General features: G+C 43.1%; 11 protein-coding genes, 2 long non-coding RNA genes and 1 pseudogene across 13 annotated transcripts; 9 read left to right on the forward strand and 5 right to left on the reverse strand.

The window, feature by feature from the left end:
- The first annotated feature begins 12,480 nt into the window (after nt 1-12,480).
- LOC146662945 (uncharacterized) lies at nt 12,481-13,773 on the forward strand. Its single transcript, XR_014912967.1, has 3 exons — nt 12,481-12,866; nt 12,953-13,070; nt 13,202-13,773. It is a non-coding gene; the product is annotated as an uncharacterized LOC146662945 (long non-coding RNA).
- Nucleotides 13,774-18,942: 5,169 nt separating this feature from the next.
- Nucleotides 18,943-32,820, forward strand: LOC146662946 (uncharacterized). Its single transcript, XM_085417343.1, has 11 exons — nt 18,943-19,033; nt 22,334-22,503; nt 22,586-22,840; nt 22,943-23,030; nt 23,114-23,319; nt 23,644-23,748; nt 23,864-23,974; nt 24,103-24,228; nt 31,246-31,387; nt 31,479-31,532; nt 31,613-32,820. Exons 2-11 carry the CDS (start codon nt 22,444-22,446, stop codon nt 32,755-32,757), a joined length of 2,292 nt encoding a protein of 763 aa, XP_085273469.1. The 5' UTR covers nt 18,943-19,033; nt 22,334-22,443; the 3' UTR covers nt 32,758-32,820.
- A 4,046-nt stretch (nt 32,821-36,866) lies between these two features.
- On the forward strand, nt 36,867-214,775 carry LOC146662947 (uncharacterized). Its single transcript, XR_014912975.1, has 4 exons — nt 36,867-37,524; nt 93,231-93,405; nt 158,626-158,800; nt 214,603-214,775. It is a non-coding gene; the product is annotated as an uncharacterized LOC146662947 (long non-coding RNA).
- LOC146662948 (uncharacterized) lies at nt 59,296-86,944 on the reverse strand. Its single transcript, XM_085415528.1, has 3 exons — nt 85,847-86,944; nt 60,791-61,059; nt 59,296-60,167 (listed from the first exon to the last, which is right to left on the reverse strand). The coding sequence occupies exons 1-3, from the start codon at nt 86,706-86,708 to the stop codon at nt 60,099-60,101; spliced, it is 1,200 nt and encodes a 399-aa protein (XP_085271654.1). The 5' UTR covers nt 86,709-86,944; the 3' UTR covers nt 59,296-60,098.
- LOC146662949 (uncharacterized) lies at nt 65,312-79,918 on the forward strand. The gene is made up of 16 exons (XM_085417316.1): nt 65,312-65,344; nt 68,191-68,259; nt 68,375-68,485; nt 68,615-68,740; nt 69,606-69,728; nt 72,020-72,961; nt 73,062-73,113; nt 74,300-74,474; nt 74,568-74,791; nt 74,887-74,958; nt 78,274-78,443; nt 78,526-78,780; nt 78,883-78,970; nt 79,054-79,259; nt 79,584-79,688; nt 79,823-79,918. Exons 1-16 carry the CDS (start codon nt 65,312-65,314, stop codon nt 79,916-79,918), a joined length of 2,847 nt encoding a protein of 948 aa, XP_085273442.1.
- On the forward strand, nt 79,766-88,701 carry LOC146662950 (uncharacterized). The gene is made up of 4 exons (XM_085415527.1): nt 79,766-80,168; nt 87,184-87,325; nt 87,417-87,470; nt 87,551-88,701. The coding sequence occupies exons 1-4, from the start codon at nt 80,043-80,045 to the stop codon at nt 88,636-88,638; spliced, it is 1,410 nt and encodes a 469-aa protein (XP_085271653.1). The 5' UTR covers nt 79,766-80,042; the 3' UTR covers nt 88,639-88,701.
- LOC146662951 (uncharacterized) lies at nt 124,752-152,339 on the reverse strand. The gene is made up of 3 exons (XM_085415530.1): nt 151,242-152,339; nt 126,247-126,515; nt 124,752-125,623 (listed from the first exon to the last, which is right to left on the reverse strand). The coding sequence occupies exons 1-3, from the start codon at nt 152,101-152,103 to the stop codon at nt 125,555-125,557; spliced, it is 1,200 nt and encodes a 399-aa protein (XP_085271656.1). The 5' UTR covers nt 152,104-152,339; the 3' UTR covers nt 124,752-125,554.
- Nucleotides 130,773-145,313, forward strand: LOC146662952 (uncharacterized). The gene is made up of 16 exons (XM_085417318.1): nt 130,773-130,805; nt 133,652-133,720; nt 133,836-133,946; nt 134,076-134,201; nt 135,067-135,189; nt 137,481-138,365; nt 138,466-138,517; nt 139,704-139,878; nt 139,972-140,195; nt 140,291-140,362; nt 143,669-143,838; nt 143,921-144,175; nt 144,278-144,365; nt 144,449-144,654; nt 144,979-145,083; nt 145,218-145,313. The coding sequence occupies exons 1-16, from the start codon at nt 130,773-130,775 to the stop codon at nt 145,311-145,313; spliced, it is 2,790 nt and encodes a 929-aa protein (XP_085273444.1).
- On the forward strand, nt 145,161-154,096 carry LOC146662953 (uncharacterized). The gene is made up of 4 exons (XM_085415529.1): nt 145,161-145,563; nt 152,579-152,720; nt 152,812-152,865; nt 152,946-154,096. The coding sequence occupies exons 1-4, from the start codon at nt 145,438-145,440 to the stop codon at nt 154,031-154,033; spliced, it is 1,410 nt and encodes a 469-aa protein (XP_085271655.1). The 5' UTR covers nt 145,161-145,437; the 3' UTR covers nt 154,034-154,096.
- On the reverse strand, nt 180,605-208,259 carry LOC146662954 (uncharacterized). The gene is made up of 3 exons (XM_085415539.1): nt 207,162-208,259; nt 182,100-182,368; nt 180,605-181,476 (listed from the first exon to the last, which is right to left on the reverse strand). Exons 1-3 carry the CDS (start codon nt 208,021-208,023, stop codon nt 181,408-181,410), a joined length of 1,200 nt encoding a protein of 399 aa, XP_085271665.1. The 5' UTR covers nt 208,024-208,259; the 3' UTR covers nt 180,605-181,407.
- Nucleotides 186,621-201,222, forward strand: LOC146662955 (uncharacterized). Its single transcript, XM_085417319.1, has 16 exons — nt 186,621-186,653; nt 189,500-189,568; nt 189,684-189,794; nt 189,924-190,049; nt 190,915-191,037; nt 193,329-194,270; nt 194,371-194,422; nt 195,609-195,783; nt 195,877-196,100; nt 196,196-196,267; nt 199,578-199,747; nt 199,830-200,084; nt 200,187-200,274; nt 200,358-200,563; nt 200,888-200,992; nt 201,127-201,222. The coding sequence occupies exons 1-16, from the start codon at nt 186,621-186,623 to the stop codon at nt 201,220-201,222; spliced, it is 2,847 nt and encodes a 948-aa protein (XP_085273445.1).
- LOC146662956 (uncharacterized) lies at nt 201,070-210,073 on the forward strand. Its single transcript, XM_085415536.1, has 4 exons — nt 201,070-201,472; nt 208,499-208,640; nt 208,732-208,785; nt 208,866-210,073. The coding sequence occupies exons 1-4, from the start codon at nt 201,347-201,349 to the stop codon at nt 210,008-210,010; spliced, it is 1,467 nt and encodes a 488-aa protein (XP_085271662.1). The 5' UTR covers nt 201,070-201,346; the 3' UTR covers nt 210,011-210,073.
- A 14,799-nt stretch (nt 214,776-229,574) lies between the features above and the next one.
- LOC146662957 (piwi-like protein 1) lies at nt 229,575-237,381 on the reverse strand. Its single transcript, XM_085415535.1, has 12 exons — nt 236,695-237,381; nt 236,254-236,371; nt 235,774-235,888; nt 235,507-235,694; nt 235,275-235,347; nt 234,835-235,035; nt 234,380-234,483; nt 234,079-234,149; nt 233,841-233,994; nt 233,428-233,553; nt 233,156-233,303; nt 229,575-230,774 (listed from the first exon to the last, which is right to left on the reverse strand). The coding sequence occupies exons 1-12, from the start codon at nt 236,969-236,971 to the stop codon at nt 230,658-230,660; spliced, it is 1,692 nt and encodes a 563-aa protein (XP_085271661.1). The 5' UTR covers nt 236,972-237,381; the 3' UTR covers nt 229,575-230,657.
- An 11,008-nt stretch (nt 237,382-248,389) lies between these two features.
- LOC146662958 (uncharacterized) lies at nt 248,390-252,188 on the reverse strand (annotated as a pseudogene).
- Nucleotides 252,189-254,642: the final 2,454 nt, after the last annotated feature.

Consider the following 254,642-nt stretch of genomic DNA (forward strand, 5'->3'; position numbering starts at 1 on the left):
GTTATTGTGGAATAGATTAAAGCAATCCTAGATTGCTTTAGAATTAGAATGTTAAAATTAGTAATTTATTTTGGCACTAACCAGAAACACAGTAACAATGTGTGCAGCAGGAACAGATGCACTTCTATGTTTAGGATTCCCACCAGGTGAAGCACTGAAAATATTATTTAAATATGTATATGTATTTTCAACTGGTGTTATTTTGTGGTCTCATTCCCCAAGCAATTTGTTGCCTTATATTGTCCCCAACACTCACTGCTGCTTCTGCAAAGTCAGAGTGCTAAGTGCTGTCTACTACAGGTAACTCCACTTCAAAAAACCTGAACATTCCCTTTAGCTTACTATTTTAATTGGGGGGGGGGGGGGGGAGACTAAGGAAGCACTTACTGACCAGATGGGGAAAAAAAAGGCTGCACTGTTAAGAGAACTTAACCACCCAGTCTATTGAATATTCACATTCATTCCTTCATGTTACTGTTAACTACACCCGTGTTTTTATGAACTGTTAGGGTGGAAAACCTAAAACGTGTAGGGCAGAGTGCCTTGAGGACCAAGGTTGGAAAACACTGACCTACACCACATCCATCACCCACATAGAGCTTGCGAGAATGCTGTAAAATTCACTGCAAAAGTCTGGATAGCTGTGATAACCAAGTGGCAGCTTTAGTACACATCCACATGTGTGGGATTGTGGTCTGTGGAGGAAATCTGTAGTTTCTATTAACTCAATTAGTATGGCTTTATCCAACAGATTGGATCCTGTACAGAACTGCAGGAAAAGCTGAAGATAATTGAAATCAATTTCTCCAATGTACCTTTTCAGGTAACGAGAAACTGTTGACTGGGCAGCTGTCATCTCCTCTGGAAAGTCTAGAAGCTCCTTCACTGTTTTTACAGTTGGTTTTTTTTCTTCAATGAAATGATGCAGTCCTTCTGGTGGGAGTAAACCAGCTACAGAACCCACAATGGGACACCAGCACTTGATTACAAACATTGGGGCCTCAATAAGTACTTTTTGTCCTATCTGTGCCAAAACAGGGAGCAGTGTGTCCTTGGTAGGGACCTGCTTGCACTCATGTGCATCAAGTACTTCCAGCAATTCATCTGTATCCACTGAATTGAAGTCATCCAAAGCCTTCAGGAGAACAGATCGCTCTTCTTGTGAGACATACAAAAGAAAGGAATCTTTTAAACTACTGGTTGTCGAGCTGTATCTCCTCCAGAAAGGGTATTGCAAGCTTCACTGGGAAGTAACCAGCTTGTTTCCACCCTACAACAAACATTCTAGCTATAGCCTGCCATTCTTCACACTGAAAGTCATGCCGGATGAATGGCACTGATCAAATCAGTAAGACAATGACCTCTTCTAACAGTCAGTATTACGGGACAAGATCGTGGTTCAGGGGGTGCTTGGTCAGGAATATTGGCCTCTCCTGTCAGCCCCGGTGAGAGAGACAATGTGTGATGAGGTGGATCAGACTCTTTTTCTGTAAACAGTGTTTCAGGGTTTAGTTCAACCACACTAATATCCACCCTGTTATCCCCACTAATAATAACAACTGCAACAGAATCTTCACTTTCACCTACATTTGGCAGACCATCCCATGGTAATGTGTCATTCAGTTCCAAATATCCACTTATGGAAGCTCCATCATTATTTACAAAGTGGTTTGATGGTTCTTAATTTATGTTTTCCACCAACAGATCATCAGCGGCCCGATTATGTTCATTGTCAGTGAGATCTACCACAGAGGGCTGGGTTATTGCATGATCGGCATGTGAGTGAAGTTGGCCCCCCCACCTTCTTCAAATCCAACAAAAGTGGTATCAAACGTTTGTGCTACGTTTGTGCATGCTGCAAAAGTTTATTTTTTGCCGTTTTCATTTTAAAGATATTCAAGAAAAATTTCTAGCGGTCATCAGAGGTCAACCAGCCCCCCACATTAATGGAATCAAAAAAAAACTGGCGTCAAAAGTTTGTGCTACGTTTGTGCTGGTTTGTGCTGCTAAAATTGTCGTTTGTGCTGCCTCTGTTTTAAAGATATTAATGAAAATGCAAACGTCAAAAGGTCAACCAGCCCCCCACATCACCCAAATCAAACAAAAGTTGATGTCACAGGTTTGTGCTATGTTTGTGCTGGTTTGTGCTGCAAAAAATTTTGTTTGTGGCGCTATTATTTTAAAGATAAAGAGGCGGGGTACATCCTGGACAGGTTGCCAGTCTGTCACAGGGCCAACACACAGGGACAGACAACCATTCGCACTCACATTCACACCTATGGGCAATTCGGATTAACCAATTAACCTATCACCACAAGCTGCATGTCTTTGGAGAGAACCCACGCAAACACGGGGAGAACCTGCAAACTCCACACAGAAAGACCCTGGCGTGATGGTGGAATTGAACTCAGGACCTTCTTGCTGTGCAGCAACAGTGCTAACCACCGTGCTGCCGTAATAATAACATTAAATAACATTTATGAAGAAATTTAAAGGGGCATGCCAGTAGGTGCGTATCAGTTTATAATTAGATAAGGTGTTTTGAGCCAATAAGCTGGTTGTGGATCACTGACTACCATGTTTCTTAACATTACCTTACTCCATCTAGTGTGCTACCAGCAGGGTTTATGCTAAAATGCTAATGGTTGTTAAAACATTAACCTAATAATATGTGAACTGTAGCTTTTAAGTCAAATGGTAATATTAACAAAAGTGCTGTCATTTGTATGTGGGCTGTCATGAGCAAGTTGTATAAAATTAACATACACAGGACAGGAGTGCACTTCAGTGATTCAGCAAATCTGAACTCAAAGGCTCCAAACAGCCTGAAGAACTGTAAATCTTAGGTAACTGTCAATGTTACCTGAAAGGGCCGATTTATATTTTTTGCAAGAGTCAAACTTCTGTAGCCATGGTCACAAAAGGCTATTAAATGAGTGGGCTATTAAACATGTGTGGGATTGACACAGACACAGATTTATCTCAACAGTGCACGGATTTATCTACAAGTATTTTGATGATGAGCTATGAACATTGACTACATTCATTTTTATACCGATCAAATGAATTTTGAACTAGATCTTGTTAAGGATAAACTGGTACAACTCTGCCAAAAAAACCAAACATAGCGACCTGTGTTTGGTTTGTGATCACCAGGGGGTGCTATCATACACATTCTTCTTCTGAGAGAAAAAAAACAAGAGTTGAAGAAAACATGTGCTAGCTATCTTATTTGCATTTTTAAGCTAGATTCCATGACCAACAGCAATCATCAACACTTCAATTCACTATGTCAAAACAGTGTATAAAAGTAAGTAATTTTATGTCCACTTAAAGATGTAGAATTAAAGTTATAATCAAATTATAGCAGTAATATATCACATTTTTAATTTTTGCTTGACAGATGCCAAAGAAATCAGTGGTGGACAAAATTGCAGTATTTGAAGTCCTTCGTGCTTCTAAAGAAGCAGTCATAAAAAATGGAAAAGTTTCAACTCCAAGTGATGACATATGGCAAAATCTATGCAAACAACTTGGTGAAAAGATGACACCAAAAGCTCTTTACACTTTTGTTAAATTAAACAGACACAATGTATGGGCTGCTCTGGATTACAGTGATGAAGAGAGACTGACTGACACAGACAGTAGTGACAATGATAATGATTTTGAACAAAGCAGCTCTCCTTTTCAAAACAAAGACTGCAAGACTTTCAATGTGGAGCTCCCATTTGAACAGTGGATACATATGATTCCACATAAAGTCACATACAAAAAGAATACTTTCAAGAAAAGGGAATACACAATTTTGAAACCAGGTACATGGACTCATGTTGTAAACCAGGGAATCTGGAAAGAGGTTACAAGTACATGCACCATTACTTTTAAACGAGCCAAGGTGTACCCCAGAACTGTATCTTGTTTTATTAAATCAGAGGCTTTTGCAAAGAGTGTAGTGGCCAGCTGTACATTACATGTGAAAAGGAACCTGAAAATCACTGCCCAATGGTGCTGAAGTGTGTAATGGCAAACACAGATGAATCCATGCACACTGGCTTTTCTAGGAGAGCCGTGTCCAGAAGTCTGAGGGCACAAGTAAAAAAAGAACTTTGTGAAGGCAGACTGCAGCCCCATGTGTGGAGAGCATCAGAGACAGAAAAGCTGATGGACTTTGGTGATCCAGAGCCAAGCCATCTACCAAATTTGACAACTCTGCGCAAAGCCAAACATGAACAAAATCAACTAGAAGTTGCTCATAAAAACCCAATACTGTCTCTCCACTCATTAAAATACAGTTCCCCTCACAATGGAAGCATTTGGGACATTGGATTAGACAAGTTCTTCTGTCACTACTGGAGTCAAACTCAAATGCTGATGTACAAGATTGAAAAGCACCCCATAGTTGCCTTTGATGCGACTGGCTCAGTTGTAAAAAAGCTTCTCAGGCCTAATGGTTTGTCTGGAAATATCTTCCTGTATCAAGGTGTGTTAACAGGAAGGGACAACTCTCACGTCCCAATGGTGCAAATGTTGTCAGAGAGACATGATGTCCAGGCAATCACAAGATGGTTATCGGAAGTAGGCCGTGAAGTAGTCGTGCACCAGCTGAATGTGCGGAGATCTAAGTCTAGTACGTATATAATACACATCTATACCTCTACCTACTTTAATGACATGATGTTAATAATAAAGTGTCTAAGGTATTGTGCTTACATTTTTTTTTAGAAAGACTTGTCAAAGCAGAAAAACATGCTTTGTTCATTGATGAGGCTCCCCAGAAGATTGCTGCCGCACTGGGTATGGATCACTGCAATGATCACAATGACACTGAATGTTCATTTTACTTAAGAGGGATTATACAGACTTCAGATCTGGGTTAAGACAAAGCCCCTACAGATCTTTACATCACAGTGACCCACACACTGAAACTGAGCTTATGTCTTTTCTGTCTAATGTCCAGTTTAAATTTAAGAATAATGTGCAGCTTGGTCAATGTAATGCACATGAAGCCAGAGCTAAAACACATCACCATTGCAGTGAAATATGTGCAGCTCTGCCTTAAGATGGAGCCCTGTACATTTTGATCTTGTTATTTCTGGGATGATTGTAAAGATAATTTTCATTATTATGGCTAGAATAAAGTGTAAGAGGTATTTGCACTTACAAAGAATAAGACTTTTACTTTTATTGTTTCATAAAAGGTGTCCACAATTTAAACTTTAATTGCAGGAAATTTAATTAAATAAGAATAAGGAAAATAAAATAATCACAAAACAATAATCAGATTACTTAAACTCTACTTATCTAACTAAGATGCTCTAAGCTAATGCTAAGTGTGTTCTTTTCTTTGGTGAGGAGAGGTTGGAGGAAGGATGTAAATCAAAATCCTTCTAAATTAACCGCCTAACACAGCAACAATGAGCAGACAAAAAGGAATGAATTCACAGGTTGGACAGGTTTTCAACTGTGAACCTCTTCGATCCAATCTTTTGGGCTGCTCATCTTGCAGAAGACAAAAAAGAAAAACACAAAATCTCTTCTTCACCTCACCTGTTCACCCCCCCCCCCCCTTCTCCTACTGGACGTCATATCTTCCCACACCTTATCTATCAATGTGTAGCTTTTAAAATTGTGAATGCTTCATTACATTTTCATTGTTATTCTTAACATAGAGAATTCATATTCAATCACTTCATGTTTCATTCAGTTTATGTGATTCTACTTCAGTTAGATTTGTCTTTAGGACATTTTCACAAGAACATCCATTGTAACTTAATCCCTTTCCAATTCGAATGCTTTAAAACTCAGTTAATTACCATTTATTTCTCTAGTTATTTTATGATTTAATGAAAACATACATTTTGTTTGTCAGATATTCTTTGAGATTATTAGCTCCACTGTGTCACATTATACACAACACACAGAAACACACACACCAAGGTCAGACACTCTGTGAGGCCTGTTATTAGAATCACTGTTATTCTACAGGGAGTGCAGAATCATTAGGCAAATGAGTATTTTGTCTACATCATCCTCTTCATGCATGTTGTCTTACTCCAAGCTGTATAGGCTCGAAAGCCTACTACCAATTAAGCATATTAGGTGATGTGCATCTCTGTAATGAGAAGGGGTGTGGTCTAATGACATCAACACCCTATATCAGGTGTACATAATTATTAGGCAACGTCCTTTCCTTTGGCAAAATGGATCAAAAGAAGGACTTGACAGGCTCAGAAAAGTCAAGAATAGTGAGATATCTTGCAGAGGGATGCAGCAGTCTCAAAATTGCAAAGCTTCTGAAGCGTGATCATCGAACAATCAAGCGTTTCATTCAAAATAGTCAACAGGGTTGCAAGAAGCGTGTGGAAAAACCAAGGCACAAAATAACTGCCCATGAACTGAGAAAAGTCAAGCGTGCAGCTGCCAAGATGCCACTTGCCACCAGTTTGGCCATATTTCAGAGCTGCAACATCACTGGAGTGCCCAAAAGCGCAAGGTGTGCAGTACTCAGAGACATGGCCAAGGTAAGAAAGGCTGAAAGACGACCACCACTGAACAAGACACACAAGCTGAAACGTCAAGGCTGGGCCAAGAAATATCTCAAGACTGGTTTTTCTAAGGTTTTATGGACTGATGAAATGAAAGTGAGTCTTGATGGGCCAGATGGATGGGCCCGTGGCTAGATTGGTAAAGGGCAGAGAGCTCCAGTCCGACTCAGACGCCAGCAAGGTGGAGGTGGAGTACTGGTTTGGGCTGGTATCATCAAAGATGAGCTTGAGGGGCCTTTTCGGGTTGAGGATGGAGTCAAGCTCAACTCCCAGTCCTACTGCCAGTTTCTGGAAGACACCTTCTTCAAGCAGTGGTACAGGAAGAAGTCTGCATCCTTCAAGAAAAACATGATTTTCATGCAGGACAATGCTCCATCACACGCGTCCAAGTACTCCACAGCGTGGCTGGCAAGAAAGGGTATAAAAGAAGAAAAACTAATGACATGGCCACCTTGTTCACCTGATCTGAACCCCATTGAGAACCTGTGGTCCATCATCAAATGTGAGATTTACAAGGAGGGAAAACAGTACACCTCTCTGAACAGTGTCTGGGAGGCTGTGGTTGCTGCTGCACGCAATGTTGATGGTGAACAGATCAAAACACTGACAGAATCCATGGATGGCAGGTTTTTGAGTGTCCTTGCAAAGAAAGGTGGCTATATTGGTCGCTGATTTGTTTTTGTTTTGTTTTTGAATGTCAGAAATGTATATTTGTGAATGTGGAGATGTTATATTGGTGTCACTGGTAAAAATAAATAATTGAAATGGGTATATATTTGTTTTTTGTTAAGTTGCCTAATAATTATGCACAGTAATAGTCACCTGCACACACAGATATCCCCCTAAAATAGCTAAAACTAAAAACAAACTAAAAACTACTTCCAAAAACATTCAGCTTTGATATTAATGAATTTTTTGGGTTCATTGAGAACATGTTTGTTGTTCAATAATAAAATTATTCCTCAAAAATACAACTTGCCTAATAATTCTGCACTCCCTGTATTCTCAGATTCATTACACTGGTTAACTTACACATTTTCTTTCCTTTGTTTCATTTATTTTCAACATGCCAGAAACTGAGCATAACTAACCCTCAGTAAAACAAGTTACAAGTTATGGTATCTGGAACAGATTTACATTCAATATTTAGAGTTATATTTTGGACGCACAGACGCGCGCGCGCGCGCACACACACACACACACACACACACACACACACTCAGCCATTATAACAGCCATTTCTACTACTCAAACACATTTGCATTTGTTATCTATATGTAGAGGCGGCACGGGGCGTGAGACTTTTATCTCTTTCTATCTTCTATCTTAAGACACATTACAGGGTTTTGTAATTGGAAACTGGGTTTTTTGTATGGTTGGTCTGGAAAATTTGTTTGATACTTTGTGGTGCTTGCATGGTCCTTGAGACATGGTGCTTGTAAAATCCCTCTATAATCTGCACAAGGGACTGGACATGTAAATGCAGTGTATGTGTTAGCATAGCATATTAATACATGTAGTGTTCTCTTTGTGTTTTTACAGATGACCTCGAGAAGCAACCCCAGAGCAGAACAATATTGAAATTGTTTTTTGGACTGTTGGGCGGATATATTATTGCCATAACTGGTCACCGAAAGGGAGTGATCATCAACATGACTACTGAGGAGGTTGAAATGGCAGAAAAAGCTAAGCAGGGTGCCCGCATCATCCGTGTATGTACTAAAACGATATAAATCTAAGTATACATAGACATTTTTTTATTCAGCTGAATAAACATGTCTTTTCATGTATTAGGTTAAACAGCACAAAACTCAAAGATATCATGGGCAAGCAGCTGTCCCCCTGTACAAGAATGAGTATACCTGGTTGCAGCGTTACAATCATATCAGAGAGTATGTTGAAGGCGGTTCGGAGGCACCGACTTTTTTCCACAGTTCTAGTGGAGGTGTTCTTCATAGACTACCGGTATTTTTCAAGGCAGCCTGGGAGATGATGAATCTGGGGATTGCCCCCACCTTCAACATGCTACGTTCCTCCTGTAGCACTTACAGCGGGGAAAATAAGTATTTGACACATCAGCATTTTTATCAGTAAGGGGATTTCCAAGTGGACCATTGACACAACATTTCCACCAGATGTTGCCATCAAGCCAAATATTGACGTCATACAAACAAATCAGAACATATAAGTATACAAGTTAAACCACAATAAATAAAGTGAAATGACACAGGGAATAAGTATTGAATACATGGAGATAACAAGGGGCAAAATGACATAGAAAGCCAGGAGATCACCTGAAATCTGTCAGTATTGATAGAGAAATCCTGTCCCCTATCAGTACTAATTGATATCAGCTGCTTTAGTCCTAATTGATGGCCTATAAAGGCTCCTCATTACCCAGAAGGCACACAGGAAAGACTTCATGATGGGTAAAAGCAAAGAACTCTCTCAAGATCTTCGTAATCTTATCGTTGAAAAGCATTTTGATGGGAATGGTTATAGGTGCATTTCCAGAATGCTGAATGTTCCTGTGAGCACTGTGGGGGCCATTATCCGGAAATGGAAAGTGCATCAGTTCACCATAAACCTGCCACGATCAGGTGCTCCACGCAAGATCCCTGTCCGAGGAGTCCAAAGAATAATCAGGAGGGTTCTCCAAGAGCCAAGAACCACTCGGACAGAACTTCAGGAAGACCTTGCATCAGCAGGTACTGTTGTTTCAAAGAAAACTATAAGCAATGCACTGAACCGCCATGGCATCCATGCACGCTCACCACGCAAGACTCCATTGCTGAACAAAAAGCATGTCAAGGCTCGGTTAAAATTTGCGCAACAGCATTTGGAGAAGCCTGTGGATTATTGGACGACTATAGTATGGTCAGATGAAAGCAAAATTGAACTTTTTGGCAGTCATTCTACACACCATGTTTGGAGAAGAAATGGCACTGCTCACCACCCCAAGAACACCATACCAACAGTCAAGTTTGGGGGTGGAAGCATCATGGTTTGGGGCTGCTTTTCAGCAAGGGGTACTGGCAGACTTCATATTATTGAAGGCAGGATGAATGGAGAGATGTACCGGGACATTCTGGATAAAAATCTGCTGCCATCTACCAGGAAGCTAAAAATGAAAAGAGGGTGGACATTTCAGCAAGACAATGATCCCAAACACAAGGCCAAGGAAACAATGAAGTGGTTTCAAAGAAAGAAAATCAAGTTGCTTGAATGGCCCAGTCAATCACCTGACCTAAATCCCATAGAAAATCTATGGAGAGAACTGAAGATTAAAGTTCATAAAAGAGGCCCAAGGAACCTTCAAGATTTAAAGACCGTTTGTGTGGAAGAATGGGCCAGAATCACTCCTGAGCAATGCAGACGACTGGTCTATCCATACAAGAGGCGTCTAGAAGCTGTAATCACCAACAAAGGCTTTTCTACAAAGTATTGAATAAAGTGTGTTCAATACTTATTCCCTGTGTCATTTCACTTTATTTATTATGGTTTAACTTGTATACTTATATGTTCTGATTTGATTGTATGACTTCAATATTTGGCTTGATGGCAACATCTGGTGGAAATGTTGTGTCAATAGTCCACTTGGAAATCCCCTTACTGATAAAAATGCTGATGTGTCAAATACTTATTTTCCCCGCTGTATGTGAGAAAACTTTTCATTTTTATTTTTTGACACACAATGAAGTAGGTTAAAGTGTCATGGGTTTTATTCATGTGGTTTCTTTTTAAAACATTATTCTTTCAGGCCAAGCGACAGTTGGGACGTAAATCTTACGACAGAGTGGCAACATTTATGTGCCATGATGCCATCACAGCCAAAAGATTTTATCAAGGTTATTTAAATAAGCTAAAGTGAAGTCATATATTTATCTATACACTTACATTTATTCATATTTAGTAATATTGCTTTGCACAGCTGAGGACCCTGCAGAGGACACACTCCAGAGCCGAGCACTGACCACCAATGCAATTGCAACATATGCAGCAAATAAAAGGAAAAGGAGAGAGGACAGAGGATCTGTGCAGGACGAGGACAGTGAAGGATCTGACAAGGAAGAGCAGCAGTCATCAGGAACAGAGGAGCTTTTAGACAGAACGCTCTTCCAGTGTAGCAGTAACAAGGTATGTGTGCCCTGATTCCCTTGGTAAGAGTTTTGATTGGTTGCACTTCTTTCATATATAATCATTTACTCCATCATGAACAAAACATATTTAATTTGTACCATAAACAGATGGTGAGCCCAGGTCAGGGTGAGGTTGCCTGTAGTGCCGGAGCCACAATAAGAGAAACTAAACAGGATTTGAAAAAGGGGGTGGAGCATCTACAAAAAGTGACATACCAGTTGCGCAAGAGAAAAGTATGTAATGTATGTTCTTGTGCTTGTTTTTAGTGTTTTCACTGATTACTAATCTTTTACCTTTTTACTTTTACTTTTCTAAAATCAGATGGTGGTCTTTTACAAAAATGATAGGACAGATGTGGGGAAACTCACACAAGAAGACAATCCAGAAGAGGAGGAGGAGGATGAAGCGAGGGAATGGGTTCCTAAGGTGGGCAGGAAAAATCCAGCAGAGTTTCTTCTCCTGCAGTTAAAGATGTAAGTGTTTTGTTTCCACACATCCATGAAAAATGAGTAAAATATATATTTTTCTGTTCTAATAACAGTCTGTGAGCTCATCTGAAGATGATGGGACAGATGACTGGAAACCCACACAGGATGAATCTGAAGGCTATTCAGAAGAGGAGGAAGAACAAGAACGTAAAAGGATTCCTAAGGTAGCCATGAAAAACAAAACTGGGTGTCCTGTGCCACAAAGAGATGTGAAATTCATCCTCAGTTTCAGTGCTTCCACAATCAATCCATCAAAAATGACCAAACATATTGTTGTCTTCTCTGAAAACAGATGGTGGCAGCATCTGAAGAGGATGGGACACATGATAGCAGACCCACACAAGATGAATCTAAAGATGATTCAAAGCAGAATTCTGCTCATTGAACTCTTTTCAGCAGAATTCTGCTCATTCAACTCTTTTCAGCAAAATTTTCAGTTTTTTCTGCTGTTTTCAGAAAAAAACATTTTTCAGCAAAATTCTGCTGATTGAACTCTTTTCAGAAGAAATTTTACTGATTGAACTCTTTTCAGCAAAATATTCAGAGTTTTCACCTCTTTTCTGCCCAAATTCTGCTTATTCACCTCTTCTGAAACATTTTCAGCCTTTCCACCTCTTATCAGCACAATTCTAAGCCTCTTCTGCTCATTTCAGCACAATTGTCAGTCTCTCCACCTCTTCTTTGAGAGAATGACTGTGGCGCAGTGAGATGAGAACCTCCCTTGAGTACCAGAAGGGCCAGGTTCGAATCCCACTCGGGCAATATTTTTTTTGTTTTTTTTTTTTTTTTTTCAACTTTTTCAGCTTTTTTCAGCAGACATCCTCACCGTAAAGGCATCCACACAGCATTTTCGCAGGAAATGCAAATTTTTCTAGTTGCACCTTAGAACACACATGCATCAACACTACAATGAGTTTGTTAGTGGGGCAATCAGAAACGGGCAGTTAGTTCACCAGTAGTGTAGACAGTCAGGGGTAAGAAAACAGCAGGGTCCATCCGGGCAGAAACCTCTCTCTCCCTCTCCTTTCAGAGCGTCCATCGGCTTCTAAACATATTAAAACACTTGAGCTACAATACCAAATGCTATCACATAACGATTTAGCATTAGCATGCTTTGACTGAAAATCACAGAGCTAAACATACAGCATGGCATCACACCACATAATGCGGTAAGCTGCGCTAATTAGCAAGCCGCTAGTTAGCATCACATATCACGCCATTTTACCACTATAACGAATAGTTACAGTACAAATGTCAAGGCACACAGTCTCATTTACCTCTTGCAGATCACAAATAAGTAATATCAGGTAGTGATGGGACGTTCTGTATCGAGGCTTCGGAGCGTGTGTCGAGTAATGGAGGGGGCGTTTCCGCGAAGCGCGTATCGAGGCTTGCTTCATTTATGGGAGGAGCTGAAAATGATGACGTCCGAAGCCTCGCTGCCCGGCTGTACCACGTGACTGGTTCATGAAGTGGTTCGAACTTTGCCGCGAGATATGACAGCGATATAAACCCCTCAGACTTCATTCAAAATGTGGGTGTTTGATGGAGAGTTGCGGTTAGAGAGAGTTTGGAGACAGTTTGGAGGTTTATGAGAGTGAGGAGAGAAAGTCAGGAGAGAATGGAGCCAGCTAAGAAGAGGAGGATGTCCTCCCCTGTGTGGGAACATTTTGATTTTATTCCTCCCAACAAGGTATGTAAATTTCTACAGAAGACGTATTGTCATGATACTGATGGTGCAATACAATTTATGTTGAGCTGTCTTGACTTTTGTACAAGGTGAAGTGTTTGCTATGTGCCAGGGAGCTGGGATATAACAACAACACCTCATCCATGCTTAGGCACTACAGAGCTTTGCATGAGAATAAGAGGAACACCGATTGTGGAGCAAGACCAGGTGAGCCATCAAATGCAATGATAATATAGCATGCAGTAATGTTACTAAATAATATAACAATATTATACAACTGTTATAAGTTACGTGTGTGATATTTATATTTGTGCTTTGTCTTTATTGTCTTTCCTCAGAGAACAATCTCAAATAGATGAAGACCTGGTCAGCATGGTGATTGAGGACTCCCAGCCATTTAGCATTGTGGAGGACAAAGGATTCAAAAGATTTGTTAAATCATTAAATCCCAGCTATGTTCTCCCCACTAAAAAGGTCGTAAAAGCAGTGAAAATTTAGTTTTTACAGAATAAAATGTGAACAGGCAGGACTGAGGCTCAAAGCCTCAGTGTGTAGCTGTCCATACCTCAACGTTACAAAAGCACAACTACTGTCCACACCCCAACCACACCTCACCTCACAGTAAATGATCATTTCCATTTCAAGCATTTCCAAATAATCATTTTCCATACTGCCACTATAAATATACACAGTATACTGCCATCACTACAATATACATGTTTTACACACTCCTTTTGTTGTTGACATTTACAGGCTGTGTGCAAAATGCCACACTCTTCAAATTCATGCCAGCTATTATTTTTACGTCCAGTAGGTGTCCTGCTAGAGCAAATGAAGCTTCATGAAGCTTCGCGTTGGGGTGAACCAATTGGATGAAAAGCTTCAGTGCTTCATGGGGCTTCATCTGCCCATCACTAATATCAGGACCACGGGTAGTCGACCTCAATGATACACTTAGATGCAAAATCCACACCACGTTTGCCTTACGACATCTCTCTCTTCGGACTTAGCTTCTGTGTCCGCTCCCACAGATTCACACAAACTTACCACTCGTCCCGCCCCCATAGCAGAAAAGAATGACATTGACTGGCTCGTCAGCACAACAACCAATGACAATACAATATTGAGATAACTGACATTAGATGGGTAAATAAGCTTAGGTTACACCCCAACATATTTATTGTGCACAGAAAATAACTCTAAATCATGAAACCCTTTTAATTATTGGACTCTTAACTGTAAATGAAATACATTTGTACCAAAGCATATGATTTTTAAACCTTTTATCAACTATTTATATTTTAACCAGTTTTTATAACAGTAGACTTTTTTTTCTTTATACTGCAAGCCCGAATAATTGCAGACAGGGATGCATATAGTTTTGTTATTGTGGAATAGATTAAAGCAATCCTAGATTGCTTTAGAATTAGAATGTTAAAATTAGTAATTTATTTTGGCACTAACCAGAAACACAGTAACAATGTGTGCAGCAGGAACAGATGCACTTCTATGTTTAGGATTCCCACCAGGTGAAGCACTGAAAATATTATTTAAATATGTATATGTATTTTCAACTGGTGTTATTTTGTGGTCTCATTCCCCAAGCAATTTGTTGCCTTATATTGTCCCCAACACTCACTGCTGCTTCTGCAAAGTCAGAGTGCTAAGTGCTGTCTACTACAGGTAACTCCACTTCAAAAAACCTGAACATTCCCTTTAGCTTACTATTTTAATTGGGGGGGGGAGACTAAGGAAGCACTTACTGACCAGATGGGGAAAAAAAAGGCTGCACTGTTAAGAGAACTTAACCACCCAGTCTATTGAATATTCACATTCATTCCTTCATGTTACTGTTAACTACACCCGTGTTTTTATGAACTGTTAGGGTGGAAAACCTAAAACGTGTAGGGCAGAGTGCCTTGAGGACCAAGGTTGGAAAACACTGACCTACACCACATCCATCACCCACATAGAGCTTGCGAGAATGCTGTAAAATTCACTGCAAAAGTCTGGATAGCTGTGATAACCAAGTGGCAGCTTTAGTACACATCCACATGTGTGGGATTGTGGTCTGTGGAGGAAATCTGTAGTTTCTATTAACTCAATTAGTATGGCTTTATCCAACAGATTGGATCCTGTACAGAACTGCAGGAAAAGCTGAAGATAATTGAAATCAATTTCTCCAATGTACCTTTTCAGGTAACGAGAAACTGTTGACTGGGCAGCTGTCATCTCCTCTGGAAAGTCTAGAAGCTCCTTCACTGTTTTTACAGTTGGTTTTTTTTCTTCAATGAAATGATGCAGTCCTTCTGGTGGGAGTAAACCAGCTACAGAACCCACAATGGGACGCCAGCACTTGATTACAAACATTGGGGCCTCAATAAGTACTTTTTGTCCTATCTGTGCCAAAACAGGGAGCAGTGTGTCCTTGGTAGGGACCTGCTTGCACTCATGTGCATCAAGTACTTCCAGCAATTCATCTGTATCCACTGAATTGAAGTCATCCAAAGCCTTCAGGAGAACAGATCGCTCTTCTTGTGAGACATACAAAAGAAAGGAATCTTTTAAACTACTGGTTGTCGAGCTGTATCTCCTCCAGAAAGGGTATTGCAAGCTTCACTGGGAAGTAACCAGCTTGTTTCCACCCTACAACAAACATTCTAGCTATAGCCTGCCATTCTTCACACTGAAAGTCATGCCGGATGAATGGCACTGATCAAATCAGTAAGACAATGACCTCTTCTAACAGTCAGTATTACGGGACAAGATCGTGGTTCAGGGGGTGCTTGGTCAGGAATATTGGCCTCTCCTGTCAGCCCCGGTGAGAGAGACAATGTGTGATGAGGTGGATCAGACTCTTTTTCTGTAAACAGTGTTTCAGGGTTTAGTTCAACCACACTAATATCCACCCTGTTATCCCCACTAATAATAACAACTGCAACAGAATCTTCACTTTCACCTACATTTGGCAGACCATCCCATGGTAATGTGTCATTCAGTTCCAAATATCCACTTATGGAAGCTCCATCATTATTTACAAAGTGGTTTGATGGTTCTTAATTTATGTTTTCCACCAACAGATCATCAGCGGCCCGATTATGTTCATTGTCAGTGAGATCTACCACAGAGGGCTGGGTTATTGCATGATCGGCATGTGAGTGAAGTTGGCCCCCCCACCTTCTTCAAATCCAACAAAAGTGGTATCAAACGTTTGTGCTACGTTTGTGCATGCTGCAAAAGTTTATTTTTTGCCGTTTTCATTTTAAAGATATTCAAGAAAAATTTCTAGCGGTCATCAGAGGTCAACCAGCCCCCCACATTAATGGAATCAAAAAAAAACTGGCGTCAAAAGTTTGTGCTACGTTTGTGCTGGTTTGTGCTGCTAAAATTGTCGTTTGTGCTGCCTCTGTTTTAAAGATATTAATGAAAATGCAAACGTCAAAAGGTCAACCAGCCCCCCACATCACCCAAATCAAACAAAAGTTGATGTCACAGGTTTGTGCTATGTTTGTGCTGGTTTGTGCTGCAAAAAATTTTGTTTGTGGCGCTATTATTTTAAAGATAAAGAGGCGGGGTACATCCTGGACAGGTTGCCAGTCTGTCACAGGGCCAACACACAGGGACAGACAACCATTCGCACTCACATTCACACCTATGGGCAATTCGGATTAACCAATTAACCTATCACCACAAGCTGCATGTCTTTGGAGAGAACCCACGCAAACACGGGGAGAACCTGCAAACTCCACACAGAAAGACCCTGGCGTGATGGTGGAATTGAACTCAGGACCTTCTTGCTGTGCAGCAACAGTGCTAACCACCGTGCTGCCGTAATAATAACATTAAATAACATTTATGAAGAAATTTAAAGGGGCATGCCAGTAGGTGCGTATCAGTTTATAATTAGATAAGGTGTTTTGAGCCAATAAGCTGGTTGTGGATCACTGACTACCATGTTTCTTAACATTACCTTACTCCATCTAGTGTGCTACCAGCAGGGTTTATGCTAAAATGCTAATGGTTGTTAAAACATTAACCTAATAATATGTGAACTGTAGCTTTTAAGTCAAATGGTAATATTAACAAAAGTGCTGTCATTTGTATGTGGGCTGTCATGAGCAAGTTGTATAAAATTAACATACACAGGACAGGAGTGCACTTCAGTGATTCAGCAAATCTGAACTCAAAGGCTCCAAACAGCCTGAAGAACTGTAAATCTTAGGTAACTGTCAATGTTACCTGAAAGGGCCGATTTATATTTTTTGCAAGAGTCAAACTTCTGTAGCCATGGTCACAAAAGGCTATTAAATGAGTGGGCTATTAAACATGTGTGGGATTGACACAGACACAGATTTATCTCAACAGTGCACGGATTTATCTACAAGTATTTTGATGATGAGCTATGAACATTGACTACATTCATTTTTATACCGATCAAATGAATTTTGAACTAGATCTTGTTAAGGATAAACTGGTACAACTCTGCCAAAAAAACCAAACATAGCGACCTGTGTTTGGTTTGTGATCACCAGGGGGTGCTATCATACACATTCTTCTTCTGAGAGAAAAAAAACAAGAGTTGAAGAAAACATGTGCTAGCTATCTTATTTGCATTTTTAAGCTAGATTCCATGACCAACAGCAATCATCAACACTTCAATTCACTATGTCAAAACAGTGTATAAAAGTAAGTAATTTTATGTCCACTTAAAGATGTAGAATTAAAGTTATAATCAAATTATAGCAGTAATATATCACATTTTTAATTTTTGCTTGACAGATGCCAAAGAAATCAGTGGTGGACAAAATTGCAGTATTTGAAGTCCTTCGTGCTTCTAAAGAAGCAGTCATAAAAAATGGAAAAGTTTCAACTCCAAGTGATGACATATGGCAAAATCTATGCAAACAACTTGGTGAAAAGATGACACCAAAAGCTCTTTACACTTTTGTTAAATTAAACAGACACAATGTATGGGCTGCTCTGGATTACAGTGATGAAGAGAGACTGACTGACACAGACAGTAGTGACAATGATAATGATTTTGAACAAAGCAGCTCTCCTTTTCAAAACAAAGACTGCAAGACTTTCAATGTGGAGCTCCCATTTGAACAGTGGATACATATGATTCCACATAAAGTCACATACAAAAAGAATACTTTCAAGAAAAGGGAATACACAATTTTGAAACCAGGTACATGGACTCATGTTGTAAACCAGGGAATCTGGAAAGAGGTTACAAGTACATGCACCATTACTTTTAAACGAGCCAAGGTGTACCCCAGAACTGTATCTTGTTTTATTAAATCAGAGGCTTTTGCAAAGAGTGTAGTGGCCAGCTGTACATTACATGTGAAAAGGAACCTGAAAATCACTGCCCAATGGTGCTGAAGTGTGTAATGGCAAACACAGATGAATCCATGCACACTGGCTTTTCTAGGAGAGCCGTGTCCAGAAGTCTGAGGGCACAAGTAAAAAAAGAACTTTGTGAAGGCAGACTGCAGCCCCATGTGTGGAGAGCATCAGAGACAGAAAAGCTGATGGACTTTGGTGATCCAGAGCCAAGCCATCTACCAAATTTGACAACTCTGCGCAAAGCCAAACATGAACAAAATCAACTAGAAGTTGCTCATAAAAACCCAATACTGTCTCTCCACTCATTAAAATACAGTTCCCCTCACAATGGAAGCATTTGGGACATTGGATTAGACAAGTTCTTCTGTCACTACTGGAGTCAAACTCAAATGCTGATGTACAAGATTGAAAAGCACCCCATAGTTGCCTTTGATGCGACTGGCTCAGTTGTAAAAAAGCTTCTCAGGCCTAATGGTTTGTCTGGAAATATCTTCCTGTATCAAAGTGTGTTAACAGGAAGGGACAACTCTCACGTCCCAATGGTGCAAATGTTGTCAGAGAGACATGATGTCCAGGCAATCACAAGATGGTTATCGGAAGTAGGCCGTGAAGTAGTCGTGCACCAGCTGAATGTGCGGAGATCTAAGTCTAGTACGTATATAATACACATCTATACCTCTACCTACTTTAATGACATGATGTTAATAATAAAGTGTCTAAGGTATTGTGCTTACATTTTTTTTTAGAAAGACTTGTCAAAGCAGAAAAACATGCTTTGTTCATTGATGAGGCTCCCCAGAAGATTGCTGCCGCACTGGGTATGGATCACTGCAATGATCACAATGACACTGAATGTTCATTTTACTTAAGAGGGATTATACAGACTTCAGATCTGGGTTAAGACAAAGCCCCTACAGATCTTTACATCACAGTGACCCACACACTGAAACTGAGCTTATGTCTTTTCTGTCTAATGTCCAGTTTAAATTTAAGAATAATGTGCAGCTTGGTCAATGTAATGCACATGAAGCCAGAGCTAAAACACATCACCATTGCAGTGAAATATGTGCAGCTCTGCCTTAAGATGGAGCCCTGTACATTTTGATCTTGTTATTTCTGGGATGATTGTAAAGATAATTTTCATTATTATGGCTAGAATAAAGTGTAAGAGGTATTTGCACTTACAAAGAATAAGACTTTTACTTTTATTGTTTCATAAAAGGTGTCCACAATTTAAACTTTAATTGCAGGAAATTTAATTAAATAAGAATAAGGAAAATAAAATAATCACAAAACAATAATCAGATTACTTAAACTCTACTTATCTAACTAAGATGCTCTAAGCTAATGCTAAGTGTGTTCTTTTCTTTGGTGAGGAGAGGTTGGAGGAAGGATGTAAATCAAAATCCTTCTAAATTAACCGCCTAACACAGCAACAATGAGCAGACAAAAAGGAATGAATTCACAGGTTGGACAGGTTTTCAACTGTGAACCTCTTCGATCCAATCTTTTGGGCTGCTCATCTTGCAGAAGACAAAAAAGAAAAACACAAAATCTCTTCTTCACCTCACCTGTTCACCCCCCCCCCCCCCCCCCCCCCCCCCCCCTTCTCCTACTGGACGTCATATCTTCCCACACCTTATCTATCAATGTGTAGCTTTTAAAATTGTGAATGCTTCATTACATTTTCATTGTTATTCTTAACATAGAGCATTCATATTCAATCACTTCATGTTTCATTCAGTTTATGTGATTCTACTTCAGTTAGATTTGTCTTTAGGACATTTTCACAAGAACATCCATTGTAACTTAATCCCTTTCCAATTCGAATGCTTTAAAACTCAGTTAATTACCATTTATTTCTCTAGTTATTTTATGATTTAATGAAAACATACATTTTGTTTGTCAGATATTCTTTGAGATTATTAGCTCCACTGTGTCACATTATACACAACACACAGAAACACACACACCAAGGTCAGACACTCTGTGAGGCCTGTTATTAGAATCACTGTTATTCTACAGGGAGTGCAGAATCATTAGGCAAATGAGTATTTTGTCTACATCATCCTCTTCATGCATGTTGTCTTACTCCAAGCTGTATAGGCTCGAAAGCCTACTACCAATTAAGCATATTAGGTGATGTGCATCTCTGTAATGAGAAGGGGTGTGGTCTAATGACATCAACACCCTATATCAGGTGTACATAATTATTAGGCAACGTCCTTTCCTTTGGCAAAATGGATCAAAAGAAGGACTTGACAGGCTCAGAAAAGTCAAGAATAGTGAGATATCTTGCAGAGGGATGCAGCAGTCTCAAAATTGCAAAGCTTCTGAAGCGTGATCATCGAACAATCAAGCGTTTCATTCAAAATAGTCAACAGGGTTGCAAGAAGCGTGTGGAAAAACCAAGGCACAAAATAACTGCCCATGAACTGAGAAAAGTCAAGCGTGCAGCTGCCAAGATGCCACTTGCCACCAGTTTGGCCATATTTCAGAGCTGCAACATCACTGGAGTGCCCAAAAGCGCAAGGTGTGCAGTACTCAGAGACATGGCCAAGGTAAGAAAGGCTGAAAGACGACCACCACTGAACAAGACACACAAGCTGAAACGTCAAGGCTGGGCCAAGAAATATCTCAAGACTGGTTTTTCTAAGGTTTTATGGACTGATGAAATGAAAGTGAGTCTTGATGGGCCAGATGGATGGGCCCGTGGCTAGATTGGTAAAGGGCAGAGAGCTCCAGTCCGACTCAGACGCCAGCAAGGTGGAGGTGGAGTACTGGTTTGGGCTGGTATCATCAAAGATGAGCTTGAGGGGCCTTTTCGGGTTGAGGATGGAGTCAAGCTCAACTCCCAGTCCTACTGCCAGTTTCTGGAAGACACCTTCTTCAAGCAGTGGTACAGGAAGAAGTCTGCATCCTTCAAGAAAAACATGATTTTCATGCAGGACAATGCTCCATCACACGCGTCCAAGTACTCCACAGCGTGGCTGGCAAGAAAGGGTATAAAAGAAGAAAAACTAATGACATGGCCACCTTGTTCACCTGATCTGAACCCCATTGAGAACCTGTGGTCCATCATCAAATGTGAGATTTACAAGGAGGGAAAACAGTACACCTCTCTGAACAGTGTCTGGGAGGCTGTGGTTGCTGCTGCACGCAATGTTGATGGTGAACAGATCAAAACACTGACAGAATCCATGGATGGCAGGCTTTTGAGTGTCCTTGCAAAGAAAGGTGGCTATGTTGGTCGCTGATTTGTTTTTGTTTTGTTTTTGAATGTCAGAAATGTATATTTGTGAATGTGGAGATGTTATATTGGTGTCACTGGTAAAAATAAATAATTGAAATGGGTATATATTTGTTTTTTGTTAAGTTGCCTAATAATTATGCACAGTAATAGTCACCTGCAGACACAGATATCCCCCTAAAATAGCTAAAACTAAAAACTACTTCCAAAAACATTCAGCTTTGATATTAATGAGTTTTTTGGGTTCATTGAGAACATGTTTGTTGTTCAATAATAAAATTAGTCCTCAAAAATACAACTTGCCTAATAATTCTGCACTCCCTGTATTCTCAGATTCATTACACTGGTTAACTTACACATTTTCTTTCCTTTGTTTCATTTATTTTCAACATGCCAGAAACTGAGCATAACTAACCCTCAGTAAAACAAGTTACAAGTTATGGTATCTGGAACAGATTTACATTCAATATTTAGAGTTATATTTTGGACACACACACACACACACACACACACACACACACACACACACACACACACACACACACTCAGCCATTATAACAGCCATTTCTACTACTCAAACACATTTGCATTTGTTATCTATATGTAGAGGCGGCAAGGGGCGTGAGACTTTTATCTCTTTCTATCTTCTATCTTAAGACACATTACAGGGTTTTGTAATTGGAAACTGGGTTTTTTGTATGGTTGGTCTGGAAAATTTGTTTGATACTTTGTGGTACTTGCATGGTCCTTGAGACATGGTGCTTGTAAAATCCCTCTATAATCTGCACAAGGGACTGGACATGTAAATGCAGTGTATGTGTTAGCATAGCATATTAATACATGTAGTGTTCTCTTTGTGTTTTTACAGATGACCTCGAGAAGCAACCCCAGAGCAGAACAATATTGAAATTGTTTTTTGGACTGTTGGGCGGATATATTATTGCCATAACTGGTCACCGAAAGGGAGTGATCATCAACATGACTACTGAGGAGGTTGAAATGGCAGAAAAAGCTAAGCAGGGTGCCCGCATCATCCGTGTATGTACTAAAACGATATAAATCTAAGTATACATAGACATTTTTTTATTCAGCTGAATAAAAATGTATTTTCATGTATTAGGTTAAACAGCACAAAACTCAAAGATATCATGGGCAAGCAGCTGTCCCCCTGTACAAGAATGAGTATACCTGGTTGCAGCGTTACAATCATATCAGAGAGTATGTTGAAGGCGGTTCGGAGGCACCGACTTTTTTCCACAGTTCTAGTGGAGGTGTTCTTCATAGACTACCGGTATTTTTCAAGGCAGCCTGGGAGATGATGAATCTGGGGATTGCCCCCACCTTCAACATGCTACGTTCCTCCTGTAGCACTTATGTGAGAAAACTTTTCATTTTTATTTTTTGACACACAATGAAGTAGGTTAAAGTGTCATGGGTTTTATTCATGTGGTTTCTTTTTAAAACATTATTCTTTCAGGCCAAGCGACAGTTGGGACGTAAATCTTACGACAGAGTGGCAACATTTATGTGCCATGATGCCATCACAGCCAAAAGATTTTATCAAGGTTATTTAAATAAGCTAAAGTGAAGTCATATATTTATCTATACACTTACATTTATTCATATTTAGTAATATTGCTTTGCACAGCTGAGGACCCTGCAGAGGACACACTCCAGAGCCGAGCACTGACCACCAATGCAATTGCAACATATGCAGCAAATAAAAGGAAAAGGAGAGAGGACAGAGGATCTGTGCAGGACGAGGACAGTGAAGGATCTGACAAGGAAGAGCAGCAGTCATCAGGAACAGAGGAGCTTTTAGACAGAACGCTCTTCCAGTGTAGCAGTAACAAGGTATGTGTGCCCTGATTCCCTTGGTAAGAGTTTTGATTGGTTGCACTTCTTTCATATATAATCATTTACTCCATCATGAACAAAACATATTTAATTTGTACCATAAACAGATGGTGAGCCCAGGTCAGGGTGAGGTTGCCTGTAGTGCCGGAGCCACAATAAGAGAAACTAAACAGGATTTGAAAAAGGGGGTGGAGCATCTACAAAAAGTGACATACCAGTTGCGCAAGAGAAAAGTATGTAATGTATGTTCTTGTGCTTGTTTTTAGTGTTTTCACTGATTACTAATCTTTTACCTTTTTACTTTTACTTTTCTAAAATCAGATGGTGGTCTTTTACAAAAATGATAGGACAGATGTGGGGAAACTCACACAAGAAGACAATCCAGAAGAGGAGGAGGAGGATGAAGCGAGGGAATGGGTTCCTAAGGTGGGCAGGAAAAATCCAGCAGAGTTTCTTCTCCTGCAGTTAAAGATGTAAGTGTTTTGTTTCCACACATCCATGAAAAATGAGTAAAATATATATTTTTCTGTTCTAATAACAGTCTGTGAGCTCATCTGAAGATGATGGGACAGATGACTGGAAACCCACACAGGATGAATCTGAAGGCTATTCAGAAGAGGAGGAAGAACAAGAACGTAAAAGGATTCCTAAGGTAGCCATGAAAAACAAAACTGGGTGTCCTGTGCCACAAAGAGATGTGAAATTCATCCTCAGTTTCAGTGCTTCCACAATCAATCCATCAAAAATGACCAAACATATTGTTGTCTTCTCTGAAAACAGATGGTGGCAGCATCTGAAGAGGATGGGACACATGATAGCAGACCCACACAAGATGAATCTAAAGATGATTCAAAGGATGAAGCAGAACATTTGGGACAAATGATTCACAAAGTGGCCATGGAAAAGGTAAAATTTGTCCTCTGTTTCAGTGCATTCAACAAAATATGTCTTTGTATTCTTCTGCGTCAGATGGTCAGCTCATATGAAATATGCAAGGAGTAAAGGTATTGAAGGTACATGAGTTTAAATACCTGGAGTCAAGCATCCAAAGCAACAAGCAGTGCAAAAGGCCAGGCAGGGGATGGCAGGGCTCAAGATGCTAAGATTTTGTTTGGGAGTGACCAGAATGGAGAAGATTAGAAATGAGTGCATCAGAGAGACAGCTCATGTTGAGCGGTTTGGAGACAAAGTTAGAGAGGCAAAGCTGACATGATTTGGACATATGTAGAAGAGGCATAGTGAATATATTGTTCCATATGGAGTTGCCAGGCAGGAGGGAAAGAGCAAGCCCTTAGAGGGAGTTCAAGGATATAGTGATGGAGGATATAGATAGGGTTGGTATGAACGAGGAGGCGGCTATGGATAGAATAAGATGGAGGCAGATGATCCACTGTAGTGACCCCTAAAGGGAGGAGCCAGAAGAAGAAGAAGAACTCAGCTTATTCGAAGAGGATGGAACATGATGGGAAACCTCCACCAGATAAATTCAAAGACAATTCAGAAAAGATGTGTTTGAGGAAGAGGTGAGTTAGCTGCAGTCCATTTTAGTGAGGTCATGAGGAGGAGTAGAAAGCTGCAGTAAATCTAATGATCGTGCTCGTGTATGTATAATACCAGCAGTGAGTTCTGAGGACTTGGACGGTCCAAAAACTATTTGCTAACAAATCAGCACAGGCACTTATAGTGGTGCACTATTACAAAATGCTTTTACTCACAAATAGGGGGCTAAAGTTCATTCCTTGCAGTTTGATTTGTTTCTAAAACAATCAATACCAACATGAAACTGGTTTATAATTTTTTTCTTGTTCTTGCATTTCTTTTTTTTTTTTTTTTATTAAAGTTTTTGCATCGACTTTTACAAAAGATAAATTGAACAATATGCCGTTTTCTTTTTAAAGAACATAAAGCAATATAAAACATACATTCCCACCTCATGATTATAGCAGTACCAGTGGGTGTACAAACAGAAAAAGGAAAAAGTCCAATCTAATAATACTAGTAACAAACCCAAGGGTACAAGACAACAGTTCCTGAGTGTACAAAGGAGATGTGGAGAGTATCCAGAACCCACACCCCCACACAGACACATAAAAACCAAAACACACAAAAAAAAAAAAAAAAAAAAAAAAAAAAAAACCACAGATGATAAGTGGTCAGCTTAGTGATAGGGATAAGTCAATTCTGTTAGAGAAAACAAAATATGTATAAAGTAGTTAAATAAATACTAGGGCGCAGGCACAATAGAATCCATATACTTAAACTTAGGCCTCTTACTTAAACATAAGATAAGAAAAAAATAAAATATGATAGAGTCTGAGCTGGCTAATTGGGAGCATTGCGAGACCGCAAAGTCTGAACATGGTCAAAAAAGGGTTGCCAGGTCTTAAAAAATTTGGCCGTAGACCCGCGTAGGGTGAATTTAATCTTTTCGAGTTTGCTAAAGTGCAAAACGTCTCTGATCCAGATTTCCCAGGATGGGACGGAAGGGGACTTCCAACATAACAATATTCTGCGTCTTGCCAATAAGGTGAAAAATGCTACCAGATCCGCTTGAGGCGTCGGCAAGGCAACTGAATCAGGAAGAACCCCAAACAAAGCAGTTAAGGGCACAGGTTGGAGGGTTAGCTGGGTGATCTTAGATAAAATCAAGAAAATATTAATCCAGTATTGTTTGAGGGATGAACATGACCAAAACATATGCATTAAAGAGGCAGGTGTTTGATGACAACGGTCGCAATCAGGGCTAAGATTGGGGTATATTTGAGCTAGTCTGGCCTTAGTCCAATGTATACGGTGCAGAATCTTACATTGAATCAGCCCGTGTTTGGCACAGAATGAGGAGCCATGGACCCGGTAAAGAATTTTATCCCAAGAGTCATCCTGAATCACACACCCCAGATCCTGCTCCCATGCCAATTTAATAGCCGAGATTGAAGAATTGCCAAAGGAGCATATTCTCCCATACAAACAGGAGATCAGGCCCTGTAATGAAGGGGGAGGCGATAGAAGGTTATCAAAGTCATGATAAGAAGGTCTAGATGGAAACTGAGAGGATTTCTCCTTAACAAAACTCCGGATTTGTAAATAGCGAAAAAAGTGACTTTTTGGAAGGCCAAATTTCAATGAGAGCTGTTCAAAGGAGGCAAATGTATTCTGAATGTACAGATCAGAAAAAGACCTAATACCCAAAGAGGCCCACAAATAAAAAGCACCATCAGCTAACGAAGGCTGAAAAGAGGGATTTTTCACAATGGGTGATTGAAGGGGAAAAAAGGTCAACTTAAAGTAACGACGAAATTGATACCATATTTTCAAGGTAACTTTGACAATAGAGTTATTATAAGAACCTGCACTCGGAGGCTGCTTTTGGGCATAAATCAGGGCTGGTAAAGAGGCTGAGACACAGGAAGAAGTCTCCAAACTGAGCCAGGCCGGGGCATTATTCGTGTCCTCCCCCTGTAGCCAATACCTGAGAATACGAATATTACATGCCCAATAATAGAACATAAAGTTTGGTAAAGCCATCCCCCCCATCTTTTTCGGTCTTTGAAGATATGTCTTGCGTATTCTGGGGTTTTTTTTGTTCCAGATGAACCCAGATAGAATCTTGTCTAATTTAACAAAAAAGGAAATTGGAATAAATACAGGGACACACTGAAAAAGAAAAGAAAATCTGGGGAGGATATTCATTTTAATTGTATTTATGCGCCCTGCTACAGACAGATGGAGTAGAGACCATCTGTCCAAATCCTGCCTAACTTTCTCCACAAGTGGGTCGAAATTAAGCTTGAAAAGAGCATGAAAATGACTTGTAATTTTAACCCCTAAATATGTGAAGTTGTCTGATACAACTCGAAAAGGCAGTGCTGTGCACTGATATTTCTGTGCAGCAGCATTCAGGGGAAACAGTTCGCTATTAGCAAGATTCAGTTTATAGCCAGAAATAAGGCTAAACTGTTCAAGTATTGAAAGTACCAAAGGGAATGAGGATGCTGGCTCTGAGATATAAAGAAGCAAGTCATCTGCATATAAGGAGACTCTTTGTTCTATACCATTTCTAAAAACCCCGGTGATACCTGGGTTTGATCTTAGCGATATGGCTAGGGGCTCAATTACGATTGCAAATAGCAATGGCGACATAGGACAGCCCTGCCTAGTCCCCCTAAACAGGGGAAAGAAGTCAGAGCATGTGCCATTTGTTTTGACAGCGGCAAGCGGGGAAGTATAAAGAAGTTTCAACCAGGAGATGAATATTTTACCAAAGCCGAATTTATCTAAAACATAAAAGAGGTATCCCCACTCTACCCTGTCAAAAGCCTTCTCAGCATCTAAACTGATCCCAAACTCAGGGCTGTTGGAGTCTGAGGGATTGTAAAGGACATTAAACAAACGTCTAAGGTTAGAGAAGGCGTATCTCCCTTTAATAAAGCCTGTTTGGTCCAGATTGATTAGAGATGGTAAGACTGCTTCTACACGCCTCGCTAGAAGTTTAGCAAGGATTTTATAATCCACATTTAACAAAGAAATGGGACGGTATGAGCCACATTGTAGTGGATCCTTATCCTTTTTTAGGATCAGGGATATAGATGCCTGCAGTAGAGAGGGTGGGAGGGATCCAACTTCCAGTGAGTGCTTATACATATTTATCATGAGCGGAGCCAGTTTAGGCATGAATTTACGATAGAACTCAACCGGAAACCCGTCCTGTCCGGGACACTTAGAACACTGCAGTTTGCTGATAGCTTGCATGATCTCTTCTACAGTTACTGGTCCCTCCAGCTGGAGGCTGTGTGTCTGATCGATTGATGGGAGCTTAAGATGATTGAAAAATGAGTCCAAAGCCTCCGTACTAAATGCACACTCAGACGCATAGAGAGATGAATAAAAGTCTCGAAATTGGTCATTAATTATTCTAGGATCCATAGAGACACCACTTAATGTCTGAATCCGAGGAATGGAGTGTGCAGCTGCTGCACTACGGAGCTGATGAGAGAGCAGTTTACTGGCCTTATCCCCATATTCATACTGGGAGTACTGACATTTCAGCAACATCTCTTCAGCCCGAGCAGAGGACAGGTGATCAAACTCAGTCTGCAAAGACAGCCTATCATTATAGACCTCTGGTGCCGGGCAAACGGCATACAACTCGTCTAATTGCGATATGCGTATTATGAGCTCGGACAATTTTGCTTTCCTTTGGTTTGCCTCAAAACCAGCATAAGATATAATATGTCCCCTGATAAAAGCCTTAAATGTTTCCCACAAAATAGAGGGTGATATTCCGGGTGTAGTATTTGTCTCTATAAATAAGTCTATCTTGGAATTCAGAAATGTGGTGAACTTATCGTCTGACAGCGAGCGTGTATTCAAACGCCATGGAGCTGGCGGAGAACATTGGCCCACTGCCAAATCTAGAGTCAACGGAGCATGATCTGAAATGACAATAGCACTATGAGAGCAAGAGCGAATCTGTGAAGTAAGTCGACTGTCCAGTAGGAAGTAATCAATACGAGTGTATGTATGATGAACAGGGGAGAAAAAGGTGTATTCTCTACGTGTAGGGTTGAGGAAACGCCAGGCATCAATAACAGAGAATTCTTTAAGGAACGTATTAATAATTTTGGAAGAGTTGGATTGCCTACCAGGCTTATTTGAGGATCGATCCAGCGGCCCGAGCCAGCAATTAAAATCGCCACCAAGAACCAAATAGTGGGAAGAGAAATCAGAAATTTTAGTGAAAAGAATACTAAGAAAATTTGGATCGTCCCAATTGGGAGCATAAACATTGGCAAAAATAAATTTAGTGTTCCAAATACTACCACTCACAATAATGAATCTACCATTCTGGTCCGCTATAACCTTAGAAGAAACAAATGGCACTGATTTGTGTATTAAAATAGCAGCACCACGAACTTTGGAATTAAATGTAGAGTGATAGAGTTGACCCACCCACCCCTTGCGAAGTCTAAAATGATCTGAAATTTTTAGGTGTGTTTCTTGTAAGAACACAACCTGGGCGCCCAAAAATTGCAAATGATGAAGGACCTTGCTCCTTTTAATAGGTTGGTTCAGGCCTTTACAATTCCAGCTACAGAACTTAAATGAGTAATCTGCTTGTTGATTATTAATATTTAATTGCGGTGCCATATTAAAACATAGGTTGAGAAAAGCCACAGCTGACCAATGAAAAACACGCAAAAAACAAAATCAGTGTACAGAACAGTACAACATAAAAACAAAAAACACCCAAACTTCCCCCTAAATGCTGAAGCATCTTCCCTAACAAGATGCGCGCACCCCTCGCTAAACACACCCCTGAGCACTTCCTCCCAACCATTCGAAGTCCCAGTTGAGTTTAAGCTCCGTGCATTACAAGGCAAAGACAAATCAAGGATTATATGAGAGTATATTAGAACGAGACACATCCTAAAAAAAAAAAAAAAAAAAAAAAAAAAATTATTTCAAAGAAATTAAGCAAGATGGACATATCAGCCCATGGACTAAGACACTTATGTACCCTGAGAGGCTGGGCCCCCCAGGATCTTATTGGCAAAGTCCGTGGCAGACGCAGGATCAGTAAACTTACGTATAACTCCATCTGGAAGTGTCACCCTCAGTTCCGCAGGGTAGAACAGGCAGAACTTGATCCCAGGACAGGAATGCAGAAGGCGCTTGACACCAGTAAACTGTGAACGCTTTTTAGCCACTGCAGGTGTAAAGTCTGGAAAAATGGAAATCCTTCTGCCCTGGTAAAGTAGAGGAGAATTTGCCCCTGCAAGACGTAGCAGCTGTTCCTTGACATGGAAGTAATGGACTCTAATGAGAAGTGGGCGAGGAGGCGTTCCCTCTCTGGGCTTTGACCCAAGGGACCTGTGAACCCGATCTAACAAGGGTGCTTCATTCAGTTTCAGAAGATCTTGCAGGAGATGGGAAATAAACTCCCTAGGGTTGGAAGACTCCAAACCCTCGGGGATGCCAACAAGGCGAATATTGTTACGCCTTGATCTTCCTTCTAGATCCTCACATTTAGCTTGGAGTTGTCTGACCTCCTCCGTTAGGACCTTTACAGCAGATTGAAGAGAAGTCAGGTCGTCACTGCAGGTTGTAGCTGAAAGCTCCAAATCTTTAATGGTAGTCCCTTGAGCATTAACGGTGGCCTGTAGGGTGGTTATAGCAGCTTTAAACTCAGCCTTCACAGATGATATTTCTGACCGCAGTGTATGGGTAACCGTGTCAATCTTGCATTCAAGCTTGTCGCAGATGTCCCGTTTCAGAGCCTCCAATGCTCTGGTAAATGTGGCTTCACCGAGCGGTGCGCCCGCACCCTGCTCGTAGCTGCTCTCTGTGATAGCCGCGTCACGTTGGGATTCGCGGCCCAGCTCCGGGCTCTGAGAACCACCCGCGCCGGCTTGACCCCGTTTTCGACGGTGCTCCCTCTTATCTGCCATTGTACAAAAAGAAAAATGAAGAGCAAATGGTGAGGCTTTTAGTGGGAGAACTTGATTGCCCGGACGCAACTGCTACGGTCACCACAGCCAACCAGGAAAGAAGCTCCTACGGCCTTTCCCAGAAGTTGTCAAAAGTAGGTTTCCCGACCTCAGAGAGTGAAAAAATAAAAAAAATAAATAAACGAGCGGATGCTCGGCGGCAAGAACGGTTATTTAGAGCCTACAGGGCTGATATAGTAAATGCGGATGCGTCTTAAACCAATATTTTTGTCATTGCTTTGCGGAGCCCCGGGAGACACGTCTTCACACCATAGTCTTCTTGCATTTCTGTGTGTTATATGTACAGGACAGAGAAACGGCGATGAGCTCATTACGATTACAGCACCAAATTCCAGTTGTTACATAACAAATCTGAACATTACATCTAGATGAGCTAAAGTAACCTTGTTTTTCTTTGTCAATCATCATTTTTCAGATGCAGCAGGCCTATGTAAGCCAAGACAAAGCAATGACTGTGAATAAGAGTTCAGAAAAAAGGGTGATTCACCAAACCAGATGCTTGAAGAGGCTCACTTTTCATCAATCAACTCTCTTTGAAGACACCATACCCAGATCTGGTAACTGGAAACCAGCAGCTGTAGTAAAAATACACAAGTTCAAAGAACTTTAAGGTGAAGTGGTATTTATTTATTTCTCATTTGGTCTTAGATAACAACAAGAAAGACCAAAGTGGAATGTCATCTGCAGCAATAATAACCTCAGGTAAATATTAACATTATATTGCACAATATGAACAATGTTAAGTTAATGAGTAAGTAAATGATTATTTTCTTAAAATAAAGAACAACTGGAGGAGAAAGAGATACAAGAAGAGTCTCTGGAGAAGATGAAGAGTGAAGACAAAGTAGGAGAGAGAAAAGAAAAAGTACAGCAGGAGCCTCTTAAGAAGATGAAGAGTGAAGCCAAAGTAAGAGAGAGAAAAGAAAAAGTACAGCAGGAGCCTCTGAAGAAGATGAAGAGTGAAGCCAAAGTAAGAGAGAGAAAAGAAAAAGTGCAGCAGGAACCTCTGGAGAAGATGAAGAGTGAAGCCAAAGTAAGAGAGAGAAAAGAAAAAGTGCAGCAGGAGCCTCTGGAGAAGATGAGGAGTGAAGCCAAAGTAGGAAAGAGAAAAGAAAAAGTGCAGCAGGAGCCTCTGGAGAAGATGAGCGGCAAAAGGAAAAGGAAGGAAGAAAAGATACAGGCAGAGCCTCTGGAGAAGATGAAGAGTGAAGCCAAAGTAGGAAAGAGAAAAGAAAAAGTGCAGCAGGAGCCTCTGGAGAAGATGAGCGGCAAAAGGCAAAGGAAGGAAGAAAAGATACAGGCAGAGCCTCTGGAGAAGATGAAGAGTGAAGCCAAAGTAAGAGAGAGAAAAGAAAAAGTACAGCAGGAGCCTCTGGAGAAGATGAGCGGCAAAAGGAAAAGGAAGGAAGAAAAGATACAGGCAGAGCCTCTGGAGAAGATGAAGAGTGAAGCCAAAGTAGAAAAGAGAAAAGAAAAAGTACAGCAGGAGCCTCTGGAGAAGATGAGCGGCAAAAGGAAAAGGAAGGAAGAAAAGATACAGGCAGAGCCTCTGGAGAAGATGAAGAGTGAAGCCAAAGTAGGAAAGATAAAAGAAAAAGTGCAGCAGGAGCCTCTGGAGAAGATGGGCGGCAAAAGGAAAAGGAAGGAAGAAAAGATACAGGCAGAGCCTCTGGAGAAGATGAGCGGCAAAAGGCAAAGGAAGGAAGAAAAGATACAGGCAGAGCCTCTGGAGAAGATGAAGAGTGAAGCCAAAGTAGGAAAGAGAAAAGAAAAAGTGCAGCAGGAACCTCTGGAGAAGATGAAGAGTGAAGCCAAAGTAAGAGAGAGAAAAGAAAAAGTACAGCAGGAGCCTCTGGAGAAGATGAAGAGTGAAGGGGGAAAAAGGACTCTGAAAATAAGGTGCAATTTATTCCATTGCTCCCAGTAAGCCCAAGAAATGCCTTATTTGAGGGCTTTTGCATTGTATTTGTTTTTGAAGATCCCACTTTTTTATTACATAAAAGAGTTGTTAATAAAAAGTGATCATCTAATACTGTGTCCAATGAGTTACTGTCACGTTTATTTTCTGGAATCACAAGTGCTCTCAGACTTGACATTATATATTTCCACCATATGTGAGATCAGTCAAATTAAGAAAGGAGACATGCTTCTTGAAGAAGTAAAAGTCCAAGCTTAAGACATATTTTCAGTATGTAAATGTTGAAGTTTTGGGGTATGTTGTACTATACAGTCAAACCATTTGATGCCATTTGGTCCTATATCTACACAAATTTCAGTTGTAAAATCACAAGGCTAATAAGTTCACATAAACTTCATAACTTAATCAGAATGTACATAGATGTCCTACCACTGGGGGAAAGACCAAGCACCACAATCTACCACATTTTCTGAACCACTTGCTCTCATCCACATAGGGAGCCGCATTGAACTTGTTAATCTAACAAAAGAAAAAGTGACCTCAATTTTGCAGCGGTTTGCAGATTTGTTCTCCCACCTGCCCGACTTTAAATGGTAAATGGCCTGCATTTGTATAGCGCTTTTCTAGTCCTTAAGGACCCCAAAGTACTTTACACTACATTCAGTCATTCACACACTGGCAATGGCAAGCTACATTGCAGCCACAGCTGCCCTGGGGGGCACTGACAGAGGCGAGGCTGCCGGCCACAGGCGCCACCGGGCCCTCTGACCACCACCAGTAGGCAAACATGGGGTTAGTATCTTGCCCAAGTATATTTGGCATGCAGCCAGGAGGCAGCCTGGGATCGAACCACCGACCTTCTGATTAGTGGCTGACCTGCTCTGCCACCTGAGCTACAGCCACCCCAGAAACTTACTTTGCTCAAAGAGCGCTATTTTGAAACACAGCCTGGGGTGATAATGCACTCATAGCCTGACTCGAGCACAACAGGCAAATTGTTCAGAAGAAAATGGGCAAAATGTTGAAACTGGGAGTGATAGAAGAGTAACACATTGTGTAGTGTTTCCTCACTTGTAGGGAACAAAGATCCTATGGAACGCCAGGACTGCCATAATGAATTAATTAAATACACCATTAAATAATTAATTAAATGTGGCAATAATTAATTAAAATCAGAAATAATTAATTACATAAATATTTACGACACATGTAATTAATTAATTATTGACACATTTAATTAATTATTTATTTATTTCACTTGGGTTTTTCTCCACATCACTTGCTGCTTCACCATCTGTAGCTGTAGCGCCACTGTCACCTCATCCGCCTGCAGTCACCCTTCTGCCATCTTCTTCACCGGCTGCTATGTCGCCACCTGGACCTGCCCTGCGTGAGCAGGAGCTCGGCGAGCCGGAGGAGCCCGCGAGGCAGCAAGAGGAGCAGGAGCACCTCAGCGAGCAGGAGCCGGAGCTGGAGCTCAGCGGGCAGGAGCTCGGAGAGCGGGAGAAGCCCGCGCCGCCAGCTGCGCAGCTCAGCGAGCCGGAGCAGCTCAGCGAGCCACCAGCTGAGGAGCCAGCGCCGCTGCAGCTCAGTGAGCCGGAGCAGTGTGTTTGTGTAGATGAAACTACAGGGTTATTTGCTGTGCAGAGAACTGGCCATGGGTTCTCTGTGCCAGTTCACGTTCAGAGGAAAACATGGGGGATGTCTCACAATATCAGATGTGAGCTGGAGGAATGTCAGCAATACCAGTTGCTGGCCCAGCGGAGCGGACTAGGCTTCAGTTTATGTGAGCACCTTCGCTCACTAGATTACTGCCGAGAAACTGTAAAGGAGGTTTTTCTTCAAGAGCACATCGTGATGGAAATGGTGGACCTTAAATTTTTTGGAGAGGCCAAAGCTGCTACATGCATAAAGAGACAGAAAGCTGCCCAGATGGCATATGCTCCACTTTGTGTGAGGGTGGATTTTGGTGGATCCTCAACACAGATCTGTTTGTCTGTATTTGAGCCGGAAATACACAGTTTCTGCCGTCTTGGCAGAATATTTGTGACTTATAATGCTCTGAGGAACACCTGGCATTGTGCTTGTGCAAAGCCTCGAATATCATGTCCTCATAAAAACATAGCTAAATGGCATCTCTTCCAGACACAGAGAGACATCTTCAAATCAACTGTACCACTATCATCAGGCACCCCATCACAGATGACTCAGGAGAGTTCTTCCTTTGAGGACAATGCCGCAGAATTCAACTTGTCCCAGAGCTGAAAGGCTGGCTGAACAGTCAAGTTGTTGAACAGTTCTTTGCAAACATGAGGAAAAGCAATTACTTTTTAAGTAATATGAGTCCATCCACACATGTGTTTTTGATGAGAAATATAACTCATCATTATAACACTGTCACCAACAAGAAACTTCTGGAGAGGCAGCTACGACATGGTCGACTTGGAAAGATCAATATCTCATTGTCAGCACTGGGTCAAGCTGTTGTAGGTAAGTATATGCATTGTCTTATGACCAGAACGCTACCACACAAATACAAATCTTTTTTACACACACACAAATTCTTTTTACACATACAAAACTGATTTACAAGTACAAAATATTTATGACCACATTTTGACCCCTTGGATTTGTTCCTATCTGTGTGTGTATATTCTTTTCTTTGTGTACCTAGCCCCAAAGGTGTGCAATAAACCCAGAGAAACCACAGAAACAGTGTTGAACCCAGCACCTTCAATGTCTGGTGACACTGGTAAAATTTCTTATTTTGAATAGTGATTGTCATATATAGGTGAAATAATAATCTTGCATTCATTATCTTGTTGTAGTTGAGGGCTCATAAACGAATTTGTTACATGCTGTTTCAAATGAATTTCCTTCTATAAATAGTGCTCATTTTTCTTGCATTTGTATGCATTTAATATGCATTCTATGTAGTGTTTTGTCTGAAACCTGTTAAAAGCCCTATAGGACCTCAGGAAAGAGTTGACAACAAGAAAGCCAATACAGGGAGTGCAGAATTATTAGGCAAATGAGTATTTTGTCCACATCATCCTCTTCATGCATGTTGTCTTACTCCAAGCTGTATAGGCTCGAAAGCCTACTACCAATTAAGCATATTAGGTGATGTGCATCTCTGTAATGAGAAGGGGTGTGGTCTAATGACATCAACACCCTATATCAGCTGTGCATAATTATTAGGCAACGTCCTTTCCTTTGGCAAAATGGGTCAAAAGAAGGACTTGACAGGCTCAGAAAAGTCAAAAATAGTGAGATATCTTGCAGAGGGATGCAGCAGTCTCAAAATTGCAAAGCTTCTGAAGCGTGATCATCGAACAATCAAGCGTTTCATTCAAAATAGTCAACAGGGTCGCAAGAAGCGTGTGGAAAAACCAAGGCGCAACATAACTGCCCATGAACTGAGAAAAGTCAAGCGTGCAGCTGCCAAGATGCCACTTGCCACCAGTTTGGCCATATTTCAGAGCTGCAACATCACTGGAGTGCCCAAAAGCGCAAGGTGTGCAATACTCAGAGACATGGCCAAGGTAAGAAAGGCTGAAAGACGACCACCACTGAACAAGACACACAAGCTGAAACGTCAAGACTGGGCCAAGAAATATCTCAAGACTGATTTTTCTAAGGTTTTATGGACTGATGAAATGAGAGTGAGTCTTGATGGGCCAGATGGATGGGCCCGTGGCTGGATTGGTAAAGGGCAGAGAGCTCCAGTCCGACTCAGACGCCAGTGTTACAGGTACCGGGTGGCAGCACCTGTAGACAGCTATATATGTGTCCTGTAAACAGGAAAGAAATGATCAGACAGAGAGACGTGGCTTGCCGTTTCCTGAATACTCCGCCATTATGAGAAAACAGCGCGGAACATGCGCTTCAGGCTGCTAACAACAGGCCAAACCATGGTCTCACACTGCCACCTATTGGTATAAAAATGAAGCGTCCGCTACAAACATCCCAGGGTAGTTACCAAGTTTCCTGTTACAATTACTGTAGTTATTTAGGGCATTTCCAAATGGAAATATCACTTACATTGAAAGTGAAATTACTTAAATTAATTCACATAAATGTGATCACACATTAGTGGGTATCACACACTCCCTGACAAAAACAAAATGGCTCCCAACATTCACAAAATCATGACATTTTTAACTTTTGCTTCTCAAATTCTTATTAACTCTAATCAGTCCAAGAACTAGTTATGAAACAAGCAGTGGGGGTGGTGTGTATGCAGATGGGTTCAGTGATGCGTGATACTGGTATGGTGAGTATGGTATTGGGGTGCAGTACATTGGTGACTGTGACATACACACGGGCGGCACAATTGCCAATGGTGGGTATGGAAATACAGTGTATGATGGTATGGTTGTGGCAGGTAACTGTGGTGCTGTGCGTTCCCCAACTAGATTAACTGCCGCATGTGACTGCACTGAGGGTTTACCCAGTGATTCATAAGTCAGAAACTGTCGTGGCTTCCTGTGACGGGTAGCTCTTCTAATGTCCGTACAAGTATGTCCCGGTGGTTGAACCTGTACGTTAGACTGCAAATGAGTTTCACACTCCTCACCAGACCCTCTGGATTCAGATAGGTTGTCACTACCCACTTCCATTTCTTCCATCTCCTCTCTCAGAGAACATGGCAGGTGTGAGCATTCTCTCCCAGTTTCCTCTTCGAATTGTTCAATGCTGACGGATGGTGAATGCTCAGGCATAGTCAGTATGTCTTCCATCGTCTGCACAGGTGAATGTCCATTTTTTGTGTTTGTTGTCACTCTAATAGGTTCTTTGGTCTGGTATGACTGAGATGCAGGGTGTTGCTCATGGTCCAGGTTCTTTCTCACAGTCCTTTCAACAGGTGCTCTTAGCCAGTACCCCAAGCAATCACTCTCAGAACCGCTGTCAGAGATATCCCACATGTCTGTTTGTCTTTGTGCATCTGCCGATCTTTCCATCCTTCGTCTGTTGCGTGTTGTCTTTCCAATTGCAGGCTTTGCCAGGGGGGGAGTGACTTGAACAGGTAAGTCATTTACAAGTAACAGTAGATTGCGATGCAATGTTCGGGTTCTTTTTGGGTCTCCAGCTTCAGGATGGACTACGTAAACTGGGCTATCTGCTAGCTGCTCTTTTACTATATAAATAGTCCTCTCCCAATATGATCTCAACTTGCCAGGTCCTCCCTGCTCACTGAGGTTTCTGACCAGAACTCTGTCTCCTGGCTGAAGCATGACTCCTTTTGCCTTTTTATCATATGTTATTTTGCCTCTTGCACTAGACTTCTTGCTATTTTCACTAGCAATCCGATAAGCTTCCGACATTCGTTCGGCCCATTTCTTGGCATATCCTGTAGGTGAGTATGTTTCATTTTCCCCCTTCAATCCAAACAGCAGATCGACTGGTAGATGCGGGTGTCGTCCATAGAGGAGATAGAATGGTGAGTAGCCGGTGGACTCATGTCGAGTACAGTTGTACGCATGTACAAGATGTGGGAGGTGGTCTTTCCACTGTACTTTTTCCTTTTCTGTTAATGTTCTCAACATTTGGAGTATTGTCCTGTTGAGACGTTCTGAAGGGTTACTTTGAGGATGGTAAGGTGATGTTCTGGAATGTCCGACACCAGATAATTTCTGTAGTGTCCTGAACAGTTCATTCTCAAATTCACGACCCTGGTCGTGATGTAGTTTGGATGGGTATCCAAATCTGGGTATGAAATCCTGGAAAATCCGTTCAGCAGCTGTTTTCCCACTCTTGTTCCTTGTGGGGTATGCTTGAGCAAATCTAGTGAAATGGTCAATTACCACGAGAATATACTCATACCCTCCACGGCTGGCTTCCAAATGCAAAAAGTCAATACACACCAGTTCTAAAGGGTAGTCCGATCTTATACTACCCATGGGAGCCCTGACGTGTGTTACTGGTTTCTTGGACATGATACAGGGACACTTCTGGGTCACATAGGCTTCAATGTCCTTAGCCATAAAGGGCCAATAGAATCTGTCCCTTGCGAGATGTAGCACTCGGTCTGTCCCAACATGACCCATCGTGTCATGTAAATGTCTTAATGCTAAAGTCCTGTACTTGGCAGGAAGCACTAATTGTCTTCTGTCACTGGTACATCTATACAAGAGGTCATTTTCAAGATGTAACTTACCCCACTCATGGAGGAGTTTATGGGCAGTTCCTCTTACCATCTTGCGTATTTCATCTGTCAGTTTTGCTCCATCTAGTTTCAGCTTGAGGATTTGGCCAATGGCTGGATCCTCTCTTTGAGCTTTAACCAGATCATCATGGCTGATGCTCAGCGAGTTGATATGAGGCTGCTGATGGGGGTCCAGAGAAGAGATATTGAGCATGGCTACTGTTGGGGGAAAACTCTGTAAAAGACCCAGGAGAAATAAAGACACAATGAGACAAGATCACTTTTTATGCTTTAACGTGCACACGGGTAAGCTGTTCAGAACAACTCACACCGTGTACAGAGGCTTGGCACTTTTTATAGGAAAGACAGTGAGAACAGGATAAGAAAATACAAAACAGATAAAATAAACAACTCCATATGTGGCGCTAGTCTCGTCAGCAGAGAGCTGGGAGAAAGCTGTGAGAGATAAAACAATCTAAAACAATATGTCCCAAAACAGTATGTCTTTGCTGAGAAAGTCTAAAAGGATAATTCTAAACTAATCTAACCATAGACGAAGGGCATCCAAACAATGCTTTGTACATTTAAAAGAAGGTAAAGAAACAATCATTTTTCCTGTAACAGCTACCCAAGCAACATCTTTCTGTCTGGCCACCTGGCTTCCATCCCAGACTGCCTGCACTGCCTCATCTGGAAATCCCTCTGTGCAAGCAGTTTCATATTTCTCTATATCCAAGGGGAGACGCGAAAGAGTGTCTGCGTCTACATTTGACTTTCCTGGCCTGTATCTGATGTCGAACCGGAAATCCGAGAGCTCTCCAACCCACCTATGTCCCACTGCGTTTAACTTTGCGGTACTCATTACATAGGTTAGGGGGTTGTTATCTGTATAAACTGTGAAGTGTGGGGCATAGTACAGGTAGTCACGGAATTTTTCACATACAGCCCATTTCAACGCAAGGAACTCTAATTTTCCACTATGCAGGTGGTAGTTGCGTTCTGCTTGTGTCAGAGTCCTAGATCCATAGCCAATTACTCTCAATTTCCCATGTTGACGCTGATACAGGACAGCTCCTAAGCCCTGGTCAGATGCATCTGTATGCAATGTGAAAGGCAGGCTAAAATCGGGATATGTCAGAACAGGGGGGTTGGTGAGGAGGGTCGCCAACTGTTCTAACGCTCTCTGGTGTTTCAGGGTCCACTCAACGTGCTCTCGAGAGGACAGCTGTGGGTGTTTGCTGTTTCTCACAGATTTCGGACACTGAGTTTTGCCTGGCTTGGTCTGAAGGAGTTCATAGATTGGTTTAGCTATTCGGGAAAAATCCTGGATATACGAGCGGTAGTAGCTTAGAAAGCCTGCCAGCTTCCTCACATCACCAACTGTTTGAGGTGTCTTAGATGTCAGGGTTTTGACAGCCTCCAGGTCTGCCGGGTCTATTTTGACTCCTTCAGCAGACACAAGCCGACCCACATATCGGACTTCTTGTTTGAAGAGGTCACATTTCTCCGGCCTCAATTTTACTCCATGTTCTTGGAGTGCCTGGAGAACCTTGCGGAGGGTCTCAACTAGAGATGGCACGATACCACTTTTTTATGTCCGATACCGATATCATAAATTTGGATATCTGCCGATACCGATATGAATCCGATATAGTGTTTTTTAATCAACAAAACTGTTTTTTTTAAATATCTTGCTGCATTTTGTATAAGTTCATACTCAAGTTTAAAACAACAACTACACTAAAGCTATTCTGTTATACCTGTATGCAAAAAAAAATATTTCATAGTTCAGCAATACTGATCAATCTAATAAACTTAAACCTACACCATCCTCCCTATTCTGGTATTTTAAAGAGTACTTAGCAGAAATATTAAGCAACCTAACTAATAGGGTTCCAACTCCCAGCAACAACAAAAATAAATAAATAAAAAATAGGGAACCACCCCTCATGCTCCACCTCATGATGCTTAATCGACGTAATCAACCTTACTTTGATGCAGTGTGAAATAAAATGCACAGAAATCAATTATTTTTCAAGAAATATTAAATAGATTCAACATCTTTCTTCAACAAAATTGCAGACTGCACAGATGGTACCTTCCCAAAGGAAAAAGTACTATAGCTTACTAGGGTATATATATATTAGACTTAATAGTCACTATATACAGTAATTGACTTCTATTCCTTTTACATCAAATTAAAACTTTGGGTGTCAGATAATTATTTATTAAAAGCTAGACATTTTAAATGAGAATAAGAAAGAAAAGTATGTCTTTGTGCCCCTTTTCCCTGTTAATGCCCTATCGGCCCCCCTGGCTAAACTTTGCTAGATCCGCCCCTGCACAGTTACCAGCGTCAGCTACGTAGAAAAAGATCCTGGTGTAGAAAGTAATATTAAATACATTCTAACAACAGCTTATCAAGCTTAAACGTGCTGCTGTTGTTCAGCCGCTGGTTTCCTCTTTCTGGTGCAAAGTGGGCCAAAAACAAACCAGAGAGACGGACTCACGACAGAAAAGCCGATCAGCTGATCATTAAGCAGTTTCATGATTAAAGTAGCAGCAAGAAGAGGCAGTCGCTTGTTAAGCTTAACGCGGGAATGCTTTACAAACATTCAGAGATGGACTTACACACTTGCTGTACTTCTCTCGGGGATAACTTTGTCGGAGGTTGCTAGCTAAGCTCCAAATGCTATCCAGACCACCGACAGGTCCCGCATGCCACAGCCGCTCTATCACATGAGACATACTGCTCCGACGTGCTAACGTTCTGAGGTGAGTTACGGCGTGTTGCAAGTTTTGTGAGGTGCTTTCGTGATATTTAATGGATCGGATTACATTTTTTATTTTTCTCCGATATCCGATCCAGTAATTTAGGTCAGTATCGGACCGATACGGATACGTAATATCGGATCGGTCCATCTCTAGTCTCAACATGGTCGTCAAATGTTTTTGCATAGCAAAGTACATCGTCGAGGTATGGGACGCAACATTCATCTCTAAGAGAGCCAAGCATCTCTTCCATGCGCCGCTGAAAAGCAGCTGGGGCATTTGTGAGACCAAATGGGATGCGAACCCATTCATAAAGACCCCATGGTGTTACGAAGGCAGTGAGGTGGCGAGAGCCCTCAGCTACAAAGCCCTGGTGGTAAGCTTTTCCTTGGTCTAAGATGCTAAACCACGAGTACCCACCCAGAGTATCAATCAGATCCTGTATCCTGGGCAGTGGGTGTCGATCGGGAACAGTCTTTTTGTTCAGAAGGCGATAGTCTATGCATAAGCGTAAACTGCCATCTTTCTTTCTGACACAGACGACTGGGGCGGCGTACGGGGACTGAGACTTTACTATCCAGCCTTTTACCAAAAGTTCTTGTATGTACTCTTTAACCTCTTTAAAAAGTGGCTTAGGGATGGATGAGTAGGTTTTCCACAGGAAGGCCACCGCGCAGTTGGCTGCATGAAGAAAACAATACGTCAGGGAAACGGGAGCCGGTCCCTGTCACGGGACAAACCGTGTCCCACGCTCCGTCCCAATCTGACCTATGTAGTACTAGTGAGACTGTTGCTGTAAGTTTGGCAAAATGTGACGCTGACACCAAACATAATGTAGTGCCAACCCAGAGACAGAATAACCAAGAAAATAAATCTGCTATACTTCTTGGCAGTTCAACCAACAGTAAAAGTGAAAAATTAGCCAAACTAATTGGAAAAAAAGCTCTCACCCAGTGCCATCTAAATGGTTTAGCAGTTAGTGCTTTGTTGGACACGGGAGCTCAAGTGAGCATGATTGAAAGAGAGTGATAAATAAATATCTACCAGATACACCTGTAAGGTCACTTGATGAAGTCATTGATACTGAAGAAGAGTTAAAAGTCCGTGCTGTGAATGGTGACACTCTCCCATTTGATGGCTGGGTGCCAATCACAGTTAATTTGAGAGGGAATGAAGACCCTAATTTGTCAATAACTGTGCCTTTTCTTGTAAGCAGTTTTGTTTTGGAGAGACCGCTGCTGGGTTTCAATGTGATGGAGGAACTTGTGCAGGAACAACCAGGACGGTTCATGCCAACTCTCGTCACCCTGCTTTGCAATGCCATGTCAATACCAACAAAAAAGGCAGAGCTCCTGGTAAACCTCATCAAGGCTGATGAAGCCCCTGCACAATGTGGACGTCTGCGGACTGGCAGGTATGACACCCTCATTCCAGCGGGTCAGGTGATTTGGGTTAAGTGTCCAGTCTCACCTGCCATGAACCTGTCCGAATCTGTTTTCCTCTTTGAGCCTGATGTGGGCATGTACTGCTTAATTTTCTTAGAGAGCTCTTCGTAACTGAAGAGTATTTTTTGCAGTTCTATATCACGTTGGGAAACAGCAGTAGAGCTGGTATTCTGGGTCACACTGTCAGTTACTTCTGTACCACTATTATGACCATCTTCTAAAAACATTGCATTAGTTGGACTCACTTCAACACTGACATCATGAGGCTGAGCATTTGGACATAGATCACATGAATCATTACCAGTGGCAGCCTGTATCTGCAAATCAGAAACATGACCCTGGGTAACAGCATCAACAACATCTTTCAGTGACAATAAGTGTGACATGCCCTGATCTTCTGACTCTAATAAAGCCTTACTGCACATGAAACCACTGATGTACTCGAAGCAACTGTCTTCATCCCCTGACTTAAGGCAAGACTGATCCACTCCTGGCACTGGACCCAGAGATTTGGCAATCTGGAACAGTTCATCAGCAGAGAGGGCGAGAAGGTCTTTCTTGATGGCCCACACCAAGCTCCTCCTCTCACCTTCCGCTATGGTTGCTTCCCTATCCCTTGCAGTGGGTCACACAATGTCAGCTTTCGTACAGTTTTTGCCTTGATGGGCGATGGTCCGAGCACCAAGCAGCACCAAGCAGTCCTTATTTGTCTTTTTCCTTACTTCTTGTCCATTGTGCTAGTTGTGACACATGGCCAATGCATTTCCTGCACAATTAGTAGCATCTATTCTCCATCAGGCAGCAGCAGGAGGTGTCGGTAACAACCAGCAGACTGGAGTTGTTGGTGTTTTCTTGCCACTCTTGGCCCAAAGTACCGGTATTACTGGATCAGCTCCCAGCCTCAAAGGCAGGACTGATCCCGGACGAGCCCCCAGAAAACTGTTACAGGTACCGGGTGGCAGCACCTGTAGACAGCTATATATGTGTCCTGTAAACAGGAAAGAAATGATCAGACAGAGAGACTTGGCTTGCCGTTTCCTGAATACTCCGCCATTATGAGAAAACAGCGCGGACCATGCGCTTCAGGCTGCTAACAACAGGCCAAACCATGGTCTCACACTGCCACCTATTGGTATAAAAATGAAGCGTCCGCTACAAACATCCCAGGGTAGTTACCAAGTTTCCTGTTACAATTACTGTAGTTATTTAGGGCATTTCCAAATGGAAATATCACTTACATTGAAAGTGAAATTACTTAAATTAATTCACATAAATGTGATCACACATTAGTGGGTATCACACCAGCAAGGTGGAGGTGGAGTACTGGTTTGGGCTGGTATCATCAAAGATGAGCTTGTGGGGCCTTTTCGGGTTGAGGATGGAGTCAAGCTCAACTCCCAGTCCTACTGCCAGTTTCTGGAAGACACCATCTTCAAGCAGTGGTACAGGAAGAAGTCTGCATCCTTCAAGAAAAACATGATTTTCATGCAGGACAATGCTCCATCACACGCGTCCAAGTACTCCACAGCGTGGCTGGCAAGAAAGGGTATAAAAGAAGAAAAACTAATGACATGGCCACCTTGTTCACCTGATCTGAACCCCATTGAGAACCTGTGGTCCATCATCAAATGTGAGATTTACAAGGAGGGAAAACAGTACACCTCTCTGAACAGTGTCTGGGAGGCTGTGGTTGCTGCTGCACGCAATGTTGATGGTGAACAGATCAAAACACTGACAGAATCCATGGATGGCAGGCTTTTGAGTGTCCTTGCAAAGAAAGGTGGCTATATTGGTCGCTGATTTGTTTATGTTTTGTTTTTGAATGTCAGAAATGTGTATTTGTGAATGTGGAAATGTTATATTGGTTTCACTGGTAAAAATAAATAATTGAAATGGGTATATATTTGTTTTTTGTTAAGTTGCCTAATAATTATGCACAGTAATAGTCACCTGCACACACAGATATCCCCCTAAAATAGCTAAAACTAAAAACAAACTAAAAACTACTTCCAAAAACATTCAGCTTTGATATTAATGAGTTTTTTGGGTTCATTGAGAACATGGTTGTTGTTCAATAATAAAATTAGTCCTCAAAAATACAACTTGCCTAATAATTCTGCACTCCCTATAGAAGGTCAACAGATGCAACTTTTCCTGACGTGTGTGGACCACCGTGCGAAGCTCTGACAAAGCCTGAGAACATTTTGGCCAGCCGTTCATCATGGTGTATGTTGTAGCTTGTAGCTTGTATGTTAAAGTTTTCAGATGTCGCAAAGTGCAACTTTTAGTGCTTATCTGATTTTGTCATCCACAGTCTATGACAACTCTGTTTTTTTAGCTCAACTATGTTCTGGACATCAGCAGACCCAAAGATGAGCTGATTGTTGAAACGTCTTCTGGATGCCTCACGCGGTCAGGACCCAGTCGCCATCCTATATGGACCCGGACCTATAGTTAACAAAATATTAAATTATATTTAATTTTGACCGGCGATTCAATTTTAAGCGGTAACGTTACATTGTATTAGACCAGGGAACATACAAACCAATGGTGTGCGAGTTAAGCCACCCACGTGACACTACTTAGCCAATCACATCTGCGCATTCAAGGCGATCGCAACGCTGAGTGCAGACACAGACAGACAGAGGAAAGAGACGGTGAGAGGCGAATGACAAGCGAGACGATTAACGATACAGTGAGACAAGATGTGAGTGGGAGTCACAAGAGGTAAAACAACCATGGCGCTTTCAAAAAAGAGAAAAGTAGACATTGAAAATAGAACTTTCAAGACTGAATGGACCGACAGGTATGTAATAACGACAGGAGAGGTCTCAGTGTCTCACTCCAACTTTATTAACTGACTCTCAGAACTTCACATATAGTAAGCGCCAAAATCTCCACCCCAACACTTCCCTTCAACTTGGGTGTGAGTGGAGCCACCTGGTGGTCCGCCACACATACCCCCCCCCCCCCCCCCCTGAACACACAGTTAGGTCTCTATTCAGTCCAGGACCCTGGGTCTAAGCAAACGACCCAAACGACTGAACCTGGGAGGGAGAGAACAGGCAGAGGAAGGTCCATCCTGTGAACGAGGCTGGTGAAGGCGAGCAGGAAAGGCAGGAGGAGGCTCAAACGCCGGTGGTCCGGGGGTAGTCCTGGGGGGAAAACCAGAGTCTGTCAACCCCATCGAAGGAGGACGGCCACGGCGAGGGGCCTGGGCCGGCACTACATTACTGTCCGGAAGAACATGTGCAGGTTTAAGTCTGTCAACACACACAGTCTCCCTTCGACCCCCAAAATCCAAAACAAAATGTTTCTGGCCCGGTTCAATAACCCTGAATGGGCCGTCATACAGCGGCCGCAGCATTGTCCTGTGGGCATCGTGCCTGACAAAAACAAACTTAGCAGTCTCTAAAGTCTTTGGAACAAAGGTGTCAGGCACGCAATGGCGCACCGGACCAGGAACCCGAAGCGAGTGCAAACGCGGGTTGAGAGATAGCACCGATGGATCGAAGCAGGGAGGAGGATTTTCGGGCAAGAATTCTCCAGGCATGCGGAGGGGCTGACCAAACACTAGCTCAGCTGGGGAAGCTCCTTAACCGCAGAGCGCAGCCCAAGCAAAACCCACGGGAGGCGGTCAACCCAATTGCCATCCTTTAAGGAGGTGTGAAAAGCAGCCTTAAGCGACCGGTGTAACCGTTCACACATCCCATTAGCTTGCGGGTTGTATGCGGTTGTGCGGTGGACTTTAGCCCCCAGTCCATCAGCCATGGCCAACCAAAGCTCGGAAATGAACTGGGGGCCTCTGTCTGACGCAATGTCCGCGGGTGGGCCAAAACACGAGACCCAGGTTGACAAAAACACCTTGGCCACCACTTCTGCGGTAGTGGACGCCAGGGGGACCGCCTCCGGCCACCTGGTGGTCCGGTCAACAACAGTCAAAAGGTGCGTAAAACCTTGTGACTGCGGCAGAGGACCCACCAGATCAACATACACATGATCGAAACGTTTGCCGGGTATGAAGAACGGCTCCAGGGGTGCCTTGGTGTGTTTATGAACCTTCGCGCGCTGGCAGGGAATGCACGCCGACGCCCATTCCTTAACAGATTTGCAAAGGCCTGGCCAAACAAATTTAGAGCTGACCAGTTTAACAGAGGCCCGGACCCCTGGATGAGAGAGAGCATGTACCGAGTCAAAAACTTGACGACGCCAGGAAGCGGGAACCACTGGGCGAAGGCGGCCGGTGGAAACGTCACAGACGAGGAGGGGACCACCGTCCTGCATGGTTCTGTCCTCTAGTATGAGGCCCGTCTGGGTGGATTTAAGCGCGAGGATGTCACCGCTCTGATCGGCAGCCATGGCGGAGTAGTCTATGCCGAGAAAGACGGGAGAAACCAGCGCACGGGACAAACAGTCAGCCACATGATTGGGTTTACCAGCCACGTGCCGAATGTCCGTGGTAAACTCAGAAATGGCTGCCAACTGGCGCTGCTGGCGTGCACTCCATGGATCAGAAACCTTGGACATGGCAAACGTCAAGGGTTTCTGGTCCACGTATGCGGTAAAGTGACGATCCTCGAGAAAAAAACGGAAATGACGAGTCGCCAGGTGGAGCGCCAGTAGCTCCCTGTCAAAAACGCTGTAATTGCGTTCGCTGTCACGTAGCGTACGGCTGAAAAAGGCGAGCGGTTGCCAGACACCCAAGATTCGCTGTTCCAGCACCGCACCCACCGCTATGTCCGACGCATCGGTGGTCAACGCAATCGGCGCTGAGGGGGATGGGTGGGCCAGAAGGGCAGCATCAGCTAACGCTGACTTAGCATCAGAAAACGCTTGGATTCTTTCCGGAAACCAGTCAACGGAGTCATTAGCTTTCTTACCTTTTAACGCGCCATAAAGGGGCTTCAGCAGATGTGCCGCTCTGGGGAGAAAACGGTTGTAAAAATTCACCATCCCCAAAAATTCCTGCAGTGCCTTAACATTCGTGGGATGCGGAAATTCCGAAACAGCTTGGACGTTGTCAGGCAACGGAACCGCGCCCTCGGCGGAAACACGGTGCCCAAGGAAATCGAGAACGGGCAACCCAAACTGGCATTTAGACGGATTAATAATCAGTCCATGCTCCGCCAAACGCTGAAAAACCTGACGCAGATGGAACATGTGCTGCTCCTTCGAGCTGCTGGCCACCAGTATATCATCAAGATATACAAAAACAAAGGGCAGCCCGCGCAAGACCGAGTCCATCAACCGCTGGAAGGTTTGGGTGGCACCTTTCAGGCCAAACGGCATGCGCAGAAACTCGAAAAGGCCGAAAGGTGTAATTACGGCGGTTTTGGGGACATCCTCCCCGCGCCCGGGAACCTGGTGATATCCCCGTACCAAATCGATCTTCGAAAAAACCGAGGTCCCCGCAAGATGGGCGGAAAAATCTTGGATGTGGGGAATGGGATAACGATCGTTCTCTGTGACATTATTAAGACGGCGGAAATCCCCACAAGGTCGCCACCGACCATCAGATTTAGGCACCATGTGTAACGGAGAAGCCCAGGCACTGTTCGAATGCTGCACGATGCCCAGGCGCTCCATGGTGGCAAATTCTTCCCGAGCGACAGCCAGTTTGGCAGGGTTGAGGCGGCGCGCGCGCGCGCGCGCGAACACCAGGGGCCCTACTGTAGTTATGTAATGCTCCACCCATGCTTCGTCACCGTGCTCGAGAAAGTGGGGACAGTGAGTGAGGGAAACTCAGAAAGCAAACACTGAAAAACGTCACCCAAATCTACTGAGTTAGCATGTACCACGGGCTGAGCACCCTGAGTCAAACAGGTAATGAGGAAAATAACACAGCATCAATTAAACATCTGTTAGCAACATCAACCAGCAGTCCGTGAGCACAAAGAAAATCAGCGCCTATTATAGCAGCAACAACAAAGTTCCACTGAAAGTCACGGTCATGAAAGCAAACAGTCACCAACCTTTCACCGAAAGGTTTTGATGGGAGAGCCATTATCCGCTGTTAGCAATGGCCCGCAGCCCTCAGCTAGCCTGTCCGAGCCAGCCGGGGGAAGAAGGCTCTTCTGTGAGCCGGAGTCCACCAGGAAACGCCTCCCCGAGCATGAGCCCTCTAAGAAAAGCAGCCTTTCCTTGCCAGCGGTCGCGGCTGCTACAGAGCGCTGACATGCCCGTTTCCCTGGGTCTGGAAACTGCAAGGCGGGAGACAGCGCCGTGCCTTCGCTCCAAAACGCTGGTGATAAAAACAAAGCCCTTTTCCGCGGTGCCGCTGTGCAGCGATTCCGGCCACCGTGGACGACTCGTCCACGGTGGCCGGAATGCTCCCGGAATGCTCCGGAATGCTCCCTCCGACTCGGAGGGCCCCTGGGGCATCGGTGAGGGGGCGGGGGAAAACGCTGGTGAGTTCTGAACAATCGCCTGGACGCCGAAAGTCCTGGTAGCCAGGAGGATGCGATCCGCCTCTTCCGCAAGGGAGCGGTAATCCTTCGTGGCCAATAGCGGGGAGTTGGCAAGGCCAGCGCGCATTGGAGCCGGCAGCTGTCGGAGAAAGAGGTGGGTGAAGAGAAATCCTCCGTCATCCGCGCCCAGCAAGGACAGCATGCTCTCCATGAGCTCGAGAGCGGTGCCGTCGCCCAGGCCCGTGAGGGAAAGGAGTTTCTCGGCCCGCTCAGCATCAGAGAGGGAGTAACGCCGCAGCAGCAGCGCCTTGAGGGCGGCATACTTGCCTTGGGCTGGGGAGTCCCGGACGAGAGTCATCACGCGGCGGGTTGACAGCGGGTCAAGTGAGGCCACCACATGGTGGTATTTAGTATCGTCGGCTGAAACTCCACGAAGAGCAAACTGAGCTTCTACGTGCACGAACCATGAAGGAGGATCGTGAAGCCAAAAATCCGGCAATTTAAGCGCCACAGCAAACGCAGCCATCGGCGGAGGTGAAAGTCCGGCGGTCCGATGCTTCCAGGCCGGAGCTGGCTTCGTCGTCGAGCCTTAGCATGTTCGCTACAGGGGTCACCAATGTGGAGGTATGTAATAACGACAGGAGAGGTCTCAGTGTCTCACTCCAACTTTATTAACTGACTCTCAGAACTTCACATATAGTAAGTGCCAAAATCTCCACCCCAACACTTCCCTTCAACTTGGGTGTGAGTGGAGCCACCTGGTGGTCCGCCACAATATGTTCATTCTTCCGGCCGCAAGCAGCAAACCAGTGTGTCTCATATGTTCAGAAACCGTGGCACTGATTAAAAGTGGCAATGTCAAACGCCACTATGAGACAAAGCACAAAGCTTTTGAACAATTATACCCACCCCAGTCTGAACTCAGGTCCCAGAAAATTAGCAGTCTCAGAGCCCAATATGATCAATCCACAAGGATCTTAACCAGTTCTTTCACCGCCCAACAACATGCTCATGAATGTTCCCTCAGAGTTGCTTGGATTTTAGGTCAACACAAAAAGCCCTTTGCAGATGCAGGTGTTGTCAAAGAGTGCATGAGTGCAGTAGCAGAAACATTACTTGAGGGTAAACAAAAAGAAGAGCTTTGTGACAAAATAAAGCAACTACCTATGTCAGCATCAACAGCCCGGCGGCGGGGTCTGTATATTCTCGATTACCGCTGTCGAGAAATAAAACAAACTTTTAAAAATCTGCTCCGGGTCGGGAGGGGCGGTATAACACACTTGGATTACTCCGTCACATCCTGTTATTCAAAAAATGGCGGATAATGCAACATATTGTTTACCTTCGGTTTTAAAACTTATTTCTCCGCAGTTCTCCCGGTATGCGGAGACGAAAATAACGTCGTCTTCTTGTTCTTCTTTTCCCCGCGGCGGCAGTGGAGGTTCTGCGGGTAGTATGGCGTCTAATTCGGCACGGAAAACGGCCGGATTTATGCTGCTACTCTCCGCACTATCGATAGCTTCTGTAAGTATCAGATTTTTTGATAAAACAAGTCTATCTAAACTTATTTAAAAAAATGATATATACTTATTTAATCGTACCGTAGTCCACTTGCGTGAAATCATTGATGTAGAAATCTAAAAGAAAGTAATCAAATTATTGACATCTCTGTTGATATATAATTTAAAGTCGTAAAGAAAAAAAAAAACAAAACAACTTACCGGGGTGAGGTACGAACAGATCTGGCGAGATGGCCCTGGCGCTCTGATCGGCGGCGTTGTTTGAACGGGATGCTGACATAATATTCACGGATTCTTCCTCGCGATTGGTAGAACTTTCATAGTAGGGGCCGAGCAGATATCGGCTCTTTTGACTCCCCTCCCGTTTCTTCTCTCATTTTATCCTCGTCTAGCGAGGCATCTGTTTTTTCGCATCTTTCTCTTGACAATATTGTCAGTTAGAGAGGGTTTTTTTTTTTTTTCCTCATCCTTCGGGTCTCTCTCTCTCTCTGTGTGTGTGTGTGTGTGTGTGTGTGTGTGTGTGTGTGTGCAGTCGGGAGAGTTGAGGTATCCAATTTCCTTTTTTTGAATACCTTCTTGTGAGGGCTGTCTGTTTTCCGCATTCTGCAACGGTAAAATACGACTTAGAGGCGGATATTTGTTTTACCTTATGGGCAACAGTTGTTCTTGTTCGCCTCCTGTTGACAAAACTCGCCTCATGGTTTAAACTTGACTCTGAGAAAAAAAACTCTTTCCCACAGAGGGGGTGCTTTAATAAACTTATTCGAATATGAGCTTTTTTCCACTAAGGCTTATTTTAGGGGAGGAGATGTACGAAATTATTTACCGGGTTACAAGCAATGATAATATCGGCTGTTGACTCCTCAGTGTCATCATTTTCTGTCTATTGAGAAAACCCATTGTAAAAGTAGCTAAAAGTAATGAAGAAAAAAACTCTACCAAGGAGCAGGCTGCGCAAAACCTACCTCATATAGATGTTTTAATAATAATAATAATATTTTTTTTGGGGGGCGCAATATAGGTTATAAGCATTGAGAAAAAACTGATATCTGCTGTCTCATTCCTCCTTGACCCGCGGGGTGTGTGTGTGTGTGTGTGTGTGTGTGTGTGTGTGTGTAACAAGATCGCCTGTCACGGCAATTATGGTTTGTTTTTCAGTCACTTGTAAAAGGGACTATCAAAAGGAAAAGTAGTATTCACTAAGGGATATTTATTCATTTTTACACATACGAGGTAGGCAGCCTGTAGGTTACAAACGGATAGAAAGTTCTTCTTTTCATCACAAGCTATGGTGTATCTTAAAGGTTTTTTACTGCGTCTGTATTATAGGAAAATAAAATACTATTGAAAGAAACGGTTCTCTACAGGCAATAAGAAGTCACTCTTTTTTCCCATTACACGCGCCGGTGCAGCTTAAGAAAGTAAAATTACATCCGCTATTGTAAAAAAAAAAAAAAAAAAAAAAAAAAATACAGAGAAAATTGACAAAATATTGAAACAGAATTCAAACTATGAGTTTGTGGAAAACTAACTGCCGCTCTGTCTCTCTATACAGCACAGAATCAGCTGCTGCATCACCGCTCTGCTTTTATTCCGCTCCCATGCTGCAGACCCTCCCTCCCTCTAAAAACTTTTTTCTTTTTTTTCCAACAACAGGTTTCCCCTCCCTTCTCCGGATGCCGGGGGTTTCCCACCCCTCCCTTCTCCGGATGCAATTCGTCACGCTTATTACACACTTCCGGGGGGAGGTCAAAAGGTCATGATTAGGGCCATCAATCAAATCGATTAAATTTTGTCACATACTGTAGGGAGTATCTCTCTGGCAATTTATAATCAAACAGTTTAAGCTTTCCCCATGGTGTCTTGAAGACCATATTGTTTAAAAGTCTGCAACTGTGTGCTAGCTTTATGATAAGAATTATCAGCCTATATTGATGGTTACAAATTATTGTGTGGGTGTGCATGTGCAATCTTTTATATAAAAAAAAACAAACAAAATTTGATATTTTGTAATGTAATATTGGACTGACTTGCTTTGAAATGCCAGGAATTACAAACTCAGATTTATTGATTAATTGAATGCAGAAAGTGAGAGACAGCATCTAGGTCTAAATCTTGTGCTGCAAATGATGACAATAAAAGTCTCAAATATAACAAAACCAAAGATTATAGATACTCAACAAATACAGACTTTTCCCATCACTTAAACCCAAACAGATCCTCAAAGTATAACTGATTGCATTCAATTTGCCTCCAAAACAACAACAACAACTAAGCTCAAACAACAAAAATGAGTAAATAAGATTTCCTATGCAAACTGGGCCTTTTTATCTTTAAAGGTAGAAAAGCTGGTCATCCAGTTTCATATTGGGCTCTTTGTGGATGCTCTGACCCACAAGGAAAGCCAACTTGTGGGCGTACTGGCAGGGAGCAGGCACTCTGATGATCCCCTAAAGCACAAAGAAAAACAATCAGGCATGACCAACACAATGCCAAAGTCAGTGACATTTACACAGTCGGGGAAAATTATTTGATCCTGCTGAATTTATACGTTTGCTCACTTACACAGAAATGAAGTCTAATTTTTAATGGCAGTTTTATTTTAACAAATATAGAAAAAAAAACATTATATCAGAGTTATGAATGGATTCACATGTCACTGAGTGAAAAAAGTATTTGATACACAAGTAAAACACAAGTGGGTACTTTGTGAAGGAACTCTTGGCCAGTACAGCCGTATAGTCTGTCACCAGGTTTGCACACATCTCTGGAGTGATTTTGGCCCGGTCCTTTTTACAGAAACTAAGTCCTTTAGGTTTCTCAGTTGCCACTTGGGAACTCAAAGCTTAAGCTCCCTCCACAGGTTTTCTATACAATTGAGGTCTGGAAACTGACTAGACCACTCAATGACCTTAATGTACTACTTCTTTGGCCGGTATGTTTTAGGTCATCATCATGCTGGAAGACTGATTTGGACTAGGGCTGCCACGATTAGTCGACTATCAAAATCGTCGACGACTAATTTAATAGTTGATGTGTCGTTTGAAGCTTTGTAAGATCCCAAAAGACGCAGGAATAAGTAGTAGTATTTAAGGGTGTAATAACGGACTGAAGCAGAAGATGGCAGCAGTGCATGTACAAGGATGCCAGCTGCCGTTAAACCTTGAAGAAGAGGAAGCCTTGTCCCAGAATTCGTAGCGCAGCCCTGCTCAGTTTCCAACAATGGCGGCAGCTAGTTAATTTTAATGTTACCCTTATTATTCTTTCTGGGTCACAAAATAAACGTTTAACATATTTTCAGGCGAGAATGTAGCTGTGTAAACTTCAAATATCTGCTCAGTTTATCCGTGTATTTCCGTGGTGCTGATGCTGCGCTGAGCAAAAACCTCCTGAAGCTTTTGAAGTGTGAAAAATCAGGGTGAAAAAATGCAGCAAAGACCTGACACAGGACCTGAGAGATGCATCTGGGCTTGCAGTTGATCCATATACTGCTTACTGAAGCCACATCAGAAATGGTGTCATTGTGAGGGTGGCTGTCAAAAAATTACTGTTAAGGAAGAGAAATTGGAAGAAAATGTTATGGTATGCCAAATGACACAATAACCAGACTGAAAATCCCTGTGAGCCCTGTTGCAACAGTGCTTATTGAGTCATAGTTTGACAGAGAATAAACAAAAACAGCCAACATCCACATAAAACTCTTGGATTACTTAAAGAATTGACCTGAAAGCTTGCCTGATACATAGATTTCTTGGAATATAAAGGTCATCTTACTGAATATTGATATACAAGATAAGGGGTATATAGTCTCAATGACACGGTCATCTTTGTATTGCATTATACTGAGTTGTTTCTCCTCATAAGCTGTTTCACAGATGAGCCATTAAAGGAAAAGCCACCACATATCTCTAAACGGCTCACACAACATAATCAGAGTGATATTCTTTTAACCAAATTAACCCGCAGTGTTATTTTTAGTGTCTTGTATTTGATCATTATTTCTGCAAGTTTTAGTTCACACTTACATCCTGTCAATGTTGTCTTTTTAAAACCTTTCTGAGACACACACAACAGTTTTAAAAAATTCTTTGGCAGTATAATAATCATAATGTAAAGGGGAAGTCTGATAAACATGTGTGCGTGCATGTTTGTATGTATTCCAGCAGGTTTGGCTGGATCCATTTCCAGTCGCAGCCATGTGCCCTTGTGCCCCAGGCTGTGCTCCGGCTCATCAGCCTACATTCTTGCTCTCAGGCTAGGCTTTGTAACATTGGGGACCAGCCGCATCCTACTTCTGAAAATGTCTGCCAGTGCCGGTGATTACCTGACAGTAAACACATGCACACAACTTTTATTTTTCACATCTGGATAAATAGATTTAAAAAACAGTGTTAATTTTTCTGGCGTGCATTACAGTGATGTGTTGGCAGCTTGCTCAGTACGTGTCTTCACATTTTGTTCTGTTTGCAGAAAACAAGTATGACTTCCTCCCAGCATCTGTAAATCTGCTTGCCGAGGCTCTTCTGGTCATGTCAGTCAGGGTCATAGTCCAAGGTAAACTTTGATAGCATACTGCTGTTCTCATTTGAAGTCATGCTGTTGTCTAAAAATTGTTTGCCTCATTCTGATGTCTTTTCAAAAAAAGGTTGCCATGGTTACACAGGCATGAGGCACATCGCCATTCTGAAGCTGGTTGGCACACAGTTGCCAGATATGGGCGGAGTCTTGGAGCTCTATCCTATCAATGGTAAGAATTTTTAATACAAAATAGTGAACAGATATATTTTCTGAAAGCTAAGGTCTCTACTTTTTTGGTATCTGAGTTCAGTGTGATAAGTTTAGAGGAAGAGGAAAATGTCGATGTGCTACATCTATTGTGAAATTCACTCTTTAATAGGTTGTTCCTAACCTGATCCTCTGGTCCATCCAGGGAGTGCTACCGTGGAGCGTGAAGGGCTCTCAGCTACCCTCGTGAAGGACATGAGAAACTACTTCCAAATCAGCCCAGAATACTTCTCCATGCTGCTGGTGGGGAAGGACGGCAATGTTAAGTGCTGGTACCCCTCACCCATGTGGTCCATGGCCATTATCTATGACCTGGTAGACTCTATGCAGCAGGGCCGTGCAGAGAGGTTTAAAGGGGCGGGTGCTCAAAGTTAAAAAGGGGCACATTGAACCAGGCTGAATAACAACAACACACATTCATCAAGAATCTAATATGGGAAGGGCAGGGCTGTGTTGATCTGAGACTGTAGACATTAAAAAGTCCAGAGGAGAGATGGTAGCTGATTAAACAAGTGTCATGAGATAATAACAAAATGCAAAGATTGGTGACAGCGCTTGGAACCATAAGGCAACAAAAAACTGTGAGAAATCATTTAGGCTCTGCCTGTGAATCACTCTTCCTTCTTCTTCCTTCCATCATTTCATATATCACTCTCCACTTGCTATGTGAGAACAAGGCACAACTTGCTATTGCAATAAACTATAATCTAATCATCCACACCTAACAACTCTTGCACTTAATCTATAATAAAATGATGACAGAAAAATGTTATAGCACTGCCTTTAGTAGCTTCACACAGCTCCTGCTGTTTCCTCCTCATGTCCTTCTTCAGAATACTGTATATACTATGGGCATCATGGTGCTGATCCAGAATCCTTACATTATTATTTATTACTAGAGTTACAATAATAAAGCAATGAGGAGGGGGAAGTAATAAATATGAAATAATGTCATTATGATGATTCCATTTGTTTCACTATCCACTCTGTGCAGGGCAAAGCTTATTACATGTTTAAACTGTAGAGATACAATAATTTTACTGCTGTAAAATCCAACTTTTGTCTTATTTAAAATATAAATCTAATATAATCTGCTTCTTAATGTATGTTCTTTAAAATACAGCGTGTGTTTTTAATATATTATAATTATAATAATGCATAATTATGTGGACATGCATATTAAATTGTTTTTTAGTGAAATATAATCCCTCCAGAAAGGCAGGAAAAGCCCGGAAACTTACTTTAAAACTAAATATGTTCCCTAAAACGGTGACAGAGCTACAGACCCATGACAGCCTTACACAGGTAGCCAGCAGCTGTGACCAGCACTACATGTGCAGTTAATAAAAGGACAGGTAATGTTTGTCGCGCTGTTGCACACACAGCACGCTCGTTTGTTTCAGTTCGTCAGTTGCAACAAGACAGCTTACCAACGTGTACGTAATAAATCAAAAATCAAATCAAATCAAATCACTTTTATTGTCACATCACATGTGCAGGTACACTGGTAAAGCACATGTGAGTGAAATTCTTGTGTGCGAGCTTCACAAGCAACAGAGTTGTGCAAAATACAATAATGTAAACAAGCAAAATACAAGAATGGCTACATCTGAAACTAATAAATATATGTACAATATATAATAGTATATGCATTTCGTATAATAGTATATGCATTTAAGCTAATAAGCTAATACTCCTGTGTGCTACACACTACAGTGCACGCTGTACACCTACTTACTGGTTGTGTCGCATCAGTCTGTGTCTCTGAGTTAACTTGTGTTTCTCCTACAGCTCCGGACCGCTAAAAATGCGCGTGCTCTTTGTGAGCTCGTTCCCGGCTCGTAACCAGCGCGTTCTGCCGTCAAGGGCGATCATTGGTTAAATGTGATCATGTGACTGATGCAAGCCAGATCCTTTTATTTAGCAAAACTGTGATTAATAGTTAAATATTATTGTTGAGGGGCACAGACAGGACTCCGCACACACACATTAAAAAAAATATATATATATATTTTTTTAAAAAGTTGCCTCAACAAAAGGGCACTTTGGGCACCCATCAGGAAAGGGGCGGGTGCTCAAGCCCCTCTAGCCCCCCCCTCTGCACGTGCCTGCTATGCAGCTCCGCAGACAGGAGATGGCCATCCAGCAGTGGCTTGGCATGCGCTGCCCTGAAGACTAATATGGTGGCTATGGTTACCATCAACGAACACGGTTATCAGGATGGCTATCACCAGGGGTATGGTGATAAAAGGTGCGTGCATTCCAATGATGCACACTGGCCTGCAGCTGGTCCTTGGTGCTACCTTCCTTTGGCCCAAAACCTTTGTGTGTCTTTCCCATCTCCCACCGGGCAGTTGGCACAGACGACTATTTTGTAGCACTTAGTGAAGGGAAGAAAAATGCTTTCACATATCCAGTTCTTTAACATTCCCTATATAGCATAGTACGCTGCTTTATACTTAGCAGCGTCAGATCTGGTTAGTCAGTAAATTTATGGATGAACCTGAAGGTTCAGAAATGGATTGCGTACTTTAGTTTTTGCCGGGTTTGTTTTTTTTTGTTTATTTCAACTTAAAACATTATTGCATCGTGTGTCATCTCTAACAGGCTTTTTTAGATCAGACTTACATAGTTTCAGCACACACGTTGATTTTGTAGATAATAGAACATTTTTATTGGACATCTGTTGCATTTGAAGTGCAGTTACCAATAATATTATTAAAAGCATCACATTATTTCTCTTTTGTAAAGTTTCTGTTGCTATACATTGTTTCTATTTATTCTTTGTTTCTATATGGCTATATGAAAATAAACATTTGTTTACTACCAGGTCCTTTAAATTATTTGTCTCACTTTCAGTGCCAATGCGCTGCAATAATCTTTTGAGCAACACCTCCCCCTAGTGGCAAAAGTGGAAAAATATTTCCAAGTATATTTTAGTGGTCATGTAATGATTGAAACAACCTGCCGTACTTGTAATATCTACAGTAGTTTTAGACCTTCTCAACTTACTGTCCCCTCAATGCAATCACATTTGCAAAAACACTTTGCGAGTAAGAAGGGCTTGAATCCACCTACCCATTTTCTTCCACTTATCCAATTAAGGGCATGGGGAGGCTGGAGCATCTCTCAGCTGCCATAGAGCAAGAGACAGAGTTTGTATTAAACATGGCCAAAGTGTATGTACAAGTGAGTCTTGTTCATTTAAAGCTTAGACATCAGACTGCGTTACAGTCTCTTTTCTCTTGGATCTGTATAATGTTAGTGGGTGTGGAACACTGTTATTCAGCAGGTGGGTAAACTATCTAAGAGTTGGCTTAAAGGAACTGATAGGGAGCTAAAACAGCTATCAAGCATGTGCAAAGTAATAGAAGAAAAACATGGAGTTAGAGCAGCTAGTACCCTTTAGGTCTTCCTCCAGAAAACCTCAGTATTTAAATAAATGCACAAATTTATGACAAGACATCAGCGATTGTATTAAATTGCATTACTTGCACAGAAGTAAAACAACTTGCCATTTATTTTACAAGAAAATGCATTCACACGTGAGGATTTTAATGGCACAAACAACAATCTTTAGACAATGTTATTTTACAGTTTAACAAGAAAATATTCAAGCCCCAAGTAAGAGAGGCAGGGAGTTTGTGGTGCTGACAGAAAGTCAGGCATTAGTGGCAATTATGTCAATGCCACTTATTCTGGCTCAGAAAATAAACAAATAAAAAAATAAACTGCCTCTTCCACAGTACAATACAAACTGAATTCATCATAGTGTGGATAAAGATTCAAAATCACCACAATTTCAAACAAATCTATTATCAAAACAATCCTGAAACTGCAGTTTCTGGTCCTTAGACGTCCAGCACCAGCAAGCAGTCAAATAGCAGCATGTACAACAGGAATCATGTAAAGAAATACACTGTCCATAAAAGGAATCCATAATGAATCCAAAAGTATCACTTATTTTCCAACAAACAGCGTTGCTGGTACTTTCCCCCATATGAATGACAGCAGTCATCCACAGACAGGCACGTTTCCAAAATATACACATTTCGCTAATTCTGTTATTAAACACTTTGTTTTTAATTCTAGGAGTCTATCATATAATCTATCAACAGTATCTTTCACCGTTTACCTGCTTATCACTGTTCAAATAAATGCTTTCACAGACAATCTGTGACCATGTTCCATCCAGTCAATTGTCCAGTTCGATATCAGCAGCAGGAAAGATGCAGAGTATCCTCTGGATACTTGGGAGTGAGCTCTATCATTACTACAAGGACTCTTCATCAGAAACACTGTCTGCATTTGCCTTTGTCAGGAGCTCGAGCTCCTCACTGTCCTGCAACACAAAAAAGAGACAAGGCATCAGAATGAATGAACAAGTGATCAAATCCAGTGGACAAATCTGCAGACATTGAGGCACTGTGCACATCTTTTTTCTGTTTTCAGAAAGTGGAGGGCAGTATTTACTCCCCGAAAAACACCGGGGAAGTACCGTGCATTTTAAAGCCACGGCTGCCAATGGAGAGGGTATTTTTGTTAGTGCTCTAGCAAAGAAACAAACACCTGAAACCTGGCATTTCACCTGATTTACAGGGTTTCTTCAATACAGAACAGGACGCTGGGGATGAAAAGAATTCCAGGATAGTATCCCCACAGACTACTGTATTGTTAAATAGCTTCTTCCATCAAAAAACACTTGACTACTAAAGGAATTCTATGAAGTAAGGCTCCAGCATGAGCCTGGATGCTATTTTCATAGCTGGGAATCAGGTTTCCTCTTGCACTCAAGAAATGACATTACAGAGAAACAAGAGCCAAGTTTCCTGCAGAGCACTTGGTATGTGGGCGGGAGTAGAGGAAGTGGATATACATCGGGGTTAGGTGAGCGAAGTTGTGTGAGGAAAAGGAGTGTGTGGGCTTGTGTGCGTGACTACTGAGGATTTGTGGTTTGTCTCCTACCCCTCTTGACCTCTCAAACACCTCCCCGTTGATGACCCGTAGTTTCTCCCGCTGCAGGCTATATTCCAGGTCCTTGGGCCAGCTGGCATTGTAGATAAAGATGGCCAGCAGGACCGTGGGTGCCTGGAGGAAGAAGTCCAGCGAAGGGTGGAAGTCAAAGAGGAAGAGGGAGAGGCCTGTGACCAGAACAGTAGTGAACTGGCCAGTCAGCACATGGAACATGTTGTCTCTGAATTTTAAGATGAAGGCCACGGATAAGCCCAGGGCAGCTAGGGAGAACACAGAAGATTATGAGTTCTTCAAATGCATACTAGAGATAGATAAATGAACTAGTCCAGTTAATAACAAATTACACCCAGCAGCTGGATTAGTGTAACTTAGCACTGATGCCAGAAGCAGGACCAAATACCCACCAGGCTCTGTTCAAAGGCATAAAACAACTCAAGTACCAGCAGCTTACAAGATCACAAGTTAAGATGATTTTGTCTGTAGACGACAGAAATTGTACAAAGTAGTGGTTTTGCATGCTACAGTCTTTTGGAGCCCCCACCCCAACCCCTCCTCTATTTACGCCAGCTTTCATCTGATTGGCTGCCCCTACATCTGAGCTTCTACAAACAGAACCAGGTGCTGCACCACTTCCTCTGCTTATCAATTTGACAGACTTCCTTCAACCCAGCCATGCCTTCCAGCTCATCCTGGAGGACACAGTATTCCCCAAGCCCGCTGAGACCTCCTCCCAGTAGGACATGGCCAAAAACACCTCACCTACCTAGGAGTCCAGGAGGAATCCTGGTTAGATGCCCCGAGTACCTCAACTGTCTTCTTTTGATGAACATATTTTCTCTTCCTCAAGCAACTTATATAATCCACATGGACATGTTTGCATATAATTCAAAGCAGCAAACTAATTAAATTAAATTAAATTAAATTAAATTAAATTAAATTAAATTAAATTAAATTAAATTAAATTAAATTAAATTAAATTAAATTAGAGTGGACATCTCCAGCAACAGAAATGACAGTAGGAGATCTCAGTTCAATAAACATCACACTTATGCCTGCTTGATATTCATCTTTCAGTCATATGCTGTATAAAACAGTATTCAAATGTCCCTCTGATGTGAGAATGATGCACTACAGTGCTGACTGAAGTTATCAATCTTGTGATAGGCAGAAACACCAAAAGTTAAAAATGGAACAGTCAGGTCACTAAACTGCTGAGACTGGAGTGGGGCTGGTGGAAACTGTGGCAGACCAGGGCACTGAAACATAGACAGACAGTTCTTTTGCAATGAAAAACATAAACACCCATGCTCCCGGTAGGTTTCCGCTGTGTCAGCTGTTTACATTATAGGTGCTTATGCAGTAACCATGGTAACCACGGACTCTGAGCGGCTGGATCGACGGAGGTCAGACAACAATTTTACATATATGATCTTCAAACAGGACACAGCCATTATCCGTCCTGGCCTCATATCAAATGTGAACGCAGACTGAGTCTATGTTTGACGTTTGCTTTATATCTAATCTTCCTCTCAAACATTTAAACAGCAGCGACAGTGGCGTGTCTAGAAAATTTTTGTTGGGGGGGCCAGGTAGGGGCACAGATTTGGAGAAGGGTGGCAGATTTAATTGGCAGATAATGTTTTAAAAAAAAATTCTACCAACCCTTAACCATAATTCAATAATCCTATAAACCTAATAACCAAATGCACTTTTAACTCTTATTAGAATGAGATTTTAACCACTACGGTGCAAAGTTTTTAGATACTGCGTTGATAAAGTACAAGAGATACAATCAGTGCTTTGTCAGTGTTTACTCAGCAGTCAAGGACAACAATATTTGCATAGTATTTTTACTGACATATAGTGCACATATGTTTTGGGCAAAAACATTTTTGAAAATTAAAATACGAACATTTGTAACAAACAATTGACAAATTAGCCAATGCCAATGCAAAACTTTATCTGCCTGTTAAAAAAAGAAGATAATCTTCTCACAAACTGGTGTTTGATTTTGAAACAGGAAAAAAGTGGGGAAACAACTGAAAAGACTAACATTTGAATAAAACCTGAAAGCAAGTAAATACTTTCTATGCTGCCTTATGGTAAACTTTGGTAATATTGATAAAGAACAACACTGGCTGATGATAAAATACAGTCAGCTGGCATGGTGACACTGCCAGTATTAACCTGCAGGGCTGGACTGGGACAAAAAAATTGGGCATTTTTACTACAGACCGACCCACCAGGTAGTAAAGCCATAAAGACTTTGACTGAAAACAAACCCTGTTGTGACAGTGATGTACAGTCTTGTTGGTATATGTATGATTTCTATACATTTTACGTCAGATAAAAACTTTGGTTGTAAGATTTAGATAATTATTTAATAAAAACTAGGTATTTTAAATGAGAATAAGAAAGAAAAGTATTTCTTTGTGCCCACCTTTCCCTGTTAATGCCCTACCTGGCCCCCTGGCAAAACTTTGCTAGACCCGCCCCTGCACAGTTACCAGCTGTCTGCTACATAAAAAAGGATCCTGGTGTTATTTGTCTCTCAGAAACAGTTCATAACTTCCCTTCAACTCATTCATGTCACCTAAAAGGTAAACCTGTTTCTCCATCACCTGTTCAGCTCTGATGGTTCAGTAAGGACCTCTCCTGGTTTCATCTTCATGTTTCCCTCTCACCACATATCTAAACAGACATCATGACCAGCAGCTTTACAGCTGTGGCTCCAGCACACATCAGCTGATACTAGAAATTAATATTAAATACATTCTAACAACAGCCGATCAAGCTTAAACGTGCTGCTGTTGTTTAGCGCAACATCTGCTGGTTTCCTCTTTCTGGCGCAAAGTGGGCGATAAACAAGAGAGAAAAGCCGATCAGCTGATCATTGATCAGTTTCATGATTGAAGTAGCAACAGGAGAGGGAGGGGGAGAGAATGAGAGAAGAGGCAGCTGTGCAGCATAAAGACAGAATAAATCCAGCTTTGTGTCTTTTTTCCATTCTAGCTAAAGTCCGGGACAAACTGCGTCTCTTCTCAGCTCAATACGAAACGCGTAATATTTTCTCTGAATGAGGGACCATTCCATTTTTTTAAGGAGCCGTTGGCAACTCTACTAACCTTATGAATAAAATAAAGTTCACTATCAGTAACATCATAGCACCCACCCAGCTGTATAAAAACTCCGTCAAACTGGCTAGAACGCAGTATGAGTTATTGCAACTGACAGTAAAAAGTCAGCAACATGAAAATAAACTCCACCTAAACTTGGTTTATATCTGACCCAGATAGACTGCAGGTCATAACTTCTTACCTGAAGTTCAGTTCACCTGACACTCGGACTGGTGGCTGCTTCGGGTCTCTCCTCCTGCCTCCCCTTCCCTCATCCACCTGTTGCCTCTGTGGAAGCCCCGTCATAGCCACCACCAAACAACGGAGTTATTTCTACACATCGACCTGCATCTGGCCAATCCACCACCTCTCATTGTTCATGCCATTACAAAAAAAATAAGTCACTGGGGATATGCCCGGTATGCCCGATGGCCAGTCCAGCTATGTTAACCTGCAACCAAATCTGCAGCTCCATACAGCAATGTTACGACTTAGATTATATCTTATAACGCATAACTCTTATGTTAGCTGCCCTCAGTAGCATACTGTCTGAAATATTCCACAGCTGCAATAATTCTTTAAGTGTTATTTTTTTCCTTGGTATTCTAATTTCACCGAAGTTTACTAAACTCAACAAACTTGATATTACTTACCGGGACATTTATTCTGTCCTCATTTTCTTTCACCGAAAAATTGTTTCCTGCAGTGCCATCTTTCGCGCTTGGCTCTCCTACCTTTGCTAACGTGATGCGCGCTGCATTCACTTACACTCGGATATCTGAGCGTCACCGTGAAAACATAATCGGACATTTGATATTTGATTGAATTTTATTGTTTTGCCTTTGGGGTGGCACCTGGGGTGGCCAGTCTGGTTTGGGGGGTGGCCTGTGCCCCCCCAGGCCACCCCGCTGGACACGCCATTGAATACGGGACGATTCCGTTTTTTAAGGGACGGTTGGCAACCCTAGCTACTATCCAGGATAGATGCCTTCGTTTGGTAATATCCGATACACAAGCTGCCTCATGTTGCTTCCAGGTTGGGAAAGAATGAAAAGATAAACCACTTTCAAGCTTATTCTCTTGCCGGTCGTGCGATCGAACATTGCAGCCGACCACACAGCAAATAGGAACCATGGCTGTTGTGTGTGCCTTCGCTCCGCTCTTGTGGGGGGGGGGGCTTTTTTCGCTTGCGCTTTATTTTGACCACGAAAATGGCGCATCAGGCCAAAATCCTTTCCACGCCCACCCCGTTACATCACGCTCCAAAGCCCTATGGTAACTAATGTTATAAAAATGCTCCGCCTCTAATGAGCATTTGAGCAGCCAATCAGAATCATCTATGTCATGTGATCATGAGTACGGCAGCGGATATTTCTGGTGAGAGTTTCGAAGCACCATGGATGACGAATTTGAAGGTACCAGCTCTCAGGTATGAAGCTAACCTTCAAAAGTTACATGAATACAAACAGGTACCTTGTCGGGTTTTTTTTCGTTTGTTTGTTTTTGTGTTTTTGGTTGTTGTTTCTTTTGCTTTTTTTTGTTGTTTTTTAACCCTGTCCTGTCTGGCAGGTATTGCAATCAGACTTGTGATCTGAATGCATAGTCATTGTGTTCTTAGTGAATTTGAATTAACACAATAACCTCTGCGGTTGACAGACGTGCCCGAAATCACATGACCAATTTAAGGCGTCAGAACAAAAAGATGGAGCGACCCAGGCTTATGGCGTTATTTTTGTGCCAGTTTTCTGAGCGCACGAAAAAAAGGTTTGCAAGTGCAAATGTTGCATTTTGAGGGGAAATTTATTTTGAATGAAGAAAAGCTGAATTTGAGTGAACAAAATTCATTCATGCGTGCAAAAAATGTATTTCAGTGTTTGCTATTATCCATACACACAACAGCAGCCCCTCTCCCTCGGTTTTTCCATTTGCGCTCGCTCGCAATGTGTTGCTGGCGCTCTCAACATTTCTGCCTGTGCGCGCTCAACTCTTTCTCTACACCGTTATATTTGTGCCACAAAAACAGCCAATCACAGACTTGGATGCAAAAAAATCTGATTGGCTGTTCTGGTCTCCAATCAGCTCGAAGTGACGAAATGCAATATCCCAGAATCCATTTCAGTTAAAACTCAAACGAGGCAGTGGCGGAGGACCACAGAGTGGCAGAGTTTGAAATATTACTCTTTCTGGGTCACAAAATAAACTTTTAAGATATTTTCATGCGAGAATTGTGCTGTGTAAACTTCAAATATCTGCTTGATTCATCAAGACATCACATATTTCCATAAGTGCTCTAAAGTTTTTTAAGAAGATAGAGAAAGAGTTGAGCGCCCCCCCCCTCTTTCTTAAATAGATAACTATCATATCTGACATCATATCTCACAGTACAATAATATTGAATGGGTTGCATTGTTGTACCTTGTCATGTTTCTCAGGTCTTTGTCTGAATTTCTTATGAACATTACTTGTCATGTTCTTATGTTGTTGCTAAGGATTGTCTTATTGCACTGGAGTCACACTGGGTTAAATTTTTACACTTGGGTTTTAAGGGGTATTTATTATTTTCTTCATTATTGTATTTATGGGTTGTATGGAAGCCCCAAACACAATTTCATTGTTCCTGACAATGACAATAAATACTTAAATCTAAAAAAAAAAAAAAAAAAAATCTAATCCTCATACTCAATACTCAAAGCTTCATAGAACTGAAACAAACATTTATTTTTAGGTCCATTCTGCTGCTGATACATACTTTAGGTTTCTGAATATTAAACTTGTTGCTGCCTTTCACAGTGTTTAACTTGAAGACCCTGAGTACTTTCTCCCACAAATTATTATAAAATTATTTTAACATTACCTAATAAGACTGATTCAGGACAGACGGTTAGTTATTGTAAACTTTTCTAGCAGTCAACCACAAACAGGGAACAGGCTGTCTATTCTCTCCATCTGTCAGCTGCTGCTGGCTCTTCCTCCTCCTCCTCTACAAGTGTAACTTATAAATACATGTTCAGACTTTTATTACACAATCAGAGAGAGAGAGTGCAGGACAGACAGACAGGTGACAGTCTCAGGTGTATACACTGCTACAAAACAGCACCAGAGAAGGAGGATTTAGTGTTTGTGTTATTACGAGTGCTAAACAAGAAGAGTTCCCAGATGGTACAGTGGACACATGTGTGACTCCTGTGATTAAAGCATCTTTCTTTCAGCTTAACGAGTGAACCGTCAGCTCGTTCAAACACACGTTAAAGTCCGTTTGGCTCGACACCACCGAACAGAGGCAGCAATATAACATAGCTAACATTAACAGTGCAGTGAATCCTGCTTGTGCCGTGATATTCAGGACTGCAAACCGAGCAGCATCACTGACTTTCAGCTTGTTGTGTTTGTGGATATACGACTGATTTTAATTATCTATCAAATCATCACATTCTCTGTAAGATTAAGGTCAACTATATATATATTTAGAAGTAGAAGCTTTAAAACCAAGTTAACGCTGAAAGTACAAACATCACTAATGTCACACAACTTTGCCGACATGCGGCCAACACTAATGTTTCAATGTTCTTCATTATAAAACATTCGCACATAAATAAGTGACATAATATTCAGTACTTACTTTTGACAGTTTACTCTTCAGCTGCTGCCTTCTGCCGTATTATGCGGCAAAATTATCCACACCCATGGCCGCGCTATGAATTGCGGGATATATGGGACCACGAAGCGTGCACCGGACCACGCTTGATATTTGGGGAAATCGACGGCGCATTTGGAGTACACTTCGAGTTGGGACAGTCGTCACGTGGCGGTGACGTAATCACACTCAAAATGCGTACTTCAAGCGTGCGGTCTCTGAATTGGGACACAGCCCCAGTCTCCATTTCAACTTGTGTTGAAAGTGCGGACTTCAAATGATATTCTCTTAATTGTGTTAATAGGTCACGTAAAACCAGAGTTATGATTCGAAACAGTACAAACGGTGTTTTCTGAGGACAGCGCTACCAAACACTCTCCGTTGGCGACCAAAATTTTAAAAACAAAATTAAAAAAAAAAAAAAGGATGCATGTCTGCCATTACCTGCCAAAACCGGAAGTAACATAATATTTCGTGGGAAACGTAGTTTTTCCCCTCAGGGCCTTGGTGAACCTATACTGGTGGTTTTAAGTTATGTCTGACATATGTCTGTGCAGTTTCTGGGATGCTTAGACCTCAAAATGCACTGTTGGAAATTATTTTATTTTCTATGTTTTGTTTTGTTACGTTTCTTAAAACAGATGGTGATCTTTTCTAAAAGCGATAGGACAGGTGTGGAGGAGAGTGAAGCAAGAGAATGGGTTCCTAAGGTGGGCAAGAAAAATCCAGCAAAGTTTCTTCTCCTGTAGTTAATGATGTAAATATGTTGTTTCCACACATCCATGGAAAATGAGCAAAATATATATTTTTCTGCTCTAATAACAGTCTGTGAGCTCATCTGAAGATGATGGGACAGATGACTGGAAACCCACACAGGATGAATCTGAAGGCTATTCAGAAGAGGAGGAAGAACAAGAACGTAAAAGGATTCCTAAGGTAGCCATGAAAAACAAAACTGGGTGTCCTATGCCACAAAGAGATGTGAAATTCATCCTCAGTTTCACTGCTTCCACAATCTATCCATCAAAAATGAGCCAAACATATTGTTGTCTTCTCTTAAAACAGATGGTGGCAGCATCTGAAGAGGATGGGACAGATGACAGCAGACCCACACAGGATGAATCTAAAGATGATTCAAAGGATGAAGCAGAACATTTGGGACAAATGATTCACAAAGTGGCCATGGAAAAGGTAAAATTTGTTCTCAGTTTCAATGCATTCAACAAAATATGTCTTTGTATTCTTCTGCGTCAGATGGTCAGCTCATATGAAATATGCAAGGAGTAAAGGTATTGAAGGTACATGAGTTTAAATACCTGGAGTCAAGCATCCAAAGCAACAAGCAGTGCAAAAGGCCAGGCAGGGGATGGCAGGGCTCAAGATGCTAAGATTTTGTTTGGGAGTGACCAGAATGGAGAAGATTAGAAATGAGTGCATCAGAGAGACAGCTCATGTTGGGTGGTTTGGAGACAAAGTTAGAGAGGCAAAGCTGACATGATTTGGACATATGTAGAAGAGGCATAGTGAATATATTGTTCCATATGGAGCTGCCAGGCAGGAGGGAAAGAGCAAGCCCTTAGAGGGAGTTCAAGGATATAGTGATGGAGGATATAGATAGGGTTGGTATGAACGAGGAGGCGGCTATGGATAGAATAAGATGGAGGCAGATGATCCACTGTAGTGACCCCTAAAGGGAGGAGCCAGAAGAAGGAGAAGAACTTAGCTCATTTGAAGAGGATGGAACAGATGATGGGAAACCTCCACCAGATAAATTCAAAGACAATTGAGAAAAGATGAGTTTAAGGAAGAGGTGAGTTAGCTCCAGTCCATTTTAGTGAGGTCATGAGGAGGAGTAGTAGTGGGTTTCGTACACAAGATTAATTCAAAGACAGTATATATATGTTCAAAGAAATATAAAGGTCAAATCAAAAGTAGTCAGAATTACTAACAGTACTGCAGATAATTTATTTTCATTGGCATTTGTAAATATTAAGTAAGAGTAAGACAAAAAATAAAACTTTTTTAGTAGTTGTATGCGTCTTCTTTTTGTGTACAGGGGGCGTTCGTGAGCAGTGAGTTGCCACAGAGGACAGAGGAACGGCAACAGGTTGCTGTCGCCTCAAAGACTCAAAGGCATCACTATGTCAGAAATGGACACAAGTGTCCCATATGTGGACATGTATATACTGATATTGTTCAGCACCTAAGAGTCACAGAGCAGGTTGTAAATAAAACTGAGCTGACTCTTTTGAGCCAATTTTCTCATCGGCAGTAAGTGTCTTAATAAATTCTGAAAGATAAATTTATATTTACTGTCCCTACACATTTGTTCTAAGCACTGCATTTATTTGATACAGTGGTTTTTAACCTGGGTTCGATCGAACCCTAGGGGTTCGGTGAGTCGGTCTCAGGGGTTCGGCGGAGCCTCCGCCATGACATGCATGGCTCATTTTGTGCACCAGTAAAAAAATCACATTTTATTTTTCACTAAAGAGGGGTTCAGTGAATGCGCATATGAAGCTGGTGGGGTTCGGTACCTCCAACAAGGTTAAGAACCACTGATTTGATACAATTATCTTACACATCCAATTTCTATTTCCTCCTACTCAGAATTTTTTTTACTATTTTTACAGCTTTTCTACAAATCTGGACTGTCCAGTCCGCTTATGTCAGTCAAAACATCTTAATCGGCTTGACAAGCACCTGGAAAAGGTCCACAAATTACAGGTATGTTATTGACTTTGTGGTGTTTCTGTGTGGTTTTTGTGTGTTGGTGAGGCAGCCTTGATCTCTGGAATCAGATGTTTATGTTAAAGGGACTTACATTTAGCACCTTGCATTTTACATATTTGTTACTCTGGTGAAATGAAAGTCTTCCAGTTTCTATAGAAGAATACGGTGGTTCTTTCTTTGTCCGTATGCTGCATTTATATAATGTTCCTCGAGCTCTAGAAAGCATGTTGTGTGCATAGATAAAAACATGAAGGATGCCCAAATAAGTAAAATACTGACAGTTTTGATATATGGTTACTAGGGGTGCAATGATACACAAAATTCACGGTTCGGTTCGATACTTTGGTGTCACGGTTCGATATTTTTTCGATACAAAAAAAATGTTCATGCCTTTTTAATTTGTCATTTATTAAAATTATAAAGTTTTACAGTTTTTAGATTTTATGTTGCTGAAACAAAAAAGTAATAAAAAAAAACATATCTCAGGGCTCGCAAAATTTCAAAATCCCTGGTAGCCCTTTGGGCAGGGACTCTTCAGTTTTTGGTAGCCCAAAAGAAAATTTAAGTAGCCTGAATAAAAAAGAGAGCAATTTTTGATTTATGTTTTGTTTCCTGTTTTGTTTCCTTTACAATATTATACATTAAAGTATAATATTGTATAATTATATAATATTAACTTCTTTTCTTGTGCGTGTTTTTTATTTTGACAGCGAATGCGCACCTGCGGACCACTTATGTGCAGCCCTGGTTATTTAGCTCATCATATTGCAGCCACAGAAATTCTTTTGTCCATGAAACCATAAAGCTGCACTTTCTTTTTGCCTTATAGTCTGATTTGTCATAACTTTTCCGTTTTGTGGTAAGCTTTTCTTTGGCTGTCACTTCTTCACCCTGACCTGTCTTATTTGGCTCAGCAGAACTAAACAATACAATATGCTTCTTCTGGGCTATATTCTCAGCAGCATATTAAACATATTAGGTCCCCATAAGGAGAATCATGTGCTAACGGCTGTCTAAATGACTCGGGTAAAGTTTGTAGCATGCATGCTTGCTGTTTTTGTCTGCTTCCACTTGTCTTTTGCGCTAGGATGATGTTGGAGTAAATGTGCAGTCATATTCGTTGTGTTCCCACTAGTGCTGTCAGCGTTAATCTTGTTGAAATGACCTTAACGCCACAACACGGCAAATCTCCGTTAACGAGCTACCGCGGATCGCCCCGTGCCTGGGGCTGGACAGCCAACACGTTAACGAGCTAACTGCGCTAACACACTAGTTCCCACCCCATGTAATTGAGCATTGTGTGGCACATCCAACATACTGTTTTACTTTAGTCCATGACGCGCTTACCTTTAGGGTCATACTTCACATGAAGACCAAAATAGTTCCAAACACCAGATCTGAATGAGGGTGGGGGAGGTTCAATTTGCCATGGTGCAAGGAGAGCTTAACTTCTATCTGGCTAGCTTGCCCTGCGCTCAGTGAATCTGCATTCGACTACTCTGCCTAGGCTGCATTGTCGAGCGCAGATCCACTGAGCGCTTAACACAGACAGCATCGTCAGAAGGAAAGTTGATAAAATAAATTAAAAATTTTATATTGTTCGATACATATGCGTACCGAACCGAAAGCACTGTATCGAACGGTTCAATATCGATATGAGTATCGTTGCACCCCTAATGGTTACACAGAAAACTGTTTCAATTTAACCCTAATCACATCTAATACTAACTTTTTCAGAAACCTATGATTAAACTTTACATGCAAAAGGCCAAGGACAGACACGTTGCTAAAGAACTGGCACTTCTGAGGGCATCAAATCCCACACCACAAATGGTCTCACACATGGATGAAGTGGATGATGCTGTAATTGAGGAGGGCATCTTTAGGGCACTGGAGGAAGGGTCAAAGGTTGCTTCTGCTATAGCCTCTTCCAGCGAGGCTCCCAGTGACCATGCTACACTGATCCACCTGCCTGCTCCTCCCTCTGACAGCGAGGCTCACAGTGACCATGATACACTGATCCACCGGCCTGCTCCTCCCTCTGACAGCAAGGCTCACAGTGACCATGATACACTGATCCACCTGCCTGCTCCTCCCTCTGACAGCGAGGCTCCCAGTGACCATGATACACTGATCCACCGGCCTGCTCCTCCCTCTGACAGCAAGGCTCACAGTGACCATGATACACTGATCCACCTGCCTGCTCCTCCCTCTGACAGCGAGGCTCCCAGTGACCATGATACACTGATCCACCGGCCTGCTCCTCCCTCTGACAGCAAGGCTCACAGTGACCATGATACACTGATCCACCTGCCTGCTCCTCCCTCTGACAGCGAGGCTCTGGGTGACTCTACCAGACCAAACCTACAGCCTCCTCTCTCTGCCAGTGACACTCTCAGTGACCACACCATCCCAATTATGCAGCCTCCTTCTATCTCCAGCAGCAAGGTTACTTGTCATTCAACAGTGGTATCCCCTGATGTGTTAATCCCAAGCAGTGCACCTTACTATGCAGCAAAGCAAAGGAGGGGACGTCCTCTCCCGAGGACACCTGCTCCTGGTTGCAAACACTGTCAGATACTGTTCACTGAGCTACAGGTGGTGAAGCAGTTGCTAGAGTGTGAACTTGAAAGGAATCATGAGCTCAAGCAGATACACTCTTCAACCAAGCGTGCAAATGTGAGTATTGTTTATCTTGTATGATTGTACACCTCATTGTGAAACATTCTTTCATTTGCTTTTGATAAACAAATCTGCTTAATGATCCTTTTTATTTCAGGTTAAATATAGCAGACGTAAACGGTTTTCACCCAGCAAAGCCCCTCACTACGGTAAATAATATATCTTATCAAACTTACTACTGTAAAATTTCAAGTTTCATGTTTTATTGTCATGTACAGATAAACATTGTAGCCACAGCTTTACATGAACATATAGAAGTGAGCAGTTATATTAAAGAAGAAAATGTATTTATTAATAATAATAATAAATAACAAAATACTAAAGTATTAATATTAAGAGAATTTGTTTGGAATTTACAGTTGTGCAAAAACTTGTGCAGTAAGGATTTAAATTGGTTTATAGTGACAGTTTGTAGAGTCCAGTAGTTGTAGTGAGTGTGTAATGGTGTGTGCCGAATGTCTGCAGTTCAGAAGTCTGATAGCTTGTGGGTAGAAACTATCCCTGAATGTTCCTGAACCACCTGCCGGTCTGTGGCTGGGGTGGCTGTGATCAGAGAGGATCTGCTGCATCTTCCTCCTGCATGGCTGGCAGTTCAGTCCTGTTGATGCGCTGTGCTTGAGAGAATCTTGCATCGTATGACTGACCATCCTGGGATAGCGATCCCTACTCGATTCATTTATGAAGAGTCAGTTCCTCTAGGCTAGGGGTAGGCAACCTTTCTGATGACGAGTGCCGTCTAAAATTTCCTCAGAAGTCAATGTGCCATATGATTGCATTAGCAAAAAATGTAATAATGCTCTATGTTAACAGTTACACACTATATAGAGCAACTTTATAGAATTATATTATAGTGTGTAAATGTGTGCGTGAATGGGTGGATGACTGGATATGTAAAGCGCTTTGGGGTCCTTAGGGACTAGTAAAGCGCTATATAAATACAGGCCATATTTATTATATTTATTCTCAGATGTTGGCAGCTATCAGTGAATAGTTATCAGCTATTTTGAAACAAAAAAAGACACTTTTTATCCATAACAGCAAATGAACTGTACAACAGAAAATACAAATGCTATTTATGGTGTCCTCACAACAATGATAAGAAAAATAAACTGGGCCAATATGGCATGTTTGTTAATAAAGAGATACACATGCTCACACAGATATGTAGAGACAAATACTGTCAATAAGGCCTCTGCAATGTTTTGAAGACAGTTAAACTTGTCAGGTTGTGATGTCCAGCAGGTGAAAATGCAGCTCCATGACCACGCACAGCTATGGATTCCAGTTAACCAATACAAATGTACTTTGATATGACGTCTGTTCTTGCCTCATCAGTAAGACTGGTGGAAGAATTTAGGGCCCATGCAGAAGGTGTGAACCCTAGCAGAAAAATACGTGACAATGCAAAGCAGCGAGCCACTCATGTCATCCATTTTCTGGAATTCATGGCAGACCCAGCGATTCCAAACGTTGACCTTCTGTTTCTGAGGAACCATGGAAAAGTCCGTGAGTAAGTGTTTAATTTGAAGGATTATTAGTTTCTATATACATGTGTGCATATACAGTTTAACACATGAACTAATTTGTATTTTTGACTTTGGAGTTTTCTAGCACACCTGCAAGCAAAAGGGTTTAAACCAACAACTCAGAGAGCTTATCTCATGGATGCTATTGCTTTCATGAAATATATATTAAACATGTCACCACCACAAGTCAGACTTGGAAAAAAAAGGTTCAACGCCCTTTTGGTCGAACTGAGGGCACGTAACAGAGATGTTGGCCGTGAAGTAGTCGTGCACCAGCTGAATGTGCGGAGATCTAAGTCTAGTACGTATATAATACACATCTATACCTCTACCTACTTTAATGACATGATGTTAATAATAAAGTGTCTAAGGTATTGTGCTTACATTTTTTTTTAGAAAGACTTGTCAAAGCAGAAAAACATGCTTTGTTCATTGATGAGGCTCCCCAGAAGATTGCTGCCGCACTGGGTATGGATCACTGCAATGATCACAATGACACTGAATGTTCATTTTACTTAAGAGTGATTATACAGACTTCAGATCTGGGTTAAGACAAAGCCCCTACAGATCTTTACATCACAGTGACCCACACACTGAAACTGAGCTTATGTCTTTTCTGTCTAATGTCCAGTTTAAATTTAAGAATAATGTGCAGCTTGGTCAATGTAATGCACATGAAGCCAGAGCTAAAACACATCACCATTGCAGTGAAATATGTGCAGCTCTGCCTTAAGATGGAGCCCTGTACATTTTGATCTTGTTATTTCTGGGATGATTGTAAAGATAATTTTCATTATTATGGCTAGAATAAAGTGTAAGAGGTATTTGCACTTACAAAGAATAAGACTTTTACTTTTATTGTTTCATAAAAGGTGTCCACAATTTAAACTTTAATTGCAGGAAATTTAATTAAATAAGAATAAGGAAAATAAAATAATCACAAAACAATAATCAGATTACTTAAACTCTACTTATCTAACTAAGATGCTCTAAGCTAATGCTAAGTGTGTTCTTTTCTTTGGTGAGGAGAGGTTGGAGGAAGGATGTAAATCAAAATCCTTCTAAATTAACCGCCTAACACAGCAACAATGAGCAGACAAAAAGGAATGAATTCACAGGTTGGACAGGTTTTCAACTGTGAACCTCTTCGATCCAATCTTTTGGGCTGCTCATCTTGCAGAAGACAAAAAAGAAAAACACAAAATCTCTTCTTCACCTCACCTGTTCACCACCCCCCCCCCCCCCCCCTTCTCCTACTGGACGTCATATCTTCCCACACCTTATCTATCAATGTGTAGCTTTTAAAATTGTGAATGCTTCATTACATTTTCATTGTTATTCTTAACATAGAGCATTCATATTCAATCACTTCATGTTTCATTCAGTTTATGTGATTCTACTTCAGTTAGATTTGTCTTTAGGACATTTTCACAAGAACATCCATTGTAACTTAATCCCTTTCCAATTCGAATGCTTTAAAACTCAGTTAATTACCATTTATTTCTCTAGTTATTTTATGATTTAATGAAAACATACATTTTGTTTGTCAGATATTCTTTGAGATTATTAGCTCCACTGTGTCACATTATACACAACACACAGAAACACACACACCAAGGTCAGACACTCTGTGAGGCCTGTTATTAGAATCACTGTTATTCTACAGGGAGTGCAGAATCATTAGGCAAATGAGTATTTTGTCTACATCATCCTCTTCATGCATGTTGTCTTACTCCAAGCTGTATAGGCTCGAAAGCCTACTACCAATTAAGCATATTAGGTGATGTGCATCTCTGTAATGAGAAGGGGTGTGGTCTAATGACATCAACACCCTATATCAGGTGTACATAATTATTAGGCAACGTCCTTTCCTTTGGCAAAATGGATCAAAAGAAGGACTTGACAGGCTCAGAAAAGTCAAGAATAGTGAGATATCTTGCAGAGGGATGCAGCAGTCTCAAAATTGCAAAGCTTCTGAAGCGTGATCATCGAACAATCAAGCGTTTCATTCAAAATAGTCAACAGGGTTGCAAGAAGCGTGTGGAAAAACCAAGGCACAAAATAACTGCCCATGAACTGAGAAAAGTCAAGCGTGCAGCTGCCAAGATGCCACTTGCCACCAGTTTGGCCATATTTCAGAGCTGCAACATCACTGGAGTGCCCAAAAGCGCAAGGTGTGCAGTACTCAGAGACATGGCCAAGGTAAGAAAGGCTGAAAGACGACCACCACTGAACAAGACACACAAGCTGAAACGTCAAGGCTGGGCCAAGAAATATCTCAAGACTGGTTTTTCTAAGGTTTTATGGACTGATGAAATGAAAGTGAGTCTTGATGGGCCAGATGGATGGGCCCGTGGCTAGATTGGTAAAGGGCAGAGAGCTCCAGTCCGACTCAGACGCCAGCAAGGTGGAGGTGGAGTACTGGTTTGGGCTGGTATCATCAAAGATGAGCTTGAGGGGCCTTTTCGGGTTGAGGATGGAGTCAAGCTCAACTCCCAGTCCTACTGCCAGTTTCTGGAAGACACCTTCTTCAAGCAGTGGTACAGGAAGAAGTCTGCATCCTTCAAGAAAAACATGATTTTCATGCAGGACAATGCTCCATCACACGCGTCCAAGTACTCCACAGCGTGGCTGGCAAGAAAGGGTATAAAAGAAGAAAAACTAATAACATGGCCACCTTGTTCACCTGATCTGAACCCCATTGAGAACCTGTGGTCCATCATCAAATGTGAGATTTACAAGGAGGGAAAACAGTACACCTCTCTGAACAGTGTCTGGGAGGCTGTGGTTGCTGCTGCACGCAATGTTGATGGTGAACAGATCAAAACACTGACAGAATCCATGGATGGCAGGCTTTTGAGTGTCCTTGCAAAGAAAGGTGGCTATGTTGGTCGCTGATTTGTTTTTGTTTTGTTTTTGAATGTCAGAAATGTATATTTGTGAATGTGGAGATGTTATATTGGTGTCACTGGTAAAAATAAATAATTGAAATGGGTATATATTTGTTTTTTGTTAAGTTGCCTAATAATTATGCACAGTAATAGTCACCTGCACACACAGATATCCCCCTAAAATAGCTAAAACTAAAAACTACTTCCAAAAACATTCAGCTTTGATATTAATGAGTTTTTTGGGTTCATTGAGAACATGTTTGTTGTTCAATAATAAAATTAGTCCTCAAAAATACAACTTGCCTAATAATTCTGCACTCCCTGTATTCTCAGATTCATTACACTGGTTAACTTACACATTTTCTTTCCTTTGTTTCATTTATTTTCAACATGCCAGAAACTGAGCATAACTAACCCTCAGTAAAACAAGTTACAAGTTATGGTATCTGGAACAGATTTACATTCAATATTTAGAGTTATATTTTGGACACACACACACACACACACACACACACACACACACACACACACACACACACACACACACACACACACACACACACACACACTCAGCCATTATAACAGCCATTTCTACTACTCAAACACATTTGCATTTGTTATCTATATGTAGAGGCGGCAAGGGGCGTGAGACTTTTATCTCTTTCTATCTTCTATCTTAAGACACATTACAGGGTTTTGTAATTGGAAACTGGGTTTTTTGTATGGTTGGTCTGGAAAATTTGTTTGATACTTTGTGGTACTTGCATGGTCCTTGAGACATGGTGCTTGTAAAATCCCTCTATAATCTGCACAAGGGACTGGACATGTAAATGCAGTGTATGTGTTAGCATAGCATATTAATACATGTAGTGTTCTCTTTGTGTTTTTACAGATGACCTCGAGAAGCAACCCCAGAGCAGAACAATATTGAAATTGTTTTTTGGACTGTTGGGCGGATATATTATTGCCATAACTGGTCACCGAAAGGGAGTGATCATCAACATGACTACTGAGGAGGTTGAAATGGCAGAAAAAGCTAAGCAGGGTGCCCGCATCATCCGTGTATGTACTAAAACGATATAAATCTAAGTATACATAGACATTTTTTTATTCAGCTGAATAAAAATGTATTTTCATGTATTAGGTTAAACAGCACAAAACTCAAAGATATCATGGGCAAGCAGCTGTCCCCCTGTACAAGAATGAGTATACCTGGTTGCAGCGTTACAATCATATCAGAGAGTATGTTGAAGGCGGTTCGGAGGCACCGACTTTTTTCCACAGTTCTAGTGGAGGTGTTCTTCATAGACTACCGGTATTTTTCAAGGCAGCCTGGGAGATGATGAATCTGGGGATTGCCCCCACCTTCAACATGCTACGTTCCTCCTGTAGCACTTATGTGAGAAAACTTTTCATTTTTATTTTTTGACACACAATGAAGTAGGTTAAAGTGTCATGGGTTTTATTCATGTGGTTTCTTTTTAAAACATTATTCTTTCAGGCCAAGCGACAGTTGGGACGTAAATCTTACGACAGAGTGGCAACATTTATGTGCCATGATGCCATCACAGCCAAAAGATTTTATCAAGGTTATTTAAATAAGCTAAAGTGAAGTCATATATTTATCTATACACTTACATTTATTCATATTTAGTAATATTGCTTTGCACAGCTGAGGACCCTGCAGAGGACACACTCCAGAGCCGAGCACTGACCACCAATGCAATTGCAACATATGCAGCAAATAAAAGGAAAAGGAGAGAGGACAGAGGATCTGTGCAGGACGAGGACAGTGAAGGATCTGACAAGGAAGAGCAGCAGTCATCAGGAACAGAGGAGCTTTTAGACAGAACGCTCTTCCAGTGTAGCAGTAACAAGGTATGTGTGCCCTGATTCCCTTGGTAAGAGTTTTGATTGGTTGCACTTCTTTCATATATAATCATTTACTCCATCATGAACAAAACATATTTAATTTGTACCATAAACAGATGGTGAGCCCAGGTCAGGGTGAGGTTGCCTGTAGTGCCGGAGCCACAATAAGAGAAACTAAACAGGATTTGAAAAAGGGGGTGGAGCATCTACAAAAAGTGACATACCAGTTGCGCAAGAGAAAAGTATGTAATGTATGTTCTTGTGCTTGTTTTTAGTGTTTTCACTGATTACTAATCTTTTACCTTTTTACTTTTACTTTTCTAAAATCAGATGGTGGTCTTTTACAAAAATGATAGGACAGATGTGGGGAAACTCACACAAGAAGACAATCCAGAAGAGGAGGAGGAGGATGAAGCGAGGGAATGGGTTCCTAAGGTGGGCAGGAAAAATCCAGCAGAGTTTCTTCTCCTGCAGTTAAAGATGTAAGTGTTTTGTTTCCACACATCCATGAAAAATGAGTAAAATATATATTTTTCTGTTCTAATAACAGTCTGTGAGCTCATCTGAAGATGATGGGACAGATGACTGGAAACCCACACAGGATGAATCTGAAGGCTATTCAGAAGAGGAGGAAGAACAAGAACGTAAAAGGATTCCTAAGGTAGCCATGAAAAACAAAACTGGGTGTCCTGTGCCACAAAGAGATGTGAAATTCATCCTCAGTTTCAGTGCTTCCACAATCAATCCATCAAAAATGACCAAACATATTGTTGTCTTCTCTGAAAACAGATGGTGGCAGCATCTGAAGAGGATGGGACACATGATAGCAGACCCACACAAGATGAATCTAAAGATGATTCAAAGGATGAAGCAGAACATTTGGGACAAATGATTCACAAAGTGGCCATGGAAAAGGTAAAATTTGTCCTCTGTTTCAGTGCATTCAACAAAATATGTCTTTGTATTCTTCTGCGTCAGATGGTCAGCTCATATGAAATATGCAAGGAGTAAAGGTATTGAAGGTACATGAGTTTAAATACCTGGAGTCAAGCATCCAAAGCAACAAGCAGTGCAAAAGGCCAGGCAGGGGATGGCAGGGCTCAAGATGCTAAGATTTTGTTTGGGAGTGACCAGAATGGAGAAGATTAGAAATGAGTGCATCAGAGAGACAGCTCATGTTGAGCGGTTTGGAGACAAAGTTAGAGAGGCAAAGCTGACATGATTTGGACATATGTAGAAGAGGCATAGTGAATATATTGTTCCATATGGAGTTGCCAGGCAGGAGGGAAAGAGCAAGCCCTTAGAGGGAGTTCAAGGATATAGTGATGGAGGATATAGATAGGGTTGGTATGAACGAGGAGGCGGCTATGGATAGAATAAGATGGAGGCAGATGATCCACTGTAGTGACCCCTAAAGGGAGGAGCCAGAAGAAGAAGAAGAACTCAGCTTATTCGAAGAGGATGGAACATGATGGGAAACCTCCACCAGATAAATTCAAAGACAATTCAGAAAAGATGTGTTTGAGGAAGAGGTGAGTTAGCTGCAGTCCATTTTAGTGAGGTCATGAGGAGGAGTAGAAAGCTGCAGTAAATCTAATGATCGTGCTCGTGTATGTATAATACCAGCAGTGAGTTCTGAGGACTTGGACGGTCCAAAAACTATTTGCTAACAAATCAGCACAGGCACTTATAGTGGTGCACTATTACAAAATGCTTTTACTCACAAATAGGGGGCTAAAGTTCATTCCTTGCAGTTTGATTTGTTTCTAAAACAATCAATACCAACATGAAACTGGTTTATAATTTTTTTCTTGTTCTTGCATTTCTTTTTTTTTTTTTTTTATTAAAGTTTTTGCATCGACTTTTACAAAAGATAAATTGAACAATATGCCGTTTTCTTTTTAAAGAACATAAAGCAATATAAAACATACATTCCCACCTCATGATTATAGCAGTACCAGTGGGTGTACAAACAGAAAAAGGAAAAAGTCCAATCTAATAATACTAGTAACAAACCCAAGGGTACAAGACAACAGTTCCTGAGTGTACAAAGGAGATGTGGAGAGTATCCAGAACCCACACCCCCACACAGACACATAAAAACCAAAACACACAAAAAAAAAAAAAAAAAAAAAAAAAAAAAAACCACAGATGATAAGTGGTCAGCTTAGTGATAGGGATAAGTCAATTCTGTTAGAGAAAACAAAATATGTATAAAGTAGTTAAATAAATACTAGGGCGCAGGCACAATAGAATCCATATACTTAAACTTAGGCCTCTTACTTAAACATAAGATAAGAAAAAAATAAAATATGATAGAGTCTGAGCTGGCTAATTGGGAGCATTGCGAGACCGCAAAGTCTGAACATGGTCAAAAAAGGGTTGCCAGGTCTTAAAAAATTTGGCCGTAGACCCGCGTAGGGTGAATTTAATCTTTTCGAGTTTGCTAAAGTGCAAAACGTCTCTGATCCAGATTTCCCAGGATGGGACGGAAGGGGACTTCCAACATAACAATATTCTGCGTCTTGCCAATAAGGTGAAAAATGCTACCAGATCCGCTTGAGGCGTCGGCAAGGCAACTGAATCAGGAAGAACCCCAAACAAAGCAGTTAAGGGCACAGGTTGGAGGGTTAGCTGGGTGATCTTAGATAAAATCAAGAAAATATTAATCCAGTATTGTTTGAGGGATGAACATGACCAAAACATATGCATTAAAGAGGCAGGTGTTTGATGACAACGGTCGCAATCAGGGCTAAGATTGGGGTATATTTGAGCTAGTCTGGCCTTAGTCCAATGTATACGGTGCAGAATCTTACATTGAATCAGCCCGTGTTTGGCACAGAATGAGGAGCCATGGACCCGGTAAAGAATTTTATCCCAAGAGTCATCCTGAATCACACACCCCAGATCCTGCTCCCATGCCAATTTAATAGCCGAGATTGAAGAATTGCCAAAGGAGCATATTCTCCCATACAAACAGGAGATCAGGCCCTGTAATGAAGGGGGAGGCGATAGAAGGTTATCAAAGTCATGATAAGAAGGTCTAGATGGAAACTGAGAGGATTTCTCCTTAACAAAACTCCGGATTTGTAAATAGCGAAAAAAGTGACTTTTTGGAAGGCCAAATTTCAATGAGAGCTGTTCAAAGGAGGCAAATGTATTCTGAATGTACAGATCAGAAAAAGACCTAATACCCAAAGAGGCCCACAAATAAAAAGCACCATCAGCTAACGAAGGCTGAAAAGAGGGATTTTTCACAATGGGTGATTGAAGGGGAAAAAAGGTCAACTTAAAGTAACGACGAAATTGATACCATATTTTCAAGGTAACTTTGACAATAGAGTTATTATAAGAACCTGCACTCGGAGGCTGCTTTTGGGCATAAATCAGGGCTGGTAAAGAGGCTGAGACACAGGAAGAAGTCTCCAAACTGAGCCAGGCCGGGGCATTATTCGTGTCCTCCCCCTGTAGCCAATACCTGAGAATACGAATATTACATGCCCAATAATAGAACATAAAGTTTGGTAAAGCCATCCCCCCCATCTTTTTCGGTCTTTGAAGATATGTCTTGCGTATTCTGGGGTTTTTTTTGTTCCAGATGAACCCAGATAGAATCTTGTCTAATTTAACAAAAAAGGAAATTGGAATAAATACAGGGACACACTGAAAAAGAAAAGAAAATCTGGGGAGGATATTCATTTTAATTGTATTTATGCGCCCTGCTACAGACAGATGGAGTAGAGACCATCTGTCCAAATCCTGCCTAACTTTCTCCACAAGTGGGTCGAAATTAAGCTTGAAAAGAGCATGAAAATGACTTGTAATTTTAACCCCTAAATATGTGAAGTTGTCTGATACAACTCGAAAAGGCAGTGCTGTGCACTGATATTTCTGTGCAGCAGCATTCAGGGGAAACAGTTCGCTATTAGCAAGATTCAGTTTATAGCCAGAAATAAGGCTAAACTGTTCAAGTATTGAAAGTACCAAAGGGAATGAGGATGCTGGCTCTGAGATATAAAGAAGCAAGTCATCTGCATATAAGGAGACTCTTTGTTCTATACCATTTCTAAAAACCCCGGTGATACCTGGGTTTGATCTTAGCGATATGGCTAGGGGCTCAATTACGATTGCAAATAGCAATGGCGACATAGGACAGCCCTGCCTAGTCCCCCTAAACAGGGGAAAGAAGTCAGAGCATGTGCCATTTGTTTTGACAGCGGCAAGCGGGGAAGTATAAAGAAGTTTCAACCAGGAGATGAATATTTTACCAAAGCCGAATTTATCTAAAACATAAAAGAGGTATCCCCACTCTACCCTGTCAAAAGCCTTCTCAGCATCTAAACTGATCCCAAACTCAGGGCTGTTGGAGTCTGAGGGATTGTAAAGGACATTAAACAAACGTCTAAGGTTAGAGAAGGCGTATCTCCCTTTAATAAAGCCTGTTTGGTCCAGATTGATTAGAGATGGTAAGACTGCTTCTACACGCCTCGCTAGAAGTTTAGCAAGGATTTTATAATCCACATTTAACAAAGAAATGGGACGGTATGAGCCACATTGTAGTGGATCCTTATCCTTTTTTAGGATCAGGGATATAGATGCCTGCAGTAGAGAGGGTGGGAGGGATCCAACTTCCAGTGAGTGCTTATACATATTTATCATGAGCGGAGCCAGTTTAGGCATGAATTTACGATAGAACTCAACCGGAAACCCGTCCTGTCCGGGACACTTAGAACACTGCAGTTTGCTGATAGCTTGCATGATCTCTTCTACAGTTACTGGTCCCTCCAGCTGGAGGCTGTGTGTCTGATCGATTGATGGGAGCTTAAGATGATTGAAAAATGAGTCCAAAGCCTCCGTACTAAATGCACACTCAGACGCATAGAGAGATGAATAAAAGTCTCGAAATTGGTCATTAATTATTCTAGGATCCATAGAGACACCACTTAATGTCTGAATCCGAGGAATGGAGTGTGCAGCTGCTGCACTACGGAGCTGATGAGAGAGCAGTTTACTGGCCTTATCCCCATATTCATACTGGGAGTACTGACATTTCAGCAACATCTCTTCAGCCCGAGCAGAGGACAGGTGATCAAACTCAGTCTGCAAAGACAGCCTATCATTATAGACCTCTGGTGCCGGGCAAACGGCATACAACTCGTCTAATTGCGATATGCGTATTATGAGCTCGGACAATTTTGCTTTCCTTTGGTTTGCCTCAAAACCAGCATAAGATATAATATGTCCCCTGATAAAAGCCTTAAATGTTTCCCACAAAATAGAGGGTGATATTCCGGGTGTAGTATTTGTCTCTATAAATAAGTCTATCTTGGAATTCAGAAATGTGGTGAACTTATCGTCTGACAGCGAGCGTGTATTCAAACGCCATGGAGCTGGCGGAGAACATTGGCCCACTGCCAAATCTAGAGTCAACGGAGCATGATCTGAAATGACAATAGCACTATGAGAGCAAGAGCGAATCTGTGAAGTAAGTCGACTGTCCAGTAGGAAGTAATCAATACGAGTGTATGTATGATGAACAGGGGAGAAAAAGGTGTATTCTCTACGTGTAGGGTTGAGGAAACGCCAGGCATCAATAACAGAGAATTCTTTAAGGAACGTATTAATAATTTTGGAAGAGTTGGATTGCCTACCAGGCTTATTTGAGGATCGATCCAGCGGCCCGAGCCAGCAATTAAAATCGCCACCAAGAACCAAATAGTGGGAAGAGAAATCAGAAATTTTAGTGAAAAGAATACTAAGAAAATTTGGATCGTCCCAATTGGGAGCATAAACATTGGCAAAAATAAATTTAGTGTTCCAAATACTACCACTCACAATAATGAATCTACCATTCTGGTCCGCTATAACCTTAGAAGAAACAAATGGCACTGATTTGTGTATTAAAATAGCAGCACCACGAACTTTGGAATTAAATGTAGAGTGATAGAGTTGACCCACCCACCCCTTGCGAAGTCTAAAATGATCTGAAATTTTTAGGTGTGTTTCTTGTAAGAACACAACCTGGGCGCCCAAAAATTGCAAATGATGAAGGACCTTGCTCCTTTTAATAGGTTGGTTCAGGCCTTTACAATTCCAGCTACAGAACTTAAATGAGTAACCTGCTTGTTGATTATTAATATTTAATTGCGGTGCCATATTAAAACATAGGTTGAGAAAAGCCACAGCTGACCAATGAAAAACACGCAAAAAACAAAATCAGTGTACAGAACAGTACAACATAAAAACAAAAAACACCCAAACTTCCCCCTAAATGCTGAAGCATCTTCCCTAACAAGATGCGCGCACCCCTCGCTAAACACACCCCTGAGCACTTCCTCCCAACCATTCGAAGTCCCAGTTGAGTTTAAGCTCCGTGCATTACAAGGCAAAGAAAAATCAAGGATTATATGAGAGTATATTAGAACGAGACACATCCTAAAAAAAAAAAAAAAAAAAAAAAAAATTATTTCAAAGAAATTAAGCAAGATGGACATATCAGCCCATGGACTAAGACACTTATGTACCCTGAGAGGCTGGGCCCCCCAGGATCTTATTGGCAAAGTCCGTGGCAGACGCAGGATCAGTAAACTTACGTATAACTCCATCTGGAAGTGTCACCCTCAGTTCCGCAGGGTAGAACAGGCAGAACTTGATCCCAGGACAGGAATGCAGAAGGCGCTTGACACCAGTAAACTGTGAACGCTTTTTAGCCACTGCAGGTGTAAAGTCTGGAAAAATGGAAATCCTTCTGCCCTGGTAAAGTAGAGGAGAATTTGCCCCTGCAAGACGTAGCAGCTGTTCCTTGACATGGAAGTAATGGACTCTAATGAGAAGTGGGCGAGGAGGCGTTCCCTCTCTGGGCTTTGACCCAAGGGACCTGTGAACCCGATCTAACAAGGGTGCTTCATTCAGTTTCAGAAGATCTTGCAGGAGATGGGAAATAAACTCCCTAGGGTTGGAAGACTCCAAACCCTCGGGGATGCCAACAAGGCGAATATTGTTACGCCTTGATCTTCCTTCTAGATCCTCACATTTAGCTTGGAGTTGTCTGACCTCCTCCGTTAGGACCTTTACAGCAGATTGAAGAGAAGTCAGGTCGTCACTGCAGGTTGTAGCTGAAAGCTCCAAATCTTTAATGGTAGTCCCTTGAGCATTAACGGTGGCCTGTAGGGTGGTTATAGCAGCTTTAAACTCAGCCTTCACAGATGATATTTCTGACCGCAGTGTATGGGTAACCGTGTCAATCTTGCATTCAAGCTTGTCGCAGATGTCCCGTTTCAGAGCCTCCAATGCTCTGGTAAATGTGGCTTCACCGAGCGGTGCGCCCGCACCCTGCTCGTAGCTGCTCTCTGTGATAGCCGCGTCACGTTGGGATTCGCGGCCCAGCTCCGGGCTCTGAGAACCACCCGCGCCGGCTTGACCCCGTTTTCGACGGTGCTCCCTCTTATCTGCCATTGTACAAAAAGAAAAATGAAGAGCAAATGGTGAGGCTTTTAGTGGGAGAACTTGATTGCCCGGACGCAACTGCTACGGTCACCACAGCCAACCAGGAAAGAAGCTCCTACGGCCTTTCCCAGAAGTTGTCAAAAGTAGGTTTCCCGACCTCAGAGAGTGAAAAAATAAAAAAAATAAATAAACGAGCGGATGCTCGGCGGCAAGAACGGTTATTTAGAGCCTACAGGGCTGATATAGTAAATGCGGATGCGTCTTAAACCAATATTTTTGTCATTGCTTTGCGGAGCCCCGGGAGACACGTCTTCACACCATAGTCTTCTTGCATTTCTGTGTGTTATATGTACAGGACAGAGAAACGGCGATGAGCTCATTACGATTACAGCACCAAATTCCAGTTGTTACATAACAAATCTGAACATTACATCTAGATGAGCTAAAGTAACCTTGTTTTTCTTTGTCAATCATCATTTTTCAGATGCAGCAGGCCTATGTAAGCCAAGACAAAGCAATGACTGTGAATAAGAGTTCAGAAAAAAGGGTGATTCACCAAACCAGATGCTTGAAGAGGCTCACTTTTCATCAATCAACTCTCTTTGAAGACACCATACCCAGATCTGGTAACTGGAAACCAGCAGCTGTAGTAAAAATACACAAGTTCAAAGAACTTTAAGGTGAAGTGGTATTTATTTATTTCTCATTTGGTCTTAGATAACAACAAGAAAGACCAAAGTGGAATGTCATCTGCAGCAATAATAACCTCAGGTAAATATTAACATTATATTGCACAATATGAACAATGTTAAGTTAATGAGTAAGTAAATGATTATTTTCTTAAAATAAAGAACAACTGGAGGAGAAAGAGATACAAGAAGAGTCTCTGGAGAAGATGAAGAGTGAAGACAAAGTAGGAGAGAGAAAAGAAAAAGTACAGCAGGAGCCTCTTAAGAAGATGAAGAGTGAAGCCAAAGTAAGAGAGAGAAAAGAAAAAGTACAGCAGGAGCCTCTGAAGAAGATGAAGAGTGAAGCCAAAGTAAGAGAGAGAAAAGAAAAAGTGCAGCAGGAACCTCTGGAGAAGATGAAGAGTGAAGCCAAAGTAAGAGAGAGAAAAGAAAAAGTGCAGCAGGAGCCTCTGGAGAAGATGAGGAGTGAAGCCAAAGTAGGAAAGAGAAAAGAAAAAGTGCAGCAGGAGCCTCTGGAGAAGATGAGCGGCAAAAGGAAAAGGAAGGAAGAAAAGATACAGGCAGAGCCTCTGGAGAAGATGAAGAGTGAAGCCAAAGTAGGAAAGAGAAAAGAAAAAGTGCAGCAGGAGCCTCTGGAGAAGATGAGCGGCAAAAGGCAAAGGAAGGAAGAAAAGATACAGGCAGAGCCTCTGGAGAAGATGAAGAGTGAAGCCAAAGTAAGAGAGAGAAAAGAAAAAGTACAGCAGGAGCCTCTGGAGAAGATGAGCGGCAAAAGGAAAAGGAAGGAAGAAAAGATACAGGCAGAGCCTCTGGAGAAGATGAAGAGTGAAGCCAAAGTAGAAAAGAGAAAAGAAAAAGTACAGCAGGAGCCTCTGGAGAAGATGAGCGGCAAAAGGAAAAGGAAGGAAGAAAAGATACAGGCAGAGCCTCTGGAGAAGATGAAGAGTGAAGCCAAAGTAGGAAAGAGAAAAGAAAAAGTGCAGCAGGAGCCTCTGGAGAAGATGGGCGGCAAAAGGAAAAGGAAGGAAGAAAAGATACAGGCAGAGCCTCTGGAGAAGATGAAGAGTGAAGCCAAAGTAGGAAAGAGAAAAGAAAAAGTGCAGCAGGAACCTCTGGAGAAGATGAAGAGTGAAGCCAAAGTAAGAGAGAGAAAAGAAAAAGTACAGCAGGAGCCTCTGGAGAAGATGAAGAGTGAAGGGGGAAAAAGGACTCTGAAAATAAGGTGCAATTTATTCCATTGCTCCCAGTAAGCCCAAGAAATGCCTTATTTGAGGGCTTTTGCATTGTATTTGTTTTTGAAGATCCCACTTTTTTATTACATAAAAGAGTTGTTAATAAAAAGTGATCATCTAATACTGTGTCCAATGAGTTACTGTCACGTTTATTTTCTGGAATCACAAGTGCTCTCAGACTTGACATTATATATTTCCACCATATGTGAGATCAGTCAAATTAAGAAAGGAGACATGCTTCTTGAAGAAGTAAAAGTCCAAGCTTAAGACATATTTTCAGTATGTAAATGTTGAAGTTTTGGGGTATGTTGTACTATACAGTCAAACCATTTGATGCCATTTGGTCCTATATCTACACAAATTTCAGTTGTAAAATCACAAGGCTAATAAGTTCACATAAACTTCATAACTTAATCAGAATGTACATAGATGTCCTACCACTGGGGGAAAGACCAAGCACCACAATCTACCACATTTTCTGAACCACTTGCTCTCATCCACATAGGGAGCCGCATTGAACTTGTTAATCTAACAAAAGAAAAAGTGACCTCAATTTTGCAGCGGTTTGCAGATTTGTTCTCCCACCTGCCCGACTTTAAATGGTAAATGGCCTGCATTTGTATAGCGCTTTTCTAGTCCTTAAGGACCCCAAAGTACTTTACACTACATTCAGTCATTCACACACTGGCAATGGCAAGCTACATTGCAGCCACAGCTGCCCTGGGGGGCACTGACAGAGGCGAGGCTGCCGGCCACAGGCGCCACCGGGCCCTCTGACCACCACCAGTAGGCAAACATGGGGTTAGTATCTTGCCCAAGTATATTTGGCATGCAGCCAGGAGGCAGCCTGGGATCGAACCACCGACCTTCTGATTAGTGGCTGACCTGCTCTGCCACCTGAGCTACAGCCACCCCAGAAACTTACTTTGCTCAAAGAGCGCTATTTTGAAACACAGCCTGGGGTGATAATGCACTCATAGCCTGACTCGAGCACAACAGGCAAATTGTTCAGAAGAAAATGGGCAAAATGTTGAAACTGGGAGTGATAGAAGAGTAACACATTGTGTAGTGTTTCCTCACTTGTAGGGAACAAAGATCCTATGGAACGCCAGGACTGCCATAATGAATTAATTAAATACACCATTAAATAATTAATTAAATGTGGCAATAATTAATTAAAATCAGAAATAATTAATTACATAAATATTTACGACACATGTAATTAATTAATTATTGACACATTTAATTAATTATTTATTTATTTCACTTGGGTTTTTCTCCACATCACTTGCTGCTTCACCATCTGTAGCTGTAGCGCCACTGTCACCTCATCCGCCTGCAGTCACCCTTCTGCCATCTTCTTCACCGGCTGCTATGTCGCCACCTGGACCTGCCCTGCGTGAGCAGGAGCTCGGCGAGCCGGAGGAGCCCGCGAGGCAGCAAGAGGAGCAGGAGCACCTCAGCGAGCAGGAGCCGGAGCTGGAGCTCAGCGGGCAGGAGCTCGGAGAGCGGGAGAAGCCCGCGCCGCCAGCTGCGCAGCTCAGCGAGCCGGAGCAGCTCAGCGAGCCACCAGCTGAGGAGCCAGCGCCGCTGCAGCTCAGTGAGCCGGAGCAGTGTGTTTGTGTAGATGAAACTACAGGGTTATTTGCTGTGCAGAGAACTGGCCATGGGTTCTCTGTGCCAGTTCACGTTCAGAGGAAAACATGGGGGATGTCTCACAATATCAGATGTGAGCTGGAGGAATGTCAGCAATACCAGTTGCTGGCCCAGCGGAGCGGACTAGGCTTCAGTTTATGTGAGCACCTTCGCTCACTAGATTACTGCCGAGAAACTGTAAAGGAGGTTTTTCTTCAAGAGCACATCGTGATGGAAATGGTGGACCTTAAATTTTTTGGAGAGGCCAAAGCTGCTACATGCATAAAGAGACAGAAAGCTGCCCAGATGGCATATGCTCCACTTTGTGTGAGGGTGGATTTTGGTGGATCCTCAACACAGATCTGTTTGTCTGTATTTGAGCCGGAAATACACAGTTTCTGCCGTCTTGGCAGAATATTTGTGACTTATAATGCTCTGAGGAACACCTGGCATTGTGCTTGTGCAAAGCCTCGAATATCATGTCCTCATAAAAACATAGCTAAATGGCATCTCTTCCAGACACAGAGAGACATCTTCAAATCAACTGTACCACTATCATCAGGCACCCCATCACAGATGACTCAGGAGAGTTCTTCCTTTGAGGACAATGCCGCAGAATTCAACTTGTCCCAGAGCTGAAAGGCTGGCTGAACAGTCAAGTTGTTGAACAGTTCTTTGCAAACATGAGGAAAAGCAATTACTTTTTAAGTAATATGAGTCCATCCACACATGTGTTTTTGATGAGAAATATAACTCATCATTATAACACTGTCACCAACAAGAAACTTCTGGAGAGGCAGCTACGACATGGTCGACTTGGAAAGATCAATATCTCATTGTCAGCACTGGGTCAAGCTGTTGTAGGTAAGTATATGCATTGTCTTATGACCAGAACGCTACCACACAAATACAAATCTTTTTTACACACACACAAATTCTTTTTACACATACAAAACTGATTTACAAGTACAAAATATTTATGACCACATTTTGACCCCTTGGATTTGTTCCTATCTGTGTGTGTATATTCTTTTCTTTGTGTACCTAGCCCCAAAGGTGTGCAATAAACCCAGAGAAACCACAGAAACAGTGTTGAACCCAGCACCTTCAATGTCTGGTGACACTGGTAAAATTTCTTATTTTGAATAGTGATTGTCATATATAGGTGAAATAATAATCTTGCATTCATTATCTTGTTGTAGTTGAGGGCTCATAAACGAATTTGTTACATGCTGTTTCAAATGAATTTCCTTCTATAAATAGTGCTCATTTTTCTTGCATTTGTATGCATTTAATATGCATTCTATGTAGTGTTTTGTCTGAAACCTGTTAAAAGCCCTATAGGACCTCAGGAAAGAGTTGACAACAAGAAAGCCAATACAGGGAGTGCAGAATTATTAGGCAAATGAGTATTTTGTCCACATCATCCTCTTCATGCATGTTGTCTTACTCCAAGCTGTATAGGCTCGAAAGCCTACTACCAATTAAGCATATTAGGTGATGTGCATCTCTGTAATGAGAAGGGGTGTGGTCTAATGACATCAACACCCTATATCAGCTGTGCATAATTATTAGGCAACGTCCTTTCCTTTGGCAAAATGGGTCAAAAGAAGGACTTGACAGGCTCAGAAAAGTCAAAAATAGTGAGATATCTTGCAGAGGGATGCAGCAGTCTCAAAATTGCAAAGCTTCTGAAGCGTGATCATCGAACAATCAAGCGTTTCATTCAAAATAGTCAACAGGGTCGCAAGAAGCGTGTGGAAAAACCAAGGCGCAACATAACTGCCCATGAACTGAGAAAAGTCAAGCGTGCAGCTGCCAAGATGCCACTTGCCACCAGTTTGGCCATATTTCAGAGCTGCAACATCACTGGAGTGCCCAAAAGCGCAAGGTGTGCAATACTCAGAGACATGGCCAAGGTAAGAAAGGCTGAAAGACGACCACCACTGAACAAGACACACAAGCTGAAACGTCAAGACTGGGCCAAGAAATATCTCAAGACTGATTTTTCTAAGGTTTTATGGACTGATGAAATGAGAGTGAGTCTTGATGGGCCAGATGGATGGGCCCATGGCTGGATTGGTAAAGGGCAGAGAGCTCCAGTCCGACTCAGACGCCAGTGTTACAGGTACCGGGTGGCAGCACCTGTAGACAGCTATATATGTGTCCTGTAAACAGGAAAGAAATGATCAGACAGAGAGACGTGGCTTGCCGTTTCCTGAATACTCCGCCATTATGAGAAAACAGCGCGGAACATGCGCTTCAGGCTGCTAACAACAGGCCAAACCATGGTCTCACACTGCCACCTATTGGTATAAAAATGAAGTGTCCGCTACAAACATCCCAGGGTAGTTACCAAGTTTCCTGTTACAATTACTGTAGTTATTTAGGGCATTTCCAAATGGAAATATCACTTACATTGAAAGTGAAATTACTTAAATTAATTCACATAAATGTGATCACACATTAGTGGGTATCACACACTCCCTGACAAAAACAAAATGGCTCCCAACATTCACAAAATCATGACATTTTTAACTTTTGCTTCTCAAATTCTTATTAACTCTAATCAGTCCAAGAACTAGTTATGAAACAAGCAGTGGGGGTGGTGTGTATGCAGATGGGTTCAGTGATGCGTGATACTGGTATGGTGAGTATGGTATTGGGGTGCAGTACATTGGTGACTGTGACATACACACGGGCGGCACAATTGCCAATGGTGGGTATGGAAATACAGTGTATGATGGTATGGTTGTGGCAGGTAACTGTGGTGCTGTGCGTTCCCCAACTAGATTAACTGCCGCATGTGACTGCACTGAGGGTTTACCCAGTGATTCATAAGTCAGAAACTGTCGTGGCTTCCTGTGACGGGTAGCTCTTCTAATGTCCGTACAAGTATGTCCCGGTGGTTGAACCTGTACGTTAGACTGCAAATGAGTTTCACACTCCTCACCAGACCCTCTGGATTCAGATAGGTTGTCACTACCCACTTCCATTTCTTCCATCTCCTCTCTCAGAGAACATGGCAGGTGTGAGCATTCTCTCCCAGTTTCCTCTTCGAATTGTTCAATGCTGACGGATGGTGAATGCTCAGGCATAGTCAGTATGTCTTCCATCGTCTGCACAGGTGAATGTCCATTTTTTGTGTTTGTTGTCACTCTAATAGGTTCTTTGGTCTGGTATGACTGAGATGCAGGGTGTTGCTCATGGTCCAGGTTCTTTCTCACAGTCCTTTCAACAGGTGCTCTTAGCCAGTACCCCGAGCAATCACTCTCAGAACCGCTGTCAGAGATATCCCACATGTCTGTTTGTCTTTGTGCATCTGCCGATCTTTCCATCCTTCGTCTGTTGCGTGTTGTCTTTCCAATTGCAGGCTTTGCCAGGGGGGGAGTGACTTGAACAGGTAAGTCATTTACAAGTAACAGTAGATTGCGATGCAATGTTCGGGTTCTTTTTGGGTCTCCAGCTTCAGGATGGACTACGTAAACTGGGCTATCTGCTAGCTGCTCTTTTACTATATAAATAGTCCTCTCCCAATATGATCTCAACTTGCCAGGTCCTCCCTGCTCACTGAGGTTTCTGACCAGAACTCTGTCTCCTGGCTGAAGCATGACTCCTTTTGCCTTTTTATCATATGTTATTTTGCCTCTTGCACTAGACTTCTTGCTATTTTCACTAGCAATCCGATAAGCTTCCGACATTCGTTCGGCCCATTTCTTGGCATATCCTGTAGGTGAGTATGTTTCATTTTCCCCCTTCAATCCAAACAGCAGATCGACTGGTAGATGCGGGTGTCGTCCATAGAGGAGATAGAATGGTGAGTAGCCGGTGGACTCATGTCGAGTACAGTTGTACGCATGTACAAGATGTGGGAGGTGGTCTTTCCACTGTACTTTTTCCTTTTCTGTTAATGTTCTCAACATTTGGAGTATTGTCCTGTTGAGACGTTCTGAAGGGTTACTTTGAGGATGGTAAGGTGATGTTCTGGAATGTCCGACACCAGATAATTTCTGTAGTGTCCTGAACAGTTCATTCTCAAATTCACGACCCTGGTCGTGATGTAGTTTGGATGGGTATCCAAATCTGGGTATGAAATCCTGGAAAATCCGTTCAGCAGCTGTTTTCCCACTCTTGTTCCTTGTGGGGTATGTGTGGTGAACACAAATGTGCTACCACATTTTGGGAAATTTTATTATTTTTAAGAAAAACATATGTCAGCAATTAAGACAATTATTATTTTACATTCATTACGTGTAGTCCATAACAATTGAGGAGAGTAAAAGTGAGAAATAATAAGCGGAACTGTTGACACTGTAGTCGTTCGCCCGCGGTTGCCTAGAGCGGACCAACTTCCTGTCCTCTCAGATGCAATTCGGGAAAAGACACGAGTGCTCCTGTGATTCTTTCTCTGAGACTCTACCTTTATTTTTACAGGTCAGTATCGTCTTAAAAATACAGTGTATGAGGGTTTTGTGCCTTGTTCTACTTCGGTGTTTACTGAGAGTTATGTTGACACCGCCGATGTAACCTTAAGTGGGGTTTAGTTGAAAATTACTGAAGCGCGGCACCGCAGCGGTGGTAAAGCCGAGCCGCGCAGCCCCAAGTCTCGCGAGAGTTACCGCGAGTTACCGCGAGAGTTACCGCGAGAGTTCGCCAGCCCGCGGGATGTATTTAAACTTGGTAAACTCCATTTAACAAGCAAATATGTGTGTGTGGTGCTCCAATTTAACTGTAAAGGCCCTGACATCAGATTATTCGAGATTAAAATATCTTATATATACTTTATGGTTCAAGTGATGTGGAAATGTTAAGAATAAGCTAAGAATGAATGTACATTTATGTTGTTACATTGCAAAGTAATACATCCAGGTGTGTTTTGTCTAATCTAGTAAGATTTATGCACTTATATCAGATTTGTGGATAAGCTATTTTGAGTTTGCCCTATATGTGAGAAAGAGCAATAAGACGTTTAAGGCATTATATGCTATCTGCACTGCTGATGTAAATGAGTGAAGGAATAGTGTGGTTAACAGTGTAAACTGGAGAAATGTAATGACCATAGATGCATATATTTGCCAAATGCCTTTTATTTACCTTTTACAGTTATTGAGCATATCTGACAAGTGAAAGCACTGGATGTAAATTATATTTGTTGATCTGAAATAAGAGATGCAATTCGGGAAAAGACACGAGTGCTCCTGTGATTCTTTCTCTGAGACTCTACCTTTATTTTTACAGATTTGTATTCTTTTTGTTATTGTGGTCTTCACATCTGGGACCCGTAACAAACTGTGGGGGCTCGTCCGGGATCTCTCCTCTACAGTCGTCGAGGGCAGATCCAGTGATACCAGAACCACGACACAATCGTGACAAGGCCGTTACTCCAGCCAAGCCAGCGAGTAGGTGTCCAGGTAGTGAGGTGAAAAGGGGACCTTTGCCTCAACGTGGAACCGTACTTCAGTGAGGGGAGTGTGACGCATCCTAGTCACTATCGAGCTGAAGGATAATCAGAAATACATACAACATGTCGACCGAGAGAAAGGAACTCGCCTGGAATATCAGGAGACGCTTGTTTTCACTCCAAGGTCAAGACCTCTTCGAACTCGCTAAGAGCCTCGCATCAGAAAACAAAGACACTACACAGCTCAGTCAGGATGATAAAGAAGGTTGTATGGACTATATCACCTCCTACATACAGTCAAACACACTACTGCAACTTGAAGATGAGGGCATGAGTCATTTGTTGACGCTGAATGATTTGATTAATCTAGTCATCCAGGGAAGTAATCCTGCCGTGCAAACAGCTGGTGAGAATGAAGTACATGCCATGCCCAGTCCACAACCATCCAATACCGTGCTAGACCCACAACCGCCGGAAGATCCACCAGATATATCACCAAACCCCTATGCAAACGCAGAAACACAACAGTTAGAGGAGTTGAGGAAAGCGTATGAGACACTGGGTGAGAGGCTAAGACTATGTGGAACTGTAAGGGCCCAGTCACCTGCTGTAGCACGCCAGCAGAGCAATTTGCAACCACAACCAATCATACAGATTAGCCCTAAGCAGCCAGTCACTGTAAGAGACTTTTCGTACTTACCACGCAGAGAATTCAAAGTTTTTGGGGGACAGATTGGAGACAACAGTTCCGAAATCAGCTACAACAGTCTCACCAAGCAGATTAATGAAGGAGTTAAAGAAGGATTTGTGGAGGCTGAAATTGTTCGAGGTGTGTTGAGAATTGTGAAGCCTGGCACTTTCCGGGACATGTTAATGCTCAAAGATGACCTGTCTCTCCATGAACTTCAGGGCTTTCTGAGGTCTCATCTCGGAGAAAAAGCGACAACTGAAATGCTCCAGGAGTTAATGTGTGCTAGACAAAGTGAACAAGAGACGCCCCAGCAGTTTCTGTATCGCATGATTGGACTTAAACAGAAGCTTATTTTTCAGTCGAAGCAGGCCAACACTGAGATCTCCTATGACCCAAGAACTGTCCAGGAAGTTTTCCTCCACACAATCTATCAAGGCCTGGGGGCTAAGTACGCAGACTTGCGACAAAGACTAAGACCTCTCACCTCAAACAACAATGTCACTGACGAAGAGATTCTTAGTGAGGTCACAAAGATTATCAGTGATGAAAATGAACACCAGCGAAGGTTAGGCCAAGTCGCCCGCCAAAAGAGTGCACAAGCCCAAAGTGCTGGGATCGAAGCAAACGACAAGATAGCCAAAGAACAATCCTCACCAACAATCAAACAACTTGCCGCCCAAGTAGAGACTCTAACTAACATGGTCGCCAGCCTAATTAAACAACAGGAGGCAAAGCCTTGCCAGCTGTCCCCACAACCACCTCCCAACCCGCTTTTCCAAACCCCAGCCAACCCCAACAGACCTCCTCAAAAGAAAGCGTTCCTTTGTCCAAAGTGTACTGAACAGAACTTGCAGGACTGTAGTCATTGCTTTGTATGCTGCGAGTCAGGACACCGAGCGGTGGGATGTTTAAAGCGGACCAAAACTCAGGGAAACTGGAATCGGTCTCTGTCGAGGGACAGCCAGAGGCCGGCGCAGAGTCACAGTCCCAGCCAGTAAGGTCCTCCTCTGCACAGCTTACTACTGAGTGTGCAAGACGTCGCAGTAAGCTAAAAAGAAAGCAGCCAAAGCGAGACCAGAGAAAGCAACAGGTAACCTCTTGCCAAAGTTTAACACCAAACAGCTGTAAAGTCCCCCTAGTTGGAAAGAAAAGCCTCCTCAAGTGTTTGATTGGTGGCTATCCAGTGACAGTGTTATTTGATTCTGGCTCACAAGTGAGTTTAGTGGACAGACAGTGGGTTCAGCGGTTTATTCCTAACTATCAGGTGCGACCCCTCCAAGAGCTGTTAAATGATGGACTTGAAGTTTATGCGGTTAACGGACAAGCAGTTCCTTATGATGGGTGGGTTGAACTTACAGTCACTCTCGCTGGTCACGAAGATCCCAATCTTACTGTGCAAGCCCCTTTCCTTGTCAGTAAGCTGTCACTCCCTCAGCCCCTCCTGGGAGCGAACGTGCTTGGCGCCATTATCCAAACACAAGAGTCAGACCGAGAGGCCAGTGCTCTATTGTATAGTCTCCTACGCAAAGCTTTTGGTACAGACGAAGAGCAAGTGATGGCTATGGTAAACTTCATACAAGTACCACAAAGAGCAGAATGTGACCCAGCCACAGTGAGAATTGGGAAGAGCAATGTGACCATTCCTGCTGGAAAAGCAGTCCAAGTGTGGTGCAGAGTACCCCAAAGTTTTGACATTTGTGACCCCCTGGTGCTGTACGAACCCGACGAGAACACTGCCTTGAGACACCTGAGTGTTGGGGAAGGGCTCCTTGAGATCAACAACCCTCAAAGGCCATTTGTTAAGGTCCCCATCTCTAACCACTCCAAACACGAAATAATTCTACCGAAGAGAACAGCCCTGGGTACTATTCAACATGTCGCTAAAGTTATTGAGGCAGACCGACCCACAAACACATCAGAGCTGACTCAACCCACACAGAGCCCCATCACCATAGCTGAGGTAAGCGCAGCCACCCCTGTTTCTGAACTGTCCACTGAGTCATGGCTACCCCCAGTTGATCTTAGCCACCTGAGTCCGGACCAACAGAAGTCAGTTGAAAAGGTGTTAAGGGAAGAGTGTGAGGCGTTCTCTCGTAGCAGCACAGACATAGGCTGTATCCCTTCACTACAAATGGAAATCAGGCTCAAAGATGATACACCAGTCCAGAGGGCCTATGCTTCTATCCCTAAACCCCTCTACAGGGAAGTAAAGGAGTATATTCAAGAGCTGATTGTCAAGGGATGGGTAGTGAAGTCACAGTCGCCGTATGCTGCTCCAGTCATTTGCGTAAGGAAGAAGGATGGGTCTTTACGTTTGTGCATCGATTATCGTCTCTTAAACAACAAGACTGTGCCAGACAGACACCCACTCCCCCGGATCCAGGATCTCACAGACTCGCTAGGTGGTTACAGCTGGTTCTCGATCCTGGATCAGGGTAAAGCTTATCATCAAGGTTTCATCGCAGAAGGCTCAAGGTACCTGACGGCATTCACTACCCCGTGGGGCCTCTATGAATGGGTGAGGATACCCTTTGGACTGTCTAATGCCCCAGCAGCCTTCCAACGGAGCATGGAAGAAATGCTTGACACCCTCAGAGACGAGTGCTGTATCCCTTACCTTGACGACGTGCTTTGTTTTTCCAAGTCGTTTGACGAACATGTCCAAGTGCTACAGAAAGTCCTCCAAGCCCTACAACGGCATGGTGTAAAGCTAAAACCCGAGAAGTGTGAGCTGTTCCGTAAAGAGGTTCGCTATGTCGGCCGATTGGTATCTGCAGATGGAGTAAAGGTGGACCCCAAAGATACCGAGGCAGTACAGGCACTCAAACACAAAAGGCCACAGACCGTCGGAGAAGTCAGGCAGCTTTTGGGATTCCTAAGCTACTATCGGACGTATGTGCAGGACTTCTCCCGCATAGCCAAACCGTTGTATGACTTGCTCCAAGTCCCGTCCAACACACTGCCACCAAAGCCAACTAGAGGCAGAGCAAAACACACTCAGCAGCCTTCTCGAGCCCTGATACAGTGGAACAAAGAACACCAAGAGATCCTTGAGCGCTTGATCGGCATGCTCACTCAGCCACCAGTGTTAGCGTACCCTGATTTCACCCGCCCTTTTATATTGCACACGGACGCATCCCAGAGGGGCCTTGGTGCCGTCCTATATCAGAACCAACAAGGCAAGATGAGAGTGATTGGGTATGGGTCTCGCACGCTCACACCTGCTGAACAAAACTACCACTTGCACAGCGGAAAACTAGAGTTTCTCGCCCTCAAGTGGGCAGTTTGTGACAAGTTTAAGGATTACCTCTACTATGCTCCACATTTCACCATTTTTACAGATAACAATCCCTTGACATATGTCCTCAGCACAGCAAAGCTCAATGCAGTTGGACACCGTTGGGTCGGACAATTGGCAGATTTCCACTTCGACATCAAATATCGGCCGGGAAAAGTAAACATTGATGCAGATGTGCTGTCACGTTGCCCACTTGACATTGACAGGTTCATGGGAGAGTGCTCAGAGGAACTGTCGGAGGAAGCCGTATGTGCAGTTTGGGAAGGGAGCAGAAGAGCGAAGCAAGGAGACGTAGCATGGATTGCAGCCCTTAACCTCACCGCACCAAACCTACCCATCAAAGAACCCCTACAGTCAATCAGTCATGACCAACTTGTACAATCGCAGAGAGCAGATCCAGCAATCGGAAAAGTCATTGACATGGTAGAGAAGGACATAAGACCAACAGAAGTTGACAAGGCTGACACTAACACAAAGAGACTGTTGAGAGAGTGGAGTCGGCTGCACATGGAGAATGACCTTCTCTATAGAAAGACTACAGGACGCAAGCAGCTGGTCCTACCTACTCTCTACAGACAGGTAGCTCTCACACACCTCCACAACAACATGGGCCATGTCGGCGTGGAGAAAGTCTTGAACCTGGCTCGAGAGCGGTTCTATTGGCCTTTCATGAAGAGAGAAATTGAAGAGTACGTCACAAGGAAGTGTCAGTGCATCAAGCAGAAGAAGCCAACGACACACGAGAGAGCACCCATGGGTAGCATAACATCCAGCTCCCCTCTTGAGCTTGTTTGCATTGACTTCCTGCACTTAGAGTCTTGTAAAGGTGGGTTTGAATATATACTGGTTGTTGTAGACCATTTTACCAGGTTCGCACAAGCGTATCCCACCAAGAATAAGGCCGCAAAGACCGCGGCAGACCGCCTCTTCAATGACTACATTCCCAAATTCGGCTACCCCTCCAAGCTCCACCACGACCAGGGTCGCGAGTTCGAGAATCAGTTATTCAAGTCCCTAAGAGAACTCGCAGGCGTTGGTCACTCAAGGACATCCCCCTACCATCCCCAATGCAACCCTACTGAAAGACTGAATCGCACCCTGTTACAGATGCTGCGTACACTGGGAGAAAAGGAGAAACAAAATTGGAAGGAACATCTACCCCATGTTATCCATGCTTACAACTGTACCAAGCATGAATCGACTGGCTTCTCTCCGTACTACCTCTTGTATGGTCGACACCCTCGTCTTCCAGTAGACCTTCTCTTTGGTCTCATGGCAGAAAACAACACTGAGACACCACATGGGTATGCAGAAAGATGGAAAGGGAAGATGACAGAAGCATACCGCATTGCAAATGCAAACAGTCAACAGTCAAGTTCCAAAGGCAAAGCAAACTATGACAAAAGATGCAAAGGAGTAATGCTACAGGCAGGAGACCGAGTACTGGTACGAAACCTGAGTGAAAGGGGGGGCCCTGGCAAACTGAGACCCTACTGGGAGCAAACGGTCTACATTGTGAGGGAGCAAGTGGGCGACAACCCCGTCTACAAAGTGAGTCCAGAGGCGGGAGGCCGTCCTGTTCGCACCTTGCACAGGAACTTGTTGTTACAAGTGAATGACTTGCCAGTGGACATTATCCAAAGTCAGGCTACAAGACCACACAAGAGAAACAAGAAGTCCACCGGAAGACCAATGACACCAGAGCCGAACCCTGACACAACTGACTCGGAAGAGGGTGAGCCATTGTACTGGCTTGGTGTACCCAGATACCCTCGAGGGGGCCATTCTCCAGTCACACCAGTTCCAAGTGGAGCGCAACGGAGCTCCGGTCCAAGTGAACTAGGACAAGTCTTAAGGGCTCGTGTCCAACCTAGAAAAAAAAGTGCCATGGTTCCGGAAGAGGATCTAATTGTGTTAAGAGACCCAGACCTACCTCAACTAAGTGACGATCAGGAGATGCCTCAGGTTCAAGAAGAAGTTGACGTCACTGAGTCCAGTCCTGATCCAGTAGAGCTTCCTGACCCAGAGCCAGAACCCAGGGTGGAGCCAGGGGATGACATCCATCCAGAGCCACCATCTCATCTTAGGCAGTCCAGCAGGCAGAGACGTCCCACCACATTCTTCACCTACCCATCCTTGGGTCAACCAGCCTATCAGGCTCATCCTGCGGTGAACACCATCAACGTCCAACCTTCGCCATATCCTTCCCTCTACTACCCTCTTCTCTACTCCCAACCCCCCTACCCCTCTCCCCTCACCCTTAGCCCTTACTTACCTGTTTCATATGTTGTTCCTTGCTATTGAATCGAACAGAAATCTCAGGAAGAAGAATGCCTGAAGTCTAAGGACACCTGGGCAAGAGGAATATTCCAGGGACTTCTGTAAAGAGACTTTGTTAGTTTAAAGGTTTTTTTTATAATTCAAGTTAAGTGTCAGGAGCCACTTTTGCTGTTGGGGAGCGTGTGGTGAACACAAATGTGCTACCACATTTTGGGAAATTTTATTATTTTTAAGAAAAACATATGTCAGCAATTAAGACAATTATTATTTTACATTCATTACGTGTAGTCCATAACAATTGAGGAGAGTAAAAGTGAGAAATAATAAGCGGAACTGTTGACACTGTAGTCGTTCGCCCGCGGTTGCCTAGAGCGGACCAACTTCCTGTCCTCTCAGATGCAATTCGGGAAAAGACACGAGTGCTCCTGTGATTCTTTCTCTGAGACTCTACCTTTATTTTTACAGGTCAGTATCGTCTTAAAAATACAGTGTATGAGGGTTTTGTGCCTTGTTCTACTTCGGTGTTTACTGAGAGTTATGTTGACACCGCCGATGTAACCTTAAGTGGGGTTTAGTTGAAAATTACTGAAGCGCGGCACCGCAGCGGTGGTAAAGCCGAGCCGCGCAGCCCCAAGTCTCGCGAGAGTTACCGCGAGTTACCGCGAGAGTTACCGCGAGAGTTCGCCAGCCCGCGGGATGTATTTAAACTTGGTAAACTCCATTTAACAAGCAAATATGTGTGTGTGGTGCTCCAATTTAACTGTAAAGGCCCTGACATCAGATTATTCGAGATTAAAATATCTTATATATACTTTATGGTTCAAGTGATGTGGAAATGTTAAGAATAAGCTAAGAATGAATGTACATTTATGTTGTTACATTGCAAAGTAATACATCCAGGTGTGTTTTGTCTAATCTAGTAAGATTTATGCACTTATATCAGATTTGTGGATAAGCTATTTTGAGTTTGCCCTATATGTGAGAAAGAGCAATAAGACGTTTAAGGCATTATATGCTATCTGCACTGCTGATGTAAATGAGTGAAGGAATAGTGTGGTTAACAGTGTAAACTGGAGAAATGTAATGACCATAGATGCATATATTTGCCAAATGCCTTTTATTTACCTTTTACAGTTATTGAGCATATCTGACAAGTGAAAGCACTGGATGTAAATTATATTTGTTGATCTGAAATAAGAGATGCAATTCGGGAAAAGACACGAGTGCTCCTGTGATTCTTTCTCTGAGACTCTACCTTTATTTTTACAGATTTGTATTCTTTTTGTTATTGTGGTCTTCACATCTGGGACCCGTAACATATGCTTGAGCAAATCTAGTGAAATGGTCAATTACCACGAGAATATACTCATACCCTCCACGGCTGGCTTCCAAATGCAAAAAGTCAATACACACCAGTTCTAGTCAAAGTCAAAGTCAAAGTCAACTTTATTTGTCGATTCTTCCACATGTACAGGACATACGGAGAATAGAAATTGCGTTACTCTTCAATCCCTAGATAAATAGCAAATGAACATTTAAATATATTTAAATATAAAAGTGATTTAAAAAAATGCAAGTAAAATAATTAAAAAGTAAAAATTTAAATAAATACAATTTTACATATAACAAGGAAGCTATACAATATACAATATAATGGGTAAGTGACATTGAGTGTAAACCAGGCAGAGTAGTGCAAATAGGCAAATAGTGCAAATGGAGATTTAGTAGTGTACGGTAAGAGAAAGTGTAACAACAAAGTCTTATGAGGTAATGGCAGTCCAATGCTCCACAAAGTGACTGGTAACTGGTGCAGGCCAGTGAGTGAGTCAGAGAGTGTGTGTGTTTGTGTGTGTGTGACAGAGTTCAGTGAGACCGTGGAGGAGAGAGGGGAGAGGGGGCAGAATCGGGAGGGAGTTAAGCTTCCTGACAGCCTGATGGATGAAGCTGTCCTTCAGCCTGCTGGTCCTGGCCTGGAGACTCCGCAGTCTCCTCCCCGACGGCAGCAGCTTGAAGAAGCTTTGCATTGGGTGTGTGGGATCAGCCGCTATGCAAAGGGCTTTTTTAGTGAGACGGGTGCTGTAAATGTCCTGGAGGGAGGGGAGAGAGACACCAATGATCCTCTCTGCAGCTCTCACTATGCGTTGGAGGGTCCTATGACAGGGTAGTCCGATCTTATACTACCCATGGGAGCCCTGACGTGTGTTACTGGTTTCTTGGACATGATACAGGGACACTTCTGGGTCACATAGGCTTCAATGTCCTTAGCCATAAAGGGCCAATAGAATCTGTCCCTTGCGAGATGTAGCACTCGGTCTGTCCCAACATGACCCATCGTGTCATGTAAATGTCTTAATGCTAAAGTCCTGTACTTGGCAGGAAGCACTAATTGTCTTCTGTCACTGGTACATCTATACAAGAGGTCATTTTCAAGATGTAACTTACCCCACTCATGGAGGAGTTTATGGGCAGTTCCTCTTACCATCTTGCGTATTTCATCTGTCAGTTTTGCTCCATCTAGTTTCAGCTTGAGGATTTGGCCAATGGCTGGATCCTCTCTTTGAGCTTTAACCAGATCATCATGGCTGATGCTCAGCGAGTTGATATGAGGCTGCTGATGGGGGTCCAGAGAAGAGATATTGAGCATGGCTACTGTTGGGGGAAAACTCTGTAAAAGACCCAGGAGAAATAAAGACACAATGAGACAAGATCACTTTTTATGCTTTAACGTGCACACGGGTAAGCTGTTCAGAACAACTCACACCGTGTACAGAGGCTTGGCACTTTTTATAGGAAAGACAGTGAGAACAGGATAAGAAAATACAAAACAGATAAAATAAACAACTCCATATGTGGCGCTAGTCTCGTCAGCAGAGAGCTGGGAGAAAGCTGTGAGAGATAAAACAATCTAAAACAATATGTCCCAAAACAGTATGTCTTTGCTGAGAAAGTCTAAAAGGATAATTCTAAACTAATCTAACCATAGACGAAGGGCATCCAAACAATGCTTTGTACATTTAAAAGAAGGTAAAGAAACAATCATTTTTCCTGTAACAGCTACCCAAGCAACATCTTTCTGTCTGGCCACCTGGCTTCCATCCCAGACTGCCTGCACTGCCTCATCTGGAAATCCCTCTGTGCAAGCAGTTTCCTATTTCTCTATATCCAAGGGGAGACGCGAAAGAGTGTCTGCGTCTACATTTGACTTTCCTGGCCTGTATCTGATGTCGAACCGGAAATCCGAGAGCTCTCCAACCCACCTATGTCCCACTGCGTTTAACTTTGCGGTACTCATTACATAGGTTAGGGGGTTGTTATCTGTATAAAATGTGAAGTGTGGGGCATAGTACAGGTAGTCACGGAATTTTTCACATACAGCCCATTTCAACGCAAGGAACTCTAATTTTCCACTATGCAGGTGGTAGTTGCGTTCTGCTTGTGTCAGAGTCCTAGATCCATAGCCAATTACTCTCAATTTCCCATGTTGACGCTGATACAGGACAGCTCCTAAGCCCTGGTCAGATGCATCTGTATGCAATGTGAAAGGCAGGCTAAAATCGGGATATGTCAGAACAGGGGGGTTGGTGAGGAGGGTCGCCAACTGTTCTAACGCTCTCTGGTGTTTCAGGGTCCACTCAACGTGCTCTCGAGAGGACAGCTGTGGGTGTTTGCTGTTTCTCACAGATTTCGGACACTGAGTTTTGCCTGGCTTGGTCTGAAGGAGTTCATAGATTGGTTTAGCTATTCGGGAAAAATCCTGGATATACGAGCGGTAGTAGCTTAGAAAGCCTGCCAGCTTCCTCACATCACCAACTGTTTGAGGTGTCTTAGATGTCAGGGTTTTGACAGCCTCCAGGTCTGCCGGGTCTATTTTGACTCCTTCAGCAGACACAAGCCGACCCACATATCGGACTTCTTGTTTGAAGAGGTCACATTTCTCCGGCCTCAATTTTACTCCATGTTCTTGGAGTGCCTGGAGAACCTTGCGGAGGGTCTCAACTAGAGATGGCACGATACCACTTTTTTATGTCCGATACCGATATCATAAATTTGGATATCTGCCGATACCGATATGAATCCGATATAGTGTTTTTTAATCAACAAAACTGTTTTTTTTAAATATCTTGCTGCATTTTGTATAAGTTCATACTCAAGTTTAAAACAACAACTACACTAAAGCTATTCTGTTATACCTGTATGCAAAAAAAAATATTTCATAGTTCAGCAATACTGATCAATCTAATAAACTTAAACCTACACCATCCTCCCTATTCTGGTATTTTAAAGAGTACTTAGCAGAAATATTAAGCAACCTAACTAATAGGGTTCCAACTCCCAGCAACAACAAAAATAAATAAATAAAAAATAGGGAACCACCCCTCATGCTCCACCTCATGATGCTTAATCGACGTAATCAACCTTACTTTGATGCAGTGTGAAATAAAATGCACAGAAATCAATTATTTTTCAAGAAATATTAAATAGATTCAACATCTTTCTTCAACAAAATTGCAGACTGCACAGATGGTACCTTCCCAAAGGAAAAAGTACTATAGCTTACTAGGGTATATATATTAGACTTAATAGTCACTATATACAGTAATTGACTTCTATTCCTTTTACATCAAATTAAAACTTTGGGTGTCAGATAATTATTTATTAAAAGCTAGACATTTTAAATGAGAATAAGAAAGAAAAGTATGTCTTTGTGCCCCTTTTCCCTGTTAATGCCCTATCGGCCCCCCTGGCTAAACTTTGCTAGATCCGCCCCTGCACAGTTACCAGCGTCAGCTACGTAGAAAAAGATCCTGGTGTAGAAAGTAATATTAAATACATTCTAACAACAGCTTATCAAGCTTAAACGTGCTGCTGTTGTTCAGCCGCTGGTTTCCTCTTTCTGGTGCAAAGTGGGCCAAAAACAAACCAGAGAGACGGACTCACGACAGAAAAGCCGATCAGCTGATCATTAAGCAGTTTCATGATTAAAGTAGCAGCAAGAAGAGGCAGTCGCTTGTTAAGCTTAACGCGGGAATGCTTTACAAACATTCAGAGATGGACTTACACACTTGCTGTACTTCTCTCGGGGATAACTTTGTCGGAGGTTGCTAGCTAAGCTCCAAATGCTATCCAGACCACCGACAGGTCCCGCATGCCACAGCCGCTCTATCACATGAGACATACTGCTCCGACGTGCTAACGTTCTGAGGTGAGTTACGGCGTGTTGCAAGTTTTGTGAGGTGCTTTCGTGATATTTAATGGATCGGATTACATTTTTTATTTTTCTCCGATATCCGATCCAGTAATTTAGGTCAGTATCGGACCGATACGGATACGTAATATCGGATCGGTCCATCTCTAGTCTCAACATGGTCGTCAAATGTTTTTGCATAGCAAAGTACATCGTCGAGGTATGGGACGCAACATTCATCTCTAAGAGAGCCAAGCATCTCTTCCATGCGCCGCTGAAAAGCAGCTGGGGCATTTGTGAGACCAAATGGGATGCGAACCCATTCATAAAGACCCCATGGTGTTACGAAGGCAGTGAGGTGGCGAGAGCCCTCAGCTACAAAGCCCTGGTGGTAAGCTTTTCCTTGGTCTAAGATGCTAAACCACGAGTACCCACCCAGAGTATCAATCAGATCCTGTATCCTGGGCAGTGGGTGTCGATCGGGAACAGTCTTTTTGTTCAGAAGGCGATAGTCTATGCATAAGCGTAAACTGCCATCTTTCTTTCTGACACAGACGACTGGGGCGGCGTACGGGGACTGAGACTTTACTATCCAGCCTTTTACCAAAAGTTCTTGTATGTACTCTTTAACCTCTTTAAAAAGTGGCTTAGGGATGGATGAGTAGGTTTTCCCCAGGAAGGCCACCGCGCAGTTGGCTGCATGAAGAAAACAATACGTCAGGGAAACGGGAGCCGGTCCCTGTCACGGGACAAACCGTGTCCCACGCTCCGTCCCAATCTGACCTATGTAGTACTAGTGAGACTGTTGCTGTAAGTTTGGCAAAATGTGACGCTGACACCAAACATAATGTAGTGCCAACCCAGAGACAGAATAACCAAGAAAATAAATCTGCTATACTTCTTGGCAGTTCAACCAACAGTAAAAGTGAAAAATTAGCCAAACTAATTGGAAAAAAAGCTCTCACCCAGTGCCATCTAAATGGTTTAGCAGTTAGTGCTTTGTTGGACACGGGAGCTCAAGTGAGCATGATTGAAAGAGAGTGATAAATAAATATCTACCAGATACACCTGTAAGGTCACTTGATGAAGTCATTGATACTGAAGAAGAGTTAAAAGTCCGTGCTGTGAATGGTGACACTCTCCCATTTGATGGCTGGGTGCCAATCACAGTTAATTTGAGAGGGAATGAAGACCCTAATTTGTCAATAACTGTGCCTTTTCTTGTAAGCAGTTTTGTTTTGGAGAGACCGCTGCTGGGTTTCAATGTGATGGAGGAACTTGTGCAGGAACAACCAGGACGGTTCATGCCAACTCTCGTCACCCTGCTTTGCAATGCCATGTCAATACCAACAAAAAAGGCAGAGCTCCTGGTAAACCTCATCAAGGCTGATGAAGCCCCTGCACAATGTGGACGTCTGCGGACTGGCAGGTATGACACCCTCATTCCAGCGGGTCAGGTGATTTGGGTTAAGTGTCCAGTCTCACCTGCCATGAACCTGTCCGAATCTGTTTTCCTCTTTGAGCCTGATGTGGGCATGTACTGCTTAATTTTCTTAGAGAGCTCTTCGTAACTGAAGAGTATTTTTTGCAGTTCTATATCACGTTGGGAAACAGCAGTAGAGCTGGTATTCTGGGTCACACTGTCAGTTACTTCTGTACCACTATTATGACCATCTTCTAAAAACATTGCATTAGTTGGACTCACTTCAACACTGACATCATGAGGCTGAGCATTTGGACATAGATCACATGAATCATTACCAGTGGCAGCCTGTATCTGCAAATCAGAAACATGACCCTGGGTAACAGCATCAACAACATCTTTCAGTGACAATAAGTGTGACATGCCCTGATCTTCTGACTCTAATAAAGCCTTACTGCACATGAAACCACTGATGTACTCGAAGCAACTGTCTTCATCCCCTGACTTAAGGCAAGACTGATCCACTCCTGGCACTGGACCCAGAGATTTGGCAATCTGGAACAGTTCATCAGCAGAGAGGGCGAGAAGGTCTTTCTTGATGGCCCACACCAAGCTCCTCCTCTCACCTTCCGCTATGGTTGCTTCCCTATCCCTTGCAGTGGGTCACACAATGTCAGCTTTCGTACAGTTTTTGCCTTGATGGGCGATGGTCCGAGCACCAAGCAGCACCAAGCAGTCCTTATTTGTCTTTTTCCTTACTTCTTGTCCATTGTGCTAGTTGTGACACATGGCCAATGCATTTCCTGCACAATTAGTAGCATCTATTCTCCATCAGGCAGCAGCAGGAGGTGTCGGTAACAACCAGCAGACTGGAGTTGTTGGTGTTTTCTTGCCACTCTTGGCCCAAAGTACCGGTATTACTGGATCAGCTCCCAGCCTCAAAGGCAGGACTGATCCCGGACGAGCCCCCAGAAAACTGTTACAGGTACCGGGTGGCAGCACCTGTAGACAGCTATATATGTGTCCTGTAAACAGGAAAGAAATGATCAGACAGAGAGACTTGGCTTGCCGTTTCCTGAATACTCCGCCATTATGAGAAAACAGCGCGGACCATGCGCTTCAGGCTGCTAACAACAGGCCAAACCATGGTCTCACACTGCCACCTATTGGTATAAAAATGAAGCGTCCGCTACAAACATCCCAGGGTAGTTACCAAGTTTCCTGTTACAATTACTGTAGTTATTTAGGGCATTTCCAAATGGAAATATCACTTACATTGAAAGTGAAATTACTTAAATTAATTCACATAAATGTGATCACACATTAGTGGGTATCACACCAGCAAGGTGGAGGTGGAGTACTGGTTTGGGCTGGTATCATCAAAGATGAGCTTGTGGGGCCTTTTCGGGTTGAGGATGGAGTCAAGCTCAACTCCCAGTCCTACTGCCAGTTTCTGGAAGACACCATCTTCAAGCAGTGGTACAGGAAGAAGTCTGCATCCTTCAAGAAAAACATGATTTTCATGCAGGACAATGCTCCATCACACGCGTCCAAGTACTCCACAGCGTGGCTGGCAAGAAAGGGTATAAAAGAAGAAAAACTAATGACATGGCCACCTTGTTCACCTGATCTGAACCCCATTGAGAACCTGTGGTCCATCATCAAATGTGAGATTTACAAGGAGGGAAAACAGTACACCTCTCTGAACAGTGTCTGGGAGGCTGTGGTTGCTGCTGCACGCAATGTTGATGGTGAACAGATCAAAACACTGACAGAATCCATGGATGGCAGGCTTTTGAGTGTCCTTGCAAAGAAAGGTGGCTATATTGGTCGCTGATTTGTTTATGTTTTGTTTTTGAATGTCAGAAATGTGTATTTGTGAATGTGGAAATGTTATATTGGTTTCACTGGTAAAAATAAATAATTGAAATGGGTATATATTTGTTTTTTGTTAAGTTGCCTAATAATTATGCACAGTAATAGTCACCTGCACACACAGATATCCCCCTAAAATAGCTAAAACTAAAAACAAACTAAAAACTACTTCCAAAAACATTCAGCTTTGATATTAATGAGTTTTTTGGGTTCATTGAGAACATGGTTGTTGTTCAATAATAAAATTAGTCCTCAAAAATACAACTTGCCTAATAATTCTGCACTCCCTATAGAAGGTCAACAGATGCAACTTTTCCTGACGTGTGTGGACCACCGTGCGAAGCTCTGACAAAGCCTGAGAACATTTTGGCCAGCCGTTCATCATGGTGTATGTTGTAGCTTGTAGCTTGTATGTTAAAGTTTTCAGATGTCGCAAAGTGCAACTTTTAGTGCTTATCTGATTTTGTCATCCACAGTCTATGACAACTCTGTTTTTTTAGCTCAACTATGTTCTGGACATCAGCAGACCCAAAGATGAGCTGATTGTTGAAACGTCTTCTGGATGCCTCACGCGGTCAGGACCCAGTCGCCATCCTATATGGACCCGGACCTATAGTTAACAAAATATTAAATTATATTTAATTTTGACCGGCGATTCAATTTTAAGCGGTAACGTTACATTGTATTAGACCAGGGAACATACAAACCAATGGTGTGCGAGTTAAGCCACCCACGTGACACTACTTAGCCAATCACATCTGCGCATTCAAGGCGATCGCAACGCTGAGTGCAGACACAGACAGACAGAGGAAAGAGACGGTGAGAGGCGAATGACAAGCGAGACGATTAACGATACAGTGAGACAAGATGTGAGTGGGAGTCACAAGAGGTAAAACAACCATGGCGCTTTCAAAAAAGAGAAAAGTAGACATTGAAAATAGAACTTTCAAGACTGAATGGACCGACAGGTATGTAATAACGACAGGAGAGGTCTCAGTGTCTCACTCCAACTTTATTAACTGACTCTCAGAACTTCACATATAGTAAGCGCCAAAATCTCCACCCCAACACTTCCCTTCAACTTGGGTGTGAGTGGAGCCACCTGGTGGTCCGCCACACATACCCCCCCCCCCCCTGAACACACAGTTAGGTCTCTATTCAGTCCAGGACCCTGGGTCTAAGCAAACGACCCAAACGACTGAACCTGGGAGGGAGAGAACAGGCAGAGGAAGGTCCATCCTGTGAACGAGGCTGGTGAAGGCGAGCAGGAAAGGCAGGAGGAGGCTCAAACGCCGGTGGTCCGGGGGTAGTCCTGGGGGGAAAACCAGAGTCTGTCAACCCCATCGAAGGAGGACGGCCACGGCGAGGGGCCTGGGCCGGCACTACATTACTGTCCGGAAGAACATGTGCAGGTTTAAGTCTGTCAACACACACAGTCTCCCTTCGACCCCCAAAATCCAAAACAAAATGTTTCTGGCCCGGTTCAATAACCCTGAATGGGCCGTCATACAGCGGCCGCAGCATTGTCCTGTGGGCATCGTGCCTGACAAAAACAAACTTAGCAGTCTCTAAAGTCTTTGGAACAAAGGTGTCAGGCACGCAATGGCGCACCGGACCAGGAACCCGAAGCGAGTGCAAACGCGGGTTGAGAGATAGCACCGATGGATCGAAGCAGGGAGGAGGATTTTCGGGCAAGAATTCTCCAGGCATGCGGAGGGGCTGACCAAACACTAGCTCAGCTGGGGAAGCTCCTTAACCGCAGAGCGCAGCCCAAGCAAAACCCACGGGAGGCGGTCAACCCAATTGCCATCCTTTAAGGAGGTGTGAAAAGCAGCCTTAAGCGACCGGTGTAACCGTTCACACATCCCATTAGCTTGCGGGTTGTATGCGGTTGTGCGGTGGACTTTAGCCCCCAGTCCATCAGCCATGGCCAACCAAAGCTCGGAAATGAACTGGGGGCCTCTGTCTGACGCAATGTCCGCGGGTGGGCCAAAACACGAGACCCAGGTTGACAAAAACACCTTGGCCACCACTTCTGCGGTAGTGGACGCCAGGGGGACCGCCTCCGGCCACCTGGTGGTCCGGTCAACAACAGTCAAAAGGTGCGTAAAACCTTGTGACTGCGGCAGAGGACCCACCAGATCAACATACACATGATCGAAACGTTTGCCGGGTATGAAGAACGGCTCCAGGGGTGCCTTGGTGTGTTTATGAACCTTCGCGCGCTGGCAGGGAATGCACGCCGACGCCCATTCCTTAACAGATTTGCAAAGGCCTGGCCAAACAAATTTAGAGCTGACCAGTTTAACAGAGGCCCGGACCCCTGGATGAGAGAGAGCATGTACCGAGTCAAAAACTTGACGACGCCAGGAAGCGGGAACCACTGGGCGAAGGCGGCCGGTGGAAACGTCACAGACGAGGAGGGGACCACCGTCCTGCATGGTTCTGTCCTCTAGTATGAGGCCCGTCTGGGTGGATTTAAGCGCGAGGATGTCACCGCTCTGATCGGCAGCCATGGCGGAGTAGTCTATGCCGAGAAAGACGGGAGAAACCAGCGCACGGGACAAACAGTCAGCCACATGATTGGGTTTACCAGCCACGTGCCGAATGTCCGTGGTAAACTCAGAAATGGCTGCCAACTGGCGCTGCTGGCGTGCACTCCATGGATCAGAAACCTTGGACATGGCAAACGTCAAGGGTTTCTGGTCCACGTATGCGGTAAAGTGACGATCCTCGAGAAAAAAACGGAAATGACGAGTCGCCAGGTGGAGCGCCAGTAGCTCCCTGTCAAAAACGCTGTAATTGCGTTCGCTGTCACGTAGCGTACGGCTGAAAAAGGCGAGCGGTTGCCAGACACCCAAGATTCGCTGTTCCAGCACCGCACCCACCGCTATGTCCGACGCATCGGTGGTCAACGCAATCGGCGCTGAGGGGGATGGGTGGGCCAGAAGGGCAGCATCAGCTAACGCTGACTTAGCATCAGAAAACGCTTGGATTCTTTCCGGAAACCAGTCAACGGAGTCATTAGCTTTCTTACCTTTTAACGCGCCATAAAGGGGCTTCAGCAGATGTGCCGCTCTGGGGAGAAAACGGTTGTAAAAATTCACCATCCCCAAAAATTCCTGCAGTGCCTTAACATTCGTGGGATGCGGAAATTCCGAAACAGCTTGGACGTTGTCAGGCAACGGAACCGCGCCCTCGGCGGAAACACGGTGCCCAAGGAAATCGAGAACGGGCAACCCAAACTGGCATTTAGACGGATTAATAATCAGTCCATGCTCCGCCAAACGCTGAAAAACCTGACGCAGATGGAACATGTGCTGCTCCTTCGAGCTGCTGGCCACCAGTATATCATCAAGATATACAAAAACAAAGGGCAGCCCGCGCAAGACCGAGTCCATCAACCGCTGGAAGGTTTGGGTGGCACCTTTCAGGCCAAACGGCATGCGCAGAAACTCGAAAAGGCCGAAAGGTGTAATTACGGCGGTTTTGGGGACATCCTCCCCGCGCCCGGGAACCTGGTGATATCCCCGTACCAAATCGATCTTCGAAAAAACCGAGGTCCCCGCAAGATGGGCGGAAAAATCTTGGATGTGGGGAATGGGATAACGATCGTTCTCTGTGACATTATTAAGACGGCGGAAATCCCCACAAGGTCGCCACCGACCATCAGATTTAGGCACCATGTGTAACGGAGAAGCCCAGGCACTGTTCGAATGCTGCACGATGCCCAGGCGCTCCATGGTGGCAAATTCTTCCCGAGCGACAGCCAGTTTGGCAGGGTTGAGGCGGCGCGCGCGCGCGCGCGCGCGAACACCAGGGGCCCTACTGTAGTTATGTAATGCTCCACCCATGCTTCGTCACCGTGCTCGAGAAAGTGGGGACAGTGAGTGAGGGAAACTCAGAAAGCAAACACTGAAAAACGTCACCCAAATCTACTGAGTTAGCATGTACCACGGGCTGAGCACCCTGAGTCAAACAGGTAATGAGGAAAATAACACAGCATCAATTAAACATCTGTTAGCAACATCAACCAGCAGTCCGTGAGCACAAAGAAAATCAGCGCCTATTATAGCAGCAACAACAAAGTTCCACTGAAAGTCACGGTCATGAAAGCAAACAGTCACCAACCTTTCACCGAAAGGTTTTGATGGGAGAGCCATTATCCGCTGTTAGCAATGGCCCGCAGCCCTCAGCTAGCCTGTCCGAGCCAGCCGGGGGAAGAAGGCTCTTCTGTGAGCCGGAGTCCACCAGGAAACGCCTCCCCGAGCATGAGCCCTCTAAGAAAAGCAGCCTTTCCTTGCCAGCGGTCGCGGCTGCTACAGAGCGCTGACATGCCCGTTTCCCTGGGTCTGGAAACTGCAAGGCGGGAGACAGCGCCGTGCCTTCGCTCCAAAACGCTGGTGATAAAAACAAAGCCCTTTTCCGCGGTGCCGCTGTGCAGCGATTCCGGCCACCGTGGACGACTCGTCCACGGTGGCCGGAATGCTCCCGGAATGCTCCGGAATGCTCCCTCCGACTCGGAGGGCCCCTGGGGCATCGGTGAGGGGGCGGGGGAAAACGCTGGTGAGTTCTGAACAATCGCCTGGACGCCGAAAGTCCTGGTAGCCAGGAGGATGCGATCCGCCTCTTCCGCAAGGGAGCGGTAATCCTTCGTGGCCAATAGCGGGGAGTTGGCAAGGCCAGCGCGCATTGGAGCCGGCAGCTGTCGGAGAAAGAGGTGGGTGAAGAGAAATCCTCCGTCATCCGCGCCCAGCAAGGACAGCATGCTCTCCATGAGCTCGAGAGCGGTGCCGTCGCCCAGGCCCGTGAGGGAAAGGAGTTTCTCGGCCCGCTCAGCATCAGAGAGGGAGTAACGCCGCAGCAGCAGCGCCTTGAGGGCGGCATACTTGCCTTGGGCTGGGGAGTCCCGGACGAGAGTCATCACGCGGCGGGTTGACAGCGGGTCAAGTGAGGCCACCACATGGTGGTATTTAGTATCGTCGGCTGAAACTCCACGAAGAGCAAACTGAGCTTCTACGTGCACGAACCATGAAGGAGGATCGTGAAGCCAAAAATCCGGCAATTTAAGCGCCACAGCAAACGCAGCCATCGGCGGAGGTGAAAGTCCGGCGGTCCGATGCTTCCAGGCCGGAGCTGGCTTCGTCGTCGAGCCTTAGCATGTTCGCTACAGGGGTCACCAATGTGGAGGTATGTAATAACGACAGGAGAGGTCTCAGTGTCTCACTCCAACTTTATTAACTGACTCTCAGAACTTCACATATAGTAAGTGCCAAAATCTCCACCCCAACACTTCCCTTCAACTTGGGTGTGAGTGGAGCCACCTGGTGGTCCGCCACAATATGTTCATTCTTCCGGCCGCAAGCAGCAAACCAGTGTGTCTCATATGTTCAGAAACCGTGGCACTGATTAAAAGTGGCAATGTCAAACGCCACTATGAGACAAAGCACAAAGCTTTTGAACAATTATACCCACCCCAGTCTGAACTCAGGTCCCAGAAAATTAGCAGTCTCAGAGCCCAATATGATCAATCCACAAGGATCTTAACCAGTTCTTTCACCGCCCAACAACATGCTCATGAATGTTCCCTCAGAGTTGCTTGGATTTTAGGTCAACACAAAAAGCCCTTTGCAGATGCAGGTGTTGTCAAAGAGTGCATGAGTGCAGTAGCAGAAACATTACTTGAGGGTAAACAAAAAGAAGAGCTTTGTGACAAAATAAAGCAACTACCTATGTCAGCATCAACAGCCCGGCGGCGGGGTCTGTATATTCTCGATTACCGCTGTCGAGAAATAAAACAAACTTTTAAAAATCTGCTCCGGGTCGGGAGGGGCGGTATAACACACTTGGATTACTCCGTCACATCCTGTTATTCAAAAAATGGCGGATAATGCAACATATTGTTTACCTTCGGTTTTAAAACTTATTTCTCCGCAGTTCTCCCGGTATGCGGAGACGAAAATAACGTCGTCTTCTTGTTCTTCTTTTCCCCGCGGCGGCAGTGGAGGTTCTGCGGGTAGTATGGCGTCTAATTCGGCACGGAAAACGGCCGGATTTATGCTGCTACTCTCCGCACTATCGATAGCTTCTGTAAGTATCAGATTTTTTGATAAAACAAGTCTATCTAAACTTATTTAAAAAAATGATATATACTTATTTAATCGTACCGTAGTCCACTTGCGTGAAATCATTGATGTAGAAATCTAAAAGAAAGTAATCAAATTATTGACATCTCTGTTGATATATAATTTAAAGTCGTAAAGAAAAAAAAAAACAAAACAACTTACCGGGGTGAGGTACGAACAGATCTGGCGAGATGGCCCTGGCGCTCTGATCGGCGGCGTTGTTTGAACGGGATGCTGACATAATATTCACGGATTCTTCCTCGCGATTGGTAGAACTTTCATAGTAGGGGCCGAGCAGATATCGGCTCTTTTGACTCCCCTCCCGTTTCTTCTCTCATTTTATCCTCGTCTAGCGAGGCATCTGTTTTTTCGCATCTTTCTCTTGACAATATTGTCAGTTAGAGAGGGTTTTTTTTTTTTTCCTCATCCTTCGGGTCTCTCTCTCTCTCTCTGTGTGTGTGTGTGTGTGTGTGTGTGTGTGTGTGTGTGCAGTCGGGAGAGTTGAGGTATCCAATTTCCTTTTTTTGAATACCTTCTTGTGAGGGCTGTCTGTTTTCCGCATTCTGCAACGGTAAAATACGACTTAGAGGCGGATATTTGTTTTACCTTATGGGCAACAGTTGTTCTTGTTCGCCTCCTGTTGACAAAACTCGCCTCATGGTTTAAACTTGACTCTGAGAAAAAAAACTCTTTCCCACAGAGGGGGTGCTTTAATAAACTTATTCGAATATGAGCTTTTTTCCACTAAGGCTTATTTTAGGGGAGGAGATGTACGAAATTATTTACCGGGTTACAAGCAATGATAATATCGGCTGTTGACTCCTCAGTGTCATCATTTTCTGTCTATTGAGAAAACCCATTGTAAAAGTAGCTAAAAGTAATGAAGAAAAAAACTCTACCAAGGAGCAGGCTGCGCAAAACCTACCTCATATAGATGTTTTAATAATAATAATAATATTTTTTTTGGGGGGCGCAATATAGGTTATAAGCATTGAGAAAAAACTGATATCTGCTGTCTCATTCCTCCTTGACCCGCGGGGTGTGTGTGTGTGTGTGTGTGTGTGTGTGTGTGTGTGTAACAAGATCGCCTGTCACGGCAATTATGGTTTGTTTTTCAGTCACTTGTAAAAGGGACTATCAAAAGGAAAAGTAGTATTCACTAAGGGATATTTATTCATTTTTACACATACGAGGTAGGCAGCCTGTAGGTTACAAACGGATAGAAAGTTCTTCTTTTCATCACAAGCTATGGTGTATCTTAAAGGTTTTTTACTGCGTCTGTATTATAGGAAAATAAAATACTATTGAAAGAAACGGTTCTCTACAGGCAATAAGAAGTCACTCTTTTTTCCCATTACACGCGCCGGTGCAGCTTAAGAAAGTAAAATTACATCCGCTATTGTAAAAAAAAAAAAAAAAAAAAAAAAAAAAAATACAGAGAAAATTGACAAAATATTGAAACAGAATTCAAACTATGAGTTTGTGGAAAACTAACTGCCGCTCTGTCTCTCTATACAGCACAGAATCAGCTGCTGCATCACCGCTCTGCTTTTATTCCGCTCCCATGCTGCAGACCCTCCCTCCCTCTAAAAACTTTTTTCTTTTTTTTCCAACAACAGGTTTCCCCTCCCTTCTCCGGATGCCGGGGGTTTCCCACCCCTCCCTTCTCCGGATGCAATTCGTCACGCTTATTACACACTTCCGGGGGGAGGTCAAAAGGTCATGATTAGGGCCATCAATCAAATCGATTAAATTTTGTCACATACTGTAGGGAGTATCTCTCTGGCAATTTATAATCAAACAGTTTAAGCTTTCCCCATGGTGTCTTGAAGACCATATTGTTTAAAAGTCTGCAACTGTGTGCTAGCTTTATGATAAGAATTATCAGCCTATATTGATGGTTACAAATTATTGTGTGGGTGTGCATGTGCAATCTTTTATATAAAAAAAAACAAACAAAATTTGATATTTTGTAATGTAATATTGGACTGACTTGCTTTGAAATGCCAGGAATTACAAACTCAGATTTATTGATTAATTGAATGCAGAAAGTGAGAGACAGCATCTAGGTCTAAATCTTGTGCTGCAAATGATGACAATAAAAGTCTCAAATATAACAAAACCAAAGATTATAGATACTCAACAAATACAGACTTTTCCCATCACTTAAACCCAAACAGATCCTCAAAGTATAACTGATTGCATTCAATTTGCCTCCAAAACAACAACAACAACTAAGCTCAAACAACAAAAATGAGTAAATAAGATTTCCTATGCAAACTGGGCCTTTTTATCTTTAAAGGTAGAAAAGCTGGTCATCCAGTTTCATATTGGGCTCTTTGTGGATGCTCTGACCCACAAGGAAAGCCAACTTGTGGGCGTACTGGCAGGGAGCAGGCACTCTGATGATCCCCTAAAGCACAAAGAAAAACAATCAGGCATGACCAACACAATGCCAAAGTCAGTGACATTTACACAGTCGGGGAAAATTATTTGATCCTGCTGAATTTATACGTTTGCTCACTTACACAGAAATGAAGTCTAATTTTTAATGGCAGTTTTATTTTAACAAATATAGAAAAAAAAACATTATATCAGAGTTATGAATGGATTCACATGTCACTGAGTGAAAAAAGTATTTGATACACAAGTAAAACACAAGTGGGTACTTTGTGAAGGAACTCTTGGCCAGTACAGCCGTATAGTCTGTCACCAGGTTTGCACACATCTCTGGAGTGATTTTGGCCCGGTCCTTTTTACAGAAACTAAGTCCTTTAGGTTTCTCAGTTGCCACTTGGGAACTCAAAGCTTAAGCTCCCTCCACAGGTTTTCTATACAATTGAGGTCTGGAAACTGACTAGACCACTCAATGACCTTAATGTACTACTTCTTTGGCCGGTATGTTTTAGGTCATCATCATGCTGGAAGACTGATTTGGACTAGGGCTGCCACGATTAGTCGACTATCAAAATCGTCGACGACTAATTTAATAGTTGATGTGTCGTTTGAAGCTTTGTAAGATCCCAAAAGACGCAGGAATAAGTAGTAGTATTTAAGGGTGTAATAACGGACTGAAGCAGAAGATGGCAGCAGTGCATGTACAAGGATGCCAGCTGCCGTTAAACCTTGAAGAAGAGGAAGCCTTGTCCCAGAATTCGTAGCGCAGCCCTGCTCAGTTTCCAACAATGGCGGCAGCTAGTTAATTTTAATGTTACCCTTATTATTCTTTCTGGGTCACAAAATAAACGTTTAACATATTTTCAGGCGAGAATGTAGCTGTGTAAACTTCAAATATCTGCTCAGTTTATCCGTGTATTTCCGTGGTGCTGATGCTGCGCTGAGCAAAAACCTCCTGAAGCTTTTGAAGTGTGAAAAATCAGGGTGAAAAAATGCAGCAAAGACCTGACACAGGACCTGAGAGATGCATCTGGGCTTGCAGTTGATCCATATACTGCTTACTGAAGCCACATCAGAAATGGTGTCATTGTGAGGGTGGCTGTCAAAAAATTACTGTTAAGGAAGAGAAATTGGAAGAAAATGTTATGGTATGCCAAATGACACAATAACCAGACTGAAAATCCCTGTGAGCCCTGTTGCAACAGTGCTTATTGAGTCATAGTTTGACAGAGAATAAACAAAAACAGCCAACATCCACATAAAACTCTTGGATTACTTAAAGAATTGACCTGAAAGCTTGCCTGATACATAGATTTCTTGGAATATAAAGGTCATCTTACTGAATATTGATATACAAGATAAGGGGTATATAGTCTCAATGACACGGTCATCTTTGTATTGCATTATACTGAGTTGTTTCTCCTCATAAGCTGTTTCACAGATGAGCCATTAAAGGAAAAGCCACCACATATCTCTAAACGGCTCACACAACATAATCAGAGTGATATTCTTTTAACCAAATTAACCCGCAGTGTTATTTTTAGTGTCTTGTATTTGATCATTATTTCTGCAAGTTTTAGTTCACACTTACATCCTGTCAATGTTGTCTTTTTAAAACCTTTCTGAGACACACACAACAGTTTTAAAAAATTCTTTGGCAGTATAATAATCATAATGTAAAGGGGAAGTCTGATAAACATGTGTGCGTGCATGTTTGTATGTATTCCAGCAGGTTTGGCTGGATCCATTTCCAGTCGCAGCCATGTGCCCTTGTGCCCCAGGCTGTGCTCCGGCTCATCAGCCTACATTCTTGCTCTCAGGCTAGGCTTTGTAACATTGGGGACCAGCCGCATCCTACTTCTGAAAATGTCTGCCAGTGCCGGTGATTACCTGACAGTAAACACATGCACACAACTTTTATTTTTCACATCTGGATAAATAGATTTAAAAAACAGTGTTAATTTTTCTGGCGTGCATTACAGTGATGTGTTGGCAGCTTGCTCAGTACGTGTCTTCACATTTTGTTCTGTTTGCAGAAAACAAGTATGACTTCCTCCCAGCATCTGTAAATCTGCTTGCCGAGGCTCTTCTGGTCATGTCAGTCAGGGTCATAGTCCAAGGTAAACTTTGATAGCATACTGCTGTTCTCATTTGAAGTCATGCTGTTGTCTAAAAATTGTTTGCCTCATTCTGATGTCTTTTCAAAAAAAGGTTGCCATGGTTACACAGGCATGAGGCACATCGCCATTCTGAAGCTGGTTGGCACACAGTTGCCAGATATGGGCGGAGTCTTGGAGCTCTATCCTATCAATGGTAAGAATTTTTAATACAAAATAGTGAACAGATATATTTTCTGAAAGCTAAGGTCTCTACTTTTTTGGTATCTGAGTTCAGTGTGATAAGTTTAGAGGAAGAGGAAAATGTCGATGTGCTACATCTATTGTGAAATTCACTCTTTAATAGGTTGTTCCTAACCTGATCCTCTGGTCCATCCAGGGAGTGCTACCGTGGAGCGTGAAGGGCTCTCAGCTACCCTCGTGAAGGACATGAGAAACTACTTCCAAATCAGCCCAGAATACTTCTCCATGCTGCTGGTGGGGAAGGACGGCAATGTTAAGTGCTGGTACCCCTCACCCATGTGGTCCATGGCCATTATCTATGACCTGGTAGACTCTATGCAGCAGGGCCGTGCAGAGAGGTTTAAAGGGGCGGGTGCTCAAAGTTAAAAAGGGGCACATTGAACCAGGCTGAATAACAACAACACACATTCATCAAGAATCTAATATGGGAAGGGCAGGGCTGTGTTGATCTGAGACTGTAGACATTAAAAAGTCCAGAGGAGAGATGGTAGCTGATTAAACAAGTGTCATGAGATAATAACAAAATGCAAAGATTGGTGACAGCGCTTGGAACCATAAGGCAACAAAAAACTGTGAGAAATCATTTAGGCTCTGCCTGTGAATCACTCTTCCTTCTTCTTCCTTCCATCATTTCATATATCACTCTCCACTTGCTATGTGAGAACAAGGCACAACTTGCTATTGCAATAAACTATAATCTAATCATCCACACCTAACAACTCTTGCACTTAATCTATAATAAAATGATGACAGAAAAATGTTATAGCACTGCCTTTAGTAGCTTCACACAGCTCCTGCTGTTTCCTCCTCATGTCCTTCTTCAGAATACTGTATATACTATGGGCATCATGGTGCTGATCCAGAATCCTTACATTATTATTTATTACTAGAGTTACAATAATAAAGCAATGAGGAGGGGGAAGTAATAAATATGAAATAATGTCATTATGATGATTCCATTTGTTTCACTATCCACTCTGTGCAGGGCAAAGCTTATTACATGTTTAAACTGTAGAGATACAATAATTTTACTGCTGTAAAATCCAACTTTTGTCTTATTTAAAATATAAATCTAATATAATCTGCTTCTTAATGTATGTTCTTTAAAATACAGCGTGTGTTTTTAATATATTATAATTATAATAATGCATAATTATGTGGACATGCATATTAAATTGTTTTTTAGTGAAATATAATCCCTCCAGAAAGGCAGGAAAAGCCCGGAAACTTACTTTAAAACTAAATATGTTCCCTAAAACGGTGACAGAGCTACAGACCCATGACAGCCTTACACAGGTAGCCAGCAGCTGTGACCAGCACTACATGTGCAGTTAATAAAAGGACAGGTAATGTTTGTCGCGCTGTTGCACACACAGCACGCTCGTTTGTTTCAGTTCGTCAGTTGCAACAAGACAGCTTACCAACGTGTACGTAATAAATCAAAAATCAAATCAAATCAAATCACTTTTATTGTCACATCACATGTGCAGGTACACTGGTAAAGCACATGTGAGTGAAATTCTTGTGTGCGAGCTTCACAAGCAACAGAGTTGTGCAAAATACAATAATGTAAACAAGCAAAATACAAGAATGGCTACATCTGAAACTAATAAATATATGTACAATATATAATAGTATATGCATTTCGTATAATAGTATATGCATTTAAGCTAATAAGCTAATACTCCTGTGTGCTACACACTACAGTGCACGCTGTACACCTACTTACTGGTTGTGTCGCATCAGTCTGTGTCTCTGAGTTAACTTGTGTTTCTCCTACAGCTCCGGACCGCTAAAAATGCGCGTGCTCTTTGTGAGCTCGTTCCCGGCTCGTAACCAGCGCGTTCTGCCGTCAAGGGCGATCATTGGTTAAATGTGATCATGTGACTGATGCAAGCCAGATCCTTTTATTTAGCAAAACTGTGATTAATAGTTAAATATTATTGTTGAGGGGCACAGACAGGACTCCGCACACACACATTAAAAAAAATATATATATATATTTTTTTAAAAAGTTGCCTCAACAAAAGGGCACTTTGGGCACCCATCAGGAAAGGGGCGGGTGCTCAAGCCCCTCTAGCCCCCCCCTCTGCACGTGCCTGCTATGCAGCTCCGCAGACAGGAGATGGCCATCCAGCAGTGGCTTGGCATGCGCTGCCCTGAAGACTAATATGGTGGCTATGGTTACCATCAACGAACACGGTTATCAGGATGGCTATCACCAGGGGTATGGTGATAAAAGGTGCGTGCATTCCAATGATGCACACTGGCCTGCAGCTGGTCCTTGGTGCTACCTTCCTTTGGCCCAAAACCTTTGTGTGTCTTTCCCATCTCCCACCGGGCAGTTGGCACAGACGACTATTTTGTAGCACTTAGTGAAGGGAAGAAAAATGCTTTCACATATCCAGTTCTTTAACATTCCCTATATAGCATAGTACGCTGCTTTATACTTAGCAGCGTCAGATCTGGTTAGTCAGTAAATTTATGGATGAACCTGAAGGTTCAGAAATGGATTGCGTACTTTAGTTTTTGCCGGGTTTGTTTTTTTTTGTTTATTTCAACTTAAAACATTATTGCATCGTGTGTCATCTCTAACAGGCTTTTTTAGATCAGACTTACATAGTTTCAGCACACACGTTGATTTTGTAGATAATAGAACATTTTTATTGGACATCTGTTGCATTTGAAGTGCAGTTACCAATAATATTATTAAAAGCATCACATTATTTCTCTTTTGTAAAGTTTCTGTTGCTATACATTGTTTCTATTTATTCTTTGTTTCTATATGGCTATATGAAAATAAACATTTGTTTACTACCAGGTCCTTTAAATTATTTGTCTCACTTTCAGTGCCAATGCGCTGCAATAATCTTTTGAGCAACACCTCCCCCTAGTGGCAAAAGTGGAAAAATATTTCCAAGTATATTTTAGTGGTCATGTAATGATTGAAACAACCTGCCGTACTTGTAATATCTACAGTAGTTTTAGACCTTCTCAACTTACTGTCCCCTCAATGCAATCACATTTGCAAAAACACTTTGCGAGTAAGAAGGGCTTGAATCCACCTACCCATTTTCTTCCACTTATCCAATTAAGGGCATGGGGAGGCTGGAGCATCTCTCAGCTGCCATAGAGCAAGAGACAGAGTTTGTATTAAACATGGCCAAAGTGTATGTACAAGTGAGTCTTGTTCATTTAAAGCTTAGACATCAGACTGCGTTACAGTCTCTTTTCTCTTGGATCTGTATAATGTTAGTGGGTGTGGAACACTGTTATTCAGCAGGTGGGTAAACTATCTAAGAGTTGGCTTAAAGGAACTGATAGGGAGCTAAAACAGCTATCAAGCATGTGCAAAGTAATAGAAGAAAAACATGGAGTTAGAGCAGCTAGTACCCTTTAGGTCTTCCTCCAGAAAACCTCAGTATTTAAATAAATGCACAAATTTATGACAAGACATCAGCGATTGTATTAAATTGCATTACTTGCACAGAAGTAAAACAACTTGCCATTTATTTTACAAGAAAATGCATTCACACGTGAGGATTTTAATGGCACAAACAACAATCTTTAGACAATGTTATTTTACAGTTTAACAAGAAAATATTCAAGCCCCAAGTAAGAGAGGCAGGGAGTTTGTGGTGCTGACAGAAAGTCAGGCATTAGTGGCAATTATGTCAATGCCACTTATTCTGGCTCAGAAAATAAACAAATAAAAAAATAAACTGCCTCTTCCACAGTACAATACAAACTGAATTCATCATAGTGTGGATAAAGATTCAAAATCACCACAATTTCAAACAAATCTATTATCAAAACAATCCTGAAACTGCAGTTTCTGGTCCTTAGACGTCCAGCACCAGCAAGCAGTCAAATAGCAGCATGTACAACAGGAATCATGTAAAGAAATACACTGTCCATAAAAGGAATCCATAATGAATCCAAAAGTATCACTTATTTTCCAACAAACAGCGTTGCTGGTACTTTCCCCCATATGAATGACAGCAGTCATCCACAGACAGGCACGTTTCCAAAATATACACATTTCGCTAATTCTGTTATTAAACACTTTGTTTTTAATTCTAGGAGTCTATCATATAATCTATCAACAGTATCTTTCACCGTTTACCTGCTTATCACTGTTCAAATAAATGCTTTCACAGACAATCTGTGACCATGTTCCATCCAGTCAATTGTCCAGTTCGATATCAGCAGCAGGAAAGATGCAGAGTATCCTCTGGATACTTGGGAGTGAGCTCTATCATTACTACAAGGACTCTTCATCAGAAACACTGTCTGCATTTGCCTTTGTCAGGAGCTCGAGCTCCTCACTGTCCTGCAACACAAAAAAGAGACAAGGCATCAGAATGAATGAACAAGTGATCAAATCCAGTGGACAAATCTGCAGACATTGAGGCACTGTGCACATCTTTTTTCTGTTTTCAGAAAGTGGAGGGCAGTATTTACTCCCCGAAAAACACCGGGGAAGTACCGTGCATTTTAAAGCCACGGCTGCCAATGGAGAGGGTATTTTTGTTAGTGCTCTAGCAAAGAAACAAACACCTGAAACCTGGCATTTCACCTGATTTACAGGGTTTCTTCAATACAGAACAGGACGCTGGGGATGAAAAGAATTCCAGGATAGTATCCCCACAGACTACTGTATTGTTAAATAGCTTCTTCCATCAAAAAACACTTGACTACTAAAGGAATTCTATGAAGTAAGGCTCCAGCATGAGCCTGGATGCTATTTTCATAGCTGGGAATCAGGTTTCCTCTTGCACTCAAGAAATGACATTACAGAGAAACAAGAGCCAAGTTTCCTGCAGAGCACTTGGTATGTGGGCGGGAGTAGAGGAAGTGGATATACATCGGGGTTAGGTGAGCGAAGTTGTGTGAGGAAAAGGAGTGTGTGGGCTTGTGTGCGTGACTACTGAGGATTTGTGGTTTGTCTCCTACCCCTCTTGACCTCTCAAACACCTCCCCGTTGATGACCCGTAGTTTCTCCCGCTGCAGGCTATATTCCAGGTCCTTGGGCCAGCTGGCATTGTAGATAAAGATGGCCAGCAGGACCGTGGGTGCCTGGAGGAAGAAGTCCAGCGAAGGGTGGAAGTCAAAGAGGAAGAGGGAGAGGCCTGTGACCAGAACAGTAGTGAACTGGCCAGTCAGCACATGGAACATGTTGTCTCTGAATTTTAAGATGAAGGCCACGGATAAGCCCAGGGCAGCTAGGGAGAACACAGAAGATTATGAGTTCTTCAAATGCATACTAGAGATAGATAAATGAACTAGTCCAGTTAATAACAAATTACACCCAGCAGCTGGATTAGTGTAACTTAGCACTGATGCCAGAAGCAGGACCAAATACCCACCAGGCTCTGTTCAAAGGCATAAAACAACTCAAGTACCAGCAGCTTACAAGATCACAAGTTAAGATGATTTTGTCTGTAGACGACAGAAATTGTACAAAGTAGTGGTTTTGCATGCTACAGTCTTTTGGAGCCCCCACCCCAACCCCTCCTCTATTTACGCCAGCTTTCATCTGATTGGCTGCCCCTACATCTGAGCTTCTACAAACAGAACCAGGTGCTGCACCACTTCCTCTGCTTATCAATTTGACAGACTTCCTTCAACCCAGCCATGCCTTCCAGCTCATCCTGGAGGACACAGTATTCCCCAAGCCCGCTGAGACCTCCTCCCAGTAGGACATGGCCAAAAACACCTCACCTACCTAGGAGTCCAGGAGGAATCCTGGTTAGATGCCCCGAGTACCTCAACTGTCTTCTTTTGATGAACATATTTTCTCTTCCTCAAGCAACTTATATAATCCACATGGACATGTTTGCATATAATTCAAAGCAGCAAACTAATTAAATTAAATTAAATTAAATTAAATTAAATTAAATTAAATTAAATTAAATTAAATTAAATTAAATTAAATTAAATTAAATTAAATTAGAGTGGACATCTCCAGCAACAGAAATGACAGTAGGAGATCTCAGTTCAATAAACATCACACTTATGCCTGCTTGATATTCATCTTTCAGTCATATGCTGTATAAAACAGTATTCAAATGTCCCTCTGATGTGAGAATGATGCACTACAGTGCTGACTGAAGTTATCAATCTTGTGATAGGCAGAAACACCAAAAGTTAAAAATGGAACAGTCAGGTCACTAAACTGCTGAGACTGGAGTGGGGCTGGTGGAAACTGTGGCAGACCAGGGCACTGAAACATAGACAGACAGTTCTTTTGCAATGAAAAACATAAACACCCATGCTCCCGGTAGGTTTCCGCTGTGTCAGCTGTTTACATTATAGGTGCTTATGCAGTAACCATGGTAACCACGGACTCTGAGCGGCTGGATCGACGGAGGTCAGACAACAATTTTACATATATGATCTTCAAACAGGACACAGCCATTATCCGTCCTGGCCTCATATCAAATGTGAACGCAGACTGAGTCTATGTTTGACGTTTGCTTTATATCTAATCTTCCTCTCAAACATTTAAACAGCAGCGACAGTGGCGTGTCTAGAAAATTTTTGTTGGGGGGGCCAGGTAGGGGCACAGATTTGGAGAAGGGTGGCAGATTTAATTGGCAGATAATGTTTTAAAAAAAAATTCTACCAACCCTTAACCATAATTCAATAATCCTATAAACCTAATAACCAAATGCACTTTTAACTCTTATTAGAATGAGATTTTAACCACTACGGTGCAAAGTTTTTAGATACTGCGTTGATAAAGTACAAGAGATACAATCAGTGCTTTGTCAGTGTTTACTCAGCAGTCAAGGACAACAATATTTGCATAGTATTTTTACTGACATATAGTGCACATATGTTTTGGGCAAAAACATTTTTGAAAATTAAAATACGAACATTTGTAACAAACAATTGACAAATTAGCCAATGCCAATGCAAAACTTTATCTGCCTGTTAAAAAAAGAAGATAATCTTCTCACAAACTGGTGTTTGATTTTGAAACAGGAAAAAAGTGGGGAAACAACTGAAAAGACTAACATTTGAATAAAACCTGAAAGCAAGTAAATACTTTCTATGCTGCCTTATGGTAAACTTTGGTAATATTGATAAAGAACAACACTGGCTGATGATAAAATACAGTCAGCTGGCATGGTGACACTGCCAGTATTAACCTGCAGGGCTGGACTGGGACAAAAAAATTGGGCATTTTTACTACAGACCGACCCACCAGGTAGTAAAGCCATAAAGACTTTGACTGAAAACAAACCCTGTTGTGACAGTGATGTACAGTCTTGTTGGTATATGTATGATTTCTATACATTTTACGTCAGATAAAAACTTTGGTTGTAAGATTTAGATAATTATTTAATAAAAACTAGGTATTTTAAATGAGAATAAGAAAGAAAAGTATTTCTTTGTGCCCACCTTTCCCTGTTAATGCCCTACCTGGCCCCCTGGCAAAACTTTGCTAGACCCGCCCCTGCACAGTTACCAGCTGTCTGCTACATAAAAAAGGATCCTGGTGTTATTTGTCTCTCAGAAACAGTTCATAACTTCCCTTCAACTCATTCATGTCACCTAAAAGGTAAACCTGTTTCTCCATCACCTGTTCAGCTCTGATGGTTCAGTAAGGACCTCTCCTGGTTTCATCTTCATGTTTCCCTCTCACCACATATCTAAACAGACATCATGACCAGCAGCTTTACAGCTGTGGCTCCAGCACACATCAGCTGATACTAGAAATTAATATTAAATACATTCTAACAACAGCCGATCAAGCTTAAACGTGCTGCTGTTGTTTAGCGCAACATCTGCTGGTTTCCTCTTTCTGGCGCAAAGTGGGCGATAAACAAGAGAGAAAAGCCGATCAGCTGATCATTGATCAGTTTCATGATTGAAGTAGCAACAGGAGAGGGAGGGGGAGAGAATGAGAGAAGAGGCAGCTGTGCAGCATAAAGACAGAATAAATCCAGCTTTGTGTCTTTTTTCCATTCTAGCTAAAGTCCGGGACAAACTGCGTCTCTTCTCAGCTCAATACGAAACGCGTAATATTTTCTCTGAATGAGGGACCATTCCATTTTTTTAAGGAGCCGTTGGCAACTCTACTAACCTTATGAATAAAATAAAGTTCACTATCAGTAACATCATAGCACCCACCCAGCTGTATAAAAACTCCGTCAAACTGGCTAGAACGCAGTATGAGTTATTGCAACTGACAGTAAAAAGTCAGCAACATGAAAATAAACTCCACCTAAACTTGGTTTATATCTGACCCAGATAGACTGCAGGTCATAACTTCTTACCTGAAGTTCAGTTCACCTGACACTCGGACTGGTGGCTGCTTCGGGTCTCTCCTCCTGCCTCCCCTTCCCTCATCCACCTGTTGCCTCTGTGGAAGCCCCGTCATAGCCACCACCAAACAACGGAGTTATTTCTACACATCGACCTGCATCTGGCCAATCCACCACCTCTCATTGTTCATGCCATTACAAAAAAAATAAGTCACTGGGGATATGCCCGGTATGCCCGATGGCCAGTCCAGCTATGTTAACCTGCAACCAAATCTGCAGCTCCATACAGCAATGTTACGACTTAGATTATATCTTATAACGCATAACTCTTATGTTAGCTGCCCTCAGTAGCATACTGTCTGAAATATTCCACAGCTGCAATAATTCTTTAAGTGTTATTTTTTTCCTTGGTATTCTAATTTCACCGAAGTTTACTAAACTCAACAAACTTGATATTACTTACCGGGACATTTATTCTGTCCTCATTTTCTTTCACCGAAAAATTGTTTCCTGCAGTGCCATCTTTCGCGCTTGGCTCTCCTACCTTTGCTAACGTGATGCGCGCTGCATTCACTTACACTCGGATATCTGAGCGTCACCGTGAAAACATAATCGGACATTTGATATTTGATTGAATTTTATTGTTTTGCCTTTGGGGTGGCACCTGGGGTGGCCAGTCTGGTTTGGGGGGTGGCCTGTGCCCCCCCAGGCCACCCCGCTGGACACGCCATTGAATACGGGACGATTCCGTTTTTTAAGGGACGGTTGGCAACCCTAGCTACTATCCAGGATAGATGCCTTCGTTTGGTAATATCCGATACACAAGCTGCCTCATGTTGCTTCCAGGTTGGGAAAGAATGAAAAGATAAACCACTTTCAAGCTTATTCTCTTGCCGGTCGTGCGATCGAACATTGCAGCCGACCACACAGCAAATAGGAACCATGGCTGTTGTGTGTGCCTTCGCTCCGCTCTTGTGGGGGGGGGGGCTTTTTTCGCTTGCGCTTTATTTTGACCACGAAAATGGCGCATCAGGCCAAAATCCTTTCCACGCCCACCCCGTTACATCACGCTCCAAAGCCCTATGGTAACTAATGTTATAAAAATGCTCCGCCTCTAATGAGCATTTGAGCAGCCAATCAGAATCATCTATGTCATGTGATCATGAGTACGGCAGCGGATATTTCTGGTGAGAGTTTCGAAGCACCATGGATGACGAATTTGAAGGTACCAGCTCTCAGGTATGAAGCTAACCTTCAAAAGTTACATGAATACAAACAGGTACCTTGTCGGGTTTTTTTTCGTTTGTTTGTTTTTGTGTTTTTGGTTGTTGTTTCTTTTGCTTTTTTTTGTTGTTTTTTAACCCTGTCCTGTCTGGCAGGTATTGCAATCAGACTTGTGATCTGAATGCATAGTCATTGTGTTCTTAGTGAATTTGAATTAACACAATAACCTCTGCGGTTGACAGACGTGCCCGAAATCACATGACCAATTTAAGGCGTCAGAACAAAAAGATGGAGCGACCCAGGCTTATGGCGTTATTTTTGTGCCAGTTTTCTGAGCGCACGAAAAAAAGGTTTGCAAGTGCAAATGTTGCATTTTGAGGGGAAATTTATTTTGAATGAAGAAAAGCTGAATTTGAGTGAACAAAATTCATTCATGCGTGCAAAAAATGTATTTCAGTGTTTGCTATTATCCATACACACAACAGCAGCCCCTCTCCCTCGGTTTTTCCATTTGCGCTCGCTCGCAATGTGTTGCTGGCGCTCTCAACATTTCTGCCTGTGCGCGCTCAACTCTTTCTCTACACCGTTATATTTGTGCCACAAAAACAGCCAATCACAGACTTGGATGCAAAAAAATCTGATTGGCTGTTCTGGTCTCCAATCAGCTCGAAGTGACGAAATGCAATATCCCAGAATCCATTTCAGTTAAAACTCAAACGAGGCAGTGGCGGAGGACCACAGAGTGGCAGAGTTTGAAATATTACTCTTTCTGGGTCACAAAATAAACTTTTAAGATATTTTCATGCGAGAATTGTGCTGTGTAAACTTCAAATATCTGCTTGATTCATCAAGACATCACATATTTCCATAAGTGCTCTAAAGTTTTTTAAGAAGATAGAGAAAGAGTTGAGCGCCCCCCCCCTCTTTCTTAAATAGATAACTATCATATCTGACATCATATCTCACAGTACAATAATATTGAATGGGTTGCATTGTTGTACCTTGTCATGTTTCTCAGGTCTTTGTCTGAATTTCTTATGAACATTACTTGTCATGTTCTTATGTTGTTGCTAAGGATTGTCTTATTGCACTGGAGTCACACTGGGTTAAATTTTTACACTTGGGTTTTAAGGGGTATTTATTATTTTCTTCATTATTGTATTTATGGGTTGTATGGAAGCCCCAAACACAATTTCATTGTTCCTGACAATGACAATAAATACTTAAATCTAAAAAAAAAAAAAAAAAAAATCTAATCCTCATACTCAATACTCAAAGCTTCATAGAACTGAAACAAACATTTATTTTTAGGTCCATTCTGCTGCTGATACATACTTTAGGTTTCTGAATATTAAACTTGTTGCTGCCTTTCACAGTGTTTAACTTGAAGACCCTGAGTACTTTCTCCCACAAATTATTATAAAATTATTTTAACATTACCTAATAAGACTGATTCAGGACAGACGGTTAGTTATTGTAAACTTTTCTAGCAGTCAACCACAAACAGGGAACAGGCTGTCTATTCTCTCCATCTGTCAGCTGCTGCTGGCTCTTCCTCCTCCTCCTCTACAAGTGTAACTTATAAATACATGTTCAGACTTTTATTACACAATCAGAGAGAGAGAGTGCAGGACAGACAGACAGGTGACAGTCTCAGGTGTATACACTGCTACAAAACAGCACCAGAGAAGGAGGATTTAGTGTTTGTGTTATTACGAGTGCTAAACAAGAAGAGTTCCCAGATGGTACAGTGGACACATGTGTGACTCCTGTGATTAAAGCATCTTTCTTTCAGCTTAACGAGTGAACCGTCAGCTCGTTCAAACACACGTTAAAGTCCGTTTGGCTCGACACCACCGAACAGAGGCAGCAATATAACATAGCTAACATTAACAGTGCAGTGAATCCTGCTTGTGCCGTGATATTCAGGACTGCAAACCGAGCAGCATCACTGACTTTCAGCTTGTTGTGTTTGTGGATATACGACTGATTTTAATTATCTATCAAATCATCACATTCTCTGTAAGATTAAGGTCAACTATATATATATTTAGAAGTAGAAGCTTTAAAACCAAGTTAACGCTGAAAGTACAAACATCACTAATGTCACACAACTTTGCCGACATGCGGCCAACACTAATGTTTCAATGTTCTTCATTATAAAACATTCGCACATAAATAAGTGACATAATATTCAGTACTTACTTTTGACAGTTTACTCTTCAGCTGCTGCCTTCTGCCGTATTATGCGGCAAAATTATCCACACCCATGGCCGCGCTATGAATTGCGGGATATATGGGACCACGAAGCGTGCACCGGACCACGCTTGATATTTGGGGAAATCGACGGCGCATTTGGAGTACACTTCGAGTTGGGACAGTCGTCACGTGGCGGTGACGTAATCACACTCAAAATGCGTACTTCAAGCGTGCGGTCTCTGAATTGGGACACAGCCCCAGTCTCCATTTCAACTTGTGTTGAAAGTGCGGACTTCAAATGATATTCTCTTAATTGTGTTAATAGGTCACGTAAAACCAGAGTTATGATTCGAAACAGTACAAACGGTGTTTTCTGAGGACAGCGCTACCAAACACTCTCCGTTGGCGACCAAAATTTTAAAAACAAAATTAAAAAAAAAAAAAAGGATGCATGTCTGCCATTACCTGCCAAAACCGGAAGTAACATAATATTTCGTGGGAAACGTAGTTTTTCCCCTCAGGGCCTTGGTGAACCTATACTGGTGGTTTTAAGTTATGTCTGACATATGTCTGTGCAGTTTCTGGGATGCTTAGACCTCAAAATGCACTGTTGGAAATTATTTTATTTTCTATGTTTTGTTTTGTTACGTTTCTTAAAACAGATGGTGATCTTTTCTAAAAGCGATAGGACAGGTGTGGAGGAGAGTGAAGCAAGAGAATGGGTTCCTAAGGTGGGCAAGAAAAATCCAGCAAAGTTTCTTCTCCTGTAGTTAATGATGTAAATATGTTGTTTCCACACATCCATGGAAAATGAGCAAAATATATATTTTTCTGCTCTAATAACAGTCTGTGAGCTCATCTGAAGATGATGGGACAGATGACTGGAAACCCACACAGGATGAATCTGAAGGCTATTCAGAAGAGGAGGAAGAACAAGAACGTAAAAGGATTCCTAAGGTAGCCATGAAAAACAAAACTGGGTGTCCTATGCCACAAAGAGATGTGAAATTCATCCTCAGTTTCACTGCTTCCACAATCTATCCATCAAAAATGAGCCAAACATATTGTTGTCTTCTCTTAAAACAGATGGTGGCAGCATCTGAAGAGGATGGGACAGATGACAGCAGACCCACACAGGATGAATCTAAAGATGATTCAAAGGATGAAGCAGAACATTTGGGACAAATGATTCACAAAGTGGCCATGGAAAAGGTAAAATTTGTTCTCAGTTTCAATGCATTCAACAAAATATGTCTTTGTATTCTTCTGCGTCAGATGGTCAGCTCATATGAAATATGCAAGGAGTAAAGGTATTGAAGGTACATGAGTTTAAATACCTGGAGTCAAGCATCCAAAGCAACAAGCAGTGCAAAAGGCCAGGCAGGGGATGGCAGGGCTCAAGATGCTAAGATTTTGTTTGGGAGTGACCAGAATGGAGAAGATTAGAAATGAGTGCATCAGAGAGACAGCTCATGTTGGGTGGTTTGGAGACAAAGTTAGAGAGGCAAAGCTGACATGATTTGGACATATGTAGAAGAGGCATAGTGAATATATTGTTCCATATGGAGCTGCCAGGCAGGAGGGAAAGAGCAAGCCCTTAGAGGGAGTTCAAGGATATAGTGATGGAGGATATAGATAGGGTTGGTATGAACGAGGAGGCGGCTATGGATAGAATAAGATGGAGGCAGATGATCCACTGTAGTGACCCCTAAAGGGAGGAGCCAGAAGAAGGAGAAGAACTTAGCTCATTTGAAGAGGATGGAACAGATGATGGGAAACCTCCACCAGATAAATTCAAAGACAATTGAGAAAAGATGAGTTTAAGGAAGAGGTGAGTTAGCTCCAGTCCATTTTAGTGAGGTCATGAGGAGGAGGAGTAGTGGGTTTCGTACACAAGATTAATTCAAAGACAGTATATATATGTTCAAAGAAATATAAAGGTCAAATCAAAAGTAGTCAGAATTACTAACAGTACTGCAGATAATTTATTTTCATTGGCATTTGTAAATATTAAGTAAGAGTAAGACAAAAAATAAAACTTTTTTAGTAGTTGTATGCGTCTTCTTTTTGTGTACAGGGGGCGTTCGTGAGCAGTGAGTTGCCACAGAGGACAGAGGAACGGCAACAGGTTGCTGTCGCCTCAAAGACTCAAAGGCATCACTATGTCAGAAATGGACACAAGTGTCCCATATGTGGACATGTATATACTGATATTGTTCAGCACCTAAGAGTCACAGAGCAGGTTGTAAATAAAACTGAGCTGACTCTTTTGAGCCAATTTTCTCATCGGCAGTAAGTGTCTTAATAAATTCTGAAAGATAAATTTATATTTACTGTCCCTACACATTTGTTCTAAGCACTGCATTTATTTGATACAGTGGTTTTTAACCTGGGTTCGATCGAACCCTAGGGGTTCGGTGAGTCGGTCTCAGGGGTTCGGCGGAGCCTCCGCCATGACATGCATGGCTCATTTTGTGCACCAGTAAAAAAATCACATTTTATTTTTCACTAAAGAGGGGTTCAGTGAATGCGCATATGAAGCTGGTGGGGTTCGGTACCTCCAACAAGGTTAAGAACCACTGATTTGATACAATTATCTTACACATCCAATTTCTATTTCCTCCTACTCAGAATTTTTTTTACTATTTTTACAGCTTTTCTACAAATCTGGACTGTCCAGTCCGCTTATGTCAGTCAAAACATCTTAATCGGCTTGACAAGCACCTGGAAAAGGTCCACAAATTACAGGTATGTTATTGACTTTGTGGTGTTTCTGTGTGGTTTTTGTGTGTTGGTGAGGCAGCCTTGATCTCTGGAATCAGATGTTTATGTTAAAGGGACTTACATTTAGCACCTTGCATTTTACATATTTGTTACTCTGGTGAAATGAAAGTCTTCCAGTTTCTATAGAAGAATACGGTGGTTCTTTCTTTGTCCGTATGCTGCATTTATATAATGTTCCTCGAGCTCTAGAAAGCATGTTGTGTGCATAGATAAAAACATGAAGGATGCCCAAATAAGTAAAATACTGACAGTTTTGATATATGGTTACTAGGGGTGCAATGATACACAAAATTCACGGTTCGGTTCGATACTTTGGTGTCACGGTTCGATATTTTTTCGATACAAAAAAAATGTTCATGCCTTTTTAATTTGTCATTTATTAAAATTATAAAGTTTTACAGTTTTTAGATTTTATGTTGCTGAAACAAAAAAGTAATAAAAAAAAACATATCTCAGGGCTCGCAAAATTTCAAAATCCCTGGTAGCCCTTTGGGCAGGGACTCTTCAGTTTTTGGTAGCCCAAAAGAAAATTTAAGTAGCCTGAATAAAAAAGAGAGCAATTTTTGATTTATGTTTTGTTTCCTGTTTTGTTTCCTTTACAATATTATACATTAAAGTATAATATTGTATAATTATATAATATTAACTTCTTTTCTTGTGCGTGTTTTTTATTTTGACAGCGAATGCGCACCTGCGGACCACTTATGTGCAGCCCTGGTTATTTAGCTCATCATATTGCAGCCACAGAAATTCTTTTGTCCATGAAACCATAAAGCTGCACTTTCTTTTTGCCTTATAGTCTGATTTGTCATAACTTTTCCGTTTTGTGGTAAGCTTTTCTTTGGCTGTCACTTCTTCACCCTGACCTGTCTTATTTGGCTCAGCAGAACTAAACAATACAATATGCTTCTTCTGGGCTATATTCTCAGCAGCATATTAAACATATTAGGTCCCCATAAGGAGAATCATGTGCTAACGGCTGTCTAAATGACTCGGGTAAAGTTTGTAGCATGCATGCTTGCTGTTTTTGTCTGCTTCCACTTGTCTTTTGCGCTAGGATGATGTTGGAGTAAATGTGCAGTCATATTCGTTGTGTTCCCACTAGTGCTGTCAGCGTTAATCTTGTTGAAATGACCTTAACGCCACAACACGGCAAATCTCCGTTAACGAGCTACCGCGGATCGCCCCGTGCCTGGGGCTGGACAGCCAACACGTTAACGAGCTAACTGCGCTAACACACTAGTTCCCACCCCATGTAATTGAGCATTGTGTGGCACATCCAACATACTGTTTTACTTTAGTCCATGACGCGCTTACCTTTAGGGTCATACTTCACATGAAGACCAAAATAGTTCCAAACACCAGATCTGAATGAGGGTGGGGGAGGTTCAATTTGCCATGGTGCAAGGAGAGCTTAACTTCTATCTGGCTAGCTTGCCCTGCGCTCAGTGAATCTGCATTCGACTACTCTGCCTAGGCTGCATTGTCGAGCGCAGATCCACTGAGCGCTTAACACAGACAGCATCGTCAGAAGGAAAGTTGATAAAATAAATTAAAAATTTTATATTGTTCGATACATATGCGTACCGAACCGAAAGCACTGTATCGAACGGTTCAATATCGATATGAGTATCGTTGCACCCCTAATGGTTACACAGAAAACTGTTTCAATTTAACCCTAATCACATCTAATACTAACTTTTTCAGAAACCTATGATTAAACTTTACATGCAAAAGGCCAAGGACAGACACGTTGCTAAAGAACTGGCACTTCTGAGGGCATCAAATCCCACACCACAAATGGTCTCACACATGGATGAAGTGGATGATGCTGTAATTGAGGAGGGCATCTTTAGGGCACTGGAGGAAGGGTCAAAGGTTGCTTCTGCTATAGCCTCTTCCAGCGAGGCTCCCAGTGACCATGCTACACTGATCCACCTGCCTGCTCCTCCCTCTGACAGCGAGGCTCACAGTGACCATGATACACTGATCCACCGGCCTGCTCCTCCCTCTGACAGCAAGGCTCACAGTGACCATGATACACTGATCCACCTGCCTGCTCCTCCCTCTGACAGCGAGGCTCACAGTGACCATGATACACTGATCCACCTGCCTGCTCCTCCCTCTGACAGCGAGGCTCCCAGTGACCATGATACACTGATCCACCGGCCTGCTCCTCCCTCTGACAGCAAGGCTCACAGTGACCATGATACACTGATCCACCTGCCTGCTCCTCCCTCTGACAGCGAGGCTCTGGGTGACTCTACCAGACCAAACCTACAGCCTCCTCTCTCTGCCAGTGACACTCTCAGTGACCACACCATCCCAATTATGCAGCCTCCTTCTATCTCCAGCAGCAAGGTTACTTGTCATTCAACAGTGGTATCCCCTGATGTGTTAATCCCAAGCAGTGCACCTTACTATGCAGCAAAGCAAAGGAGGGGACGTCCTCTCCCGAGGACACCTGCTCCTGGTTGCAAACACTGTCAGATACTGTTCACTGAGCTACAGGTGGTGAAGCAGTTGCTAGAGTGTGAACTTGAAAGGAATCATGAGCTCAAGCAGATACACTCTTCAACCAAGCGTGCAAATGTGAGTATTGTTTATCTTGTATGATTGTACACCTCATTGTGAAACATTCTTTCATTTGCTTTTGATAAACAAATCTGCTTAATGATCCTTTTTATTTCAGGTTAAATATAGCAGACGTAAACGGTTTTCACCCAGCAAAGCCCCTCACTACGGTAAATAATATATCTTATCAAACTTACTACTGTAAAATTTCAAGTTTCATGTTTTATTGTCATGTACAGATAAACATTGTAGCCACAGCTTTACATGAACATATAGAAGTGAGCAGTTATATTAAAGAAGAAAATGTATTTATTAATAATAATAATAAATAACAAAATACTAAAGTATTAATATTAAGAGAATTTGTTTGGAATTTACAGTTGTGCAAAAACTTGTGCAGTAAGGATTTAAATTGGTTTATAGTGACAGTTTGTAGAGTCCAGTAGTTGTAGTGAGTGTGTAATGGTGTGTGCCGAATGTCTGCAGTTCAGAAGTCTGATAGCTTGTGGGTAGAAACTATCCCTGAATGTTCCTGAACCACCTGCCGGTCTGTGGCTGGGGTGGCTGTGATCAGAGAGGATCTGCTGCATCTTCCTCCTGCATGGCTGGCAGTTCAGTCCTGTTGATGCGCTGTGCTTGAGAGAATCTTGCATCGTATGACTGACCATCCTGGGATAGCGATCCCTACTCGATTCATTTATGAAGAGTCAGTTCCTCTAGGCTAGGGGTAGGCAACCTTTCTGATGACGAGTGCCGTCTAAAATTTCCTCAGAAGTCAATGTGCCATATGATTGCATTAGCAAAAAATGTAATAATGCTCTATGTTAACAGTTACACACTATATAGAGCAACTTTATAGAATTATATTATAGTGTGTAAATGTGTGCGTGAATGGGTGGATGACTGGATATGTAAAGCGCTTTGGGGTCCTTAGGGACTAGTAAAGCGCTATATAAATACAGGCCATATTTATTATATTTATTCTCAGATGTTGGCAGCTATCAGTGAATAGTTATCAGCTATTTTGAAACAAAAAAAGACACTTTTTATCCATAACAGCAAATGAACTGTACAACAGAAAATACAAATGCTATTTATGGTGTCCTCACAACAATGATAAGAAAAATAAACTGGGCCAATATGGCATGTTTGTTAATAAAGAGATACACATGCTCACACAGATATGTAGAGACAAATACTGTCAATAAGGCCTCTGCAATGTTTTGAAGACAGTTAAACTTGTCAGGTTGTGATGTCCAGCAGGTGAAAATGCAGCTCCATGACCACGCACAGCTATGGATTCCAGTTAACCAATACAAATGTACTTTGATATGACGTCTGTTCTTGCCTCATCAGTAAGACTGGTGGAAGAATTTAGGGCCCATGCAGAAGGTGTGAACCCTAGCAGAAAAATACGTGACAATGCAAAGCAGCGAGCCACTCATGTCATCCATTTTCTGGAATTCATGGCAGACCCAGCGATTCCAAACGTTGACCTTCTGTTTCTGAGGAACCATGGAAAAGTCCGTGAGTAAGTGTTTAATTTGAAGGATTATTAGTTTCTATATACATGTGTGCATATACAGTTTAACACATGAACTAATTTGTATTTTTGACTTTGGAGTTTTCTAGCACACCTGCAAGCAAAAGGGTTTAAACCAACAACTCAGAGAGCTTATCTCATGGATGCTATTGCTTTCATGAAATATATATTAAACATGTCACCACCACAAGTCAGACTTGGAAAAAAAAGGTTCAACGCCCTTTTGGTCGAACTGAGGGCACGTAACAGAGATGTTGGCCGTGAAGTAGTCGTGCACCAGCTGAATGTGCGGAGATCTAAGTCTAGTACGTATATAATACACATCTATACCTCTACCTACTTTAATGACATGATGTTAATAATAAAGTGTCTAAGGTATTGTGCTTACATTTTTTTTTAGAAAGACTTGTCAAAGCAGAAAAACATGCTTTGTTCATTGATGAGGCTCCCCAGAAGATTGCTGCCGCACTGGGTATGGATCACTGCAATGATCACAATGACACTGAATGTTCATTTTACTTAAGAGTGATTATACAGACTTCAGATCTGGGTTAAGACAAAGCCCCTACAGATCTTTACATCACAGTGACCCACACACTGAAACTGAGCTTATGTCTTTTCTGTCTAATGTCCAGTTTAAATTTAAGAATAATGTGCAGCTTGGTCAATGTAATGCACATGAAGCCAGAGCTAAAACACATCACCATTGCAGTGAAATATGTGCAGCTCTGCCTTAAGATGGAGCCCTGTACATTTTGATCTTGTTATTTCTGGGATGATTGTAAAGATAATTTTCATTATTATGGCTAGAATAAAGTGTAAGAGGTATTTGCACTTACAAAGAATAAGACTTTTACTTTTATTGTTTCATAAAAGGTGTCCACAATTTAAACTTTAATTGCAGGAAATTTAATTAAATAAGAATAAGGAAAATAAAATAATCACAAAACAATAATCAGATTACTTAAACTCTACTTATCTAACTAAGATGCTCTAAGCTAATGCTAAGTGTGTTCTTTTCTTTGGTGAGGAGAGGTTGGAGGAAGGATGTAAATCAAAATCCTTCTAAATTAACCGCCTAACACAGCAACAATGAGCAGACAAAAAGGAATGAATTCACAGGTTGGACAGGTTTTCAACTGTGAACCTCTTCGATCCAATCTTTTGGGCTGCTCATCTTGCAGAAGACAAAAAAGAAAAACACAAAATCTCTTCTTCACCTCACCTGTTCACCACCCCCCCCCCCCCCTTCTCCTACTGGACGTCATATCTTCCCACACCTTATCTATCAATGTGTAGCTTTTAAAATTGTGAATGCTTCATTACATTTTCATTGTTATTCTTAACATAGAGCATTCATATTCAATCACTTCATGTTTCATTCAGTTTATGTGATTCTACTTCAGTTAGATTTGTCTTTAGGACATTTTCACAAGAACATCCATTGTAACTTAATCCCTTTCCAATTCGAATGCTTTAAAACTCAGTTAATTACCATTTATTTCTCTAGTTATTTTATGATTTAATGAAAACATACATTTTGTTTGTCAGATATTCTTTGAGATTATTAGCTCCACTGTGTCACATTATACACAACACACAGAAACACACACACCAAGGTCAGACACTCTGTGAGGCCTGTTATTAGAATCACTGTTATTCTACAGGGAGTGCAGAATCATTAGGCAAATGAGTATTTTGTCTACATCATCCTCTTCATGCATGTTGTCTTACTCCAAGCTGTATAGGCTCGAAAGCCTACTACCAATTAAGCATATTAGGTGATGTGCATCTCTGTAATGAGAAGGGGTGTGGTCTAATGACATCAACACCCTATATCAGGTGTACATAATTATTAGGCAACGTCCTTTCCTTTGGCAAAATGGATCAAAAGAAGGACTTGACAGGCTCAGAAAAGTCAAGAATAGTGAGATATCTTGCAGAGGGATGCAGCAGTCTCAAAATTGCAAAGCTTCTGAAGCGTGATCATCGAACAATCAAGCGTTTCATTCAAAATAGTCAACAGGGTTGCAAGAAGCGTGTGGAAAAACCAAGGCACAAAATAACTGCCCATGAACTGAGAAAAGTCAAGCGTGCAGCTGCCAAGATGCCACTTGCCACCAGTTTGGCCATATTTCAGAGCTGCAACATCACTGGAGTGCCCAAAAGCGCAAGGTGTGCAGTACTCAGAGACATGGCCAAGGTAAGAAAGGCTGAAAGACGACCACCACTGAACAAGACACACAAGCTGAAACGTCAAGGCTGGGCCAAGAAATATCTCAAGACTGGTTTTTCTAAGGTTTTATGGACTGATGAAATGAAAGTGAGTCTTGATGGGCCAGATGGATGGGCCCGTGGCTAGATTGGTAAAGGGCAGAGAGCTCCAGTCCGACTCAGACGCCAGCAAGGTGGAGGTGGAGTACTGGTTTGGGCTGGTATCATCAAAGATGAGCTTGAGGGGCCTTTTCGGGTTGAGGATGGAGTCAAGCTCAACTCCCAGTCCTACTGCCAGTTTCTGGAAGACACCTTCTTCAAGCAGTGGTACAGGAAGAAGTCTGCATCCTTCAAGAAAAACATGATTTTCATGCAGGACAATGCTCCATCACACGCGTCCAAGTACTCCACAGCGTGGCTGGCAAGAAAGGGTATAAAAGAAGAAAAACTAATAACATGGCCACCTTGTTCACCTGATCTGAACCCCATTGAGAACCTGTGGTCCATCATCAAATGTGAGATTTACAAGGAGGGAAAACAGTACACCTCTCTGAACAGTGTCTGGGAGGCTGTGGTTGCTGCTGCACGCAATGTTGATGGTGAACAGATCAAAACACTGACAGAATCCATGGATGGCAGGCTTTTGAGTGTCCTTGCAAAGAAAGGTGGCTATGTTGGTCGCTGATTTGTTTTTGTTTTGTTTTTGAATGTCAGAAATGTATATTTGTGAATGTGGAGATGTTATATTGGTGTCACTGGTAAAAATAAATAATTGAAATGGGTATATATTTGTTTTTTGTTAAGTTGCCTAATAATTATGCACAGTAATAGTCACCTGCACACACAGATATCCCCCTAAAATAGCTAAAACTAAAAACTACTTCCAAAAACATTCAGCTTTGATATTAATGAGTTTTTTGGGTTCATTGAGAACATGTTTGTTGTTCAATAATAAAATTAGTCCTCAAAAATACAACTTGCCTAATAATTCTGCACTCCCTGTATTCTCAGATTCATTACACTGGTTAACTTACACATTTTCTTTCCTTTGTTTCATTTATTTTCAACATGCCAGAAACTGAGCATAACTAACCCTCAGTAAAACAAGTTACAAGTTATGGTATCTGGAACAGATTTACATTCAATATTTAGAGTTATATTTTGGACACACACACACACACACACACACACACACACACACACACACACACACACACACACACACACACACACACACACACTCAGCCATTATAACAGCCATTTCTACTACTCAAACACATTTGCATTTGTTATCTATATGTAGAGGCGGCAAGGGGCGTGAGACTTTTATCTCTTTCTATCTTCTATCTTAAGACACATTACAGGGTTTTGTAATTGGAAACTGGGTTTTTTGTATGGTTGGTCTGGAAAATTTGTTTGATACTTTGTGGTACTTGCATGGTCCTTGAGACATGGTGCTTGTAAAATCCCTCTATAATCTGCACAAGGGACTGGACATGTAAATGCAGTGTATGTGTTAGCATAGCATATTAATACATGTAGTGTTCTCTTTGTGTTTTTACAGATGACCTCGAGAAGCAACCCCAGAGCAGAACAATATTGAAATTGTTTTTTGGACTGTTGGGCGGATATATTATTGCCATAACTGGTCACCGAAAGGGAGTGATCATCAACATGACTACTGAGGAGGTTGAAATGGCAGAAAAAGCTAAGCAGGGTGCCCGCATCATCCGTGTATGTACTAAAACGATATAAATCTAAGTATACATAGACATTTTTTTATTCAGCTGAATAAAAATGTATTTTCATGTATTAGGTTAAACAGCACAAAACTCAAAGATATCATGGGCAAGCAGCTGTCCCCCTGTACAAGAATGAGTATACCTGGTTGCAGCGTTACAATCATATCAGAGAGTATGTTGAAGGCGGTTCGGAGGCACCGACTTTTTTCCACAGTTCTAGTGGAGGTGTTCTTCATAGACTACCGGTATTTTTCAAGGCAGCCTGGGAGATGATGAATCTGGGGATTGCCCCCACCTTCAACATGCTACGTTCCTCCTGTAGCACTTATGTGAGAAAACTTTTCATTTTTATTTTTTGACACACAATGAAGTAGGTTAAAGTGTCATGGGTTTTATTCATGTGGTTTCTTTTTAAAACATTATTCTTTCAGGCCAAGCGACAGTTGGGACGTAAATCTTACGACAGAGTGGCAACATTTATGTGCCATGATGCCATCACAGCCAAAAGATTTTATCAAGGTTATTTAAATAAGCTAAAGTGAAGTCATATATTTATCTATACACTTACATTTATTCATATTTAGTAATATTGCTTTGCACAGCTGAGGACCCTGCAGAGGACACACTCCAGAGCCGAGCACTGACCACCAATGCAATTGCAACATATGCAGCAAATAAAAGGAAAAGGAGAGAGGACAGAGGATCTGTGCAGGACGAGGACAGTGAAGGATCTGACAAGGAAGAGCAGCAGTCATCAGGAACAGAGGAGCTTTTAGACAGAACGCTCTTCCAGTGTAGCAGTAACAAGGTATGTGTGCCCTGATTCCCTTGGTAAGAGTTTTGATTGGTTGCACTTCTTTCATATATAATCATTTACTCCATCATGAACAAAACATATTTAATTTGTACCATAAACAGATGGTGAGCCCAGGTCAGGGTGAGGTTGCCTGTAGTGCCGGAGCCACAATAAGAGAAACTAAACAGGATTTGAAAAAGGGGGTGGAGCATCTACAAAAAGTGACATACCAGTTGCGCAAGAGAAAAGTATGTAATGTATGTTCTTGTGCTTGTTTTTAGTGTTTTCACTGATTACTAATCTTTTACCTTTTTACTTTTACTTTTCTAAAATCAGATGGTGGTCTTTTACAAAAATGATAGGACAGATGTGGGGAAACTCACACAAGAAGACAATCCAGAAGAGGAGGAGGAGGATGAAGCGAGGGAATGGGTTCCTAAGGTGGGCAGGAAAAATCCAGCAGAGTTTCTTCTCCTGCAGTTAAAGATGTAAGTGTTTTGTTTCCACACATCCATGAAAAATGAGTAAAATATATATTTTTCTGTTCTAATAACAGTCTGTGAGCTCATCTGAAGATGATGGGACAGATGACTGGAAACCCACACAGGATGAATCTGAAGGCTATTCAGAAGAGGAGGAAGAACAAGAACGTAAAAGGATTCCTAAGGTAGCCATGAAAAACAAAACTGGGTGTCCTGTGCCACAAAGAGATGTGAAATTCATCCTCAGTTTCAGTGCTTCCACAATCAATCCATCAAAAATGACCAAACATATTGTTGTCTTCTCTGAAAACAGATGGTGGCAGCATCTGAAGAGGATGGGACACATGATAGCAGACCCACACAAGATGAATCTAAAGATGATTCAAAGGATGAAGCAGAACATTTGGGACAAATGATTCACAAAGTGGCCATGGAAAAGGTAAAATTTGTCCTCTGTTTCAGTGCATTCAACAAAATATGTCTTTGTATTCTTCTGCGTCAGATGGTCAGCTCATATGAAATATGCAAGGAGTAAAGGTATTGAAGGTACATGAGTTTAAATACCTGGAGTCAAGCATCCAAAGCAACAAGCAGTGCAAAAGGCCAGGCAGGGGATGGCAGGGCTCAAGATGCTAAGATTTTGTTTGGGAGTGACCAGAATGGAGAAGATTAGAAATGAGTGCATCAGAGAGACAGCTCATGTTGAGCGGTTTGGAGACAAAGTTAGAGAGGCAAAGCTGACATGATTTGGACATATGTAGAAGAGGCATAGTGAATATATTGTTCCATATGGAGTTGCCAGGCAGGAGGGAAAGAGCAAGCCCTTAGAGGGAGTTCAAGGATATAGTGATGGAGGATATAGATAGGGTTGGTATGAACGAGGAGGCGGCTATGGATAGAATAAGATGGAGGCAGATGATCCACTGTAGTGACCCCTAAAGGGAGGAGCCAGAAGAAGAAGAAGAACTCAGCTTATTCGAAGAGGATGGAACATGATGGGAAACCTCCACCAGATAAATTCAAAGACAATTCAGAAAAGATGTGTTTGAGGAAGAGGTGAGTTAGCTGCAGTCCATTTTAGTGAGGTCATGAGGAGGAGTAGAAAGCTGCAGTAAATCTAATGATCGTGCTCGTGTATGTATAATACCAGCAGTGAGTTCTGAGGACTTGGACGGTCCAAAAACTATTTGCTAACAAATCAGCACAGGCACTTATAGTGGTGCACTATTACAAAATGCTTTTACTCACAAATAGGGGGCTAAAGTTCATTCCTTGCAGTTTGATTTGTTTCTAAAACAATCAATACCAACATGAAACTGGTTTATAATTTTTTTCTTGTTCTTGCATTTCTTTTTTTTTTTTTTTTATTAAAGTTTTTGCATCGACTTTTACAAAAGATAAATTGAACAATATGCCGTTTTCTTTTTAAAGAACATAAAGCAATATAAAACATACATTCCCACCTCATGATTATAGCAGTACCAGTGGGTGTACAAACAGAAAAAGGAAAAAGTCCAATCTAATAATACTAGTAACAAACCCAAGGGTACAAGACAACAGTTCCTGAGTGTACAAAGGAGATGTGGAGAGTATCCAGAACCCACACCCCCACACAGACACATAAAAACCAAAACACACAAAAAAAAAAAAAAAAAAAAAAAAAAAAAAACCACAGATGATAAGTGGTCAGCTTAGTGATAGGGATAAGTCAATTCTGTTAGAGAAAACAAAATATGTATAAAGTAGTTAAATAAATACTAGGGCGCAGGCACAATAGAATCCATATACTTAAACTTAGGCCTCTTACTTAAACATAAGATAAGAAAAAAATAAAATATGATAGAGTCTGAGCTGGCTAATTGGGAGCATTGCGAGACCGCAAAGTCTGAACATGGTCAAAAAAGGGTTGCCAGGTCTTAAAAAATTTGGCCGTAGACCCGCGTAGGGTGAATTTAATCTTTTCGAGTTTGCTAAAGTGCAAAACGTCTCTGATCCAGATTTCCCAGGATGGGACGGAAGGGGACTTCCAACATAACAATATTCTGCGTCTTGCCAATAAGGTGAAAAATGCTACCAGATCCGCTTGAGGCGTCGGCAAGGCAACTGAATCAGGAAGAACCCCAAACAAAGCAGTTAAGGGCACAGGTTGGAGGGTTAGCTGGGTGATCTTAGATAAAATCAAGAAAATATTAATCCAGTATTGTTTGAGGGATGAACATGACCAAAACATATGCATTAAAGAGGCAGGTGTTTGATGACAACGGTCGCAATCAGGGCTAAGATTGGGGTATATTTGAGCTAGTCTGGCCTTAGTCCAATGTATACGGTGCAGAATCTTACATTGAATCAGCCCGTGTTTGGCACAGAATGAGGAGCCATGGACCCGGTAAAGAATTTTATCCCAAGAGTCATCCTGAATCACACACCCCAGATCCTGCTCCCATGCCAATTTAATAGCCGAGATTGAAGAATTGCCAAAGGAGCATATTCTCCCATACAAACAGGAGATCAGGCCCTGTAATGAAGGGGGAGGCGATAGAAGGTTATCAAAGTCATGATAAGAAGGTCTAGATGGAAACTGAGAGGATTTCTCCTTAACAAAACTCCGGATTTGTAAATAGCGAAAAAAGTGACTTTTTGGAAGGCCAAATTTCAATGAGAGCTGTTCAAAGGAGGCAAATGTATTCTGAATGTACAGATCAGAAAAAGACCTAATACCCAAAGAGGCCCACAAATAAAAAGCACCATCAGCTAACGAAGGCTGAAAAGAGGGATTTTTCACAATGGGTGATTGAAGGGGAAAAAAGGTCAACTTAAAGTAACGACGAAATTGATACCATATTTTCAAGGTAACTTTGACAATAGAGTTATTATAAGAACCTGCACTCGGAGGCTGCTTTTGGGCATAAATCAGGGCTGGTAAAGAGGCTGAGACACAGGAAGAAGTCTCCAAACTGAGCCAGGCCGGGGCATTATTCGTGTCCTCCCCCTGTAGCCAATACCTGAGAATACGAATATTACATGCCCAATAATAGAACATAAAGTTTGGTAAAGCCATCCCCCCCATCTTTTTCGGTCTTTGAAGATATGTCTTGCGTATTCTGGGGTTTTTTTTGTTCCAGATGAACCCAGATAGAATCTTGTCTAATTTAACAAAAAAGGAAATTGGAATAAATACAGGGACACACTGAAAAAGAAAAGAAAATCTGGGGAGGATATTCATTTTAATTGTATTTATGCGCCCTGCTACAGACAGATGGAGTAGAGACCATCTGTCCAAATCCTGCCTAACTTTCTCCACAAGTGGGTCGAAATTAAGCTTGAAAAGAGCATGAAAATGACTTGTAATTTTAACCCCTAAATATGTGAAGTTGTCTGATACAACTCGAAAAGGCAGTGCTGTGCACTGATATTTCTGTGCAGCAGCATTCAGGGGAAACAGTTCGCTATTAGCAAGATTCAGTTTATAGCCAGAAATAAGGCTAAACTGTTCAAGTATTGAAAGTACCAAAGGGAATGAGGATGCTGGCTCTGAGATATAAAGAAGCAAGTCATCTGCATATAAGGAGACTCTTTGTTCTATACCATTTCTAAAAACCCCGGTGATACCTGGGTTTGATCTTAGCGATATGGCTAGGGGCTCAATTACGATTGCAAATAGCAATGGCGACATAGGACAGCCCTGCCTAGTCCCCCTAAACAGGGGAAAGAAGTCAGAGCATGTGCCATTTGTTTTGACAGCGGCAAGCGGGGAAGTATAAAGAAGTTTCAACCAGGAGATGAATATTTTACCAAAGCCGAATTTATCTAAAACATAAAAGAGGTATCCCCACTCTACCCTGTCAAAAGCCTTCTCAGCATCTAAACTGATCCCAAACTCAGGGCTGTTGGAGTCTGAGGGATTGTAAAGGACATTAAACAAACGTCTAAGGTTAGAGAAGGCGTATCTCCCTTTAATAAAGCCTGTTTGGTCCAGATTGATTAGAGATGGTAAGACTGCTTCTACACGCCTCGCTAGAAGTTTAGCAAGGATTTTATAATCCACATTTAACAAAGAAATGGGACGGTATGAGCCACATTGTAGTGGATCCTTATCCTTTTTTAGGATCAGGGATATAGATGCCTGCAGTAGAGAGGGTGGGAGGGATCCAACTTCCAGTGAGTGCTTATACATATTTATCATGAGCGGAGCCAGTTTAGGCATGAATTTACGATAGAACTCAACCGGAAACCCGTCCTGTCCGGGACACTTAGAACACTGCAGTTTGCTGATAGCTTGCATGATCTCTTCTACAGTTACTGGTCCCTCCAGCTGGAGGCTGTGTGTCTGATCGATTGATGGGAGCTTAAGATGATTGAAAAATGAGTCCAAAGCCTCCGTACTAAATGCACACTCAGACGCATAGAGAGATGAATAAAAGTCTCGAAATTGGTCATTAATTATTCTAGGATCCATAGAGACACCACTTAATGTCTGAATCCGAGGAATGGAGTGTGCAGCTGCTGCACTACGGAGCTGATGAGAGAGCAGTTTACTGGCCTTATCCCCATATTCATACTGGGAGTACTGACATTTCAGCAACATCTCTTCAGCCCGAGCAGAGGACAGGTGATCAAACTCAGTCTGCAAAGACAGCCTATCATTATAGACCTCTGGTGCCGGGCAAACGGCATACAACTCGTCTAATTGCGATATGCGTATTATGAGCTCGGACAATTTTGCTTTCCTTTGGTTTGCCTCAAAACCAGCATAAGATATAATATGTCCCCTGATAAAAGCCTTAAATGTTTCCCACAAAATAGAGGGTGATATTCCGGGTGTAGTATTTGTCTCTATAAATAAGTCTATCTTGGAATTCAGAAATGTGGTGAACTTATCGTCTGACAGCGAGCGTGTATTCAAACGCCATGGAGCTGGCGGAGAACATTGGCCCACTGCCAAATCTAGAGTCAACGGAGCATGATCTGAAATGACAATAGCACTATGAGAGCAAGAGCGAATCTGTGAAGTAAGTCGACTGTCCAGTAGGAAGTAATCAATACGAGTGTATGTATGATGAACAGGGGAGAAAAAGGTGTATTCTCTACGTGTAGGGTTGAGGAAACGCCAGGCATCAATAACAGAGAATTCTTTAAGGAACGTATTAATAATTTTGGAAGAGTTGGATTGCCTACCAGGCTTATTTGAGGATCGATCCAGCGGCCCGAGCCAGCAATTAAAATCGCCACCAAGAACCAAATAGTGGGAAGAGAAATCAGAAATTTTAGTGAAAAGAATACTAAGAAAATTTGGATCGTCCCAATTGGGAGCATAAACATTGGCAAAAATAAATTTAGTGTTCCAAATACTACCACTCACAATAATGAATCTACCATTCTGGTCCGCTATAACCTTAGAAGAAACAAATGGCACTGATTTGTGTATTAAAATAGCAGCACCACGAACTTTGGAATTAAATGTAGAGTGATAGAGTTGACCCACCCACCCCTTGCGAAGTCTAAAATGATCTGAAATTTTTAGGTGTGTTTCTTGTAAGAACACAACCTGGGCGCCCAAAAATTGCAAATGATGAAGGACCTTGCTCCTTTTAATAGGTTGGTTCAGGCCTTTACAATTCCAGCTACAGAACTTAAATGAGTAACCTGCTTGTTGATTATTAATATTTAATTGCGGTGCCATATTAAAACATAGGTTGAGAAAAGCCACAGCTGACCAATGAAAAACACGCAAAAAACAAAATCAGTGTACAGAACAGTACAACATAAAAACAAAAAACACCCAAACTTCCCCCTAAATGCTGAAGCATCTTCCCTAACAAGATGCGCGCACCCCTCGCTAAACACACCCCTGAGCACTTCCTCCCAACCATTCGAAGTCCCAGTTGAGTTTAAGCTCCGTGCATTACAAGGCAAAGAAAAATCAAGGATTATATGAGAGTATATTAGAACGAGACACATCCTAAAAAAAAAAAAAAAAAAAAAAAAAATTATTTCAAAGAAATTAAGCAAGATGGACATATCAGCCCATGGACTAAGACACTTATGTACCCTGAGAGGCTGGGCCCCCCAGGATCTTATTGGCAAAGTCCGTGGCAGACGCAGGATCAGTAAACTTACGTATAACTCCATCTGGAAGTGTCACCCTCAGTTCCGCAGGGTAGAACAGGCAGAACTTGATCCCAGGACAGGAATGCAGAAGGCGCTTGACACCAGTAAACTGTGAACGCTTTTTAGCCACTGCAGGTGTAAAGTCTGGAAAAATGGAAATCCTTCTGCCCTGGTAAAGTAGAGGAGAATTTGCCCCTGCAAGACGTAGCAGCTGTTCCTTGACATGGAAGTAATGGACTCTAATGAGAAGTGGGCGAGGAGGCGTTCCCTCTCTGGGCTTTGACCCAAGGGACCTGTGAACCCGATCTAACAAGGGTGCTTCATTCAGTTTCAGAAGATCTTGCAGGAGATGGGAAATAAACTCCCTAGGGTTGGAAGACTCCAAACCCTCGGGGATGCCAACAAGGCGAATATTGTTACGCCTTGATCTTCCTTCTAGATCCTCACATTTAGCTTGGAGTTGTCTGACCTCCTCCGTTAGGACCTTTACAGCAGATTGAAGAGAAGTCAGGTCGTCACTGCAGGTTGTAGCTGAAAGCTCCAAATCTTTAATGGTAGTCCCTTGAGCATTAACGGTGGCCTGTAGGGTGGTTATAGCAGCTTTAAACTCAGCCTTCACAGATGATATTTCTGACCGCAGTGTATGGGTAACCGTGTCAATCTTGCATTCAAGCTTGTCGCAGATGTCCCGTTTCAGAGCCTCCAATGCTCTGGTAAATGTGGCTTCACCGAGCGGTGCGCCCGCACCCTGCTCGTAGCTGCTCTCTGTGATAGCCGCGTCACGTTGGGATTCGCGGCCCAGCTCCGGGCTCTGAGAACCACCCGCGCCGGCTTGACCCCGTTTTCGACGGTGCTCCCTCTTATCTGCCATTGTACAAAAAGAAAAATGAAGAGCAAATGGTGAGGCTTTTAGTGGGAGAACTTGATTGCCCGGACGCAACTGCTACGGTCACCACAGCCAACCAGGAAAGAAGCTCCTACGGCCTTTCCCAGAAGTTGTCAAAAGTAGGTTTCCCGACCTCAGAGAGTGAAAAAATAAAAAAAATAAATAAACGAGCGGATGCTCGGCGGCAAGAACGGTTATTTAGAGCCTACAGGGCTGATATAGTAAATGCGGATGCGTCTTAAACCAATATTTTTGTCATTGCTTTGCGGAGCCCCGGGAGACACGTCTTCACACCATAGTCTTCTTGCATTTCTGTGTGTTATATGTACAGGACAGAGAAACGGCGATGAGCTCATTACGATTACAGCACCAAATTCCAGTTGTTACATAACAAATCTGAACATTACATCTAGATGAGCTAAAGTAACCTTGTTTTTCTTTGTCAATCATCATTTTTCAGATGCAGCAGGCCTATGTAAGCCAAGACAAAGCAATGACTGTGAATAAGAGTTCAGAAAAAAGGGTGATTCACCAAACCAGATGCTTGAAGAGGCTCACTTTTCATCAATCAACTCTCTTTGAAGACACCATACCCAGATCTGGTAACTGGAAACCAGCAGCTGTAGTAAAAATACACAAGTTCAAAGAACTTTAAGGTGAAGTGGTATTTATTTATTTCTCATTTGGTCTTAGATAACAACAAGAAAGACCAAAGTGGAATGTCATCTGCAGCAATAATAACCTCAGGTAAATATTAACATTATATTGCACAATATGAACAATGTTAAGTTAATGAGTAAGTAAATGATTATTTTCTTAAAATAAAGAACAACTGGAGGAGAAAGAGATACAAGAAGAGTCTCTGGAGAAGATGAAGAGTGAAGACAAAGTAGGAGAGAGAAAAGAAAAAGTACAGCAGGAGCCTCTTAAGAAGATGAAGAGTGAAGCCAAAGTAAGAGAGAGAAAAGAAAAAGTACAGCAGGAGCCTCTGAAGAAGATGAAGAGTGAAGCCAAAGTAAGAGAGAGAAAAGAAAAAGTGCAGCAGGAACCTCTGGAGAAGATGAAGAGTGAAGCCAAAGTAAGAGAGAGAAAAGAAAAAGTGCAGCAGGAGCCTCTGGAGAAGATGAGGAGTGAAGCCAAAGTAGGAAAGAGAAAAGAAAAAGTGCAGCAGGAGCCTCTGGAGAAGATGAGCGGCAAAAGGAAAAGGAAGGAAGAAAAGATACAGGCAGAGCCTCTGGAGAAGATGAAGAGTGAAGCCAAAGTAGGAAAGAGAAAAGAAAAAGTGCAGCAGGAGCCTCTGGAGAAGATGAGCGGCAAAAGGCAAAGGAAGGAAGAAAAGATACAGGCAGAGCCTCTGGAGAAGATGAAGAGTGAAGCCAAAGTAAGAGAGAGAAAAGAAAAAGTACAGCAGGAGCCTCTGGAGAAGATGAGCGGCAAAAGGAAAAGGAAGGAAGAAAAGATACAGGCAGAGCCTCTGGAGAAGATGAAGAGTGAAGCCAAAGTAGAAAAGAGAAAAGAAAAAGTACAGCAGGAGCCTCTGGAGAAGATGAGCGGCAAAAGGAAAAGGAAGGAAGAAAAGATACAGGCAGAGCCTCTGGAGAAGATGAAGAGTGAAGCCAAAGTAGGAAAGAGAAAAGAAAAAGTGCAGCAGGAGCCTCTGGAGAAGATGGGCGGCAAAAGGAAAAGGAAGGAAGAAAAGATACAGGCAGAGCCTCTGGAGAAGATGAAGAGTGAAGCCAAAGTAGGAAAGAGAAAAGAAAAAGTGCAGCAGGAACCTCTGGAGAAGATGAAGAGTGAAGCCAAAGTAAGAGAGAGAAAAGAAAAAGTACAGCAGGAGCCTCTGGAGAAGATGAAGAGTGAAGGGGGAAAAAGGACTCTGAAAATAAGGTGCAATTTATTCCATTGCTCCCAGTAAGCCCAAGAAATGCCTTATTTGAGGGCTTTTGCATTGTATTTGTTTTTGAAGATCCCACTTTTTTATTACATAAAAGAGTTGTTAATAAAAAGTGATCATCTAATACTGTGTCCAATGAGTTACTGTCACGTTTATTTTCTGGAATCACAAGTGCTCTCAGACTTGACATTATATATTTCCACCATATGTGAGATCAGTCAAATTAAGAAAGGAGACATGCTTCTTGAAGAAGTAAAAGTCCAAGCTTAAGACATATTTTCAGTATGTAAATGTTGAAGTTTTGGGGTATGTTGTACTATACAGTCAAACCATTTGATGCCATTTGGTCCTATATCTACACAAATTTCAGTTGTAAAATCACAAGGCTAATAAGTTCACATAAACTTCATAACTTAATCAGAATGTACATAGATGTCCTACCACTGGGGGAAAGACCAAGCACCACAATCTACCACATTTTCTGAACCACTTGCTCTCATCCACATAGGGAGCCGCATTGAACTTGTTAATCTAACAAAAGAAAAAGTGACCTCAATTTTGCAGCGGTTTGCAGATTTGTTCTCCCACCTGCCCGACTTTAAATGGTAAATGGCCTGCATTTGTATAGCGCTTTTCTAGTCCTTAAGGACCCCAAAGTACTTTACACTACATTCAGTCATTCACACACTGGCAATGGCAAGCTACATTGCAGCCACAGCTGCCCTGGGGGGCACTGACAGAGGCGAGGCTGCCGGCCACAGGCGCCACCGGGCCCTCTGACCACCACCAGTAGGCAAACATGGGGTTAGTATCTTGCCCAAGTATATTTGGCATGCAGCCAGGAGGCAGCCTGGGATCGAACCACCGACCTTCTGATTAGTGGCTGACCTGCTCTGCCACCTGAGCTACAGCCACCCCAGAAACTTACTTTGCTCAAAGAGCGCTATTTTGAAACACAGCCTGGGGTGATAATGCACTCATAGCCTGACTCGAGCACAACAGGCAAATTGTTCAGAAGAAAATGGGCAAAATGTTGAAACTGGGAGTGATAGAAGAGTAACACATTGTGTAGTGTTTCCTCACTTGTAGGGAACAAAGATCCTATGGAACGCCAGGACTGCCATAATGAATTAATTAAATACACCATTAAATAATTAATTAAATGTGGCAATAATTAATTAAAATCAGAAATAATTAATTACATAAATATTTACGACACATGTAATTAATTAATTATTGACACATTTAATTAATTATTTATTTATTTCACTTGGGTTTTTCTCCACATCACTTGCTGCTTCACCATCTGTAGCTGTAGCGCCACTGTCACCTCATCCGCCTGCAGTCACCCTTCTGCCATCTTCTTCACCGGCTGCTATGTCGCCACCTGGACCTGCCCTGCGTGAGCAGGAGCTCGGCGAGCCGGAGGAGCCCGCGAGGCAGCAAGAGGAGCAGGAGCACCTCAGCGAGCAGGAGCCGGAGCTGGAGCTCAGCGGGCAGGAGCTCGGAGAGCGGGAGAAGCCCGCGCCGCCAGCTGCGCAGCTCAGCGAGCCGGAGCAGCTCAGCGAGCCACCAGCTGAGGAGCCAGCGCCGCTGCAGCTCAGTGAGCCGGAGCAGTGTGTTTGTGTAGATGAAACTACAGGGTTATTTGCTGTGCAGAGAACTGGCCATGGGTTCTCTGTGCCAGTTCACGTTCAGAGGAAAACATGGGGGATGTCTCACAATATCAGATGTGAGCTGGAGGAATGTCAGCAATACCAGTTGCTGGCCCAGCGGAGCGGACTAGGCTTCAGTTTATGTGAGCACCTTCGCTCACTAGATTACTGCCGAGAAACTGTAAAGGAGGTTTTTCTTCAAGAGCACATCGTGATGGAAATGGTGGACCTTAAATTTTTTGGAGAGGCCAAAGCTGCTACATGCATAAAGAGACAGAAAGCTGCCCAGATGGCATATGCTCCACTTTGTGTGAGGGTGGATTTTGGTGGATCCTCAACACAGATCTGTTTGTCTGTATTTGAGCCGGAAATACACAGTTTCTGCCGTCTTGGCAGAATATTTGTGACTTATAATGCTCTGAGGAACACCTGGCATTGTGCTTGTGCAAAGCCTCGAATATCATGTCCTCATAAAAACATAGCTAAATGGCATCTCTTCCAGACACAGAGAGACATCTTCAAATCAACTGTACCACTATCATCAGGCACCCCATCACAGATGACTCAGGAGAGTTCTTCCTTTGAGGACAATGCCGCAGAATTCAACTTGTCCCAGAGCTGAAAGGCTGGCTGAACAGTCAAGTTGTTGAACAGTTCTTTGCAAACATGAGGAAAAGCAATTACTTTTTAAGTAATATGAGTCCATCCACACATGTGTTTTTGATGAGAAATATAACTCATCATTATAACACTGTCACCAACAAGAAACTTCTGGAGAGGCAGCTACGACATGGTCGACTTGGAAAGATCAATATCTCATTGTCAGCACTGGGTCAAGCTGTTGTAGGTAAGTATATGCATTGTCTTATGACCAGAACGCTACCACACAAATACAAATCTTTTTTACACACACACAAATTCTTTTTACACATACAAAACTGATTTACAAGTACAAAATATTTATGACCACATTTTGACCCCTTGGATTTGTTCCTATCTGTGTGTGTATATTCTTTTCTTTGTGTACCTAGCCCCAAAGGTGTGCAATAAACCCAGAGAAACCACAGAAACAGTGTTGAACCCAGCACCTTCAATGTCTGGTGACACTGGTAAAATTTCTTATTTTGAATAGTGATTGTCATATATAGGTGAAATAATAATCTTGCATTCATTATCTTGTTGTAGTTGAGGGCTCATAAACGAATTTGTTACATGCTGTTTCAAATGAATTTCCTTCTATAAATAGTGCTCATTTTTCTTGCATTTGTATGCATTTAATATGCATTCTATGTAGTGTTTTGTCTGAAACCTGTTAAAAGCCCTATAGGACCTCAGGAAAGAGTTGACAACAAGAAAGCCAATACAGGGAGTGCAGAATTATTAGGCAAATGAGTATTTTGTCCACATCATCCTCTTCATGCATGTTGTCTTACTCCAAGCTGTATAGGCTCGAAAGCCTACTACCAATTAAGCATATTAGGTGATGTGCATCTCTGTAATGAGAAGGGGTGTGGTCTAATGACATCAACACCCTATATCAGCTGTGCATAATTATTAGGCAACGTCCTTTCCTTTGGCAAAATGGGTCAAAAGAAGGACTTGACAGGCTCAGAAAAGTCAAAAATAGTGAGATATCTTGCAGAGGGATGCAGCAGTCTCAAAATTGCAAAGCTTCTGAAGCGTGATCATCGAACAATCAAGCGTTTCATTCAAAATAGTCAACAGGGTCGCAAGAAGCGTGTGGAAAAACCAAGGCGCAACATAACTGCCCATGAACTGAGAAAAGTCAAGCGTGCAGCTGCCAAGATGCCACTTGCCACCAGTTTGGCCATATTTCAGAGCTGCAACATCACTGGAGTGCCCAAAAGCGCAAGGTGTGCAATACTCAGAGACATGGCCAAGGTAAGAAAGGCTGAAAGACGACCACCACTGAACAAGACACACAAGCTGAAACGTCAAGACTGGGCCAAGAAATATCTCAAGACTGATTTTTCTAAGGTTTTATGGACTGATGAAATGAGAGTGAGTCTTGATGGGCCAGATGGATGGGCCCATGGCTGGATTGGTAAAGGGCAGAGAGCTCCAGTCCGACTCAGACGCCAGTGTTACAGGTACCGGGTGGCAGCACCTGTAGACAGCTATATATGTGTCCTGTAAACAGGAAAGAAATGATCAGACAGAGAGACGTGGCTTGCCGTTTCCTGAATACTCCGCCATTATGAGAAAACAGCGCGGAACATGCGCTTCAGGCTGCTAACAACAGGCCAAACCATGGTCTCACACTGCCACCTATTGGTATAAAAATGAAGTGTCCGCTACAAACATCCCAGGGTAGTTACCAAGTTTCCTGTTACAATTACTGTAGTTATTTAGGGCATTTCCAAATGGAAATATCACTTACATTGAAAGTGAAATTACTTAAATTAATTCACATAAATGTGATCACACATTAGTGGGTATCACACACTCCCTGACAAAAACAAAATGGCTCCCAACATTCACAAAATCATGACATTTTTAACTTTTGCTTCTCAAATTCTTATTAACTCTAATCAGTCCAAGAACTAGTTATGAAACAAGCAGTGGGGGTGGTGTGTATGCAGATGGGTTCAGTGATGCGTGATACTGGTATGGTGAGTATGGTATTGGGGTGCAGTACATTGGTGACTGTGACATACACACGGGCGGCACAATTGCCAATGGTGGGTATGGAAATACAGTGTATGATGGTATGGTTGTGGCAGGTAACTGTGGTGCTGTGCGTTCCCCAACTAGATTAACTGCCGCATGTGACTGCACTGAGGGTTTACCCAGTGATTCATAAGTCAGAAACTGTCGTGGCTTCCTGTGACGGGTAGCTCTTCTAATGTCCGTACAAGTATGTCCCGGTGGTTGAACCTGTACGTTAGACTGCAAATGAGTTTCACACTCCTCACCAGACCCTCTGGATTCAGATAGGTTGTCACTACCCACTTCCATTTCTTCCATCTCCTCTCTCAGAGAACATGGCAGGTGTGAGCATTCTCTCCCAGTTTCCTCTTCGAATTGTTCAATGCTGACGGATGGTGAATGCTCAGGCATAGTCAGTATGTCTTCCATCGTCTGCACAGGTGAATGTCCATTTTTTGTGTTTGTTGTCACTCTAATAGGTTCTTTGGTCTGGTATGACTGAGATGCAGGGTGTTGCTCATGGTCCAGGTTCTTTCTCACAGTCCTTTCAACAGGTGCTCTTAGCCAGTACCCCGAGCAATCACTCTCAGAACCGCTGTCAGAGATATCCCACATGTCTGTTTGTCTTTGTGCATCTGCCGATCTTTCCATCCTTCGTCTGTTGCGTGTTGTCTTTCCAATTGCAGGCTTTGCCAGGGGGGGAGTGACTTGAACAGGTAAGTCATTTACAAGTAACAGTAGATTGCGATGCAATGTTCGGGTTCTTTTTGGGTCTCCAGCTTCAGGATGGACTACGTAAACTGGGCTATCTGCTAGCTGCTCTTTTACTATATAAATAGTCCTCTCCCAATATGATCTCAACTTGCCAGGTCCTCCCTGCTCACTGAGGTTTCTGACCAGAACTCTGTCTCCTGGCTGAAGCATGACTCCTTTTGCCTTTTTATCATATGTTATTTTGCCTCTTGCACTAGACTTCTTGCTATTTTCACTAGCAATCCGATAAGCTTCCGACATTCGTTCGGCCCATTTCTTGGCATATCCTGTAGGTGAGTATGTTTCATTTTCCCCCTTCAATCCAAACAGCAGATCGACTGGTAGATGCGGGTGTCGTCCATAGAGGAGATAGAATGGTGAGTAGCCGGTGGACTCATGTCGAGTACAGTTGTACGCATGTACAAGATGTGGGAGGTGGTCTTTCCACTGTACTTTTTCCTTTTCTGTTAATGTTCTCAACATTTGGAGTATTGTCCTGTTGAGACGTTCTGAAGGGTTACTTTGAGGATGGTAAGGTGATGTTCTGGAATGTCCGACACCAGATAATTTCTGTAGTGTCCTGAACAGTTCATTCTCAAATTCACGACCCTGGTCGTGATGTAGTTTGGATGGGTATCCAAATCTGGGTATGAAATCCTGGAAAATCCGTTCAGCAGCTGTTTTCCCACTCTTGTTCCTTGTGGGGTATGCTTGAGCAAATCTAGTGAAATGGTCAATTACCACGAGAATATACTCATACCCTCCACGGCTGGCTTCCAAATGCAAAAAGTCAATACACACCAGTTCTAAAGGGTAGTCCGATCTTATACTACCCATGGGAGCCCTGACGTGTGTTACTGGTTTCTTGGACATGATACAGGGACACTTCTGGGTCACATAGGCTTCAATGTCCTTAGCCATAAAGGGCCAATAGAATCTGTCCCTTGCGAGATGTAGCACTCGGTCTGTCCCAACATGACCCATCGTGTCATGTAAATGTCTTAATGCTAAAGTCCTGTACTTGGCAGGAAGCACTAATTGTCTTCTGTCACTGGTACATCTATACAAGAGGTCATTTTCAAGATGTAACTTACCCCACTCATGGAGGAGTTTATGGGCAGTTCCTCTTACCATCTTGCGTATTTCATCTGTCAGTTTTGCTCCATCTAGTTTCAGCTTGAGGATTTGGCCAATGGCTGGATCCTCTCTTTGAGCTTTAACCAGATCATCATGGCTGATGCTCAGCGAGTTGATATGAGGCTGCTGATGGGGGTCCAGAGAAGAGATATTGAGCATGGCTACTGTTGGGGGAAAACTCTGTAAAAGACCCAGGAGAAATAAAGACACAATGAGACAAGATCACTTTTTATGCTTTAACGTGCACACGGGTAAGCTGTTCAGAACAACTCACACCGTGTACAGAGGCTTGGCACTTTTTATAGGAAAGACAGTGAGAACAGGATAAGAAAATACAAAACAGATAAAATAAACAACTCCATATGTGGCGCTAGTCTCGTCAGCAGAGAGCTGGGAGAAAGCTGTGAGAGATAAAACAATCTAAAACAATATGTCCCAAAACAGTATGTCTTTGCTGAGAAAGTCTAAAAGGATAATTCTAAACTAATCTAACCATAGACGAAGGGCATCCAAACAATGCTTTGTACATTTAAAAGAAGGTAAAGAAACAATCATTTTTCCTGTAACAGCTACCCAAGCAACATCTTTCTGTCTGGCCACCTGGCTTCCATCCCAGACTGCCTGCACTGCCTCATCTGGAAATCCCTCTGTGCAAGCAGTTTCATATTTCTCTATATCCAAGGGGAGACGCGAAAGAGTGTCTGCGTCTACATTTGACTTTCCTGGCCTGTATCTGATGTCGAACCGGAAATCCGAGAGCTCTCCAACCCACCTATGTCCCACTGCGTTTAACTTTGCGGTACTCATTACATAGGTTAGGGGGTTGTTATCTGTATAAAATGTGAAGTGTGGGGCATAGTACAGGTAGTCACGGAATTTTTCACATACAGCCCATTTCAACGCAAGGAACTCTAATTTTCCACTATGCAGGTGGTAGTTGCGTTCTGCTTGTGTCAGAGTCCTAGATCCATAGCCAATTACTCTCAATTTCCCATGTTGACGCTGATACAGGACAGCTCCTAAGCCCTGGTCAGATGCATCTGTATGCAATGTGAAAGGCAGGCTAAAATCGGGATATGTCAGAACAGGGGGGTTGGTGAGGAGGGTCGCCAACTGTTCTAACGCTCTCTGGTGTTTCAGGGTCCACTCAACGTGCTCTCGAGAGGACAGCTGTGGGTGTTTGCTGTTTCTCACAGATTTCGGACACTGAGTTTTGCCTGGCTTGGTCTGAAGGAGTTCATAGATTGGTTTAGCTATTCGGGAAAAATCCTGGATATACGAGCGGTAGTAGCTTAGAAAGCCTGCCAGCTTCCTCACATCACCAACTGTTTGAGGTGTCTTAGATGTCAGGGTTTTGACAGCCTCCAGGTCTGCCGGGTCTATTTTGACTCCTTCAGCAGACACAAGCCGACCCACATATCGGACTTCTTGTTTGAAGAGGTCACATTTCTCCGGCCTCAATTTTACTCCATGTTCTTGGAGTGCCTGGAGAACCTTGCGGAGGGTCTCAACTAGAGATGGCACGATACCACTTTTTTATGTCCGATACCGATATCATAAATTTGGATATCTGCCGATACCGATATGAATCCGATATAGTGTTTTTTAATCAACAAAACTGTTTTTTTTAAATATCTTGCTGCATTTTGTATAAGTTCATACTCAAGTTTAAAACAACAACTACACTAAAGCTATTCTGTTATACCTGTATGCAAAAAAAAATATTTCATAGTTCAGCAATACTGATCAATCTAATAAACTTAAACCTACACCATCCTCCCTATTCTGGTATTTTAAAGAGTACTTAGCAGAAATATTAAGCAACCTAACTAATAGGGTTCCAACTCCCAGCAACAACAAAAATAAATAAATAAAAAATAGGGAACCACCCCTCATGCTCCACCTCATGATGCTTAATCGACGTAATCAACCTTACTTTGATGCAGTGTGAAATAAAATGCACAGAAATCAATTATTTTTCAAGAAATATTAAATAGATTCAACATCTTTCTTCAACAAAATTGCAGACTGCACAGATGGTACCTTCCCAAAGGAAAAAGTACTATAGCTTACTAGGGTATATATATTAGACTTAATAGTCACTATATACAGTAATTGACTTCTATTCCTTTTACATCAAATTAAAACTTTGGGTGTCAGATAATTATTTATTAAAAGCTAGACATTTTAAATGAGAATAAGAAAGAAAAGTATGTCTTTGTGCCCCTTTTCCCTGTTAATGCCCTATCGGCCCCCCTGGCTAAACTTTGCTAGATCCGCCCCTGCACAGTTACCAGCGTCAGCTACGTAGAAAAAGATCCTGGTGTAGAAAGTAATATTAAATACATTCTAACAACAGCTTATCAAGCTTAAACGTGCTGCTGTTGTTCAGCCGCTGGTTTCCTCTTTCTGGTGCAAAGTGGGCCAAAAACAAACCAGAGAGACGGACTCACGACAGAAAAGCCGATCAGCTGATCATTAAGCAGTTTCATGATTAAAGTAGCAGCAAGAAGAGGCAGTCGCTTGTTAAGCTTAACGCGGGAATGCTTTACAAACATTCAGAGATGGACTTACACACTTGCTGTACTTCTCTCGGGGATAACTTTGTCGGAGGTTGCTAGCTAAGCTCCAAATGCTATCCAGACCACCGACAGGTCCCGCATGCCACAGCCGCTCTATCACATGAGACATACTGCTCCGACGTGCTAACGTTCTGAGGTGAGTTACGGCGTGTTGCAAGTTTTGTGAGGTGCTTTCGTGATATTTAATGGATCGGATTACATTTTTTATTTTTCTCCGATATCCGATCCAGTAATTTAGGTCAGTATCGGACCGATACGGATACGTAATATCGGATCGGTCCATCTCTAGTCTCAACATGGTCGTCAAATGTTTTTGCATAGCAAAGTACATCGTCGAGGTATGGGACGCAACATTCATCTCTAAGAGAGCCAAGCATCTCTTCCATGCGCCGCTGAAAAGCAGCTGGGGCATTTGTGAGACCAAATGGGATGCGAACCCATTCATAAAGACCCCATGGTGTTACGAAGGCAGTGAGGTGGCGAGAGCCCTCAGCTACAAAGCCCTGGTGGTAAGCTTTTCCTTGGTCTAAGATGCTAAACCACGAGTACCCACCCAGAGTATCAATCAGATCCTGTATCCTGGGCAGTGGGTGTCGATCGGGAACAGTCTTTTTGTTCAGAAGGCGATAGTCTATGCATAAGCGTAAACTGCCATCTTTCTTTCTGACACAGACGACTGGGGCGGCGTACGGGGACTGAGACTTTACTATCCAGCCTTTTACCAAAAGTTCTTGTATGTACTCTTTAACCTCTTTAAAAAGTGGCTTAGGGATGGATGAGTAGGTTTTCCCCAGGAAGGCCACCGCGCAGTTGGCTGCATGAAGAAAACAATACGTCAGGGAAACGGGAGCCGGTCCCTGTCACGGGACAAACCGTGTCCCACGCTCCGTCCCAATCTGACCTATGTAGTACTAGTGAGACTGTTGCTGTAAGTTTGGCAAAATGTGACGCTGACACCAAACATAATGTAGTGCCAACCCAGAGACAGAATAACCAAGAAAATAAATCTGCTATACTTCTTGGCAGTTCAACCAACAGTAAAAGTGAAAAATTAGCCAAACTAATTGGAAAAAAAGCTCTCACCCAGTGCCATCTAAATGGTTTAGCAGTTAGTGCTTTGTTGGACACGGGAGCTCAAGTGAGCATGATTGAAAGAGAGTGATAAATAAATATCTACCAGATACACCTGTAAGGTCACTTGATGAAGTCATTGATACTGAAGAAGAGTTAAAAGTCCGTGCTGTGAATGGTGACACTCTCCCATTTGATGGCTGGGTGCCAATCACAGTTAATTTGAGAGGGAATGAAGACCCTAATTTGTCAATAACTGTGCCTTTTCTTGTAAGCAGTTTTGTTTTGGAGAGACCGCTGCTGGGTTTCAATGTGATGGAGGAACTTGTGCAGGAACAACCAGGACGGTTCATGCCAACTCTCGTCACCCTGCTTTGCAATGCCATGTCAATACCAACAAAAAAGGCAGAGCTCCTGGTAAACCTCATCAAGGCTGATGAAGCCCCTGCACAATGTGGACGTCTGCGGACTGGCAGGTATGACACCCTCATTCCAGCGGGTCAGGTGATTTGGGTTAAGTGTCCAGTCTCACCTGCCATGAACCTGTCCGAATCTGTTTTCCTCTTTGAGCCTGATGTGGGCATGTACTGCTTAATTTTCTTAGAGAGCTCTTCGTAACTGAAGAGTATTTTTTGCAGTTCTATATCACGTTGGGAAACAGCAGTAGAGCTGGTATTCTGGGTCACACTGTCAGTTACTTCTGTACCACTATTATGACCATCTTCTAAAAACATTGCATTAGTTGGACTCACTTCAACACTGACATCATGAGGCTGAGCATTTGGACATAGATCACATGAATCATTACCAGTGGCAGCCTGTATCTGCAAATCAGAAACATGACCCTGGGTAACAGCATCAACAACATCTTTCAGTGACAATAAGTGTGACATGCCCTGATCTTCTGACTCTAATAAAGCCTTACTGCACATGAAACCACTGATGTACTCGAAGCAACTGTCTTCATCCCCTGACTTAAGGCAAGACTGATCCACTCCTGGCACTGGACCCAGAGATTTGGCAATCTGGAACAGTTCATCAGCAGAGAGGGCGAGAAGGTCTTTCTTGATGGCCCACACCAAGCTCCTCCTCTCACCTTCCGCTATGGTTGCTTCCCTATCCCTTGCAGTGGGTCACACAATGTCAGCTTTCGTACAGTTTTTGCCTTGATGGGCGATGGTCCGAGCACCAAGCAGCACCAAGCAGTCCTTATTTGTCTTTTTCCTTACTTCTTGTCCATTGTGCTAGTTGTGACACATGGCCAATGCATTTCCTGCACAATTAGTAGCATCTATTCTCCATCAGGCAGCAGCAGGAGGTGTCGGTAACAACCAGCAGACTGGAGTTGTTGGTGTTTTCTTGCCACTCTTGGCCCAAAGTACCGGTATTACTGGATCAGCTCCCAGCCTCAAAGGCAGGACTGATCCCGGACGAGCCCCCAGAAAACTGTTACAGGTACCGGGTGGCAGCACCTGTAGACAGCTATATATGTGTCCTGTAAACAGGAAAGAAATGATCAGACAGAGAGACTTGGCTTGCCGTTTCCTGAATACTCCGCCATTATGAGAAAACAGCGCGGACCATGCGCTTCAGGCTGCTAACAACAGGCCAAACCATGGTCTCACACTGCCACCTATTGGTATAAAAATGAAGCGTCCGCTACAAACATCCCAGGGTAGTTACCAAGTTTCCTGTTACAATTACTGTAGTTATTTAGGGCATTTCCAAATGGAAATATCACTTACATTGAAAGTGAAATTACTTAAATTAATTCACATAAATGTGATCACACATTAGTGGGTATCACACCAGCAAGGTGGAGGTGGAGTACTGGTTTGGGCTGGTATCATCAAAGATGAGCTTGTGGGGCCTTTTCGGGTTGAGGATGGAGTCAAGCTCAACTCCCAGTCCTACTGCCAGTTTCTGGAAGACACCATCTTCAAGCAGTGGTACAGGAAGAAGTCTGCATCCTTCAAGAAAAACATGATTTTCATGCAGGACAATGCTCCATCACACGCGTCCAAGTACTCCACAGCGTGGCTGGCAAGAAAGGGTATAAAAGAAGAAAAACTAATGACATGGCCACCTTGTTCACCTGATCTGAACCCCATTGAGAACCTGTGGTCCATCATCAAATGTGAGATTTACAAGGAGGGAAAACAGTACACCTCTCTGAACAGTGTCTGGGAGGCTGTGGTTGCTGCTGCACGCAATGTTGATGGTGAACAGATCAAAACACTGACAGAATCCATGGATGGCAGGCTTTTGAGTGTCCTTGCAAAGAAAGGTGGCTATATTGGTCGCTGATTTGTTTATGTTTTGTTTTTGAATGTCAGAAATGTGTATTTGTGAATGTGGAAATGTTATATTGGTTTCACTGGTAAAAATAAATAATTGAAATGGGTATATATTTGTTTTTTGTTAAGTTGCCTAATAATTATGCACAGTAATAGTCACCTGCACACACAGATATCCCCCTAAAATAGCTAAAACTAAAAACAAACTAAAAACTACTTCCAAAAACATTCAGCTTTGATATTAATGAGTTTTTTGGGTTCATTGAGAACATGGTTGTTGTTCAATAATAAAATTAGTCCTCAAAAATACAACTTGCCTAATAATTCTGCACTCCCTATAGAAGGTCAACAGATGCAACTTTTCCTGACGTGTGTGGACCACCGTGCGAAGCTCTGACAAAGCCTGAGAACATTTTGGCCAGCCGTTCATCATGGTGTATGTTGTAGCTTGTAGCTTGTATGTTAAAGTTTTCAGATGTCGCAAAGTGCAACTTTTAGTGCTTATCTGATTTTGTCATCCACAGTCTATGACAACTCTGTTTTTTTAGCTCAACTATGTTCTGGACATCAGCAGACCCAAAGATGAGCTGATTGTTGAAACGTCTTCTGGATGCCTCACGCGGTCAGGACCCAGTCGCCATCCTATATGGACCCGGACCTATAGTTAACAAAATATTAAATTATATTTAATTTTGACCGGCGATTCAATTTTAAGCGGTAACGTTACATTGTATTAGACCAGGGAACATACAAACCAATGGTGTGCGAGTTAAGCCACCCACGTGACACTACTTAGCCAATCACATCTGCGCATTCAAGGCGATCGCAACGCTGAGTGCAGACACAGACAGACAGAGGAAAGAGACGGTGAGAGGCGAATGACAAGCGAGACGATTAACGATACAGTGAGACAAGATGTGAGTGGGAGTCACAAGAGGTAAAACAACCATGGCGCTTTCAAAAAAGAGAAAAGTAGACATTGAAAATAGAACTTTCAAGACTGAATGGACCGACAGGTATGTAATAACGACAGGAGAGGTCTCAGTGTCTCACTCCAACTTTATTAACTGACTCTCAGAACTTCACATATAGTAAGCGCCAAAATCTCCACCCCAACACTTCCCTTCAACTTGGGTGTGAGTGGAGCCACCTGGTGGTCCGCCACACATACCCCCCCCCCCCCCTGAACACACAGTTAGGTCTCTATTCAGTCCAGGACCCTGGGTCTAAGCAAACGACCCAAACGACTGAACCTGGGAGGGAGAGAACAGGCAGAGGAAGGTCCATCCTGTGAACGAGGCTGGTGAAGGCGAGCAGGAAAGGCAGGAGGAGGCTCAAACGCCGGTGGTCCGGGGGTAGTCCTGGGGGGAAAACCAGAGTCTGTCAACCCCATCGAAGGAGGACGGCCACGGCGAGGGGCCTGGGCCGGCACTACATTACTGTCCGGAAGAACATGTGCAGGTTTAAGTCTGTCAACACACACAGTCTCCCTTCGACCCCCAAAATCCAAAACAAAATGTTTCTGGCCCGGTTCAATAACCCTGAATGGGCCGTCATACAGCGGCCGCAGCATTGTCCTGTGGGCATCGTGCCTGACAAAAACAAACTTAGCAGTCTCTAAAGTCTTTGGAACAAAGGTGTCAGGCACGCAATGGCGCACCGGACCAGGAACCCGAAGCGAGTGCAAACGCGGGTTGAGAGATAGCACCGATGGATCGAAGCAGGGAGGAGGATTTTCGGGCAAGAATTCTCCAGGCATGCGGAGGGGCTGACCAAACACTAGCTCAGCTGGGGAAGCTCCTTAACCGCAGAGCGCAGCCCAAGCAAAACCCACGGGAGGCGGTCAACCCAATTGCCATCCTTTAAGGAGGTGTGAAAAGCAGCCTTAAGCGACCGGTGTAACCGTTCACACATCCCATTAGCTTGCGGGTTGTATGCGGTTGTGCGGTGGACTTTAGCCCCCAGTCCATCAGCCATGGCCAACCAAAGCTCGGAAATGAACTGGGGGCCTCTGTCTGACGCAATGTCCGCGGGTGGGCCAAAACACGAGACCCAGGTTGACAAAAACACCTTGGCCACCACTTCTGCGGTAGTGGACGCCAGGGGGACCGCCTCCGGCCACCTGGTGGTCCGGTCAACAACAGTCAAAAGGTGCGTAAAACCTTGTGACTGCGGCAGAGGACCCACCAGATCAACATACACATGATCGAAACGTTTGCCGGGTATGAAGAACGGCTCCAGGGGTGCCTTGGTGTGTTTATGAACCTTCGCGCGCTGGCAGGGAATGCACGCCGACGCCCATTCCTTAACAGATTTGCAAAGGCCTGGCCAAACAAATTTAGAGCTGACCAGTTTAACAGAGGCCCGGACCCCTGGATGAGAGAGAGCATGTACCGAGTCAAAAACTTGACGACGCCAGGAAGCGGGAACCACTGGGCGAAGGCGGCCGGTGGAAACGTCACAGACGAGGAGGGGACCACCGTCCTGCATGGTTCTGTCCTCTAGTATGAGGCCCGTCTGGGTGGATTTAAGCGCGAGGATGTCACCGCTCTGATCGGCAGCCATGGCGGAGTAGTCTATGCCGAGAAAGACGGGAGAAACCAGCGCACGGGACAAACAGTCAGCCACATGATTGGGTTTACCAGCCACGTGCCGAATGTCCGTGGTAAACTCAGAAATGGCTGCCAACTGGCGCTGCTGGCGTGCACTCCATGGATCAGAAACCTTGGACATGGCAAACGTCAAGGGTTTCTGGTCCACGTATGCGGTAAAGTGACGATCCTCGAGAAAAAAACGGAAATGACGAGTCGCCAGGTGGAGCGCCAGTAGCTCCCTGTCAAAAACGCTGTAATTGCGTTCGCTGTCACGTAGCGTACGGCTGAAAAAGGCGAGCGGTTGCCAGACACCCAAGATTCGCTGTTCCAGCACCGCACCCACCGCTATGTCCGACGCATCGGTGGTCAACGCAATCGGCGCTGAGGGGGATGGGTGGGCCAGAAGGGCAGCATCAGCTAACGCTGACTTAGCATCAGAAAACGCTTGGATTCTTTCCGGAAACCAGTCAACGGAGTCATTAGCTTTCTTACCTTTTAACGCGCCATAAAGGGGCTTCAGCAGATGTGCCGCTCTGGGGAGAAAACGGTTGTAAAAATTCACCATCCCCAAAAATTCCTGCAGTGCCTTAACATTCGTGGGATGCGGAAATTCCGAAACAGCTTGGACGTTGTCAGGCAACGGAACCGCGCCCTCGGCGGAAACACGGTGCCCAAGGAAATCGAGAACGGGCAACCCAAACTGGCATTTAGACGGATTAATAATCAGTCCATGCTCCGCCAAACGCTGAAAAACCTGACGCAGATGGAACATGTGCTGCTCCTTCGAGCTGCTGGCCACCAGTATATCATCAAGATATACAAAAACAAAGGGCAGCCCGCGCAAGACCGAGTCCATCAACCGCTGGAAGGTTTGGGTGGCACCTTTCAGGCCAAACGGCATGCGCAGAAACTCGAAAAGGCCGAAAGGTGTAATTACGGCGGTTTTGGGGACATCCTCCCCGCGCCCGGGAACCTGGTGATATCCCCGTACCAAATCGATCTTCGAAAAAACCGAGGTCCCCGCAAGATGGGCGGAAAAATCTTGGATGTGGGGAATGGGATAACGATCGTTCTCTGTGACATTATTAAGACGGCGGAAATCCCCACAAGGTCGCCACCGACCATCAGATTTAGGCACCATGTGTAACGGAGAAGCCCAGGCACTGTTCGAATGCTGCACGATGCCCAGGCGCTCCATGGTGGCAAATTCTTCCCGAGCGACAGCCAGTTTGGCAGGGTTGAGGCGGCGCGCGCGCGCGCGCGCGCGAACACCAGGGGCCCTACTGTAGTTATGTAATGCTCCACCCATGCTTCGTCACCGTGCTCGAGAAAGTGGGGACAGTGAGTGAGGGAAACTCAGAAAGCAAACACTGAAAAACGTCACCCAAATCTACTGAGTTAGCATGTACCACGGGCTGAGCACCCTGAGTCAAACAGGTAATGAGGAAAATAACACAGCATCAATTAAACATCTGTTAGCAACATCAACCAGCAGTCCGTGAGCACAAAGAAAATCAGCGCCTATTATAGCAGCAACAACAAAGTTCCACTGAAAGTCACGGTCATGAAAGCAAACAGTCACCAACCTTTCACCGAAAGGTTTTGATGGGAGAGCCATTATCCGCTGTTAGCAATGGCCCGCAGCCCTCAGCTAGCCTGTCCGAGCCAGCCGGGGGAAGAAGGCTCTTCTGTGAGCCGGAGTCCACCAGGAAACGCCTCCCCGAGCATGAGCCCTCTAAGAAAAGCAGCCTTTCCTTGCCAGCGGTCGCGGCTGCTACAGAGCGCTGACATGCCCGTTTCCCTGGGTCTGGAAACTGCAAGGCGGGAGACAGCGCCGTGCCTTCGCTCCAAAACGCTGGTGATAAAAACAAAGCCCTTTTCCGCGGTGCCGCTGTGCAGCGATTCCGGCCACCGTGGACGACTCGTCCACGGTGGCCGGAATGCTCCCGGAATGCTCCGGAATGCTCCCTCCGACTCGGAGGGCCCCTGGGGCATCGGTGAGGGGGCGGGGGAAAACGCTGGTGAGTTCTGAACAATCGCCTGGACGCCGAAAGTCCTGGTAGCCAGGAGGATGCGATCCGCCTCTTCCGCAAGGGAGCGGTAATCCTTCGTGGCCAATAGCGGGGAGTTGGCAAGGCCAGCGCGCATTGGAGCCGGCAGCTGTCGGAGAAAGAGGTGGGTGAAGAGAAATCCTCCGTCATCCGCGCCCAGCAAGGACAGCATGCTCTCCATGAGCTCGAGAGCGGTGCCGTCGCCCAGGCCCGTGAGGGAAAGGAGTTTCTCGGCCCGCTCAGCATCAGAGAGGGAGTAACGCCGCAGCAGCAGCGCCTTGAGGGCGGCATACTTGCCTTGGGCTGGGGAGTCCCGGACGAGAGTCATCACGCGGCGGGTTGACAGCGGGTCAAGTGAGGCCACCACATGGTGGTATTTAGTATCGTCGGCTGAAACTCCACGAAGAGCAAACTGAGCTTCTACGTGCACGAACCATGAAGGAGGATCGTGAAGCCAAAAATCCGGCAATTTAAGCGCCACAGCAAACGCAGCCATCGGCGGAGGTGAAAGTCCGGCGGTCCGATGCTTCCAGGCCGGAGCTGGCTTCGTCGTCGAGCCTTAGCATGTTCGCTACAGGGGTCACCAATGTGGAGGTATGTAATAACGACAGGAGAGGTCTCAGTGTCTCACTCCAACTTTATTAACTGACTCTCAGAACTTCACATATAGTAAGTGCCAAAATCTCCACCCCAACACTTCCCTTCAACTTGGGTGTGAGTGGAGCCACCTGGTGGTCCGCCACAATATGTTCATTCTTCCGGCCGCAAGCAGCAAACCAGTGTGTCTCATATGTTCAGAAACCGTGGCACTGATTAAAAGTGGCAATGTCAAACGCCACTATGAGACAAAGCACAAAGCTTTTGAACAATTATACCCACCCCAGTCTGAACTCAGGTCCCAGAAAATTAGCAGTCTCAGAGCCCAATATGATCAATCCACAAGGATCTTAACCAGTTCTTTCACCGCCCAACAACATGCTCATGAATGTTCCCTCAGAGTTGCTTGGATTTTAGGTCAACACAAAAAGCCCTTTGCAGATGCAGGTGTTGTCAAAGAGTGCATGAGTGCAGTAGCAGAAACATTACTTGAGGGTAAACAAAAAGAAGAGCTTTGTGACAAAATAAAGCAACTACCTATGTCAGCATCAACAGCCCGGCGGCGGGGTCTGTATATTCTCGATTACCGCTGTCGAGAAATAAAACAAACTTTTAAAAATCTGCTCCGGGTCGGGAGGGGCGGTATAACACACTTGGATTACTCCGTCACATCCTGTTATTCAAAAAATGGCGGATAATGCAACATATTGTTTACCTTCGGTTTTAAAACTTATTTCTCCGCAGTTCTCCCGGTATGCGGAGACGAAAATAACGTCGTCTTCTTGTTCTTCTTTTCCCCGCGGCGGCAGTGGAGGTTCTGCGGGTAGTATGGCGTCTAATTCGGCACGGAAAACGGCCGGATTTATGCTGCTACTCTCCGCACTATCGATAGCTTCTGTAAGTATCAGATTTTTTGATAAAACAAGTCTATCTAAACTTATTTAAAAAAATGATATATACTTATTTAATCGTACCGTAGTCCACTTGCGTGAAATCATTGATGTAGAAATCTAAAAGAAAGTAATCAAATTATTGACATCTCTGTTGATATATAATTTAAAGTCGTAAAGAAAAAAAAAAAAAAAAAAACTTACCGGGGTGAGGTACGAACAGATCTGGCGAGATGGCCCTGGCGCTCTGATCGGCGGCGTTGTTTGAACGGGATGCTGACATAATATTCACGGATTCTTCCTCGCGATTGGTAGAACTTTCATAGTAGGGGCCGAGCAGATATCGGCTCTTTTGACTCCCCTCCCGTTTCTTCTCTCATTTTATCCTCGTCTAGCGAGGCATCTGTTTTTTCGCATCTTTCTCTTGACAATATTGTCAGTTAGAGAGGGGTTTTTTTTTTTTCCTCATCCTTCGGGTCTCTCTCTCTCTCTCTCTGTGTGTGTGTGTGTGTGTGTGTGTGTGTGTGTGTGTGTGTGTGTGTGTGTGTGTGTGTGTGTGTGTGCAGTCGGGAGAGTTGAGGTATCCAATTTCCTTTTTTTGAATACCTTCTTGTGAGGGCTGTCTGTTTTCCGCATTCTGCAACGGTAAAATACGACTTAGAGGCGGATATTTGTTTTACCTTATGGGCAACAGTTGTTCTTGTTCGCCTCCTGTTGACAAAACTCGCCTCATGGTTTAAACTTGACTCTGAGAAAAAAAACTCTTTCCCACAGAGGGGGTGCTTTAATAAACTTATTCGAATATGAGCTTTTTTCCACTAAGGCTTATTTTAGGGGAGGAGATGTACGAAATTATTTACCGGGTTACAAGCAATGATAATATCGGCTGTTGACTCCTCAGTGTCATCATTTTCTGTCTATTGAGAAAACCCATTGTAAAAGTAGCTAAAAGTAATGAAGAAAAAAACTCTACCAAGGAGCAGGCTGCGCAAAACCTACCTCATATAGATGTTTTAATAATAATAATAATAATATTTTTTTTGGGGGGCGCAATATAGGTTATAAGCATTGAGAAAAAACTGATATCTGCTGTCTCATTCCTCCTTGACCCGCGGGGTGTGTGTGTGTGTGTGTGTGTGTGTGTGTGTGTGTAACAAGATCGCCTGTCACGGCAATTATGGTTTGTTTTTCAGTCACTTGTAAAAGGGACTCTCAAAAGGAAAAGTAGTATTCACTAAGGGATATTTATTCATTTTTACACATACGAGGTAGGCAGCCTGTAGGTTACAAACGGATAGTAAGTTCTTCTTTTCATCACAAGCTATGGTGTATCTTAAAGGTTTTTTACTGCGTCTGTATTATAGGAAAATAAAATACTATTGAAAGAAACGGTTCTCTACAGGCAATAAGAAGTCACTCTTTTTTCCCATTACAAGCGCCGGTGCAGCTTAAGAAAGTAAAATTACATCCGCTATTGTAAAAAAAAAAAAAAAAAAAAAAAAATACAGAGAAAATTGACAAAATATTGAAACAGAATTCAAACTATGAGTTTGTGGAAAACTAACTGCCGCTCTGTCTCTCTATACAGCACAGAATCAGCTGCTGCATCACCGCTCTGCTTTTATTCCGCTCCCATGCTGCAGACCCTCCCTCCCTCTAAAAACTTTTTTCTTTTTTTTCCAACAACAGGTTTCCCCTCCCTTCTCCGGATGCCGGGGGTTTCCCACCCCTCCCTTCTCCGGATGCAATTCGTCACGCTTATTACACACTTCCGGGGGGAGGGGGGAGGTCAAAAGGTCATGATTAGGGCCATCAATCAAATCGATTAAATTTTGTCACATACTGTAGGGAGTATCTCTCTGGCAATTTATAATCAAACAGTTTAAGCTTTCCCCATGGTGTCTTGAAGACCATATTGTTTAAAAGTCTGCAACTGTGTGCTAGCTTTATGATAAGAATTATCAGCCTATATTGATGGTTACAAATTATTGTGTGGGTGTGCATGTGCAATCTTTTATATAAAAAAAAACAAACAAAATTTGATATTTTGTAATGTAATATTGGACTGACTTGCTTTGAAATGCCAGGAATTACAAACTCAGATTTATTGATTAATTGAATGCAGAAAGTGAGAGACAGCATCTAGGTCTAAATCTTGTGCTGCAAATGATGACAATAAAAGTCTCAAATATAACAAAACCAAAGATTATAGATACTCAACAAATACAGACTTTTCCCATCACTTAAACCCAAACAGATCCTCAAAGTATAACTGATTGCATTCAATTTGCCTCCAAAACAACAACAACAACTAAGCTCAAACAACAAAAATGAGTAAATAAGATTTCCTATGCAAACTGGGCCTTTTTATCTTTAAAGGTAGAAAAGCTGGTCATCCAGTTTCATATTGGGCTCTTTGTGGATGCTCTGACCCACAAGGAAAGCCAACTTGTGGGCGTACTGGCAGGGAGCAGGCACTCTGATGATCCCCTAAAGCACAAAGAAAAACAATCAGGCATGACCAACACAATGCCAAAGTCAGTGACATTTACACAGTCGGGGAAAATTATTTGATCCTGCTGAATTTATACGTTTGCTCACTTACACAGAAATGAAGTCTAATTTTTAATGGCAGTTTTATTTTAACAAATATAGAAAAAAAAACATTATATCAGAGTTATGAATGGATTCACATGTCACTGAGTGAAAAAAGTATTTGATACACAAGTAAAACACAAGTGGGTACTTTGTGAAGGAACTCTTGGCCAGTACAGCCGTATAGTCTGTCACCAGGTTTGCACACATCTCTGGAGTGATTTTGGCCCGGTCCTTTTTACAGAAACTAAGTCCTTTAGGTTTCTCAGTTGCCACTTGGGAACTCAAAGCTTAAGCTCCCTCCACAGGTTTTCTATACAATTGAGGTCTGGAAACTGACTAGACCACTCAATGACCTTAATGTACTACTTCTTTGGCCGGTATGTTTTAGGTCATCATCATGCTGGAAGACTGATTTGGACTAGGGCTGCCACGATTAGTCGACTATCAAAATCGTCGACGACTAATTTAATAGTTGATGTGTCGTTTGAAGCTTTGTAAGATCCCAAAAGACGCAGGAATAAGTAGTAGTATTTAAGGGTGTAATAACGGACTGAAGCAGAAGATGGCAGCAGTGCATGTACAAGGATGCCAGCTGCCGTTAAACCTTGAAGAAGAGGAAGCCTTGTCCCAGAATTCGTAGCGCAGCCCTGCTCAGTTTCCAACAATGGCGGCAGCTAGTTAATTTTAATGTTACCCTTATTATTCTTTCTGGGTCACAAAATAAACGTTTAACATATTTTCAGGCGAGAATGTAGCTGTGTAAACTTCAAATATCTGCTCAGTTTATCCGTGTATTTCCGTGGTGCTGATGCTGCGCTGAGCAAAAACCTCCTGAAGCTTTTGAAGTGTGAAAAATCAGGGTGAAAAAATGCAGCAAAGACCTGACACAGGACCTGAGAGATGCATCTGGGCTTGCAGTTGATCCATATACTGCTTACTGAAGCCACATCAGAAATGGTGTCATTGTGAGGGTGGCTGTCAAAAAATTACTGTTAAGGAAGAGAAATTGGAAGAAAATGTTATGGTATGCCAAATGACACAATAACCAGACTGAAAATCCCTGTGAGCCCTGTTGCAACAGTGCTTATTGAGTCATAGTTTGACAGAGAATAAACAAAAACAGCCAACATCCACATAAAACTCTTGGATTACTTAAAGAATTGACCTGAAAGCTTGCCTGATACATAGATTTCTTGGAATATAAAGGTCATCTTACTGAATATTGATATACAAGATAAGGGGTATATAGTCTCAATGACACGGTCATCTTTGTATTGCATTATACTGAGTTGTTTCTCCTCATAAGCTGTTTCACAGATGAGCCATTAAAGGAAAAGCCACCACATATCTCTAAACGGCTCACACAACATAATCAGAGTGATATTCTTTTAACCAAATTAACCCGCAGTGTTATTTTTAGTGTCTTGTATTTGATCATTATTTCTGCAAGTTTTAGTTCACACTTACATCCTGTCAATGTTGTCTTTTTAAAACCTTTCTGAGACACACACAACAGTTTTAAAAAATTCTTTGGCAGTATAATAATCATAATGTAAAGGGGAAGTCTGATAAACATGTGTGCGTGCATGTTTGTATGTATTCCAGCAGGTTTGGCTGGATCCATTTCCAGTCGCAGCCATGTGCCCTTGTGCCCCAGGCTGTGCTCCGGCTCATCAGCCTACATTCTTGCTCTCAGGCTAGGCTTTGTAACATTGGGGACCAGCCGCATCCTACTTCTGAAAATGTCTGCCAGTGCCGGTGATTACCTGACAGTAAACACATGCACACAACTTTTATTTTTCACATCTGGATAAATAGATTTAAAAAACAGTGTTAATTTTTCTGGCGTGCATTACAGTGATGTGTTGGCAGCTTGCTCAGTACGTGTCTTCACATTTTGTTCTGTTTGCAGAAAACAAGTATGACTTCCTCCCAGCATCTGTAAATCTGCTTGCCGAGGCTCTTCTGGTCATGTCAGTCAGGGTCATAGTCCAAGGTAAACTTTGATAGCATACTGCTGTTCTCATTTGAAGTCATGCTGTTGTCTAAAAATTGTTTGCCTCATTCTGATGTCTTTTCAAAAAAAGGTTGCCATGGTTACACAGGCATGAGGCACATCGCCATTCTGAAGCTGGTTGGCACACAGTTGCCAGATATGGGCGGAGTCTTGGAGCTCTATCCTATCAATGGTAAGAATTTTTAATACAAAATAGTGAACAGATATATTTTCTGAAAGCTAAGGTCTCTACTTTTTTGGTATCTGAGTTCAGTGTGATAAGTTTAGAGGAAGAGGAAAATGTCGATGTGCTACATCTATTGTGAAATTCACTCTTTAATAGGTTGTTCCTAACCTGATCCTCTGGTCCATCCAGGGAGTGCTACCGTGGAGCGTGAAGGGCTCTCAGCTACCCTCGTGAAGGACATGAGAAACTACTTCCAAATCAGCCCAGAATACTTCTCCATGCTGCTGGTGGGGAAGGACGGCAATGTTAAGTGCTGGTACCCCTCACCCATGTGGTCCATGGCCATTATCTATGACCTGGTAGACTCTATGCAGCAGGGCCGTGCAGAGAGGTTTAAAGGGGCGGGTGCTCAAAGTTAAAAAGGGGCACATTGAACCAGGCTGAATAACAACAACACACATTCATCAAGAATCTAATATGGGAAGGGCAGGGCTGTGTTGATCTGAGACTGTAGACATTAAAAAGTCCAGAGGAGAGATGGTAGCTGATTAAACAAGTGTCATGAGATAATAACAAAATGCAAAGATTGGTGACAGCGCTTGGAACCATAAGGCAACAAAAAACTGTGAGAAATCATTTAGGCTCTGCCTGTGAATCACTCTTCCTTCTTCTTCCTTCCATCATTTCATATATCACTCTCCACTTGCTATGTGAGAACAAGGCACAACTTGCTATTGCAATAAACTATAATCTAATCATCCACACCTAACAACTCTTGCACTTAATCTATAATAAAATGATGACAGAAAAATGTTATAGCACTGCCTTTAGTAGCTTCACACAGCTCCTGCTGTTTCCTCCTCATGTCCTTCTTCAGAATACTGTATATACTATGGGCATCATGGTGCTGATCCAGAATCCTTACATTATTATTTATTACTAGAGTTACAATAATAAAGCAATGAGGAGGGGGAAGTAATAAATATGAAATAATGTCATTATGATGATTCCATTTGTTTCACTATCCACTCTGTGCAGGGCAAAGCTTATTACATGTTTAAACTGTAGAGATACAATAATTTTACTGCTGTAAAATCCAACTTTTGTCTTATTTAAAATATAAATCTAATATAATCTGCTTCTTAATGTATGTTCTTTAAAATACAGCGTGTGTTTTTAATATATTATAATTATAATAATGCATAATTATGTGGACATGCATATTAAATTGTTTTTTAGTGAAATATAATCCCTCCAGAAAGGCAGGAAAAGCCCGGAAACTTACTTTAAAACTAAATATGTTCCCTAAAACGGTGACAGAGCTACAGACCCATGACAGCCTTACACAGGTAGCCAGCAGCTGTGACCAGCACTACATGTGCAGTTAATAAAAGGACAGGTAATGTTTGTCGCGCTGTTGCACACACAGCACGCTCGTTTGTTTCAGTTCGTCAGTTGCAACAAGACAGCTTACCAACGTGTACGTAATAAATCAAAAATCAAATCAAATCAAATCACTTTTATTGTCACATCACATGTGCAGGTACACTGGTAAAGCACATGTGAGTGAAATTCTTGTGTGCGAGCTTCACAAGCAACAGAGTTGTGCAAAATACAATAATGTAAACAAGCAAAATACAAGAATGGCTACATCTGAAACTAATAAATATATGTACAATATATAATAGTATATGCATTTCGTATAATAGTATATGCATTTAAGCTAATAAGCTAATACTCCTGTGTGCTACACACTACAGTGCACGCTGTACACCTACTTACTGGTTGTGTCGCATCAGTCTGTGTCTCTGAGTTAACTTGTGTTTCTCCTACAGCTCCGGACCGCTAAAAATGCGCGTGCTCTTTGTGAGCTCGTTCCCGGCTCGTAACCAGCGCGTTCTGCCGTCAAGGGCGATCATTGGTTAAATGTGATCATGTGACTGATGCAAGCCAGATCCTTTTATTTAGCAAAACTGTGATTAATAGTTAAATATTATTGTTGAGGGGCACAGACAGGACTCCGCACACACACATTAAAAAAAATATATATATATATTTTTTTAAAAAGTTGCCTCAACAAAAGGGCACTTTGGGCACCCATCAGGAAAGGGGCGGGTGCTCAAGCCCCTCTAGCCCCCCCCTCTGCACGTGCCTGCTATGCAGCTCCGCAGACAGGAGATGGCCATCCAGCAGTGGCTTGGCATGCGCTGCCCTGAAGACTAATATGGTGGCTATGGTTACCATCAACGAACACGGTTATCAGGATGGCTATCACCAGGGGTATGGTGATAAAAGGTGCGTGCATTCCAATGATGCACACTGGCCTGCAGCTGGTCCTTGGTGCTACCTTCCTTTGGCCCAAAACCTTTGTGTGTCTTTCCCATCTCCCACCGGGCAGTTGGCACAGACGACTATTTTGTAGCACTTAGTGAAGGGAAGAAAAATGCTTTCACATATCCAGTTCTTTAACATTCCCTATATAGCATAGTACGCTGCTTTATACTTAGCAGCGTCAGATCTGGTTAGTCAGTAAATTTATGGATGAACCTGAAGGTTCAGAAATGGATTGCGTACTTTAGTTTTTGCCGGGTTTGTTTTTTTTTGTTTATTTCAACTTAAAACATTATTGCATCGTGTGTCATCTCTAACAGGCTTTTTTAGATCAGACTTACATAGTTTCAGCACACACGTTGATTTTGTAGATAATAGAACATTTTTATTGGACATCTGTTGCATTTGAAGTGCAGTTACCAATAATATTATTAAAAGCATCACATTATTTCTCTTTTGTAAAGTTTCTGTTGCTATACATTGTTTCTATTTATTCTTTGTTTCTATATGGCTATATGAAAATAAACATTTGTTTACTACCAGGTCCTTTAAATTATTTGTCTCACTTTCAGTGCCAATGCGCTGCAATAATCTTTTGAGCAACACCTCCCCCTAGTGGCAAAAGTGGAAAAATATTTCCAAGTATATTTTAGTGGTCATGTAATGATTGAAACAACCTGCCGTACTTGTAATATCTACAGTAGTTTTAGACCTTCTCAACTTACTGTCCCCTCAATGCAATCACATTTGCAAAAACACTTTGCGAGTAAGAAGGGCTTGAATCCACCTACCCATTTTCTTCCACTTATCCAATTAAGGGCATGGGGAGGCTGGAGCATCTCTCAGCTGCCATAGAGCAAGAGACAGAGTTTGTATTAAACATGGCCAAAGTGTATGTACAAGTGAGTCTTGTTCATTTAAAGCTTAGACATCAGACTGCGTTACAGTCTCTTTTCTCTTGGATCTGTATAATGTTAGTGGGTGTGGAACACTGTTATTCAGCAGGTGGGTAAACTATCTAAGAGTTGGCTTAAAGGAACTGATAGGGAGCTAAAACAGCTATCAAGCATGTGCAAAGTAATAGAAGAAAAACATGGAGTTAGAGCAGCTAGTACCCTTTAGGTCTTCCTCCAGAAAACCTCAGTATTTAAATAAATGCACAAATTTATGACAAGACATCAGCGATTGTATTAAATTGCATTACTTGCACAGAAGTAAAACAACTTGCCATTTATTTTACAAGAAAATGCATTCACACGTGAGGATTTTAATGGCACAAACAACAATCTTTAGACAATGTTATTTTACAGTTTAACAAGAAAATATTCAAGCCCCAAGTAAGAGAGGCAGGGAGTTTGTGGTGCTGACAGAAAGTCAGGCATTAGTGGCAATTATGTCAATGCCACTTATTCTGGCTCAGAAAATAAACAAATAAAAAAATAAACTGCCTCTTCCACAGTACAATACAAACTGAATTCATCATAGTGTGGATAAAGATTCAAAATCACCACAATTTCAAACAAATCTATTATCAAAACAATCCTGAAACTGCAGTTTCTGGTCCTTAGACGTCCAGCACCAGCAAGCAGTCAAATAGCAGCATGTACAACAGGAATCATGTAAAGAAATACACTGTCCATAAAAGGAATCCATAATGAATCCAAAAGTATCACTTATTTTCCAACAAACAGCGTTGCTGGTACTTTCCCCCATATGAATGACAGCAGTCATCCACAGACAGGCACGTTTCCAAAATATACACATTTCGCTAATTCTGTTATTAAACACTTTGTTTTTAATTCTAGGAGTCTATCATATAATCTATCAACAGTATCTTTCACCGTTTACCTGCTTATCACTGTTCAAATAAATGCTTTCACAGACAATCTGTGACCATGTTCCATCCAGTCAATTGTCCAGTTCGATATCAGCAGCAGGAAAGATGCAGAGTATCCTCTGGATACTTGGGAGTGAGCTCTATCATTACTACAAGGACTCTTCATCAGAAACACTGTCTGCATTTGCCTTTGTCAGGAGCTCGAGCTCCTCACTGTCCTGCAACACAAAAAAGAGACAAGGCATCAGAATGAATGAACAAGTGATCAAATCCAGTGGACAAATCTGCAGACATTGAGGCACTGTGCACATCTTTTTTCTGTTTTCAGAAAGTGGAGGGCAGTATTTACTCCCCGAAAAACACCGGGGAAGTACCGTGCATTTTAAAGCCACGGCTGCCAATGGAGAGGGTATTTTTGTTAGTGCTCTAGCAAAGAAACAAACACCTGAAACCTGGCATTTCACCTGATTTACAGGGTTTCTTCAATACAGAACAGGACGCTGGGGATGAAAAGAATTCCAGGATAGTATCCCCACAGACTACTGTATTGTTAAATAGCTTCTTCCATCAAAAAACACTTGACTACTAAAGGAATTCTATGAAGTAAGGCTCCAGCATGAGCCTGGATGCTATTTTCATAGCTGGGAATCAGGTTTCCTCTTGCACTCAAGAAATGACATTACAGAGAAACAAGAGCCAAGTTTCCTGCAGAGCACTTGGTATGTGGGCGGGAGTAGAGGAAGTGGATATACATCGGGGTTAGGTGAGCGAAGTTGTGTGAGGAAAAGGAGTGTGTGGGCTTGTGTGCGTGACTACTGAGGATTTGTGGTTTGTCTCCTACCCCTCTTGACCTCTCAAACACCTCCCCGTTGATGACCCGTAGTTTCTCCCGCTGCAGGCTATATTCCAGGTCCTTGGGCCAGCTGGCATTGTAGATAAAGATGGCCAGCAGGACCGTGGGTGCCTGGAGGAAGAAGTCCAGCGAAGGGTGGAAGTCAAAGAGGAAGAGGGAGAGGCCTGTGACCAGAACAGTAGTGAACTGGCCAGTCAGCACATGGAACATGTTGTCTCTGAATTTTAAGATGAAGGCCACGGATAAGCCCAGGGCAGCTAGGGAGAACACAGAAGATTATGAGTTCTTCAAATGCATACTAGAGATAGATAAATGAACTAGTCCAGTTAATAACAAATTACACCCAGCAGCTGGATTAGTGTAACTTAGCACTGATGCCAGAAGCAGGACCAAATACCCACCAGGCTCTGTTCAAAGGCATAAAACAACTCAAGTACCAGCAGCTTACAAGATCACAAGTTAAGATGATTTTGTCTGTAGACGACAGAAATTGTACAAAGTAGTGGTTTTGCATGCTACAGTCTTTTGGAGCCCCCACCCCAACCCCTCCTCTATTTACGCCAGCTTTCATCTGATTGGCTGCCCCTACATCTGAGCTTCTACAAACAGAACCAGGTGCTGCACCACTTCCTCTGCTTATCAATTTGACAGACTTCCTTCAACCCAGCCATGCCTTCCAGCTCATCCTGGAGGACACAGTATTCCCCAAGCCCGCTGAGACCTCCTCCCAGTAGGACATGGCCAAAAACACCTCACCTACCTAGGAGTCCAGGAGGAATCCTGGTTAGATGCCCCGAGTACCTCAACTGTCTTCTTTTGATGAACATATTTTCTCTTCCTCAAGCAACTTATATAATCCACATGGACATGTTTGCATATAATTCAAAGCAGCAAACTAATTAAATTAAATTAAATTAAATTAAATTAAATTAAATTAAATTAAATTAAATTAAATTAAATTAAATTAAATTAAATTAAATTAGAGTGGACATCTCCAGCAACAGAAATGACAGTAGGAGATCTCAGTTCAATAAACATCACACTTATGCCTGCTTGATATTCATCTTTCAGTCATATGCTGTATAAAACAGTATTCAAATGTCCCTCTGATGTGAGAATGATGCACTACAGTGCTGACTGAAGTTATCAATCTTGTGATAGGCAGAAACACCAAAAGTTAAAAATGGAACAGTCAGGTCACTAAACTGCTGAGACTGGAGTGGGGCTGGTGGAAACTGTGGCAGACCAGGGCACTGAAACATAGACAGACAGTTCTTTTGCAATGAAAAACATAAACACCCATGCTCCCGGTAGGTTTCCGCTGTGTCAGCTGTTTACATTATAGGTGCTTATGCAGTAACCATGGTAACCACGGACTCTGAGCGGCTGGATCGACGGAGGTCAGACAACAATTTTACATATATGATCTTCAAACAGGACACAGCCATTATCCGTCCTGGCCTCATATCAAATGTGAACGCAGACTGAGTCTATGTTTGACGTTTGCTTTATATCTAATCTTCCTCTCAAACATTTAAACAGCAGCGACAGTGGCGTGTCTAGAAAATTTTTGTTGGGGGGGCCAGGTAGGGGCACAGATTTGGAGAAGGGTGGCAGATTTAATTGGCAGATAATGTTTTAAAAAAAAATTCTACCAACCCTTAACCATAATTCAATAATCCTATAAACCTAATAACCAAATGCACTTTTAACTCTTATTAGAATGAGATTTTAACCACTACGGTGCAAAGTTTTTAGATACTGCGTTGATAAAGTACAAGAGATACAATCAGTGCTTTGTCAGTGTTTACTCAGCAGTCAAGGACAACAATATTTGCATAGTATTTTTACTGACATATAGTGCACATATGTTTTGGGCAAAAACATTTTTGAAAATTAAAATACGAACATTTGTAACAAACAATTGACAAATTAGCCAATGCCAATGCAAAACTTTATCTGCCTGTTAAAAAAAGAAGATAATCTTCTCACAAACTGGTGTTTGATTTTGAAACAGGAAAAAAGTGGGGAAACAACTGAAAAGACTAACATTTGAATAAAACCTGAAAGCAAGTAAATACTTTCTATGCTGCCTTATGGTAAACTTTGGTAATATTGATAAAGAACAACACTGGCTGATGATAAAATACAGTCAGCTGGCATGGTGACACTGCCAGTATTAACCTGCAGGGCTGGACTGGGACAAAAAAATTGGGCATTTTTACTACAGACCGACCCACCAGGTAGTAAAGCCATAAAGACTTTGACTGAAAACAAACCCTGTTGTGACAGTGATGTACAGTCTTGTTGGTATATGTATGATTTCTATACATTTTACGTCAGATAAAAACTTTGGTTGTAAGATTTAGATAATTATTTAATAAAAACTAGGTATTTTAAATGAGAATAAGAAAGAAAAGTATTTCTTTGTGCCCACCTTTCCCTGTTAATGCCCTACCTGGCCCCCTGGCAAAACTTTGCTAGACCCGCCCCTGCACAGTTACCAGCTGTCTGCTACATAAAAAAGGATCCTGGTGTTATTTGTCTCTCAGAAACAGTTCATAACTTCCCTTCAACTCATTCATGTCACCTAAAAGGTAAACCTGTTTCTCCATCACCTGTTCAGCTCTGATGGTTCAGTAAGGACCTCTCCTGGTTTCATCTTCATGTTTCCCTCTCACCACATATCTAAACAGACATCATGACCAGCAGCTTTACAGCTGTGGCTCCAGCACACATCAGCTGATACTAGAAATTAATATTAAATACATTCTAACAACAGCCGATCAAGCTTAAACGTGCTGCTGTTGTTTAGCGCAACATCTGCTGGTTTCCTCTTTCTGGCGCAAAGTGGGCGATAAACAAGAGAGAAAAGCCGATCAGCTGATCATTGATCAGTTTCATGATTGAAGTAGCAACAGGAGAGGGAGGGGGAGAGAATGAGAGAAGAGGCAGCTGTGCAGCATAAAGACAGAATAAATCCAGCTTTGTGTCTTTTTTCCATTCTAGCTAAAGTCCGGGACAAACTGCGTCTCTTCTCAGCTCAATACGAAACGCGTAATATTTTCTCTGAATGAGGGACCATTCCATTTTTTTAAGGAGCCGTTGGCAACTCTACTAACCTTATGAATAAAATAAAGTTCACTATCAGTAACATCATAGCACCCACCCAGCTGTATAAAAACTCCGTCAAACTGGCTAGAACGCAGTATGAGTTATTGCAACTGACAGTAAAAAGTCAGCAACATGAAAATAAACTCCACCTAAACTTGGTTTATATCTGACCCAGATAGACTGCAGGTCATAACTTCTTACCTGAAGTTCAGTTCACCTGACACTCGGACTGGTGGCTGCTTCGGGTCTCTCCTCCTGCCTCCCCTTCCCTCATCCACCTGTTGCCTCTGTGGAAGCCCCGTCATAGCCACCACCAAACAACGGAGTTATTTCTACACATCGACCTGCATCTGGCCAATCCACCACCTCTCATTGTTCATGCCATTACAAAAAAAATAAGTCACTGGGGATATGCCCGGTATGCCCGATGGCCAGTCCAGCTATGTTAACCTGCAACCAAATCTGCAGCTCCATACAGCAATGTTACGACTTAGATTATATCTTATAACGCATAACTCTTATGTTAGCTGCCCTCAGTAGCATACTGTCTGAAATATTCCACAGCTGCAATAATTCTTTAAGTGTTATTTTTTTCCTTGGTATTCTAATTTCACCGAAGTTTACTAAACTCAACAAACTTGATATTACTTACCGGGACATTTATTCTGTCCTCATTTTCTTTCACCGAAAAATTGTTTCCTGCAGTGCCATCTTTCGCGCTTGGCTCTCCTACCTTTGCTAACGTGATGCGCGCTGCATTCACTTACACTCGGATATCTGAGCGTCACCGTGAAAACATAATCGGACATTTGATATTTGATTGAATTTTATTGTTTTGCCTTTGGGGTGGCACCTGGGGTGGCCAGTCTGGTTTGGGGGGTGGCCTGTGCCCCCCCAGGCCACCCCGCTGGACACGCCATTGAATACGGGACGATTCCGTTTTTTAAGGGACGGTTGGCAACCCTAGCTACTATCCAGGATAGATGCCTTCGTTTGGTAATATCCGATACACAAGCTGCCTCATGTTGCTTCCAGGTTGGGAAAGAATGAAAAGATAAACCACTTTCAAGCTTATTCTCTTGCCGGTCGTGCGATCGAACATTGCAGCCGACCACACAGCAAATAGGAACCATGGCTGTTGTGTGTGCCTTCGCTCCGCTCTTGTGGGGGGGGGGGCTTTTTTCGCTTGCGCTTTATTTTGACCACGAAAATGGCGCATCAGGCCAAAATCCTTTCCACGCCCACCCCGTTACATCACGCTCCAAAGCCCTATGGTAACTAATGTTATAAAAATGCTCCGCCTCTAATGAGCATTTGAGCAGCCAATCAGAATCATCTATGTCATGTGATCATGAGTACGGCAGCGGATATTTCTGGTGAGAGTTTCGAAGCACCATGGATGACGAATTTGAAGGTACCAGCTCTCAGGTATGAAGCTAACCTTCAAAAGTTACATGAATACAAACAGGTACCTTGTCGGGTTTTTTTTCGTTTGTTTGTTTTTGTGTTTTTGGTTGTTGTTTCTTTTGCTTTTTTTTGTTGTTTTTTAACCCTGTCCTGTCTGGCAGGTATTGCAATCAGACTTGTGATCTGAATGCATAGTCATTGTGTTCTTAGTGAATTTGAATTAACACAATAACCTCTGCGGTTGACAGACGTGCCCGAAATCACATGACCAATTTAAGGCGTCAGAACAAAAAGATGGAGCGACCCAGGCTTATGGCGTTATTTTTGTGCCAGTTTTCTGAGCGCACGAAAAAAAGGTTTGCAAGTGCAAATGTTGCATTTTGAGGGGAAATTTATTTTGAATGAAGAAAAGCTGAATTTGAGTGAACAAAATTCATTCATGCGTGCAAAAAATGTATTTCAGTGTTTGCTATTATCCATACACACAACAGCAGCCCCTCTCCCTCGGTTTTTCCATTTGCGCTCGCTCGCAATGTGTTGCTGGCGCTCTCAACATTTCTGCCTGTGCGCGCTCAACTCTTTCTCTACACCGTTATATTTGTGCCACAAAAACAGCCAATCACAGACTTGGATGCAAAAAAATCTGATTGGCTGTTCTGGTCTCCAATCAGCTCGAAGTGACGAAATGCAATATCCCAGAATCCATTTCAGTTAAAACTCAAACGAGGCAGTGGCGGAGGACCACAGAGTGGCAGAGTTTGAAATATTACTCTTTCTGGGTCACAAAATAAACTTTTAAGATATTTTCATGCGAGAATTGTGCTGTGTAAACTTCAAATATCTGCTTGATTCATCAAGACATCACATATTTCCATAAGTGCTCTAAAGTTTTTTAAGAAGATAGAGAAAGAGTTGAGCGCCCCCCCCCTCTTTCTTAAATAGATAACTATCATATCTGACATCATATCTCACAGTACAATAATATTGAATGGGTTGCATTGTTGTACCTTGTCATGTTTCTCAGGTCTTTGTCTGAATTTCTTATGAACATTACTTGTCATGTTCTTATGTTGTTGCTAAGGATTGTCTTATTGCACTGGAGTCACACTGGGTTAAATTTTTACACTTGGGTTTTAAGGGGTATTTATTATTTTCTTCATTATTGTATTTATGGGTTGTATGGAAGCCCCAAACACAATTTCATTGTTCCTGACAATGACAATAAATACTTAAATCTAAAAAAAAAAAAAAAAAAAATCTAATCCTCATACTCAATACTCAAAGCTTCATAGAACTGAAACAAACATTTATTTTTAGGTCCATTCTGCTGCTGATACATACTTTAGGTTTCTGAATATTAAACTTGTTGCTGCCTTTCACAGTGTTTAACTTGAAGACCCTGAGTACTTTCTCCCACAAATTATTATAAAATTATTTTAACATTACCTAATAAGACTGATTCAGGACAGACGGTTAGTTATTGTAAACTTTTCTAGCAGTCAACCACAAACAGGGAACAGGCTGTCTATTCTCTCCATCTGTCAGCTGCTGCTGGCTCTTCCTCCTCCTCCTCTACAAGTGTAACTTATAAATACATGTTCAGACTTTTATTACACAATCAGAGAGAGAGAGTGCAGGACAGACAGACAGGTGACAGTCTCAGGTGTATACACTGCTACAAAACAGCACCAGAGAAGGAGGATTTAGTGTTTGTGTTATTACGAGTGCTAAACAAGAAGAGTTCCCAGATGGTACAGTGGACACATGTGTGACTCCTGTGATTAAAGCATCTTTCTTTCAGCTTAACGAGTGAACCGTCAGCTCGTTCAAACACACGTTAAAGTCCGTTTGGCTCGACACCACCGAACAGAGGCAGCAATATAACATAGCTAACATTAACAGTGCAGTGAATCCTGCTTGTGCCGTGATATTCAGGACTGCAAACCGAGCAGCATCACTGACTTTCAGCTTGTTGTGTTTGTGGATATACGACTGATTTTAATTATCTATCAAATCATCACATTCTCTGTAAGATTAAGGTCAACTATATATATATTTAGAAGTAGAAGCTTTAAAACCAAGTTAACGCTGAAAGTACAAACATCACTAATGTCACACAACTTTGCCGACATGCGGCCAACACTAATGTTTCAATGTTCTTCATTATAAAACATTCGCACATAAATAAGTGACATAATATTCAGTACTTACTTTTGACAGTTTACTCTTCAGCTGCTGCCTTCTGCCGTATTATGCGGCAAAATTATCCACACCCATGGCCGCGCTATGAATTGCGGGATATATGGGACCACGAAGCGTGCACCGGACCACGCTTGATATTTGGGGAAATCGACGGCGCATTTGGAGTACACTTCGAGTTGGGACAGTCGTCACGTGGCGGTGACGTAATCACACTCAAAATGCGTACTTCAAGCGTGCGGTCTCTGAATTGGGACACAGCCCCAGTCTCCATTTCAACTTGTGTTGAAAGTGCGGACTTCAAATGATATTCTCTTAATTGTGTTAATAGGTCACGTAAAACCAGAGTTATGATTCGAAACAGTACAAACGGTGTTTTCTGAGGACAGCGCTACCAAACACTCTCCGTTGGCGACCAAAATTTTAAAAACAAAATTAAAAAAAAAAAAAAGGATGCATGTCTGCCATTACCTGCCAAAACCGGAAGTAACATAATATTTCGTGGGAAACGTAGTTTTTCCCCTCAGGGCCTTGATGAACCTATACTGGTGGTTTTAAGTTATGTCTGACATATGTCTGTGCAGTTTCTGGGATGCTTAGACCTCAAAATGCACTGTTGGAAATTATTTTATTTTCTATGTTTTGTTTTGTTACGTTTCTTAAAACAGATGGTGATCTTTTCTAAAAGCGATAGGACAGGTGTGGAGGAGAGTGAAGCAAGAGAATGGGTTCCTAAGGTGGGCAAGAAAAATCCAGCAAAGTTTCTTCTCCTGTAGTTAATGATGTAAATATGTTGTTTCCACACATCCATGGAAAATGAGCAAAATATATATTTTTCTGCTCTAATAACAGTCTGTGAGCTCATCTGAAGATGATGGGACAGATGACTGGAAACCCACACAGGATGAATCTGAAGGCTATTCAGAAGAGGAGGAAGAACAAGAACGTAAAAGGATTCCTAAGGTAGCCATGAAAAACAAAACTGGGTGTCCTATGCCACAAAGAGATGTGAAATTCATCCTCAGTTTCACTGCTTCCACAATCTATCCATCAAAAATGAGCCAAACATATTGTTGTCTTCTCTTAAAACAGATGGTGGCAGCATCTGAAGAGGATGGGACAGATGACAGCAGACCCACACAGGATGAATCTAAAGATGATTCAAAGGATGAAGCAGAACATTTGGGACAAATGATTCACAAAGTGGCCATGGAAAAGGTAAAATTTGTTCTCAGTTTCAATGCATTCAACAAAATATGTCTTTGTATTCTTCTGCGTCAGATGGTCAGCTCATATGAAATATGCAAGGAGTAAAGGTATTGAAGGTACATGAGTTTAAATACCTGGAGTCAAGCATCCAAAGCAACAAGCAGTGCAAAAGGCCAGGCAGGGGATGGCAGGGCTCAAGATGCTAAGATTTTGTTTGGGAGTGACCAGAATGGAGAAGATTAGAAATGAGTGCATCAGAGAGACAGCTCATGTTGGGTGGTTTGGAGACAAAGTTAGAGAGGCAAAGCTGACATGATTTGGACATATGTAGAAGAGGCATAGTGAATATATTGTTCCATATGGAGCTGCCAGGCAGGAGGGAAAGAGCAAGCCCTTAGAGGGAGTTCAAGGATATAGTGATGGAGGATATAGATAGGGTTGGTATGAACGAGGAGGCGGCTATGGATAGAATAAGATGGAGGCAGATGATCCACTGTAGTGACCCCTAAAGGGAGGAGCCAGAAGAAGGAGAAGAACTTAGCTCATTTGAAGAGGATGGAACAGATGATGGGAAACCTCCACCAGATAAATTCAAAGACAATTGAGAAAAGATGAGTTTAAGGAAGAGGTGAGTTAGCTCCAGTCCATTTTAGTGAGGTCATGAGGAGGAGTAGTAGTGGGTTTCGTACACAAGATTAATTCAAAGACAGTATATATATGTTCAAAGAAATATAAAGGTCAAATCAAAAGTAGTCAGAATTACTAACAGTACTGCAGATAATTTATTTTCATTGGCATTTGTAAATATTAAGTAAGAGTAAGACAAAAAATAAAACTTTTTTAGTAGTTGTATGCGTCTTCTTTTTGTGTACAGGGGGCGTTCGTGAGCAGTGAGTTGCCACAGAGGACAGAGGAACGGCAACAGGTTGCTGTCGCCTCAAAGACTCAAAGGCATCACTATGTCAGAAATGGACACAAGTGTCCCATATGTGGACATGTATATACTGATATTGTTCAGCACCTAAGAGTCACAGAGCAGGTTGTAAATAAAACTGAGCTGACTCTTTTGAGCCAATTTTCTCATCGGCAGTAAGTGTCTTAATAAATTCTGAAAGATAAATTTATATTTACTGTCCCTACACATTTGTTCTAAGCACTGCATTTATTTGATACAGTGGTTTTTAACCTGGGTTCGATCGAACCCTAGGGGTTCGGTGAGTCGGTCTCAGGGGTTCGGCGGAGCCTCCGCCATGACATGCATGGCTCATTTTGTGCACCAGTAAAAAAATCACATTTTATTTTTCACTAAAGAGGGGTTCAGTGAATGCGCATATGAAGCTGGTGGGGTTCGGTACCTCCAACAAGGTTAAGAACCACTGATTTGATACAATTATCTTACACATCCAATTTCTATTTCCTCCTACTCAGAATTTTTTTTACTATTTTTACAGCTTTTCTACAAATCTGGACTGTCCAGTCCGCTTATGTCAGTCAAAACATCTTAATCGGCTTGACAAGCACCTGGAAAAGGTCCACAAATTACAGGTATGTTATTGACTTTGTGGTGTTTCTGTGTGGTTTTTGTGTGTTGGTGAGGCAGCCTTGATCTCTGGAATCAGATGTTTATGTTAAAGGGACTTACATTTAGCACCTTGCATTTTACATATTTGTTACTCTGGTGAAATGAAAGTCTTCCAGTTTCTATAGAAGAATACGGTGGTTCTTTCTTTGTCCGTATGCTGCATTTATATAATGTTCCTCGAGCTCTAGAAAGCATGTTGTGTGCATAGATAAAAACATGAAGGATGCCCAAATAAGTAAAATACTGACAGTTTTGATATATGGTTACTAGGGGTGCAATGATACACAAAATTCACGGTTCGGTTCGATACTTTGGTGTCACGGTTCGATATTTTTTCGATACAAAAAAAATGTTCATGCCTTTTTAATTTGTCATTTATTAAAATTATAAAGTTTTACAGTTTTTAGATTTTATGTTGCTGAAACAAAAAAGTAATAAAAAAAAACATATCTCAGGGCTCGCAAAATTTCAAAATCCCTGGTAGCCCTTTGGGCAGGGACTCTTCAGTTTTTGGTAGCCCAAAAGAAAATTTAAGTAGCCTGAATAAAAAAGAGAGCAATTTTTGATTTATGTTTTGTTTCCTGTTTTGTTTCCTTTACAATATTATACATTAAAGTATAATATTGTATAATTATATAATATTAACTTCTTTTCTTGTGCGTGTTTTTTATTTTGACAGCGAATGCGCACCTGCGGACCACTTATGTGCAGCCCTGGTTATTTAGCTCATCATATTGCAGCCACAGAAATTCTTTTGTCCATGAAACCATAAAGCTGCACTTTCTTTTTGCCTTATAGTCTGATTTGTCATAACTTTTCCGTTTTGTGGTAAGCTTTTCTTTGGCTGTCACTTCTTCACCCTGACCTGTCTTATTTGGCTCAGCAGAACTAAACAATACAATATGCTTCTTCTGGGCTATATTCTCAGCAGCATATTAAACATATTAGGTCCCCATAAGGAGAATCATGTGCTAACGGCTGTCTAAATGACTCGGGTAAAGTTTGTAGCATGCATGCTTGCTGTTTTTGTCTGCTTCCACTTGTCTTTTGCGCTAGGATGATGTTGGAGTAAATGTGCAGTCATATTCGTTGTGTTCCCACTAGTGCTGTCAGCGTTAATCTTGTTGAAATGACCTTAACGCCACAACACGGCAAATCTCCGTTAACGAGCTACCGCGGATCGCCCCGTGCCTGGGGCTGGACAGCCAACACGTTAACGAGCTAACTGCGCTAACACACTAGTTCCCACCCCATGTAATTGAGCATTGTGTGGCACATCCAACATACTGTTTTACTTTAGTCCATGACGCGCTTACCTTTAGGGTCATACTTCACATGAAGACCAAAATAGTTCCAAACACCAGATCTGAATGAGGGTGGGGGAGGTTCAATTTGCCATGGTGCAAGGAGAGCTTAACTTCTATCTGGCTAGCTTGCCCTGCGCTCAGTGAATCTGCATTCGACTACTCTGCCTAGGCTGCATTGTCGAGCGCAGATCCACTGAGCGCTTAACACAGACAGCATCGTCAGAAGGAAAGTTGATAAAATAAATTAAAAATTTTATATTGTTCGATACATATGCGTACCGAACCGAAAGCACTGTATCGAACGGTTCAATATCGATATGAGTATCGTTGCACCCCTAATGGTTACACAGAAAACTGTTTCAATTTAACCCTAATCACATCTAATACTAACTTTTTCAGAAACCTATGATTAAACTTTACATGCAAAAGGCCAAGGACAGACACGTTGCTAAAGAACTGGCACTTCTGAGGGCATCAAATCCCACACCACAAATGGTCTCACACATGGATGAAGTGGATGATGCTGTAATTGAGGAGGGCATCTTTAGGGCACTGGAGGAAGGGTCAAAGGTTGCTTCTGCTATAGCCTCTTCCAGCGAGGCTCCCAGTGACCATGCTACACTGATCCACCTGCCTGCTCCTCCCTCTGACAGCGAGGCTCACAGTGACCATGATACACTGATCCACCGGCCTGCTCCTCCCTCTGACAGCAAGGCTCACAGTGACCATGATACACTGATCCACCTGCCTGCTCCTCCCTCTGACAGCGAGGCTCCCAGTGACCATGATACACTGATCCACCGGCCTGCTCCTCCCTCTGACAGCAAGGCTCACAGTGACCATGATACACTGATCCACCTGCCTGCTCCTCCCTCTGACAGCGAGGCTCCCAGTGACCATGATACACTGATCCACCGGCCTGCTCCTCCCTCTGACAGCAAGGCTCACAGTGACCATGATACACTGATCCACCTGCCTGCTCCTCCCTCTGACAGCGAGGCTCTGGGTGACTCTACCAGACCAAACCTACAGCCTCCTCTCTCTGCCAGTGACACTCTCAGTGACCACACCATCCCAATTATGCAGCCTCCTTCTATCTCCAGCAGCAAGGTTACTTGTCATTCAACAGTGGTATCCCCTGATGTGTTAATCCCAAGCAGTGCACCTTACTATGCAGCAAAGCAAAGGAGGGGACGTCCTCTCCCGAGGACACCTGCTCCTGGTTGCAAACACTGTCAGATACTGTTCACTGAGCTACAGGTGGTGAAGCAGTTGCTAGAGTGTGAACTTGAAAGGAATCATGAGCTCAAGCAGATACACTCTTCAACCAAGCGTGCAAATGTGAGTATTGTTTATCTTGTATGATTGTACACCTCATTGTGAAACATTCTTTCATTTGCTTTTGATAAACAAATCTGCTTAATGATCCTTTTTATTTCAGGTTAAATATAGCAGACGTAAACGGTTTTCACCCAGCAAAGCCCCTCACTACGGTAAATAATATATCTTATCAAACTTACTACTGTAAAATTTCAAGTTTCATGTTTTATTGTCATGTACAGATAAACATTGTAGCCACAGCTTTACATGAACATATAGAAGTGAGCAGTTATATTAAAGAAGAAAATGTATTTATTAATAATAATAATAAATAACAAAATACTAAAGTATTAATATTAAGAGAATTTGTTTGGAATTTACAGTTGTGCAAAAACTTGTGCAGTAAGGATTTAAATTGGTTTATAGTGACAGTTTGTAGAGTCCAGTAGTTGTAGTGAGTGTGTAATGGTGTGTGCCGAATGTCTGCAGTTCAGAAGTCTGATAGCTTGTGGGTAGAAACTATCCCTGAATGTTCCTGAACCACCTGCCGGTCTGTGGCTGGGGTGGCTGTGATCAGAGAGGATCTGCTGCATCTTCCTCCTGCATGGCTGGCAGTTCAGTCCTGTTGATGCGCTGTGCTTGAGAGAATCTTGCATCGTATGACTGACCATCCTGGGATAGCGATCCCTACTCGATTCATTTATGAAGAGTCAGTTCCTCTAGGCTAGGGGTAGGCAACCTTTCTGATGACGAGTGCCGTCTAAAATTTCCTCAGAAGTCAATGTGCCATATGATTGCATTAGCAAAAAATGTAATAATGCTCTATGTTAACAGTTACACACTATATAGAGCAACTTTATAGAATTATATTATAGTGTGTAAATGTGTGCGTGAATGGGTGGATGACTGGATATGTAAAGCGCTTTGGGGTCCTTAGGGACTAGTAAAGCGCTATATAAATACAGGCCATATTTATTATATTTATTCTCAGATGTTGGCAGCTATCAGTGAATAGTTATCAGCTATTTTGAAACAAAAAAAGACACTTTTTATCCATAACAGCAAATGAACTGTACAACAGAAAATACAAATGCTATTTATGGTGTCCTCACAACAATGATAAGAAAAATAAACTGGGCCAATATGGCATGTTTGTTAATAAAGAGATACACATGCTCACACAGATATGTAGAGACAAATACTGTCAATAAGGCCTCTGCAATGTTTTGAAGACAGTTAAACTTGTCAGGTTGTGATGTCCAGCAGGTGAAAATGCAGCTCCATGACCACGCACAGCTATGGATTCCAGTTAACCAATACAAATGTACTTTGATATGACGTCTGTTCTTGCCTCATCAGTAAGACTGGTGGAAGAATTTAGGGCCCATGCAGAAGGTGTGAACCCTAGCAGAAAAATACGTGACAATGCAAAGCAGCGAGCCACTCATGTCATCCATTTTCTGGAATTCATGGCAGACCCAGCGATTCCAAACGTTGACCTTCTGTTTCTGAGGAACCATGGAAAAGTCCGTGAGTAAGTGTTTAATTTGAAGGATTATTAGTTTCTATATACATGTGTGCATATACAGTTTAACACATGAACTAATTTGTATTTTTGACTTTGGAGTTTTCTAGCACACCTGCAAGCAAAAGGGTTTAAACCAACAACTCAGAGAGCTTATCTCATGGATGCTATTGCTTTCATGAAATATATATTAAACATGTCACCGCCACAAGTCAGACTTGGAAAAAAAAGGTTCAACGCCCTTTTGGTCGAACTGAGGGCACGTAACAGAGATGTTGGCCGTGAAGTAGTCGTGCACCAGCTGAATGTGCGGAGATCTAAGTCTAGTACGTATATAATACACATCTATACCTCTACCTACTTTAATGACATGATGTTAATAATAAAGTGTCTAAGGTATTGTGCTTACATTTTTTTTTAGAAAGACTTGTCAAAGCAGAAAAACATGCTTTGTTCATTGATGAGGCTCCCCAGAAGATTGCTGCCGCACTGGGTATGGATCACTGCAATGATCACAATGACACTGAATGTTCATTTTACTTAAGAGGGATTATACAGACTTCAGATCTGGGTTAAGACAAAGCCCCTACAGATCTTTACATCACAGTGACCCACACACTGAAACTGAGCTTATGTCTTTTCTGTCTAATGTCCAGTTTAAATTTAAGAATAATGTGCAGCTTGGTCAATGTAATGCACATGAAGCCAGAGCTAAAACACATCACCATTGCAGTGAAATATGTGCAGCTCTGCCTTAAGATGGAGCCCTGTACATTTTGATCTTGTTATTTCTGGGATGATTGTAAAGATAATTTTCATTATTATGGCTAGAATAAAGTGTAAGAGGTATTTGCACTTACAAAGAATAAGACTTTTACTTTTATTGTTTCATAAAAGGTGTCCACAATTTAAACTTTAATTGCAGGAAATTTAATTAAATAAGAATAAGGAAAATAAAATAATCACAAAACAATAATCAGATTACTTAAACTCTACTTATCTAACTAAGATGCTCTAAGCTAATGCTAAGTGTGTTCTTTTCTTTGGTGAGGAGAGGTTGGAGGAAGGATGTAAATCAAAATCCTTCTAAATTAACCGCCTAACACAGCAACAATGAGCAGACAAAAAGGAATGAATTCACAGGTTGGACAGGTTTTCAACTGTGAACCTCTTCGATCCAATCTTTTGGGCTGCTCATCTTGCAGAAGACAAAAAAGAAAAACACAAAATCTCTTCTTCACCTCACCTGTTCACCCCCCCCCCTTCTCCTACTGGACGTCATATCTTCCCACACCTTATCTATCAATGTGTAGCTTTTAAAATTGTGAATGCTTCATTACATTTTCATTGTTATTCTTAACATAGAGCATTCATATTCAATCACTTCATGTTTCATTCAGTTTATGTGATTCTACTTCAGTTAGATTTGTCTTTAGGACATTTTCACAAGAACATCCATTGTAACTTAATCCCTTTCCAATTCGAATGCTTTAAAACTCAGTTAATTACCATTTATTTCTCTAGTTATTTTATGATTTAATGAAAACATACATTTTGTTTGTCAGATATTCTTTGAGATTATTAGCTCCACTGTGTCACATTATACACAACACACAGAAACACACACACCAAGGTCAGACACTCTGTGAGGCCTGTTATTAGAATCACTGTTATTCTACAGGGAGTGCAGAATCATTAGGCAAATGAGTATTTTGTCTACATCATCCTCTTCATGCATGTTGTCTTACTCCAAGCTGTATAGGCTCGAAAGCCTACTACCAATTAAGCATATTAGGTGATGTGCATCTCTGTAATGAGAAGGGGTGTGGTCTAATGACATCAACACCCTATATCAGGTGTACATAATTATTAGGCAACGTCCTTTCCTTTGGCAAAATGGATCAAAAGAAGGACTTGACAGGCTCAGAAAAGTCAAGAATAGTGAGATATCTTGCAGAGGGATGCAGCAGTCTCAAAATTGCAAAGCTTCTGAAGCGTGATCATCGAACAATCAAGCGTTTCATTCAAAATAGTCAACAGGGTTGCAAGAAGCGTGTGGAAAAACCAAGGCACAAAATAACTGCCCATGAACTGAGAAAAGTCAAGCGTGCAGCTGCCAAGATGCCACTTGCCACCAGTTTGGCCATATTTCAGAGCTGCAACATCACTGGAGTGCCCAAAAGCGCAAGGTGTGCAGTACTCAGAGACATGGCCAAGGTAAGAAAGGCTGAAAGACGACCACCACTGAACAAGACACACAAGCTGAAACGTCAAGGCTGGGCCAAGAAATATCTCAAGACTGGTTTTTCTAAGGTTTTATGGACTGATGAAATGAGAGTGAGTCTTGATGGGCCAGATGGATGGGCCCGTGGCTAGATTGGTAAAGGGCAGAGAGCTCCAGTCCGACTCAGACGCCAGCAAGGTGGAGGTGGAGTACTGGTTTGGGCTGGTATCATCAAAGATGAGCTTGTGGGGCCTTTTCGGGTTGAGGATGGAGTCAAGCTCAACTCCCAGTCCTACTGCCAGTTTCTGGAAGACACCTTCTTCAAGCAGTGGTACAGGAAGAAGTCTGCATCCTTCAAGAAAAACATGATTTTCATGCAGGACAATGCTCCATCACACGCGTCCAAGTACTCCACAGCGTGGCTGGCAAGAAAGGGTATAAAAGAAGAAAAACTAATGACATGGCCACCTTGTTCACCTGATCTGAACCCCATTGAGAACCTGTGGTCCATCATCAAATGTGAGATTTACAAGGAGGGAAAACAGTACACCTCTCTGAACAGTGTCTGGGAGGCTGTGGTTGCTGCTGCACGCAATGTTGATGGTGAACAGATCAAAACACTGACAGAATCCATGGATGGCAGGCTTTTGAGTGTCCTTGCAAAGAAAGGTGGCTATGTTGGTCGCTGATTTGTTTTTGTTTTGTTTTTGAATGTCAGAAATGTATATTTGTGAATGTGGAGATGTTATATTGGTGTCACTGGTAAAAATAAATAATTGAAATGGGTATATATTTGTTTTTTGTTAAGTTGCCTAATAATTATGCACAGTAATAGTCACCTGCACACACAGATATCCCCCTAAAATAGCTAAAACTAAAAACAAACTAAAAACTACTTCCAAAAACATTCAGCTTTGATATTAATGAGTTTTTTGGGTTCATTGAGAACATGTTTGTTGTTCAATAATAAAATTAGTCCTCAAAAATACAACTTGCCTAATAATTCTGCACTCCCTGTATTCTCAGATTCATTACACTGGTTAACTTACACATTTTCTTTCCTTTGTTTCATTTATTTTCAACATGCCAGAAACTGAGCATAACTAACCCTCAGTAAAACAAGTTACAAGTTATGGTATCTGGAACAGATTTACATTCAATATTTAGAGTTATATTTTGGACACACACACACACACACACACACACACACACACACACACACACACACACACACACACACACACACACACACACACTCAGCCATTATAACAGCCATTTCTACTACTCAAACACATTTGCATTTGTTATCTATATGTAGAGGCGGCAAGGGGCGTGAGACTTTTATCTCTTTCTATCTTCTATCTTAAGACACATTACAGGGTTTTGTAATTGGAAACTGGGTTTTTTGTATGGTTGGTCTGGAAAATTTGTTTGATACTTTGTGGTACTTGCATGGTCCTTGAGACATGGTGCTTGTAAAATCCCTCTATAATCTGCACAAGGGACTGGACATGTAAATGCAGTGTATGTGTTAGCATAGCATATTAATACATGTAGTGTTCTCTTTGTGTTTTTACAGATGACCTCGAGAAGCAACCCCAGAGCAGAACAATATTGAAATTGTTTTTTGGACTGTTGGGCGGATATATTATTGCCATAACTGGTCACCGAAAGGGAGTGATCATCAACATGACTACTGAGGAGGTTGAAATGGCAGAAAAAGCTAAGCAGGGTGCCCGCATCATCCGTGTATGTACTAAAACGATATAAATCTAAGTATACATAGACATTTTTTTATTCAGCTGAATAAAAATGTATTTTCATGTATTAGGTTAAACAGCACAAAACTCAAAGATATCATGGGCAAGCAGCTGTCCCCCTGTACAAGAATGAGTATACCTGGTTGCAGCGTTACAATCATATCAGAGAGTATGTTGAAGGCGGTTCGGAGGCACCGACTTTTTTCCACAGTTCTAGTGGAGGTGTTCTTCATAGACTACCGGTATTTTTCAAGGCAGCCTGGGAGATGATGAATCTGGGGATTGCCCCCACCTTCAACATGCTACGTTCCTCCTGTAGCACTTATGTGAGAAAACTTTTCATTTTTATTTTTTGACACACAATGAAGTAGGTTAAAGTGTCATGGGTTTTATTCATGTGGTTTCTTTTTAAAACATTATTCTTTCAGGCCAAGCGACAGTTGGGACGTAAATCTTACGACAGAGTGGCAACATTTATGTGCCATGATGCCATCACAGCCAAAAGATTTTATCAAGGTTATTTAAATAAGCTAAAGTGAAGTCATATATTTATCTATACACTTACATTTATTCATATTTAGTAATATTGCTTTGCACAGCTGAGGACCCTGCAGAGGACACACTCCAGAGCCGAGCACTGACCACCAATGCAATTGCAACATATGCAGCAAATAAAAGGAAAAGGAGAGAGGACAGAGGATCTGTGCAGGACGAGGACAGTGAAGGATCTGACAAGGAAGAGCAGCAGTCATCAGGAACAGAGGAGCTTTTAGACAGAACGCTCTTCCAGTGTAGCAGTAACAAGGTATGTGTGCCCTGATTCCCTTGGTAAGAGTTTTGATTGGTTGCACTTCTTTCATATATAATCATTTACTCCATCATGAACAAAACATATTTAATTTGTACCATAAACAGATGGTGAGCCCAGGTCAGGGTGAGGTTGCCTGTAGTGCCGGAGCCACAATAAGAGAAACTAAACAGGATTTGAAAAAGGGGGTGGAGCATCTACAAAAAGTGACATACCAGTTGCGCAAGAGAAAAGTATGTAATGTATGTTCTTGTGCTTGTTTTTAGTGTTTTCACTGATTACTAATCTTTTACCTTTTTACTTTTACTTTTCTAAAATCAGATGGTGGTCTTTTACAAAAATGATAGGACAGATGTGGGGAAACTCACACAAGAAGACAATCCAGAAGAGGAGGAGGAGGATGAAGCGAGGGAATGGGTTCCTAAGGTGGGCAGGAAAAATCCAGCAGAGTTTCTTCTCCTGCAGTTAAAGATGTAAGTGTTTTGTTTCCACACATCCATGAAAAATGAGTAAAATATATATTTTTCTGTTCTAATAACAGTCTGTGAGCTCATCTGAAGATGATGGGACAGATGACTGGAAACCCACACAGGATGAATCTGAAGGCTATTCAGAAGAGGAGGAAGAACAAGAACGTAAAAGGATTCCTAAGGTAGCCATGAAAAACAAAACTGGGTGTCCTGTGCCACAAAGAGATGTGAAATTCATCCTCAGTTTCAGTGCTTCCACAATCAATCCATCAAAAATGACCAAACATATTGTTGTCTTCTCTGAAAACAGATGGTGGCAGCATCTGAAGAGGATGGGACACATGATAGCAGACCCACACAAGATGAATCTAAAGATGATTCAAAGGATGAAGCAGAACATTTGGGACAAATGATTCACAAAGTGGCCATGGAAAAGGTAAAATTTGTCCTCTGTTTCAGTGCATTCAACAAAATATGTCTTTGTATTCTTCTGCGTCAGATGGTCAGCTCATATGAAATATGCAAGGAGTAAAGGTATTGAAGGTACATGAGTTTAAATACCTGGAGTCAAGCATCCAAAGCAACAAGCAGTGCAAAAGGCCAGGCAGGGGATGGCAGGGCTCAAGATGCTAAGATTTTGTTTGGGAGTGACCAGAATGGAGAAGATTAGAAATGAGTGCATCAGAGAGACAGCTCATGTTGAGCGGTTTGGAGACAAAGTTAGAGAGGCAAAGCTGACATGATTTGGACATATGTAGAAGAGGCATAGTGAATATATTGTTCCATATGGAGTTGCCAGGCAGGAGGGAAAGAGCAAGCCCTTAGAGGGAGTTCAAGGATATAGTGATGGAGGATATAGATAGGGTTGGTATGAACGAGGAGGCGGCTATGGATAGAATAAGATGGAGGCAGATGATCCACTGTAGTGACCCCTAAAGGGAGGAGCCAGAAGAAGAAGAAGAACTCAGCTTATTCGAAGAGGATGGAACATGATGGGAAACCTCCACCAGATAAATTCAAAGACAATTCAGAAAAGATGTGTTTGAGGAAGAGGTGAGTTAGCTGCAGTCCATTTTAGTGAGGTCATGAGGAGGAGTAGAAAGCTGCAGTAAATCTAATGATCGTGCTCGTGTATGTATAATACCAGCAGTGAGTTCTGAGGACTTGGACGGTCCAAAAACTATTTGCTAACAAATCAGCACAGGCACTTATAGTGGTGCACTATTACAAAATGCTTTTACTCACAAATAGGGGGCTAAAGTTCATTCCTTGCAGTTTGATTTGTTTCTAAAACAATCAATACCAACATGAAACTGGTTTATAATTTTTTTCTTGTTCTTGCATTTCTTTTTTTTTTTTTTTATTAAAGTTTTTGCATCGACTTTTACAAAAGATAAATTGAACAATATGCCGTTTTCTTTTTAAAGAACATAAAGCAATATAAAACATACATTCCCACCTCATGATTATAGCAGTACCAGTGGGTGTACAAACAGAAAAAGGAAAAAGTCCAATCTAATAATACTAGTAACAAACCCAAGGGTACAAGACAACAGTTCCTGAGTGTACAAAGGAGATGTGGAGAGTATCCAGAACCCACACCCCCACACAGACACATAAAAACCAAAACACACAAAAAAAAAAAAAAAAAAAAAAAAAAAAAAAAAAAAAAAAACCACAGATGATAAGTGGTCAGCTTAGTGATAGGGATAAGTCAATTCTGTTAGAGAAAACAAAATATGTATAAAGTAGTTAAATAAATACTAGGGCGCAGGCACAATAGAATCCATATACTTAAACTTAGGCCTCTTACTTAAACATAAGATAAGAAAAAAATAAAATATGATAGAGTCTGAGCTGGCTAATTGGGAGCATTGCGAGACCGCAAAGTCTGAACATGGTCAAAAAAGGGTTGCCAGGTCTTAAAAAATTTGGCCGTAGACCCGCGTAGGGTGAATTTAATCTTTTCGAGTTTGCTAAAGTGCAAAACGTCTCTGATCCAGATTTCCCAGGATGGGACGGAAGGGGACTTCCAACATAACAATATTCTGCGTCTTGCCAATAAGGTGAAAAATGCTACCAGATCCGCTTGAGGCGTCGGCAAGGCAACTGAATCAGGAAGAACCCCAAACAAAGCAGTTAAGGGCACAGGTTGGAGGGTTAGCTGGGTGATCTTAGATAAAATCAAGAAAATATTAATCCAGTATTGTTTGAGGGATGAACATGACCAAAACATATGCATTAAAGAGGCAGGTGTTTGATGACAACGGTCGCAATCAGGGCTAAGATTGGGGTATATTTGAGCTAGTCTGGCCTTAGTCCAATGTATACGGTGCAGAATCTTACATTGAATCAGCCCGTGTTTGGCACAGAATGAGGAGCCATGGACCCGGTAAAGAATTTTATCCCAAGAGTCATCCTGAATCACACACCCCAGATCCTGCTCCCATGCCAATTTAATAGCCGAGATTGAAGAATTGCCAAAGGAGCATATTCTCCCATACAAACAGGAGATCAGGCCCTGTAATGAAGGGGGAGGCGATAGAAGGTTATCAAAGTCATGATAAGAAGGTCTAGATGGAAACTGAGAGGATTTCTCCTTAACAAAACTCCGGATTTGTAAATAGCGAAAAAAGTGACTTTTTGGAAGGCCAAATTTCAATGAGAGCTGTTCAAAGGAGGCAAATGTATTCTGAATGTACAGATCAGAAAAAGACCTAATACCCAAAGAGGCCCACAAATAAAAAGCACCATCAGCTAACGAAGGCTGAAAAGAGGGATTTTTCACAATGGGTGATTGAAGGGGAAAAAAGGTCAACTTAAAGTAACGACGAAATTGATACCATATTTTCAAGGTAACTTTGACAATAGAGTTATTATAAGAACCTGCACTCGGAGGCTGCTTTTGGGCATAAATCAGGGCTGGTAAAGAGGCTGAGACACAGGAAGAAGTCTCCAAACTGAGCCAGGCCGGGGCATTATTCGTGTCCTCCCCCTGTAGCCAATACCTGAGAATACGAATATTACATGCCCAATAATAGAACATAAAGTTTGGTAAAGCCATCCCCCCCATCTTTTTCGGTCTTTGAAGATATGTCTTGCGTATTCTGGGGTTTTTTTTGTTCCAGATGAACCCAGATAGAATCTTGTCTATTTTAACAAAAAAGGAAATTGGAATAAATACAGGGACACACTGAAAAAGAAAAGAAAATCTGGGGAGGATATTCATTTTAATTGTATTTATGCGCCCTGCTACAGACAGATGGAGTAGAGACCATCTGTCCAAATCCTGCCTAACTTTCTCCACAAGTGGGTCGAAATTAAGCTTGAAAAGAGCATGAAAATGACTTGTAATTTTAACCCCTAAATATGTGAAGTTGTCTGATACAACTCGAAAAGGCAGTGCTGTGCACTGATATTTCTGTGCAGCAGCATTCAGGGGAAACAGTTCGCTATTAGCAAGATTCAGTTTATAGCCAGAAATAAGGCTAAACTGTTCAAGTATTGAAAGTACCAAAGGGAATGAGGATGCTGGCTCTGAGATATAAAGAAGCAAGTCATCTGCATATAAGGAGACTCTTTGTTCTATACCATTTCTAAAAACCCCGGTGATACCTGGGTTTGATCTTAGCGATATGGCTAGGGGCTCAATTACGATTGCAAATAGCAATGGCGACATAGGACAGCCCTGCCTAGTCCCCCTAAACAGGGGAAAGAAGTCAGAGCATGTGCCATTTGTTTTGACAGCGGCAAGCGGGGAAGTATAAAGAAGTTTCAACCAGGAGATGAATATTTTACCAAAGCCGAATTTATCTAAAACATAAAAGAGGTATCCCCACTCTACCCTGTCAAAAGCCTTCTCAGCATCTAAACTGATCCCAAACTCAGGGCTGTTGGAGTCTGAGGGATTGTAAAGGACATTAAACAAACGTCTAAGGTTAGAGAAGGCGTATCTCCCTTTAATAAAGCCTGTTTGGTCCAGATTGATTAGAGATGGTAAGACTGCTTCTACACGCCTCGCTAGAAGTTTAGCAAGGATTTTATAATCCACATTTAACAAAGAAATGGGACGGTATGAGCCACATTGTAGTGGATCCTTATCCTTTTTTAGGATCAGGGATATAGATGCCTGCAGTAGAGAGGGTGGGAGGGATCCAACTTCCAGTGAGTGCTTATACATATTTATCATGAGCGGAGCCAGTTTAGGCATGAATTTACGATAGAACTCAACCGGAAACCCGTCCTGTCCGGGACACTTAGAACACTGCAGTTTGCTGATAGCTTGCATGATCTCTTCTACAGTTACTGGTCCCTCCAGCTGGAGGCTGTGTGTCTGATCGATTGATGGGAGCTTAAGATGATTGAAAAATGAGTCCAAAGCCTCCGTACTAAATGCACACTCAGACGCATAGAGAGATGAATAAAAGTCTCGAAATTGGTCATTAATTATTCTAGGATCCATAGAGACACCACTTAATGTCTGAATCCGAGGAATGGAGTGTGCAGCTGCTGCACTACGGAGCTGATGAGAGAGCAGTTTACTGGCCTTATCCCCATATTCATACTGGGAGTACTGACATTTCAGCAACATCTCTTCAGCCCGAGCAGAGGACAGGTGATCAAACTCAGTCTGCAAAGACAGCCTATCATTATAGACCTCTGGTGCCGGGCAAACGGCATACAACTCGTCTAATTGCGATATGCGTATTATGAGCTCGGACAATTTTGCTTTCCTTTGGTTTGCCTCAAAACCAGCATAAGATATAATATGTCCCCTGATAAAAGCCTTAAATGTTTCCCACAAAATAGAGGGTGATATTCCGGGTGTAGTATTTGTCTCTATAAATAAGTCTATCTTGGAATTCAGAAATGTGGTGAACTTATCGTCTGACAGCGAGCGTGTATTCAAACGCCATGGAGCTGGCGGAGAACATTGGCCCACTGCCAAATCTAGAGTCAACGGAGCATGATCTGAAATGACAATAGCACTATGAGAGCAAGAGCGAATCTGTGAAGTAAGTCGACTGTCCAGTAGGAAGTAATCAATACGAGTGTATGTATGATGAACAGGGGAGAAAAAGGTGTATTCTCTACGTGTAGGGTTGAGGAAACGCCAGGCATCAATAACAGAGAATTCTTTAAGGAACGTATTAATAATTTTGGAAGAGTTGGATTGCCTACCAGGCTTATTTGAGGATCGATCCAGCGGCCCGAGCCAGCAATTAAAATCGCCACCAAGAACCAAATAGTGGGAAGAGAAATCAGAAATTTTAGTGAAAAGAATACTAAGAAAATTTGGATCGTCCCAATTGGGAGCATAAACATTGGCAAAAATAAATTTAGTGTTCCAAATACTACCACTCACAATAATGAATCTACCATTCTGGTCCGCTATAACCTTAGAAGAAACAAATGGCACTGATTTGTGTATTAAAATAGCAGCACCACGAACTTTGGAATTAAATGTAGAGTGATAGAGTTGACCCACCCACCCCTTGCGAAGTCTAAAATGATCTGAAATTTTTAGGTGTGTTTCTTGTAAGAACACAACCTGGGCGCCCAAAAATTGCAAATGATGAAGGACCTTGCTCCTTTTAATAGGTTGGTTCAGGCCTTTACAATTCCAGCTACAGAACTTAAATGAGTAATCTGCTTGTTGATTATTAATATTTAATTGCGGTGCCATATTAAAACATAGGTTGAGAAAAGCCACAGCTGACCAATGAAAAACACGCAAAAAACAAAATCAGTGTACAGAACAGTACAACATAAAAACAAAAAACACCCAAACTTCCCCCTAAATGCTGAAGCATCTTCCCTAACAAGATGCGCGCACCCCTCGCTAAACACACCCCTGAGCACTTCCTCCCAACCATTCGAAGTCCCAGTTGAGTTTAAGCTCCGTGCATTACAAGGCAAAGACAAATCAAGGATTATATGAGAGTATATTAGAACGAGACACATCCTAAAAAAAAAAAAAAAAAAAAAAAAAAAATTATTTCAAAGAAATTAAGCAAGATGGACATATCAGCCCATGGACTAAGACACTTATGTACCCTGAGAGGCTGGGCCCCCCAGGATCTTATTGGCAAAGTCCGTGGCAGACGCAGGATCAGTAAACTTACGTATAACTCCATCTGGAAGTGTCACCCTCAGTTCCGCAGGGTAGAACAGGCAGAACTTGATCCCAGGACAGGAATGCAGAAGGCGCTTGACACCAGTAAACTGTGAACGCTTTTTAGCCACTGCAGGTGTAAAGTCTGGAAAAATGGAAATCCTTCTGCCCTGGTAAAGTAGAGGAGAATTTGCCCCTGCAAGACGTAGCAGCTGTTCCTTGACATGGAAGTAATGGACTCTAATGAGAAGTGGGCGAGGAGGCGTTCCCTCTCTGGGCTTTGACCCAAGGGACCTGTGAACCCGATCTAACAAGGGTGCTTCATTCAGTTTCAGAAGATCTTGCAGGAGATGGGAAATAAACTCCCTAGGGTTGGAAGACTCCAAACCCTCGGGGATGCCAACAAGGCGAATATTGTTACGCCTTGATCTTCCTTCTAGATCCTCACATTTAGCTTGGAGTTGTCTGACCTCCTCCGTTAGGACCTTTACAGCAGATTGAAGAGAAGTCAGGTCGTCACTGCAGGTTGTAGCTGAAAGCTCCAAATCTTTAATGGTAGTCCCTTGAGCATTAACGGTGGCCTGTAGGGTGGTTATAGCAGCTTTAAACTCAGCCTTCACAGATGATATTTCTGACCGCAGTGTATGGGTAACCGTGTCAATCTTGCATTCAAGCTTGTCGCAGATGTCCCGTTTCAGAGCCTCCAATGCTCTGGTAAATGTGGCTTCACCGAGCGGTGCGCCCGCACCCTGCTCGTAGCTGCTCTCTGTGATAGCCGCGTCACGTTGGGATTCGCGGCCCAGCTCCGGGCTCTGAGAACCACCCGCGCCGGCTTGACCCCGTTTTCGACGGTGCTCCCTCTTATCTGCCATTGTACAAAAAGAAAAATGAAGAGCAAATGGTGAGGCTTTTAGTGGGAGAACTTGATTGCCCGGACGCAACTGCTACGGTCACCACAGCCAACCAGGAAAGAAGCTCCTACGGCCTTTCCCAGAAGTTGTCAAAAGTAGGTTTCCCGACCTCAGAGAGTGAAAAAATAAAAAAAATAAATAAACGAGCGGATGCTCGGCGGCAAGAACGGTTATTTAGAGCCTACAGGGCTGATATAGTAAATGCGGATGCGTCTTAAACCAATATTTTTGTCATTGCTTTGCGGAGCCCCGGGAGACACGTCTTCACACCATAGTCTTCTTGCATTTCTGTGTGTTATATGTACAGGACAGAGAAACGGCGATGAGCTCATTACGATTACAGCACCAAATTCCAGTTGTTACATAACAAATCTGAACATTACATCTAGATGAGCTAAAGTAACCTTGTTTTTCTTTGTCAATCATCATTTTTCAGATGCAGCAGGCCTATGTAAGCCAAGACAAAGCAATGACTGTGAATAAGAGTTCAGAAAAAAGGGTGATTCACCAAACCAGATGCTTGAAGAGGCTCACTTTTCATCAATCAACTCTCTTTGAAGACACCATACCCAGATCTGGTAACTGGAAACCAGCAGCTGTAGTAAAAATACACAAGTTCAAAGAACTTTAAGGTGAAGTGGTATTTATTTATTTCTCATTTGGTCTTAGATAACAACAAGAAAGACCAAAGTGGAATGTCATCTGCAGCAATAATAACCTCAGGTAAATATTAACATTATATTGCACAATATGAACAATGTTAAGTTAATGAGTAAGTAAATGATTATTTTCTTAAAATAAAGAACAACTGGAGGAGAAAGAGATACAAGAAGAGTCTCTGGAGAAGATGAAGAGTGAAGACAAAGTAGGAGAGAGAAAAGAAAAAGTACAGCAGGAGCCTCTTAAGAAGATGAAGAGTGAAGCCAAAGTAAGAGAGAGAAAAGAAAAAGTACAGCAGGAGCCTCTGAAGAAGATGAAGAGTGAAGCCAAAGTAAGAGAGAGAAAAGAAAAAGTGCAGCAGGAACCTCTGGAGAAGATGAAGAGTGAAGCCAAAGTAAGAGAGAGAAAAGAAAAAGTGCAGCAGGAGCCTCTGGAGAAGATGAGGAGTGAAGCCAAAGTAGGAAAGAGAAAAGAAAAAGTGCAGCAGGAGCCTCTGGAGAAGATGAGCGGCAAAAGGAAAAGGAAGGAAGAAAAGATACAGGCAGAGCCTCTGGAGAAGATGAAGAGTGAAGCCAAAGTAGGAAAGAGACAAGAAAAAGTGCAGCAGGAGCCTCTGGAGAAGATGAGCGGCAAAAGGCAAAGGAAGGAAGAAAAGATACAGGCAGAGCCTCTGGAGAAGATGAAGAGTGAAGCCAAAGTAAGAGAGAGAAAAGAAAAAGTACAGCAGGAGCCTCTGGAGAAGATGAGCGGCAAAAGGAAAAGGAAGGAAGAAAAGATACAGGCAGAGCCTCTGGAGAAGATGAAGAGTGAAGCCAAAGTAGAAAAGAGAAAAGAAAAAGTACAGCAGGAGCCTCTGGAGAAGATGAGCGGCAAAAGGAAAAGGAAGGAAGAAAAGATACAGGCAGAGCCTCTGGAGAAGATGAAGAGTGAAGCCAAAGTAGGAAAGAGAAAAGAAAAAGTGCAGCAGGAGCCTCTGGAGAAGATGGGCGGCAAAAGGAAAAGGAAGGAAGAAAAGATACAGGCAGAGCCTCTGGAGAAGATGAGCGGCAAAAGGCAAAGGAAGGAAGAAAAGATACAGGCAGAGCCTCTGGAGAAGATGAAGAGTGAAGCCAAAGTAGGAAAGAGAAAAGAAAAAGTGCAGCAGGAACCTCTGGAGAAGATGAAGAGTGAAGCCAAAGTAAGAGAGAGAAAAGAAAAAGTACAGCAGGAGCCTCTGGAGAAGATGAAGAGTGAAGGGGGAAAAAGGACTCTGAAAATAAGGTGCAATTTATTCCATTGCTCCCAGTAAGCCCAAGAAATGCCTTATTTGAGGGCTTTTGCATTGTATTTGTTTTTGAAGATCCCACTTTTTTATTACATAAAAGAGTTGTTAATAAAAAGTGATCATCTAATACTGTGTCCAATGAGTTACTGTCACGTTTATTTTCTGGAATCACAAGTGCTCTCAGACTTGACATTATATATTTCCACCATATGTGAGATCAGTCAAATTAAGAAAGGAGACATGCTTCTTGAAGAAGTAAAAGTCCAAGCTTAAGACATATTTTCAGTATGTAAATGTTGAAGTTTTGGGGTATGTTGTACTATACAGTCAAACCATTTGATGCCATTTGGTCCTATATCTACACAAATTTCAGTTGTAAAATCACAAGGCTAATAAGTTCACATAAACTTCATAACTTAATCAGAATGTACATAGAGGTCCTACCACTGGGGGAAAGACCAAGCACCACAATCTACCACATTTTCTGAACCACTTGCTCTCATCCACATAGGGAGCCGCATTGAACTTGTTAATCTAACAAAAGAAAAAGTGACCTCAATTTTGCAGCGGTTTGCAGATTTGTTCTCCCACCTGCCCGACTTTAAATGGTAAATGGCCTGCATTTGTATAGCGCTTTTCTAGTCCTTAAGGACCCCAAAGTACTTTACACTACATTCAGTCATTCACACACTGGCAATGGCAAGCTACATTGCAGCCACAGCTGCCCTGGGGGGCACTGACAGAGGCGAGGCTGCCGGCCACAGGCGCCACCGGGCCCTCTGACCACCACCAGTAGGCAAACATGGGGTTAGTATCTTGCCCAAGTATATTTGGCATGCAGCCAGGAGGCAGCCTGGGATCGAACCACCGACCTTCTGATTAGTGGCTGACCTGCTCTGCCACCTGAGCTACAGCCACCCCAGAAACTTACTTTGCTCAAAGAGCGCTATTTTGAAACACAGCCTGGGGTGATAATGCACTCATAGCCTGACTCGAGCACAACAGGCAAATTGTTCAGAAGAAAATGGGCAAAATGTTGAAACTGGGAGTGATAGAAGAGTAACACATTGTGTAGTGTTTCCTCACTTGTAGGGAACAAAGATCCTATGGAACGCCAGGACTGCCATAATGAATTAATTAAATACACCATTAAATAATTAATTAAATGTGGCAATAATTAATTAAAATCAGAAATAATTAATTACATAAATATTTACGACACATGTAATTAATTAATTATTGACACATTTAATTAATTATTTATTTATTTCACTTGGGTTTTTCTCCACATCACTTGCTGCTTCACCATCTGTAGCTGTAGCGCCACTGTCACCTCATCCGCCTGCAGTCACCCTTCTGCCATCTTCTTCACCGGCTGCTATGTCGCCACCTGGACCTGCCCTGCGTGAGCAGGAGCTCGGCGAGCCGGAGGAGCCCGCGAGGCAGCAAGAGGAGCAGGAGCACCTCAGCGAGCAGGAGCCGGAGCTGGAGCTCAGCGGGCAGGAGCTCGGAGAGCGGGAGAAGCCCGCGCCGCCAGCTGCGCAGCTCAGCGAGCCGGAGCAGCTCAGCGAGCCACCAGCTGAGGAGCCAGCGCCGCTGCAGCTCAGTGAGCCGGAGCAGTGTGTTTGTGTAGATGAAACTACAGGGTTATTTGCTGTGCAGAGAACTGGCCATGGGTTCTCTGTGCCAGTTCACGTTCAGAGGAAAACATGGGGGATGTCTCACAATATCAGATGTGAGCTGGAGGAATGTCAGCAATACCAGTTGCTGGCCCAGCGGAGCGGACTAGGCTTCAGTTTATGTGAGCACCTTCGCTCACTAGATTACTGCCGAGAAACTGTAAAGGAGGTTTTTCTTCAAGAGCACATCGTGATGGAAATGGTGGACCTTAAATTTTTTGGAGAGGCCAAAGCTGCTACATGCATAAAGAGACAGAAAGCTGCCCAGATGGCATATGCTCCACTTTGTGTGAGGGTGGATTTTGGTGGATCCTCAACACAGATCTGTTTGTCTGTATTTGAGCCGGAAATACACAGTTTCTGCCGTCTTGGCAGAATATTTGTGACTTATAATGCTCTGAGGAACACCTGGCATTGTGCTTGTGCAAAGCCTCGAATATCATGTCCTCATAAAAACATAGCTAAATGGCATCTCTTCCAGACACAGAGAGACATCTTCAAATCAACTGTACCACTATCATCAGGCACCCCATCACAGATGACTCAGGAGAGTTCTTCCTTTGAGGACAATGCCGCAGAATTCAACTTGTCCCAGAGCTGAAAGGCTGGCTGAACAGTCAAGTTGTTGAACAGTTCTTTGCAAACATGAGGAAAAGCAATTACTTTTTAAGTAATATGAGTCCATCCACACATGTGTTTTTGATGAGAAATATAACTCATCATTATAACACTGTCACCAACAAGAAACTTCTGGAGAGGCAGCTACGACATGGTCGACTTGGAAAGATCAATATCTCATTGTCAGCACTGGGTCAAGCTGTTGTAGGTAAGTATATGCATTGTCTTATGACCAGAACGCTACCACACAAATACAAATCTTTTTTACACACACACAAATTCTTTTTACACATACAAAACTGATTTACAAGTACAAAATATTTATGACCACATTTTGACCCCTTGGATTTGTTCCTATCTGTGTGTGTATATTCTTTTCTTTGTGTACCTAGCCCCAAAGGTGTGCAATAAACCCAGAGAAACCACAGAAACAGTGTTGAACCCAGCACCTTCAATGTCTGGTGACACTGGTAAAATTTCTTATTTTGAATAGTGATTGTCATATATAGGTGAAATAATAATCTTGCATTCATTATCTTGTTGTAGTTGAGGGCTCATAAACGAATTTGTTACATGCTGTTTCAAATGAATTTCCTTCTATAAATAGTGCTCATTTTTCTTGCATTTGTATGCATTTAATATGCATTCTATGTAGTGTTTTGTCTGAAACCTGTTAAAAGCCCTATAGGACCTCAGGAAAGAGTTGACAACAAGAAAGCCAATACAGGGAGTGCAGAATTATTAGGCAAATGAGTATTTTGTCCACATCATCCTCTTCATGCATGTTGTCTTACTCCAAGCTGTATAGGCTCGAAAGCCTACTACCAATTAAGCATATTAGGTGATGTGCATCTCTGTAATGAGAAGGGGTGTGGTCTAATGACATCAACACCCTATATCAGCTGTGCATAATTATTAGGCAACGTCCTTTCCTTTGGCAAAATGGGTCAAAAGAAGGACTTGACAGGCTCAGAAAAGTCAAAAATAGTGAGATATCTTGCAGAGGGATGCAGCAGTCTCAAAATTGCAAAGCTTCTGAAGCGTGATCATCGAACAATCAAGCGTTTCATTCAAAATAGTCAACAGGGTCGCAAGAAGCGTGTGGAAAAACCAAGGCGCAACATAACTGCCCATGAACTGAGAAAAGTCAAGCGTGCAGCTGCCAAGATGCCACTTGCCACCAGTTTGGCCATATTTCAGAGCTGCAACATCACTGGAGTGCCCAAAAGCGCAAGGTGTGCAATACTCAGAGACATGGCCAAGGTAAGAAAGGCTGAAAGACGACCACCACTGAACAAGACACACAAGCTGAAACGTCAAGACTGGGCCAAGAAATATCTCAAGACTGATTTTTCTAAGGTTTTATGGACTGATGAAATGAGAGTGAGTCTTGATGGGCCAGATGGATGGGCCCGTGGCTGGATTGGTAAAGGGCAGAGAGCTCCAGTCCGACTCAGACGCCAGTGTTACAGGTACCGGGTGGCAGCACCTGTAGACAGCTATATATGTGTCCTGTAAACAGGAAAGAAATGATCAGACAGAGAGACGTGGCTTGCCGTTTCCTGAATACTCCGCCATTATGAGAAAACAGCGCGGAACATGCGCTTCAGGCTGCTAACAACAGGCCAAACCATGGTCTCACACTGCCACCTATTGGTATAAAAATGAAGTGTCCGCTACAAACATCCCAGGGTAGTTACCAAGTTTCCTGTTACAATTACTGTAGTTATTTAGGGCATTTCCAAATGGAAATATCACTTACATTGAAAGTGAAATTACTTAAATTAATTCACATAAATGTGATCACACATTAGTGGGTATCACACACTCCCTGACAAAAACAAAATGGCTCCCAACATTCACAAAATCATGACATTTTTAACTTTTGCTTCTCAAATTCTTATTAACTCTAATCAGTCCAAGAACTAGTTATGAAACAAGCAGTGGGGGTGGTGTGTATGCAGATGGGTTCAGTGATGCGTGATACTGGTATGGTGAGTATGGTATTGGGGTGCAGTACATTGGTGACTGTGACATACACACGGGCGGCACAATTGCCAATGGTGGGTATGGAAATACAGTGTATGATGGTATGGTTGTGGCAGGTAACTGTGGTGCTGTGCGTTCCCCAACTAGATTAACTGCCGCATGTGACTGCACTGAGGGTTTACCCAGTGATTCATAAGTCAGAAACTGTCGTGGCTTCCTGTGACGGGTAGCTCTTCTAATGTCCGTACAAGTATGTCCCGGTGGTTGAACCTGTACGTTAGACTGCAAATGAGTTTCACACTCCTCACCAGACCCTCTGGATTCAGATAGGTTGTCACTACCCACTTCCATTTCTTCCATCTCCTCTCTCAGAGAACATGGCAGGTGTGAGCATTCTCTCCCAGTTTCCTCTTCGAATTGTTCAATGCTGACGGATGGTGAATGCTCAGGCATAGTCAGTATGTCTTCCATCGTCTGCACAGGTGAATGTCCATTTTTTGTGTTTGTTGTCACTCTAATAGGTTCTTTGGTCTGGTATGACTGAGATGCAGGGTGTTGCTCATGGTCCAGGTTCTTTCTCACAGTCCTTTCAACAGGTGCTCTTAGCCAGTACCCCGAGCAATCACTCTCAGAACCGCTGTCAGAGATATCCCACATGTCTGTTTGTCTTTGTGCATCTGCCGATCTTTCCATCCTTCGTCTGTTGCGTGTTGTCTTTCCAATTGCAGGCTTTGCCAGGGGGGGAGTGACTTGAACAGGTAAGTCATTTACAAGTAACAGTAGATTGCGATGCAATGTTCGGGTTCTTTTTGGGTCTCCAGCTTCAGGATGGACTACGTAAACTGGGCTATCTGCTAGCTGCTCTTTTACTATATAAATAGTCCTCTCCCAATATGATCTCAACTTGCCAGGTCCTCCCTGCTCACTGAGGTTTCTGACCAGAACTCTGTCTCCTGGCTGAAGCATGACTCCTTTTGCCTTTTTATCATATGTTATTTTGCCTCTTGCACTAGACTTCTTGCTATTTTCACTAGCAATCCGATAAGCTTCCGACATTCGTTCGGCCCATTTCTTGGCATATCCTGTAGGTGAGTATGTTTCATTTTCCCCCTTCAATCCAAACAGCAGATCGACTGGTAGATGCGGGTGTCGTCCATAGAGGAGATAGAATGGTGAGTAGCCGGTGGACTCATGTCGAGTACAGTTGTACGCATGTACAAGATGTGGGAGGTGGTCTTTCCACTGTACTTTTTCCTTTTCTGTTAATGTTCTCAACATTTGGAGTATTGTCCTGTTGAGACGTTCTGAAGGGTTACTTTGAGGATGGTAAGGTGATGTTCTGGAATGTCCGACACCAGATAATTTCTGTAGTGTCCTGAACAGTTCATTCTCAAATTCACGACCCTGGTCGTGATGTAGTTTGGATGGGTATCCAAATCTGGGTATGAAATCCTGGAAAATCCGTTCAGCAGCTGTTTTCCCACTCTTGTTCCTTGTGGGGTATGCTTGAGCAAATCTAGTGAAATGGTCAATTACCACGAGAATATACTCATACCCTCCACGGCTGGCTTCCAAATGCAAAAAGTCAATACACACCAGTTCTAAAGGGTAGTCCGATCTTATACTACCCATGGGAGCCCTGACGTGTGTTACTGGTTTCTTGGACATGATACAGGGACACTTCTGGGTCACATAGGCTTCAATGTCCTTAGCCATAAAGGGCCAATAGAATCTGTCCCTTGCGAGATGTAGCACTCGGTCTGTCCCAACATGACCCATCGTGTCATGTAAATGTCTTAATGCTAAAGTCCTGTACTTGGCAGGAAGCACTAATTGTCTTCTGTCACTGGTACATCTATACAAGAGGTCATTTTCAAGATGTAACTTACCCCACTCATGGAGGAGTTTATGGGCAGTTCCTCTTACCATCTTGCGTATTTCATCTGTCAGTTTTGCTCCATCTAGTTTCAGCTTGAGGATTTGGCCAATGGCTGGATCCTCTCTTTGAGCTTTAACCAGATCATCATGGCTGATGCTCAGCGAGTTGATATGAGGCTGCTGATGGGGGTCCAGAGAAGAGATATTGAGCATGGCTACTGTTGGGGGAAAACTCTGTAAAAGACCCAGGAGAAATAAAGACACAATGAGACAAGATCACTTTTTATGCTTTAACGTGCACACGGGTAAGCTGTTCAGAACAACTCACACCGTGTACAGAGGCTTGGCACTTTTTATAGGAAAGACAGTGAGAACAGGATAAGAAAATACAAAACAGATAAAATAAACAACTCCATATGTGGCGCTAGTCTCGTCAGCAGAGAGCTGGGAGAAAGCTGTGAGAGATAAAACAATCTAAAACAATATGTCCCAAAACAGTATGTCTTTGCTGAGAAAGTCTAAAAGGATAATTCTAAACTAATCTAACCATAGACGAAGGGCATCCAAACAATGCTTTGTACATTTAAAAGAAGGTAAAGAAACAATCATTTTTCCTGTAACAGCTACCCAAGCAACATCTTTCTGTCTGGCCACCTGGCTTCCATCCCAGACTGCCTGCACTGCCTCATCTGGAAATCCCTCTGTGCAAGCAGTTTCATATTTCTCTATATCCAAGGGGAGACGCGAAAGAGTGTCTGCGTCTACATTTGACTTTCCTGGCCTGTATCTGATGTCGAACCGGAAATCCGAGAGCTCTCCAACCCACCTATGTCCCACTGCGTTTAACTTTGCGGTACTCATTACATAGGTTAGGGGGTTGTTATCTGTATAAAATGTGAAGTGTGGGGCATAGTACAGGTAGTCACGGAATTTTTCACATACAGCCCATTTCAACGCAAGGAACTCTAATTTTCCACTATGCAGGTGGTAGTTGCGTTCTGCTTGTGTCAGAGTCCTAGATCCATAGCCAATTACTCTCAATTTCCCATGTTGACGCTGATACAGGACAGCTCCTAAGCCCTGGTCAGATGCATCTGTATGCAATGTGAAAGGCAGGCTAAAATCGGGATATGTCAGAACAGGGGGGTTGGTGAGGAGGGTCGCCAACTGTTCTAACGCTCTCTGGTGTTTCAGGGTCCACTCAACGTGCTCTCGAGAGGACAGCTGTGGGTGTTTGCTGTTTCTCACAGATTTCGGACACTGAGTTTTGCCTGGCTTGGTCTGAAGGAGTTCATAGATTGGTTTAGCTATTCGGGAAAAATCCTGGATATACGAGCGGTAGTAGCTTAGAAAGCCTGCCAGCTTCCTCACATCACCAACTGTTTGAGGTGTCTTAGATGTCAGGGTTTTGACAGCCTCCAGGTCTGCCGGGTCTATTTTGACTCCTTCAGCAGACACAAGCCGACCCACATATCGGACTTCTTGTTTGAAGAGGTCACATTTCTCCGGCCTCAATTTTACTCCATGTTCTTGGAGTGCCTGGAGAACCTTGCGGAGGGTCTCAACTAGAGATGGCACGATACCACTTTTTTATGTCCGATACCGATATCATAAATTTGGATATCTGCCGATACCGATATGAATCCGATATAGTGTTTTTTAATCAACAAAACTGTTTTTTTTAAATATCTTGCTGCATTTTGTATAAGTTCATACTCAAGTTTAAAACAACAACTACACTAAAGCTATTCTGTTATACCTGTATGCAAAAAAAAATATTTCATAGTTCAGCAATACTGATCAATCTAATAAACTTAAACCTACACCATCCTCCCTATTCTGGTATTTTAAAGAGTACTTAGCAGAAATATTAAGCAACCTAACTAATAGGGTTCCAACTCCCAGCAACAACAAAAATAAATAAATAAAAAATAGGGAACCACCCCTCATGCTCCACCTCATGATGCTTAATCGACGTAATCAACCTTACTTTGATGCAGTGTGAAATAAAATGCACAGAAATCAATTATTTTTCAAGAAATATTAAATAGATTCAACATCTTTCTTCAACAAAATTGCAGACTGCACAGATGGTACCTTCCCAAAGGAAAAAGTACTATAGCTTACTAGGGTATATATATTAGACTTAATAGTCACTATATACAGTAATTGACTTCTATTCCTTTTACATCAAATTAAAACTTTGGGTGTCAGATAATTATTTATTAAAAGCTAGACATTTTAAATGAGAATAAGAAAGAAAAGTATGTCTTTGTGCCCCTTTTCCCTGTTAATGCCCTATCGGCCCCCCTGGCTAAACTTTGCTAGATCCGCCCCTGCACAGTTACCAGCGTCAGCTACGTAGAAAAAGATCCTGGTGTAGAAAGTAATATTAAATACATTCTAACAACAGCTTATCAAGCTTAAACGTGCTGCTGTTGTTCAGCCGCTGGTTTCCTCTTTCTGGTGCAAAGTGGGCCAAAAACAAACCAGAGAGACGGACTCACGACAGAAAAGCCGATCAGCTGATCATTAAGCAGTTTCATGATTAAAGTAGCAGCAAGAAGAGGCAGTCGCTTGTTAAGCTTAACGCGGGAATGCTTTACAAACATTCAGAGATGGACTTACACACTTGCTGTACTTCTCTCGGGGATAACTTTGTCGGAGGTTGCTAGCTAAGCTCCAAATGCTATCCAGACCACCGACAGGTCCCGCATGCCACAGCCGCTCTATCACATGAGACATACTGCTCCGACGTGCTAACGTTCTGAGGTGAGTTACGGCGTGTTGCAAGTTTTGTGAGGTGCTTTCGTGATATTTAATGGATCGGATTACATTTTTTATTTTTCTCCGATATCCGATCCAGTAATTTAGGTCAGTATCGGACCGATACGGATACGTAATATCGGATCGGTCCATCTCTAGTCTCAACATGGTCGTCAAATGTTTTTGCATAGCAAAGTACATCGTCGAGGTATGGGACGCAACATTCATCTCTAAGAGAGCCAAGCATCTCTTCCATGCGCCGCTGAAAAGCAGCTGGGGCATTTGTGAGACCAAATGGGATGCGAACCCATTCATAAAGACCCCATGGTGTTACGAAGGCAGTGAGGTGGCGAGAGCCCTCAGCTACAAAGCCCTGGTGGTAAGCTTTTCCTTGGTCTAAGATGCTAAACCACGAGTACCCACCCAGAGTATCAATCAGATCCTGTATCCTGGGCAGTGGGTGTCGATCGGGAACAGTCTTTTTGTTCAGAAGGCGATAGTCTATGCATAAGCGTAAACTGCCATCTTTCTTTCTGACACAGACGACTGGGGCGGCGTACGGGGACTGAGACTTTACTATCCAGCCTTTTACCAAAAGTTCTTGTATGTACTCTTTAACCTCTTTAAAAAGTGGCTTAGGGATGGATGAGTAGGTTTTCCCCAGGAAGGCCACCGCGCAGTTGGCTGCATGAAGAAAACAATACGTCAGGGAAACGGGAGCCGGTCCCTGTCACGGGACAAACCGTGTCCCACGCTCCGTCCCAATCTGACCTATGTAGTACTAGTGAGACTGTTGCTGTAAGTTTGGCAAAATGTGACGCTGACACCAAACATAATGTAGTGCCAACCCAGAGACAGAATAACCAAGAAAATAAATCTGCTATACTTCTTGGCAGTTCAACCAACAGTAAAAGTGAAAAATTAGCCAAACTAATTGGAAAAAAAGCTCTCACCCAGTGCCATCTAAATGGTTTAGCAGTTAGTGCTTTGTTGGACACGGGAGCTCAAGTGAGCATGATTGAAAGAGAGTGATAAATAAATATCTACCAGATACACCTGTAAGGTCACTTGATGAAGTCATTGATACTGAAGAAGAGTTAAAAGTCCGTGCTGTGAATGGTGACACTCTCCCATTTGATGGCTGGGTGCCAATCACAGTTAATTTGAGAGGGAATGAAGACCCTAATTTGTCAATAACTGTGCCTTTTCTTGTAAGCAGTTTTGTTTTGGAGAGACCGCTGCTGGGTTTCAATGTGATGGAGGAACTTGTGCAGGAACAACCAGGACGGTTCATGCCAACTCTCGTCACCCTGCTTTGCAATGCCATGTCAATACCAACAAAAAAGGCAGAGCTCCTGGTAAACCTCATCAAGGCTGATGAAGCCCCTGCACAATGTGGACGTCTGCGGACTGGCAGGTATGACACCCTCATTCCAGCGGGTCAGGTGATTTGGGTTAAGTGTCCAGTCTCACCTGCCATGAACCTGTCCGAATCTGTTTTCCTCTTTGAGCCTGATGTGGGCATGTACTGCTTAATTTTCTTAGAGAGCTCTTCGTAACTGAAGAGTATTTTTTGCAGTTCTATATCACGTTGGGAAACAGCAGTAGAGCTGGTATTCTGGGTCACACTGTCAGTTACTTCTGTACCACTATTATGACCATCTTCTAAAAACATTGCATTAGTTGGACTCACTTCAACACTGACATCATGAGGCTGAGCATTTGGACATAGATCACATGAATCATTACCAGTGGCAGCCTGTATCTGCAAATCAGAAACATGACCCTGGGTAACAGCATCAACAACATCTTTCAGTGACAATAAGTGTGACATGCCCTGATCTTCTGACTCTAATAAAGCCTTACTGCACATGAAACCACTGATGTACTCGAAGCAACTGTCTTCATCCCCTGACTTAAGGCAAGACTGATCCACTCCTGGCACTGGACCCAGAGATTTGGCAATCTGGAACAGTTCATCAGCAGAGAGGGCGAGAAGGTCTTTCTTGATGGCCCACACCAAGCTCCTCCTCTCACCTTCCGCTATGGTTGCTTCCCTATCCCTTGCAGTGGGTCACACAATGTCAGCTTTCGTACAGTTTTTGCCTTGATGGGCGATGGTCCGAGCACCAAGCAGCACCAAGCAGTCCTTATTTGTCTTTTTCCTTACTTCTTGTCCATTGTGCTAGTTGTGACACATGGCCAATGCATTTCCTGCACAATTAGTAGCATCTATTCTCCATCAGGCAGCAGCAGGAGGTGTCGGTAACAACCAGCAGACTGGAGTTGTTGGTGTTTTCTTGCCACTCTTGGCCCAAAGTACCGGTATTACTGGATCAGCTCCCAGCCTCAAAGGCAGGACTGATCCCGGACGAGCCCCCAGAAAACTGTTACAGGTACCGGGTGGCAGCACCTGTAGACAGCTATATATGTGTCCTGTAAACAGGAAAGAAATGATCAGACAGAGAGACTTGGCTTGCCGTTTCCTGAATACTCCGCCATTATGAGAAAACAGCGCGGACCATGCGCTTCAGGCTGCTAACAACAGGCCAAACCATGGTCTCACACTGCCACCTATTGGTATAAAAATGAAGCGTCCGCTACAAACATCCCAGGGTAGTTACCAAGTTTCCTGTTACAATTACTGTAGTTATTTAGGGCATTTCCAAATGGAAATATCACTTACATTGAAAGTGAAATTACTTAAATTAATTCACATAAATGTGATCACACATTAGTGGGTATCACACCAGCAAGGTGGAGGTGGAGTACTGGTTTGGGCTGGTATCATCAAAGATGAGCTTGTGGGGCCTTTTCGGGTTGAGGATGGAGTCAAGCTCAACTCCCAGTCCTACTGCCAGTTTCTGGAAGACACCATCTTCAAGCAGTGGTACAGGAAGAAGTCTGCATCCTTCAAGAAAAACATGATTTTCATGCAGGACAATGCTCCATCACACGCGTCCAAGTACTCCACAGCGTGGCTGGCAAGAAAGGGTATAAAAGAAGAAAAACTAATGACATGGCCACCTTGTTCACCTGATCTGAACCCCATTGAGAACCTGTGGTCCATCATCAAATGTGAGATTTACAAGGAGGGAAAACAGTACACCTCTCTGAACAGTGTCTGGGAGGCTGTGGTTGCTGCTGCACGCAATGTTGATGGTGAACAGATCAAAACACTGACAGAATCCATGGATGGCAGGCTTTTGAGTGTCCTTGCAAAGAAAGGTGGCTATATTGGTCGCTGATTTGTTTATGTTTTGTTTTTGAATGTCAGAAATGTGTATTTGTGAATGTGGAAATGTTATATTGGTTTCACTGGTAAAAATAAATAATTGAAATGGGTATATATTTGTTTTTTGTTAAGTTGCCTAATAATTATGCACAGTAATAGTCACCTGCACACACAGATATCCCCCTAAAATAGCTAAAACTAAAAACAAACTAAAAACTACTTCCAAAAACATTCAGCTTTGATATTAATGAGTTTTTTGGGTTCATTGAGAACATGGTTGTTGTTCAATAATAAAATTAGTCCTCAAAAATACAACTTGCCTAATAATTCTGCACTCCCTATAGAAGGTCAACAGATGCAACTTTTCCTGACGTGTGTGGACCACCGTGCGAAGCTCTGACAAAGCCTGAGAACATTTTGGCCAGCCGTTCATCATGGTGTATGTTGTAGCTTGTAGCTTGTATGTTAAAGTTTTCAGATGTCGCAAAGTGCAACTTTTAGTGCTTATCTGATTTTGTCATCCACAGTCTATGACAACTCTGTTTTTTTAGCTCAACTATGTTCTGGACATCAGCAGACCCAAAGATGAGCTGATTGTTGAAACGTCTTCTGGATGCCTCACGCGGTCAGGACCCAGTCGCCATCCTATATGGACCCGGACCTATAGTTAACAAAATATTAAATTATATTTAATTTTGACCGGCGATTCAATTTTAAGCGGTAACGTTACATTGTATTAGACCAGGGAACATACAAACCAATGGTGTGCGAGTTAAGCCACCCACGTGACACTACTTAGCCAATCACATCTGCGCATTCAAGGCGATCGCAACGCTGAGTGCAGACACAGACAGACAGAGGAAAGAGACGGTGAGAGGCGAATGACAAGCGAGACGATTAACGATACAGTGAGACAAGATGTGAGTGGGAGTCACAAGAGGTAAAACAACCATGGCGCTTTCAAAAAAGAGAAAAGTAGACATTGAAAATAGAACTTTCAAGACTGAATGGACCGACAGGTATGTAATAACGACAGGAGAGGTCTCAGTGTCTCACTCCAACTTTATTAACTGACTCTCAGAACTTCACATATAGTAAGCGCCAAAATCTCCACCCCAACACTTCCCTTCAACTTGGGTGTGAGTGGAGCCACCTGGTGGTCCGCCACACATACCCCCCCCCCCCCCTGAACACACAGTTAGGTCTCTATTCAGTCCAGGACCCTGGGTCTAAGCAAACGACCCAAACGACTGAACCTGGGAGGGAGAGAACAGGCAGAGGAAGGTCCATCCTGTGAACGAGGCTGGTGAAGGCGAGCAGGAAAGGCAGGAGGAGGCTCAAACGCCGGTGGTCCGGGGGTAGTCCTGGGGGGAAAACCAGAGTCTGTCAACCCCATCGAAGGAGGACGGCCACGGCGAGGGGCCTGGGCCGGCACTACATTACTGTCCGGAAGAACATGTGCAGGTTTAAGTCTGTCAACACACACAGTCTCCCTTCGACCCCCAAAATCCAAAACAAAATGTTTCTGGCCCGGTTCAATAACCCTGAATGGGCCGTCATACAGCGGCCGCAGCATTGTCCTGTGGGCATCGTGCCTGACAAAAACAAACTTAGCAGTCTCTAAAGTCTTTGGAACAAAGGTGTCAGGCACGCAATGGCGCACCGGACCAGGAACCCGAAGCGAGTGCAAACGCGGGTTGAGAGATAGCACCGATGGATCGAAGCAGGGAGGAGGATTTTCGGGCAAGAATTCTCCAGGCATGCGGAGGGGCTGACCAAACACTAGCTCAGCTGGGGAAGCTCCTTAACCGCAGAGCGCAGCCCAAGCAAAACCCACGGGAGGCGGTCAACCCAATTGCCATCCTTTAAGGAGGTGTGAAAAGCAGCCTTAAGCGACCGGTGTAACCGTTCACACATCCCATTAGCTTGCGGGTTGTATGCGGTTGTGCGGTGGACTTTAGCCCCCAGTCCATCAGCCATGGCCAACCAAAGCTCGGAAATGAACTGGGGGCCTCTGTCTGACGCAATGTCCGCGGGTGGGCCAAAACACGAGACCCAGGTTGACAAAAACACCTTGGCCACCACTTCTGCGGTAGTGGACGCCAGGGGGACCGCCTCCGGCCACCTGGTGGTCCGGTCAACAACAGTCAAAAGGTGCGTAAAACCTTGTGACTGCGGCAGAGGACCCACCAGATCAACATACACATGATCGAAACGTTTGCCGGGTATGAAGAACGGCTCCAGGGGTGCCTTGGTGTGTTTATGAACCTTCGCGCGCTGGCAGGGAATGCACGCCGACGCCCATTCCTTAACAGATTTGCAAAGGCCTGGCCAAACAAATTTAGAGCTGACCAGTTTAACAGAGGCCCGGACCCCTGGATGAGAGAGAGCATGTACCGAGTCAAAAACTTGACGACGCCAGGAAGCGGGAACCACTGGGCGAAGGCGGCCGGTGGAAACGTCACAGACGAGGAGGGGACCACCGTCCTGCATGGTTCTGTCCTCTAGTATGAGGCCCGTCTGGGTGGATTTAAGCGCGAGGATGTCACCGCTCTGATCGGCAGCCATGGCGGAGTAGTCTATGCCGAGAAAGACGGGAGAAACCAGCGCACGGGACAAACAGTCAGCCACATGATTGGGTTTACCAGCCACGTGCCGAATGTCCGTGGTAAACTCAGAAATGGCTGCCAACTGGCGCTGCTGGCGTGCACTCCATGGATCAGAAACCTTGGACATGGCAAACGTCAAGGGTTTCTGGTCCACGTATGCGGTAAAGTGACGATCCTCGAGAAAAAAACGGAAATGACGAGTCGCCAGGTGGAGCGCCAGTAGCTCCCTGTCAAAAACGCTGTAATTGCGTTCGCTGTCACGTAGCGTACGGCTGAAAAAGGCGAGCGGTTGCCAGACACCCAAGATTCGCTGTTCCAGCACCGCACCCACCGCTATGTCCGACGCATCGGTGGTCAACGCAATCGGCGCTGAGGGGGATGGGTGGGCCAGAAGGGCAGCATCAGCTAACGCTGACTTAGCATCAGAAAACGCTTGGATTCTTTCCGGAAACCAGTCAACGGAGTCATTAGCTTTCTTACCTTTTAACGCGCCATAAAGGGGCTTCAGCAGATGTGCCGCTCTGGGGAGAAAACGGTTGTAAAAATTCACCATCCCCAAAAATTCCTGCAGTGCCTTAACATTCGTGGGATGCGGAAATTCCGAAACAGCTTGGACGTTGTCAGGCAACGGAACCGCGCCCTCGGCGGAAACACGGTGCCCAAGGAAATCGAGAACGGGCAACCCAAACTGGCATTTAGACGGATTAATAATCAGTCCATGCTCCGCCAAACGCTGAAAAACCTGACGCAGATGGAACATGTGCTGCTCCTTCGAGCTGCTGGCCACCAGTATATCATCAAGATATACAAAAACAAAGGGCAGCCCGCGCAAGACCGAGTCCATCAACCGCTGGAAGGTTTGGGTGGCACCTTTCAGGCCAAACGGCATGCGCAGAAACTCGAAAAGGCCGAAAGGTGTAATTACGGCGGTTTTGGGGACATCCTCCCCGCGCCCGGGAACCTGGTGATATCCCCGTACCAAATCGATCTTCGAAAAAACCGAGGTCCCCGCAAGATGGGCGGAAAAATCTTGGATGTGGGGAATGGGATAACGATCGTTCTCTGTGACATTATTAAGACGGCGGAAATCCCCACAAGGTCGCCACCGACCATCAGATTTAGGCACCATGTGTAACGGAGAAGCCCAGGCACTGTTCGAATGCTGCACGATGCCCAGGCGCTCCATGGTGGCAAATTCTTCCCGAGCGACAGCCAGTTTGGCAGGGTTGAGGCGGCGCGCGCGCGCGCGCGCGCGAACACCAGGGGCCCTACTGTAGTTATGTAATGCTCCACCCATGCTTCGTCACCGTGCTCGAGAAAGTGGGGACAGTGAGTGAGGGAAACTCAGAAAGCAAACACTGAAAAACGTCACCCAAATCTACTGAGTTAGCATGTACCACGGGCTGAGCACCCTGAGTCAAACAGGTAATGAGGAAAATAACACAGCATCAATTAAACATCTGTTAGCAACATCAACCAGCAGTCCGTGAGCACAAAGAAAATCAGCGCCTATTATAGCAGCAACAACAAAGTTCCACTGAAAGTCACGGTCATGAAAGCAAACAGTCACCAACCTTTCACCGAAAGGTTTTGATGGGAGAGCCATTATCCGCTGTTAGCAATGGCCCGCAGCCCTCAGCTAGCCTGTCCGAGCCAGCCGGGGGAAGAAGGCTCTTCTGTGAGCCGGAGTCCACCAGGAAACGCCTCCCCGAGCATGAGCCCTCTAAGAAAAGCAGCCTTTCCTTGCCAGCGGTCGCGGCTGCTACAGAGCGCTGACATGCCCGTTTCCCTGGGTCTGGAAACTGCAAGGCGGGAGACAGCGCCGTGCCTTCGCTCCAAAACGCTGGTGATAAAAACAAAGCCCTTTTCCGCGGTGCCGCTGTGCAGCGATTCCGGCCACCGTGGACGACTCGTCCACGGTGGCCGGAATGCTCCCGGAATGCTCCGGAATGCTCCCTCCGACTCGGAGGGCCCCTGGGGCATCGGTGAGGGGGCGGGGGAAAACGCTGGTGAGTTCTGAACAATCGCCTGGACGCCGAAAGTCCTGGTAGCCAGGAGGATGCGATCCGCCTCTTCCGCAAGGGAGCGGTAATCCTTCGTGGCCAATAGCGGGGAGTTGGCAAGGCCAGCGCGCATTGGAGCCGGCAGCTGTCGGAGAAAGAGGTGGGTGAAGAGAAATCCTCCGTCATCCGCGCCCAGCAAGGACAGCATGCTCTCCATGAGCTCGAGAGCGGTGCCGTCGCCCAGGCCCGTGAGGGAAAGGAGTTTCTCGGCCCGCTCAGCATCAGAGAGGGAGTAACGCCGCAGCAGCAGCGCCTTGAGGGCGGCATACTTGCCTTGGGCTGGGGAGTCCCGGACGAGAGTCATCACGCGGCGGGTTGACAGCGGGTCAAGTGAGGCCACCACATGGTGGTATTTAGTATCGTCGGCTGAAACTCCACGAAGAGCAAACTGAGCTTCTACGTGCACGAACCATGAAGGAGGATCGTGAAGCCAAAAATCCGGCAATTTAAGCGCCACAGCAAACGCAGCCATCGGCGGAGGTGAAAGTCCGGCGGTCCGATGCTTCCAGGCCGGAGCTGGCTTCGTCGTCGAGCCTTAGCATGTTCGCTACAGGGGTCACCAATGTGGAGGTATGTAATAACGACAGGAGAGGTCTCAGTGTCTCACTCCAACTTTATTAACTGACTCTCAGAACTTCACATATAGTAAGTGCCAAAATCTCCACCCCAACACTTCCCTTCAACTTGGGTGTGAGTGGAGCCACCTGGTGGTCCGCCACAATATGTTCATTCTTCCGGCCGCAAGCAGCAAACCAGTGTGTCTCATATGTTCAGAAACCGTGGCACTGATTAAAAGTGGCAATGTCAAACGCCACTATGAGACAAAGCACAAAGCTTTTGAACAATTATACCCACCCCAGTCTGAACTCAGGTCCCAGAAAATTAGCAGTCTCAGAGCCCAATATGATCAATCCACAAGGATCTTAACCAGTTCTTTCACCGCCCAACAACATGCTCATGAATGTTCCCTCAGAGTTGCTTGGATTTTAGGTCAACACAAAAAGCCCTTTGCAGATGCAGGTGTTGTCAAAGAGTGCATGAGTGCAGTAGCAGAAACATTACTTGAGGGTAAACAAAAAGAAGAGCTTTGTGACAAAATAAAGCAACTACCTATGTCAGCATCAACAGCCCGGCGGCGGGGTCTGTATATTCTCGATTACCGCTGTCGAGAAATAAAACAAACTTTTAAAAATCTGCTCCGGGTCGGGAGGGGCGGTATAACACACTTGGATTACTCCGTCACATCCTGTTATTCAAAAAATGGCGGATAATGCAACATATTGTTTACCTTCGGTTTTAAAACTTATTTCTCCGCAGTTCTCCCGGTATGCGGAGACGAAAATAACGTCGTCTTCTTGTTCTTCTTTTCCCCGCGGCGGCAGTGGAGGTTCTGCGGGTAGTATGGCGTCTAATTCGGCACGGAAAACGGCCGGATTTATGCTGCTACTCTCCGCACTATCGATAGCTTCTGTAAGTATCAGATTTTTTGATAAAACAAGTCTATCTAAACTTATTTAAAAAAATGATATATACTTATTTAATCGTACCGTAGTCCACTTGCGTGAAATCATTGATGTAGAAATCTAAAAGAAAGTAATCAAATTATTGACATCTCTGTTGATATATAATTTAAAGTCGTAAAGAAAAAAAAAAAAAAAAAAACTTACCGGGGTGAGGTACGAACAGATCTGGCGAGATGGCCCTGGCGCTCTGATCGGCGGCGTTGTTTGAACGGGATGCTGACATAATATTCACGGATTCTTCCTCGCGATTGGTAGAACTTTCATAGTAGGGGCCGAGCAGATATCGGCTCTTTTGACTCCCCTCCCGTTTCTTCTCTCATTTTATCCTCGTCTAGCGAGGCATCTGTTTTTTCGCATCTTTCTCTTGACAATATTGTCAGTTAGAGAGGGGTTTTTTTTTTTTCCTCATCCTTCGGGTCTCTCTCTCTCTCTCTCTGTGTGTGTGTGTGTGTGTGTGTGTGTGTGTGTGTGTGTGTGTGTGTGTGTGTGTGTGTGTGTGTGTGCAGTCGGGAGAGTTGAGGTATCCAATTTCCTTTTTTTGAATACCTTCTTGTGAGGGCTGTCTGTTTTCCGCATTCTGCAACGGTAAAATACGACTTAGAGGCGGATATTTGTTTTACCTTATGGGCAACAGTTGTTCTTGTTCGCCTCCTGTTGACAAAACTCGCCTCATGGTTTAAACTTGACTCTGAGAAAAAAAACTCTTTCCCACAGAGGGGGTGCTTTAATAAACTTATTCGAATATGAGCTTTTTTCCACTAAGGCTTATTTTAGGGGAGGAGATGTACGAAATTATTTACCGGGTTACAAGCAATGATAATATCGGCTGTTGACTCCTCAGTGTCATCATTTTCTGTCTATTGAGAAAACCCATTGTAAAAGTAGCTAAAAGTAATGAAGAAAAAAACTCTACCAAGGAGCAGGCTGCGCAAAACCTACCTCATATAGATGTTTTAATAATAATAATAATAATATTTTTTTTGGGGGGCGCAATATAGGTTATAAGCATTGAGAAAAAACTGATATCTGCTGTCTCATTCCTCCTTGACCCGCGGGGTGTGTGTGTGTGTGTGTGTGTGTGTGTGTGTGTAACAAGATCGCCTGTCACGGCAATTATGGTTTGTTTTTCAGTCACTTGTAAAAGGGACTCTCAAAAGGAAAAGTAGTATTCACTAAGGGATATTTATTCATTTTTACACATACGAGGTAGGCAGCCTGTAGGTTACAAACGGATAGTAAGTTCTTCTTTTCATCACAAGCTATGGTGTATCTTAAAGGTTTTTTACTGCGTCTGTATTATAGGAAAATAAAATACTATTGAAAGAAACGGTTCTCTACAGGCAATAAGAAGTCACTCTTTTTTCCCATTACAAGCGCCGGTGCAGCTTAAGAAAGTAAAATTACATCCGCTATTGTAAAAAAAAAAAAAAAAAAAAAAAAATACAGAGAAAATTGACAAAATATTGAAACAGAATTCAAACTATGAGTTTGTGGAAAACTAACTGCCGCTCTGTCTCTCTATACAGCACAGAATCAGCTGCTGCATCACCGCTCTGCTTTTATTCCGCTCCCATGCTGCAGACCCTCCCTCCCTCTAAAAACTTTTTTCTTTTTTTTCCAACAACAGGTTTCCCCTCCCTTCTCCGGATGCCGGGGGTTTCCCACCCCTCCCTTCTCCGGATGCAATTCGTCACGCTTATTACACACTTCCGGGGGGAGGGGGGAGGTCAAAAGGTCATGATTAGGGCCATCAATCAAATCGATTAAATTTTGTCACATACTGTAGGGAGTATCTCTCTGGCAATTTATAATCAAACAGTTTAAGCTTTCCCCATGGTGTCTTGAAGACCATATTGTTTAAAAGTCTGCAACTGTGTGCTAGCTTTATGATAAGAATTATCAGCCTATATTGATGGTTACAAATTATTGTGTGGGTGTGCATGTGCAATCTTTTATATAAAAAAAAACAAACAAAATTTGATATTTTGTAATGTAATATTGGACTGACTTGCTTTGAAATGCCAGGAATTACAAACTCAGATTTATTGATTAATTGAATGCAGAAAGTGAGAGACAGCATCTAGGTCTAAATCTTGTGCTGCAAATGATGACAATAAAAGTCTCAAATATAACAAAACCAAAGATTATAGATACTCAACAAATACAGACTTTTCCCATCACTTAAACCCAAACAGATCCTCAAAGTATAACTGATTGCATTCAATTTGCCTCCAAAACAACAACAACAACTAAGCTCAAACAACAAAAATGAGTAAATAAGATTTCCTATGCAAACTGGGCCTTTTTATCTTTAAAGGTAGAAAAGCTGGTCATCCAGTTTCATATTGGGCTCTTTGTGGATGCTCTGACCCACAAGGAAAGCCAACTTGTGGGCGTACTGGCAGGGAGCAGGCACTCTGATGATCCCCTAAAGCACAAAGAAAAACAATCAGGCATGACCAACACAATGCCAAAGTCAGTGACATTTACACAGTCGGGGAAAATTATTTGATCCTGCTGAATTTATACGTTTGCTCACTTACACAGAAATGAAGTCTAATTTTTAATGGCAGTTTTATTTTAACAAATATAGAAAAAAAAACATTATATCAGAGTTATGAATGGATTCACATGTCACTGAGTGAAAAAAGTATTTGATACACAAGTAAAACACAAGTGGGTACTTTGTGAAGGAACTCTTGGCCAGTACAGCCGTATAGTCTGTCACCAGGTTTGCACACATCTCTGGAGTGATTTTGGCCCGGTCCTTTTTACAGAAACTAAGTCCTTTAGGTTTCTCAGTTGCCACTTGGGAACTCAAAGCTTAAGCTCCCTCCACAGGTTTTCTATACAATTGAGGTCTGGAAACTGACTAGACCACTCAATGACCTTAATGTACTACTTCTTTGGCCGGTATGTTTTAGGTCATCATCATGCTGGAAGACTGATTCGGACTAGGGCTGCCACGATTAGTCGACTATCAAAATCGTCGACGACTAATTTAATAGTTGATGTGTCGTTTGAAGCTTTGTAAGATCCCAAAAGACGCAGGAATAAGTAATAGTATTTAAGGGTGTAATAACGGACTGAAGCAGAAGATGGCAGCACTGCATGTACAAGGATGCCAGCTGCCGTTAAACCTTGAAGAAGAGGAAGCCTTGTCCCAGAATTCGTAGCGCAGCCCTGCTCAGTTTCCAACAATGGCGGCAGCTAGTTAGTTTTAATGTTACTCTTATTATTCTTTCTGGGTCACAAAATAAACGTTTAACATATTTTCAGGCGAGAATGTAGCTGTGTAAACTTCAAATATCTGCTCAGTTTATCAAGACACCACGTATTTTCAAAAGCGCTCCGACGTTTTCGGAGAAGTCTGTTACCCACCAGCTCGATAGCGAGCCGGGGTTCAAGGCTCACCAGAGCCGGTGAGAACACCGGACTCCCGGCAAATCGTTTTCAAACCCAATGCCGTCTTTCACTACTCAGGTTAAACATATATAAGTCAGTTAGATAACTTAAAAATGTTATCGTTTAGCTTTTTGTTTTAGTATTTTATTTGTTCCTGAGTAAATCGGTTTGGCTGAGATTAAAGTTATAGTTTTTACACAGCTGAATAAACATCAAGCAGACAGCTGATTATCAGGAGTGTGAGATGCTCGAGAATATACTCCGGTGTCCTGTTATATTTTAGATAGCAAGGAGCAACGGCTGAGTTTATTATACTCCACCGAAACAATCTGCAGATTTCATTAAACTTTAATAAACTATCATCTAGTCTTTATTTTTAGTTAGCACATACCATAAACACTTAAAGCTGTAAACTAATGATAGTTATATAAGAGCAGATGCTGCTGGTGCAATAAGCGGTACGTTTTACGTCCAATGGATGCATGATCTGATTAGTCGACTAATCGCAAAAATAATCGGTGACTAGTCGACTATCAAAATAATTGTTTGTGGCAGCCCTAATTCGGACCCACCTTTAGTCTTCTGTGCTCTTATCGGAAAAACACCTCCAAAGTACAAAGTTTCCACCTTCATGTTTGACTGCAGAGATCATGTTCTTTGGCAATACTCTGCATTTCTTGTCCTACAAATACAGCGGGTTGAGCTGATGCCAAAGAGCTCAATTTTGGTTTCATCTGACCGCAGCACTTTCCAAGCCTTCTCTAAATCATTTAGTTGTTCACTGGCGAACTTAAGATGGGTGTGTCATGTGCCTTCCTGGTGTCCGTAGTCCCAGCTGCCTTCAGATCTCTAACACGCTCCTGGCATGTAGTTTTGTGCTGATGACCACCTTTCTTGTGCACCCCATGAGCAAAGATCGTATGTGGAGCTCCAAACCGAGGGCAACTGATGGTCATTTTATATTTCCAGATAATTGCACCAGTAATTGTCACCTTCTTACATCCCATTCCCCGTTTGTCCTTTGACAGCTCTTTTTCAATTACTGAAAAATATAATTAATTGAAGAAATTGATTCTGTAGACAGGTGTGCTTTATAATTAGACACTCTTCAACTCATTGATTGTAATTTGCCAATTTGAGTCAGAATTCTGGCTGGGTTGTAGGGGATCAAATAATTATATCACTCATTGATTTTTGACTGATATTCTCCCTCCATTAAAATTAAATTGTATTGCTTTGTAAATTTTTAAATTAGAGTCGATCATTCAAAAACGTCATCATTTAATGAAAACTCCTTAAAAACACTGAGGAGAAAGACGCCTGATTATGACCGGTTTAGATGAAGACAACATTTTCAGTGTAGAAAGATTTCTACTCAAAAAGGTCACTCTGATGCCAGCCTACCTGCCAGTTGTAGTACATGTGGCAGAGCTTGTAGGTGAGCCGCTGCATGTGATCTGGCTTGAGTCCACTGGTGTCATACACGACATTGTAGTGGGTTGGTGAGACACTCCCACTGCGAACAGCCTGGCTCACAATATAGAAGTCATACCTAGAAAACAAACGTGCAACAGTACTGTCACAATACAACTGCTCCTATGTAAATATCAAAAGACCGTTAACAGCTAAAAACAAAAAACCAACAAAAACCCCGTCCCCCTCAAAACAAGACGTACCACTCTGGCCGGGTGACCTCTGCGTCAATGATGGTGCCAGGAGGAGGATTGGACACCTTGCCATTTATGTGGGCGAAAAACCTGCTGCTTATGCGCTTCCTCACCACCACCACACTCAGCTTTGGGCTACAACAAAAAGACAGAGGCTCTGGGAAAACCTGACACTTCTACTAAATAATCTCAACTTTGTTCTTTAGATGCTCAGGAATAAATACTAACAGCACTACAAAAACGTCCATGTTCCAACCAGTCATTTTACTTTACTGTCCTTACAATTCTCAAATCAAAGGAAGGAATCATGTATGACCATTTGTATTATCAATAACCCCACAGTGCAAATTTAACTGCCTCTGAGGGCAACGGTTTTTAGAGATTTAAAAAACACCATAACTGTTGGAGATGTAAAAACTCACTTGTAGTCTTGCCCCATTGACTTGATGGAGTCCATGATCTGCTGAACCTCATAGTTCACCACACTGTGCAACTGCCCATCCCCCACTCCGTCTCGGTAAACGATGATGCGTGAAGGCAGACAGCCATTGAACCTCAAATACTCTTTCAGGGCAGCTGGAAAACAAAGTGTTAAGACAGTTTCTGAGATCCTCTGTGTATTTAAAAGTAAAAGTTTTTGAAATGACAAAAGAAACTTGCCACTCAAAGTCTTCTTCAGCTCATCCATGATCTCCTGACCTTTGTGTTGCAGCACACACTTTGAGAACCACCTTGAAAAACATTTGAATCATTAACTGTACTATTGCATTTAAAGGCTGGGAAACCACACACACACACACACACACACACACACACACACACACACACACACACACACACACACACACACACACACACACACACAAAACGCCAAGTGAGGCCTTGTTTGCACATGTTGAACATAACCGAGAGCATTGCACTGCTCCCAGTGTGAATTCCCACCTCAGTTACAGAAACCAACCTGCTCATGCTTTGGTTGAGACTGGCCACTAGAGCACCAATAGACCTTTTCCCAGCAGCGGTGTCATGGTAGCAGTCGATGCCCACGATCATCAGCTGTTTGAGCTGCACAAACATGACAATATCACAAGGGGTTGCCACAGCAGGTAGCTCCGGATGTATGACTTAGCAGATTTTCTTTCTTTTTCTTAATGTTGGACAGCTACAGAACCATAGATGATTTCTGCACCTCCAGAGATCAAACTGGGGATCTATTTTTAAGAAGTCATCCCAAGGACAGTCAGAGGCATTGTGAACCCAATCAAACCAGTTTTGGATGAAAGGAGAAAAAAAAATACATTCTCATCTAAAGCACCAGAAAGTTTAATCAATTCAAAAGTTACTACTCTTTGCTTTCCAAAACACCTTAAACTTTAATCTCTGACATCTGAAGTATTTAGTTTGTGCGGGACTTACAGGGATTTCCACACTCCAGAGTTCCCCTCCCATCTTGCAAGCCATCTGCAGAGCAATCTTTGTAGCTATAGTCATGAGTGCCTGAGGTCGGCTGAGGGTACGGGCCACCACACACTGGCTGGGAGTGGGGCGGTCCACACAAAGGAACTTCTTAACGCTGTCATACCTATCCTTCCTGTTGTTGGGGAGGACTACCACCACCTAACAAACAGAAACACCCTGAGGTCTGGTACCGCTTTGGGAAACGTCGAAATTAAGATCCCTGATGACAAAAATGCATTGTGACATAACTACAATACACTGACCTGCAGTTTCTGTCAGTTATAAAAAAAATGGCTACAATTCGAGCATTTAAATGCAAATGTGGTTCATAAAAAACATTTTAGACCTGAAAACTGAAAAGTAAATGTACAAGTGTGTGCACTTCACACATCACCAACCATCTCTATCTGGGGTCCGACACTGTGCCGCAGGGCTGCGAGGAGAGACTCCTGATGATCTTCATACTGTATCCTACAGAAAAACAAGGATGCACGATAACGTTTGTGAATTAAAAGACAAGAAAAAAAAACCTACAAGTGTTACAGTCAAAAATTTCACTTTACATACATGACAGTCCATTGTGATAAAAAAAAAATGTGTTGCAGAAATACTTAAAAATGCTAAACTCACATGACAGGTTTTCCCATGGTGATTCCCAGTGGGCCTGAGACTCTGCTGAGGTTCTGTAGAAGAGAACTGGCTTCATTGCTGTTACGACGGGTGTGAAAGAGGAGCCAGTTGTTCAAGGGAGGAGCGCTTATCACAGCTAATCCACGCATCTCTTTGGCCCAGTCAGCGGCCCAGGGGTTGTAGTCATACTATGTGATAATTATATTAAACATATTAAACGAGCCCTTAAATGTATCTGTTTAATTAACTGAGAAGAAGAAATTATACCGATCTTGACCGTTGGTAAATCCTCTCCACAGGGAGGACTCTGCCAGCCAGATTTAGAAGTTGGTTATCAAAGCTGAGTCCCCACTTATCCAACTCGGCTTGCGCGTCAGCGTTCCTGTGAAATAATTTAAGCTGTAAATCAAAGCCAGGAATCTTACAGACAGAACATAATGACGAAGAAATTTGCAGTCAACTTTTGAGTATATTATCAGAACACCCAAAGTGTGTCTGAGATGAAGACAACTTCTAGGGGAAAAAAAAAAAAAAATCAGAGCTTTAATTGTCATAATCAATTGAAAATATATGCCTCAAAAATCACCTCTCCTCTTAAGCACAGTATAGATGTGACAAGTCCAGTGTTAACACTAAATCATTGTTTTATATATTATTGCCTAGCTATTAAAGACCACCTAGGCAATAACTCAAAACAATCCGTTTATTTCTATTCTGATTGTGATTATACTAGTGACTGTCACCTACCTCTGTATATTAGTGATAAATCTGTTGAGGCGTCCCTCCCTCTGCTCTGGGGTCAGTCTGGTGTGGGTACTCAAGTCCTTCATGATGCTGAAATCAGCCCGCATCTTATCAGTCAAGCCTGTTAAACACAACCAATCAAAATGTAAAATATCAAATTCCTATAAAAAGTTAGTTATAATAAAACAACTTCCTTGTAAAACACATCTGAGGCCAATGTTTCAGGTATCAGAATAAACAAACTAAATACCTTCTTGTGGATTACTATTAGTGAATCTAACTGCTAACATTTCTGACTTGTACCTTGTTGAAAGTGGTACATACATGTTTGTAAGATTAGCATTGTAACTTTAATGCAGACGGACTGAGGTCCTTAGACGTGACGCTGGAAAGTGGCCGGGGCCCCGAACAGGCCAAACGGAAGTGTCACGAACTGGTACAAACCGTACGGAGTGGAGAAGGCCGTTTTCTCCCTGGCCTCGGCAGACAAGGGAATCTGCCAATAGCCCTTGGTTAAGTCCAGTGTCGTGAAAAAGCGGGCCGTGCCTAACCGGTCCAGGAGCTCGTCGACCCAAGGCATGGGGTAGGCATCAAAGCGTGACACTTCGTTCACCCTGCGATAGTCGACACAGAACCGTATAGACCCATCCTTTGTCGCCACCAGAACGATGGGGCTACACCAGGCGCTGTGCGACTCTTCTATTACTCCCATCCTCAGCATTTCCGCCAATTCCCTCTGCACGATTTTTCGCTTATGCTCCGGGAGCCTGTAGGGCCGTGAACGCACCGTCACGCCGGGCTGCGTCACGAAATGGTGCTCGATGAGGGACGTCCGGCTGGGCAGGGGAGAGAACACGTCCGCAAAACGCTGTTGCAACGCGACAACATCCGCTCTCTGGGCCTGTGTGAGATGGTCATCACAAGGGAGGGAGGTGGGAATGATAGAATTTGGCACCTCAGGCCCCAACTCATCTCTCTCCTTCACCAAGCTCACCAGAGAAGCGGTTTCAACCTCTCGCCACAGTTTGAGGAGATTGAGGTGATAAATCTGCGTGGCTCCTCCCCTGTCCGACCGAGCGACCTCATAGTCCACGTCCCCGACTCGCCGTGTGACCACAAAGGGTCCTTGCCACTTGGCGAGCAACTTTGAGCTGGAAGTAGGGAGTAATACAAGCACTTTATCTCCCGGTGAAAATTGCCTGAACCTAGCCCCTCTGTCATACAGGCATTGCTGACGCTGCTGAGCCTGGAGCAAATTCTCCCGTGACAACCTCCCCAAAGTGTGGAGTTTTGCTCTCAGGTCCAACACGTACTGAATCTCATTTTTGGCGGGGCTCGGACCGTCCTCCCAGCTTTCTTTAATCAGGTCGAGCACCCCACGTGGCCTCCTGCCGAACAGCAGTTCAAAGGGAGAAAATCCCGTGGAGACCTGGGGCACCTCCCGCACTGCGAATAACAGAGGGTCTAGCCAGTGATCCCAATTGTGTTCATCCTCGTTAATGAACTTCCGAATCATGGACTTTAAAGTCTTATTCAGCCGCTCCACCAGCCCGTCAGTCTGAGGGTGGTAGACGCTGGTCCGAATAGATTTAATGCCCAGTAATTCGTACAGTTCCCGCAGTGTACGAGACATAAACGACGTGCCCTGGTCAGTCAGTATCTCTTTCGGGATTCCGACTCGGGAGATGACCTGAAACAGTGTCTGCGCCACACTCTTTGCAGAGATGGTGCGCAGCGGAACTGCTTCCGGGTACCGCGTTGCGTAATCCACCAGGACTAACACAAAGCGGTAGCTGCGTGCACTCCGGTGAAACGGCCCGATGAGGTCCATGCCGATGCGCTCAAACGGGACCTCAATGAGGGGGAGAGGGCGCAGCGGCGCCTTCGGTATGGCCGGCTGGTTAACAAGTTGGCAGTCCGGGCAGGACGCGCACCAGCGGCGCACATCCGCTCGGATGCCCGGCCAATAAAATCGGGCCGTTATTCGCTCCAGAGTTTTCTCATAGCCCATATGCCCTGCCATGGGGTTATAGTGGGCCGCCTGGAAAAGCGTTTCCCGGCGGCCCTGCGGCACCAACAACTGGGTGTGTGTTTCCTCTGTCTGAGTGTCACGACTCACTCGATATAATCGGTCATTTAATAAGACGAAACGTAGGTCTGCGCGGCCTCAGGGCGCACCACGTGACCATCAATAGCCATCACTTGGTCAAAGGCTGAGTGTAGGGTGCCGTCACGAGACTGCTCCAGTGGGAAATCACCCATGGGGGACACTTCCGGGGCCGGCGGGACGTCCCGTGAGGGACCCGCCGGCTCCTCCCCCCCGGAGTCGGTGTCGGACGACCCCGCGTCACCGCTGCATGCCGCGCACACGCTACACCCCGCTTCCGGTCGTGATCGCACCCCCGCGTACTGCCCCAGTAGCCGATGAAACCCCGGCCAATTGGTACCCAGAATCAGGGGGTGCGACAGGCGCGGGCTAACCGCCGCCGTTACTCTATGTGTTTTGCCCTTATACTTTAATAACAGCGGCACTCTGGGATACCTGTGAACATCACCATGCACATGTAACACACCCCAAGCAAGAGGGCGGCTGACAGATTATGTCTGGTTCTGAAAAAAACAGATAAATTATGAGATGGACGACAGGTAGTGTGTTTCCTCTCTCGCTTCTGCCAGATCTTTATTTAAACACATTCATGTGTTCACAACAGGTTGCAAAAACTTCTTAACATCTCTGTCTCACATTCCCAAAGCCCAAAATCAGAATAAACTAAAATAGTATAATAATAGTATAAACAAAAATCTAAACAGTCATCTCTGTTGTTTGTTACTAAGAGCTATAAATCACACTTTTTTTCACACATCGTTTGATAAAGCAAACATTCCAGTATTGTACCATATACTAATGGCGTATCTGTGTAGTGGAAATCTCCACATCAACATTGCAGAGCGATCAGAATTATTATAGGTTATTACACTAACTTTAGACAATAACAGTGACAACATATCAAACTGTCTCTGCGAACACATTAACTCAAATATACAGGAGCCGTGGTGTACTTTTGTTACAAGAGGGTGCCTTAAGTTTAGAAAACAACAAAGCTAACAGCTACTCTAGGATGTGGCGAGCTAAGCTAGCTCCTACTCTCGATCGTAACACATTTCAATGAGCAAAACAGACGAATACAGATCCCAGCAAAACAAACTGCTGGTCAGGTTTTACCCTTATTTGGCATGTAAATTATGTGGACCACATGTGTGGCCTTATTACTTACTAACCTGAAAAAAACAGATAAATTATGAGATGGACGACAGGTAGTGTGTTTCCTCTCTCGCTTCTGCCAGATCTGAAGACGAGCAGTAGCGTCACACTAAACCATCTCACTGGGGCGGAAGTGCCCCCTTGTGGCGTAACTAGGGATCACACCACATGTTGGATCTCCAACAAAAATCACAAGATTAAGGCCCTTCCTTAACAAAACTACACCTAAAAGCTTAAATCACATAATGTGACCACACATTACAGTGTGTCACACGCTCCCTGACAAAATAAGAATGGCTCCTGGCATTCAAACCTCAATTTTTCTCAAAAACATTGACACATACACTTATTCAATATAACAAAGGTGTGTATATGTAAGGTGTGTAAGCATATGAAAGGTGAGGTGTAAAGCATGTGGGTGTTGGAATATGATAAGGAACTGTCTATGGTGGCATGTAGGGTGAGGAGAGCGTTGCAACTGTAGGATGAGGCTGGTACGATGGTTCACCCAGTGTTTGGTATGTCAGCATCTGCCTTGGTTTCCTCTCCCTAGTCGACCTTCTCATGTCGCTAGTAGAACATCGTGGAGGGGTGCGTGCAGACAGTTCGTCCTCATTTGGAATTGACAGTTCATCATCTGCACTTTCTGATGGAACTGGGTCATGTAGTGAAAGCGCCTCTGGAAAGTTGTCTCCTAGACTGACTTGATCTTGGCTGACTGGCCGGCCAATACAGCTTTCTTCCCTGATGGGTACCTTCGCATGACTGTTTTCTTCACCGGAGGCTGGGTGGGGCTGTTCTGCAGTAGATATCCTATGGTAAGTCTTTCCTTTGATGGGCTCTCTTTCTTTTACAGGAAGCCTCAACCAGAATTTTCCAGTACTCTCTTCAGAGTCTGAGTCACTTGTTTCAGTCTGTTGCCTCCTCCTGCCTCTGTCCCCTGGCAGGTTGTTTGATTTTGTTTGTCTCTTTGGTGTAGGTTCAGGAATGTGCTGTGGGGCCTCAACTGGTAAGTCATTCACAAGTAGTAACAAGTTACGGTGAAGCACTCTAGTCTTATCCTTATCTCCTGCTTCTCGGTAGACGACATACACGGGGTTGTCAGCTACTTGTGCTTTGACTACGTAGATACTCTTTTCCCAGTATGACTTGAGTTTTCCAGGCCCACCTCTTTCACCAAGATTTCTAACGAGGACCCTGTCCCCAGGATGCAAGACGACACCCCTGAGTTTTTTGTCATAGTAGGATTTGCCTCGTGCGCTGGACAGTTTACTATTGTCACTGGCTATCTTGTACGCCTCAGTCATCTTTTCTGCCCACTTTTCAGCATAATGTTTGTGAGACACAGTTTTTTTCTCCCCAACCAGGCCAAACAACAAGTCTATTGGGAGACGGGGGTGATGCCCATACAACAGAAAGTAAGGGGAATACCCTGTTGACTCATGCCGTGTACAATTGTAAGCGTGCACTGTTTGCTGAAGGTGATCTTTCCAGCATTGCTTTTCTTTGTCGCCGAGTGTCCTCAGCATCTGCAAGAGAGTCCGATTAAATCTCTCGGCGGGATTACATTGGGGGTGATACGGTGTGGTCCTTGAGTGTCCAATTCCAGCTTTCTCTCTTAAAGTCCGAAAGAGCTCGTTTTCAAACTCACGACCCTGATCGTGATGCAGCCTGCCGGGATATCCAAAACGCTGGATGAAATCACCAAAGATGCGCTCAGCTGCTGTCTTGCCTGACTTATTTTTGGTCGGGTATGCTTGAGCAAACCTTGTAAAATGATCTACTACGACCAGGATATATTCATATCCACCTCGGCTGGGCTCTAGGTGCAGGTAATCTATGCATACAAGATCCAAAGGTGAGTTTGAAGTGATTGTGCCCATTGGGGCACGGACATGTCCAACCGGTTTTTTTTGTTTTATGCAGGGACACTTCCTTGTGACATAGTTTTCAACTTCCTGTTTCATAAATGGCCAGTAGAACCTCTCTCTAGCTAGGGCCAGTACTCGGTCAGTACCAATGTGTCCCATGTCGTCATGGAGGTATTTTAGTACCTTGGCCTTGTAAACTGCTGGGAGAACAAGTTGCTGTCTTTCAGTAGTACGTCGATACAAAAGTCCATTGTCAAGGCACAGTTTGCTCCATTCATGAAGCAATCTCCTTGCAGCTTTACCTACTGTTTGTCGTATCTCGTTTGTCATTACAGCATTTGTCTCTTTTAGCCGAATGATTTCTCCCACTGCTGGGTCTTCCCTTTGAGCCTTCACCAACTCCTCACTGCTTATGGTTGGAAGTGAAGTTGGGGGGTCTTGGTTCGTGTTAGCAGTAAGAGCCAGGATGGCGACCCAAGCTACATCCTGTTCCTGGGCTGCTTTGGCCCCACCCCATGTGGTTTGCACAACTTCATGAGAGAGCCCCTCAGTACATGCTGTCACGTACTTCTCAATGTCAAGGGGCATGCGGGACAACGTGTCAGCATCTATATTTACCTTTCCTGGTCTGTATTTTATCTCAAACCGGAAATCTGACAACTCCCCAACCCAGCGATGCCCAACAGCATTAAGCTTAGCAGTGCTCATTATGTAAGTCAGAGGGTTGTTGTCAGTATAGATGGTGAAGTGTGGGGCATAATAGAGGTAGTCTCTAAACTTTTCACACACCGCCCATTTAAGCGCCAGAAATTCTAATTTCCCACTGTGCAGGCAATAGTTTTTCTCGGCTGGAGACAGCGTTCTGGAGCCATACCCAATAACCCTTAGCTTACCATCTTGCTGCTGATAGAGTACAGCGCCAAGGCCTTGCTCTGAGGCATCTGTGTGTAGCAAGAAAGGTAAGTGGAAGTCTGGGTAGGCCAGGACTGGAGGGTGGGTGAGCATGTCAATGAGTTGCTCCAGTGCCCCCTGGTGTTCACCAGTCCACACCACAGGAGTATTGGAAGACAGCTGACTGCCTTTGGTTTTCCTCTGGTGAGGTGGTGCTCGTGACATGTCAGACTTGGCTTGGAGAAGCTCATACACAGGCTTTGCGATACGTGAGAAGTCCTGAATATAGCTACGGTAGTAGCTGAGGAAGCCCAGGAGCCGCCTCACATCGCCAACAGTCTGCGGTGTTTTGGCCCTGAGTGACTGCACAGCCTCTAGATCCTTTGGGTCAATTTGCACACCCTCTGCTGATACAAGGCGACCCAAATATCTTACTTGTCTGCAAAAGAGTTCACACTTTTCAGGCCTTAGCTTCACACCGTGATGCTGAAGTGCTTTCAAAACTTTGCGGACGCCCTCAACATGCTCCTCAAAGGTTTTGGCATAGCAGAGGATGTCATCTAGGTAGGGAATGCAACATTCATCCCTAAATGCATCCAGCATCTCCTCCATACTCCTCTGAAAGGCTGCAGGCGCATTGGAGAGGCCGAAGGGTATTCTGACCCACTCATACAACCCCCAGGGAGTTACAAAGGCTGTGAGATGCCTTGAGCCCTCTGCCATAAACCCCTGGTGGTACGCCTTTCCTTGGTCAAGAATACTGAACCAGCAGTGGCCCCCCAGCGTATCGATCAGATCTTGGATACGGGGCAGTGGGTGCCTATCAGGTATGGTTTTCTGGTTTAGTAACCGGTAGTCGATGCACAGGCGTAATGTGCCATCCTTTTTGCGGACACATACAACAGGGGCAGCATAAGGAGATTTTGATTTGATTATCCAGCCCTTTGCTAGAAGGTCCTGGATATACTCCTTTACTTCGTTGAATAATGGCTTTGGAACTGAGCTGTAGGCTTTTTGCACAGGGATGTCATCTTTAAGATTTAGTGACAGCTCTAGGCTTGTAATACAGCCTATATCATTAGCATCCTTTGCAAAAGCAGCTGACTCCTCAAACAGCATTTTCTTTACAACTCCCTGCTGCTCCTCTGTGAGGTGATGTACATCAACGGGTGGATGCCACAATAGAGTGGAACAACTTGCAGTAGGTGGTGCAGTGGTAGGACTCTGAATCTCCAGGTCTCTGTTTGGGAGTGAGTCAGTCTCAACAATTTTCTTGATAGGCTGGATACTGCCAATCAAAGCTTTTCGAGGTAGAATAATGTCGTGTTTTGTCTGGTTTCCTAAAGGCAAATTTACATGTGGAGTTCTGCCCATCTGAACTTCTAAGAGGCCCTCACCCACATCTAGCTGTTGTAACTGTGGGCAATTTTCCTCAGGTTCGAACAGCACTAGTGGGTCGCCAGAGTCAAACTGTGGTGGTACTTTACATTTTACCCAGGTTACGCTACCAGCTGGGATGACTTTGTCTTTCGGACCTGTTCTCAGGCGCCCCTGAGCAGAAACAGGTTTTTTTGTCTGCACAAAATGGACAATAGTCTTTGCTGTGTCATCTGGGATGGACATTGCCCCACCTAGGAGGCGACTTAAAGTGGAAGCTAGCCTTTCTGGTTTTCCCTGAATCACTACTTCAACCACATTGAATCCCAAAAGTGGCATTTCTAAGGGCAACGAGCTCACCAGGAAGGGTACACTGACTGATAAATCTGGGTCCTCATTTCCTGGTAAGTTCAGGGTTATGATCACCCAGCCATCAAAGGGGATTAGCCCTCCATTGACCGCATACACTTCCAGTGTCTTTTTATCCTCCATGAGCTCAATTAGCTCAGTCAGGGGGCGAACGTCAAGATCAGGTAAGTACTTGTCTCTCCAATGGCGGTCTATTATGCTGACTTGGGCCCCAGTGTCCAAGAGAGCATTGACTGCGAGGCCATTGAGAATACACTTAGTCAAAGCTTTCCTACCTATTAATTTGGCAACAGGTTCATTGGTAGGCATCGTGTCTTTTAGGGGGTCAGCAGCAGTTCTCTCACGGCTATGCTTTTTGTTAACAGCAGCTGTTTCAATAGTTGTTTTGAAACTACTGTTCCCCGTCACCTTGTGGGTGGTGTCTGTTTCAGCTCCCCTGTCTGTGAATTGGGACTTGGGAAGGACTCCGGTTACTGTTTGTCCCCCCACAGCAACCGGTTCAAGTTTCCCTGCTGCTTAGGGTTTTTTAGGCAACCCACAGCTCTGTGTCCCTGTTCGCCACAAGAGAAGCAGTGTTTACAATCTTGTAACCCCTCCTGCACACATTTTGGACAACCATAACGGCTTCCTCTTCTGGTTGCTTGTGGCTTGGGGGGTAGACAGCTGTATGACTGGCTCCTCTCCACTTTCTCTGCTAGGGTGTCTACTAATTTGGTGAGCACATCTATTTTCTCTGCAAGCTTCTGTACTTCATCTGATTTAGCTCTATGCTCTGTCATGTCTTTCTTTATATTTGCCTGCTTAACCTGTTCTCCCTCAACCTGTAGACTATGTGCAGCAGCTTGTCTTGAGCGTTGTGTTGACCCCAAACGCCTTTGTCGTTCACTTTCATCACTTGTTACCCTCATGACATGCTTTAGGATTGTCTCATCTGTAACTGTGTTGTCTGAAAGTAAAGGTTTAAGCTCCCTGCGAATATCGTTGTACTTGTGTCCTATTCCCTGATACACTGTGTGTAGGAAGACATCTTGTACTGTATCTGGGCTATACCTGATATCAGTCCCTGGCTGTTTTGACCCAAACAATATTCTTTGCTTCAGTCCAATAACACGGTAGAGGAACTGCTGAGGGGTTTCATGCTCATTTTGTTTGGCACACATTAGTTCTTGGAATAGTTCTGTGCTATTCCTCTCACCTAAGTGCGACTGGAGGAACCCCTTGAGCTCAGCCACAGTCATGTCTTCTTTATTGACCAGCATGTCCTTGAAATCTCCTGGCTTTATTATCCTTAGCACACCTCTCACGATCTCAGACTCAGTGAGATTGTCCTTTATCCCCTCCTCTATCTGTCTGCAAACACTGTTAAAGCTTATATCGGATGAGTGGTCTCCAATTTGGCCTCCTTGAACTTTGAATTCACGGCGATGGATGTAGGACAGATCCTTCAATGATACTACTTGTTCGGGTCCTCTGTGTCTGGAAACGTCCATCTGTGTCTCAGAGTGATGTGGGACTGAGAGTGTAGGTTGTGCTGTAGCTTGAGGTGTGGGAATGTGCATCAGCCTACCAAGCTTTCGGCTCAAATCCTCATAGTCTAACAGCATCTTTTGGACATTCTCTGGTGAAACGTCACAACTGAGTTCATTAGTTGTCTCAGTGATTAGCTTGGCGTTTGCTGTTACAGGAGTGGTTACATTTGTTACATCAGAAAATAGTACATCAGTGTTAGCTGGTTGGGCTGATGCAGTAGGTGGGACAGTGATAAGTGGGGACATTGGCTTTGTATTTACACTTGACCCAGCAGGTAAAATTACACTACTTTGAGACTGAACAACCTCATCGACAACATCTTTTAGGGCTAGTAGTTCTCCCATGCCCCTATCCTCAGCATCTAATAAGTTCTTACTGTACATAAAGGCGTGGATGTACTCGAAACATCCCTCTGCGTCTCCGCTGGAAAGCTCTGCAGCATCTTTGCCTGGAGCAGGGCTGACTGTAGAAGCAATCTGGAAAAGTTCGTTTGATGACAGCGACAGTAGGCTTTTCCTGATGTCCCATACCAGGCTTTTCCTCTCCTGGTCTGCCATGACGACGTCTTCCCCAGTCTCTCGCAGTAGGTTGCTTTTGGGTCCAGCCCTCTTCCTCACTTGGTCTCAGCTTGTCTCACACAGACAGCTCACTTTGGGGCAGCCGGCATCACGCTGTCAGCTTTACCAGCACGAGGTGTTGTAGGTTGTGGGATTAGCTCATGGCAATGTGGAGAGCCAATCCCGGACGAGCCCCCAAGAATCTGTAACACACCCCAAGCAAGAGGGCGGCTGACAGATTATGTCTGGTTCTGAAAAAAACAGATAAATTATGAGATGGACGACAGGTAGTGTGTTTCCTCTCTCGCTTCTGCCAGATCTTTATTTAAACACATTCATGTGTTCACAACAGGTTGCAAAAACTTCTTAACATCTCTGTCTCACATTCCCAAAGCCCAAAATCAGAATAAACTAAAATAGTATAATAATAGTATAAACAAAAATCTAAACAGTCATCTCTGTTGTTTGTTACTAAGAGCTATAAATCACACTTTTTTTCACACATCGTTTGATAAAGCAAACATTCCAGTATTGTACCATATACTAATGGCGTATCTGTGTAGTGGAAATCTCCACATCAACATTGCAGAGCGATCAGAATTATTATAGGTTATTACACTAACTTTAGACAATAACAGTGACAACATATCAAACTGTCTCTGCGAACACATTAACTCAAATATACAGGAGCCGTGGTGTACTTTTGTTACAAGAGGGTGCCTTAAGTTTAGAAAACAACAAAGCTAACAGCTACTCTAGGATGTGGCGAGCTAAGCTAGCTCCTACTCTCGATCGTAACACATTTCAATGAGCAAAACAGACGAATACAGATCCCAGCAAAACAAACTGCTGGTCAGGTTTTACCCTTATTTGGCATGTAAATTATGTGGACCACATGTGTGGCCTTATTACTTACTAACCTGAAAAAAACAGATAAATTATGAGATGGACGACAGGTAGTGTGTTTCCTCTCTCGCTTCTGCCAGATCTGAAGACGAGCAGTAGCGTCACACTAAACCATCTCACTGGGGCGGAAGTGCCCCCTTGTGGCGTAACTAGGGATCACACCACATGTTGGATCTCCAACAAAAATCACAAGATTAAGGCCCTTCCTTAACAAAACTACACCTAAAAGCTTAAATCACATAATGTGACCACACATTACAGTGTGTCACACACACACCTCACCTCCACCCATTCTGCCTCCAGCAATGCCCCGGGGCGAACCAAGCTTTGGTGTACGAGGGTCTGCGTGCAGCCCGTGTCCACCAACGCCTGGTCCCCTCGAGTCCTTACCGGAATACTGTATGTCCCTCCTGGACCGGGGGAGGGTGCTGGGGCGCCAGCAACGCGAAACACCTGCCCCACTTCCATAAGCGGACAATCCCTCCTCAGGTGCCCCGGCTGCCCGCACTTCCAACACTCCGGCCCCGGCGTCTGTGCTGCTCTCCGTGGCTCGGGGGCGGCTCCACTTGGCTCGGCTCCCCTGGACGGCACCAACGCCGCGAAAGGGTTAGTGGGGCTCAGCGCCGGCAGCCGCTCTGCCTGCCCTGGTGCCGGCACACGGCGCCTCGGGGCCGGCACTGGGGCCTGTTTGTTCGGCCTCCGTCCGGCGTCCCCGGGTTCCCCTGCTCCAGCGGCAAGGTGGTCCTCCGCCAGCGTCACCGCTACCTCCAAGCTTGCGGGCCGGTGGCACCGGACCCATCTCGCCGTCTCCGCTGGCAATCCCTCCGTGAACTGCTCCAGCACCACCTTGTCCACCAGCTTCGTCTCCCCCTCCGATGTTCCCGGTTGCAGCCAGCGCACCGCCGCGTCGCGCAGCTGCCGGGCCCAGGCGAATGGTCGGTCCGTTGTAGCCAGCCGACAGGCCCGGAACCGCCGGCGATGGTCTTCGGCGGTGAGCCCCAGCCTGTCCATCACCGCCCGGCTCACGTCCGTGAAGCTGCTCCTCGACGCCGGAGGCAGACTCAGGGCCGCTGTTTGTGCCTCCCCGGACAGCAGGGGGAGCAGCCGCGGAGCCCACTCCTCCCGCGGCCATTGGCAAGCCTCCGCCGTGGCACGGAAGGTCTCCAAAAAAACCTGTGGGTCGTCCCCGTCCCCCATCCGGGGCTCCGCCACCGACAGTGGCGAGGGCTTCGGCGTGGCAGCGGCCCCGAACTCCAGAACTTGCGTCTGTCGGTCCGTCTGCTCCCGCAGCGCGGCCAGGTGGGCACGCTGGTCGGCCGCCTGATCCCGGCTCATCGTCGACATCTCCGCCAGCATCTGCGCCAAGAATTGCAGAGGCTGGGCGGGTGGCGCGGCCTGTGGGTCGGACATTTCCCCACCGGCACTTTCCTGGGTTTCGGCACCACTTGTGGAATACACCAGGCACAGACGCACACACAGGTAGGTACAGCCAACTTCCACATTTATTGAAGTGATGTTGTTTTGACAGCTGACTCAGTCACACAGTCTGACAGCTCACGAGCCCAGCTGATCTCTCTCTGGCCGCTCCTCCTCGTCTCACTATAAACACAGCGGAGGGAGACCATCATCAGTCCATAAACAACATCAGCTGTTCTTACCGGCCTCGCAGCGCCGCCCTGTTGAGCCTTCCGCTCCACTCCTCCCCTGCAGCTGCGCCCGGGGCCACTCCTCCGCCACAGTGACATGAATGCGGGGGCTGTTTGTCAGATTCCGGGAGCATGGCGTTGTTTCTTGGAGCAAACCGTCATAGTGTACATTCCTGCGGTCACACAATAATTCCAGCAGAAATTTAAGTAGATAGGGCGGGTTGCCACTTAATTTTGTGTTGTGCACATGCGCAGAAACAACAGGTAGGATGGTTTGTGAGGTCGCATGGATTCCCAGAACACATTTCTCTCATTTTTTTGTGAAGTAGATGTTCTCATGACCTATCGAGTGATGCCACTGACCAGCCAATCAGTGGCATGCTGTCCGATGACGTAATAGTTTAATACCTGCTCGGATCGCTTGGAACCCGTCCGAGCAGGTACTAAAGCAGTACCAGGAACTAGTGATGTGACGTTCTGTGTCGAGGCTTCAAAGCTTGTGTCGAGTAATTGAGGGGGCGTTTCCGCGATGCGCGTATCGAGGCTTGCTTCATTTACGGGAGGAGCTGAAAAGACAGTGTCACTATAATTATCGTGCGAGTTACAGGTTTTTCACAATTTGCCTCAAAGTGACACAAGGTCTAAAAACTCCCCATTCAAAGTCTCAGAGCTAAAATACTGAAACTGAAGGCATTTTCTGTAACTTTATTGCAGTTTATTGTTTGATAACAGCATTTTGGTTATTTTGTAAGTGATTTAAGTGTTACTCACATCCTGTCACTGCTGAGATTTCTTCTGCTATGATGGGTCATTGGAGTTTAACTGCCTAACAGTTACATTTATTTCTGTACCTCAATAAATCATGCTCAGTTTTTCCACATGATCTCTCCTTATTGAACTGCTTTTGTAGATAAGCTTCAAGCCAGAAAGCAACAACACCTAAACCAAAAATATTATCATCAGAAGTGAGAAAGTGTCTGGACTATCTCCAGCTGCGTTGCATGTATTAAAGATAACTTCAGACACTGTCTGGTTGTCATGTCTGAAACAGGCTGTACAGTCACACAGATAAAAGACAGCAGTCATGTTTCTAATATTACAAATCAACCAGAAAGATTATGAAGATAAAAGCTGTGAGACCCCACTAGAGAACGGATGGCTTGTTATCATTACATGAAGTGATTTAGAAATAAGCTGCCAAGTGGCTGCTGTGGCTGCTGCTGCTGTTGCCTTTCTAAGATGCCCTCCACAATCTTCTCTATTGAGACTTGTGTCAGTGGTGTAGACAGGGCAGGAGGAGGCGGGTTAAAGACGGCAGGCTCTACGGTGACTACAGGGACACTAGTTGTTTCACTGCCTTCAGTTAAAGACTGCCACAGCAGCTGCTGGGCAGCCACAGGTTTTGGAACAGAGGGTGGGGGCTGAAGGGCAGCTGGTTCATCTTTTCTCAGAGTTTTGTGTTTGTCCCAGTTCAGAGGGACTGGACAGCAGCCTGGCTCTCTGTATTCAAGCCCAAATTGCTCTCCAGTGTCTCTGTCAGAGAGGTGAAGTGCAGTGTACTTCTCCTGACCAGTCACTCTTCTGGAGGCTGCATTAAACTCCACCACTAGAGCTGGATCAAAAACACAAGGTAGCATGACACCTGGCTGCTTAAGGTCCACCAGTCTTTGGTAGTTCCATCGTGCCACCCCTGTCATGTCCTGGGCCTGGAATAGTTCAGTGGAAACGTGAGTCCCGGTGATCCACTGGGCCTGGTGGAAATGATAACCCTCCTGCTGTGAAGTGCCTCGGACAGGAATCCAGATGGGGACCTTGGCACCTTCACCAGGGACATGGTTAAGCTGAAGAGTCCCACCATACCTAAACATTACACCCTCTGAGAGTTCAGGGTCACTTAGGCAGCCACGCAGAATGTGCACTGCGTCACGTCTTCAGCATGGATGGCTTGAAGAGTGGGACGTTGTTGGGGTCTGTGGCCAGGTGAAAATGGTTCAGGACCTTTTCCACTCTGTTCAGCAGCTCAGTGGGTTGTGGTATTTGGATCCTGCAGTGCTCCCTTATGTGTTGCTTTGTGGGATTAGCAGGATGGATGCCACAGAACTTATAAGCATCCTGGAGCCTCTTCAGGTCTGCCTGATCAACCACTGAGAATGCCGCAGAGAGAAGCTGGCAGAAAGTGCTGAACAGAGGAAGATGCTCAGAGGTACACTCCCACAAAAATCGCCTCAGGCAGTGGAACAGGTCCAGTTTTACAATAATGTTCTTGTTGTAGTGGGTTCGAGAGGCACAGCTGTTTGCCACTGGTCCAGATGTGGCCGCAGCAACAACAGCAGGAGTGGTTTTTCAGGCATCCCACGATAGATTTTCGACAGGGATGCAGTCTGGGATCTTAAATGGAGCACAGCAATCCCTAAATGTAAGAAATACAAATACATGTAAGTATATGGAATATTATGTGTGTGCATCAAATTGATCTGAAAAAGAAAAACTCAGTTTTTCCAGACAGATTAGCAGTTTGAATGACAACGATGATTACGGTTTTTACCTTTCCACCCAGTGGTAGCCGGCCTTTTCCACTCCTGCATCACTGTACCTCTTGGCCATTCCCTGGTACATGGGCTCCAAGGACCTTTCTGTGTCAGACTGAACCATGACCCACGAAACAATCAGCCAGTTTTCATTCATTATGGAATAACTGGACATGACCCCAGATGCCAGCATGACTTTTCGTGCCACCTTCCTGATGTGGTCAGACCTGGAAATGTGGCCAAAAGTGCCCTGGAGGCGTTTGGATATGGCTGGATGTTGACGTCGGAATTCGTCGAGCAGGCAGTCAGTCAGGTAATGGCTGGACACAGAGACGCCACACCAGGCATGTGGGTCTTCATAAGACCTGAACTCCTGTGGCTTATTTTCCTTCCTCAGGAACTGCCCAATGGTCCTCTGTGCATGAGCTCCTGCCTCAGAATCCCAGACCGATCCTGTGGCATGGAGGTACGTCAGGTGAGCTCGCTCGTACTTGAGGTGCATGAGTTCATTTATTTGGTTTGCCATGTCTGTTGGAGATTTGCCAGTCCTCCTGAGCTCATCCATAACAGACTTGCAGATGGCCTTTTTGTTTGTAAGAAAAGCAGGGAGAAGGTTGGTAAACCTTTGGGCAGTTTCTCCAGCCATCGTGGATTGTCAGCAAACCAGTTCCTGCGACAAGCCCTGCAGCAGAGTCGTGAAGACAGGATGTAATACTGACCACTGGTGCCAACAATTACACGTGGCCTGCCCACACCAGCAGAGACCACTTGTGAACGAAAGCAACCATGGAGACATGGCAAGATATAATTGTTTCTTAACCTGACCATGATAGCACTCTCAGGTTTCATTTTACATTTTATGCACAGGGCGATTACATCTGATTGGGTCACTTCCAAACTCGTCCTGCCTTTGTCATCATCATCATCATCATCATCATCATCATCTTCTTCATCCGCTTTATCCGAGGCCAGGTTGCGGGGGCAGCAGCCTAAGCAGAGAGGCCCAGACCCTTATCCGGGGGAACACCAAGGCGTTTCCAGGCCAGCCGAGAGATATAATCTTTCCAGCGTGTCCTGGGTCTGCCCTGGGGCCTTTGTACACAGCTTAAATATTTCTGATTGGATCTCACATTTTTTATTTTTTTTTAGACCAAAGTATCAATATATTCCATTGCACTTTTTTGTCTCGTGCACTAGTTTTTAGTTAGTTATTGTTTCCCTTTCATCATGAAAACAAAGGTAACTGACAAAAATTATGACAAAAATAATTGGTCAGTGAAATTAACACTGGATAAGAGCACCCATGCTGATGTAGCATTAACTTGTAGCTTAAAAATAGCACGCACAAACCATTCCATAGGTGCAAGATTTGCATGACAAATTGAGGTATTCAGTACAGTTTCTATTACAACATTTTATTGAGATTGATGCCATATATAGGTTGTTCCCCCAAGGATCGATATAGTCTGTGTAGTTGGAATTACTGGGTGGTCCCATCATGCTGTGTCCACATCAGTCAAATATCTGTTGCAGTCAGCTGGACCACAATTAAATAATTCTGAGCAGCACTTGGCAGACTGCAGCAGCCTGCATGTGTGTGTTCCATGAAAATCAAAAGTAACAGAAACCCTGCCATTCCTCAAGCCTGAATCATTTCAGTCACATTTTCGCCTGGAGATGTCTAAAGACAGGCTGTCTTTTGTTGCCATAGAGACCTGAATCCCCCCCCCGAACACAGTGTAGAGATCTGGCAGGTTTTTGACCATAATTGCGGGTTGTCACCCTCTGGCAGTAATAGGGGGAATATGTAGCACACAAGCACAAACTCCTTGTCTTGGTACAGAGCTCTCACTGCGGGACCAAAGTGCCACTTAAATCCAGACTCAAATTTTCTGTGATTGCAGGTTCCGATGGAGACATCGCCTGTTCATCATCTCCGCTCCCAACGACGAGGAGTGGGCCTATCAGCAGCAGCCTTACGCCCTCAACAGCCAAGCCTGCAATCTGGGTGAGTCACCAGAAGTCAACCAGTTTCACGTTTCAGAGGTCACTTCAGTTGCTAAAAGCTCAAATATGCTCGCCACCCAAGCTCTAATTGTGTCTCTCTGCTGCTAGGTGCTGTTTAGGTGGTGTAGGTTTTTTTCTCCAAAATCTGCTGCCTGCTGCAACCAAAAAACAAATCTATAAGAAACACAGTTGCAGGCTCAATGAACCGATTGTTAGTGTGATTAACACTTCTTAGTCTAATTTATCATAAACGGTCATGATGTGCCTGTTCACTGTACTCTGTACCCTATAAGAAATGTTGTAAGAGATTGAACAACTGACCTTCCGATTAGTGGAAGATGCCCAGCCGCCCATAACAATCTTCTGTTTCTGCAAGTCCGAAAGTACAAAGATTCATTTACTGGGAAACAAGCCTGATCCTGATCCTAAACTCCACATCACACTGATCAGATGGCGATGCCTTTCACCCTGGTTTATCTCTGACATCAGCACCAACTATTCTGTTGTTCTTATAATTTTTTCCTACATTGCAACATAACTTTGTATGTCCAATACCCAGATAAGAAATTAATCCAACTATAAATTGTTATCTACAAATTATATTAAGCTGTTACGTTCCTGCGGTTGTTAATTTTGATTTACATGTAGTTAGTGTACTGCTGTCAATAAGTTCATAACCACGTCTGTTTGAAGTTATTTTATTGGAGTATCTACCAGCAAGAATTTGGAAAATCAAAGATCATTTTAACAAGCTGTGATTTCAAAAGAGTTAAACATTGCACTAACACAATTCCTAAAAGCTGTTGATATATTAATTTAATTATATTTAGTTTATTTTTAATTGCATAAAAGATTCCAAACGAGTCGTCTTCCATTCCAAGTACTGGTGCCTGTTCTTCGTACCTCGCTAAGTAAGTTAGCTGGATTAGATTGTTGACGATTTCGCGTGATCCTGGATCGTTCGGTTCCCCGAAGCTCATCCGGGACTTGCTGTCATAGCAACAGAGCCGTAAGCGTAAACCTGCTCGGGAGCAGGTTTACTTTATGTAAACAGGATTAGATCGCGGCCACTCAGGTATGTCCGCTTCATTTACACGAAAGCAACAGTGATATTCCACCACTGTTTCACCATAAATAAATAACATCAATGTAACTAAAGATAATGCAGCACTTGATCCTTTTATTGATGTCACACAGATACATACAGGTCATTTCCTAAAAAAGGGAAATGTACTATTAACATTCTATTACATGTATGTGATTATTACAGATGTAATTCATATTTCAGAGTAGCAATTGTAAATTACTTCGTGTAATCAAGATGAGAGACCACTGCTATAAAAGCGAAGGTGGATTTGGGAAGTCTGTCACAGCCATGTCCTGTCCGTATACGCGAGCCACCCATTGCAGAAGGTGCAAGATTGATAAGGAGAGTCCTCAGAATTCAG

Source organism: Rhamphochromis longiceps, linkage group LG8 (assembly GCF_057381845.1).
Source record: "Rhamphochromis longiceps isolate RC_006_pf linkage group LG8, R_longiceps_female_GT1.1, whole genome shotgun sequence".
NCBI lineage: Eukaryota > Metazoa > Chordata > Actinopteri > Cichliformes > Cichlidae > Rhamphochromis > Rhamphochromis longiceps.

Coding starts and splice junctions, on each gene's coding strand:
- LOC146662946 (XM_085417343.1), top strand. CDS start 22,444: ATGACTACTGAGGAGGTTGAAATGGCAGAAAAAGCTAAGCAGGGTGCC. Junction 22,504..22,585: donor AGGGTGCCCGCATCATCCGT/GTATGTACTAAA, acceptor TTCATGTATTAG/GTTAAACAGCACAAAACTCA. Junction 23,031..23,113: donor AGCCAAAAGATTTTATCAAG/GTTATTTAAATA, acceptor TGCTTTGCACAG/CTGAGGACCCTGCAGAGGAC.
- LOC146662949 (XM_085417316.1), top strand. CDS start 65,312: ATGGATGACGAATTTGAAGGTACCAGCTCTCAG. Junction 68,741..69,605: donor ACAAAGTGGCCATGGAAAAG/GTAAAATTTGTT, acceptor TTTTGTGTACAG/GGGGCGTTCGTGAGCAGTGA. Junction 78,971..79,053: donor AGCCAAAAGATTTTATCAAG/GTTATTTAAATA, acceptor TGCTTTGCACAG/CTGAGGACCCTGCAGAGGAC.
- LOC146662950 (XM_085415527.1), top strand. CDS start 80,043: ATGGTGGCAGCATCTGAAGAGGATGGGACACATGATAGCAGACCCACA. Junction 80,169..87,183: donor ACAAAGTGGCCATGGAAAAG/GTAAAATTTGTC, acceptor ATCATTTTTCAG/ATGCAGCAGGCCTATGTAAG. Junction 87,471..87,550: donor TGCAGCAATAATAACCTCAG/GTAAATATTAAC, acceptor CTTAAAATAAAG/AACAACTGGAGGAGAAAGAG.
- LOC146662948 (XM_085415528.1), bottom strand. CDS start 86,708: ATGGCAGATAAGAGGGAGCACCGTCGAAAACGGGGTCAAGCCGGCGCG. Junction 61,060..85,846: donor ACTTCCAGATGGAGTTATAC/GTAAGTTTACTG, acceptor TGTTCTCCCTAG/CTGCCCTGGGCTTATCCGTG. Junction 60,168..60,790: donor TGTTTGAGAGGTCAAGAGGG/GTAGGAGACAAA, acceptor TTTGTGTTGCAG/GACAGTGAGGAGCTCGAGCT.
- LOC146662952 (XM_085417318.1), top strand. CDS start 130,773: ATGGATGACGAATTTGAAGGTACCAGCTCTCAG. Junction 133,947..134,075: donor AACGTAAAAGGATTCCTAAG/GTAGCCATGAAA, acceptor CTCTTAAAACAG/ATGGTGGCAGCATCTGAAGA. Junction 143,839..143,920: donor AGGGTGCCCGCATCATCCGT/GTATGTACTAAA, acceptor TTCATGTATTAG/GTTAAACAGCACAAAACTCA.
- LOC146662953 (XM_085415529.1), top strand. CDS start 145,438: ATGGTGGCAGCATCTGAAGAGGATGGGACACATGATAGCAGACCCACA. Junction 145,564..152,578: donor ACAAAGTGGCCATGGAAAAG/GTAAAATTTGTC, acceptor ATCATTTTTCAG/ATGCAGCAGGCCTATGTAAG. Junction 152,866..152,945: donor TGCAGCAATAATAACCTCAG/GTAAATATTAAC, acceptor CTTAAAATAAAG/AACAACTGGAGGAGAAAGAG.
- LOC146662951 (XM_085415530.1), bottom strand. CDS start 152,103: ATGGCAGATAAGAGGGAGCACCGTCGAAAACGGGGTCAAGCCGGCGCG. Junction 126,516..151,241: donor ACTTCCAGATGGAGTTATAC/GTAAGTTTACTG, acceptor TGTTCTCCCTAG/CTGCCCTGGGCTTATCCGTG. Junction 125,624..126,246: donor TGTTTGAGAGGTCAAGAGGG/GTAGGAGACAAA, acceptor TTTGTGTTGCAG/GACAGTGAGGAGCTCGAGCT.
- LOC146662955 (XM_085417319.1), top strand. CDS start 186,621: ATGGATGACGAATTTGAAGGTACCAGCTCTCAG. Junction 191,038..193,328: donor AGTGTCCCATATGTGGACAT/GTATATACTGAT, acceptor TAACTTTTTCAG/AAACCTATGATTAAACTTTA. Junction 194,423..195,608: donor CAGCAAAGCCCCTCACTACG/GTAAATAATATA, acceptor TTGCCTCATCAG/TAAGACTGGTGGAAGAATTT.
- LOC146662956 (XM_085415536.1), top strand. CDS start 201,347: ATGGTGGCAGCATCTGAAGAGGATGGGACACATGATAGCAGACCCACA. Junction 201,473..208,498: donor ACAAAGTGGCCATGGAAAAG/GTAAAATTTGTC, acceptor ATCATTTTTCAG/ATGCAGCAGGCCTATGTAAG. Junction 208,786..208,865: donor TGCAGCAATAATAACCTCAG/GTAAATATTAAC, acceptor CTTAAAATAAAG/AACAACTGGAGGAGAAAGAG.
- LOC146662954 (XM_085415539.1), bottom strand. CDS start 208,023: ATGGCAGATAAGAGGGAGCACCGTCGAAAACGGGGTCAAGCCGGCGCG. Junction 182,369..207,161: donor ACTTCCAGATGGAGTTATAC/GTAAGTTTACTG, acceptor TGTTCTCCCTAG/CTGCCCTGGGCTTATCCGTG. Junction 181,477..182,099: donor TGTTTGAGAGGTCAAGAGGG/GTAGGAGACAAA, acceptor TTTGTGTTGCAG/GACAGTGAGGAGCTCGAGCT.
- LOC146662957 (XM_085415535.1), bottom strand. CDS start 236,971: ATGCTGAGGATGGGAGTAATAGAAGAGTCGCACAGCGCCTGGTGTAGC. Junction 235,889..236,253: donor TTTATCACTAATATACAGAG/GTAGGTGACAGT, acceptor ATTATTTCACAG/GAACGCTGACGCGCAAGCCG. Junction 230,775..233,155: donor ACATGTACTACAACTGGCAG/GTAGGCTGGCAT, acceptor TTTGTGCTTTAG/GGGATCATCAGAGTGCCTGC.